General features: G+C 46.9%; 3 protein-coding genes across 8 annotated transcripts; 1 reads left to right on the top strand and 2 right to left on the bottom strand.

Annotated features, from left to right (window-relative positions):
- Positions 1-14,623: 14,623 nt before the first annotated feature.
- Positions 14,624-43,044, bottom strand: STAM2 (signal transducing adaptor molecule 2). The gene is made up of 14 exons (XM_082484125.1): positions 42,976-43,044; positions 32,778-32,862; positions 29,918-29,993; positions 29,600-29,695; positions 26,702-26,848; positions 24,934-25,003; positions 24,004-24,190; positions 23,078-23,172; positions 22,261-22,343; positions 21,991-22,078; positions 21,123-21,177; positions 20,309-20,462; positions 18,639-18,808; positions 14,624-18,412 (listed from the first exon to the last, which is right to left on the bottom strand). The coding sequence occupies exons 1-14, from the start codon at positions 43,013-43,015 to the stop codon at positions 18,181-18,183; spliced, it is 1,578 nt and encodes a 525-aa protein (XP_082340251.1). The 5' UTR covers positions 43,016-43,044; the 3' UTR covers positions 14,624-18,180.
- Positions 43,045-70,562: 27,518 nt separating this feature from the next.
- Positions 70,563-228,235, top strand: FMNL2 (formin like 2; the record flags this gene model as incomplete). 2 transcript variants are annotated; one of them, XM_082483956.1, is made up of 27 exons in its annotated part: positions 70,563-70,679; positions 151,583-151,666; positions 162,693-162,773; positions 166,264-166,340; positions 168,404-168,487; positions 170,754-170,906; positions 181,478-181,586; positions 182,717-182,793; positions 185,176-185,269; positions 200,655-200,729; positions 204,668-204,778; positions 206,098-206,247; positions 209,047-209,148; positions 210,277-210,592; positions 211,047-211,250; positions 212,582-212,602; positions 215,015-215,139; positions 216,634-216,836; positions 218,623-218,857; positions 219,569-219,637; positions 219,794-219,874; positions 220,252-220,381; positions 220,557-220,720; positions 221,002-221,103; positions 221,607-221,705; positions 222,613-222,736; positions 225,904-226,019. In XM_082483956.1, 27 exons carry the CDS (start codon positions 70,563-70,565, stop codon positions 226,017-226,019), a joined length of 3,303 nt encoding a protein of 1,100 aa, XP_082340082.1. The 2 variants fall into 2 exon arrangements, with proteins under 2 accessions (XP_082340082.1, XP_082340083.1); XM_082483957.1 differs by lacking the exons at positions 212,582-212,602; positions 225,904-226,019 and adding an exon at positions 227,420-228,235.
- A 3,527-nt stretch (positions 228,236-231,762) lies between these two features.
- Positions 231,763-259,433, bottom strand: PRPF40A (pre-mRNA processing factor 40 homolog A). 5 transcript variants are annotated; one of them, XM_082483188.1, is made up of 26 exons: positions 259,369-259,433; positions 257,608-257,745; positions 254,462-254,542; positions 251,681-251,711; positions 251,417-251,439; positions 248,998-249,099; positions 248,774-248,884; positions 248,203-248,323; positions 246,143-246,167; positions 245,460-245,771; positions 244,617-244,725; positions 243,540-243,604; positions 242,748-242,912; positions 241,935-242,043; positions 240,318-240,468; positions 239,381-239,514; positions 238,876-238,990; positions 238,627-238,730; positions 238,333-238,449; positions 237,662-237,799; positions 236,896-236,991; positions 235,782-235,868; positions 235,596-235,692; positions 235,433-235,494; positions 234,111-234,245; positions 231,763-232,997 (listed from the first exon to the last, which is right to left on the bottom strand). In XM_082483188.1, the coding sequence occupies exons 1-26, from the start codon at positions 259,402-259,404 to the stop codon at positions 232,905-232,907; spliced, it is 2,757 nt and encodes a 918-aa protein (XP_082339314.1). In that variant the 5' UTR covers positions 259,405-259,433; the 3' UTR covers positions 231,763-232,904. The 5 variants fall into 5 exon arrangements, with proteins under 5 accessions (XP_082339314.1, XP_082339315.1, XP_082339316.1 ...); XM_082483189.1 differs by having other exon boundaries at positions 238,627-238,718; XM_082483190.1 differs by having other exon boundaries at positions 248,998-249,075.
- Between the last annotated feature and the right edge of the window lie 27,030 nt (positions 259,434-286,463).

Below are 286,463 nucleotides of genomic sequence, written 5' to 3'. Positions count from 1 at the left end.
ACAGGAGCACTGCGGGTGAAAGCCATGGAAGGACAGCAACTCAGCGATGGGAGGCGAAACAACAGCAGAAGAGGGATATTAGCTTAAAAATGGTGAATGTGGCAGTAAGGAAGGCATCATGCAAAGGTCTGTCGTGGCACATGGCCACGCACATTTACCCGTACCTCCAGAATCTCACTTCCAAACCTGCTCAATCCTCCCTTGATCTTACAAACATCCTTCCTACCCACCACTGAGCTCGTGCTCTAACTGCATCCTGGCTCTCCCATCTCCTCTTCTTTCACTTTCCTGATGCCTTTCTAACCCCATCTCATTCTTCATTTCTCCATGTCTCCGACCTGACCTTCTTCTCTAAGGAAGCATGTTGCACTTAGCAGTCCTGGATTCCCTCTCCTCCTGTCACAGTCCACAGAAACATGAAGATAAGCTTCATTACTGTTGCCACCCAGCACTGCCACCACCAGCTCTACCGTCTAACACCCCCAGGTCACACATCTCGTATATCCACAGCCAGCACAGAGGAGCGTCTCACGTTATCGCCCCGTGGGAGGGATGTTTTGTCCCCATGACCCCAACATATGGGGAGGGGGGAGAGGGAGGCAAAGATGCTCCAAGCCAAAACAGAAGCAGAATATTTAAGCCATAACTGCCACCAGGTTCTTTGAAGATTAATGACTGGCTGAATGTTCAATATATCCCAGGACATTAACCCCAACTGCTCATTAAGCCCTAAGAAGTGCCTGGTGCTGAGGTCATTTTTATCATTCTAAGATGAATAAAAGAGAGAAAAAAAAAAAACTAAAAAGAACCCTACCAGCTTATGAATTTTCTCCTAATGGGAAAATCATTTTCCATTGCTAAGAGATCACCCAAGGAACGAATGTCCCTCCAGGCACGGCAGATCAGGCCAACCAGTCTACAGTAAGAACTGAGTTCGGACTAGATTTCTTTTCAATCCTCTACATTCTCTGTATTTAAGAAAAAAAACATCCCTTTTGTGGCTCAGTGTCTAGGACCAATGCTGTGCTCCTGGCTGGCTATGGGGAATCTGCCATCGGAAGAACTCAGCAGTATCTGACCTGTTGTATTAACTGGGGGAGACACGAGAAAGGGATCTCCATTTCTCAGTATAACCACTTTACTTTTGCATTATTTATAGATATGTCCTTCATGTCTAAGCACGATCACAAAAATGGCCCTAACACTCATAGATGCTTTAGCGGAACTGGCAGCCTAATTTCAGCAGAATTTTATTTCAGTTAATTCCTAATACAAAATTTCCACTCATGAATTTCCAGGTACATAGTGCCTTTGTCATAAAGGGCTTGAAAACCACAAAAATTGGAGTAGAACATGTATGTGTGACGTGCATGTTGTCACCAAGGTCTTGTACAGGACCAGGTACCACTGAACCCGTAAGGCGGGAAGTGAAGAATATACCTCACCACAAGAATTTGGGCAAGCAAAATCCAAATCAAAGATAGAATTTTGTTGGAAAATCATAAAGTAATCTACCTTTTTCTTCAAAAAAAGAGACACGTAACCCTGTAGTTATCAAGACTCACTGGAGTCACAAGTGAGGAGCTTAATTTATGTTTTCGTCCATAACATGCTGGATGGGCTTCTCCTGCTTAAACTCAAGAGTCTAAGGCTGTTTCAGATGACCCAGGAAATCCCGTGGGGCTGCAGGAGGGTGGTGGTCTTCCACAGGTGCCCAGGTCTACCTCCTACCTGCCACAGCATGCTGGCCTTGGATGCTGTCAGCCAGGAGAGCCTGGGATGCCCCATGTTGGACCAGACATCAAAGCTGAGGCAAGTGGTTTGTGCCTGTTGCATCCCACTACTGCAGAGCACACCATGAAAGAGCTTGGCTTCCCAAAACCACGACAGAGGAGTCACCTCCTCTTTCACCATACAGATGCGTGTCCTTACAAGTCTCTCCTGCCCATGGTAATTCAGGTATAAGGTTGTTTGCAGTTCACAAGACCCGATGTATTCCCACCCAACGAGCAGTATGAGAACAGCTCTTTGTGGAAAATGCAAGAAACAGAACGAAAGGGCCACACAAAGCACAGTCAGCAAATACCAAGAATGTCCCTAAAAAAACCATTAAGCTTAAGGCCACACAGAAAACCCCAAAGATGTGTTTTCTTCCTGAAATACTTTTAACAACAACTAACTAATTTTTGTAAGTATTACACAAAGAGAATCTACTATTTTGCCAAAAAACACAGACCTCTACAGCTTCAGCTGGAAGACAATTCCCACCGCAAAATATTCACCACAGGAGGAGTGCTTCAGCAGGACACGTTTCTTCCGAATTCGATTACAGAGGTGCCCACCTGCAGCTCGCAGCCTCACTGCACTGCTGCTTCTTCCTCCCAGAGAATAAACCACTGGAAATGCTTCCACAGGTGAAATGCGCAAAATTAATGCGGTATCACTAGGTAGAAGCTACCAGATTATCCCAATGAAAGCATTATCTTGACTTTCAAAGAAACAAGTGTTTTTAAAAGGTGTTTTCAAAATTCTGACCTGTAGTATTTTACTACATTATCTGAATCAGGATATCGAATTTTGCAAGGGATATCAAAATGCATTAAGTATATTAACGTAAAGAAATATTGAGACATAGGGACAGTTCCTGCTGTCCGTATGTATAAATGGAAAAATGATACATTATATAAACTGGGAAAAAGAGTCGCTAGTTAAGCACTGAAATCATCAGTCCAGAGAATGGCCGTCATAAAAATATAAATGATAGCAGAAACAGAATACACATAAAACCAAACGAAGATTACAGCTAGAACATTGCTTATTCTCCACAAGAAAAGATGTCATAACCCAGACCCATGCAACACAAAGCCATCAGAATCCAGCGCTCAAAAGTGACTCTTACATTAGGACATTAAATCTCTCATTTAGAACAAAAAAAAGGTTTTCCCCAAAAACAGTGATGCTCATCGTAAAAAGTGTCAAGGAAACAGAGTGCAAAAAAGGTTTATTATTAAGAGAGAATGTGACAGGAATGTAACTACCAAGATGTATTTTTATGCGAGTTGCTTAAAGCATTTAACACCCTACAGCCCAGATCTCACAAAAAAAAAAAAAAATAAATACAGGCAAGTCACTTTACAAAAAGCATAAACCCCTGAGGTTGGTGTGGGACCACTCACGTACAAGAAGATACCTATGGGAATACCGACACTGAAACTCCTGACAGCCATAGAGGAACAGCCCCCTTTTACAAGCTGTGTGATTTGGAAAAGGTCACAAAGTCAAAATGCAAAACCACACTTTATTTGTACACATCCCAGATGACTAGCAGGAGCAGAGAATCGGGGCAGGAAGGGATCTCCCTTCTTCCTCCCCGTCTTTTTAAGAAAGCTTCCAGTTTTGACTAGAGGGACAGGGGAAGGCACGAGTCCTATCTATTACCCACCCCACTTTGCCCCAAAACACCAGGGACAGCTGGAGACCTCATTACAAGCAGCCGAAAATTAATACAACGGACAAGAGACATGTTGTTACTCAGACTCTCTAAAAACATTTTGACATCTTTTCTCAATCATCAAATTATCTGGCATCGATTATCAAAATCACCTTCTGATTGTTTCTCTTACATTTGACTGTTTGTTAGCCAAAAACTGTCTTTAACAGATCTTTTCATCATCCCAAGTGTCTGAAGAAATTCCCACCTAAATTTATTTTGCTACAGCTCTGCCTTACTACTTTTTAAAGCAGAATTTTGAAGATTATACACATTAGGCTTTCCCATATAACCCTGAAACCAACAGAAAGGAGTTAAGAAGCTATTTTCTCCAACTCTGCAGGTCACCCAAGACCTAAGGATTTTAGGAAAAAGCTATTTCTGTCTCTACCCTATTCTTTTCAAAGCAAGAGAACATATTTTAGCAAATACAGGTTTGGAGTCCCATGTAATCATCTCTGCTTCCTCCATATTCAGCACAGACAATCGCATTGAGATTGCATTTGACACAAACCATCGGTGTCCATAGAAACTGCATGACAGTGAGCGCAGGCAGAGCCTGTGCATGGCTTGAGCTCCCGAAATGTACCAAAGCGGCTCGAGCGCATGGTGTTACACTGTAATCACACAACTGGAGTTTTGCACATTCTGTTACCGCACAGCAAAAATATTGGGGGGAAAAAAAACACCGTCAGAAGGTGTCAGAAGGGCGGTGGGAATGGAGCTGCCCAGGGCACTGGAGCCCCGGTGGTAACATGGGGTTTATCAAGTCACGTTGCACTTCTGCTTTCAGTCTCCCCATTACAGAAAGAGGGACAATAGGAGCACCTTGCACTAATACTGTTGTATGTCGTATATGTTTGTAAATTTTTTTTAATGGTTACCTATTAAATATTATGCATTTGGTAATATGCTAGTATTCTAAGTGTTACTGCAATCATGTAAATATTTCATGGTAATAACATTGCCTGAATAAAGAGAATTAATTTTACAGGTCATACTAGAAAAGTACATTTAAACAAACACCCACAGTATGTACAAAGAGACTGACAACTCCCAAATACATGAAATTTTGGATGAGGAAGAGCCAAATCCTATTTTTTTACTCGTACCTACGCTGCTTATGCTATTAATATCTGACTTCTCTTTTGTGACTTTAGGCTATTTTAAAAACGAAACCTTGTTACCATGGAGACAATAAGCCGGTCAGCACATCTGCTGAAGAATAGGACATAAAATTTTTAAAGTGAGAATTTCGAAGGCTCAGACTTTCATGAATCCGCGCCAACGACTCCATCAAATACACGTAAGGGAGCCTGATAATTTAGTTAGCTGTCACCTGCCAGATTTCTGACAATCTTATTAGCTCTTATTGTGCACCAGGACCCACCAGCAGGGACTGCAGCACTACAAGCACTGGCACATTGAGGAGATGAATCATGTTCCTCTTCCACGTGCTGGACTGGCCACGCTCACAAGGCAGTGAGGACAACAGCTTATTATGACCATAACCCAGTGAACCTGCCTAAAAGGCTGATAGATGGCTCCAAACAAAAACAAAACCACAAAACCAAAACAACTGGGGATTTTTTTTTTAACGCAATCACGATTGTTATTTGCTTGCAAACAGACACACCAAAAAAATCTTTTTCTGTTTCTAACGGAACACTAAGTGGGAACACAATTTGAGATTCAATTAGTACATTAACAAACATTCAATTAAGCTTCCCGGTGACAGAGATACACAGCTACACTCGCTCTCCAGATCAAGAAACAAAATCACAGAAGTCTGCTGGCTTCTTCACGGTCAGATGAAGTGATGGCAGAATTAAGGAGAGAAGCCAACCTTCCTACTCTTTGTTTTGTAACAAAAAAAAAATCCTTTTAAATTTCCTTCTACTGTTATTTCAACTTTGTGGAACTTGTTCCCCACCCACCACCTCCTCCTCCAAACCACGCAAGAGAAACCCAACCAAGGCAGGACTTTGAGGCACCCGGGATCTGTTAGATAGGACAAGGCAGCTTTCAGGAAGGCAGATGTGCACACATATGTGTGGCAGCCACACACCACCAGCTGTTACCAACACAGAAGTCAAGAACAGGGGACACGCTCCAAGTCCATCAGCCTCACAAGCCGTATCAGAAGACACCTCTGGAAAAGCTATCAGCTCCATATTCCATGACTCTGACTCAATCCGCATAGGTAGCATCCCGTAGGAAGTTATGGAGAGGAAAGATGTCATCTAAAAGTCATCAGCACTGATGGTTAGAAGCTGCTCAAATATAGTACCCTCCATCACAGAAACACGTGCAGCCGTAACAAAGCGTGGTTGTATTTCACAGCCTTCATCATTTCAGTATTTCTCCTAATCACAGTTGTGACTATGAGCCTCACCAAGGGTCGCAACAAACCTTCTCTTCCAAACCTAGCTGGGCCCATCAGTCGGACAGGCTCTCTCCAGCCGGCAGGAGACAACTCCATGAAAGCTCTCCAACCCATCACAGGCAAATCCAGCAGGGGTGGGTCAGATCACCCCAGTGCCAGGCCACACCGCTCAGGACATGGGTACAGCGCCTACGTAGCACACAGCCTACGCAGACACGAGGGATGGCCTCATCTCTGTCCTCCAGGAGCAGGCCATCATCGTCACTGTGGTTTGGAAACGAAATTCAGGCCACGATGACATCGGTGGAAAGCACCAACTTCTCTAGAAGCTCATGGGACCTTTTGTAAGCTTGCTCCATGGTGCTGTACACAAGAGAAAACTGCAAACCAACCTCAAAGTCAAATGGCTGTTGGGGTACGAGAGCAAGATGCTCTGCAGACATTTATTTCAGTTCAAGCATGCGTTACTTTGCCTTATTGTAGGTCTACATTATTAGGTTAAATCAAAGTAAACTGGTCTTAAGCACGGTTTAACTTGAAAGGTGCAACTGTTGTATCAGTTAACTACATTGATTTAAGAACAAATGTGAGTTAAAACAATGTCTCTCTGCCGTGCAGACAAGGCTTATGTTCTTTGGAGAAAGGGCTAAATCTTTTATTCACCTGTCAAATGCTTTAACAATTTCTGAACACTGCATAGAGAAAAATAACGATCCAGTCCTGTGTCTAAGGAATAATCATATTCTATGACAGTAAGTTATATTTTAGAAATTAATGACTCATCGTAGAATTGAGCTCATCCCGGTAAATTACTGAAATTCTAATCTGCTCCTTCGCAGATGTGTATTTTAACAATCTAATCAGCATTTGATTTTGAGAAATGCCTGGTTCACTGCACACCTAGGTTGGAATGGACCACACTACTCAGCATCATCCACCTCCTGTGTACCAGAAAACCTGTATTGCCAAAGACCAAAATCTGAAGAGCATCAACTGAGGTCTCGTTTCATTCCTGGAAAAATGATTTTAAGACAAAAAAATGCAAAATTGAAGGAAGACATCAAATGCATATTAAAAAGTTTGTTAAGAAATGGTGACTGAAGCTGCCTACATGCATTGCTGAGGAGCAAAGACCAAATGTTGATTCCCCCTAATTCACATCATTACTTTAGAGGACAGTCAGCAAATAGCATCAACTACAAACCTCAAACTTCAGGCCATGCATTGCTCCTGAAAACATCGGTGTACATAATTAAGCTAACAACTGCCAGAGCTGATGAGCGACCTCGTGTGCTTCACACCTGCGAAGGCACACCTGAGGTGGGCACGGGGTGGCTCAATGCCCCGCGTGCCAAGGGAAAGGTTTCCAGACTTTATAAACGGCAACAAAGAAAACTCAGTCACCCTTAAAGCTTCCCAAATCTGATCTACAACTATTTTTGCTTGACTAAACAAGAAGATACCTGAACATAGATGCCAATGTCCAGCTAGAGTCCAGCTCTTGGTCCCGCGGGAAGGACACCACAAGCCCATCTCCGCACAACTGATTGATGAAAACAACTCAACTGAAAACAAGGCAACAAAACCCTTGAAAGATTTTTACTTTTTTCTGGTCAGAATGTCATTAATTTTTTTAAAAGGTTGCTACAGCTTGAGAGCTGGTCCAATAACAGAAAACGCTGTTTTTCTTTTCCTCTCAGTATTACAGGGGAAAAATGATACTTAAAAGGGAGAAGCACAAGCATTGTAAGAGATGCAACACTACATGTAACTATGTCTTAAAAGAAAGTTAACTTTAGCTATCTCTAAACATAAGCAGCAAAAAAACTTCAAGAAATACACTGCATGTGTAAATGTGATTTTATGTAAAGTCAAATGGGCTTGGACCGAACAGGCACACTCGGTGGCTTTACTTGAAGTCTCTGGCACAAGCCAGAAAGAATTTCCACCCATCCCTATGAGATTATATTACAAGACCCTATCGATTCCAAAGAGCCAATAACTCTGTATTTCACTTCGAGCACGTAAGTTACGGTAAGGTTATACAGCGAGGCGATGCGGCACGTGAGCAGACAAGTAACAGCCCCGTTAGGGACCAAACCACCAGTCCACCACCAGACTTCTGGTTACACCTTCAGAAGCAGAACTACTTGACACCTTTTCAACACAGAGCACTTCAGGAAAGTTAATTGCACAAAGCCTTCTTTAAACGAGGAAGGGCATGCTGAAGGGAGACCTAGAATAAGGAGATGTTCAATGCACAGAGAGCTGCAGTTTGGTTAACAGAAAAGCTATAAACACTTCACGCACCCCCGGTCAGAGCAGGTAGATGGGCACTGCCGTGGGGAGACACCTGGCCGAGCTGAGGAGCAAGGAGGAGGAAGGGAGGCTGAACCTCCACCTCCAGCACCACAGGACCCCTGCTCAGACCTCTGTCAGTCCACCTCCAAGTGTAAAAGTCCCTCTCTCAGATGCTGACCTTCCCCTGGGGATCCCCAGTCCCGTTACGGAGATGGAGCTGTTGACCGTGCGGTTTTTCCCTCCCAAAATTATATTGTCATATGCATAAAAGGTTTTAATGACGTCTGGCACACATACCTATTGCTGCAGCCCTGGTCCCGTTAACTCACCTGCGACCACCCACAGTAAAGAGCAGCCACCGTGGCACTTTCTTTTGACAAGAAGCGATGCTCTAACACAACCTTTGGGGGACTGCTGCTGTTCTTCACAGGTCACTTAACTTTTCTCAGTGAAATAAATTCCATAAAAAAAAAACAATAAAACTGATGCTACCAGAAGTCAAAGGAAAAAACCTCTGCATTTACTCACAAGTCACACCACGTCAAATTAAGTGATGGAAAAATAAAATCTTCCAGAAAAAAAAAAAAAAAAACAAAAAAAAAAAACAACCCAATGAATCAATATTACAGCATTTTGCAAAATTATAAGCATATGTTTTCAGCTGACCTACTTATTGTCTTATAATTGACTCCTGTCCCTTAAGGGGGTTCTTAAATATAATTGAGCAGCACCTGCCATGTAAGAGGAACAATTTTGTACACCCGTTCCTTGCTCAAATACTGCACTTAACAGCTTCAGCACCAGGTTTACTCGCAGCCTTGGCTGTGCCACCGGAGACAGAGGTGCCCATTCAACAACCTGGGAACCTCCTTCAGCCCAGGTCACTCTAGGACACCAGTGATCTTGCTCACTGGGTAGTTCTTATTTTTCTTTATACCAGCTTGATGATTTTCAGCACATACCTACCTGTTCCCACCTGCACATCACTCCATCTGTGTCTTCCAGCACAGTGTTTCCCACAGCAAGAAGCAATTACGGGCCCTCCCAGCTTCCCACGCTGGTGATGCTGGAATCGGGAGCTCTGCCCTTGCTGACACACACATGGGACTCGGCAAAATGAACTGCCTTTGCTCATCACCACGCGGGGTTGACTAAAATGCAAATTCAAAAGCTCGTCCAAACATTATTCCCTGACTAAATTAGATTGACCAATGGATTGAAACCAAAAATTAAATGCAACATAATGAAAAGTCAAGGACAGTGTTCAAATCTGGGGGACCTGTGCCTTTCCTGACACACAAGGAAACCGATGATAAAATTTCCATTGGTATTTTGGACTTGGGGAAGAAGATGGTGCACAATTCTTAACGCATACAAGATCTACAAAAGATTTAAACTCTTTTGGGACATTCATTGCAAATCTTACTGATAGAATTTCTATTTTTTTTAAATTACACCTACAGCCACCACAATGTTACTTGAAGTTAATTCCTGCTATTAAGACTTTTTTTTTCCACTTAAGCTTCTGAAGCCTGATTGCTATTAGGGAAAACTCCCCAGCAGAGGCAGAGGACAGCAACACTGGGCAGCTGGGACTGCTCTGCGTCTGCGGAGCCACAATCACCCATTCTCAAAGAAGAAGCACTAACAGCAAAGGCTGAGAAAACGGTCTCATTCGAGTACTAAAGGGGCAGCAGAAGCACTGTTGTGCAAAGGAAACATTGTCCCAAGGAGCTGAATCGTCCCATGGCGAGGAACCTCACATGAAGCTCATGGGAAGGAGCAGCGAGACCCTCATGCCAGCACATCTCCAGCTCAGCCCCACCGTGCTCTCCCCCAGCGAGGGGGAGGCAATCCCGGAGGTGGTTTTGTTGCTCAGCTCACACAATTCTAATGAAATCTTCTCACCCATCTCACGGTGAGAGCTGATACATTTGCCTGTTTAGAAGCTTCTAAGCTCCCACCAGCCCAGACAGTGACAGCAATTTGTCTGCTCCCTTCTCATTTGGGATAAGTGGATTCTGATATGGATCAATTTGGCAGCGCCCCTCAAATGTGTTACCTAATGGAAAGCCCGTTAACGTAAAGCCCTCAAGCGGGGGTCAGAAGTAAAAGCGAGTATCCCTTTCTTTCCAAAAAGACAACAGACGTTGAAGCACGCAGCCCTTGCAGAGCACACCACATCACCAGGCATTTGATATAAAAGAAGCGCAAAGTGCAGGAAAGGCTCCAGCGCATTTCGCACACGCATGAGGTGTGCGATGCCGTCCCTGCAATGCAGCTGCGATGCCCAGCGCGTCGGCTTGAGGAGCCAGGCTCCCCCACACCAGCAGCAGCTTTACCTGGGCGCTGGTGCGAGTGCTGCCACGTGCAAGGCTTCCAAAATCCCACATTGCATCCTCGCTCCCTCAGACATGGAGTGCTCCGATGACGCTGATTACCCACTGTTTGCCTAAATCACAAGTCCTCACTTTCCTTGTGAGTATGGCACAAAATTGACCTCTTGAAACAACACATCTGATAAGCTGAAGGATTCTCCAGGACATCTCCAAGAAGGGCCCATAGCCGCCTGCAGCATCTCCTCAACCGCCACAACAGACTGATACAGGCTAAAACTACCTTTATATTTATTTATCCTTGTTTCAACTCTAGTTTACACGGCTGAGATCACATTAAACGTCAAACTCTGGCTGTGACTCTCACATCTCATTCTGCTGGTGCTGGAAATGGGGACTGCCAGCCCAACACCGCTGCAGTACTGCTCTGAGCTGGAGCGGTGATGAGGAGACACCGCAAAGCAAAATAAAACTTCCCTGGGTTATTTAAATCTTTTTCTCTGACGGACTGACCTTACAACTTCTACATCCCGAGCAAAATACACTTCCACGCATGACAAGTGTCCCTGAATTTGTCAAGGGCCCAGTTCTGCCTGCTTTGCGCTCCCTTAAATCTCTACTGAAGTCACCGAGGAATCTGGGGGTGCGTGGGACACAGGCTCGTGCTCCAAGAAACGTTCTACCTCCTTTACTTTGAAAGCAAATTGGCAGCATTCACTCTAAGAAGCATCTTTCAGGAGAGAAAGTGATGCTTCAGTGAGACCCGGGATGTCTGTTGCTATTTTACCAAGGGACAGCTGGCAGGAGAGAGCGTTGAGAGCCGGAGCAGCGAAGGGAAGGGTGGCTCTTAGCAGGAGGTTTCACCTGGATCGCTAACAGCGCTCCGGCAGCGCCCGGGGAAGCAGGGATGCTGTATAATTAGCACTGACGAGCCCAAAGCCCCAAACCGAGATGCCAACGCTCTCGACACCTATCTTTTTTCTCAGAAACACTCTGCTCTTCACGCCAGCAGCGCAGTCCAACCTCAGCTTCTACCCTTTAGCAAAAGTCCTGCCCTCCGTGTCACGGGCGATAACCAGAAAATCAGCCCAACGTGTAATCACCTTCGGGGACTGACAGCAAACCCAGTATCAGAATAAAATTATGACTTCAGTGAGGTTTTTTAGGCCCCTTTTCTCCTAATCCTGAGGCTCTCCGGGTTTGTAGTTTCAAGCCCAGCTCTGCCCTGTGCCCAAACTCCCCCGGCTTCGGGCGCTGAGGGGACGGGCGGCCACCACAACTTGTGTGGTGACCGGAGCGTGGCCCGTCACCAAACCAACCCCCCACAACAGACACACACACAACTGAAACGCGGTGTTTTATTAAAAAAAATCAGCGAAAAGGGGCTTCTCTCAGCAACATCCCCCTCTCCCCCTCCACACACACACACCGCCGCTCACCTGCCGCAGGATGAAGCTGGTGGAGGTGGTGCTGCCATCGGAGCGCTTCAGCCGGCTGCGCCGCGTCGCCGTCCCCCTCGTCACCTGCCCCGGGGGGGGGAGGAGGAGGCCAAGACATCAAGGTCGTGTCACCACCACCACCGCCACCACCCACCCACCCACCCACCCGCGGTGTCCCCCCCGCCCCCAGAGCCAGGCACCCACCGCGGCCATGGCGGCCAGGCTCGGCGGTTCCCTCAGCCCCGCTGAGGCGGCCGGGCGCAGGCGGGCTGCCGGCCGCCGCCGCCGCCAGTGCGCTGAGGGGAGGCTGAGGGCGGGGCGGGGCGGGGCGGGGCCGGGACACGCGTGGCACCTTCCCCGCGGGCGGACCGGCACGAGGAGAACGGGGCAAACCCAGACGTGGCGGGGGAAGGGGGGGGGGAACCCCGGGCCGGGCCACCCGCCTGAATTTCAGCGAAACCGACCAATTTCATCAGATCATAAAACGGTTTGGGTCGGAAGAGATATTAAAGACCATCTGGTTCCACCCCCCTGCCCTGGGCAGGGACACCTCCCCCCAGCCCAGGTTGCTCCCAGCCCCGTCCAACCCGGCCTTGAACACCCCCAGGGATGGGGCAGCCACAGCTTCTCGGGGCACCCTGTGCCAGGGGCTCACCGCCCGCACGGGAGAGAATTTCTTCACAATAGCTCATCTCAATCTCCTCTCTTTCAGTGTAAAACTGTCCCCCCTCGTCCCACGGCTCCCCTCCCTGATCCAGAGTCCCTCCCCAGCTCTCCCGGAGCCCCTTTAGGCACTGGAAGGGGCTCTGAGGTCTCCCCGAGCCTTCTCTTCTCCAGGCTGACCCCCCCACCTCTCCCAGCCCGTCCTCCCAGCAGAGGGGCTCCAGCCCTCCCAGCAGCTCCGGGGCCTCCTCTGGCCCCGCTCCAACAGCTCCGTGGCCTTCTGCTGTGGGGACCCCCCGAGCCAGAGGCAGCACTGCGGGGGGGTCTCCCCAGAGCAGAGCACAGCAGAGGGGCACAATCCCCTCCCTCGAGGTGCACGCGTCCCCTTTGTCTCCCATCCCAGTTGGCTGCATCCCACATGGGAGCATGGCAGACTGGAGACGCTATGGGCAAGTACCTCTGAGCCCGGTTTAACCTTCTCAAGGTGAAATTGAGCCCCAAGTGCCGTAACTACATAAACCGTGGTGCCACCCAACACTTGCAAGTATTGATCAGTATTAATTTGCATTAACTACCGGTCCTGAAGACTGCTATGATTTCCAGGGTTTGAGGAAAAAAAAAGCTAAATCAGGAGCTTAAGTGATTTGTTTGAAGTTAAAGAGGCAATCTGGGGAAGAACTGGAAGCAGGACCTGGATTTCCTGCTTCCCACTCCTGTGCTTTAACTGCAGGCACATTGCACCTCCCACTGAAATGAGTAAGAGCAGGAACGTGTGCATCTTTGATCTGATCTCACTTTTTACACCAGAAAGCTCTGTACGCACACACACACACCCCTCTGGGGAAGGTCCAAAGCACATCAGAGCAAATATTTCTTTCTCTCTCACCGTAGACAAAGACTGCAGATTTTTTTTAATTCCTTGGCTGAAATTAGGCAGCCTGGTTTCATCAAGATAAATGTGGGTCATGAATGCTGTAGTCTAAATTAGATTATTTTTAAATTCAGTTTAATCATTAAAATGGTACTAGGAAGGATACTTTTCTTTAAACAGTGATCTCAGCGTAACTATGTGGCTGACTTCCCAAGTAAAGATACTGTCCCAAAAACTAACACATCATTGTCTCTCTTTAACAAGAAGTAGTAATGCTTAGGTTTAGACTCAAAATTAGAAACAACGAAGCATTTGCCAGTAATTCAGTAAATGCTTGGCTTTGTAAAGGCTTTGTAAAATTTAGATTTGCAGCCTGAAGTGACCAGAGATGAACCTGCTGGGGTCGTTGACTCAAAAGGGCTGTAAATGAATAGTGTAATGCACTGATTTATGTCTAAATAACAATTAATGGAGTTGTTCTTAGGTACGTTAGGCCCCGTGCTCACATTTTTTTTGTTGTCCATTCACAGCATTAGCAGAAGGTATCTTTAAAGCACAAGGATTTATTGTTATTTTGGATAAGCTAGAAGTCTCTGGGTAGTTTGTTTAGAGTCTTCGTGAAAACCTGTAATAAGCCATAAGCGAGTATAGCTCTTAAGATGTGTAATACAACCAAATTTAAAGAGGAGTATATTTGCTTTCTGTAAAAACACCTTTCTGATCATTTGTGGCCAAGAATATTATCATTGTGTGTAAGATTATTCTCTCCAATTCCCCAGCAATTAACACTGGATAGGCAGCAGCGTTCTCTCGCTACCCTACGGAGCCTCACTCACAGACACTTCGGGCAATGTAGTGCTGGTTCCCAATTAGAAGAGCTCATCAGAGGTGAAGTGCAGCACAGCTATGAAATAACAGTCCCTTGCAGAGCTCTGGCTTTGATGACAGCTCATGGGAACATGATGAGCTGGAGGCAGCGGGGCTGGTGGCCGAGCCTGCGGGTGTGCTAGCCCAGGATGGGCTCCCGCAGGGGAGGGGAGGGCCACAGCAGGGACGTTCACACGAATCACAGAGCTTTTGCCTTACCTTTCTGGCAAGGACTGCATTACACCATAAACAGAAGACTCTTCAGCTGTGTCTGTGAAACAAACTTTGTTTTATTCACACAAGGCAATGCACACGTATTGCAGACAGGAGGCCAAGTGCATATTCCAATAAAACAGATCCTCTCTTCTTAATACTGCAAACTCTTTAAGACAATTTTCTGTAAGAACTGCGAGACATCTATTAACCAGTACATGTTCACCCGAACCCCCCCACAAAACAGAAGTAGAACCTTGTTCTGAATTCCCAGTCCAGGCGTGCCAGCCGCTGGTGGCCAAGTCGCTCGCTGGCCGACCACAAGATGTTACAGTGCCGGTGATGGGAGCAGAGCTGCGGGAGCTCAGAACCTGCCCCAGCTCTATTTCCTTTCCTTCCTTTTTCATTTTCGCCAATTCAAAACAGTTTGAGTCAGCTTCATGTAAAATTTAACTGGTAAGAGCCATAAATTCTAAGTTATTCATTCATTCAACAGACACATCACAGTGTTCAAGGTAAGCAAGAGTAGTGCCTATTATTTCTTAGAAAAGATGCATAGATTAAAATAAGAAAAAAAATATCTTCCTATCAGAAAATAATTCCTGTAAGAGATTGCAGCTGCAGCCATGTCCCCCTCAGCTCTCCTTTCTAAGGGACAGCCTTCAAAAGAATTACACTGTTCCACAAGTCCACGAACATCTATGAACAAAACCTAAAGTAAAATAAACACGGAACGTTATTTTTAACATTTACTTGTTACAGAAACAATCTGATCTTTTGACATTGTAATTTCAGTACCAAATTAAATAGACGATACATCTGTCACATCAAGGCTGTGTGAAAGACCACAATTTCTCAAAACACATCTCTGCATGGCGATATTACAGACAAATTCAATAGTTGCTTTCAGCTGACTATAACTTAGACATAATAGGTTGCCAACTCATACTAGAAGAAAATGTATCTAGTATTGATATTTTCAACACCCAGGAAACAAATATATTACAATAAAATTCTCATTATAAAGTTGCAGAGATTTCTATGCTAACCATTACAAGTTTATATGAAAAAGCAGAAGTTATCTACCATTGATTCCTGATACAAAACAGTAGGTAGAAACCTAATGTAGAAATCTGAAGTTAGAGAAATCCTTTGGCAGCATGTTCAGTTACAATCAGGCCTTAAAAATAAATATGATAATGTATAGAAGTATGAAGAGAAAAAACACGACCCTATTAACACCAAAATCTTCTAAATACACTAGTTTAATAATTAAATTATTTTACACTATCTACAAGTTGCATATCACAGAATTAGGAAAAAAAAAAAAAAAGAGGCGACAGAATGACAAATCCTGCTTTTATAAAATTTCAGGATTTAACAGTATGTATATATGTAGCTGTGTAGAAAATCTCAGACAAATGAGTATATACATTATTTATATTTAATAATTAACTGAACATAATCAAATCACATCTGTCTAGCCATCTCAATTTAAGATATGCGGTATTTCTGCTGGACCAAAGTTTCGAATCCAATAAAAATACCTACCTTAATCTCAATTTACTAACCAGCATGGAGAAGCTACATAAATGATAGCAAGGTTTAGTTTGACCACATACCAACTTGGAACAAAGTAAACTCTTACAAAAAAAAAAAAAAATCATCTCCAAACAATAAGAATTTTGAACAGCAGCATTCAAAGTAATTATTCTCCTTAAAGAACACAAGGAGCAAGTTATCAAAATACTTCAGTATTGCAACATGTGTTATTTATACTACGCTACTTCAAGGGGAAGGATAAAGACAAAGTCATGTCAAGAGGAAAGACAAAAGCTTCCTTCCAATTGCACAAATTTAAATTAAAAAAAACAAAACAAAACAATTTAAAGAGCAGGTACTGAATACCTTATTGCATAAGCATGAGGCTGCAAACGAATAAGGTCATGATACTAAATGATTAAATAAAATGTAAAAGAAATTAAGGTGGCGCTGAGCGAAGGGTGTTTTTTATTACTCAAGCAGTCTGCAATCTGATAGTTCTCATTCAGTAGAAAATTTATACACCAAACATACTTATTTAGACATTCGGGAGTTTCATGCATTTAATCAAGATGTTTTAATCAGTGATTTGCTTCTATTATTTTCCCAATCTAAAGATTACTACTCATCATAAAATTGTTAAAATAGATATAAACATGACCATGCTAAAGCGAGTAGGTATATAGGAGGAGAATGAAGTGATTTTTTTCAGAGGCTGAAACAATAAAATAAAGAAATCCCACATTCCTGAAAGATAATTCAGCTCATCTGCTCCTCTTGTACAAACCCCACCCATTAAAAAAAGTGCATCAGGGAAGAAAATCTTAGATTTCTTTTCTTAGCCACCAAATGCTACGCTTCCACGGTTCCCAGGCAATTCCTCTTCTAAAGACACGTCTGTCATTTTCAATATGCAACCACTCCTTGTATTAAACGAGGAGCACAACCCCACTCACAAAGCACGTGTATTCTGCCTATACGGATAGCACATTAAATACACCTTTTCCAAATGGTTAAAGAGTTTATCCGACTGTAATTGGCATTTAATTGGACATGGAAACGGTGGCAGAGAAAGGAAATCCAAGAGAGGCAAGAACCCCCTGGTCCCATAAAGACGACTCCTGTTCCGCTCGGCTCCCCGCTGGAGAGGGACCGAGGCAGATTCCCACAGTCTTAAGCTTCAAACATTCTTGAGCCCCTCCTCTACCACAAGGAACCACAATACTCCTTCACTTTTAAATACATCCAAAAAGGAAAAGAAAAGAGATTCTGTAGAAGTTTCTGGCTCAGCACCTTGTATCCACAGAGTGCCCACACAGTCAGCTGGGAGCAGCCCTTGCCTCCTCTCGCAAAGGAGACTTGTGCTTGCAGTACCACCTCCGCCAAAAGGCACGAGCGAGTTCTAGCAAGACTCCACCTGTCTTCAAGAGAAACACATCAGGAGTCTCTGTGGTTTCCCAAAATCTAATAGGCAGCACTGTAAAAATCTCATTTCTCACGTTTCTGTAGGTACGCAGTCCTCACTGTCACAATATCAAATAATTTTCTCTTCCCTCTCTCATCTGCTGAGCTCGTGCAGTTGTTCCAGTTGTGCGGTACACATCATCCTGCACAGCTCACTACAGCAGCGCAGAGAGAAGGTGGTGTCTAAATCAGCAGAGATTCTGTAAAGCCACTTGAAGAGTAAGATACCAGAGGAGGCAAAGCATAACAACAGCAATGCATGAGAATGATTAAGCATCCTCAAGTTTTCAGAAACACCTTTAAAAAAAATTATTTTTGGACAATATTTTAACTTAAGATTCACAAGTGGCATTTCTTGAAACCACTGAAATAAGGGCTCAAAGTAATCTGAAATTAATTTTAAACCATCAGCTAATCTAGTTCAAGCTGTCTTATGCAAATGCTTAACAATCAGGTCTGATGTATACTTTTACTTGGCATCACCCTAATGCAGTAAGTTGGGTTATTTAAAAGGAAAACATATTTTGATATCCGTGACAGGTATTCATAGAAATCATTAGGTCAGGCAACCTTTATTCATTAATTGAGAAATACGAGCTGGTTTGTTTTTAAAGGAGAGGCTGTTGATGATAATTTGTTTGTTGCTGTAGAACGGAATGAGCAGGAACTGCCATGGGATAACCTGGTCCTTGAGGCAAACTCGATGTGCTGTTCTGGTAAGCCGACATATCCACCGACATTCCCATCTGCTGCTGGGTGTAAGCAGCTGTGCTGGCAGCCGACGGAAGGCCAGGGGTCTGGCTCACGTACGTCTGGTTTAACACAGAATCCGGTCCTGGGCTGTAACAAAACAACAAATCTAATTCTGACAAGTTCATGTCTATTTATTTCATAAGCAGATTTGCAAATAAGAATATTGCTTAGTCCAAAAGCAATCTGTGTGTTTTCAAAATGATACAACAGTATCACGTGCCATTGTAAACATCCCAAGAACATACAACCTCTAGACAAAGTATTAAAATTACCATCAAGAAGAAAGTGATTTAATAGTTTGCTGAAGCGATACCTTAAATACGCAGCCTGAGCTGGCTGAGTTGCTCCAGAAGAATTTATACTTTGAGGCAGAGACCTCAACTGCCCCATCTGATCCGGTCCTAGGCTATAACCTGGGGAAATGGTGACTTGGTGAACACCCTGGATCATGTAGTTTCCACTAGGCGGCTGTACAGGATATGACTGTAAATAATAAAAAAAAAACACAAACAAAACATTGTATACCTTTTATTTTCAATTAAGTAGCAGCAAATACGGCAGAAACACCACTACAATGAACAAATATATTAGGGTTCAACAGTTGAATGAACTTCACTTGATTTTTCCAAAAAGGTTCTAAAACCAAAACATGTAAGTTCTTGTAACACGCTTTAAATAGGCATCCTTTATTTCATCAGAAACGCACTGTTAACAAGGTCAGTACTTAATATCTGAAAGAAGAACCTTTTGTGTCATGTACAAGACCTCTGGCCCTCCCAGAAACCTTATTTCTTTCTCTCTAATTTGCCTTGTCTTTAAGACGTTCATTCCTTACGTGCTTTGAGGCACAGAGTTGAGTAGGAAGATGGGCACCATATGAGATTTGTTATTTAACACATTTTTGGAAATTAAAACACAAGAATATTTTAAGACTATAACACTAAACAGAAGCAAAACCTTTATTCGGGTTTAAGATAATGCAAATCTTTACTCAAAACTCAGAACAGGTTGTATAACACTGTATAACATCTGTATAACAGAGGTCTATGGTGCTCGCCGGTTTTGCGCTAAGCTCAGCGTGGTTAGCATTATCTGGTATTTTTCAGCACTGGAAGCTGGAAGCACACATCTTGGAAGAAACAGTAAACTTCAGTTGCCTTTTGGCTTACATTACTTTTTAACCTCCAAATATAATGAATTTTCCATCACTACCAGCAGTTAAGGACATGAAATTACTTTTAACTGACATATTTTCAGATCTGGCAGTTGCTATGGCAACTATTCTTTTCCCACTGAACAATTAACATTGAAGTAAAATTCACTGAAAGTAAAATCACTCATTTGACGCTTTCCCCAAAAAGGATCTTTAAAAAAAAAAAAAAAAACCACAAACTCTCCTCCATTTTTGTTTCCTTAAAACATCAATATGGCACATTAGAGATACTGTAAAACAGTTTTGAGCAACTACACCCCCTAATACAACATGTTCATTTCTTAAGAACAAAAAGAGAGCTAAAACCAGACTAGTGTTTCTATATTTAGCAAAACTACACTGCACTCATGATCAGTGCACTAATATTAAAGTTCACTCACATCCCCGCTATTAAATAAGAAGGTAACATTTTACTTTAGGACTGAGGACATGACTAACAGCAAGAATACCCACCAAGCTGCTGAAACACACAATTCTAACTGTAAAAAATTAATCACGGAAGGAATCTTTTCGTATTTTCAAAAGAGTATCTTTCTGTTAAGTGGACCAAAATTAACAACTATACCTTATTGTACAAGCAGGTAACTGCAAATTGAAGTACTCTGTTCTACTGAATAAATGATATTTTATTCTAAAGGCTATAAAAAGTCACCAGGCAATGTCAGATTGTTCGTAGGCTAGCAAGAAAGCACACACTTCATTTTTGCTGTCATCTTTTTAAATAGAAATCTATATTTGGAAAGTCTCTATTTCCAGAAAGGGATACTGACCTGCACTGAAACACCAGAAGATGTAGGTGGGTATTGTGCAGGATGGTGGAGTTTTGAGTAGGCTGAATACATCGGTGTTTCATTCATCAGTTTGTTATAGAGCTCCAGAGCTTCTAGAACTTTCACATTCAGTTCTGATAATTCTGAATGTTTTCTGTTTCAAAACAAATACATGCAAACACTAAGTTTCTCTAACAACTCGTGTTAGATGGTAAGAGAGGTTCATTAAGCAGTTCTGAATATGCAAGGAGAAAGAAAAAAAAAAACTTAAAAGGTAGATGGTCAATTTCTTACACATTTATATTCTAAAATTGCCATTCTGTTTCTTACACGACTCTTTCTTACACCAATGGGAATGGTAGGAGAGTCCAAGTGGTGAACAACTATTCTTCCCTAGCTGCAACAAGGCAAGCAACTCCACAAGTGTTCCTTAACTTTTCTTTGCGCCTTCAAATATCCCTAGGAGTCTGAGGGGGAAGAGGTGAAGAGAGCGTTGGATAGATTTTTCCTGTCATGGAGGACAGAGAGCAGCAGAGTGAACATACCAAGCTCTAGAGTGCAAAGGCTACAGTCAAAAAGCACTAAGATAAAATACACCCAGTAACTTATGCGGTAACTTTTGGAGAGCAGCAATCAAATCTTAGTAAGCACACTGAGACCTCGGTACCTAAGTGTTAAAAAATAAAGGTAGAATTATCATTATCTTGCAAGATTTTCTAGCTTGGGAGATGAAAGTAAAAAAAAAAAATTAAATACAACTGCACAGTTTAAAGTAAATCACAGTAAATAATGCAGAAGCTATGTTATGGCTCACCTATCTATCTCTTCTAGTTTTTCATCTATCATTGGACCCATCTGTTGACAAATATCTGTGAAGACAAAAGTGTCACGCTAGTTAATGTCTTGCACAATTAAAAGTTTAAATGCAGCCAAAAAACCACTTCATCCAAGTACACTAAAATAGCACACAGAATGGGAGAGTGCACCTAGTTATCATGCGTGTCCCATTCCTCCAGCCCAAAGAGACAGGAAAAATACTTTGGTTATTCTGCTTTGTCATCCTCTCTCCTCTTTCCCTCTACCCTCTCAAAAGACTAATGATAAAAACATGGGAAGTTTTGTGTTTCCGCTTGCACTGTGCAACACCTATAACCGTCATCTCCTACTGGAATATCTAACCTCGACTGCCTAGGAATCTCTCTACATCTGGTGTACTGTACAGCTTCCCTTCACCTTCCCTTTTTTCCCTCCGGGAGCTCTCCTTTTTTGATGTATTCCATTGTTCTTACACACCTTGAACTAATTGGCTCTTAAGTGAACTGAACTTCCTCTCCCCTCCTAGCCAGCAGTACTTTGGAGAAATTTTGACACAAAATTAATTGCTTGTTTCAAGCAGAGTCTTTATGTGTGGATGGATCTTGCAAAGATCAGGCATTGTATGCTAGCTGCAAGTTATGCAAATTACTCAGCTAAACATGGAGTTGGCTTGGCAACTATTAGAAAATTTAGAGTTATACATACAGCCCCACGCTCCCACTGTGAAATAAGCTATTCTACAGCACACTGTTAGTACAGACCATGGTTTCTCTAAGCTTAAAATAAATGCAAAAGAATTACCAGCTCAATCCACAAAAGGTAATTGTGACAAGAAATACAAAACTGACTAACAGTGCTCAAAGTACCTTCTGAGTCTAGAAGATCTGGAGAATCAAGCTTTAAATCTGTAGGATCTATACTCTGAAGTACCTGCAGTGTTTTATCCATCTTATCCTGAAAGGTGAAGAGAGGATTAAGAACAACTATTTTTGAAACGTGGCAGAGACTGTTTTAATTTTCAAATTAGAAAAAAGTTCTTTATAGAAAAACAATTATCTGCTAACATTCAGTAACAAAAGAATGTTGCAACCAATGTAAAATTTCAGCCATTTTTTATATTGAAAGTGACTGCATACCTCGTCTATGTAAACCGGCTCAGGTTCTGCTTTCTTAATTTCTTCTGTAGTATCCTCAGGAACAGAATTTTGATCCACAGTTGCTGAAAGAACAAACATTAGTTTCTCTTCTGCAGCTGTGTTGCCATGCTAACTTAAAATACACTTTTTCTCCTGGCTTGCCATCAGGCCTTCAAATGAGAGAGTAATTTGAATAAGTATGTTAAGTAGCAAAGCACCTAGCTGTGGAGAAGGGAAAATGGGTTTGTCTAGAAAACATTCTGCCAAACTGCTTCTTTTGAGCTGTTAGCCTGATTATGAACCTAGGCCCAACAAGGGAAAGACTCTTGAGTCATATTAGCATCTAAAAACACCTCCAACACATGTACAGTTACTTTAAGCCAAGTCGTAAGTGTTAACATTTATTTTGGTATCACGAGCACGAATAAAGCTAACAATGTGACTCTTACAAACCACTGACATGGGTATGAGTGTTATTCTATACTAGGTATGATGTCTGATAAGAGACTTTGACATTTTAAATGGCAAGTTACTGGATTCATATGTAATATGTTACCGCCAAAGAATTATGGTAAACTGAACCAAATTTCTGTAACAGGAAAAAGGTAACAGCTTAGAAGAGAATCAGAAGATAGAAATCGTTGAAGTGAGCAATGATGGTGGCATATGCTTGCTTGTGAAACAAGGGCAGGATTTCTCTTTCAGTTGTTTCCTTGGGCTGATTTCAGGAAATTATTTTGCTGATGGGCTAATTAGCAGTTTCCCCCATAAGCCCACCTTTCTAAAATAACCTGCCAGCTTTTAGCAGCTAACTTACCTGCCTCAGGTTCTACATTTAAGTCAGAAGTCACAAAATTAGACGGAAACAGTCCCACTCCTCTGTGATTTTCACCTTTCCACCAGTTGGTGTCACTGAGGAAATAAAGATGTATTACAAAACTCTGAACATTAACACTAGTGTCAGCAACATATTTTGGGCTTTTGACAGAAAATCTCTGACATCTAATACGTTTCCCTGTGTAACAAAGGCAAGGGAGAATGTTCGCAGAGATTAGCGGCAAAGCCAAAGGAACTGCTAAAGGGCAGAGGGGGGATCAGGGGAAGTAAAATCATTCCATAGCAATCACTCAAAATGTAACACAACTCTTCAATTCTTTAGATTGATTAGATGATAGCCCATTATAGCTTCATCTAAAAGTTTACAAGACGTACACAAGTGGGGACTAACATTAGAAATATAATTGATCTGTCACAGTCTATTAAATTAGAACAGCATTAGCAGGGAAGAAGTTGTGCTTCTTAGCTATCATTGGGGCAACGGTGATAGCAACAATTATTTTAAGTATTTTTTCTTCAGTTTTATTCTTAGCAAATGTGACGCTTCATAGCCAGAGATTTAACAATTTCTGGAAGTAGCTGAAATTTAGCACTGTAATGTGTATGTATATTCTTATAACATATGGTATAACCAGCTAACATTTATCTTAAAAACTACAAACAAATTGGACCTACACCCCCACGTGAAATACCCAACATAATACAGTGAGGTTCTCCCTGCACCAAAAATGACTTGAGGTCAAAAACTTGGGGTATGGAAAGAATAGTAGAAGATAAAGGGATTTGAGGGAGACCAGACTGACAATATACATTTCTGTGGGGAAAAACAGCATCAGAGGAAAAAATTCCTATCCTAAGAAAACAACAGTTCTGGGATAAAGGCACCTTCATTGGAGTATATTATACCTGTCATCCAAAACAAAAATAATTTCTCCACTTTTAAAGGTGAGCTCATTGTCCTCGACAGCTTCAAAGTCATACAGAGCTCGCACCTTCCTCGAGTTCTGATTGTTTTGCTGAATTTCTGCAGATGGGTACAAGGATTTAGTTTCCATTTGTTGCTGTTTCTGCTCTTGCAAAGACAATTCGATAGCTACAATTAGTGGAGGGGAAAGAAAAAAAAGAAGAGTTTTTTATATTTTATCCCTGTATACAAAGGCATTTTGTTTTCCTAATAAAAAAATATTTATTGCTATATTATAAATATGGTCTGTATCTGCTTCTCTAATATTTTACATTTAAAATCTTTGCTCCAAACTACTAGCCGTATTTCACATTTCAACAGCTTTACTCTGCCCTGCGACCAGATTAAAAGTCAAGACATGATCACACACGAGTTATGAAACATTTACAAAACCCGCCGCTTTTCACGGTACAGGCCACTACTTGACGCAGTGCACATACTACTAATGTCAGTAGTATCGTTAGCATGATCAGAAATACTGATAAATTCTTCACTATGACATCTGAACAACAGTAACTATATCTGAGAAAGAGAAGAAAGAATAAAACTTTCAAATATTCTTTTTTTTTTTTTTAAAGCATCAAGAGGAAGGCTAAAATAAAACATGTGAGTGCAGAAGGGAAAAGACCAAGCTCTCTGGAGAGAAAACAGTCACAAAACAATGCTACTGGCTATGTGATGGGGAAGAATACATCTTACCCCAAATCCTCATCCACGTAGAAAACACCTTGAATGACAGTATAATTCCCAACCTGCTGTGCCCTTCTTTTCAATTTTATGCAGCAGAAGAGAGTACAACTTCCTATTTCTGTGCATTTTAACAAAACTTCTAGAGCACAAAATCTAATCCAAGGCTGTGACCAGCAATTTACCTTTAGCTATATCTTCATCTTCTTTGTTTTTACTTAATGATGAACCATTCTTAGCAGCATTTGTGGCAGCCTGCAAATGTATTAACGACAGAGTAAGTTCAAGTTACAAAGGAAAAAGGAAACTCTATAATTATATACTTAAAAAATTAGTAGTAAGTTGTTCCTGGTGAGCTGCCCTACTATAGCATTTCATTGCTAAATCAAGACGACCTTCTAGAAGAAAAAAATATTACTCTTCAGAATCTCAGCCAGTTTCTATTTTGTTTTCAGCAAGGAACAATGTAAAATAAATAATGAGATCTAATTGAAATAACTGATCTAATTTAAATCATTATTTTACTCTCATTTAATAAATGAGACTACTCATTTAAATGACTGCCCTTTCCACCTTTGTTCTCCAGTCCTCCACCCCTCCCTTCAAAAGGGAAGAAAAGCTCTTTGGAGTCCTATGTCTGCAAAGACCCAAGTTATTAAGCTGCAGCTGGACTTGCTGAAAAGGGAGAGATCTCTCTGTATCAGAGTAAAAAGCCACCCTCCACCTCTGCTGGTGGGACCATGGGAAGGAAGAGCTAATCTACATCAAGTCGGGAGCTGCTGACTTAAATAACGAGTCTCCACAACAGCATAGTGAAATAGTTCTTACAGTTTTCATTCCAACAAGGAAGTCTTCCTGCACATACAAGGAAGGAAGAATCTAGTTTCAGGCACTAGCCGTGTCTAGAACTTACCAATGGTCCTCGAAACAATGCTGTACAAGTGTACCAAATACTAAGAACCTCAGCTTTGCTTGTTTGAAGTGAAGTGCATGAGGTAAAAACATCAAGATGTCATTTTATATGTATTTGTAGGAAAGGAAGCATAATTGGTTGCCAGTACTCTAGATCTTCCATGTTTCTGCCATATGTTTTAACACATATCCTAGATTTAGAAGTGAAAACATCTTTGTGGAGGAAGGAAAGATTGTAAAAGTAAAAAACCCCCTCCATGTTTAATACAGAGAAAAGTAAACTTCATGTAAGGAATACGTAATAGAAGCCGCAGTTCTAAGTTCTAATTTTCAGGACTGTTCTTCACCTGACTCATAAGTAACATGAAAATAATTAGAAGCATTAATAATAAAGCATAGGAAAAAAAAAAAAAAATCACCTGTCATCACATCTGCCAGCTAGAAGATTAGGCACAATACACCACCAGAAGTAAAACACAAAGGGTGAGGTTAGGGATTGGAGCACCCCACCTACTGCAGAGCCAGGACAAATCCTGGCACGGACAGGTAATAGCACGAACAAGGAATGGGGACTTGGTAAAGGAATGCATTGCACAGATCATCTTCAAAAATGTCTCCGTTCCAGATACTGCCCTTTGTTTTGTGAGACTGTGAAGAAACATGAAGGTATGTGCTCCAAGTCAGCAATTAGAACCATGAAACACCAAGTACAAAGTGTAGAATTGCTTTGATTTAAGGTGGTGACAGCTCAATGAAGCTCTAAAAATGATTGGAAGAAAAGAAGGATCTAAAATGAAATAACTCATAAGGGCATCATGAAACAGCCTTTAGCCTGTTCTTATTTGTCTTAGGAAGGCAAGGACATAAAAAAGTAGAATGAATAGAAGTGAACCTCAGCATAAGGAGGCAACCAAACGAGAACAAGGACCGTACCCTCCTCTGATCGAAAGCACGAAAGATTTAATTTGGACACCTTTTCAGTTTGTTCACTGCCAGGAACACTGAACCTAACAGTACCGTGTATCCCAAATCAGCTTTTACCTGTGATGCAGCTGCAGGAAAAGTTACACCTTCTTCTTTTAAAGATTTAATAGTTGCAGATATTAAGCTACACTGCGGGTCTTTCTGAAATTCTTCTGACCACTCCACCATTAGAGTTTTTAGCTTTTCACAAACTTTTGGATGAGCCTAGAAGACAAAATTGCATAGAATGGGATGCTCGTACCTCAAAACAAACAGAAACAGTTGTTCCCTCTTGGTAAAACTTTGTTACCATTTTACTATAAATATCCTTAATATTTAATAATTGTCTTGACTAAGAAAATTTGGAAAAGACAGCCCAGAATATATTGTCTTTTATACAATGATTCTGATATCACGGATAGCAGGCTTAGCTTCTGGAGCATCACCCTTTTGTTGGGAAGCAGGCATAGCGGTTTCCAACACCATTACTCCAGTGCAGCAACAGACTGCAGGTAATTCAGATTTCCCTGATGCTACCAAACAACTGGTTATTTTAAATCAGGGCTCCTTCAACCCTTACAGCAATCCTCTGAGGCAAATTCCCTTGCACAGCCAAAGCTTAGATCTTGCAGGCAGCTCACCTACCTATACCGCTGTTATTTTAGTGGAGTCCATTTTAGGGGGTTAAGGAATGGTTAGGGAAAAAAGACTGATAAAATTGACTTTTGAGATGTCTCCACCTCAATAAATTTGGAGAGATTTGGACCATCTACCACACTTACCCCAACTCTTCTGCACCTCTACATTAGTTATCCTCCATTTTACCTCAATTTTCTCTTCATTACTCTTAATTTGTATTGTTATTCCCCTCCCAACCACCGAAGTCGGTCTAATAGAAGACGCTGCCTTTCCCTACAAGACAATAGCCCTTCAGTACCTTTTATGACCTCTGCTGTCTTCTCCTCAGATGCCAGAACATGCTTCTCCCTGTTCACTTCTCACAAAAAACTGATCTTTGTACCATCTCTGCATACACGTACGTATATATGTCTCCTTGGTTCAGATTCTCTCACAAAAGGGAATTACGCATTATGTACAGTGTCACCCAGCTCATGGGACCGTTTACACTATTAGCTCCCGAATAAGGACCTGGGGTGCAGGGACACAGCCTGCTAAAGGAAGATGTTTGCTTGCAATGGGGGCAAATCAAGACCAAGTTCATACTCTGCCTCCCACACTCTTCTCTAGCCTCTTGCACGAAAGAGCCTCTACAGCTCCCCTTCCTCCACCCTCATCCACAGGATTTACGGCTACTGTAAATCTACACAGGACCACTGATTTCACTCAACACTGCAAATTTTATGTGCCAGCAACCTCACCCAAAATGACAATCCACCTTCAGAAAAGCAGGTCAGAGTTATGTATTACTCTACTGTATGCTTAAAGAATACCCTTCAGAGTATACCTCAGTCACATTAAACATCAGCTGCTGTTACTCCTGTAATAGCCTTAAAAAGATTATTGGAGCAAAAAAGAACACTCTTCAATAGAGCAGCTAATATATGTGAAGGTCACGCCCACTCTACGAGGGTAAAACATGGACCAAAGCACTTCTGACCCCATACACTTTCTGGTTTTGTTGGCAGTTGGTGAAAAGACTATAGTTTGAACCCAAAGGATCCAAACCTCTGGTTACCTGCTGGTGAATAAGGGTTCTGGGGCTGCTGGGCTCACCCACGTCTGCTGCGCTTGGCTTGCCTGGATAAGAGCCTGGGGCTGCACAACTGCAGCGCGTGGCCAAGATCTCTCGTTTGAGTGCAGTTCAGATCACATTGTAAGCCTGTGCCTCACATGCACACATATGCTGAACAGCAAGAATGCTGACAAGTTTGGGCTCATGCATTTAATTGAAAGAAGAGATGTAGCTTGATAGGCTCAGTGTCAGCACAAAGATGTGTTACAATTGTCTGAACTAACCTGCTTTTGGAGAAAAGGGAGAAAGCACAATTTTATCAGCTCTCTGAAAATTATTCCTCTAAGTGGGCCAGAGGTGGGGGTAAAATATAAGTATTTCCCAACAACAACAAAAAAAATTATGCTCCGGTAGACCATTCTTCAGTGGGATTAAAGGTTTGTTTTTACATCCACGAGTGCTGTCAGACCATGAAGGTCAATGTTCTATTTCAGAATGGACCATGGCTAATGAGAACAAAGGGGAGGACTTTAAGACCTATTTTTCCACACAAAGCGAGAAACAAAAGAGCTGTGAACTCATTTTGCTTCCTAGCAATTTTATTAGTTTCCTTAATTGCTTTGCTCCACCTCTGATGATTCCAGGCCTCCCATATATTTGAAGACTAACTTCTTTTTAACCCATTAGCCATTTTTGTCTTCAACTGGAGCAGTAATTAAGGGAAAGCTGTTGCTGCTTATTCAATTCATTACAATCAGATTTAGATCCCATCCGCTGCTTGACCCTAACCATTAAGGTCTTCCTTTCTTGGTTACCTCCTCATTCAGCATTCTGAGAATGGCTAGAAACTAATAAAGTTGTCTGAAGACTTTGTCCTTTTCCTTGTAAAAACATAGTTTAACTTTCTCACCAGTTTCCCTTCGCACTTCAGCCCATGAATTTCATTCAAGCCAAATAAAAACTCTCTTCAAGAAAAGCTGCCTTCACCATTATCAAATTAATTGAGCTTAGGAAGAGTCACAGATTTTAATTAAAATTGCTCATGTAATTTTGTAAAAAAAAATTTGGACTAGGTATTATCAGCCTGTCATTTTGTTAATACATTGTATTTCCACAGTAAAAATCAAAGTACTCAAACAGCCAGCAGTATCTGCAATTGCACCCAAACTAGAAAATGCATATTAACTAGAACATCAGTTGTGCCAATTCTTTGCTATGCTGAGACAAAGCAAAGAAGTTACCAAAATAATTCTCCCCCAGTACTTAAGGTTATAAAAAATTACCTTATTTATTATACTTCGAGCTTCACTAGCAAAATCACGAGAACATACTTCTAAGTGAAATATTTTTCCACAGTTTGATACACAGGCTCCTAAAAGCTGACAACAGAAATACAATTGTGAAAATGTACGACAACAATGAAAATAATCCAAAATAAAAGCATCGATAAAGAGTTAAATTTAATCCTCTGTTCAGCATGCACACTCTCACTGACTTCTACTGAAGATATATAAAGGTATTAATTGATCAGTACACATTTGTAATAGCTGCATTACATAAAAGAATACATAGTTTATTGAAAATAGTGGTAGTCTACTCACTGTAAGTGCTTGCAAAGCCACATGGGGAACTTTATGGTTTACTCTCTTCATGATGGCTTTAAGGCAATCCTTCGCTCTGAAAGAGGAACAAAGAAACTATTGGCAATAAATGTGACTGACATGATGTGCAGAATGAACAATATCAGACACTCAAGTTGGGTAAGCAAACAAAACTGCGACTATTGAAAAAAAAGTAACCTAACCTAAACTTTTCCCAGAGCTACTCTGGAAAAAAATATTTAACAACTTGTTTGTTCTTCTATGTGTATGGGATTGGAACAGACTCAATTTTTACACTGGCATTTTGTATTAATTTCCATAAAACTGCTGACAGGTCATAAAGGGAGTAATTGCCATTGGGTCAAGGAAATTGATTTGAAATAGACAATAAAAGAAATGTCTACATAAAAAGAATGAGGAGCAGCGATGATTACATAGTTATTTTACTGGCTACTGTAAAGGGTCTCTATGGATTTAATTTAAAAATTGTGCTCACAGGTTGTCAGCTCTTGGATCCCATTTTCAAGACACTAAGGACACAAAAATTTTATAATTTGTTTCAGCAAAGTCTGAGATAAGTATAGAATAATGATTAGCACTCTAACTGTTACTCTACTAAGGAGTTTCATGCTTAAAATGAGCATTAACAGCATGCACCAACTACATGGGCTTAGGCATATGTAAGGCTTCATTAACACTATTATTTTGAACCCCGTAAAACCATGAAATCTCTATGTAAAGAGCTACAACTAATATCACTTGCAGTATGCTTGAGCTGCTATATTATCAAAGCACGGAAATGTCTCTGCAAGGCTGCGTTTCTCCACGTCACCCAGCGACCACTTTACACAGGCACAAGCAAAAGTCACTGATGAAAGCAGGGGACCTAACACCTACCGTCCTTTCCTACGGCAACAGTCTCCTTCCCAAGGCTTAAGCAGTCATGCAGTGCCCGGATCCAGGAACTGATCTGGCTGAGCATGTTAGTATTCAGTCAGATCACTGCCAAGATCAGATTCACCAGGAACCCATCGCACAAGGGGCTAGAGGAAATATCTGACAACCCCCTTCAATACAAATTCTCCCTCCTGGCAATTTAAAGTCATCGTGGAATCGCAACCTTTGGCAAGGCTTAAAAAAAGCCTGTGCAGAAAGGAAACCAAAACTGTTTCATTGTTAATATGAAAAAAGATGTTTGTTTCAAGGTTTTGTGTTGTTTCAAAAGACGTCTGTTGCAATGTACTGAATGTACAGTAGTGAGAAAGATTTTATGCCACTATATTAAACAAGGTAATAAACTGCATCTAATATTCTCATTTTGGTTTAGAGCAGTAGTCTGGTTTTGAAACAAATTTTCTAATCATTCCCACATGTTGCACATTTAGTTCACAGTGGAGTTTTGTGTATGCAAATTAATTTCCTTTTGGAAGAAATCTAAGTCAGAAGCTCCTCTGTGCACACCAAATGTGCTCCAACCCCTCCAGGAGCCGTTAGAGGCAGAGCCAGTGACAGGATCTGTAGACAAATTTGCGCCAATGCTGGTGGGGATATTAAGTTTAGGAGAAGAGATTAAACCTGTTCTGAAGCAGGGGAAAAAAAAAAATTCGAACACCCTGAGCTGCAAATTGGATGGATGCAGTGGCTTCAATACCCACCGCTCTGGTTTACCACTCCGGCCCTATCGTGCCGAGTTACTCGGTGATGTACATGTAGCCAGAGAAGTTTAGTCCTAACATTGAGTATGTTTGGTCATAGTTAATATACAAACAACCCAACAAAGTCAACATACTTGTTAAGTATATATTTATTTAAGGGTAGGCAACAATATTTATTATTTTCAGAAGATGCCTCTTAGTGAAGGGCATGAAGGAAGAAAACTACACAAAATTGAACTAAAATATGCAAGCAACAGCGGCATTTAAAATTCAGAATTTAAGATTGTATTATATATAAAAAAATATATATTAAGATTTAATTACCTATTTTATATATAGTTATATATTTCACATGTGTCAAAAAACTTTTTTTTTTTTTTTTTTTTTTTTTTTTTTTACAATCTCCTCTGCTCTAAAACAAATAGATTTAAAACATTCCCCTCTTAAAAAAAAAAAAAATTCGATTTTTAAGAGAGGACTCAAAGGACATTCTACACTTTTTTTTCCCCTTAAGGACTAAACATTCCCAGATTGAATAGTGTAGTAATCTTAAACATTACTTATAACTGACAAAAATCTAAGATCTCTTAAGAATTGAGCATATGCACTAATTCAGGTTTACTTCAAAACTTAAAATATCCTATCACTCAAAAAGATTACCTTAAAATTCAGCAAATATTTTTGGCCATTATAGGATCACTGAACTACCACTTCTGTTTCAGTGTTACCATTCAGGCTAGACTGATTGAAATTGATCTGTTTTGATCCCAATTTTTTTTCCCTTTTCTCCTCCATCAGTCCCATTGTTTCTAATGAATAAACACAGACACATTTCTCATCATAAACAGCTAACTGTCCTAGCTAGACAAGAAACTAGTTCACTTCTTCCTGCTGGCACAGTTGCTTCTCCAAATTTATGCAAGATCATTAAATATGAACAACTTGGTCTACTGTGCAAAACTCCATGAAAATTGGAATGCACTCAGCATATACAAAGTGCTCTACTAGAAATCCTGTTGGAACATTTCTTTCAAAGAATGTTAAAGCCAACTACATACATTTGTAGAGCTTGCAGAAGTGTCAGATTGGTAGCACTTTTTGCAGAGCTGACTACGCTGAGCATTTTGAGACGCGTTCTCTCTGAAACAGTATTCTTTCTCACATGAACATGAAATTACATGTTATAATGCTGAGATACAGCTTACCCGTTAGGAGTACTTCCAACTTTGTCACATATATCCATAATAAGCCCCCAGTCCTCGCTGGTGTTATATTCATTTGTAGCCTTTTCTATAAAGAAAAACAAGATTGGTTAAGTGTAATAGCCTATTAAGTCCAGATTCTAGACAAACACCATCTCAGTCACATCCAAAAAAAAAGACTCCGCGTACAAAATACTGAGCAGCAGTGTCTTCTACAGATGAGCGCTAATTCTTGCTATCTTGTAAAGTGTTATGTACCAGTTTTCATATGGGAAGAACAGCACTGGACTAACAGATATGATAAGAGCCAAAACCAGAAACAACTCTTGAAGTGTAATGTTATAAATGATGAAGAAGAAACTGCTTCTGTCCAGTTCATTTAGTTACTCCAGGTTTAAGTCACAGCCCTAGTTGAGATTTGCTCAAGGACTTCTAACACTTGCATGCCATTAAATATTTCACATGGACGTTCCAAGAAAAAAAACTAAATCTCTTTAGGACTCTAAAGGAAAAGCATCTCCTCATTCAACACACTTATTAAACTATTTTTTTCTACTTGATTTTTCAGGAAATCTGAACGCCACAGCAAGTGTTGAGAAAAATAAATAGCATGGAAGGATGAATAAAGAACACTGAAGCGGCCAACAAAAACCAGACTGCTCTACACAAAGAATGTATCCCTAACTAATATTTGCAGCATATCGTTCTATATCTTAACTGATAAGGCCTTATGTTATTTATTTGTGCTTTCCTTTCAAGTTTTTATGAGAGCCATGTTATTTTACTCACATGTAAATATTACAGTTCTATTAAAATAGCTTATGAATGGCAAATTAAATATTTTATACATTGCATTTTCTGCCTTAGGATTTAATTTAAACCTGACACTAATATTTTAACTAAATTTAAAGATAAGTGCTTTTAGATTTTTACGTTATATATTAAACCCAGCAGAATGCACTTCATAATTATGGCAATATCATAATCAGTACTTCTACAGAATTTTACCTTGGTAAGAGAAGCCACTAAATCCCTTTGGGACTGAGTATTTTAAAGACTACTTAGTAGACCGAAGCAGAACAGAAGGGTCACTCACTACCAATGTGATGGTGTTTTGCAAGAGCAGCTGTTCCAAAATTACAAGGTTTGCTGACAGCAATACTACAGCAGGATAAACCCAATTTCATGTGTGCAATTAAGCATCTTCTCTGATAATTGGCTTCACTATGTAGTTTTACAGTCAAAAATTGCAACAATACTCAGGCTACCTCAGCAGAACGGCTTCCACAAAGAAAACACAAGCGTAGCAACTATCGGTGCCTCTACAAACCTTTTGTTACAGATGGAAAATCAGACCAAGAAGGAGGAATAGAAATTTGCAATTTTGGCCACAGGTTATCCTCACAAGCTAGACTAACTATTTAAGAGGAAATAAATATTGCATTGAAAGCATGTTCCTACAGCAAAAACCTTCTTAAAACTTACCCAGAAAGGACATAATTGTTAAATTTTCTGTTAAGTGCATCAATATTTTTAGGACACTAACACAACATTCATTGTTTGTCTTTGAAAATAAATGAGCATCTGCAATTTTAAACACTTTAACATTCGATTTATTAAAAAAAAAAAAAAAACACAAACCAAAACAACCCCCATATGCACATTTTCTGAATACATGGACTGTAATTACTGAACAATCACAAAAGAACAGCATAGTGCCATGTTTGGTGACAGAACTTCAGCCTGGTGTTTCCTACAAAGTTTTGCCAGCTAAAACTGCTTTTTAAAAGCATCGCCTTGCACGTCTCCATCCCCAGTGGTGTGAATCCCCCCATCAAAACTTGTCAGTCAAATTAATCCATCTCATCAAGTGACAGCAGCCATCGGCTGTGCATATAAAGCCAGCCCTCCAATGACAAATAGCACCAATGCCTATAAAACAGACCGAGCACATTAAATAATGGCGCTGCCTGGTGTCACCCTGATCTGAAACTTGCCTCCCCTCTGAAATTCCTGCCGTAGTTTAGAGATGCCTCTTTCCGCAAGTCCCCCTCTTCCATGAGCAGAGGGGGAGCAGCTAATAGTAAGCAGTAAGAAATGGTGGTAGGTCAACAAAAAGGCATGGAAGCCAAGAAAAACTGAGGTTGTGTTTCACACCCAAGTCTTCAGAACCATAAAATGCCACAACCAGTGACTAACGCTGCATGGGGGCTCTTCTCAGTCTCGGCAAAGCCCACTGACTCAGCAGGGTGCAAGCTCAGCTGAGACACCAGAGCATGAAGTGATGAACAAAGCTTACATGTATGAGAAGGGATGCCATCCAGAGGGACCTGGACACGCTGGAGAGGTGGGCTCATGCCAACATCATGAAGTTCACCAAGGCCAAGTGCAAGGTCCTACATCTGGGTTGGGGCAATCCCAAACACAAATACAGGCTGGGGGGGAAATGGATGGAGAGCAGCCCTGAGGAGAAGGACTTGGAGGTGCTGACTGATGAGAAGCTCAATGTGAGCCAGCAATGCATAATCGCAGCCCAGAAAGCCAAATCGTATCCTGGGCTGCATCAGAAGAAGTGTGGCCAGCAGGGCGAGGGAGGGGATTCTGCCCCTCTGCTCTCGTGAGACCCCACCTGGAGTACTGTGTCTGGCTCTGGAGCCCCCAACATAGGAAAGACATGGACCTGTTAGAGCAGGGCCAGAGGAGGGCAATAAAAATGATCAGAGGGTTGGAGCAACTCTCTTACAAGGACAGGCTGAAAGAGTTGGGGGTGTTCAGCCTAGAGAAGAGAAGGCTCCAGAGAGACTTTACAGCGGCCTAAATGGGCCCTACAGGAAAGCTGGGGAGAGACTTTTTACAAGGGCATGTAGTGATAGGATGAGGGGGAATGGCTTCAAACTGGAAGAGGGCAGATTTAGATTAGATATTAGGGAGAAGTTTTTCACTTTGAGGGTGGTGAGTCCCTGGCCCAAGTTGCCCAGAGAAGCTGTGGCTGCCCCATCCCTGGAGGTGTTCAAGGCCAGGTTGGACGGGGCTGGGAGCAACCTGGGCTGGTCGGAGGTGTCCCTGCCCAGGGCAGGGGGGGTTGGAATTCGATGATCTTCAAGGTTCCTTTCTGCCTAAACCATTCTATGACAATACATGCCTGGAGCCTTGCTTCACTGCTTGTGCCCACCCATATCAAAGCACTCCAGCATCTCAGCTGAGCTTGCAGCCTTTGATGGGCGATACCTATATCTCAGACAGGTGTTGTCATACATATAAGCTTTGTTTATCATTTCATCCACTCCAAAACCCCAAACCCAGACCTCCAAACTTTCCTATTCCTACACTCACTTCTCTTTCCCTCTACTACTCTCCTTTTAATAAGGTAAACAAATCAAATTAGGTAATTCACTGTTGCAGAAGTTATTTCAAAAAAACATACCTGCACCCACAAAATACACATAAGATGCTTTGAGAAGGCACAAATATCTGACTCGCTAGTAAAAAGCGCTCTCTTCTAAAATACCACGGCAAAGAAAAACTGAAATAGATACTTGGACATAAAAATACATAGGAAATTTAAAACTACTTTGATTGTTTACAAGGCAGTCAAAGGCAAGCTTGTAAACTGACCCTGCAGTGTAAACACTGCCAAACCAAGCACCTCACTTTGCACATGCTGTCATGCAGATCCAAAAAAAAAAAAAAGATTCCCCACAAAAAGTATCAGACAAGGAACAGTGTAAAACAAGTGCAGTAGGGCTCCAGCTCCTTCAGCCTGCCAGGAGGCACATACAGCTCTCCTCCCTCTATGGTGGTGGTTATGTAGACACAAGTGTCACTTCTGTCCTCTACAAAACTCAAAAGCACTTGCCAGAGGATATATTGAAGTTTTCCTGGACCCTTACAGGCAATCACGATCAGCTTTGCCTGCCGTGACAGAAGATTTCCCATGCTACCCTGACCAACTCTTTCACTGTCAACAGGAAGGCTCAGTGTCTACCAGGCTTCTCCGAGTTTTCAACTCCACACCTTGAAGAACAGCATAGGTACCATAACACTCAGTGCTACTCACTCACCGCTCCTATGCTTCTCCTCCTCTCCCCCAGCCAGCACGTTCATACATGGAGGTATGTCAAATGCAAACTCCCTCCTCTTGTGTCTAAGCAGCCTGTTCTCGGAGCAGACGTGGTCCCGGGTGAGAATACGAAGGCTGCCCTACGGCAAACTCTTACAATTTTTGAGGTTTTCTTCCCTGCCAGCATGACAAATTTAACAGCATCTGGTTTTTTGCCTAACATGAGCTCTAGCTGAAGAATAATCTTGACGGATAACTACTTCACAGATGCTGAGGCATGGACTTTGATCAGAAGAAACAGATGTGGGAGGATGCATTTTCCAAGATTTTTTCAGTGCTAAGAGAAAATAAACTGTAAGAAAATGCTATGATTTATACTCTGTAGTCCTCCAATTAATGAACACTAGACTTGAGTTTACTTTTATAGAAATAATGATAAAAGCAAAATATGCTTCTTTTTATTGTTGCTTGGTATATTTTTTAAAAACCCACAAAGAATTAAAAAAAACCCACAATTAATCTTTTTTGACTGGATCAGTTCCCTGATCCGATCGGCCATGCAGCTGCACAAAAAACTATGCCAACACAAGAGAGGAGATAGCACTAAAACGAGCAGCTGGGAAGGGGATGGGAACTGTTTACTGATATTACTGCCAAAAGAAGAAATGCTTGTCAAGCTACTGCCTCAAAACCCTGTCACCACCTCTTCCAGAAAAGGTAATGCTTCACCACAGCATCCTAAATTCAAGTTTTTCAGGACCCTCCCTCTACCACACAATCTCCAAAAGGAGAGCTGATTGTCACCCTTTCCAGCCTAACTGTACTAGTTATTTTACTCTTTTTCACAAGAAAGGGGTGGGTAATACACAGAAATAAGACCAAAAGACAGGAAAAAAAATACTATGAGGACTGCAACTGGGCAACACGTGGCAATCCTCAAAAGCCTCCCTGTTTACATCTTTTCAAACATCAAGTCCTCAGTCTCTAGAGATGCTGGCATAATGTTAAAGTGTCCCAGATCTGCATTCATAATTAAGTGTGTTACTGCACGTTCACTCTTACAGGGCTGGAAACACCACGCAGAGCTGGCAGCATCCATCCCCTGCAGCTTTCCCACAGCATCTCTCTCCAGGCCTGCTGCATTTTTGGCAATGCACACCCGGCACTGGCATCCTTCAGGTTTGCAAATGCAAAAGCAACACACCCCATTTCTAACGCAACACTGACAATTCTGCAGATATGTCTAGGGTCTATCTATACTCACAATGGCAAGAAGCAAGGAAAACAGCAAGAGCAACCCAGGCAATCTTAAAATACCTGTATTAACACAAAAAAGAAAAGCAAGAGAATTGCGAGAGCCTCACAGCCTCCAAAATTCCCCAAGCATGATACGTGCACCCCAAAAGTCCTGCAGAAATCTCTGCCAAGGTAACCAGTGTGACACTGTGATTCCTACCGAAAGCGTATTGCACTGTTACACAACACAAATCTCTCACTGACCGCTTCTGCTGGAAATCTATATCCCATTTAACATACATCATTAGGATCTGACACTGACACAGCAAAATCAGCAATCCTGGTCTGATGACAGTCCCACCTCTATGCTGCCTAGTACATATGACCTTCAAACTTACAGAATATTTGTTATTTCAGTCCTGAATCCCCTTGAGCCAAGCTTGCCAACAATGCCAAATAACAGGTCAGTTAAAAAAAAAAAAAATACTAGAACATACACTTTTTCTTTGTGCACCTGTGCCAATTTTTATGGTAGGAACAGAGAGAGAACAAGCACTCAAGCTCTGACTGAGCACAAAACTTTTCAGTTTGGTACGGCATTTGCTAAAGACTATGGTCACTAAAATAAAAATTTTCTACAGACTGATTTGCCCCTCAAAGCTATGTGAAATAAGACCCTGTTTGCACATGAATATTTCAACTTTTACACAAAGCTATCCTAATAATGTAAAAAAAGAGTTCATCTGTGAAAAGTGAAAGAAAAAAATAATTGAGGACTAGTTGAGACTGCTGTTTTTCAGAAGATTAAGCAGAACCACATGGGTGAAACCCAGAAATTTAATTCCATGCACCTTCGTTTGTTTACATTGCCTTTGTATAGCCAAATTAGAAAATTCTAGCTTTGATTTAATTAGTGATTATAGACACGATGACACTACAGTCATATGACTTGCATTTCCAGTAACACTACATGGTCCTTGCCAAAAAGGCAACCCTACTTGTAATGATCCCAGGTCCCTACTCATGTCACTGAGTATTATATTCTAAAAAAAATTGATCAAAGTGGAATATTAACATTACTTTTTGCAATGTAAATCCAGTTCACCAAGAAGGCTTTTTGAGATACAATTTTTGCTTAAAAAGCGAGTCTGACATTTTGTTTCATTGAGTCAATTGGCCAATAACCTGAAAAGCAGGCAATTCCGTTTGTCAGACAATCTGCACACTACAAGAAAAACACTGAAAAGACTAGGGAGGCATTAACAGAGATTTGTACTCTAGAGCCTGGAAAGCACCAAAATGAAAGTTACCAGAAATCACATACTATATAACAAAACATCCCTCACGATATAATTAAAACCACAAAAAGTGGGGCTAGGATACATTAAAAAAAACCAAACAAACAAACAAACAAGGCAGGGGTGGGGGAGCAGACCAGTAATAATCTCAAAAATGAGAAAGAAATGCCATAAAATTGCAAACTCAGAATTTATGAATTTTAATAAGTCAAATCAAGGTAAAGCCACAGACTGAGAACTGGAAAATACAGTCCCCACACTTAAAGAAGTGGGAAAAAAAGAAACAGCCAAGCAGCTCCCAAGAAACCCAACTGGCTTGTTCTCAAACCTTAGACCAAATGCTGAAGAAAATTATTACAGGCTAAGAAATGAAAGGGAAATATGGTGAATTGTAACAGGAAGCAGCTACTCTTCTAGGCAAGGACATCTTATCAAAGACTAATTTAACATCAATTGTCTGTTCAGATTGCAGAGAAACATTCCATAGGATGCCACATGTAAGTTATGAGCTTTGTTACTTGTAGAGTGATTCAAGAAACCACTCTAATAAGGGTCAGGAGAGTTTACTCGCCGAATGCTTCAAAAAATTGGTCTTGAAATCAATATTAATATATCCTGTCTGACACTGACAGCAAGGCTAAGGGTCTTACAGGGAAGCTAATGGAAAGTCGAAAGGTATCATCAATGAAAGGAAAGGCTAAAACATAACGCAAAGGGAAATTTAAACCCTTGAGGACTGGATTAGGCAGAAAAGGATAACAGTAGGACAAAATGCAAATTCACACAGAGTCAGTAAAAGATTCTCCTAGAAACGAAGTGCTCAGCGGTTGGAAACAAGAGAATGACGAGTACGCTAAGTTCTAGCAGAAGAGGACACAGGCCACCAAGGTAAGGCAGCCACAAAAAGGCAAATCCAATCCTAGAATGAAATACGTCAGGTAAACATTTCAGCAACACACAAGGAAACATGAAATGCTATCATACAACTTATCAGCAATCCATGATACGGTGTACAATTCTGGCTGCCAGTCAAACTACACAGAAAAAAAACTTCCTACTCCCTTGATCACGTCAACAATCTTATGAAAGAAGGCTAACTAAACAAAAGATGAAAGGCAATAGGCTTGTTCTCTATTGAAGGAGCAACTACTTAAGAGATGAAGGTTATTTAAGAGGAAGGACAACGCTGGGAAAACAGCAAGTGCACATGAACTAACTATGAATAGATTTAGACAGGAAATTAAAAAGCTTTTAACACTCTAAAGAACTGAAATTTGGGGGTATCCTCTCAATAAGAAAAACAGATGAAAGAAACCACACTCCTCTAAAACACTGCAACTATACACGAAGCAACCAAAGCAGATGCCAAGGAATTAAGACTCTGCACAGCTCTACTGAAAAGCAAACATATGGGTTTCGAACCAAGAAAGCAAAAACAGCTGTGGCAAAGCAAAAGAGTGTTTGTCTACATTTTCCAAAGGTGCCCCAAAGAAAGAGCAGTACTAGATGTAGGGTCTGAAGAGAGAGCTGGATCAACCTCTTTGCGTGCTGCTAACAAAAGCGGGGTCCTGTTCTTCCCATTGACCTTTACAGGGGTGTCCTGCTCCTCTTTTTCACTGCCATTACACAGCCTTCGCTGAGCTGATTCAAGTCACCAAACTTTCAAACTCATCACCTTCACAGATGATCCAACTCACCAGCCAAATACTCCCCTCTGGCAAATTACTTTTCTACCAAAAAGAGTTGAATCAGCTCAACGATGAATCAAAACAAAACAAAAAAAAAAAGAACAGCTAGGTGAATGGGGCCATGGAAAAGGATCTTTCCTTTCCAGTAGCATCAGGCCATCAGCTGGGCTCAACTATTTTCTTGGTGTGTACCTTTTTTTTTTTAGATTAAAAAAGGAAACAAAATGTAAAAAAATTAAATCCTAACAGATGCACATTAAAAGCGTGAAAAAACACTTGCATAAATACTGCAAGTTAAAATACGGACCATCCACATTTGAGAACTTGATGGTCTAATTTACAATGGAATAACTTTTTAAAAAGCTCCTAATGGCAAACAGATTTTTTTTTTTTTTCCCTCGAAAGGGACTGTAAGATTTAGCTTCAATAATCACAAAGTTCCTATTCTGTTGCACTTGTTTAATTGTAATAAGAGCAGTTACACTCAGTATATATAAGGCAAAAGTTAAGAAATTGCAAGTGAACAGACTGCTGCTTTTGAAGTACTAGTCTTGAAGTTCTTGGGTTTGCCAAAGAATTATGCACAGCTGTGAGTCCCCAGTTCAAAAAGTCTTCACTTGTGCAAATACATTAGTTAGAGCCATGAAAAAGATAAGTCCGGCAAAACACATATAAAACTTCACAAGGTATTTGAAGTAACTGGACTACACGTAGCTGGTCTGCCAAGTTTCTACTTTCATTTCAACCATAGGTCAACATTAAAAGTCTCATTACGGTTTGTGAAAAGATGAAGAAGGGAATGGGAATTACACAAACTTTGCAGACACATTAAGAAAACAATGCAACTTATACTCAACAGAAAAGAGACGGTGTGGCAACAGGAGCACTCAGAACAACCTCTTCCATCTGTATACATCCCAAGCCTCGACAAAAATCCCAAGAATGTTGAGTTCTTCTCTTACTTAAAATTCCTGTGTAACAAATGTAAATCTGACTCTGGTATCTAGCTTAATCTAATTGCTTTTTCCAGTGCTTTGATTCAGAATGGGCATTGCTTTTTTTTCTTAAAAAAAAAAAAAAAAAAAAAAGAAAAGAAAAGAAAAGAAAAACAACCAAAAAAGCAACCCACAGAACAAGTCTGATGCTCAGGAACGCGCAAGGCAGGGCAGAAGCACAGAACAAAACAACTGAGTCACGATCTTCATCATCCTGTCGATGGCACCAACTCCAGCTGAAGTTGCCTCATGGTTTCATAATGGGAACAAGTGTCCCCTCAGGCTTAACCCGATGCCCCCAATCAGCCTCTAGACGACGCCTTAGCATCAGGTAGGGGAAGAGGCATAAAAACGGGTTCCTACTGACATTAACAGAGTTAGTTTTCACCCCCAAATTCTACTCCAAAACGACAAGCTTTACATACCACTTCACTCCACAGAGACCCAGCGTACCGAGCAGCCCAGTGTGAAAGGCAGGAGAGAACGAGCCACCTCAAAGGCTATAAAACTTCACACGTTTCAGCACGAGCGGCCACAAAACACTCCCTCAACTTGCTGAGCTCCAGGGGGGGTAGGCAGAGCCGGAGGCTGCCGGGCTGGCCTACTCCACCGGCCCCGTTCCTCTGCCAGAGCCCCGGCGGGCAGCCGGGACAGGCCGGTACGGCGGCGCGGAGTACCGGCAATCCTGTCACAAACACGCCGCTTCCCCCCTGAAGCTTCGCGGCTTCGTGGCCGCTCACCCAGCAGGCCTGGAACGGCGGCTTCCATCCCCGGCCGCCCTTACTCTTCCTCCCTCAGGAGCCCAGGGCCCGCCGCGGGGAGGAGGAGGAAGAGGAGAAGGAGGAGGAGGAGGAGGAGGAGGCCGCCGCCCCGCAGACACCGGCCCAGCCGCCGCTCGCCCTCCCCGCCGTCCCGGTGGCTCACCCACGTCCTGCTCGAAAGGGTTTGGGGAGAAGAGCGGCATCTCGGCAGCGCCCTCCCGCCCGCTCCTCAGCCGAGACCCCCCGGCCCGCTGCCGCCCGACCCGTCGCCACCGCCCCGCCGCCGCCTCCTCCTCAGGCCCCCGAGGCTGCCCCTGAGCGCCTGACGGTCTGGCGGAGGAAACACCGCAAACAGCACCGCGACGACGCGCCGATCCGTCGCGGGGGGGTGCGGGAGGGAGTCGGTACCGCCCGGCGGGATGGAGGGGGGAGCAGGGTGGGCAGCGGCGGCCGCAGCGGCGCGGCGGAGACAGGCATTCGCTGAGGCACCCCGGCGGCGCGGGGGCCTCTGGAGGGTGGGGCTACCGGCGGGCGTGGGCGAAGGCCCCGCCCCGTTCCGCCTCTTGTGGGCGGGGCAGGGCTGGGGGTAGAGTGGCTGCCGGCGGGCGCCATCTTGAGGTGGGAGGTGCTCGCGGGGCCAGTTCCCCTCTTCGTCCTCGTTTTACGCGGGCAGCCGCCATCGCTCCGTGTATTACCCCCTTCCAGGTGTCAAGCCCTGGTGTTAAAAGATGCCTGAGGGCACGGGCTTTGCCGCCTCGGTGGGTGTCAGGAGGGGCGGAGGGCGGGGAAAGGGCGCCCAGTGCTGTGGGGGTATGGCTGAGGAGGTGATGGCCGGCGAGGTATGGTTGGGGGTGTACGGTGTGTGGCTGAGGAGGGTATAGTCCGCCCCGAGGGGTGCACCTCATGCCGGCTGTGCCCACGGGCAGGGCTGTGCGAGCGGGAGGGGAAGCTCCCCCAAAGGCCCCACTCTGGGCACTCCTGAGGGGCTCCTGGCCCTGTGGGCAGCCATCACTGAGGCTGGCTTTTGTTTACTGTTTAGGCACTTTCGAAAAAAAAAAAAAAAAACCCAACCTGAAAATCAAGATTTTTTTTAAGTACTGAAAATTTTATTATGTTCCATGTCACTGCTGTAACGCATATTTATTTACCTTCTATCAAATACTAGGAAGTTCTGTTCTCTAACCCGGTAGATTTATGAAAAGTGTTCACTCATGAAATACGTTCTGAGTGTGTAATACATTCCAGGCCAGGCGTGACAGGGCTCTGAGCAACCTGAGCCAGTTGAAAATGTCCTTGCTGGTTGCAGGGGGGCTGGAATAGATGGCCTTCAAAGGTCCCTTCCCACCCAAACTATGCTATGATTCTCTCCAACAGCTGCTTGCAGGAACCTGGGAGCTCCGAGCTGCTCCTGGGTGTACCTGCTTCCTCTGAGGAGTAATGTGACTTCAAATGAACTCAGGCCAGGCAGGGGGTGAGTCAGTAGTTTCATCCCCAGCACCACGTGTTTTTTGGAATATGCACAGTCATACGTTTCAGAGCTGCGTCTCGGGGTAGTCGTGAGCCTTAGTCATCATCGCGGTAGTGTCAGCGCATTAGTCAGAGCCTATTTTTTACTACAACAAGAGAACTTGTGGAAAAGTGGCTGTAATTCTGTCAGAAGGGCAGGAATTTGAAAGTACTGAGCACAAGATCATTGAAAGATTTCTGTATGATTCAGTGGTACTTTTCTTCCCGCTCATTTATATGGCTACATTTTTTTCCTCAGCTGTGGTATGCAAGTATAAAACTTAAAAGTTTTGCTTACAAGTGTGAAATAATTTTTAGCATATTTTGTAAGGAATTTTAGATTATGTATTAGAAATTACATTTTATTTGAAGAACACACTGATGTTTCTTCAAAAATGATAGCAGAGTTCATATTTCTTGAACGTTTTGTACATCGGAAACATTTATTTTAAATCATCTGTGGCCTACAGTGTCAAAGTATTATCAAATGTACTGTGCTTTTGTTTGATTATGAAATTGCATTAGCAGATCACTTGCCCGGCTGTGTAGCCAGTCTCGCCTCTCGGAGTTCCTCTTTTATTTCCATTCTCCAGGGTTTGAGGCAGTCTGCAGGTGGCACCGTTGTCCCACGTTCACAGGCATCGTTGCCCGTCCTGAACTGGCTGCTGGAAATGAACTCTCCGTCAGATTTTTAAGGCAAAATGGAGTGCCTTTCCCTCAGTCTTAAATTCACTAATTACGTTGAAACTTACCATTTCACTTAATGAATCAGACTGAATAAAAATGGCACTAATTTGTTTAATTGCTTCAAAAAGGAAGGATGAGTCAATTTGTACAGAAAAGCAATAAACACTAATGTTGTCTGGCTGAAACAGAAACTTGTAACGAGTTCTGTATAATTCAAGACAATGAGTTTTCTCTTTTATTAACTTCAGCTCCCTTTCCCTCCACAGCATCACACGTGGTGCAATAATCCCAGCAGCTGCACATCCGACTAAATGGATAGCTTCTCCAGTTCTTCAAATCCTGTAACGTTGGTTTTGTCACCTTGGTATTCAGTCAAACGTCACACATCTGCACGTACATTTGCTGCGGTTTTTATCTGGTGTCCGGGTTTGAGGTAAAACAACCAATTTTGTTCAGTAACTTCGTTTCTTAGCTGGGCCTCTCTAACTACTGAAATTAACAGCATATTGTGCAGACAGTGTTCACTCTCTCAGAGTGATAAGACCAATGTTTATAGCCGATGCCCAGGCACGGTATGCAGAGAGGCTCCTGCTTATACTTATTGCTATAACCCCCACGGCCAACCAACTTTGTTATTTGCCCCGTTGGAGGGTCGGAAGCGGAAAAGCACAGTGGGGTCCCACCTGCGGGGAGGAGCGGACAGGACAGGTGACCCAAAACTGACCAACAGAGTATTCCATCCCATCTGCCTCATGCTCAGTGTAAAAGCTGAGGGATCAAAGGGTCAGCGCTCTTCCTTCAATGGCTGACATCTGAGGAGGACTCTGTTCGTCTGCCTGTGATCCTGATCCTGAATCCAGATCCAGAATCCAGTTCCCGTCCGTCACTGAGTCCAGTCTGGGACTGCCCCAGTGCCAGCCGGTGTCATGATTGTCATCTCGGGAGCTTGATACGGTTTTGTATATATTTCATTTTTTTTTTTTATTTTATTATTAGTATTTCATTAAAGTAGTTTAGTTCCTTCTAAACTCATAAGTCTCTTTTTCTTCCTCTGCCTCTCTCTTTGAAGAGGGGTAGAGGGGAGCATCTGTTGGTCCCATCTGGGGTCCCCCAGGTCCCTAGTAGCCGATTTGGCCTAAACCATGACATCTGGTCATGGTGGGACAATGCTGCTGAGATCTGCCATACCTCCCAGTGATGAAGGACTGGACAGGACCGCCTGTGCTGAGTCTAAGCCCCCCCGGGTTCAAGCAGTCATGTAGGATCGGAGAACCCACAAGACCTACAGAACTTCTTCTCTAGGTGACACCACAACCAAAGCCACGGGACATTTACCAATGGAAAAAACTAAATTCCACAGTAAATTATAAAATCCACAGTAATAATAAGACCCAGGAAGAGAAAAGAAAATATTAGGGCACTGCCAGTTATCCTGAGTCCTGCAGGAACGAACTATTCATCAAGGAGAACTCCTAGGAAGCACCAGAGAGGAGGACAGAAAAACAGGTATTAAAAAAAAAGTCATTCCTAAATGCGTTCTTCCAGACTCCGGATCTGGCAATCTCTTTATCCCCGAGTACTGAGCAGTCCGTGCCCCCATGTCTCAGACAATTTACCATCATTAGGAGAAGCTGCAGCCTCTGGTGTCTGTATCAGTGATGGATCCCTGGGGCTTTGTAGGAAGTCCATGCTTCCCCCTCCTCATCGCCAACTCTGATCTTTTCCCGTTCCTTTCGGAACGCTGTGTTTTAATATTTAATCTCAAGCCTTAACTTTTGTAACATGTTTTAAAGGACAATTGGTATTGTCCAAAGTGTTTGCTTTCAGAAAACTTGTGTAACTCTCAGGAAGCTTTTTCCTAGTCCACAGAAGCAGCTTCCTAAAGCTTCCAGCTTTGTTTTGTATCTGACTGGATTCTCTGTACTTCTCCAGCTGCCCTCTAGTTTACTTTGTGGTTTACTGAAATATTTTTTTCCTCTTTATAATGGACTCTCTCCCCTGGTGCTCTGCGTGGGAGTCATGCAGACAGAGAAACTGATTAAACAGAGAAATGCTGAAAATAATTCTGTATAAAGCATTTCAAGATGTACACGAGGACTCTCTCCCCCTCAGTTCTGCTTTTCATGTTAGGTGATGCTTGTGACGAAGGAAGTTGGTGAGAAGCAAACTCTTTAAAGTGTTAATATTCTGCACTTTTACGTCTCTCTGCTCAGCAGATGAACAGACTTTGTATCTGTCATGCCCTCACATGAGAAGCGATGCTGCATTAAACAAGTATGGAAAAGCTTGAGTGTTTTTAATAACAAATTTTACTGTACACACAGTCACTTAAATGGAACACACTTAAATGGAACATACCCTTGCTGTTTGAAGACTTTGATTCATTATTGTTAACTTTTCTTAGGCTTTTGTTATTTAACTCAGGCACTCATTTCCTCATAAAAGCATCTCAGACACTTTTTCATGTGTGGCTATTGCAGCACACTTGGAAACAAGTTGATGTTAACTGGAATATGTTTACTTCGCTAGTCATAGATTTTATTTTCTTTTACCTGTTGTTACACAGTGGGATTCCTCTTTCCTACATTAGCTGCCATGGAGGAAAAAGAGGGAGACAGATTAGGCAGCCAAAATGGATGTGTCCCACGTTTCCCCACTTCTTTCATGCACAACACCCACCCAGTGTCTAAATCCAGCAGTCACCCAAATGCAGGGAGAAAATTTGAGTGGTTAAGGACCTGGTTAATGGACCTTGCCCTGGGGTCTTGGCATCTCCTTCCAAAATTAGCCTGGGCCAGCGCAGGGTTGGGCCAGCAGGATGGATAGATTGTTCTGGAGCAGGCAGAAGACCTGACCCTTAGACATTTCCCCATACGCTGCTTGGCCCCGGCGTAGCTGTTTATATGGGAGTGCTGCGGGTCCTTCAGCCGCAGCTCTTGGCTCCCTGTTTCAAGTAGGGAACTCTACAAAGACATGTCTAGCGCTGTCTAAGGAAGGCCTTGGTCCACAAGTCTTCAGGAGGTGCTTTCCCAGCGGTGTAGGCTTCTGGGGATGCTTACAGCACTCTGCAGTGGTACATGAATGCCCAGCGCCTGTAGGGCCTGTGAGAGGGGGGAGATCAGACAAGAACATGTGGAGCTGGGGCATCACCTCCTCTCTTCCGGGTCTCACCATGGTAGAGTGGCTTCTCTGTGCTGATGCTCACCATGGTGCAGCAGCTCCTCTGTGCTCAGGCTTGCCATGGTGGAGCAGCTTCTGCCTGTTTGTTGTTCTTTCACGGCAGCACATCAAAGGCAGGTGGACTCGGCTCGTTCTGGGACCATCTTTCCTACCCACCCGTCCCCTTCAGCCAGCAGTCGAGAGGAAATGAGTGTTTTGGTGTGCGGGATAAGTGCTGCAGTAACCCAGTAAGTTTGCCTCAGAGCAGTGGTTTTGTTCAGTGGTGGGTCATGTAGGGAGCCCCTCTGCCCACCCCGGAGACACTAAACCCGGGTCCCAGGTTTTGTCAACCAATTTCCCTGCCTTTGGCACCATATGGCCTCCCGGCCACGTCCCCTTATCTGAATAAATGTACGCCAGGGAGGAATGCGGCTGTCGGGCAATCCCAATTGTTTCACAGTGCAAGCCAAATTTCGGATCAGATGCTTCCTCTCATGAGCTCCAAAGTTCAATGTCCTTTCACTGCCAGCATTTATGCGCTGAATGAAAAATGCCGGTACGCTGCTTTGCATCTCGTTATCCGGTAACAGCGTGCGCCCAGACAGCGTGTAAGCGATTCTTTCTGCAGGGACCAGATTTGGATCTGTCTGCGTCTCCGTCAGTGGGATTGCATTCACTGTACTGGGACAACTCTAGCTTTATAGTCCTTCACAATTGGCGTATCCCAAAATACGTAATTTTTGAGAACGCCATATGAGTCTGGCTCATGCTTTTCAGAGCTGTGGCTGCAAATAGAACTCAGTGCTGGGTAACAACACTGCACGTTATTTTGGGATACTCATCCAAACACAAGACTGAGTATCCAGACATACTGTGCCTTGAAGCATATAATTAACAAGACAGCCTAGAATATGCAAATGTACATTTTTAATTAGTTCTGAACACATACAGCCACCTGTATGGATGTTCAAGTAGGGGAGAAGGCAGAGCGCAGCAGCTACACCCCAGACAGTCAGGCGTTGTGTCAGAGACGCCTACAACATCGCGTACGTTTAATGTATGCTCAGCAATCAGCTGATTTCCCATGACAAAACGTGTCCGGTTTGTGCTGCCAGTCTTGTTCCAGTTCTTCAACAGAAAAACAGAACAAATCAAAATGGAACCACCTCAAAAAAGAGGCGCGGGAGGTCATGAGACACATTAGCAAGCTCGACAGAATCAACCCCTGCAGGTAACGAGCAACACAGCTTAAAATTGAACGTGTCAAAAAAGTGGATGGAGTGGGAAGTAAAATAAATCAATCAGTTAAATACTGGATTATGCCCTTCAGGTATGATTTACAAATCCAGACCAGCTCTCGCCGGCCGGATCCCGAGCATGACCTCCGTGTAGTCTGCTGAACGGGGCTGTGCGGGAGGGTGGCACAGCCGGGTCCGTGCCACCGGGACGTACGGCGAGGGCACAGGAACACCCTCAGCAACGCCTCCCTCTTCTCCACCAGGTCGGGGCTTTGCTCCCCGGCAGGGCAGTGTACAATATTGTTGGCAATTCAGAGTTTTACCTGAAAAGTGGGACTTCCTCTGCTATTTTAAAGTGTTGCCCATCAACTCTTTTCCTCTCCTAAATAGTATCAAATGCCATTTTTTTCCTAATGACAAGAGAGTTAAAGTGGGTGATGCTGAAATAAAGAATTGCACAGTTCTCACCCCAATCCCAGCACCTACAGCATATTTAGAAGCAGAGGCACCCGAAGCTCTGCAGTTGGGGATGCCAGGGGAGTCCCTGCTCCTGCTCCCTGACCCCTCTGGCCACCAGCAGCTTGCCATCTGGGGTGTTTTCTAGAGAATTCGGCTTCCTTTAGGGTTAACTTCCAAATGTGCCTTTGGGAGTGATCTGGAGCAGAAGTGTCCTTTGTTCCCAGGCATGTGTCCTGCTCATAGTAGGATCCGTTTGTATTTCTCCCTGTGAGAGCAGAGGTTTGGTACCCAACTGTGAGGCCAGGATGCTCCTGCCCCAGGGTCGCTGACGCTATATGGGCACAGTTTGCAAATAACACTGCAATGAAGAAGGTTGCCCGAATTTCACATTTTAAGTGTCTTTAAGAAAACGTTTCCTTCAGTTTTCCTGTCTTTGCCTCTTTTTTTGGTGTGTATTTCAAATCTGCCACAGTGTGACTTAAAGGAAGTTCCCCAAATTGTAAGGAAATGTCCTCTCCTTGTGCAAACCTGGGCAAGCTCTGTGTCTGGTTACACACTTGTTGGACAAGTACGATAGGATAGGCGCTGCCATGGGTGTTTTGTGGCTTCATTCATGTTTATAAACTATTCTGAGATCCTCAGATGAAAAAGGATTTATGAGCAGAAAATAATAAGTTGCCAAACTGTTTCTAACCTCATAAAGAGATAATTTTAAATTCAAGGAGCCACCGAGGAGGGCAAGATCGCACAAGTGGTCTGGGAACCATCCATCACCCATCCTGGGAGCTCAAAGTGCAGAATTCCCTCCGTTGCTGTAAACCCGACTAGCATTTTATCATACATTGAGAAAAGCCTTTCTAAATTTATTTTCTAAGTTTTAAAAATAGAGAACTCATTTGTTTTTAGCTAGCCTCCTCCCTCTTTTGTTTCTTTCTTTGTGCTGTATTCACACGGCGTTAGAGCAAAGCTTCCTGTAAATATTAACTGAAATACGGGAAACAATTCAGCTCAGTTTGGCATTGTTCCTTTATGTCACAGAAACTATGGCAAACTTGTTTGTTGTGGGGCCGTTCACCGAAACAGCTAATTCAAACAATTGTGCAAGCCACTCTGGCATCCCGCGTCCGCACTCTTCCTCCCACGTACGGCCCTGTGGTCGGAGAGCCGATGTGGGCGCGCAGACAGCCTGCGAGCCGCCCAGCAGAGCCAGCCCCGCCGCCACGCACTGGACGTGGCAAATGATGAACGTGTCGGGGAACTTTATGAGTTATTCATGGGCTATTTTTCAAACAGAGTGGGCTGATCAATAATTAACCGGAGGCAGCAGTGGGTGAATGGGCTGGGAGTGTATGTGACTCAGTGGCCACGAGCTGCTCACCCGGCCATCGCGGGCTTCCCTGTCCTGGGGAGCACTCGACCTCAGCCCCTCTGATTCACAGAATCACAGAATGGTTTGGGTTGGAAGGGACCTTAAAGATCATCCAGTTCCAACCCCCCGCCCTGGGCAGGGACACCTCCCCCCAGCCCAGGTTGCTCCCAGCCCCGTCCAACCCGGTCTTGAACGCCTCCGGGGATGGGGCAGCCACAGCTTCTCAGGGCAACCTGCGCCAGGGGCTCACAGGGCTGCACAGCCAAGAATTTCTTCCCAATATCTCATCTCAATCTCCCCTCTTTCAGTGTAAAACCGTTCCCCCTCATCCCATGGCTCCCCTCCCTGATCCAGAGTCCCCCCCCAGCTCTCCCGGAGCCCCTTTAGGCACTGGAAGGGGCTCTGAGGTCTCCCCGGAGCCTTCTCTTCTCCAGGCTGACCCCCCCACCTCTCCCAGCCTGTCCTCCCAGCAGAGGGGCTCCAGCCCTCCCAGCACCTCCAGGGCCTCCTCTGGCCCCGCTCCAACAGCTCCGGGGCCTTCTGCTGTGGGGACCCCCCGAGCTGGAGGCAGCACTGCGGGGAGGTCTCCCCAGAGCAGAGCGCAGCAGAGGGGCACAATCCCCCCTTGCCCTGCTGGCCACGCTGCGGGGGATGCAGCCCGGGGTGCCGGGGGCTCGCTGGGCTGCCAGCGCACATTGCCGGCTCGTGGTGAGCTTCTCATCCACCACCACCCCCAGGGCCTTCTCCTCAGGGCGGCTCTCCAGCCATTCTCTGCCCAGCCTGGAGTTGTGCTGGGATTGCCCCGACCCACGTGCAGGACCTTGCACTTGGCCTTGGTGAACTTCATGAGGTTCAGCTCTCCAGCCTGTCCAGGTCCTTCTGGATGGCATGCCTTTGTGGATGCATGTCCCCTCTCTGGGCTGATGCTTTCAGAGTTTTTCTTCCTGCAAAGGCAGAAGTTCCCCCGTCCCCAAGTAGAGCAAATCTCCAGGCGGAGTGTTTCACCCACAGAGCATTTCAGAGGCTCCTTCCAGCACGTACAGCAAACCTTCCGCCCTCAGCGGGAGTCTGGCATGCCCATGGGGAGGCACCCGCCCACAGCGCTCCTCACTGGGGCTGAAGGCAGAGGATGGGGAGCCTCCACGCTAGCCATGGTGCTCCTTGGGCATTCGGGCCGATGACCAGCAGCAGAGCTCCCTTCCAGAAACAGGCTGTTCCCCGTGTGATGGAGGTTGTGCTATTTAATAGTTTAACAGAAAGCAACATAATTACATCGCAATCTAATTAATGAATCCTGATAGAAGCCATTGTACTATTTCCTGTCCCGTAGTTGCCCTGCAGTTAGTGTTGGGCGCTCAGTACGGGGCCATGAGTTGGCAAGCCAAGACGGGCCGCCCGTGGCAAGGCACGCTGCGCACACGCAGGCACTGCGGCCGAGTGGGGGAAAATGCAAAATAAACAGCGTGGACGGCCATCTGCCACTTCCGAAGCAGCAGCCAACGCTAACACCCCATTAGGACACGGACCAAAAGCACAAATCTGGTGGTTTGGCCACCGGCGATTTTCATTTCTCTACTGAAAAGGCTTCTGGCATTCGTTAAAAAAGAAAAAATAAGAAAACGGAAGAAGGCCAAGGGATTTGAGGACTTGTTTAAATAATAGAAAGGCTGCTGCTGCCCGTTTTGTTTATGTCATCAAAAAAAGGTTACAGCTTTGAACTTGCTCATGGGCAACCACAGCGCTGGCTTAGAAATGCAGCAGAGCTGCGACGTTGCTGGTTTGCTCACCTCGCGGGCGCGGAGGCTCTCCCGCGGTGGCTGCGCCCGGGCAGGCTGGTTGCACACCCCCCTGTTTCCGAACCGGGGGCTGCTGACCTCAGAGCTACCCGACTGATTGATTTATTTTTTAATTTAGAAAAAGGAGAGGGTGAGAATCGTAACATTTCCCTTCCCCAAAACATTGGATGTGCTGCAGCCTCCTCCTACGCGCGTGCGGTGTCACTGGAAACGCGATAAAGCGCAAACCAGGGGTGAGTGTCACCGCCCTGGCTGCAACCCAAGCACATCCTCCTCGTCTCAGACCTCCTCCAGGTACCGGCACTAATTAATTGATTTTTAAAAGCATTTTACTGCGTTGTGTGATATGAAAACCTAGGGTGATGCTGTTGTAATTCTATAAATCACAAATATTTTCTTTTGATAAAGACTTATTTGTATACTGAGCTATCCTGTGTTCTCCCAGTTCCGACCTCCAGCTGGTGCGCAGCTCCCAGAACACGCACTCACGCAGTCCACTTTGTGCTTTACCTTCATTTCTAAATGGGCTGGAATATATACGTAGGATAAACGTGTGTGAAATAGCCCAGTGACATAGCCAGCCCCGTTCCCACAAAATTGTGATTTATGAGGAGTTATTTAATTAACAAAAAAAAACATCATTCTTTGCCAGGTCCGGCCAGGCGAGGGTTTCGCCTGCTGCAGTCCTGCGGCGGTGATGAAGCCGGGCCGGGAGAGGGGAGGAAGGTTTCCCGTGCTGTCGTTACAAGAGAAGCTTGTGGACGCGTAAACGCCTGATTTAGACCTGTGGGCACTGTGTTGAAAACTTCCCATTTAACCACTTCTCACTCACTGCATTTCCCCATCAAATAGGGGATGGGTCATCTGAACGCCTTCTCTCTGCCTCTCGCATCTCCCTCTCTCCGACTCCTGTTGAAACCAAAGCCTTGCCAGAATCTCAAAAAATGAGTACAATGAGTGTATGAGTTGAAATAGTCACATGAGTTTTTTTAACGTTTAAGAAGATGTTATTTCATCGCTGCTCCAGAAATAGACTTGCATGACGTTTTCTGCAGGACACAGAGTGGGTTTGGCCGTCCTGGCCTGGGGGGAGTTGGGCTGTACGGGATCCAGCCTGCGTTTGCCAACTACCCCAAAATGAACAACACCTTGTCTGAAAGGTTGTGTGTAAAATAGCTCTGTGGTTAAAGCACTACAGGTCCTCTTTCGGTTGCACCCCCACTACTTCAAAGTCCCACCGTGGGCTCCAGCTAAACTCCTCCAGGCTTACCCTCGGGGCAGGGTCTGGTCCTGCCCGCTCGCCAAACTGCGTCGGTGCGTCACGTTGGTGCACAGCCACTGAACTCACGAGAAAATCATAGAATCATAGAATGGTTTAGGTTGGAAGGGACCTTGAAGATCAGCTCATTCCAACCTGCATGCCATAGGCAGGGCCACCTCCCACCAGCCCAGGTTGCTCCCAGCCCCGTCCAACCCGGCCTTGAACACCTCCAGGGATGGGGCAGCCACAGCTTCTCGGGGCACCCTGCGCCAGGGGCTCACCACCCACACAGCCAAGAATTTCTTTCTCATATCTCATCTAAATCTCCCCTCTTTCAGTGTAAAACCATTCCCCCTCGTCCCATGGCTCCCCTCCCTGATCCAGAGTCCCTCCCCAGCTCTCCTGGAGCCCCTTTAGGCACTGGAAGGGGCTCTGAGGTCTCCCCGCAGCCTTCTCTTCTCCAGGCTGACCCCCCCCACCTCTCCCAGCCTGTCCTCCCAGCAGAGGGGCTCCAGCCCTCCCAGCATCTCCGGGGCCTCCTCTGGCCCCGCTCCAACAGCTCCGTGTCCTTCTGCTGTGGGGTCCCCCCGAGCTGGAGGCAGCACTGCGGGGGGTCTCCCCAGAGCAGAGCGCAGCAGAGGGGCAGAATCACCTCCCTTGACCTGCTGGCCGCACTTCTTCTGATGCAGCCCAGGATACGGTTGGCCTTCTGGGCTGTGATTGTGCACTGTCAGCTCATGTTGAGCTTCTCATCAATCAGCACCCCCAGGTCCTACTCCTCAGGGCGGCTCTCCAGCCATTCTCTGCCCAGCCTGGAGTTGTGCTGGGATTGCCTTGACCCATGTGCAGGACCTTGCACTTGGCCTTGGTGAACTCCATAATGTTGGCATGAGCCCACCTCTCCAGCCTGTCCAGGTCCCTTTGGATGGCATAAAATGCCATAACGGCTTGAATGGCTCCATCACCTCTACCGCTAACTCTGAAACAAGGGCTCAGCAAAGCTTAATGCACAGGAGTGGGACCACCCGAAGGCTTCTCGGCGTTGCTGGTATTATTGCTTTTATCCTTATTATTGCAATTCTTGGTGTTAACGTATCACAGAAGGTTGCTGGAAGGACTCCGCTATTACAGCGGGGTTTTCTAGTAGCTTTGTTAATACTAGTGCTAATGGGCAGGAGTGATTTGTATGTGTCCCCAGTAGCCGATTTGGCCTAAACCACGACAGTATGATTGACAGTTCAGGTAATGAAGTTCACCTTGTTTCAGCGTGGGTTCACGACAGGATGGGGCTCTGGCTGTGGCCACCAGGCAGGTACCACCGGTGCAGTCTCCCCAAGCCCGGGAGGAGGGTGGTGCCGTGGTCCACAGCTGGGCACCACCGCTGTGCTTCGGAAAGAGCTGCTCCATTGCGGGGAACAACTGCTCGGAACATCATCCCGCTCAGAGGGAACAGACCTTTACCATTGCTGCTTCTTACGTATTTTAGAGGAAAGAAAACTCAGTTAAAAAAGCTGGAGGAATGTCACTGGCTGCATCCTACATCTGTTACATCTCAGAATAATTTATTTTAACCTCTGAAGATAGAAGGGAAAATATTTGAAGGAGATGGAGACTTGCCAGTATTTCCAGTTCATTATAAGCAAAGAACTGTTGCTTATAGCACTTTTGGAGCAGAGAGTAGTCTGGTTTTAAATCCCTCAAGCGATGAGGAATCACGTACTCGCCAATGGAAATTGTTCTCCAGTAAAAAATTTACTAATTAAAAAACTTTGAATTTTTAAATTCAGTCTAAATTTCCTCCCTTTACATAAATGTTCTGTCTGCTTTCTGGGGGCATTGCTGGCTGCCCGCCGTCCTCAGCTGGGGTTCACCCCGATGTCTTGCCTGGTCCCAGCACATGGGCTCCAGCCAGCAGCTGCCGCTGTCATGGGTTCCCAAGATGCTCAAACTCTCGAAACGTTGCAGCCCAGGGGCGGAGGTGAGGCCAAGGGATGGCCCAGCGGTGGAGCTGCACCTCGGCCACGCTGGGGACCGGCAGACCTGGTGCCACCCATGCGGTGGGGGACGGTGGCAGTGGTGGCTGCTGCGGAGCGAGGCGTGCTCCACGCGAGAGGCGGCAGACGCGGCTCCTTTGCAGCCCCCTCGGTGCCCGGCCCACGCAGCCCCGGCTCCACCAACGACAAAATGCAAATCGGCTATAAATTGCTCTTTTTCCCGCTGCAGGTTTGGCCTGCTCAGTAGCACCTCGGGCAGGACCACCAGCACGGCCCCGGGAAGCCCTGCGCACAAAAAGGCACATTCTCCCCGTTCCGTTTGCAGGTGAGAAGGGAGTACGGGAGTACGGAACCCGGGGACGGAGGGACTTGCTCAAGCGGGATCATCTCCAGCTGAGCTCTGGGAGAAGACGTGAGCAGGCGTGATGACAAGCGGCCGGAAAACTGAATCGAGAAGACCCGGAGACATAAATACTGAGGCAGCTTTGCTTGCAGATGACACCGTATAAGCAGATATGTATGTTAGCAAGATTAAAGCTTAATTAAATTCCTGCAAGATTTTTGGGTCTTCATAAATTTCCTTTGAGCTCTCTGCCAACTAGGATATGCTCGCTGGCTTCGGAATATAAAAGCAAGTGTTGTTGTGTTTTGCAAATATATTTTATAATGCATGCAAGCGCTGACAATGCAAAAGCCTCGCTGGTTTCCACGATTAACGAAATTACAAAAGCACAAAGGGTAGCAGTTCTTCTTGTTTTTGACTATCCTTTAAAAACAAGAGATGGATCAAAGTATCCTGTGATTAAGTTCATTAATCACACCCACATCATGAAAAACCATTGACTCCGCTGAACCCACTTTTCGCAGAGGCAGGACTTGAGGAGTTGGCCAGGGTGGATTCTGGTGTGGGTTGGTTGTTTATTTGCGCGTTTTTCCCAAACGAGGGCCTGGATGGGTTGGCACGGCCGGGGGCAGGGATGTCTCTGGGCGGGAGCAGCCGGGTGGGTGAGCAGCGGCAGACTCCCTGCCCAGCCCGCGGGGACCGGGGTGCAGAAACCGCTCTGCTGCTTTTAGCCCATCTGTGGGTAATCCCCAGAAGTGAGGGGTCAGCGGGCAGGACGGGCACGGAGATGTCTGTCCTGAGCATGGCAGGAGTGGACAGACGGATGGACGGCGATGCACTGGACCCCCCTGCCCTGTTGTGCTGCTCCTGCAGGGTTTGTATCTTCATCACTTCTCACCCAGCGCTTGTCCTTGTCAACACAGCCACAGCTTATCTAACGTAAAGACCTTTTATCTGGTGTATCGGGTAACTGAGCGCTGCACGAGCCGTCGCGAGAGGGACGTTCCGATCGTCACCCCTGGGTTCGGTGTCCCCCACATCACGCTCATTGTAAAGGCTGCTGTCAATGTGCTCTCTCTGGGACCCCATAGAATCTCGCTAGGCGTGTGTTAAAGCACTTGGAAAATTCAACAGCAAACTGACAGCAACGTTCCCAAGCTTGCGGATAAGCAAGAAAGGGATTTCATGTGAATTCAAGCGAGGACCACAGCTCCGTCCCTACAAGCGGCATCTGACTGCAGAGGTACGTTTGTGCTTCGAGGGATGGAGCCGGCGGAGCTTCCAGCCATCACAGCAACCCGCGTAGGACGGAAACGTCATCTGCTGTGTTTAGCATAAACTCAGAGCTTTCATAGATGGCTTTTGCAGCCTGACAATTAAGCGGACACTGAGAAGGACGTGTACCTATGAGGGTCCTCCCTGTCGTGCAAACGTAGAGCGAGTGCCAAAGACGTCCCTGTATGACCTGCACACCCCAGCACAGACCAGGCGCTCACCCGTGCAACATCCCGCCCCTTCTAAAACCAGCCCACGCATGCGTTTTTTGATGCCATCGTGCCTTTCTGCCCCGAGGAGAGGCGGCTTCAGCCTCGGTGGGGCAGGGGCCAGGTCTGCCGCTTACGTTGGCTGCAGAGACCCACAGGGGCTGGCGGGGGAGGAGGGGGGAGTTTTCTCCCCCACCTTCCAAAAGAAGCTTTAAAGTGCTTTACCGATTCTGCAGCCGGCTGGTACAGACACACTCTTCTTAATTCTGAGTCACATTGAATTACAAATAATAACAATAGAGCTTGTTTGCTGGTAAATGATGATTTGGGTGTCTTTCCCTAGCCTGGCTGCTTTTGGGTCCAGCGCCGCCGATGGGGCCGGCAGGGTCCCAGCCGGCAGCCCGGCAAGGAAGGGCACAGGCGGTGAGAGAGCTCGGGGCTGCCTGACCTCGCGGCGTGGGCTGCGGTCTCTGTCCATGCTTAAGATCTGGGGACTTCAGCTGGAAAAGAGATTGAGGTTCAAAAGATGGGAAAAGCAAAGGTCCAGCTAGCTTTCTGTCTCTGGGAATGGCCAATAAAGGATATATTGGGAAATGTATAAAAAAGAGAAATATTCTTCCCCTGGTGATTTGCCACCTTGAGCATCCTGCAGTCCAGGGATGGGACCTTCTCTCTGAGGCTGCACCTGCACTGCTCCATTCAATAAACCTTCTCCTCCATGAATTAAGCCAGCTTTGAATCCCACAATTTAATAATTTTTGAGAATTAGCAGCCAACTTCCCATGATTGTACACACTTCTATCACACCCCCTCTTTGCCGTCTCCCCAGGCGGAGATGTCCCACCTTTTACAATCCCTCTGCCCCGAGCCTTTCGCCATCCTCCTGTCCCTCTGCCTCCCTCTCTGGCACTGGCATCCCCGACACGGAGCCGAGCCGGGGTCCCCTGCAGCCCGCCGAGAGACGAAGGTGTCCGACACGGAGGCAGGAAAGCTGCTTGCCCAGCAAACAGCAGCCCCGGTTGGGCAAGAGAGAACAAGGAAGGTATGGTTTGACTGTAACCCTTCTTCCAGGGTTTATGTGCCTAAATCGGGAGTGCCGAGCGCTGTGTGGGATTCACAGCCCCAAATGTTTTGCTGGAATTGAGCTCACCGGGGAGAGAGCTGAGAGTCTCTTGTGCACCGCAGTAAGTGATCTGCTGCCGAGACGCTGGAGAAAACACCCGACACACTTCTCCTCTGGCTGCTTTCGGGGGGGGGACCAGGCCCGGCGATTGCCAAGACTGTGAAGACTGTAGATTTGTACACGATAAAAAAAAATTCTTTAGCCCACACGCACACATTAAGCCACAGCCAGAGACGAAAACTGGGTGGATTTGTGCCGAACTGAATGCTCCGCACACAGGGGATGAGTTGCTTTCGGCGAGTGGCATTGCACCACCCTGTCATCCCACTCGATCTGCCATTTGCAAGGTGCAAAATTAGCCTTTATATGACACCACTGTGGTTTTTTAAATCTAAATTAATGACAGGGCAGGGGGGACTGCAGAGTTTAAATCTCGGTGCAGCATCGAAGGGGTTATCCCGATAAGCCAGCAGCTCCACGTGGAACAAAGCTGGCATTTCAGGGAGAAGACAATGGATTGTGTTTTCTGTGTTCATTTTAGTCATCCATTTGGCATTGAGACTGAGGTCACCCACCCAATCGTGCACTGCAGCATCTCTGTTCTAGCTAGCAAGGAGAAGCAAAACAAAGAGGAGCTGAGTCGGCAGGAATCGGATAGCAATCATGGATGGAAAAGTGCTCCGTTAAATGGCTTTTAGATAACGTCGTTGCAGTCCATTTCAGGACACTGTTTAAAATCCTTCTGAATAAGCATTTTCTCTGACACACATCTTAGCACTTTGCATGGCCACTGGTCACACTCAATTCCCGTTTCGCATCCCAAACAATAATTACGAGCTTGGCCTGGTTTTGTAGCTGAATGATATGATTTGCAATGCAAGCATTCAAACACCAGCCAAAAGGATGGAGCGACTGCTACCCATCTGTAAACATTTTCTCTAGCAACAGCTTCCTTTCCTTTGAAACACTAAAAAGGTCGCAGATCTAACGTGCATGCATATGCAGGCACGTGTCTTAAAAAACACACAACCGGCACGCACACACACACGTCTTGGTTCCGCCTGAGTTTTGTGCCATGCAAAGAAGAGGCTCAATTTGTCACCCCGTCCTGTTTTCTGGGAAACGTGCTTTAATCATGTCACTAACAACTCGGAAGCCTGCGTTCTCTGTCGTATGGCTTTATCCCCAGGGAGGCGGCGCTGCGAGCTCCTCCGCCTTGTCAGCCCGAAGTGCAGACGGTCAAGGACGCGGCGCAATCCTTCTGGCCGTGCGACTGCGGCTGGTTAGCAGAGGAGAGCCTGCGCCGGGCTGCCAGGCAGTGCTTCAGCGTTGGTTCCTTGCTTTAATCAGAAACAAACCCGGTGTGAGCCGGTACGGGACTACTCCAACCCCATCCGTTTCGGAGCTCGCCCAGGCAGGTGCCTTGGTGCTGGCTGGGTGCAGTTGCGCGCGCAGAGAAGCACCCTAAGGTAGGGGATGCCCGGACACTTGCCGTGAATCCACACCAACCAGCATCACAGGTGCTTCTGCAGATGCAGGAGGGTTTGGGATGCACCTTTCCAAGGCTGTGCTGATACCCACGGCGGTGCTGCCACACACGCATAGCCGGAAACATCGGGCACAGAGGGACAGTGGGTCAGAAAGTGATGGGGACTTCGGAAGTCGTATCAGCTGGTATCTCCAAACCCTCACAGCTGTTTCTTAAAAAAGCTATTAAAGATGCAGGAAGTCTTCTTCATGCTCCCTGCGTCTAACATCATTTCACTCTTGTCTGGGTTCCGGCAAAGCCAGCCAGGCTGCCTTCAGTCCCCTGTTTCACCGAGGCAGTAAATAATTCAGCGTGAACTTCTGTTATCCTTGTCTTGTAATAGAAGCGAGGATGTTTAGAGCTGGTTGGAAAGGGGAAATCTTTGTTTTATGGGAAAATCTGAATTGTTGATCTTTCATTCAATTTAGCATCGGAACAAAACCTTGCTCTGTGGGACCTGGAGGGAAATGGACACATCTACATCCCGGTCCGCCCTGCCCCTGCCTGCCAGCCATGGGTCAGGAGCAGAGCAATGGCTTCTCCAAGGGTCCAGCTCCCAGCAAGCTCACTGGGCAGCTGAGGAACTCCAGACCTGTGTACTTGAGTTCACATGGCAGCACTTTTTACTCCCCTGAATAGCTGTCCGCTGAGGCTGATTAATCTCAGACCAGTACCCACCACAAATAGGCCCTTAGAGGTGAAGACAGCCACACCAGTTTAGTGAAGATCAGCCCTGTGAAACCACTTATCCTCCTAACAGGATACGTGCTGTGGGACCTGGTGGGACCTCACATGGTACAGCAACATGCAGAGACCCCATACCCTGTCTTTACACGATTGGCTGTTTAGTGAGCAATGGGGAGCAGTCCCAGCACAGCCCACAGCCCACACGTGTGCCCTGGTGGCCAAGAAGGCCAGTGGCATCCTGGGGTGCATTAAACAGAGTGTGGCCAGCAGGTGGAGGGAGGCCATCCTCTCCCTCTGCTCTGCCCTGGGGAGGCCACATTTGGAGCATTGTGTCCAGTTGTGGGCTCCCCAGTTCAAGAAAGGCAGGGAACTGCTGGAGAGGGTCCAGCAGAGGCTACGAAGATGCTCAGGGGACTGGAGCGTCTCTCTGCTGAGGAAAGGCTGAGGGACGTGGGGCTGTTCAGCCCGGAGAAGAGAAGGCTGAGGTGATCTTATCTATGCTTATCAATATCTAAAGGGCGGGTGTCCAGAGGATGGGGCCAGAGTCTCTTCAGTGGTGCCCAGCGACAGGACAAGGGGCAATGGGCACAAACTGGAACACAGGAAATTCCATCTCAACAGGAGGAAAAACTTCTTTCCTTTGAGTGGCAGAGCACTGGCACAGACTGCCCAGAGAGGTGGGGAGTCTCCTCCTCTGGAGATATTCAAAGCCCATCTGGATGTGCTCCTGTCCAACCTGCTCTGGGTGACCCTGCTCTGGCAGGGGGGCTGGACTGGATGATCTCCAGAGGTCCCTTCCAACCCCTGCCAGTCTGGGATTCTGGGATTCTCCAGCTGTCAGAGATGCGGACATGGATGCCGGCAACTCTTTCACTTGGGAAATGCAGAGGACTCCCAACATTTAGAACAAAAGCAAAAAGAGGGCCGCCGTGCCGCCCACCCTGACTTGCCCTCGCGCCTGCGGAGCGCTGCGGGGGCACCGGCTGCGTGGGAAGGAGGGGGCTGCGGCGGGGGCCATGCCCAGCGCAGCCCCAGCCAGGGGAGCTCTGCGCTGCTGGGAGCTTCGGCCGCAGTGAGATGTCGATAAAAAGAGAGCCGGTGAGATTAGAAAGCTTGCTTTAAAATATGAGGTCTGGAAAAGGTGTTTCCAGTGACTGCACAACACCCGCTCTTGCAAATCCTCCCCCTCCCCCTGCCTTGCTGGGAGAAAAATGTTATTAATCAGCCCTGTAAATTGAAATCCATATTTTTCTCATGAGTTCTGAAACCCATTTAAGGCCTCTAAACAGCTTCTATCAGCTGAAAAAATTAAATTAATTTTATTCCTCTTGCCTAACCATCCTCGGGAGTTCTTTGTCAAGAGCCTTTGGTGGAAAAACAATGGAAACTTGTGCGGCATTTCTGTCCGAAGCCTGCGTGGAAACACACCGAGCTTTTCTCCTGCTGCGGGTACAATGGCCGGCATTGTCCCACGGCTGTCGTTGGGAGCGACGAGCCAGCCGAGGGCTGAGGAGCCGACCGAACTACAGCCCCTCCATTCCACACACTGATAACTCTTTGGGGAGGGGGAGGGAAGCAAAAAATCTTTTTGCAATTAGTGACAGTCCACAAAGGTTAGAAAATGTCCCCATCTTAAAAAAAAGGATTCTGATGCCTCTGTTCTAACTTACGTTTTTTACAGCCAGTTTAAAGCTGACAGATAAGCAGAGGGCCACACATGAGTCCAGCCTCTGTCTCTATCTGAGTTCAGAAAGTGCTGCTTTACACTCAGATATAAGCTTTATTAAATATTGACTCATACCCTACCATTATTTTCTGCTCCATTATCTCAGTTTCATTAGCATTTACAATTCTTTGCCTTTCTGGGAATTCAGAAGTTGTGTTTTGTCTGCTTGCCTTCCTGCCAATAAATCATGAACGAGCTCCCGGCCAGGGTGCATCACACCAGAAAATAACACTGGTGTTACATTTGCTCGCAGCACAATGGCACGAGGCTGAAGGCGGAGATCCCATGTCTTCCATCTCCCGCTCACTGCGCGTCCTGGGAGCTTCTCTGACACGCACAGGTACAGGCTGAGTGAGGATCACAAACCTGTACCCTCTTGTTTTCAGTGCGTGGAAAAAATTTAGCTTTAAATTGAATTAATTTCTTGAACAAGCGAGACAGATGAGTGAGCACCCTGTGTTTGTAAGCGCCTCTCGCAAGGACGTGTTTAAAAGCAGACGCTCTCTCTGTACTCCATCCCACAGAACAAATGCTCGTGCTGTTTTCTATAACTGAGTTTTTCTCCAAACTGTAGCAAATCATTCCGACTCGCTGTCCAGAGAAGAATAATCTGAGCTTTGCTAAAAATAAATTAGACTGGGTCCTCAGCAGCCCGTGGTGCCAGGCAGGTTTGCACTCGACCGAGGAGAACAATCCCAGTTTTGCTGAAACAGCGCAGCTTCACCTTTAAAAACGAACAGGATCGTAGAATCATCGAATGGTTTGGGTTGGCAGGGACCTTGAAGATCATCTACTTCCAACCCCCCACAGGAACCGTGATCCAGCGGGGTGGAGCGGGGCGGCCGGCAGCACCCCTTCTCTGCCGACTGCCCAGAGGCAGAGGGATCCAGGCTTGCCAGGGGAATTTACCAGGAGCAATTCCAGCACTGATCTGGGACTGGAGTGCTGCTGGTCCATGCCAGATTATAGACGGGGGAAGGTGGGGTCCCGTGCGCATCCTTCCCCAGCCTCCACCTCAACTGTACGGTGCCACCGAGGGCCACCTGGGTCTGCAGGCAGGAGACGTGTTCCCTCAAACGTGGATCTCAACCTCTGCAGCCACAGGGTGTTTGCGGAGGTGGAAGATGCTGTGGGACAGAACCCAGGCAGGACTGATTAAAAAGCTGCTGCAAAAATCAGACCACTTCTCTGTGGTCTTGTGATCCTGCACCCGGTCTTCCTACCAGGCGTCCGTCCATAAAAGAGGGAAAGGGTCACAGACCCCTTGCAGAGGGAAAAAGAAGGGAAAAGGAGAAAAAATAAAAAAGACCACTCTGCCCATCGTTCTCCCTGCTGGTTTTAACAGGTGGCAGCAGCATGGACCAGGACCAGGCACAGCGTTTAAGGACAGCATCGGGCTCTGGGTCCCCGCCTGAAGCAATCAGGTAACGCCTGTGGTCCAAGCCCTGCCGGTGAGTCGGCCAGGTGGGACGGGCTGACTCCGCACCTCTGTCTTCAACCCAGTTAGAGGGCAGAACACCAGGAGTGGGCCCCACGGAGAAACGGCAAATGAGTTTGGAGGCCTCGCTTCACCTCTCAGAAATCCAGGTCAGCAAACCGGCAGTGGCAGAAACAGGGCTGTTGTTTGCCATTGCTACAGCTTCTCTGTCAACGCATCTGCTCAGGCTTCCTCGGAAAATCACACTCTGCAGACAAACCAGAGCTCTCGCTGCTGAGCCCCAACCCACTCTCCTGGTGCCACGCTGCCCTCGCATACACGCTTACCAATGAATCATAGAGTGGTTTGGGTTGGAAGGGACCTTAGAGCTCACTTAGTCCCACCCCCCTGCCCTGGGCAGGGACACCTCCCCCCAGCCCAGGTCGCTCCCAGCCCCGTCCAACCCGGCCTTGAACACCTCCAGGGATGGGGCAGCCACAGCTTCTCGGGGCACCCTGCGCCAGGGGCTCACCACCCGCACAGCCAAGAATTTCATTCTCATATCTCATCTCAATCTCCCCTCTTCCAGCTTAAAGCCATTCCCCCTCGTCCTATCACTCCATGCCCTTGTAAAAAGTCCCTCCCCAGCTCTCCTGGAGCCCCTTTAGGCATTGGAAGGATGAATCAAGCCTACATATTTTTAAGGAATGAATCGAAAGTCAGAAGAAAGATGCAAAATCATTGAGCTAAATATTTCCACGTGGTACTTCTCCTCAAAGCTGAGAAAAAGTGATATCACGTAGGTACTGCTGAGGTTGCACGTAACCCTCTTGCGTGTGTCATCAGACACTGGGTGCAGGGCTCGCACACAGCCTGGCTTCGGGCTCGTCAGTCCAGTACCACCAGCTGGGAGGTGTCTCACGCCTCGGAAAGAAGCAGCGAGACTAAAAGGATCGATTGGTCTTGGATTAAGCAGGTGTAACTCCATGCACCGTCCTGTAGGAGATCCTGGGTGTGATATTCAGTGCCTGCTGCTGGTGGAGGAGTGGTCCTGAGCAGAAACTGGGGGCTGATCTCATCGCTATCGACAGCACAGTTTGCTTTGATGAAGCTGCATCTGATCTACACGCACAAGTGTTGGAAGTAAGGCCAAGGACGTCAGCACGGTGAAACCAGAGCATAGCTGCTGCAAGGAAATCAGATTCAAAGTTAATAATTTAATTTGTAGCAGACAGAGAAAAATCAGAGGGCTAATAAGATATGAACCTAATAACTCGGTGTGCTGGCACTGAGCATTTCCATCTGTTATCACAAACAGATCTCAGCACAAGATGCAGAAACAGCAATTGCGCAATGAGGATGCGGACACGGGCATGCAAAGAGACAGTAGAAGTCAGGCAGCCGTGCCCACCTACGCGGCAGAAGGTAGGATCAAAGCCGAGGAGGTTGTAGAACAGATGTCGATATGGTAATTGGTGAGGTCCTTCGGAACGACTCCGAACTTTTCAGCTTCCAGGTGGTTTTTAGATTTGTATTTAATTAATTCTCGAACAAAATACATGCTGTTCTCAGATAACCTACAGTAACGCTACGGCTAACAGGCCTGACCATTATTTTGCAACTTATTTCTACAATCTGTTGAGGCTAGATAAGGCAGGTTTCTGGTACCCGTAGGAAATTGCTATAAATAAAAGACTAATAGGCACTGAAGTAGATAGTAGATATGTTGTACAAGGTAAAACACGATGAAGCAAAGTGAAAGTGCCTCTTCTTTAACAGTGGATGCGCATGAGGATAAAGACTATCAAGTATTTATTTCCCATCATCAGGAAATCCCTGCAGAAGCTGATTTTCCTTGAGAAGACCGCTCTCAGAAAGCAGACTATTTTATTTTTTTTTGCATTTATTACAGAAAAAGTCCTCTGCAGGCTCCTAGGCAAGGTCAGGTGTTCATGCGCTGCAATCAATAATCTCTTCTTAAGTGTACACCGCTCAGCTCTCGCAATGGAGTTTATGGTTGCACTACATCTTTATTATGAATGAACACTACCTTCGCACTGCTGCTGAGCTAGGATTTAGCTATTTATTAAAGCCTGACGCTGACCCTCCAGCTTCAAGAACATTAAACCAGATCACCTGGAACTTCACTGAAATGTCAGCTCAGGATCCGTCTGGAAATGCTGAGCACTGGCGGAAAATGAGGGCTCATAAAACAATCTTCTTTTCCCTTCAGAGTTTCTTCCAGAGATAGGTAAGCAGAATCTGGTTCAGGGAAATTTAGGGAAGGTGTGGCCCAGAACTTTCAGCTTTGTTTTAATGTGGAGATTTTGGTGACAAACAGAGCTACCAGTTAGCGTCAGTAAATGCTGAGAAGTATTTGTCTCATTCTCCAGTGAAATTCCACATGCGCTAGTGGCACACAGCCCTTGCGGAGCTGGTACAGCCATTAACCCCGGTGCAGACAATGACAGCTCTGGTGGCATCACCCAGCATGAATCGCCCGGCTGCCTGGGACGAGCCCTGTAAATTACGCATTGTGGAGCTGGTTATTTCATTTAAATAAATAAATGTAAAAATGAAAGTCTTGTTTATTATTTTTTATCCCAGAATAATTTCTTTAGCTTAAGCGCAAGCCAGCTAAGTAGCTTTTTTATTTAGCAATGCTGCCACAATTATTTTGACATTTGCAAATGTCGACATCCCTGTTACAGACTACAACAAATTGCTGAAAAATCGCCTTGTTCTCTTAAAAGGATTCCTTTCCTTTGCACTACTGCATTGATGTTAAACAGTCACTGTACGTACGGATGGTTAGTTTCATTAAAAATTTTGCAAGTCTGGTTTTGAACTGAATATGCCTTATAGCATGAATTAGAGCTGCCTTTGGCTTCTTTCCTAAATGTAAGCCAAAGAACCCAGTTTGCCCTGCAATTATCCTAACCTTTCCCAGGTATGTGTGGCTAGCAGCGGATCCCAGTCCCTGAACGTCTCCCTTTGTCCATGAGGAATTAAAAATGCTGAGATGATTTCCCCTTGATTCAGAAAGCTAAGGCTCCTGAGTGCTTCCAAGGTGGGAGCTACAGACTGGGAAAATGCTGGGACTCCTTGTATTAGAGTAAGTTTGTCACCGTAGGTAATTATCAGCAACATGCGGGTTTATTTGTAAAGCTGTGTCATGCCTTTCACTTTCCCATATGCAATATAAAGCAAATAACACGTCCCTACACCACACAACTGTTGTGCCTGGGGTACTTAAGCACCACGTTTCCTGCGGGGTTTGAAAGGCAGCTGAGGGTAACGGTGGGCCATTTCTGATTTGCAGTGCTGAGGCTCCGGGACCTGGGACCCCTTTGGGATGTCGGTGAGGTTCTGCTCCGCAAGGCGAGCCCGGGGAGCGGCGAGCGCCTGGCACAGATGGCGATCCGCCACTGGGAGAGTGAAGGAGCCGTGGCCCGAGACTGTCTTCAGCGCCCTGTACCCTGAACCTCATCTGTTATCTGCGATAGTGTAATGCTCCCTTATCTCACAGCAGGGTTGTGAAGCTTAATTAACTAATTAATCTTTCGAAGAATTGTGATAGTCTTAGATAAACGACATCAGGCAAAGTATCTATTACTATTTCCTTCACTGTCGCCAATAACATTGTTATTAACTCCCAAGAACTGTCTAGGGTTTAAAAACTGTTTATTTAGGACATTGCAAGAATTTTAGGCTTTTAACAAAGCAGCTGTACAAAATTCTGACCTGTCCCTGGGGTAACACCCTCCCTGGCGCCTGTGGAGTGAGAATCCACACCTTCAGCATCTCTTGGGGTCCCGGGCCAAGCCCTGCACTGGCTGGTGTTCTGTGGGAAAGGTCCCCTGGTGGGGAGTGAGCCAGGACAGGGTGCGGTGCTCACCATCCCAGTCGTGAACATATTACATCTTTTTTTTTTTTTTTTAAATTAGAATGAGCACTTTGAATTAGTAGTGGGTTTTGAGCGCACACAGAGAAAAGCTTACTGCCGCTTCCTTGGGTTCCGACTGCAGGATTGTGTGTGTTGCAGCAGGTGACCCCCAACGCATGGCTTTTGTGGCAGCTTTGTAAGCTGTGACTCTAGCACAATGGTCATCCCAGGTAACGTAAATGAAGAAATGGCCATTTTCTAAACAAGAATGATTATCTTCTTGCTTCCCCCCCCCCCCCCTCCCCCCCCAAATTATCTCCAGGTGGATAGTTACCATCTCCTACCAGGCAAAGCCAGAAATGGTCCCACATCCCAGCAGAAATTCATGGATCCGGCCAAATTCCATTGCGGAGTGCGCTGGTATGTTTACTGCCGGCCACTGGCTAACAGTGTTGGTAAAGCATCATGTAGCGTGATTCATGAGATTTACTGAATTTCCTGAACTGGCTGGCGGCAAAAAGCAGAACTTCACAGAGAATCATTGAAAGCCTCCAATGATGTTTGTAATTTTATCTGTAATTGTGGGGCTGGCACAATGCAGAGCTCCCAAAGCAGGGACAGTCCAAAGGGGGCAATGACCACAAGGAGAAGCAGCAGTAGGTGTGTCATTGTGAAGGCGATAGCACAGTGAAAATCATTCTTCTCTGGAAGGATAATTGAATGTTAATATAGGACAGAGGGATATGGATTGGTGGGGGGTGACAGGAAAGGAATTACGTCTTGGACTGGAGAATAAAACAGTTGTAAGTGCAAAACAGCAGTCACCAGATGGGTCCACACCACCTCGAGCAGAGCTGCAGAGTTCTCCCCGTGCCAGAGAGAGGTACAGAATCACAGAATCACGGAATTTTCAGAGTTGGAAGGGACCTCTAGAGATCACCCAGCCCCACTCCCCTGCTAAAGCAGGATTGCCCAGAGCACATTCCTCAGGACTGCATCCAGGCGGGTCTTGAAAATCTCCAGGGAAGGGGACTCCACAACCTCCCTGGGCAGCCTGTGCCAGTGCTTTGTCACCCTCACCGTAAAGAAGTGTTTCCGTGTATTTGAATGGAACTTCCTATGTTCTAACTTGTGCCCAAATGGTACAGCGGTACCATTCTGTTCCAATACAACCCCCATGCCACAGCCCCGGTTACAGCATCAACGGGGGCCGGGATTGACCACCATGACCCTTAAACACTGTCGGAGACACCTCGCAGGGAATGATATAGAAATGGAAAAAAACACCTGGAGAGCACACGGCTTCCATACATTTGGGAGAAGGGTGACCCTCCCCATCACGCCCAGGCAGCGTTGCCCCCATTATAGATTTATTTGGGTGGTGTCTCCCCGAACGTGGGGAGACGCACCCTTCAGCACACCCAGATGTGGGGGCGACCAGCGGGGCCGCAACTCCCGCCAAATCCCCTCAGGGCAGCGGAAAGCCTCCCCGCCACGGGGAGCCCACCGGCCCCCGACCCGCTGAGGCGATGTCTGTCAGCCCAACAGCCGGCACCACTCGGGGTATATGGAGACAGACAGACAGACAGACCCTCACACTAACCCCCCCCCCTCCAGGCGCCGGCACACCCCCACCCCCCGGCTCCCTCCCGGGGCCGCCGCCCGCGCTCCGCACGGGGAAGGCCGCAGGGACCGGCTGAGGTAAAATGGACGCCGCGGGGTCGCCCGAACCCCCGCCCGCCCCCGAGGCGGGTCCGCAGCCGGCCCCTTCCCTCCCCCAGACGGCGGCGGGACTACGAGTCCCAGCGCGCCCCGGGCCGGGGGCGGAGCGGGGCTTTGTGCGGGGCGGCATGCGGGGGAGCCGCAGCCGGAGCCCGAGCCGGGGCTGGAGCCGGAGCGAGCCCGCCCCGGGGGGAGGGCGAGGGCGGCGAGCCATGACGGGCGGCGGCGCGGCGTTCCGCCGTCGGTGCTAGAGGGCGACCGCGGGGCGCGGAGCCCGCCTGGCTCGGCGGCGCGGAGCGCGGAGGCAGCGCGGAGGGGCCGCTGCCGCTGCTGCCGCCGCCGCTGCTGCTGTTGCCACCGCCGCCATGGGCAACGCGGGGAGCGTGGACTCGCAGCAGACGGAGTTCAGGGCGCACAGCGTGCCCCTCAAGCTGCCCATGCCTGAGCCCGGCGAGCTGGAGGAGCGCTTCGCCGTCGTCCTGGTGAGTGCCGGCCCCATTGTCTGTGGGGAGCGGGTCGGGCCGCCGGGGAAGGGGGCGTCCGTCGGCCTTCGCCGAGGGGGCCGAGAAGGAGTTGCGAAGCTCCGCGAATGGGGTGGGGGGCGGCGGCGGTGGAGGGGAACTGGGGGGGGAAAAGTTGGAGGCGGAGGCGGGAGCTGCCCCGCCGCGCCGTCCCCTCAGCCGGGGGCCGGCGGCACAGGTGGGCTCGGCGGGGCGGAGGTGGGCTCTCCTCCGGCGGGAGCGGAGCGGGGGCCAGGCGTGTGCGCCGGTCTGCGGCTCTTTGTCTCGGGAGCCCCCGAAGAGCCGCCTTCCCCCGAGCCGAGGCGGTTCCCCCACGCCGGGCTCGGCCCCTCCTGTGAGGAACTGCCGGCAGCGAGGAGCCCGCGGCGGATCACCGGCGGCGCCGGGCCGGGCTGGCGGCGGGGGCAGCGGGCCGGTGCGGGAGCCGGCGGCCGCGGGGAGCCTCGGTGCGGCCTCTCCTGGGCCTGGCGGCTGCCCGCAGCCCGGGCTGGAAAGGGGCCCCGGCGGTGGGACCACCCCCCGGGACACGCCGGACCCGCCGTCCCCCCGGTCCCGGCCCGCCTGGGGCCGGCTCTGGGCTGCCGGCGGTCCTGGCGGGCTTTGGGCTTTATTTTGCTCTTTTCCCCTCGCCTGAGCAGCACGACGGGCTCGGTGCTCGAGGTGGCCTTCCCAGGAGCGCTCCCCGAGGAAGGGCAGCGCTTCCCTTGGCGCTGCACGGCAGCACTTTGGGCAAACCTCCTGTTTTCTCTCGGGTATCCCAGTAGTGCAGGTAGATGATAACGACCCGTCTATTCTCCCTTGCCCGTCTTGCTTTTGAGCAACGTTTCTGTGAAAAACAGAAGCTGGGGAGGAGAACGAGTAACACCCATGTGCGTGCCGTGCCCCGAGTTCCCCGTAACGCCGTGTGAAGCCCGGCGAGGCAAGCTCTTGTGAGAGTAATTCCCATATCAGATATGAGCGCAACTCTTCCCCCCCCAGTACGTGAAATACTCCTGGTGCTGAGCGAGGATTCACAAACTGGTGTGTGTTGGGGATTATTTCTGGTTAGACCCAATTAGATTATCATGTCTAAGAAAAGAATAAGCCTATTCAGTCAGGAACCCCCACTGACGAGCCAAATGGCGAGCGAGATGTTACGATTATTAGGCGCAGTGGAAGAAGCGTGATCTCGCATCGCTCTTGTCGGGGAAACCCGTGGTTGTTTTACAGATGGGAGATGCCCCCACAAGGAGCGCATTGCTCAGAGTCAAGTGTTGATTCATCTTAACATACCAAAAGGGTGCCTGCCTTAATCTATGGGAGAAAATGGGTGGTTTAGAGTTAGGACTGATTGATTAGATCAGTAAAAGGAAGAGACGTCATTTGGGAAAGCAGAGTGCATTAGATACATATAACATAAATATGGGAGATAACAGGACTACGCCTGTAATTTCTTGAGGTACTTGAAAGGAGTAAATGGCATCTGTTTTTAGAAGATGGACTTAAATTAAGGGTCAGAGGACGAGTGCTGTAGCTTCGCTGGAGGGAGCGGCAGGCTGTGCAGATGCATGTCTGTACAAATGGGGTGTTGGACAGTCTGCTCCCATCGGGAGGAGCTGCAAGATGGGGCCCAAACACCACTGCTGGAACAGCCAAAATTCGCCTTCAGCCTGTTCTCAAAGCCAGCCGGGTATGGCTGGTGTGTGTTGCAGCTTCCAGGAAATATCTGACCAGTTTATGAAAGAATAAACTCCCAGGCTGTTATTACTTTGTTTTCTCTGTGGCTCTGAGGGGAAGATGACTGTGCCACTGGTCAAACCCCAGAATGGGGTAGGCAGTAGAACAGCAGGGATTAATGAGAAAGGAATGACGATCGAGGAGGGAAAAAAGGCGAGGAATATTTTCTGTAGGGAGAGAGGATTAGTCAGGAGATGAGAGTAGGAAGAAGGAGATGCTGAAGGTTATAGGACTAAATCTCACCTTCTTTACACGCTGTCTTAAGAAATTAGCCTGGCACAAGCACTGCTCACACACTCGGAGAGCCCTGGTGAGGTCCCGAAGGGCTTTGCTGACAATAGCAATTTTCGTACTGCTAATGAAATTTCCAGGACTTTTTTTGACGGTGATGAACACGCAGCTCAGTTGAGTTGCAGCTGCATGTAGGTGTACAGTCATCACGCTGAGCGGTTTGTCCCTGTTTCTGTGTGTAAAGAGTGGGGTCATGCGGGAAAGGTTCCTCCTGTGCAGCCTCACAAAAGTATTTTGAAGATTTATTCCTCTCTCCTTGTGCAAAACTAGCCCAGTGAGCCATAGCCCTCTAAAACATGTGCCTGTCCATGAGGAGAGCGCAGGTTGGTCACTCTTTACCACAAGTGCCGTGACATTGACTGTTGTTTTATTTTTTTCCACTTTGAATGTACTCTCCTGATGTTTTCCAGAAGCACTGCGGTCCGTTCGGCAAGGGAATGGATGACCAGTAGCGTGCCTGGAAGTGATGCGTATGTGCTCTAGCTTACGTTTGCTGCGTTGTTAGCAGCCTTAGTCTTGAGAAAGGTCTCTGTTGAAGTAGTTTGTCACTTCAAACATACATAGTCGCCTTACTGCCTCCTTGGTTAGCCTTGCTCTTCAAGGTTTGAGGTGTATAAGTTGCAGGAGATGATGGGAAATGCTCCAGGTCACACTTTTTTGGTGAAGCTCTCAAATCTAACTGTGCTAATGCGCTCCTTCAGTCTGTTATGGTGTGATTGGCATTACCGAGGATGCGCTGAGCACATGTGCGGCAGTGCCCGACCCAGGTGAAGAGCAGAGAGTCCGGGTCTGGCTGCGTCGCACCTCTTGGTCTGCTGGGCAAAGAGCATGACTGAGTTTTCCCTGTGGGCCTGTTTTGGGGGCTGGTGTAGTAAATGTGCTTCCCTGGCTTGCTTGTTCCATTGAGATTTGTACTCGTCTCTGCTAGTGAGGACCAAGGTCTGATGGGGTGTACTTCAAAGAGAAAAACGTGGAGGAAAACCCGAGAGAGTTCCAGGTTTCTGCCTGTAAGATGTGTTGTTTTTTCCATCTCCTCAAACTCACACGAATTCTCCCCTTAATGGTAGGACATGTGAAATAATTCCCTTAGTTTCAAGTTTACGCAAGAGTGTAAAGTCCAGGGAAGTGGCGGGGTGTTATTGCCACCAAGTTCTTGATTTGCGCCTGGGGGATGCCGGATAAACCGAGAGCTGGATCCTGGCTCTGGTGCTGACTTTGGGCTTGCCAGCACTGGCACAGCCCCTCGGGTACTCGTCTGCAGGAACCTCCCGCCGTTGTCCCTTCCCCAACATGCTTGCTTTTCCTCCTCAGCTGTGTTGTTTTTTTTTTTTTTTTTTCCTGGCTTTCTCCTGTGGACACATGGGACATGTGTGCATAAATCATGAATTCTGGTAACCAACCCTAGTTTATTGCATAGGAAGCCATTGTTCGGTGTGTGTGAGCGCCGTTGCAACCCAAGTGTGCCGAACGTGTCCGTAGACATTATGGCACCGCCATCTGATGCGGCGAGTGTGGAGATGCGGGGGTAAAAGCCAGGCTTCCAGCTCCTGCAGCAGGGTGGTCTTTCTCTGAACCGGTAATGGGGTTGCACGTTTGCAAACGACACATGGTTTGGAGGAAGCAGCCAGGACAGAGTTGGCAGGGTAAATTGTTGCCTAATGAGCTGTGATTGACATAATTTGACTGCTGGATTACAAATCTGTGGTGAGGTTAACAGGAAATATCCTCTTACCCCCACCAAGTGGTGTTTCATTTTACAAAGGAGTCTTCTGTGCCCGGTCCTGCAGGATGGAGAGAAGCGTCTGAAGGGTGAGGGGAGCGTGGAGAGAGGAGGTGTTTCTGCCGCCCGGCTCCCGGCTCTGCTGTGCTCCGTCCTGGGTTTGCCGTGATGGTACCTACCTGGAGGCAGAGTGTCAGCTCCGCTTCTGTTGAATGCATGCAAGGCTTTGCCGATAGGAGCTTCTTCGTTTCCCTAGAATTTCCTTCTTCACAGTGTCCAAGCATCATTTTCCATACCAGTCAAGGGAGTTTTAGTGTCTATTGCTAAAGAATTTGAAAGCTCAGTGTGAAAACTCCGTAATGTTTCCCAGCTGTTTTCCATTCCTCTTCCTAATCCTCTATCAAATATATTATGCATTGTTTTATAATATGTATGGTTTAGAGTCTGCAAATCATTAAAGAGCACGACATGGCTGCAGGAGATAGCTGCGAGGTAGTATTAGTTCCCTCGCTTCAGAGGGATTGGTCCAGCACTGGATTCCTTTTTCTGTTAAATTTAAGAATTATAGCTCTCTTGGGACCAATTTCAGTTGAGATCCTATACTCTCATATCAGGTGTAATTTGTATTGTTTTTGTGGAATTTGAAAGCAAAGTTGAGAGATACTAAATTAGATTCAGGAACCGCCTTCAGGAAAAGGAGATTTCTAAAATTCAGATATTGAAAAGACCTGTTGTGTTTTCTTGTTCAGACCTCATCTCTGACAGGCTTCTGCCGCTGGGCTCTTTCCTCAAGGTCTCATTTAAATGATTTGAGCAATGACACCTTTTGCTTGAAGAAACAATCCAATAAATCACGTTGTTAAATATGTGTATTTCTGAAGGGTTAAATTCACGGAGTGAAGTAGTGCTTGGTGGTGACACATCTGTCAAGCTGCCTTGTAAATCGGTAGACGGCATTTGTAAATTTTTCCACCTAGACATCACAGGAGAATATTTTTGTAGAACTATTTTTTTTTTTTGAGTGTCTGGAATACAAGGATACTGTGGTGGGTATTTAGCTACTACCAAATTAGTCACATTCCTAAAATTATTTTCAGATCCTTGAAACCTGGAAGACTTAAAAAAACAGCTAAGCTGATGCAGATGCATATATTTCTCTATGTACCATTTTTCCATACGAAATAATCTCCTTAATTTATTGGGCTATAATGATGGAGTTATGAACCCATTCTGTCAAACTGCGTGTGTCACTTGTTCATAAGCTCCGAATAGCCCAAGAGAAAAGTAGTAGGCGTTTTGTCCAAAAGCCCGGGTGAAAGGGATGGCTGTTTGATGCCTGGGGCTGCGGGGCCGGACCTCTCCCCACAGGGCCTGGGCTGTCCCAGGGGGTGGGATGCTGCTGCTGGGATGCTCCGCAGGGGCATCGTGGGTGCGTGTGAGAGCCTGAAGCTGCAAACCCACTTATGGTAATGATAGCAGAGAGGTTTCCTAATCCTTTTTGTGCTGTGTGCTGTATAAACCCATCATCATGTCATATTTCCTCGCAAACTGCTCTGTGCTTTTGTCTAAGGTGAATAACAACAGGTCAATCAACTTCCTAAGGCAGAAGGCAAAATGGGGTGAGAAATGTGCTCATCTGTGAACTTGGCAGGATTGTTACTTTTTTTTCCTTTTTAGGTGTTCAGAGGGTTTTGCGCTTTTTTTGCCGTACAGACCCTGCTTTCGATCTGCAGCCCCCATGCTGTGCAGGACCCTGGTGAGGACCCCGCAGCTGCTGTGTACGGTGGCCAAAGTCCTGTGTTTCTTCTGGGAAGGGGATGGGCCTCTGCACAGCGCTGGTGGGGTCAGTTCCTTACCCTGGCCGTGCCTGCCTCTGGGGTGGCTTGTGTGCAGTGACCCTTGGGCTCACAGGACGATTGCTCCTGCGGGTGCCAAATTCCTCCCGCCCAGCGCAGAGAGCTGACAACCCCCCTGCCTTCACCCTTAGCCTGCACCGTCATCTTTCCTCTGGTGCGTTGAAGCTTTATCAGGCATCTTTATCAACTTCCTTAACCCTGCGTGCAAGATAAAGGTTTTTTTTATTTTGTCTTCACAAGCAAGGTCATGCAAAACTTGGCCCTGAGGTGTTAAATGGTCTCTTCTGCGGTATTGTATGTAGTGGGTGATGCTGTGGAAAGAATTTGAGAGACACAAAACGAAATTCAGAGTTTACAAGGTGATCTTAAATAAAACAGTAGCTGTTGAGTTGTTTTTGATTGACGATTGAATGACTTAGAGCCACTGGCGTCTGCCTTTAGTCTTTCATTTGGAAAAAAAAAAAATGGAATCACTGTAGCATGTTGTGCTGCGTGGAAGGTATTAAAGTCTACAGAAACCTTTTTTCCTCCCCCTGAATAGAAAAACACAGCAGAAACACAAAACCAAACAAAAATGTTTGATTTCCCCCATGTGTTTGTTCAAAAGTACATGGTGGTACTTGTTATTTTTATTATGGTTTTGCATCATTCGGCTAAGATTGTAAATTATTCAAGCAACTTTTTAAAGAGTCTAAATCCTACGGCTGTCTGAAGGTACGCATGCTAATTATCAACCCATATCCTTTGCTTGTATGGTTACTTAAGAGAAGAAGGGGGGTATTTTTCCCCACTGGGGTTTGGGTGCTGTGTGCTCCTTACAGTTGCAAAAGGGACTGGTATAGTGCTTCGTCTCAGATCAACACCGCCTGTGTTGTTACCAGGGTCTTGGCAGTCATTTGCTCTCATTTTGATGGTTACACCTGCTGAATAAAAGGTATTTCCCCCTCCCCCCATCTGTTAAAAAGGTGGTTTAAATCTGTCATCCTGGTCTGTGAGCCCTTAGCTAAGGGGGTGAAAAACCTTACAGGAGTAGCTGGGTTTTTCCCTCATTATTTGTAGCTTGGAATATATCCTGAAGTGAAACCAAGATTGACGTTTACTTTCTGATCTTTTGTTTTGTCATTGGGGTGTTACTAAAAGGCAAACCCTAGGGCTAGTTCCCGCCTTTTCCCCCAAATACATTTTTAGTCTCAAGCTTTCAACATTTCTGCTCGTTTTTCAGTGTTGTTGCTGTTCTTCTTCCAACTCGGTAGCAGAGACGTGAGGATGAATACAGCCTACTGTTCAGTTTTGGAAGTGGAAAATCCCTGTGATTGATTTCAGTTTTGCTTTTGCTTTTCTTTGCTGTCCCAACTACTGGTCTTTCTCCAACGTATGACATTTGCTTTTGAGCAGCAGCTTCTTGAGTGGGTGTGAGTGGGGACACGGTTCACGGGGCAGGTTTGTGCCCCGGTGTCACCATCGCTACTTCTGTTCGGGTGAAACGGTCCCGTGTCAGCACTGATGCCCCATGCTGACTTGTAGCATGGGGAAGGGAGGTAAATCAACCTCTGCAGTTTTGCTGCAGATTCTGCTGCACAAGTTGTTGTCTGGTGTCCGTGACGTCCCTTGATAGAATTTAGTGCCATTTACACCATGGCTCGCTGGCGTGCTCCGGTGTGCGAGGGGATGTGCCTGGCAGACGTCGGTGAGCTGACTCGTACCTAACCAAAGGTGAAGCTTCGTGTGAAAGGGTGTCATCAACTTGACCCTTTGAGCTCCTTTTAAATCAATGTGCTAACAGGCTACTCCTAAATAGAGTGTTCTTAGATAACAGAAACTGCTAATTCCAAATTGTTTAAAAAATGGTAAAGCTCTTTGTCCTGCTCATAGTTTTTAAGGGTGGTCTTCCAGGAGGGACTGTGAAAGAGATTTGGAGGTCACACCAGCGTCCCCGCAGCCCCCCCATGTCTCTCTTGCAGACCTCCTCCTCAGCGCGATTCGGTCGGGCAGGGAGGGCTGATGCCCGGCTCTGCCCAGATCGAACCGTGGAGGAGTATGTGCGTGCGCTGCCATCGTGACCTTGCACGGAGCGGGAACTGAAGAACTCTCCATGGCGCCATGAAATGAATTATGCAAAACATGCTAATGCAGCAACAGTCTTCAGCACCAGTTTATTTTTAAGCATCTGGGCTGCCTCTTGAGTTTGAATTAAGCACGTTATGATCAGGATCAAAATACTTTCCAGTGCAGGAAGCTGTAAGGAAAACCGGAATAGAAGTGTTTGTTTTTCCTGGTCCCTTTGGGGTGCTGTGTCCTCAGGAGGTGTGCGTGACAGCAGAAGGCATGGCTGTTCCAGACAGGCTTTGTAGGGTGGTGGCTGGTCCCCCAGGAGTGCTTGCAGATAGATGGAATGTGCCCTGCTCCGGAGGGTGTTCTAGCTGCTGGAAGAGGTAAATACAATTTTTTTGGTAACCAGAAGATAAGACCTTAAAATTAGCTGAGGAGCAAAACCGTACATTGCCTGTTCTGAGAGGACCAGTCTGAAATGCGCTTCCAGGCAGTGAAACAAACAGCTGTTCCGGCCGCTGGAAGACTTCCGCAGAGAGCAGCCACATTTTAGACAAACTGAGCTGAATTATTGTTTGTTTTCTTCTTTGTTTGTTTGGAAGAGTCCGTTTGGGAATTTGGTATGGGAAATAAGTGACACCAACTCATTCAATTTGATTTATAATTGCATTAAAAATATCTAGCCCCAGCCTCCAGCTTTTAGAAGCTGCAGCGTTGCTGGAGCCAAAGGCCTCATCCTGCTAGTCAGGTAAAAGGGCTTTCAGCTGCTGTTGCTTAAAAAGCAGTAATTTCCCATTTATCACATCCTGCCAATTTCAGTTTTGAAGGGTCAGTGTAATAAAACAAGCAGGTGTTTAGCGCTTGGATTTGGTACTTTTGCACCAGTTGAAACTGAAGGGCTGCGCTCTTACCCACACAGCAGTGTCGCTGAGAAATGCTGTGTTCCCAGTTACTTCTGCAAAGGGCTTCCAGGTCTGTAGGGAATGTGATGTGCACCCCTGTTTTCATTGAATATTTCACTTGCACTGATTATTTTGACCTTGATCATCTGTTTTGTAGTTCTAATAACTCAAGATGCCCAACATTATATATGGATACATTGGAAAATACAAGCATTAATTTGTCCCAGGCTGTGTCTGGGACAAATGAGAGCGCTGGGACTCTTTAGCCTGGAGAAGAGAAGGCTGAGGGGAGACCTTATTATGGCGTACAAGTATCTAAAGGGTGAGTTGAAGGAGGATGGAGTCCTGAGTGATGTGCTCCGGGCAATCCTGCTTTGGCAGGGGAGTGGGGCTGGGTGATCTCTAGAGGTCCCTTCCAACTCTGAAAATTCTGTGATTCTGTGTCTCTTCCTAAAATAGTATCTTACTGCCTTTCACAAGTGTTTCATTGCATAAAGACTTGGATAAGGCATAACTTGCCCATACTCTGTTATAACATACTGTAGAAATTCAACACGCATTGGTTTTCAATTTACCATGGGACATCTAACAAAACAAGTGTTTGTCTTCTGTAACTGTGCAGCGTTAAACATATATTTGGGGAGGATATTCGTAAAGCAACATAATAGTGGTATTGTATTGGAAATGAATGGTCTTCAGATGAGTGCTGTGCGATTCATGGACCTCCAGGACTCTGCATTGCAGCTCTTGAGAACAACTGTGTGTACTTGATCATGAGCTGGAAACGTGCCCAACTGCTTCCCGGCTGAAGCGTTGTGGAGGCAAGTGGGGACACCTCCACACGGGTACCCTGCGGCTGTTTGCCCTGGGAAGGGTCCTGCAATGTGCTGGGACTGCTCGAATGATGGCAGCCAGCGCAGCTTGGTTTGTGTCCCAGAGAAAACTCCCACGTCAGACGGATTCTGAGGAAAACCCCCAGCAGATATGACTTCTCTCGTCACATTGTGTGAACAACACGGAGAGGGCAGTGTTAACTGTGGCCTCCTGCCCTTCCAGAAGTCATATCCTGGTCCAGCGGGCAGAAGTGCTCGGTGATGGCAGCAGGAGCCCACAGAGCTGCTCTTGCTTTCTCCGAAGTTTGTGGCTTGTTCTGGCCTCTCTACTCCATGCGGAGGTTGGCTGAGGGCAGAACTTGCTCCTGGACAGAAGATCCTCGAGGTCTCCAGGAACATGTGTCTTAGGTTTTTTTTACTGTGTGTTTGGGTGCTGTAGGAGATATCTTAAAATACAAGAATTAGTGTGTGTTGTTTTTTGTTTGTTTTTTTTTCTTTTTTTTTAAATTACATTATTTGGCCAGAAGTCATTTTACTATAAAAGGAGTTGGGGTGAATATAGATTGTACATCTGTTACTTGTTTTTCTGTGAAATGACTGTACAGTTGAGGCCAAAAGTGAAGAATAGAGGGTTGCACAAATTGGCAAAGTTTCTGTAGTCTTTCAGAAGCCAGTAATTAAAATGAAGAAGCAAATTGTTCAGGCCAGAAATTCTGGTTGTTCATCCATCTAATGCTCTGGCATGTCCCTCTACTGCTCCTCTCATCCTGCTTTCCACCTTGTAAGAGAGGCAAATGAATTTAACACATGTCTACCTCTGGTGGTTCTGAAGCCAGCTGTGCCGACAGAGGTAGGTGGCACCGTTATTGAAAGAGTCTGGGAAGCGATGGCGATAGCTTGGTGGAGTTTATACAGCAATTTTCTGACAAACGTTTCCAATAATTTAGTGTGTTTGGGAGTCCTTCAAAGGGCTTTCTGCCCAGCTCTGAGCCTTGCAAATACAGAAGATCAAATAAATTAACTATTGCAAATATTTAACTTAAAGCGTGGTCAAGTAGAGCTTTGATGTTGCATGCGTATATGAGAGCCTCTGTGTGTCTGTACACTCTCACAGATATGTTAGGTCAACCTTGTATTTGTCTCTTCTCTCGGACGTAATAAGCCTAATACTGCAGATCTAAATAGTTGTGTTCCACCTTAGTAGGCAGGTGTGTAATGTAATACAGAACCCCAGAGTGGTGGGGTGGGAAGGGCCCTCTGGAGCTCCCCCAGTGCCACCCCCTGCCAGAGCAGGGGCACCTCCAGCAGTGGCACAGGACACCTCCAGGCGGGTTTGGAATGGCTCCAGAGGGGGAGACTCCCCCCTTCTCTGGGCAGCCTCTGCCAGTGCTCTGCCGCCCGCACAGGAGAGAAGTCCCTCCTCAGGTTGAGATGGAACTGCCCATGTTCAGGTTTGTGCCCGTTCCCTCTTGTCCTGTCACTGGGCACCACTGAACACAGACTGTTCCCATCCCCCCGGCACCCTCCCCTTAAGGATTCATAAGCGTTGATAAGATCCCCCCTCAGTCTTCTTTTTTCCAGACTGAAAAGCCCCACGTCCCTCAGCCTTTCCTCATCAGAAAGGTGCTCCAGTCCCCTCATCGTTTTTATAGCTGGTGGCAGGCAAATCATTGCACGGTGTAGTCATACTTTTGAGGGTTGTGGGGTTGGTTGGCATGCTGCCCCTACAGAAGGCATTGGCTCGTAGGTTATTTTTCATTGTGTTTGCATAAGGTGTTGCTCGATGGCCAACAACGCTCTTCAGGTAAACCGAATAAGTCAATCTGATATAGTGGTAATTATTAAAGCGCGCTGTGGATTGAGCCAGGAAGCATTTGGTAATAATTTTAATCCTTTTGTGATAGTATCTAGCTTACAGGTAACTGATGAATTGTTATGAATCTTGTTCTCTAAAAATTGCAGCTTCTTAAAATAGTCTGCGAGTTGTCACATCATCTCAGCGAACCTCTCCCGGCGCACAGGGGAGCTGCAGTGTGTCTGTGGAAATGCCGTTCTGCTCCCCATCACGGCTTCAAATACAAACGCCTCTTCTCTTGATCACGTAAATGAATATCTAAGTGTGACAAATGTACAATATTCTTTTTGGTAAATAAAACAAGAACTTTTGTACTTTAAGGCAATTTTTTTTTTAATCCATGAATCTTTCACAAGCCTCACAGTGCTGCAGAGGAAGGCGAGGACTGAGAGTTATGCTTGTTCCCTTTTGAAAAAGGAAGCTGGTGTTGCTGTGAGCCCCCGAAAACTGAGCAAAGGGGCAGAGATTAGAAATAACGTCTCCCAACTTCCCAGCACTTCCCGTAACCCCTGGGAGAAGAGAATGGGAGTGTTGGCTGCCTCCCGTTGTGAACATGTGTCTGACACATTGGGAAGCCCTCTGGGTCTCTCCAGCTAGCCCGGGGATCTGGCACCTGGCAGCGGGCATTTGGCTCTTTGAAGTCACCTTGGCTGATCCAGGTCAGCTTTCCTTTAAAGTCTTTTGTTTGTCTAGCTCAGTTATATGGAAGAGCAGTGTTTTAGTTTGTTTATTTTCAGGTGTTTCAGGGCATCTTCTCCCTTTGATGTATTTAAAAAAAAAATGTCATTTTGTACTGGTTTTGGCTGGGACAGAGTTAATGGTTTTGTTTGCTTCTCACCTTCTCTTTCAGTTGTTAATTTTCTGTCGTGCTCTGGAGGCGAGATGAGGTTTTGTCCCTGTTTGTGTATGCACTTGTGTGTGAATTGAAACATGTTTTTTTGGTGACTGCAAGGCACGTTTCAAAGATAATTGGCCTGTGAGTCCAGGAGAAGGTGTGAGAGATTATATTCATCCGCAGATGCTTCAGTCTGGAAAATCTGGTGGGCGCTGCAGTCTGTTCAGTACACCTTGTGAAGTGCTGCAGCACCCTAAAAAAGACCTCTCTTTTGGAGAAGTAAAGGCAGTACAAAAGCTAGTGGTGGAGCTTGTTTCAGGAGAGAAAACGATGACGAAAGGGGCTTTTGAAGGTCTGCAGAATCATCTTGACTTGGAAATTAATTCTGTGTTTTCTATCAGTAGAAAACAAATTTTGTCTTTAATGTAGAGATGTGTGAGCAGATGAATGATGTCCACAAAGCACTGGGGGGAAGATGCTGTTCTTTTTAGTTGTGGTTTTTTTTTTTTTCTTTAAATCCTTTTATATGAGAACCTGTGATAGATAGTCAACAGTGTTTTCCTTGTGCATGTGTCCTGTGCTGAATGCATTCATGAAAAGAGATTCAGCTGACTTGGGTCAAATGGCAAAAGAATGGGAGAAGATAAATTTAGGAAGCTAAGTCTCAGACTTTATACGGATTAAAATGAAATGACCTTTCAGATCAGCACATGTGAAAGTTTCCATGGTCAGGTATGTGACTGATGACCTTTCCTTCTAAGTGAGGCATCTCTCTTGCTCGCAGGGAGTCTGCAGAAGCTGTTGTACAGCAAATCGTTGGTACCGCAGCGTATCGTTACCGCAGTTGTCCAGCTCTCTATGTCTGTATGCCATCACTTGATATGTGAGCAACAGAGATGTTTTCCAGAAATAAAGCTGTACATACACCTGTAAACCCGGACTGTTGTTCAGACCAGGAGGCAGGTGAGCTTTCTCTGTACAAGAGAAAGTTTTTGGCAGAAGATTAAGTGCTTCAACTGGAACATAAAAAAGATTGTGCAAGAGTTGACATGAGCTGAATCCTTCTGTGTTCAGCGGCAGGAGAATCCTTCATCAGCAAGCGTGATGCAAATGAATTCGTCCTTTCACGGAGCAGGGCTGGAAAACCAGCTCGCAGTTTTCACATGCTGATACTGCTCCTGCGTCCTCAGATACTGCAGTAATTAGAGGGCAGTCAGTGCATGGTGAGCACACTGGATTTTCAGTTAAGATGAGGAACTCGGATACCTGCAAATGTGTGTGAGGCAAAAATTGATTAAGCGTGAAATTCTTCTCTGGCAGTGAATTCTTGGTTGGCCTGGAGACAAAAGGTTGCACAACTGAAAGGGAAAGGTACTTTTACTTAGAAAGCTCAAAGCTATTGTTTGTTTGGTTTTGCTAATGTTTATTTTATGTCTGATGGCAAAACTTTGTTAAAGGTGAATTATTCCTTCTGTTTAGCAAGCGGAGCGAAAACTACCCAGATGCACTTGTAAGGCATTCAGTAAGTTGTTTAAAGCTGGATGCCTTTTAGGTGCTCTGAGGAAGTGCTGATCCTTGAGGTGCGATAGCCCGTCTAGACCAGAGTGTTCCTTATGTTTCTGGTACAAAGCACAGTTCCTTGTGCTGAGTCAACCCAGGCGGTATACATAAATAAGCAAATGGATGCATTGAAAGAGAAAAAAGAATACCTGTTGTCATATTTTTAAGGTTAACCTACAGGCTTATTTGGGTACATTCCCCCAGTTGCTACTGGTGTTCCAAAAGGTATTCCACAGAAAAGGTGTGCGAGGAGAAAATCTTCCCCTCTTAACATGGAAAAAAATCCCTATTTGGATTTATTCTGTCTTCAGAAATGGTGGGTTTAGGAATTACTTATTAAGGAGATATTCCTCGTGTGACAGCTCTCCATCGGCGGTGCATATGTTGCATCTGCCCGAGTTGGCCCTTCCCAGCGGGGCTGGCGGCTCACGGGAGAGCCGTGTTGTAACGCTTTGGTGAACTGTGAGCACCGCGGTTTACTGCACCGAGAGCTTTTCTCACAAAGATACCAGTGAAAAACAGGGAGCCCTTTGCTGAACTGTAAAACAGTGTAGCCAAAACACTGATTAAGGCCTTGAATGTGGCTGCTCTTGTCCTGCTGAGCTTTTAGCGTGGCTGACCTTGTGCTGTGTGATACCACGTCCATGGCCACGTCTGCTGTTCCTCTGTGGAAGCTGTATACACCGACTCTCCATCGCTTAGTAATGGCCTAATTTTCGTTTCCAAGTTGCTGCTACTTACTCAAGTGCTGGGGGCCTGGCTGTGGGCTGCTTCCTCCTCTTTAAATTAGTAGAGATTTTTAGTTTTCTGCTTATTCCCTTGATTAGCAGTTTTGGGGTTGAAACTTCCCCTTTCCTCACAGGACTGGGAATCAGAAGCTATTGTATTGCAGCATCTCGGCATACTATAATGATAACAAAGGCCTTAGCTAGTGGTTAAAATAGAGCACATCAGTAGATTTATGGATTTTTTTCTGGCCAAACTCCATCCTTGGAGATGTCTGTGCAGGTCCCTCCCTAAGGGAGAAGTTGTGCACAGCTGAGAGTGGAGTTGGTCCTTGGCAAAGGTGGCGTTTCTTTTGCATCGCTGTTGCTGCCACGTTAACTGCCAGTGCAGGACAGAAACTCTTTAAACTGATGGAGAACTTAAAGTCTTTGCGTTTGCATCTTGCACTCCAGGAATTTTACCAGGTGGCAGCTTCTAGCTACCAAGCAGTGCCTTCTGGTGGGGTGGCCTTGGCTCCTGTTGAACTGCCAGGCCTCTGGGGCAGGAGAGACCCAGCGGGGCTCTCGGAGGGATTGCAAGTGTTATTTATTACCCGTGTGGGAACCTTAAAGGCATTTTAGTACTTTCATGAGCGCTGGCCTAAATACAGACTTGGCTTTGGGTTGCTGTGCTTTGTTTGTGGATCCATGCAGTGATGTGGGAAGTGTTGTGGTCTTGCATGGAAGAGTTAGGAGGAGCTGGGCGGCGAGTTGGCACATTCAGTATGTTTATTAGAAAAGCGAAGGGCACCCTAGCATCATTGCAGGCATAGATTTTACGTTAACAGGAAACTTCAAACGCAGCTGAGGATCTAACTTGGAGAGCAGCCTGCTCCCTCTCCCCTCAGTTATCTTAAAGGCATTTCTAACTTCGTGGGAGGGAATGTGGCTGAAGAAATATCAACATGCCATGAGCAAGTACACTTCATTAGGGAACACAGTTTAACATTTTTTGCATTACTAGGAGGCTGAACTGTGTTGTTTCTGTCTTGTTTATGTACTTGGTGGATGGAGGGAGGGATCTTGCATACTGTGCATTTAAGCAGCAGTGAGCAATTTGACAATATATAATGAAAATCCATCATAATGATAAATCTTGGGGGGCGGGGGGAAGAAGGTGGCTCTGGTTTGCTGTCCCACTGCCACACCAGCCCCTGAATTGCTGGAGCAGCTCTCCCTTGCTGGGCACCCTGCGATGCAGAGGAGGCTGGCATGCTGCGGGAAGCACCGCTCCTCTTCAGGGGATGCTGCGCTCTAAGGAAACGGCATTTAACCGTATCTTCACTGATGCTGTTCTCTTGTCTGTCAGCTGAGGATGTGTGTCCTGTGATATGCGATGCAATCTATTATGCCACATTCTTATCACATTAGGATGACTTTTACGCTCTTCATTCTCTTTATTTTTGATCAGTAGCTTACAATCAGCAAGGCTTTTTGAGCACTGGCCCTGTGTTTTTGTCACGAGAACCTGATGGTGTTTGCACATCGTCTTTGTAGCGTGCATTTGTGCAGCGTATGTGTTTGCAAATTCATGTAACTGTGATGCCATTTCTACTTTTTATGTCACATTATGGTCTCTGGAAAACATCACAAAGTGTCTCAACTGAATAAGAAATCAGAAGACAAGCCCTTTCTTTTTAGGATAATTGCCTGCTATTGCTGCTCCATCCCTAGGGAGTCAAAGCATTTGTACAGCTGTGGGCTCTGCCTGGTGCAGGTCTGTATCCCACAGGCTTATCTGGGTGTCAGAATAGTCCCTCAGATCCTCCGCAAGTGTCCAGACACGTGGATATGGGCTAACGCTGAAGTGTATTTGTCTTTCAAAGCAGGGTCTGTGTCTCCTGAACAGTTTCTCTGACCCTGCTGGGCACAGGTCTGAATGGGTGGCTGGTTATCGGGCTGTGCTGCGTTGGACCAGCGAGCAGATGCAGCCCAGAGCGCAGGAGATAGCGGCAGGGAGAGGGGACCGCCGTGACCCCGGCGGTGAGGAAGGGGTCTACTCGCTCAGCGGTGATGTTCATCACAAAAATCAGTGTCACACAGGTGCCCGGATGCGCTGATGAGTTGGGTTTTTTTGAATTGCTGGGAGGCTGTGTGTGTCTGAGCACTCAACGTGTAAAGAAGGTGGTCAGCCACAGCAAATGTCATTCCCCTCGTCTGATGGTATTTGCCCTCTGAAACCTACAGCTCGTTTGTAACATCTGGTGGATATCGCTTTTAATTTGAGTGATGTTTCTGAAAGATGCTTTTCAGTACATTCATGGGGCTGATTTCACTGGCGTTAAAGGCTCTTCTACTTCTAGAGGGATGCAGGGGCGTGTTGGGAGGATAAGAATTGGGCTGTTAGTTTATTCAAAAGTACGGCATCTGCTTGTGCTGGGGACGAGGAGCAACAGCAGCAAAAGGCACTAACTTGAAAAAAATCTTTTTATCTAGGCTGGCAAGGACTGCTGGTGGTGTGTGTCTGTAGGTGCAAATCTAATCTTTTGTCCTAATCTGACAAATTTAGGAGGAATTGAGGGACTCCAGAGGCGATCTCTGCTCTTCCTTCTTGGTAAAAAATACAGTCTTCCTTTTAAGTGTGGTAATTCTCTGCATTTACAAGATGGAACAAATTTTCTTTTTGCTCTTGTCTGGATGTGTAAGATGAAATTAATACCCATAGCTCTCTGAGAGCTTTACTGATGCAGCTGAGGGCAGAATTTGGCCTGTATTTTCTTAGTTTTAATCTACAGCAGTTTTAATTCTTAAATTAGAGAAGATTTGCACTAGAACTATATACACTGTGAGTATTTGGAAAGACCCTAAGCCCGGAGTGGGGAGCAGGGGTTGTCACAGGGAGGCTGGTGGTCAGTGTGAATCCCTCCATCCCACATAGCAAGAAAGGTCTGGTGATGAGCGTTACTGCCCTCCTTGTCTGGTAGTGTCAGGTAAAGCACTGATTCCTCATTCTTCTCTTTCCTCCAACCGTTGGGTTTTGTCTGAAGAGGTTTGTGTCAGGGCCGTGCCTTTTGCTGGCTCCAGAGCACTTCCTAACATGGGTGAAACTGCTCGTTTTTCCTCGTCTGGCTCTTGTAAGAAACAGAAAAGTCTTGGGTTGAATATTCAGCCTGAGACAGACCCAACATAGAGACTTCAGTGAACTAGGTGATGCTTGTCACGCTTAAAAGCATCTGGAGATGGGCTGGCAAGGAGGAAAGAATAATAAATCCTATTGTTAGCCTAGTGAGATGGACTTTCGTGTAACTGTAAGTTCAAATTTAATTGGGAATTTAGGAGTGAAACCAACTCCTGGCTGTTTACAGTATTATCTCCTTACATAATAGGAATAGCATATATTTATTTCTGAACATAGCATATTATATACAAGCTCCTGTAAAATCAAAAGTTTTTATTTTACTTTAGGTAAAACAATAGCGGCACTTATAAACCTCTAAGTAGACTTTTTTGTATAGCATTTCACACTGGCTTCTGTACTTCCTTCTTTCTCTTAAGTGCTCAGACCCTCAGATTACATGAAAATATAAAGCTTTCATTTTAATATGCAACATCTTTTCCAAAGATTTCCCAGAGTCCCTGGCTTGTGGTAGCACCGTATTGTGTGGAGGTTATGTTCCATGAATAACCATTTCACTCGTATTCTTAGTCATACATGATTTAGGATCTATAGAGGTTTTTACTGTTCTTTTACTTAATAGTTAAATCATCTGGAAAACATATTTAAGTTTTTACATCGTGTATTTTTTCTGATGTTAAACCAGTCTAAAAGTTGGCATAAATTTTCTTCAGCCTGCAGCCCTGAGCGTTCAGGAATGATGTCCCACCTCAGCAGAGCGTCTGCGGTCAGCACGGGATATGTCAGGAACAGCTTAATAGTTTTTAAAATATGTTGCACAAGTTCCAGCTGATGAGAAATTCTCTTTACCCTGTAAGCTTTCAGACTGCTCTGCCTCAGTGAAGTTGCTCTAAGCTTCCTTTTTAAAGACTGTGATATTACAGAATAAGCCCATAGTACAAACAGGTTTTTCTCTTTATTTCTAAATAGATATTGTAACTGAGAACCAGATAGACGTTGATGTTATCTCAGGAGCACAGAAATAAAAAAATCCCAGCCTTTTAAAGCTCACGTGCCAGGGAATAGTAATTTTGCACGAGGATACAGAAGCGCTGTTTCAGTCTGACACGTCCCCTGGCACCGGGCTCTGCCTCTGCAGCTGGCTTGCCCTGCTCACGGATAACGGTGCGCAGGGTTTCGTCCCTGCCTTTCCTTGGCTTCCAGGCAGGGAGTTAGCTGGGTGGCATGAATGGAAGATGCTCAAAGGCTGCCGGGATGCAGTGATCTGGGTATCAGGGGGGTGTTTGGGGTCCGTTTCAGTACCAGTCTGGTGACTGTGAATGCAGCTGTTCAGGCTGGGGGTCCCGCCAATTGAAGCAGTGAGAAAGCAAAAAACTGTGTGCTGGGGGGTCGTTCTGTGCTCTTACTGCTGCCAGCCGAGCTGCTGCCCTCCGGCACGCCATAGTCCGTGCTGCATCACCAGCCATCCAGGCTTCGCCGTGACATGGTGCCTGCAACTCTTATGTCAGGAACTTGTGTTGATTCACATAAAGGCTTGCGGTTTTGGTAAATTGCAATGTGTTGTTTTTTCCCCTCTGTTAGTCCATATTGTTAGTGAAATTGTGAAATCAATATTGTGTTGTTGGAGGGGAAGCATTGTGAGACTGGGCAGGCTAATGCGTAGGAGAGGCACTGATGGGCCTGGGAATGCTTGGACCTGACCCCTGTTGCTAGAGGGGTTTCTGTGCCAGGATGGTGTTTTCTGTTAGAAATAGAGTAGAAGTGCCCAGACTCTCTGTGCGTCCCTTACAGCCTCCTCCCTGCTCACGCTTCCGTTTTGACGACATACGGTATAAATGTCATCGCTCACGTTCTGTAAGCAGGGGCCAGCAGCAACTTGGGATGGAGATGACAGATGTGCCGTTTTATCTTCTTATTAAAATACACTGCTCTAATTCTTAAAGTAAAATCTAAGGTCCCTGATACAAGGGTTTTCGCTTCAAAAGGAAATTAACAGGTACTTTAGGAAGTTCATTGCTGCTCTGTAATAGGTATTACTGAAATATTGTGTATGGTGATCGCACTCCTGGTATTATTTTTTTAGATGAATAATGCGAGAGAGAGTTTACAGGAGAGCAGTCCAGGTGCACAGTCCAAGGACTTTTAATACTCGGAAGCAGTGACCAGTAGAGGTGGTTTCTAAATAATAGTGAAACTGTTTACTTATATAGAAATTTTAGTTTAAATTACTTGGAATCAGAGTTTCTGGCCATCTTGTTAGAAAACTAAACATACTGGCATATACCTCATATCTGAGTTCAGTGCAGTCAAGGCAATAACTTGGTTTTGGTTGTCAGTGGATTGAATATACATGTTGCAAATATGTACTTCATCACTTTGCGTGTGAACTTCCATCTTTCCTTAGAGCTGCATTACAGCCAAAGATACATTGTTATCAAATTTCATATATTGAATCCTCAAAAGCAGTTCTTCTAAACATCAAGTAATTTCTGTTAATTTATCAATCGGGAAGCCAGGAAAACCTCAAATGAGATTTAATAAACTCTATTACCAGTATTTATGCATAAGATTAATTGAATAATAAAAAACCCCGGAGCTTTGCTCATGTATTCCCTTTCTTCTTAGTATCCTGAAAACAAGTTAGGATGGTCAAGTGTGGTGGAGATGGTGCTTTGGAACAGAAGAATTTATGCTAATTGACAGCTAATGGATCAGCTGCTTTCCAAATAAGGACCGAGAGCAGACAGTCTTACATTCTGCGAGGTCAAGTTTAATAATCATTTGGAGTAGAAATCCAGGGAGAAACAAGGCACTGTCCCATTCAAATATAGCACCAGACTGCTAAAAAATGCTGTAAGTGTGTAGGTTTTGGTAATCTGGCAGTATCATGCAAGCCATTTGGGGTGGTCAGAAAAAGGTACTGCCCCAAGTCAGTCATGTTTCTCACCAGACCAAATGAGACTTTGTCTCTGAAAATGTATAATTTAAAGAGGGACTTCCAGCTATTGAAGTAGAGTGTTATTTTCATCTTAACGCATGAATATTAGAGCTGGAAATTCACCAAAGGTGTAACCGATTGTTTAGACTCATGAGGGACAGATGTCTGGAAAAAATGCTGGGTATTAAATGAAAAGGCTTTGTATTAAATGTCGGCATTTAGGGGAAGAGTTCTGCAATCTGTTTTCTAGGAGGTAATCCAGGAAAAGGGATCTGGTCCTGGGGAAGGAGCTGGGAGTGAAACCAGGCCATGTTGGTACGGGGAGCTAAAGGAGCTAGGAAAGAGCAAGGCTCTTCATCACATGCTCTTGGCCAGGTTTTGTGCGCTGGAGGGCTGCAAAATGCAGGCGAGGGTAACTGCAGGCTGGGGGTGAGCAGTGCCTGTTGCTCTAGGAATGGCTGAAAGGGTTACTGCTAAATACAGATAGAGCCAGATAGTTCTGCATTTTTCATGTGCTTTTTTTAATTTAGTGGGGTTATTAATTTTCATCAGGACTTCAACATTTATCCCAGAGAAGAAATTAGCTGTCTTAACCTGCAATACCGCTCTTGTGCGGAGCGTAGGCAACTCCACCTTAGTGGGCCAAAACCTACTTGTGGGATTTGATCTCCATTTCCAGATGGAGAACAAATGTGCCACCAGCGGCACCACGGGCACAGTGCAGTAACCTCGCCGGTGTGCTCCTGGGGCAGAATTACGCTGTATTCCATGGATGCAAGGAGAGGAGCTGGCAGTAGCTGCCCCATGAAAGCGGGATGCTGAACTTTTCAAGATGCTACTGGGTAGATGCCAGCCGGGTTCTGGTCTCTGACCCAGGGCACTGGCTCTCCCGTTGAGCACCAGCGCAAAGGTGGAGAGAATGGGAACAAGCTCAGGACAACGTTTGTCCTTTGCTATCTGAACTGGTCACCAGGGAATGAGGGACAGCCCTGCAGTGACCCTGTCCCGGTACGACCTCTGTAGAGGAGCCTTGTGCCGGTCCCCAGCTGTGGGCTTATCCCCAGCTCTTGCACTGGGGAAATGAAGGTGTTCCCCAGCCTGGGGGCAAGGGAGCACTGAGGAACACTGCTGCATGTATGAGGGAGAAGCTGTTTAATTACATAGCATGTTTCTCCATGAAATTCTACAGTAGTGATTATTGTTACCAGTACTGGGTGTGCATCAGTGGGATATTTTTTTCCTCCTTAACTGCTTCTCAGGATATTCTAAAGGTCTTAAAAACAAGAAAAAAAAAAGGGGGGGAATCCAATTGTTTCCAAACAATAACTAACCTGTGAGTAAGCGCACCTGTTATGTGTTATTTAATACTCATGTTGTTCATCACTTGCAGCAAGTTTAGCAGTTTATTTTAAGGTTTGAGAAGTCTAGGAAAAGATGTGCTTTTGTCTGTTCCTTTTGTTGAATTTCTCAAGTATATTGGTCTTAGGTACCCCCTTTTCTTTCTGTTTCTTTGGTGACTCTGAAGGGCCATCTCCCTCTTCCCTTTTTCCCGTTTGGAGCCTGGTGTGTTGCAGTCTGTTCCTGTCTCGCCTCTCCTCTGCCAGGAGAACACAGTTTTTCTTAACCTGTTAAAATGAGTAGAACTGAACTGTGAGTATTTTGATGCCATCTGCCGTCTCTAGCTTTGTGAAATCCTTCCCGATGATGAAATAACTTGGTTTTACTATTGTGTGTGGCATCTCTTGTCCCTTCATATTCTACATCCCAACAGTTTACAGACTTTTGTTCTTCCTTTATGCTGTGCTCAAACCTTAATCTGAAGGTCGGGGAGTTTAATTCATCAAATCTTAGTCTCGTTTGATCTAAGGTGGCTGGTGAGCCCAGCATGGCTTCTGAAAATGCTCCCTTGCTTTGTATATTCTCTTTCCTCAACCGACTGGCCACCTGCCTTCCAGTCGTCCTCTCCCCCCCGCCAACTGGTTCTCCCACTCTTGCCGTGTCCCTGTGCCCAGCTGTGAGGCACACAGCTCGTTATTCCTTCTGCAGCACTTTGCGTTGTACCTGACTCCTTTCCTCTGGGCTGAGCTACAAGAGCTACTTTTCCATATCTTAATCCTCATCTGTCTAAATCAATCCAGTTTTTTTTTGCTCGCAGATAATATTATCCCCTGGTTGCCTCTGTTCAATATTCCGCAGGTTTACTTGCATGTCCCTTAAGCAGCTTACATATAAAAAAGCGGATAATTTTCTAGTAATTTCCTGGGTTACCCAATTAAAATTTAGTTGTTCCAGTAATTCATTGCAAGGGTTATTTATAGCACAAGCATTTGTGGAGTCTCGGAATAGCCTGGAGCTCACTCAGCTCCACGACACTCTGGCCGGGGAAGGAGCGACCGCACGCTCCCGGCAGGAAGGTGCTGCCTGCAAAGGGGCAGTCGTGACTTTGCGTGGCTTCTTGCAAGGGTGTCTGGGCAGAAAATATTTCCTGCGTTCATAGAAATGCCTCAGCCTGTACATTAGGACGTCTGCTGCTGTATTAGTGGGCTGCGGCGCGGCTGGCGACGTGTGGGGGGTTAGCAGGGAACGGCGCAGCGGGGCAGACTGCTCTCAGCTGCGCCGTTGCCGCTGGATGAAGCGCTGGGGCTGGCTGTCCTTCCCCTTTTGCCAAGAGACCTGGTTGGAAACCAACTTAAACACAGCCTAATGTAAAGAAGCGTGGCTCTGGCCCACAGATGTTTAGAATGAATCATGCTGCTTGTCTTTATTTCTCAGCTGGGGTTAACTCCTGGACTATGGAAAATAAAGATGGTCTTTTTATTGCTTTGGAGGCTGCATTGTTGAGCTAATGCCATGGATGCTTGGTGATGAATACTGTAGCACCAAACAGCTGTCTGTGAGAGCAATACAGTTGTGAGGCAATATGCAGTTTACCCGTCCAGGGAGATGATGTGATTGAATCGCAAATAGATAAACAGAGCTTTGTCTTTTCTCCCTGTGTTTTCTGAGCAGGGGCTCCTCTTCCCCGCGATTTCCAAAGGATTAAAACTTACAGAAATGAGTAATATTTAGCTAAGTAGCTAAAAAAATCTCCATGAATTTCTTTGAAGGCAGTAGCGTTAATGACATATGACAACGCAAAAGCAGCAGCACTAGTAATTTTTCTGGTCATTAATTTAGGGTATGGATTGGAAAAGCTTAGGAATGCTAAAAGCTAGGATGTTTCTAGGCTCTGTCAGCCCTCCCGTTTGCCTGATGCTTTTGGCTCTCACCCCAGTATCTCACAGCACCCGGCCTTTAAGGCGATGTGCTTCGACAGACCTTGACTGATGTAGCAATATATGCATAAGCATACATAATTCAGAGTTGATTGACTAATACTTTTATTATGGCCTTATTTGAGAGTACTAGTAGAGGCGGATAGTTAATACAATTGAATGGATGTTCTTATGAAAATCATTCTGGCAAATATTTTTAATGTAGGCTAAAACATATTAAAATACATGAAATTAATTTTAACTTTTCAATGTCTTAAACTTTCTCGACAGCAATCCCAAATCTAGGCTTGTCAGTGCAAAGTGATCCTTACTGAGAGTTGTTTATCGACTCTGCATTGTAATAAATCTTTCTTCATAGTATTCGGCGATCGTTGCCTAGACGGGGCAGTACAGCAGGGAGTTAGCACCACAGTCTTGGTTCTGACAGCAGTTGTTACCGAAGATGGGACATAAGTGGTTAAGTGCAACTTAAGAAAAATTAAGGGTTGAAGATGGATGAGATGCAGTGAAAAGAGAAGACATTATTTTAAATACTACCCCCACTTTCACCAATATGAAGCGTTATCTCTTTTGGCCTGTTTGTAGAAATTGCCCAGTGGAGCACTGCGAGAGAGATTTTACTGAAAGATGCTTATTGTTGAACGTGGAAGGTGTTAATCAGGAAAATGGGGCATTCTCGTAAAGTAAATTAATTTAATTGCAGTTCAGATTTTCTGCACGAAGAGGGAGTAATCAAAGTAATTTCACTCAACTGGAGTACGGCGTGGAAAGCAGGCAGTGTATTAGTGATAGTTACCGTGAGAGCACCCTAGTTCAAAGAGTTCCTGTAGTCTGGTGCATATTTTGCTATGCTTCAGCCATTAACACTTTGGGACAAAAATTTCACCCTAATTAGGCCTTATTTCTCAACTGGCCATCTGTTCATTGAACCCTCTCTGAATCTTTCTCTGTTGCAAACCCTCCTCTGGCTGCATTGAGATCCTGGCTGTCTCTCGGCTGCTTTTGTAAAGCCAAACAGACTGAGCTGAAACAAGTTGAGGTTGAGTCTTCCTACTCCGAACCTGTGAGTAGCTTGCACTGCAGAAGTTTTTTTGGATGGACTTAATAAATGAGTCTATCTGGACAAGAAAAGACCCAAAAGACACACATGACAGCGAGTTAACAAACGGCTATTGAAGACAATGGCCTTTTTCCCAGCCTCAGACTGCATGTCTCTCTGGCTCCCTTTTCTTTTTGTGAAATGCCAGGGTTCTTTTCTCTCCCTCTGCTCTCCTTTTAAACTCCGGTTTTCTCTCCAAAACCTTCATTTAACTCTCATAAGGCCAGTGCTTTGAGCGTGTCTGCTGCAGTATTTTTTGCAGGCGGTGCACTAGAGATTAGTCCAGCTGATCAGCTTTCCCTAAGCGCGGTGGGAAATCTCTTTGCTGTTATTGCTTAACAAAGAGAAACGAGAAATCTGGGAGGGTTTCACCTTCCTAATCTGTGTTTTATGTGACAGGCCCCCAAGCGGTGCTCTGTTTGGGCGGATGGCCTGTGGTTATATACCGAGCTACAGGTACACCTTCTGCAGATTCCCTGCCTGACTGGGTCTTGGAAACCTTCCTGCCTGGATAGCATATTAGATCTGAACATGCCTGCAATCCTCTGGCCTCAGGTGGCTTGAAATATAATAATAATAATAAAAAATATAATATATATATAAAATGTAATGTATAATATAATATTTTTTAATCTATATAGTTCCCTTTGCCATTGAATGTTTATAGTGCTAGCGTTAATACATCTTAAGGAGTGCATCCTCCCTGCAAAGGCACTCGTGTATGGTGCTTAGTCCACCCCTGCTGCTTTGGGGGTGAATTTTGCTGTGAGTGCTCCCCTGCCTTTAAGGGAGTTCTCATGACTTGAAGAGTTGAAGAGTTCTCATGACTTGAAGGCTAATGCCAAACTTGCAGTGATGCAGTGATCTTTTTTTTTTTTTTTTCCTAGCAAATTTTCGCTTTCTTTTAGGATCACTGCAGAAACAAAAGGAAAGGAGAGAAGAGAAAAAAGTTGAGTACCAAAAGGTGTGCAGGTTGTTAGACATAGTGGTAGCGATAGCTGGTGTTACCTTCTCTCACAAAATAGAGCAGAGAGGAAATATCAATCTGACAAAGAAACAAAACCCTTAATAAGCTGGTTTTGACATTGGATTAGAAGACACATTTCTATCTAGTGATATTTGTTTTACATAATACTTGTTCAGCTGAGACAGCTGTAGGTGCACAGTGAGAAGCCACATTCCTGTGCCCAGAACAGAGCACCTTCCTCTCCTCTCACGCTCACGCCATGCCCTCTGCGATGCTGCTGTGTAGCTTTCCATCCCCTCTCTTTTCCATGGAAGCGTACACCGTAACGTTTCAGGGCGCTCATGCTGTTCCTGTGTGTCCACCTCTGCACACCAGCGTAGCACATCTTTTTGTGGCATCCTTGGGTGAAACTTGTGGATCATGACCCAGAAGGCCCTTCTAGGCTGTGCACCCCCTCTTTGGGAAGGGCTCGGACGAGTTGCTGTGCCAGCCCTGTGACTTTCAAAATTCACATTACCTGGAAAGACTCTGGGGGTCTGTGGGCGAGCTGTCCTGCCGAGTCGGTAGTGGGCACCAGCTGGAGCAGCCACCTGCTCTGACCTTGCAGCCAGCTCTGTAATGATCAGCCATCCATACGCACACATTCCTGGGGGCCCTTGTTTGGTGCCGAAGGGTCCTGTCAGCACTGCGAGGGAGAGGGGTTTGGAAGTAAAGGTGGTGGAGCAATCCCAGAGCATAAGCAAGCTGCAAAAGTATGAGTTATTTCCAGTTTTCAGGTGTAGCACTGCGGTTTGGTGTCAGTAAATAATAAAAGGACTTACCCTAAATGAGTTATCTCTGAAAATATGTTAGTAATATCAGTTTAGACTATTGGGGATTTTTCTTCTTGCTGACACTCAACAGGAGAGAGCAAAAGGCATTTGCCATTTCTGTTAAGTAAGTGTGAGCCTGGGTTTAGTGATGCTTTGTGGGGGAATAGTGTTACGGTGGGACGAGCTGTGCTTTGGTCAGCTTTACCACCTTTTGTCTGGGACCGTCAAGGCTTAAGTTACCACTGCCCAGGGGATCCAGGCACACTTTATTTTGTTATTTTTTGGGGGGGGTTTCTTTCAGCAATGATTTGTGGTTCCCCTCCCTCTTTTCCCAGGCCGTTGCAACGTCCTATCCCGTTCTGTAGCGCATGATAGACAATGGCATAGCGTAATACTTTTTTCATAATTTCATTGTATATCTTATAACTGTAGAACAATATAATAAGTTTAGGAATACATATGAAAGGTTTCTATTTTCTAGCCATTGCATAAGAGCTAGATTTGTGTATATGCAATTTATGATTTATGTTCAGGAAGGATGGAAACTTTGTCCCTGTGGTAGCTTCTCTTGAGTAATCAGTTTCATCCTTTGTATTTCCTGTGTTTTCTTTTTTAGCAGAATATAGTCTCTTTAGAAGAGTTCAATTTACATTTAATTCGTGTTCAGTTCTGTATATATTCATGGTCAAACTCTGGTTTTAGTTAACTTATAGACAACTTCATTGACGTCAAGAGGAGCTGGATACATGTAACAGTATGGGTCTCCATGATTTTATGCATTTATTGCTTTCGTTTTGGCTTGCAGATACAGATCTCTGGTGTCTGCCATTACAAAGAACAGATGCCCCTCATTTCAGACCCAAATTTATTCCTATCCCACACGGATCTGGTTAGTGTTCTTGCCCTGTTATTGTTGTACGCCGTGCAAATGCATTTGAAGTGGGAGGTCAAGGAATCAAGAGTACAAACAGTGCTATATGTTTAAATTTCGTAATCTCACAATATTAACAGTTTCTCACTTTGCTCTTTCCACATCCTTCCTTTGGAGTGCTTACGCTTGGGAGAGGGCTGGAGAGTTGATTCACATTTGTGTATTTGTTTGTGTTTGTATTTGTTGTGGTGTATTCAGTGGCATGGTTTTGAGTGCTGGGATACACATTTGTTGCTTTCAAATGAAATGGCTTTAAAAGCACGGCCTAAATTCTGTTGCCTGGCTAGGTACAGATTTGCAGACTTGCATAGATGTAAATGAATCTGGAATTGCACCTTTCAGCTTTGATGCTGTCCTACTTCTTTGATGTCTTATTTCCGAAGCAGAGTGAGCTGTGAGTGCTGCCCGTGTGCCCTGTAGGTATCGCCCGTGCACTGGACAGGGCCAGGAGGAGCAGGACGCTTCTCTCCGTGCTCGAGTTGCTCTTGCAGATGTGCGGTCTTCAAACCTGGTGGCAACTGGTGCGGGCACAAGCTGACAGTGGGCCCCTGGTTCTCCTGGTGGGATGCTCTGAACCATGAAGGGGAAGCCCAAAAGGAATAGCTCTTTAGTTGGCATGAGGGCAAGACCTTCTGAACCAAGTATGGCTGGACTAACCATCAGCCCTCCGAAAAAAAAAAAAAACCCAAAAAAAAAAAAACCAACCCAAAGACCTTTTTATCACTTAAAAAAAAAAATAAATAATACTTTGCATCAGAGTTCCTAGAGAAGAGCGGGAGAGGATTTGCAGCAGTTGTGACCTTGTTCCTGTTTGACCACCGAAAAGCTGTCCAAGCTGCTGGGCTCTGTCCTGACTCGACCCTCGCTGGCGGGGGCCATGCCTGATGGATGCGGTGGGCCTTTCGATTCTTGGCATCTGCCGTGGCCGCTGGCAGAGATGCCATTAGTGCCGTCTGTCGTGCCGGTTTGAACACAAATGCTCGCAGGCGGCGGTACTGGACCGCGCTGCGTGTGCCCTCGCGGTGGCTGTCGGTGCTGCGTTCCTCACAACAGCGTGTTGCTGGCACGGGACTCTTCACCAGCCGTGCCGCCTCGTGCCCTTGAAGCACCTCTCTGCTTTTGCCTTTAGATGGGTAAAATGAGGGTCTTAGAGAAAGCAGCAGAAATCTCATTTTGGGAGCTGGGAGATAAAATTAGATGTTAGGATGGGTGTAGCCGCTTCAGACAGTCTTGCATCCCTTTAGTATGATGAATGGGAAGATTTGGCAAGGCTTCCGCAAGAGGTGGGCTGGGGTCTGGGGGAGGCGTCAGAGCCGCAGGGCTGTGGTGGAGGTGGGGTGGCTGCAGGAGAGCCCGGCTGCCTGCAGCCGCCTTGTGCCTGCGCCCGTTCCGCTCCGGACATGCGTGCTTGCGAAGGGATCCCCGGAATGGGGGGGGGACTGGAGCAAGGCAGAAATCGGCTGTCTCCTTCCCTTCTTCTCTTTGTTACTAGGGGTAATTTATAGATGCTTATACAAAAGCTCCCTGTTGAAGCCTCGTTGAGTTTAATGAAGTGAGTTTGCCGTGCTTGGAAATGAAATAAACCCCCTAACAAGTCAGTAACCTTCAAATGAACAAGAGGGTGATTAAAATGCTTTATTCTGAACTGGCTGAGATTCTGAGCCATTTACCAGCTATACTTACTGATTAAATAGAGTCCTAACTAAAACGTAAGGATCAGCAAAAGAAGATTCTATTAAAAAAAAAAAAAAGGGATAAAAAAAGGACACTGATACCAGGGGAGTTCCTGAACCACTTTTCCAAAATCAGACCGTAGACCCCTCGGAGCTTCCAATTCAGACCACATGTCTGAACATATACTTTTTGCATTTTTTGTGCTGGGATTGCTGTAAATACCTGCCCACATTCACAGAAAAGTGTTTCACAGGAGCTTCTTCCTTCTGTGAAATTACAGCTTCAACACCAGACTTGCCTAAACATATTCTTGTCCCCAGAGCTGCTCAGGTCTGGCTGTGCCGCTGGTGGGTGGGGGTGCCCTGGTGCTGAGCCCTGGGAAGGGGGATGCCCCGTGGCCGTGGGTGCCGACAGGGCTGCCACGGTGCGATGGCATGGCTTGGCTGAGACCACAGTGGGGAACCGGAGAGCACGGGGTGGGTTGGAAACCCAGACTTGGTATCTGGGTGTCTGCTTTGGGAGGTGAACGCTGTAATGCCCCGGCCTCGGTCACGGTTGAGGACCTTTAAAAAGTCTGGAGCATTAACATAATAAATCTCAGCTCTAAAGGTAAAACAAGCTTAACCTTCCCTGGTTCCCCTCAAATTCAGAAAATATTATAATGCATATATCTATCTTAATAAAACATTTAGAGAATTGAGGATAAAAAGTAAAATGGAAGTTCAAAATCATTGCTGTAAAGTAAAATCTGAGTGCAGAACCCTACTACTGTAAGGTAGGTGTAATCCTTTCAAAAACCAATGTATTTTGTGGAGCCATTAACTGTGAACTCAGGAATGTTAATTTCTGTATGTTTGTCATAGGCAAGGGCTATTATCTGTAATAATTATGGGGATTGCACATCCAAACATGCTAGCAAAGAGCAGAGATAATATTAGCTTGAATTCAGCCGAGCAGACTCTGATTTAACTTGATGAGAATGACACAGTCAGATTTAAAGTCTGAAATCAGACCTTTGCAAAATGGGCTCATGTTCAAGTCTCTGCCTGCGTCAGGGCTTCCGTAGAGATTGCTAATTCTGGTTTTATTTAAGCAGCATAAAAATGTGTCAAAAGAAAAGAGGCAGTGAATTCTGATTCGGGTGTTTGGCTGAAGCATGAGCTGCTTTTAAAGCTGCATTGTAAAAGAATGCAGAACTTTTAAGTGACTTGAAGAAATTTAAACCACTTTGAATTTGAGTGCCTTGAAAACAGTTTTGTGAATTCTTCTGTTTCTCCAAAGGATTTTACATCACTGTATTTCTTGGGATGTTTTTTGGGGCAAACTGCCCCATTCCGGTGCTGAGAAGTTGAGGCTCTAACGGGCTTTGATGTGGTTGCACAAACACGTGCTCTTGTGTTCGGTTGCATAGGTGTTTGCTTTTCTGGCAGGTGAAGTGAAAGGAGGAAAGTGAGCCTGGATTTCTTCAGCCTCTTAAATTTAGAGGAGACGTGTAGTCAGTTCGGTTGTATTTCCTCTTGGACATCTGGAAAAACCCTTTTAAAGACGTTTCTGATTTGTCACTACATGTCCCCTTTGTGGAGGGGAGCCTGTAAATGACCTGGCGTGGAGGCTCCAGGCGATGTTGCTTTGGCTCCCGGCCCAAGGCAGTTGATGGATAAGCTCTTGATCCAAAACCAGGAGGGAGATTTGCAGCGGCTGGGGAAAAGTGAAAGAAACCCTCAAACCCATCTGCCCTATAGAAAAAAACCTGCCCTCTGCGGAGTGGAGAGGAGGGAGCTGCAGGGAGCGCAGGCGAGGAGGGTCTCCTGGGCTTCGTGGTCCTTGTGAGCACTTTGAAAGACTTTGGTCATGGGGCAGCGTGTTGCTGGATGCTCACTTCAGAAAGAAGGTGTATGTCAGCCTCACGTTCTCCCTCCTTTTCTTTGTGTGATTGTCTGAGGGAGTCAGAGTTTGAGGAGGGAAGTAAACTGGGCTCCCGAGGGAGGGTGGGTGCTCCACTGAACGTGGAATGGATTTGCCACATCACGCAGTAACTGTGGGTTAAAATTATTAATTATTCCTTAATTAGCTTTAAGGGCAGGGAGACTTTGTTACCTTTAAATTTACCGTTTGTGCTACTGTTGATGATGACACCTTCTGGTGTACCTTCTAATAATATAGATAATATCCCTTGTCTACGACAAACATACAGATGCTGATACCTTCCCAGCTGTTTCTTCTTGTACTTTCCTGTCCCTGAGGTTTTGACTTCCCCTTGTCTGAAGGCAGTGCAGAGGGACCCCCTTGCCCACAGAGGGACCAAGTGGAAGTTCATGGCATGTGCTGAACAGCGGTGTGTTGCCGCACCAGCTGCGTATTAGGTTTCAAACGACATGATGGGCTACACCCTGTGTCCGGCTGTGATGCTGCATCCTGGCTGTGATGCTCCACCCTGTCTAGAGCTGGCAGGAGATGCTGGGGCTACTGGGGTATCAATAGACACAGAACTGGCATCCTGGGCTGAGGTGAGGAAGAGGCCAGCGTGGGAGCCCTGTTGGGATGCTGTGTCAGTGCTCAGCAGAAGTGCTGCAGGTCTGCAGCAAGCGCTCGGCTGTGGAGCTCCTGAGACTGTTTTCCCACGTGTCTGTGGATAAGATGGAGGGCAAGGGAAGAGGCGTGACATGAACTCTCTCCCCCAAATTTTCCATAAGGCTTCAGTAATGCCAAAGTCAAACTGGAGCTGCACTCTGATGGCTTCAGGAGAGCTTCCTGGGGACAGCAGAAAGGAGGTTTTAAGGGAGGGTGGGGGTGTAACTGAGGGGTGCAGGATCTGTGCATGTTTCAGAGACACCCCTACCTGCTCGCGCTGTGAAACGTCGGACCAGCCAAGTATGAAATGGCAGAAGCACGCCTGGATTTTCTTGTTGTTTTAGAGATTATGTTAAGTGTTGCTTAAATGAAAAGGCTTTATTTTCTTACACCCACATGCGTGTTTACTTCCTTGTCATACCTTCTGGAGTTGAAAGGGCTCTTTCATTACAAAAAATTCCCCTGCAAACTGGCACTTTTGTTGTGGTTTTGTATGATGATCGACCGGTGAGTGTGTGTCTGCGTTTCCAGTAAGAGCTTGACGGATCCCAGGCTCCATGGGCTCTGTTCTGTCCTTGTGCCATTGAGTCAACATGGGCTGGTGACTTGATGACAGTTCCTATGGGAATGGGTTATGGATCCTCCTAATGAGGGGAGGAGGAGTGGGCACGGGTCGAGGGCTTCTGCTGAGAGGGGTCAGGATTTCAAGGAAACCATGATGACACAAGTACTTGAGTATGTGTTGTGCTCGTTTGCACTCCATTGAGCATTGCTGCTCCTGGTGTTGAGTGGGTTATCATGGATATCACTGGTTTTAAGTAAGATGAGAGGGGGGACAGACAGATGGGGCAGTGATGCCAGCTTCTTGCTTGATCTGCTGCAGGCTATAAAATGAGGTCAAACTCACTTTACAGTTCGGTTTCCAGAAGCAGCACATAGTATGGGAATGATGTTTTGTGTTGTCTGTCAAACCTGTCCTCCCAGGAACCCGTGCTGGGTTCAGGCTGTGTAAAAATGCCTCGTTATAACCTGACAATAAGTGCCACTGTCACCCCCAGGGGACTTTGCAAGCAGTCACCGCACCTATTGCACTGCTCCTGTCAAGGTGTCTTGATTAAATTTTTATTCCTCCCTTCCTTCCTAAGTGCCTGAGGAAATGCACACAGTCAATTTTTGGCAAATAGGAGAATTGTGACTTTAATAATAAAGATGTAACCCTTCAGAAATACAAGATGCTTGCTGGTTGTACTTAAATGTTTGCTTTTATATTGTTTCAGAGAAATTAAAACAAACTCCAGTGGATTTGGAGGGTTTGTAGTGAAAGGCCTTTGCCTGTAAGCTTTGCTCCTGGAATTTGCCATCATAAAATGCAAGAAAAAAGCAAAGACATAAAGCATGTACCTGGGCTTGGGATGCAAATAAATTACTATAAGGAAATAAGAGAAAAGACAGGTTAGTGTTGATACTATTCTGGTGACAGGTTTGTTGTTGTATATATGGGCGCATCTGTTGTTTATATTATGAACAAGTCCCTTATTTTAAAGTTTATGTCAGCAAATAAAGGGAAATGTCATTGTCTCAGGTTGATAAAGACCAAGTACCCAAACCTTGCTAACATCCTGCACAGGCCAGATACTCAGTAGTGTTCAGTGAGGACTGCAACACAATAATCGAATTTAGGATGGAAGCTGCGCAGTTAGGACCTGTTCCCAACATCTCTCTCAATTCAGATAGGTAATTCAGGCTCCAGTGATGCAGTGAATGCCCTGTGTCGTTCTGCTGCCAACGCTGGTGGTGTGTAGGATGGAGATCTCAGCCCGTGGCACTGACCGTGTGATACGAGGCTGCAGAGGCTCAGGGGCGCACAGTGGCACTCGGGCTGAAAGGGACCTGCAGATGTCTCTGGTCCTCCTGCTCAAAGGGAGGTCAAGACTAAAATCAGACCATGAGATATTATTGAGCATGAGAAGAACGCTGCATTGCTGCTGCTGCTGCTGTATTTGATGATATCAAGGAAAGAATGCAAACAGGGAGGGCTTCTCTAAAACGTCATTATTATTATTTTTTCCCCTTTGGCACAGCTGCACATGCAGCTTTTGGGGCTGGGTGATGCTTGTTCTCCTGGAGTTGTGACTGGGTGGTTTATGCTGCTGCAGAGTATTATTTGTATGAAAACCTCTATTGCAAATGAGCCAGGAAACACGTTCTCTTTTAAGCATTAAAAATGTGTAGGGTTAAACAACTTTGTAATACGGCTCCAGTGGACAGGAACTTCCACCCCCCCATCTTCTGGTTACATAGCAGAAGTCCCTTTCCCAGAGCCCAGGAGCATTATCTGATGCAGCCTCTCTCGATTTCAGTTTTACCTGCGGGAGCACCTTACACATTCCTTTGAAAGGTCTGGTGCCGCTGGAGGTGCTTGTCTCGTGGCAGCGCGGGGGCTGCACGTGTGTCTGCCCGCAGTTACCATGTTACTGGGTTAGTGGCACATCTATATCCTCAGCTGGCACCGAGCGCTGTGTTGCAGAGTTTTAAGATTGTTTTTTGGACGAGCTGTGTGGCATCATGCCATGTTTTTTTTTCTAGGCTCGCCGTCGCTCAGCATCAGGAAGCCCTTTCTGGGCACTAATGACTTCCTGCAGTACGTGCAGAAGGACTGGGGGAGGTGTTGGTGGCGTGGGTGGGATGGAGACACTTCCCTGGGTTCACCTCTGCTTTTCCCTTGATATGCTTGTGGCCATGGCAGCTGTGAATGCAGTATGTGGCGTGAAGGAGTCCCGCAGCGGGTGAGCGTGCTGGAGGTGGGAGGGAGGGCAGAGCAAAAGGCTGCGTGACTACAGACATCCGAAGAGGGCAAGCCCTCAGCCGTCTTGCAGAAAGCTGGAAGAATGGACCAGACACTAATGCTCCTGCCATTAAGTGTTGCTCGGAGTACCTGGGGAGAAAATTTCAGCCTAGCACTTCCACGAAGTGAGCGACGCCTTTGTTCGGCTACTTTGGTGCCCAGACAGCCTTCTTGGGTTTGTTTGTAGAGGGTTTCTAGATGTCTGCCTGGGAAATGCTCGGCCCTCGAGGGTATAACAGAAAAATTAAGGGTTTTCATTTGAGCTGTATGCCTCTCCTCCTTGCTTGTAAATTGCTGGCGATGCACTTTCTTACGGCTTTTAAGCCTTTGGGATAAAACGGGAAACAATGAGAGGTCAAGTGAAAAAAGAAATAGTTTTGCTGAAGAAGTAAAGAATGAGGCCGGGATGTAGGTCAGATGCACACAGCACAGGACTTTAAGAGCTATTTTCTACAGCTAAATTGTTCTTCGAGACTTTTTGAAGTTCACATCTGGTGAGCAGATTTAAGGTACAAGCCTCCAGTGTTTGTGTAGTAGTTTCTTTGCTTGCTTTCTAAAAATATGACCTGAAGACCTCCCTTTTGGTGAAAATGTTGAGAATCTTGCTGGGCTTCTTTCCCCTGCACGTTGCAGAAGTGACTGTGGAGGCTCCAGAAATGCAGCAGGCAGATTAAGGCTTCCTATTTTCAGATTATCAACCACCTGCCACGCAGATTTTGCAAGTCCAGCCCTGGACAAGGGACCCGAGAGCCTCTGGGAGCATTCTCGGAGACCTTCAGCATGTGGGGTGGTACAGCTGCCCAGGAGAGCTGTGGGGCTGCCCGCTGGCAGCCTGGTGGGACAGGCAAAGGGATTTGGGTGAAGTCTTTGGTAGGAGACCGTATGTGTGGGTTCTGCCCGATTCTTCCCTTGCTCTGGTGTTGCTCTTGTGTTTGATCTTGCTGGAGTTGCTCCAGGCTTGCGTCAGAGTCAGTCCCAGCTCTCCTTTCCTCCGACAGAAATCTGGAAGAGCTCTGTTTAAGGCAGCAGAGCAGCAGAAAAATATTTATAGACAGGAAGGGAATCTGGTCTCCCCCCACCCTTTGGCAGAGTAACTATCAGTTTCCTTAAGATACATGCTTGGCAGCAGTGAAACGTAATTCATCCCAGTGAGTATACTTCTCCTCAGCATTCATCAGATGTAAAATGTCATGGATTTGTCATGTAATTTAATTTCTTCCATTCGGATATATGTTAGGAATGAAGTCAGCTGAGGAGATTACAAAAGGAGTATTGATGCTGTGGTCCCCGCACGTATTTCGATGGGAGGAATGAAATGCCAGTCAGCTAGCGACGCATGACTCTCTTCTACAGCCCGGGGAGCGCCTGCTGCGTCTGTCTGTCCCCAACGCCTGGGACCAGTGAGTTGGACCAAGAGATGCAGTGTGGACACCCGAAGAAATTGGGAGGTGCAGATGTTTATTCGGCTCCTGTGCAAGGCTGCGTGCAGGCTCTCTCCAGGCAGCCCAGGGAGAGCTGCATGAAAGCCCCTCACCGTCCCAGGCAAGCATCCCTTCTTGTAGCCTGCAAATGCTGGTTTAAAAAAATATTTGAAAGTGTCAATAAAAGCATCTTATGGGTTTATTAGGTAGTTTGGAAACTGTCATGTTCCTCCTATAAACTGTAGCTGTAGGTTCATGTTTTATTCTGCCTTTGCATTTAAGACAAGACATGCTATGACTTGATGGTGTTTCTGTCACCACTTGTAACATTTGAGGAAAAACCTGGCGTTGTTTCTTCACCTTTAACAGGAATATTATTCACCTTGAAGTAATGGCAATAATCACTCCTTTCGAAATAGACAAGAACTGAAGTGACTTTATGGGAAGAAAGAGCAGTGAAAATACTGTTTTATATGTAACAAGGATCTGGTTCGCAAAGGGGGATACTGTTGTCTTCATGCCTAGCAATTCTTGGCTGGATCTGCGGTGTCATCGAGCCTACGGGGAGCTGGGTGCGGTGCCTTCCATCAGCTGAGATCTGTACGGCACCAGAGGCAATTTTATCTTTTGGCTGCTAGGATTGGGAAAGGAGGTTTAGTCCCCACTCCTCCTCCAGCTTGTCTCAGCCTCAGCGAGCGCATGGAGTACCAGCTCTGCTTTGCAGGAGAGCAGTAAGGTTTCTGAGCCGCCTGGCAAAAATATGCCTGGTGTGAGCCCTTGAGGAGCGGCTGCTGCCTCCGAGAACGAGATTTGGGGCATAAGCACCCTGGGGAGGAAGGCATAGAGGAGCAAAGCAGAACACAGAGCGATGATTTGGGTGTATGGCTTGCAGGGAGCCCCATCCTGCGCCACCACCGTGGGTGCCCATACCTGCTGTGGATGCTGGGCTGGCCCTGCACTGGGGGTTGCAGACCAGACCTCAGCGGGCACTGCGGCCTCCCTGGTTGCGTGGGGCTAATCCCAAACAGGTGTGGAGGCAGCAGAAGAGGGCTCTTCCCCTGTGTTGGTTGCACTTGGCAGGGGCAGCTTTGTGGGACTCTGCCCGGGGCAGTGCCGCACGCTCCTGGTGTCCCTGCGGAGAGCAGCTGCCCTGCGCCAGGCTGGCTGGTGCCCTGGGAGCGCCTGTGCCGAACAATAGTTATTCCCTGTGAAATGCTCTGCTGATGCTTTTTTGAGCCCGCTGCGTTGGCCGAACAGCATGCCTGTTGTTCCTCGGCAGCTGAGCGGAGTGGGGTCAGTCCTGGAGGTGTGCACCATGCCTTGCTGTGGGTCGGAAACTATGTGATTAAGAGGATGAGTATGGGTTAAATGTGGACACGCGAGGAGGCACTAAGTACTTAGTCACAGCAGGAACAAGCAGTATCTCAGAGAGGGATCAACAAGCGTGCATCGTTTTCTATGGAAAACTCAAAGGAAGTTATTTGCTTTCCTGACTCACAGGAGAGGGAAGAGACATTGAGAAAGATGGGGACCCACGCGGTCTGAGCCATGGGACAGCCCCAGCAGGCTGGTGGCTGCCAGCCACAAGGCAGAGGATGAGCCAAGGATATAGAATCATGGAATGGTTGGAGTTGGAAGGGACCTTAAAGATCATCAAGTTCCAACCCCCCTGCCGTGGTATACATATATTTATTTATGTTTGTAATGCAATCCAATGTTTGGCTTAAAGTTGTGCTTTTATATAAATAGCTTTAGTGGGCTTCACACAAAGGCAAAATCTACTTAAACATTACAATCTCCTCCCTGCCCGCTCGCTGCTCAGCTGGTTTATTTTTGAGAGTTGCTATTCTGTGGAGCTGGGGCTTGAATACCACCTGGAGGGGGGGGTTCGAAGATGGGAGTGGGCTGCAGAGGTGCAAAGTACATCCCCCAGTGTGCATTGTATTTGCTAAGGCAAAATATGGGTTACCCTTCTGGGACAGACCGTCATTTGGTGGGAATCAGTGTAGCTGCATTCATTCCAGTGCATCATTACCTCTTTACACCAGATGGGGATCTGGGTATGATGGTCACACACCGCATACTTAATTGGTGTAGCTGTAGCACTGTAGCAGTTAATTAATTACTAGTTTATGACCCCCTTGAGTCACTCTGGCTCCTGGCATTGACCCATCATGTTACTGGTGTGGGGTTTTCCTGGTGTCAGGGACCTGCTGGGGCAGCAGTGGCGATGTGTGGTTGGGGTCAACTTCTGCAGCAGGAGAAGCTCCTGTGCCCAAGGAGGGTATAGTACTTAAGGTAAGAAGAGGGTGATGGGAGATACCTACACTTTACAAGAACACCCAGCTGTGGGAGCCTTGCAACAGCAACCTCTGCTGAGGGCTGGTGGCGGAGCCAGTCATGGGGGAAAGTGATTTCAGTGCCGGGGCTCCTGCCAAGTGGATGTGGTCACCACCGACAACAACGGCGGCAGTCTTCCCCCAGACAAGTGCACAACCTTCAGTCAGAGGCACCTTTTCGCATGCGGGTATGCTAGTTGTGTGCAGGCGCATGTGTGATTATCACTTCTTTTTCTAGTTAAAATATGTAGTGATTTTTATGCCTGAGAAAGTGAAAGGCTGTGAGCGTTGGTGCAGGTGACGTTGCACAACTGTGCTGTGGGATCCAGGGCTAACCACTCTCCCCAGTCCCTCCTCCCTCCCCTATCCCTGCTTTTTCTTGCACAGCTCTTCTTGGGAAGAGATTTTCATCTGTGCCAGAACGTGCAGGGATTTTGTGCTTGGGATGCATATCCCCCCTGGGATTAATTTAAGGCTTGTTTTATTAGTGACCTAATCCATATCTACATCCATTTCCCGGGCTGGTGGTTGCACTAACCAGGCCTCCTAACTTAGCCGTGGTTTCTTCTTCCTGCAGCTCTGCTGTAGGAGACTGTTGGACAACTGGTGTGACCGTCTGTGACCACCACTGGTGGGTCTGTGTAGACCTTCTGCTGCTCCCTGTCTGTTGGACATGGTGAGGAATTGAAGGAATACCATGGGGATGAGAAGTCTCTTACCCCACTGCCTATGGTGTTACCGTGCAATGGCCATGAAATAACAAGAGTCCTGGAGATGCAATGATATGCTTTCCATTGTGGGGCATACCCCTTGGCTTTCTTGGGGAGCATTAGTTTTATGAGTAATGCCACCGTGCGTATCACTGACAGTAATACTTGCACAATCCTTCCTGGGAAGGGAAACAGTGCAGTTTGCCTGATGGAACCCCAGTGGAGGAGTTTTATATATTAAATACCTTTTAATTAAAGGTGAGGAAACCAAGATGTGGAGAGATTAAGGACCAGTTTTCTAAAGAAGCTCAGTGGCTAGTCAGGACTAGATTTTCAAAAGAGCTCCTATTGAAGTAGTAAATGAACAACCGGATTTTCAAAGCATCCGATCACGTTAGATGCTGAGCCCTGCCAGCTGGGCTGTAATTGCTGGTGGGAACTGCCCACCCCAGGCCAAGGGAGGGTGTTCCTCTCCCATGGTAGTCGATAATGGGGTTGTTTACTTCTGAACTGGCCCCTTGTAGCATGGGGAGAAACAGGCGCTTGGGGCTGTGAGAGGTTTGACTGTGTGAGTTTTGCATGGGGTAGGTGGATGCTGGACGTGCTCGTTCCTCTGCGTTGGCCACAAAGGACCATGACCTCAGAGGTACATGTCTATATGGAGAGGCCGCGTCTATACGGGAGGTGAATCTCCATCCTTTCTGTTGCACTCTGTTAGCTTCAGTGCCATCTACATTGAAGTTCAACGCCATCTATGTTGAAGGTCTCAAATGCTTTGTGAGCAAGAGGGCTGTGTGGGTAGTCGTAAGCAGATGCTTAAACCAAGCATCTATATTATTGAAGACACTATAATCTAGTTTGGTGCCTTTATTGAATTGTCTGTTTTCACTGAAAGCCATTGAATTCTATGGAAAATAAAAGGATGTGAAATAGTCTGTAAGCAGTATGCTGGATTATTACAGTTACAAATACTGAATCTGAAGAACAGAAAGTGACCGAGACATCATGAAAGCTTTTTTCTTCTCTGGTAATTAGCTAGTTTTGAGTGGAAACCCTAGTGTGGCAGAATTGCCCCAGGAAGGAAGGAGGAACGTGGTGTGTATTGTCCTTTTATATTGTAGGAAAAAAAAATGTGTAGGAAACTAAAGAAAATGTATTTTCCTGCAGAGATGCTTAAACTCATGCTGTGTATGCATGAAAGGCTGCTGTGGGAAGCTCCATGTCAAAGAGGAATGACAAATAAGGAAAATCTATGCTCAGAACTTGCATCCTTATCCTGCGTTCATTGCAAGGGTGGTAGGGGGACATGGCCGTCCCTGCCTCTCCTTCGCGGCCATCATCGAGAGCAGCTGTGTGGCCCATGGCTGCTCTGTGTGTGGTTGGGCTGCTAGTCACGGTGGAGCTCAGGTAGCTCCGTTGTGGGAAACTAAGTTCCCCCATCTTAATTCTTCTGGCCCTTTTCAGTGGCTCTGCTGTGGACTCCACCAGCTGCAGCCGTCTGCGCTTGATGTGGCTGCCTTCAGATGGATCCCATCAGCTCCACTAATGAGCAGTGCAGCTTTTTTTATTAAAAAGCACATGAAAGATGCCCGCGGAAGTTGCCGATTTCCCTCCCTGGCCTTTTCTAAAATCATAAAATGAAATCTTGCGTTGTCTGTTGTGGCACAGATGTCAGCAGTAGTTCTTCCATGTAGCTCCGGTGCAGGCACACACCCAGTGCTTTTAGGAGAGTACTCTTTTTTTTTTTTTTTTTTTTTTTTTCTTTTCTTTTTTTTTCTTTCCTATTATTTCCTGTTTGGTGTTTTTCTGGATTTTTTCTTTTATTTTTTTTTTTCTTTCCTTTGTATACCTCCTAAATAAGAAATTGAAGAGAAAATGTAGTACAGAGGAAACCTGCGTTATTCTCCTAGTTTCCATCCCGAGGGACATCTTGTGCTGTTTTACATCCATGGGGCAGAGTCTGTGGCCCGCAGCTCTGCAGCACGCAAGTCGTCACTGGCCCGAGTGCAGCAAAGCTGCTTCTGCTCCAAAAATTGATTCCCTTGAGTGGGTGCAGGCGGGACTGTCTCCACCGAATCACACAGAATCCCAGACTGGCAGGGGTTGGAAGGGACCTCTGGAGATCATCCAGTCCAGCCCCCCTGCCAGAGCAGGGTCACCCAGAGCAGGTTGGACAGGAGCGCATCCAGATGGGCTTTGAATGTCTCCAGAGGAGGAGACTCCCCACCTCTCTGGGCAGTCTGTGCCAGTGCTCTGCCACCCTCAAAGGAAAGAAGTTTTCCTCGTGTTGAGATGGAACTTCCTGTGTTCCAGTTTGTGCCCGTTGCCCCTTGTCCTGTCGCTGGGCACCACTGAAGAGTCTGGCCTCATCCTCTGGACACTCGCCTTGTAGATATTAATAAGCATTGATGACATCCCCTCTCAGCCTTCTCTTCTCTGGGCTGAACAGCCCCAGGGCTCTCAGCCTTTCCTCAGCAGAGAGACGCTCCAGTCCCCTGAGCATCTTCGTAGTCCTCCACTGGGCTCTCTCCAGTAGTTCCCTGTCCTTCTTGAACTGGGGAGCCCGGAACTGGACACTGCTCTAGATGTACTCCACTGGCAGCTCATCCTTTGATGGGGACATGGTGTAATGCCCTGTGCTCCCATAATTAATGAGGCAAACTGAAGAATGGAGCTGCCTTGTTTCACCCATATAGCTCTCGCTGCCGTTTTGTGCAGTGGAGTGTGGGAGCCCCTCAGTTTTAAACCAAGAAGGAAAATTACATGGTACTTGTGGAACAATAGTTTTTGGGGTTTGACAGGACCACAGCAGAGGGGATTTGGGTGAAGCTGTGTGCAGGTGAGCCGACCTCCTCTGGTGGAAGGCACGGCCATCATGTGCTGCTGAAGGAGAGATGCCGTGTGCGGCCGCCTGCGGCCAGCCGAAGGCCAGGGAAGCCGAGGTAACCCGCTGCAAAGTTCACCATGTGTTCCCAATCAATATTTTTTTGGCTGCCTCCAAGAATTAGCTGGTCTGACCTCACTGTGGCACGAGGGCCGCCAGGAATAACGCCACCTTCTCCCTGCAGCGGTGACTGGCCGAGGCCAGGGACAAGCGTGGCGTGCCAGCCCTCTGCGGTGCCCTGCTCTGGAGAAGGGGACCTGTTCTCTGTCCTTTTTCATGTTTTTTTTTTTTTTTTTTCCCCCTCTCTTAAACTCACAGTTACCAACTGTTTTATGCAGGTGCACAACCAGCAGGAGCCCAGCACAAAGGGGTAGAAGGGGGTCTGAACCCCCAGAATGGAGCTGGGTTAAAGAAAATGCCAATATGACAATATTTCCCTTCGCATTTAGAGAGCAGCTTTTTCTGCAGTGCAGATCTGAATGGACTTTCCCGGCACTCGAGCGGGTTCAGCAGTGCCAGACCGTTTTCATCAGCCTGGATGAGCAGCTGGGGGAAGCAGAGGACCTGAGTTAGCCCGTGTGGGGTGAGAGATGACAGTCTGCCTCGGAGGTCAGCTCCCCAAACTGCTGTGGCTGAGCAGCTGGTGGAGCTCGGTGGGTGCTGGTGGGACAAGGCTTGGCTGTGGGAGAGCGGAGGACGTGTGTGTGAGGAAGCTGGAGTGGCAGGAGCAGGAGACCACGGGGAGTCTGCCTCCTTTGGGGAAAGAAACCTGGTCAAACATGTGATGGGCTTCTGCAACATCACCCCCAGATCCATTCCGGGCAGGGTTTGAGCTGGGAGGACATTTGAATGTCCACACAGGGACTGATAGAAAGGTGGAAGTGAAAGCAGTGGTCTAGTCATGAAGTTACCACAGAATCCCAGACTGGCCAGGGTTGGAAGGGACCTCTGGAGATCATCCAGTCCAACCCCCTGCCAGAGCAGGGTCACCCAGAGCAGGTTGGACTGGAATGCATCCAGGTGGTGGTTGAGTATCTCCAGAGGAGAATTCACAGCCTCTCTGGGCAGTCAGTGCCAGTGCTCCGCCACCCTCTAAGATAAGAAGTTTTTCCTCATGTTGAGATGGAATTTCCTGTGGTCCTGTTTGTGCCCGTTGCCTCATGGACTCCTTTTCCTTGTCCCTCATCCTGGATTGGCTTGTTGTCAGATGTTTGATTCACAGGTGGAGACAATAATCATGTTTCCACTGAGGAGGGCATTGCATTTCTCTTGTATTTATTTATATCATAGCTTTTAGGTGTCACAGCAATAAGATTTTAAACAATTAATGTGAAAAGCGAATCAATAGGGACAGTTTTCATTAGTCTGGAGTAGGAGATGAGGGAGAGCGGGGCAGATGCTGTTGGCGGTTCGCAGGGATGCTGTTAGAAGCGGGGATAGCTGCACGGCTGCAACCTGCTTTAGCAGCAGGTCCGGCATACAGGATTTGCCCTTCCTGAAGGTGGGTGGAAGCCCCGCTGCAGCCGGCAGCTCCCCAGCCCCACGGGGAGGCTGTGCCTGCACCAGGCGGCCGGGGCTTGTGCTACCCCGGCTGGGCTGTTAAAAGTAACTAATTAGTTTCTGCTTAAAGTACCTGCAGCTGGAGTGATACATCTAGAAAACATGCAGAGTATCGGCAGGAATAGCTGAAAATCCCTTCCCTCCTGCCTGCTCTTGCCTTTGCGCGAGGGGGGAGAGGGTGAGTTGTTGGCTTCAAGTATTAAGGATGCGCTCGCTCCTCTGCGTAGGAGACCGCTCGCCGGGAGCGTCAGCACCAGTGTCTCTGGCGAAAGCTCATCTCCCGTCCGCTCACCACCCCTCCGCGCAGGGCTGTGGGCGCTGCTGCTGCGGGAGATGCTCTGGGATGGTTTCACACCAGACGTGTTAGCGTGGGCCAAACCAGTCTGACTGGCTGCGGTGTGTAAAGGGAGATCCTGGTCTCGCTCTGTCCCCTTTGCTCTGATTTAGACTAGTCCCTCCAGGCCACGGTGCAGGATTGGTAGCCACCACCTTCGCAGGCACCCTCTAAATGAAGCAGGTGGCCACCGCAGCCCTGTTACCCTCCGCTGTGGCCACCACAGCTTGCGCTGTCTCTGCAGCACCCTCAGGTCTCCAGCAGCGCATCAGCTTCTGCGTGCCTGATCTTGCCTTACTCCGCTGCGCCGTGACCCCAAGGGGAGACACGTACAGCGCTCTGCTTCTTTAAAAGTGCTTTTTAGCATGAAACACTTACCGTTTTCTTGGTCTCTGGGGCTAGCTATGGCGTGCAGTCTTTGCCTGTGATCGCTGCAGTTACGGAAAGGGTTCTTGGGCTGAACTCATGACCCAAAGCTCTTGTGGGTGTAGGACGGGCTTGTGTGAATTGGAGCGCGCAGCAGCAGCCGCGGCCAGCTTCCTGCTCTCCAGAGGTTATTTGTCTTTGCTTTTATATACAGTCACTGGCTGAACACTCTTTTTTTTTTTTTTTAGGTTTTTTAGTTGGAGAAGGATTTCTGAAGGTAGTGTGTATTTTGAAGGCAGAGTTGTAGCGCCCAAGAGTTCAGTGATGCCTGGAGTATTGAAGTACTGAGAATTTTCCATAGATAATAAAGGAGACTTTATTGCAAGAATGGCTGTTATTAAAAACAGTCACAAAACAAACTGTCGGGAGATTTTTTTGTATCTGATAAGGAAAGTGAGAAGATAAAATGTTAGATCCAGGCAATGAAATCTTAGCTTGATTTAAGCTAAGAGGGATTTTTGCTGTTTTCTTCTCAAGGGCCAGGATTCCAGGCCTCTACTCAGACTTTTTACATGTTTGCAGGCTTGGTTATAATTTAAGGGCCACTTCCCGTCTTGCAGAAGACCAGCCACAACTTCACGGCGCGGTTCCTGCCTCTGTGTGAGCTGGACGGCATCTTTGTGGGAAGAGGTCCCTCGGCGACGAGCCTGACTCGCAGCCAGTCCCACGCAGGGAAAATTCCCAGTGACATCAAAAGGAAGCGTATGGAGAGCAGGGAACACAGCATCAAACCCAAGAGATTGTAATTTTTTATGTAAATCTGTTCCGGTGAGCCACTGAAACACCTAAAAGCAATACGCTGGCTAAACAGGCTGTTTGCATATTGTGTTTGTTTATCTTGGAAGTGGCTCGCCAGTTTGGAAGGAGGGCCGTGTTTCAAATTAATTTGTGTAAGAGCCTGAGGTCGCTCCAGTTGCTCCCTACCCTCTCCTCACCTTTTGTCATCTTAGGTGGCAGTTTAATTGGGTCAGGAACAATATTTTTGTCTTAGCCAGGGAAACAATGAGCTCAAGCAGCAACAGCAGCCATGATAAAAAGCCAAATTAATTCCTGATGAGTTTGCATCACTTTGCATTGGTGGTTTGGTTCGTGCAGAGCACAAATGACACGCGTGGATGAGTAAAGCTGCTCAGCTGCAGGTTGCTTTGGAGGTTTTTCAGCCTTGAGCTGCTGGGGAGCACGAGCATCGCCTGCCCTGCTCGTGGGGTTGTGCCCCTTCTTTAGTGAAATCACACAGAGGGCTTTGACGTCCCCTGATGAAAAACGCTCTTGTGAGTGCCAGAGGTTGCGATGGGCACTGGCAGGGCAGCACAGCACCTGGAGCCACATGCGGTGGAGCCAAGGGAGCACGGACAAGTAAACGGCGTCTTGCTGAGAGCTGGGTCTCGCGCTCCGAGTCGAGAGGTTTTGCGGCGCTCTGTGCTGGGAGAGGCACGAGCGAGCAGCTCGGCATCACGCCTGTGCTCCGCTGCGGCAAAAGGGACGGCAGGGTGCCCACCCCAGGCTGCGCGCTCTCTTGAAACAGCAGCAACAGGGCAATAGGATTTTTGGATTACATTTATAAAGGGTGTAACCACCACAACCTAGTTGGGTGTCTTCAGGTGCTCCTAGAAAAATACAGTGCCTTGCCCCTGAGAGTTCACTGGCACACGCGCGCGGTGGGCAGAGCTCAGTATTCTGCAGTGTTCTTAATATCTTAAGAACAGGTTTGCTTAAAAAAAGGTTTTATTACCTTTTTCTGGTTGCGCTCAGTTTTCATTTCCACAGTAATATTTTAATCACAGATTTGTATTTTTACTGCATGAATGGATAAATAAAAGGATGCCAAAAGCCTAACTTAAAGTTGTTATTCTGATTTCTGTCCAAAAAGTCATTGTTTACTTTACCATTGCAAATGTGTACACATGGCACCGGCAGCTGGCTAAAGTTATTTTGGGCCAGATCCTGCTTTCATTGAAAGTGGAGTAATTTCAGAAAATAGAACAAAATAAAAGCCCTGCAGTCAGACACAAAAATTTCCCTCTCTGTCTTCTCTTTGACCTAAATGCCTGGATCAAAAGGGTTTGCTTTTCGGGCTGCCAAGGAGGTCAGAAAGCTTACGGGATTTATCTAACGGAGCAACTGGGACGCAGCACATGGACTGTGTGTACTCTGCACACACGGCATGTAGGAAGGAACTGCATGAAAACTGAAGTAATTTTCTTGCACTTGTCTTTAACAGGGTAGAAGCAAACTGATCGAGGTTAGTTGTGATGGGAATGAGGAAATTCAATCTGTGAGTGAAAGCTGGTGTTGGACCCGGAGTACTTCAGAATGGCAGTGTTGCTTTTTCCCATCTTACTGGGAACGCTTCTCTCCTGAGTGCATTTACATGTGTGGCAGGCGTTATTCTTAGAACCCATGTATATTCCAGAGCTGGATAAATGGTGCTGTAGTGGTTGGCATCTAAGGTAAATGGTGCATGCACCACAGCCAGCCAACAAACACTGGTCCCGTTGCCTTCAGAGGAGACTATTTCTTAGAAGACCACCCAAGAATACAGTGAGTGTATATTTAAAGTGCTTGGGTTTTGATTCCCCCCCAGGGTCCCTACAGTTTTCATTGTTCTATGCATTGTTGGAGGTGCGGGATGCTGCTGTGGGGTAGTGCAGTGCTGTTCGTGCGGTTGGGACTGCAGGTGTGACATCCCCAGCGCGGGCAGAGACAGCCACCGTCCCCTGGGCTGGCACTGGCTGCAGCTCCCGGCGCCCAGAAACCACTCCGCGTTACAGCAGAGCCGTCCTGATGCATTTGCTGTGAAAGCTCTTCTCGGAGCCTTAAGGATTGTTGAACTTGGAAGGCGACAAAACTTGTGTGATAGTTAATTATGCAAATAGAGTTAAGGATAGAGTCGAACTATGGGAAAGAAATTGAGAGAAATACACCTTCCCTGGATGGTGTCAGGGCGTGAGGCTGTATTGCAAGTATATCCCGTGTTTTCCTAGTTTTCAACAGAAACTTAGGACTTTTTGAAACATCCTATAGAACTTTCAGTGATCCTGAATAACTAAATAATCTTCAAAGGCGTATTAGTATGTCTCCTCTCAAACTCAGTTTGGCAGAAAGCTCTGCTTGAGGAAATCTTAATAAAATGGTGTGTGATTCACATCAGCTTTGTGAAGCTTAATTGATTCAGGTTTATAAAAAACTTTGATCCAAGAATGAAAGGCATTCAACAGATGTGAACAACTTCAGGTGACAATTATCCTTTATTTGGAGGTACTCCCTTGTTTTGCTGTAATTAATTTGTATTCTTCATACACAAGCGGCGATGAGGATGATGTTTCCTAGTTCCTGAATGAATCCTGTTGAGCTGAGGCTCTCGCGGTGAATCTGGAACGAGTGTCTGCCCTCGCTGTACCTCTCCCCGACACCCACACTGTCTGCTCGCCTGCCCTCACCGAGCATGTTAAAGCTTGACATCACCCTTCAGTCCCATCCTGATTTTGCAATAATAAAAAGCAGAATTTGGAGAGCGAGCTGCCAGTTTTAATAAGCCCTAAAACACACCCAGCTAAGTTTACTTTATTGTTCTTGGGATACACAAAAAAAAATTTTGTTTGTACAATAACGTATTTTGGAGGGTTTGGCTGACTCCAGCCTTTCCTGCCTCCTCCTTTGTTTTCCGGATGCATCAGCAGATGTCCATGAAAGTGCTAAATCTGCACCCTGCCTGACCTTTACCACCGAGGAAGGTAAATCACTTCTGGCAGGAGGCTTCCCAGAATATCTCCAGAACGATACTATTGCTATTGTAAACAAATCTAATTAAAGACCAATCTTAAGAAGGTTTGGGCTTTTGGTTTGGTGCTTCACCCAACCCCCCCCAATGTTTTAATTAGTAACCTACTTCATCGCAGTGCCTACATGGAATTTTATGCTTCGGTGCTTTCTCAAGAGGTGAAAAATTTGCTAATGATTTGAATTTTAGGGTTTTTGGCTGTTGTTTCTTTTAAAGACTTTTTTGGGGGGGCAGAGAATAACTTAGAGATTAGGCCACCAAAATGAGAAATAATATTAGTAATAGGACTTGGAGCAAGATGTTTTAAGCCTGCATTTGGCACGTGTGATAGTGGTGGACCCCTCTGGGCTCTCCTAACCGGGTCCATGGTCCTTCAGGGCTAAGAGGAACTTTAGCTGGAAGGAGCAGAGGATGGGAGCAGTTACCCAAGTAACCAGCCTCGAAGCAATGGGTGTTGGGTCTCTGTCTGGATACCTCTCGTCAGCTGGATCTTGTGCTATTGCTGGATGCCCACGGGTTGTTCATCTGTCAGTCCTATCACTCATATTAACAGTTTGGCCACTACTTCATCAGTAATTAAGAAAACTTCCTGGGATCTAAAGATAGGCTCCTAAATCTATATGTGATCACCTAATTAAGCATATTCCTTTCCCGAGGGCGTGTCTTTAGGTTCGTAAGTACAGATCTGGTCAGCAACCAACTTGGAAGGCTGGGCTGAGCCCTCCTTTGAGGACACCCTGGTCCTGGTCCTGGTCCCGGTCCTGTCCCTGGAGCGCGTTCCAGTGCGTTTTGCAAAGTTCCCCTGAGCAGGAAGAGAGGGGGAGCCCCAAGTCCTCAGGTCTCGTCTTCTGCAGGTGTGACCCTGGGAGCGGCTGTGTTGATCTCCAGAAGGGTTCATCTGGAATATCTTACAGGTCACATTCTCCGATGTGTGTGTGAATGAGGGTTTATAAAGTGAATTACAGGGGAGTGAGTTGTTACATGTAGGGACAGTATTCATCTGAAGTGCTGGTTGGGAAAATGACCAGGACAGCAAAGACTTCCTGCTGACTTCCATGGGAGTTTTTGGCACGGACTGTTTGCCAGATAGCTCTTGACCCTAAGAAATGTTATCAAATTATTCTATTGATTTTTTTAAAAAAATAAAAAGAAACCCACTATTTTTAAATTGTGGCACGTACTTATTAGCAACATGAACCTCAGCATAACTATGAGACTTTGGCTTAAAACAACTCAGACAGGAAACTAATACCAACGCCCATTTCAACAGATGTCGTGTGCCAGGAAATCAATATAATACGTTTCCAAATAAAAGCCACGTTCGGCATGAGAACTGAGTAATGCAGTCATGACTTAACACACGGATAGCGCCTGAGCCCTTCAAAAGTGTGAATTGTTTCCATGGGGAAGAGCAGCACACGCAGGTATGTGTGCTGAAGGTGTTGAAGGGTCTGGTGCCTGGACAGGAGTGTTGAAGATGATGGGCTCCATATTTGGTCCCCACCTCCCCTAAATGCTGTGCCACATCGCTCCCACAATCGATGTTTCCTCTGAGTGTGCAATCCCTGCCCTGGGATGGGGAGGAAGAGTCTCTTGGGAGCTGTTCCTGGGGCAGAGTTGGATGTGTCTTCTCTTGTGGATAGTCTGGGGCAGAGAACAATCTTGTTGGTGATCAGAGAAATCGTGCTTAAATGCCCCCAGGGTGTTGGGTGACACTCTTCTTTCTTCACCCAGGTTTGTTACAAATACCCTCTACCATCACCTTTGTCTCAGCACTATGTAATGCCAGATTTTCGCCAGCTGCCGGGAGCTCCCAGGCTCTATTGCTGCCGTAACACATTTCCAGGGATGCGAACTCCGGCTTTGGGCTCCTGTTAAAGCAGCTATGCAGTCCTGTCCTTAACCCCCGAGAAAAAACTTGGCCCCACTGGATTTTGGGGCTGCAGTGGGGTTTTTGGTAGTGAGGAACGTCCCTTCCCCTTCTGTATTTGTAGATGCTCTAACTCCATATATACGGGACTGAGAAGGAAGGGTCTTTGCACGTCCCTTCTCCTGGGAGAGCTTGGCAGTGGCTCCGCAAAGCAGGACGGCATCGAGCAAGGCAGTAATCGCTTCTGTGAAAGAGGAGCTGCACTAGACAACTTCAGGGAAAAGCAAGCGAAAGCTTTGAAATGCAAAGTGAAGGTGATAAAGATGTCAGGGTGCGGTGTGGTGGTTGGAAATTTGGGGTGTGATAGGCGCCTTGTTTTTGCTTTGCAGGGGTGGGGGGCAGTAAGGGGAGCGCTTCCCGGGCACGTCGAGGCGTCTGTGCGGTTTTGGCTCCGGATCCCCTTTTAGGGAGCAGCCAAGACAGGGGAGATACGATCGAGGTGCTGCGCTTTTTTTTTTTTAGTTGGTAAGAGTGGCCAAGTTTATTAAGATAAATATACATGAAATTTGCATAACTGGCAACAGAAGGCTGTTTACTGAATCCTGAGAAAATTGCCTGGCTTTTTATTAGTAGTGCATTAAAATAACTGAACGCACAGCCCGAGCTCCCTGCCGGGTTAGTTTTGGTGTGCAGGATGGGTCCCCATGCTGAGCCCTGTCTTGGGACCCCTCTGGGCATCCTCCTTGCGTCGCTGTCTTCCGGAGGCCGAGGGTCACTGAGGCTAGCTGCAAAACTCGGGACATCAGAGCGCCCTAAAAATGCAAAGAGGGGCTGGTTAAGATGTCATAGGTGAGGATGATGGAGCCCAGTCACCGGTTGTGCCATTCCTTGCCACAGGCATGATGTCTGCTTTACTGTCACACCACTTCGAGTTTTTTTTTTTTTTTTCACAACTGCGTGATCAGTGTCTGGCATGCCTTTCGGACAGAGATTCACCTGATAAATAGGTGCTGTGAGAGCTTGTGGTGCTGCAGCTCGGGTTGAGGACCGTGCTGAAATGGATTCCCATCTTTAAGATACTTTGGATTTGAGGAGGGATGGGTGGCTGTCCCATCTGTACGTACCAGTAATTGAGGCTAAAAGTTGAGTAAGACTGTCAGACTTCAGTAAGAACAAAAGGAAGCTAAATACTGATGGATGTATCTCCCTGAAGACTGTGTTGAAATCAAATGATAATAAAGACAAAAAAAAAACAGTTTTAAAATCTGCTTGGTAATGGCATTAGGAGCGTCTTCTGACTTTGGAAGAAATCAGAGTCCTGTTGTGTCCTGACCTCATTTATACGCTGCATCCAAGGACGTTTGCCATTTTAGTAATTTTTACTGAGGTGTCATCAAAGCATTTAGAAATGGTCCCTAACATACCTGAGATGTGGCAGCCAGGAGCGTCCTGTGCTCCAACACATTTACATGCAGAATAACCACAGTTGTTCCTTCTGCGGGGCAGAAACAGCCGTGGCTGCCAGCGTGGACTCAGACTCCGTGAGCTTGTTGCACTCCATTGAATAGCACAGGGTGGGAAGGAGTTTGTGTTTTAATAATGGGCAGAATGATTCCCATTTTTTGCTAAACGAAATCATAACAGGCCTTGATCAATGCTAATATCTCTGCATTATTCATAATTCCCTAATGCTCTTCCTTCGGCAGCCTCTGCCAAGTGCCCGCAGAGGTGTTTGGGACAGAAGCCAGCCTGCTTCCTCCCAGGGCACCTCGGAGCACCCGGAGATTTTTGCATCTCTCGGAGCAGAAAATGGCCATGGCAGAACTTCTGCACGGAAAGCTGCAATGGAAGAAAATCTTGGGATGAAATAGAGTAATGAAGTTTTAAACGTACCTAAATAGGGAAATGGCATGACTTGGATAACAAGGGACTATAATTAATTAAAGCACTTAGGCAGACTTCAAGGGGCTGTGATGACAGTGTTGCAGCCAGGAGAAGAAAGGACCCGCGGCTTGAGATGGTATCTGCAAAACCCCGATACGTGTGTTGAGCTTTATTAATGGCTTTGCTGTGTTGTGTTGGATGTTTTGATGGATATCACGAGGTCCTAATTGGTAAAACATGTTTTATTAAAATAGCCCTCTGCCCTCATGCTTGGCTTTCTGCAGAGACAGTGTTTGTCAGGGAAGATGGGAAGCGCAGGAACGCTGAGATCCCCGCAGGGCTACGCCTGGATTTCACTGGCGTGAGGTTTACATGGGTGTATCTGCGAGGAGCTCGGGTCCAGCTGGACGCTGGGCTGCAGTCCCAGCCGGCCGCCGCGCAGCTCGCTCCGCTTCTTTGCAAGCCACAGGCTGTCTTAGCTAATAGGCTGTGAAAGCACCACCGGGTTTTTCTCACATGTCCTTGGCAGGAGGGCTGGCAGTGCCGGGAGGTGCAGCAGGTACCTAGGCCGGTACCTGGGAGCTGCTGGGGTGCTGCTGTGTCCCTCAGACGCAGTAATGACCTCCTCTCTGCCTGGTCCTGCTTGGCTGGCAGAATAAGCATCTTCCCGGGTACTGGGTGTAACAGTGCAGGCAGGGGCTTTCTTTGCTCTTTGTATTTTTCTAGCATGTTATAAAATTGCAGAATCATAGAATGGTTTGGGTTGGAAGGAACCTTAGAGATCATCTCATTCCAACCCCCCTGCCCTGGGCAGGGCCACCTCCCACCAGCCCAGGTTGCTCCAAGCCCCGTCCAACCTGGCCTTGAACACCTCCAGGGGTGGAGGGATGTGCTGAAGGTTCTCAGTCTCTTGCCCTTTAGGGATCCTGTAGTCACAGTTTAAGCGTGTCAGCAGTCGTGCTGGCTGCTGGTGGGCTGTGGTGGGGAAGGGAAAGCATTGTCACAGAATCACAGAATCTCCTAAATTGGAAAAGACCTGTAAGACCATCTAGTCCAATCATTAACCTAACACTGACAAACCCACCACTAAACCATGTCCCTGAGCACTATATCTATCCAACCCTTAAATACCTCCAGGGATGGGAACTCCACCACTGCCCTGGGTAACGCGTTCCAATGCCTGATGACCCTTCCAGTAAAGAAATTCCTCCTAATATCCGATCTCACAGTTAGAGATTCAAATGCAATGCCATTGTTTATGTTATTTCTCGTAAAAGATTTTTTTCTAATGTGGCAGTTGTCTTTATCCTTACAGACATAAGTGGTTTCATGATGCTACTTTTGGAGTGGTCTGTAGCAGTGTGTGTTACGGTCGGTTCCTGTTCGGTGCCTTAAGCATAAAGGTGTTTTCTCTGTTTTTTCTTTCCATGGAAGGTATCGGGGGCAGCATAACTCCCACCCTCAGCTCAGCCCCTGCTGTTGGAAGCTATGTCTCACTGGTATAAATATTGCCAAACCGCAGAAGGTACTGCGTAAATCCTTCTGGCTTTTTCATTTGTTAGTTTGTGGGCATCTCAGGCTGCTGTTGAAGACAACGTCCATCCCTGGCTTCTGCTCCTTGCTTATCCTTTCTCTTTTTTAAGTAGTTGAGCGATATTCAATTTTGGGTGGTTCTGTTTTTCTTCTGACAAATGCTTTTGGACAAAGGCGTGTGTTTCTCAGGGTGGTGGAGAACTCGATTGCACAAGCTGATTAATCACCACTGGCAGCGGGGCCCCAAGAGCCAGATCGGGGTGCGGGGCTGTGGTTTCCTGGGGTGATGTCTGCTGGGTCCAGCGGCGCCCCATTCCCGCTTTCCAGTTAAACGGAGCAGTGATCTGAAGGGTATCCCTTGCAATCTGTTTCCAGAAGTGATCTGATTGTTTCTTCTCTGGTATCAATAATAAGGATTACGTTTAACCTGGAAACTCACAGCACTTGCTAAAAGTGTATTAATGAAACACTGAGAGAGAGGTGTTTTCACAGCCCTCTTACAGGGGCACAAAGGGAGGGGCAAGAAATAGATTAAAGAACAGTATTGTATTGTTCTCCCCTCTCACAGATGGTTATTTTTTTGGGCAGCGTGACCTTTTGTGTCTGATCTTGCCTGTCTTCTGATATTTCTTTGTCATTTTAGGGAATACGAGCTCTTCTTTTGCATGTATACGCTCTTTTCAGCTTCAAGAACGGCTTTCAGACCGCGGGGTGAAAGTGGAAGCTGTTGTTTCTCAACGTACCTTTTCCAGTTTGCTGTGCTACTGCTCCAGCAGAAGGAATTTGCAAATGCAAATGAGCATAACCACATCTGTGATGAGATGTGAGAGAGAAGTGGGGTTCCCCTGCTCAGGAGAGTGCTGCTTGGGGTTCCCTGCTACTGCTCCAAAAGTCGTTTGCCACAGACTATTGACCATTAGCTCCCTGATGTCTTGGAGTGGATGTGTCTGCCTGGAAGAAGCATTAATTACGATGTTTTGAGTTAAGTGATTTGGGAATTGATCATCTTGTCTAATCCCGTAGCGCTCTAACGTATCTGGTTGCTTTGTGTTTTTCTTGGCAAAGTGTTAGGATGGGCATTACCCAGCCAGATCCTGCATTTGCTCCTGCGGAGAGAAATTAAGATGGATGTGGTGTTTGGACGGTTTCACACTGGCTTTATAATACTCTCTTTTCTGCCTCGTTTTAAACCAACAGTCCATAATTTTAGCTGATATTAATCGTGTAACTGAGCAGTAAAACTACTTGTTGTAGTGGTGTGAATACTTGCTGTGAAATCATAACGTTTACCTCCAAACATTTACATTCCCTTTTCCTAAGGACCTGACTAGTGGGCATTTGGGGGAAAGTGGCAGTCAGGAATTCCTTCTTGCCTGGCCCATGGACGTTCAGGGTTAGCTGGAATGAGCAAATGGCTTGAAATCAGTGCCCCATCAGGCGAAGAGGTGTTAAGGGTACCATTTGTTTGGATGGGTTTTACTCTTGTTCAGCTGCTGGGTACTTGGTGTCTACACAGCCTGGTGGCGTGGACCTGGTTTTGCAAGGGAACCCCTGCATGTCCTGCAGCTCCAACTCCACCGGGAAATGAAATAAAGCCAAGAGATTGAGAAGACCGTTGTTTTTCATGGTGCTGCCAGTTTTGATGTCACGAGGGCACAGAGGCAACGACAGCATTTGCCCTTCTGGAAGAACTACTGGGGCAGGAGGGGCTCCCGTGCCACGTTGATGTTTTTAAGGACTGGTGGAGATCTGTGCTGGAGAATTGACACTTCACCCAAGGGATCTGAGCTTTTCTCTGGTCATACCTTTGCTGATGATATCGGTTCATTTAAGAAATTGTGAACTGGGAGAAGTTGACCCTGGTGCCTGTGAAGAGGTGTGTGTTGGTCTGTGGTCAGTAGTGGTGGGTGTTAATGGGCGTTGGGTATTTAGTACAGTGCACCAACTGGCCTGAAAGTGGGGTAAACCTGATCAGTGCCGATGTCTTGCTCTTCCCATCCTTTTTTCCTCTTTTCCAGCGTGGCTTGAAGGAGGACCTGACTCATGCACCTATATTAGAAGCTGATTTTTTTAATGCTCTCTAACAAGCATTAAGAAAGCAGGATTGCATATTGTTCTTCTCCATTACTGTTTTTCTTAGGACAGTCTCGCCTCTTCTCTCCTCACCTTTACGGTGGCAGCTATACTTCTGCACTTGCGGCTGATGCCGGTGCCGGTGTGGTAGCCTTGGATCTTCAAGGTTTTGAAGCTCAGCCCTGTCAACTTGCTCCTGGCTGAAGGCTGGTGGGCAAGGTACGAGCCTGGGAGGGGATTTTTATCATGCAAAATTAAATAAAGCCTTATGAGCATCCAGCACATTTTTGTATTCCTGCAAATTACAGAAATTCTGTGTTCAATGTTTTGAGAGTGAAACAAGATAACCTGACTGTGCCGCAGTGGCTTTTTGCCCGTGGCAACCCCGTGCACCACATTGTCCATGGGCTGAGCCAAGGGCACCCAGCATCCTGGGGTGTGCTGGGGATGGTCCTGGCTGGTGTCATAGAATGGTCTGGGTTGGAAGGGACCTTCAAGATCATCGAGTTCCAACCCCCCTGCCATGCACAGGCACACTCCCACCAGCCCAGGTTGCTCCAAGCCCCGTCCAACCTGGCCTTGAACACCTCCAGGGATGGGGCAACCACAGCTTCTCGGGGCATCCTGCGCCCGGGGCTCACCACCCGCACAGCCAAGAATTTCTTCATAATAACTCATCTCAGTCTCCCCTCTTTCAGTGTAAAACTGTTCCCCCTGGTCCCACGGCTCCCCTCCCTGATCCAGAGTCCCTCCCCAGCTCTCCTGGAGCCCCTTTAGGCACTGGAAGGGGCTCTGAGGTCTCCGCAGAACCTTCTCTTCTCCAGGCTGAACACCCCCAACTCTCAGCCTGTCTTCCTAGGAGAGGCGCTGCAACCTTGCACCCCGCAGCACTGTCCAGGGCCTCTCTTGGGCTTGTTTTGGGACTGGGGGTGGTGTTGGATGCTGCTCAGGATAAAGCATACCAGGGTGAGGAGCATCACAGTGTTCTGGAGACAGCCAAGATCCTGCACACGTGGGTGAGAGGACGATGTGGTGGCCTCTTGGGGTCGATGGGTCTCTTGGGGCTTGTCGGCATCCTCCGACTGCCCTGGATGCGGTGCCCGAGCACTGCTGTCTTGTCGACATGGTCCGGCAGAGCCATATATCCTTCTGGGTGAGGGTGCTCCTATGTGCCTCACGAAGGGTGCTGGCCACGGCCAAGCACGGCAGCACTCCAGCCACCCACCTGCCTCCAACCCACACAGAGCAGTTTCGCCCCTCCTTTTTCTCTGTCCTAATTTTTCCTTTTATCTGTGCTTGTTTTCCTGCTTGTGTTTGGACAGAGAAGCTGCTCCAGCGTCCGCCTTATGTTTTTAACTTGTTTACAGTGGGTTTGCAGTTCAGCATGTGGTACGTGTGGTGCTCTGGTTGTTTGGGTTTTAAGCACTACAAGGGAATCTTTAGCAGTGGGCTTCGATCGTCGCTTTCTACGAGGAAAAAAATGTTTTGAATATTTCTGTTGTTATTAGGCTTTGCAAATATTTATAAAAATAATGTTTTGGCCTTGGTCTTCCCCGCAGTGAAACCTCCTGCTCTGTTAGCCCGAAGTAGGGAGCGTTCCCCTGGCCCTGTCCTAGGAGGGATGCTTGTTTTCCCTCCCAAAGTGCGAGCTGGGGAAGAGGATGGAGAAGCCAAGAGGCAGGTGAGGAGGCAAAGCAGAGCCTCGGCGTGCCTGGACTGCCAGTGGTGGGCTGCGGCAGTGAAGGGTGGGCACCTACGAGCAAAAAAGAAACCTTTTTTTCTAAATAACAGATTTGCTTTAGTTATTTTTCTGCCTTAAAGAAAAAGGTGGGCAGGTATTTAGGCCCCAGACCCTTTGTCTTGATTATATTACAGTGTTATGAGCAAACCCAAAGTATCAGATCTGCAAAGTGAAGGCTGCAGTAAGCGATGGGAGCGCAGGTACGGTGCGCCAAATGCACTCCCTTACGGGTGCTGCAGTACAAAGCAGCCTGGATATGTGCTAAGCCCCCAGCACATGCAATGTTTTACCTTTTATGCAAAATTTTCTCACTTCCCGTTAAAACCAGCCTTGTTCGTAAGTTGGCATGGCATGGAAGTAAATACGTGTGCCAGCTGCAGAGAGAAAATCCTGTGCTGCGGAATGCTGGGGTCGGTGCTCAGTCTCCTGCTGGTCCTGTGAGCTGGTATTTCTTTCGGGGGATGTAAATCCTGTTTCAAGGCATGAGCCAAACTCCTGACTCATGACTGTGAGTTCTAAACATTGCCTGTGGGTTGGGGCTCCTGTCTGCCTTCTGCAAAGTGCGGTAGGTACATCCTCCTCTGCTGCCCCTGGTGCTGGTGGGGGTCGGAGGCAGGACCTCCAGCCACCGGAGCTCACAGGCTGGGAAGGTATTTGCTGGTCTTCAGGGTAGCTGGGTCCCATCAGCAACGCGCGTGCCAAATTATCTTCTCATTGCAGACAAGAGTTCTGCTCATCTTCTGCCTTGCTCTGCAGCTTGGTGGCCACTGCTGATGGTTTCTGCCCTTCCAAGGAGACTAATTAATGCAAGGGTTTTAATCGTGAACTAAGTCCTGTTTTGGTGACCCATTTCCCGACCAGAGCGTTCCCAGCCACTCTTGTTGTTCCTCCGTGGATCCTTTGTAGAGTGACAGCACTTGTGTGAGGCGAGCATGACTTTGTATACATCACCGTCTCACGTTTGGGGTTGGATAATAACTTGCTTTTTAGGCATTTGCAGTAGTTGTGGCAGAGTCCTTTGCATTGCTGGTTCACTGGCTTTCCCTGTGCTCAGCCTGGGAGTGTTACCAGAGTTGGTGTCAGACGACAGTACAGAAAATTGCATATTCTGTTATGTGTGACATTTGGGAAAGTGGACCTGTGTTGTACATTTTAGGACCCTTACTCAACCATTTCCTTAGTTGATTATGTTTAAATCACAGCACTTTAGTTCGTTAGAGAAATAGAAGATGACCACTGCATTTGGAGATGCAGCCAAACTTCCCCAGCGTTCAGGTGACGTTGGATCTGAGGTTTTGAGTTGAATTCCCTGAATTCTGCACGGATTTGAAAGGCAGAGAGTGCTGACCAGCCCTTGTCAGAAGGTCCTGTGCTGGTGGTTAGAGCTGCTGCCGGTGCCCTCCCTTCCTTGGTATACCCGCATCCTCAGCAGCAACATCCATCCATCAATATATATTTTTCCTGGAGTCTGTTGAGTTAATTTTCCACTGTTTTGCTTAAATTTAAGGATTTGTTCTCACTTTGAACTGTTAGGAGTTCATGTCATGAACACTTGTACATCAACTCAATCTTGTACCTTAGCAATGGAAAATTAATTGGTGTTTAAGTCCAGTGTATCAGCTCAGATCCCCCAAATAATTGCTGAAAGTACGGGAGAAAGCCATGTCCTTGTCCTGACCTAATTTGACAGTCATTAATCCTGTAAAGACGATGTTGTTGGCACATCATTTTCAAAGGAGGTTCAAAGAAAGCCTGTGGAAACCGGGCTTTCTGCTTGCTGCCTTTCCTTTCATCCATCCATCCTGGCTTCCTACTTCTCTAACGTCTTTTCTGGGTGACATTTGAAACAAAGGTGTCCCAGGGCTGCCCTGCGCTCTCCTGGTCGGTCTGGCTGATGGTTTCCATCTAGAAAGCCGCTGTGTACTCTTATCATACGCACCAGCGTGAGCTCCTCTGAAACGCAGACGTTTAAGAGGGATTAAAGGTGTGGCTTTATCTTATATTATTTAGAAGGCTAAAATACAATCAGAGAAACATGGAAATAAAATGGATTATGCAAAAGCATATTAGGATGGAGCCCCTGGCCTTTTAAAGCTAGCAGAGACTTCATCTACCAAAGCAAATACAAAGATGTGTGTTATAAAATTGACTGCTGCTTTTACAGGAGGTTTGGTTTGGGAGGTTTGGTTTGACTGTGCGTAACAGATTTCCTTCCTGATAGCCCCAAATGCCCTCACTGTGCTCCAGCCCCAATAGGGCATCCATCCATCCATGGTAAAGAAGGAATAACGTCTCTGAATCAGGACTTTTTGTCCCTGCTGCGGTTTAAGTGATCCTCTGTGCATTTAAGGGCAGCGCGTTTAATTGCTCTTCACTACCGTCATCCTTTGAAACAGGGGGAGAGAGAGAGAGAGGTTTGTTTCTCTCCCACACCTGTCCGTGGAGGTGTGGGGACCTGTTCCCTCTCACCATGCAGAAGGAACTTATCCCAGTCCTTTGCTCAGCTGAGCAGCTCCAGCCGGGAAAACTTTCACGTCAGCTGCCCTGAAATACAGCCATCACAGTGACAGTACACTGCTCGTTTTCCACCCTCATTAGCTTAGCAGAAAAGGAAGACTAATTAGCCTGTGCTGTGCTCAGTGTGGGTCCGCTGTGTGCTGTTCCTAGGAGCGGAGCCAGCCTCCCTCCTCGGCGCTGCCCGCCTGCCTGGGGATGATGTTCAGGCTGGCTGCCCCGGGCTGCACCCATCCTGTGCGGGTGCAGGGCTGCAGCTCCCATCTGGGGTGTTCCCTCCGCGTTGGGGGGTCCCACGTGTTCCCCCACCTCCCCGATTTCAGCCCGCAGGTACTCCCCCCTGCATTTACAGAGGCGGGCTGGCGTAGGCGCTTTCCTGAGCGGGGAACCAGCAGCCCAGCGCAGTGCAGGGGTTGTGGGGCCGCAGGCACCCCAAGGCTCTCTCTGCACTTCCCAATTTCAGGCAGTATCTGTTGAGAACGTGGAAGGGCTGCACTGGGGGTTGAGAAAGGATTTTCCTTTACGCTTACCCGTATGCCATGTCTCCGTACCCTCCTTGCAGTGTTAAGGAAAATAGAATATGAGTGCTCTGGTAGGTCCTGCTGCTGCTCCTGAGGACCGGGAGTTGGTATCTCTTATAAAAATACACAGTTATTACTTGAAGCGTACTTTGTGATGTTTGCTTGAGTTTCCAGTGCCATGCATAATGTGGAAAGTAACTTGACCACAGGAAGACTGCAATTCCCATTAGCAACATACAGCCCGAACTCATTTCTGTAACGGATGAATTTAAGTTGATGCATAAATAGACATCCCCGGTGGATAGGCAGGAGGCCGCACGATCAGAAAAGCTGAGATTGCTCTTGTAGTTGTTTCCCCCAACGCGTCGGCCTCAGCTTCGTTCTCCGCTGATGTTGGTTTTGAATACTTGGTTGATTAAACATCGGGATGGGATTTGTCTCACTTGTCTTCAGTTTGCAGGTCAGGCCTCAGCTCTCCATACCTCTGTCTGTGGTCAGCGTACAGAACTGTCACGATTACCTGTCCTGTTGTGCCTAGAATTCTTTAGGCCATTAAAAACTGAATTGAGGTGCTTAATTTGAAGCAGATAAGTTTTTGAAAACTTTTATCCCAGTGCCTGTTTTGTACTTTTTGGGGCAGAGGTGTGAAGATGCGGCTGTCCCGAGGGTGCCGTGGCGTCCTGTTGCGCAGCACCCCCGGCGCCTCCCATCAGATGCAGCGTTTCACACTGGGAGTGTGAAATCCTGTTTGGGGCACTGCTGCTGGTACTGTTCTGCTTCGTCTGCTTTCAAAGCCTACTTTGTGTTCAATGACAGAAGGCTGAGCATATGTTCAGAATGGGTGTTATTAGGAGCAATTGGTTGCAACCTTGGTAATGCTGGGATTTACAGCCTTCCAGTAATCTCTGGTGCCCGTCGGGGTTGAGAAGATGCTCCCGAAGGCAGCTGAGGAGTTGAAGCCTTCTGGAAGGTTGTGTCTGACTGATGCCTGGCCGTCTCCAATCGAGGATGGGGCTGCTGGTGGCACCCCACCGGCTAGGAGCCTGGCAGGGGGCTGGTGGTGTATCCTGCCACCCTGCTGAAATGCCATCCAAGAGAGCTGTTGCCGTCAGTGATTGCAGCTGCATTTATTACGAAGGTGCTGCTGTGCCGTCACTCCCCCAGCCCTGTGGCGTATCAGCGTTGCTGCCCCAAAACCTTGGCTGCATGGCTGGTGGGTGCTGGCCAGACCCACTGCTCCCAATCTGTTTCTGGTGCTCGCTTCTTTCCTGTGACTTTGTGCTGCAAAAATGAACCTGCAAGTCATGCTGGCCATCCCTTAGAGGTCCCCAAAGAGCTGGAAGGGCAGGTGAGGACCGTGGGGAAGGCTGGGGTGGAGGGAAGCACTGGGGCAAGATCTCCCAAAGCTCTCCGGGTGCGTGCCACACCACCTTGCCTGGGGCCCAAATTCAGGTCCCATAGGAATACTTCAAACAAGGCTTCCAGACACCATTATGTGCTTTTAAGAGATGATGGTCTTCTGTTCAGCACCGGAGCTGACACACCACCCCGCTGGAGGCACAGCAGCTCCAGGAGCACACGGCTCCCAGGCAGCAACAGGCTCTGTCGTGGGCTGGGGCTTTTGTTGGCAGTGGGACCTGTGCTGGGACTTGGAAAGAGAGCTGACCCGGCTGCTTTCAGGTACACCGTATAAAGCAAGAGTATCTGAAATCAGACATGTGAATTGGACTGGTTTTTTTTTGACATGTCTTCCATGAGTTATCATCAGCCACGGAAGTGCGTAGTAGAGACGTAGCTGATAGCATCTTCGAGTTTCTGCAGATAAGGATAATGAAGTGTGAGTACGATAAAGACGTACAATTGCTGGGAAGAATATGTTTTTCCTTGCCAACTCCGACTAAGGGTAAAGGCTGTTTGTGATCTGGAGCATCAAACTTCCTCAGGGTCTGTCTGTCAGAGAAAACATGCTTTGCTGTGGGGCTGGTGCTGCTTCTCCCATCACCAACAGATCCTGGTGGTTCATTCCCATCGATGAAAGCAGGTTGCTCAGGGCTGTGTCCGGTTTGGCCTCCCAAGGATGGAGGCTGCACAGCCTCTCTGGGCAGCCAGTGCCAGTGTTGGATCATCCTTGTTCTATAAAAGTGTTGTTTTTTGTTGTTTGTTATTTTTTAATGTTTAAGTGGAATTTGAGGTGTTTCAGCCTGTGCCCATTGCTTCTGTCCTGACGGCAGGTTGCTGGCGGTGCTGGTGCTGGTGTGGCATTAATTCCACTGGTCAACTTGGTCATATGCCGGCTGAGAGCTTTTGCTTGCACACAGGCTCGTTTTCATTCAGTGCCATGCTCTGCTTCGACGGGAGCTCATGAGCTGTTTAACCTAATTACCATCCCAGGGACGGCCTGAGCTCCCGGCGTGGGAAGCCGAGGAAAGCCGGAGCTCAATTTAACAAAGATATCTTCATTTCAGCACTTCTGAAGAGCTCTGACTGGGATGTGTGCCCAAGTGACCGAGACATTAAAACACCAGACTGTCACTCACGCGTGGTGATGCCCTCACCTGTAGGTGCCACTTGGGGTGTGTAGCAGGTTGTACTGGTAATAAATAAATGTGTCCCCAGGTGAAGGAATTAGCAGCATGCAACAGGGACTAAAATACACTTGTTAGTAGAAAAGAATCTCCTTATAGATAGCTCTTTTGAGATCTTTCTCTCTTTTGGTATTTTTAAGCTCAGATCTAGTCAGCTCACTGATTTTGCTGACAGCCGGCCCAGCTCCTTCTGCCGGGGGTCTGCAAGTCACGGTCCTTGGCTATTTGGTCAAAGACTGTGAAGCCTAATTGAATCCTTCTTCCTCTTCCATCTTGACTCTCTAAGTAATTAGAGGCACTTTATAGTCAGCAATTAAGGACAGCAGCTCTGGCTTAACGAAGCCAAGGAAGAGCAGGTACCTGCAGCGAGTTTCCCATTTCCATGCCGTGGGCTGCGGTGAGGGATGGGGTGCCACCGAGCCATCCTGCTCAGGCCTTCTGTGTGACAATACTGTCCCTGCTCCCTGCCTGTATTTCGGTCAAAGCTGGGAAACTTGCTCAAAAAAGATAAAAATTGGGGTTTCTCCATTCAGTAGCTGGATTCATGGGTCGATAGACACAAACCTGTGCAACCTCCTCATGCGGAGCACAGCTTTTTCATCGCTTGTGGAGCGCCTGGAGGCTTGTTTGCTGCTCCCTAAGATCTGGGCTGTTAGATGGTGACAGCCAGGTTGGCTTGAGGTCTCTGCTGGTAGACCTCATCTTGGCAATGCTGTACTGCATAACTGATTTTAGGGATGATTCAGGGAGGAAATGCTGGTTACATGTCGGAGATAAAGACAGGAGAGGCATTAGCCTGGGTTTGCCTGACTTGTTTGAAGTGTGCTAGTGCTGTGTAACGATGGCAGCTGCGTCACTGCTGCACAGGAGAGGCAGGCAAGGAAATCGGCTGAAAAGGTGGGAGATTGTTTTCCTAGGAGGAATGTTTTTGCTGATTCTGTGTGCTTGGGTGTATGGTGCAAGCTGTGTGGTGCAGTCGGCACACTGGAGGGGAGGGATGCCATCCAGAGGGACCTGGACAGGCTGGAGGGGTGGGCCCATGCCAACCTCATGAAGTTCACCAAGGCCAAGTGCAACGTCCTGCACGTGGGTCGGGGCAATCCCAGCACAACTCCAGGCTGGGCAGGGAATGGCTGGAGAGCCGCCCTGAGGAGAAGGCCCTGGGGGTGGGGGTGGATGAGAAGCTCCCCATGAGCCGGCAATGTGCGCTGGCAGCCCAGCGAGCCCCCGGCACCCCGGGCTGCATCCCCCGCAGCGTGGCCAGCAGGGCAAGGGGGGATTGTGCCCCTCTGCTGCCCTCTGCTCTGGGGAGACCGCCCCACAGTGCTGCCTCCAGCTCAGGGGGTCCCCACAGCAGAAGGACACGGAGCTGTTATTGCTCCTTTAGGGACTGGAAGGCCGCAATAAGGTCTCCCCGGAGCCTTCTCTTCTCCAGGCTGACCCCCCCACCTCTCCCAGCCTGTCCTCCCAGCAGAGGGGCTCCAGCCCTCCCAGCACCTCCGGGGCCTCCTCTGGCCCCGCTCCAACAGCGGTGGGGTCATATTCGTGTGATATCAGTATGACCTGAGTGTTGTGAACACCTGTGAGCTTGCTCCATCTCTTTGGCAGTGAGGGAGCGATTTTAGGAGGATTCAAAGATTCAGTCACCTAAACATCTTTCTAAGCAACGTGAGTAACCTGCTTGGCTTCCAGCTCCTGCTCCACAAGTGCACAGTGAGTCCTATTTCCTACCTGCCCACCCTGTGCTGGTGCCCGGGGAACGCCAGGGTGTCCCTGATGGACATCGTCAAATAGGCAGTGGTACCCTGTCCTTGAGAGCCAGCATCCTTGGTGCGCTGCAGGCAGGAGAGGTGAGCGTGTGGCGTTGCAGTGTAACGCTCTGTCATGTTTCCGGTTGCTCAGTAGTTTATAAACATTCATCAAAGTGATTTTTGATGAAATACAGGTTTATTCTGTTTACAGTCTTCATGTGCCGCACGGGGAAAATCAGGAGGTGGACGTCTTGGAGGGTGAGCAGGTGAAATAGCTCAAAGATGAAAAGATTAAATCAGAAACATATTTGTGGATAAACAGAGGCCATTGTAGTACATGTGTTATCATCAGGTGAGAAATCCTGTGGGAATCAGTAATAAGGACAACCTTGGGAGCATGACCGGAGCTAGAGAGGAATCCACCAGCTGGTGCGCTGGAGCTTGCTTTGAGCAATGACTTTTCTCCTGGTGTCCTGGCAGACAATAATTTGTGTCCTGCAGTATGGAGCGAAGCTAAGAACAGAAACAATATATATGTATATCCATTGCAGTGGGTGTGCCGGGGATTTAATTTCTGTACAGCACCTGCAGAGAGTTAAGCCCTGATTGAATACCCAAAGCAGTTTGAGCTATTTGTACAGAGCGTGTATAAAGAATTAAGCCTGTATTTCTGTGTATAGGTATCCATGTATGTGTGGTACAGACGGGAAGTTTCCAGAAATTTGGCATGCATCTTCTTACGGAGATTAAAAATAGCATCCAGAATTGCCTTATCATTTTCCAACATACGCATTTTAAGCAAGTTAACTTTAGTGCACAAGGCTCTGCATTGATTACACTTTTTCGGTTCATGTCTGAGCGTGGCGTTCCATAATGTGTATCGTGGACGACTCGCTGACTTACTGGGAGAGTTTATTAGAAGCGAATTAGAAACCGTGCGAGGAAAGCTGAGGTCTATGAAGTGTCAGTGACTCCGGTGCGTGCTGCAAAATTCAGTGTGCTGATCATAAGCAGGAGCCCAGAAAAATGCGGTTAGGGCTTTATTTGGAAAAAGTAACCTAGCAGAAGCTTTTATGGGAGAGTTCAAACGTTTATTCATCTGGCATCTACCTTTAGGACTGGTTTTGGGATGGCCGCAGTAAAAGCGCTTAAAGAATAACCCGAGTGTGTTTCCCGAAGTGGAGCGTTTCCGAGGAGGGTTTTGTCCCACGCTCAGCAGGGTTTCCTTGCGGCTGTGACCCTCTCAGTACCACACGGCCCGCTCAACGTGCCAGACCGTGGGTCTTTGATCCCAGATTTTGGGGAGGAGAACAAAGGAAGCACCGCTGGGATGAGGCGATTGGCTGTATCCACACCATTCCTTAATGCTGCTGATATTGGGAAGGGCATCCTGAAGCTTCAGGGGGAAAACCCTCGCAGGATGAGTGAAGAGAGTTTATGCTTGTAAAATCTCATTTACCTAACCAAAGAGCTGGTGGCTTTGTAGCATTTTGGGTCACTATGTGAACTCTGCGTGCCTGCCACGGGAGCTATTAGTGTGGCAATAAATACCTGTAGAAAAAATGATGGAGACTGACGTAACGCATATGTCTGAATTCCCAATGCACCCTTGGTTGGTTTAGGGCAAAATAACGTGTGCTGTGGCCAGGCAGCAATAGCGAATTCTGGTTCTGCAAGAGGCAGGGGCATATTTTTGCAGCACCCGTGCACAGTTGCGGGTGCATTCCGGACAGGGTTGTGTGTGCCCCGGCTGCTGGGAGCCGCGCGCGGCACGTCGGCGTTGCACAAACCTGTGCGCAGCGCTCGGGGCCGTTCCCCCGCTCGCAGCAACTCTTCATTTATATTTCATGCCAAGTTGTCTGGCAGGGCGCGCGCGCCATATCAACGCTAACGTATTTTTCGATTTGACATCTGTAGCGCTGTAAAATGTCTGTCTGGAGCAGAGAGGAGGAGGAGGAGGCAGTGGGAGCATCCCGGTGAGGGCCACCCAGGCGAGACACGGGGACACGCTCGGGCTGAGGACAGAGCAAGGGCAGCCAGTGCCCGTCAAGGACGAGTTTTCTAGGAAGGGAACAAAGGGAGCAGAGACAGAGGTGTTTGCTCAGCGGCCACGTGTGATTGTAGAGTCAAATCCCGATGCCTCATACTTGGCAAATACTTGGAGCCTAACACTTGAATGCTGACAGGCGATGAAAAAAAAGTACGCCAGGAAGGATACACGAAAATGTGACTGGCAAAACGGCAAATATCAGGGCTGGTAGCTTGAAGACGCATAATTTTTAGGCACTTAAAATTGTTCATATGATGTGCATGTGTCTATGTGCGTGCTTGCGTGTTGTATGTTTTTACTGACTCTTTTACTGTCAACCCGGGCAGGCGTAAGGTAGGGGGGCCTTGGGGGTCACTTATAACGGAGTGAAAGACAAAGCAGTCTTGCTGTGCAAAGTATTTCTCATTATGGGTAGAAAGTCGCTCATTTGTGGTTTACTTTGGCTTCCCGTTCACCTCTTCTGTTGGGTTGCGGTGGTGCCTGCAGTAGTTAGACCCGTAAATATTTCCAGTATAAACCAAAGTTTATAGCTTGCCTTGAAAATTCCCTAGAGATTGAAGCTTGGCATAGGAGAGCTTTTTCTTGTGTTTACATTTTTACATGTAACAAACTTTCAGATAAATTCCTTGTGGTGTTCATCAGGTACTCGAGTGCAGAAAACAGGGATGTAAATAATTGGCAATTTTTTAAAAAGTGCTTATGAGTTACCTTCTCCCTTCTGGGCAGCGTGAAGTGAGCCACAGAGACCTGCGCTCGCTGTGTCGGGCAGAGGAGAGAGCTCGGCTACGTACAGGCAAAATGAAAAATAGGCGCTAAAGGCTGCTTTAGCTTAAGTGAACTCTGAGCGTCTGATCAGCGAGTTCACGTCTGCTTCAGGAGCAGAGGAGTTTTGTCTGAGATGTGGTTTTGCGAGGAGGTCTCGTGCTGACGTCCGTCGGAGACATAAAACCTGGGACCGGGACGGGGGCCAGGCGTTTTATCCCTGAGTTCATTTATTTGTCTTGGTTTATTCAGGCCCTTAATATTATTCAAATGAAGATTTTGTTTCTAGACCAACATCAATCAGGGAAGCTGCCAACCGGCACTGTTTCCTCGGTGTCCAAGGACTAAAACGTGATGGCCCTGTGGGTTTTATTTGCTTTTAGTTTTTATTCATTGTCTGTTTTCAGTGTGTATCAACTGGAGCAGGAGCAGAAGGGTGAGCTGGGACAGGCAAGCAGCATCTCTCGCCCTCGGGGGGCCCCGGGTGCTCGGCCGTGCCAGGGGTCCCCGCGGTCCCCGTCCCGGCTGTGGGAGACCGTGGAGCAGAGGAGATGGAGTTCAAATAGCAGCAGGCATTGGCGTAAGAAGCTCACTCTGAATAAATTCCGTGTATTTATATGTGTGTGTTTCTGTGTACCGGGGAAAAACGTTCATGTGGATGAAACTGTTCAGGCTTTCACTGAGTTCAGGCGGTTTCAGTTATGGTGCCGCACAAATTTGGCTGTGCAGTTATCATCTTCAGTGTGAGATCTGTTCTTAAAATGGTAGGTTGAGAAAGGCAGTGCTTGCTCTGTTTTGTTTAATGCGCACTAATGTGAAAAATAAAAGCTCTTCTGTGTTTTAGAAACATTCTTACAGATTACCGACAGAAATAGCTATGTTTTTCCTTTCTATGTAGGCGTTCAGTAGAGCCACAATACAAGGGCATGAGAAGAAAAGAAAGTGCATGTGATAACACAAACCCCACTTTTTCTTATTTTATCATCTAATTCCAAAGTGCTTATTCCACCATACTGTTGCAGGGAAGAAGCTGCAGTGATGTCAGGGTGTATTTTTGCCCGACGTCTTTAGCGCAGGCCCAGGGCTAACGGAGGAGTTCCTGCTTGTCCCTGTAGGCACGGGGACAGCGATGTTCCCGGCAGCGTGGGCTCTGCCATCCCACCAGTCTCGGCTGAAGAAGCAGGATTGCTGCTGAAGTTCCTCGCTTGTACGCACGTGCACCACTGGTGTGAAAAGCGCTAAGCTCTGGGCACGGGGCGCAGCCCGGCACGGGCTCCACTGCTCCTTCTCTTGTTTCCCAATGTTTCTGGTTAAGGCATTTATGGTGGGAAAACACTTGGTTTTCCTCTTGCAGAAATGCTTTTGGATAATTTGTGATTGTCAGCTGCTTTTAAAATTAAAAATAATGAAGTTTAAATGCTTTTTGATTATTTCATTGAGAGCTTGCAGCTTTTCCCCAATGGGGTCAACTTTGTAGACTGTCTGTGAACAGGTCATGGCGTTGGGTGGTGGAGAAGTTCGGAGTCCTCAGTGCAGGAGGGGAGGTGGGAGGTAGTGCCTCACACCCACCTTCTGCAAATCGCTTCTCTCATCCTCAGGGCTGTCTATATCAAATGGTGCTCCAAGATGTCCAGCGTGTCTACGAGTAGCAGCATCCCTCTCCCCTCGTCACCCTCCTGGCTGGGTGGTGGCTGCTGACTCCTGCCCGAGGCAGCCCCTCACCACCCTCCTTGGCCCGCGGGGTGCGTGGGGCTCACCCTCCTCCCCTTCACATCAAGGGGCTGTTACGCAGCGCTGCTTTATTTCGCAGAGGAGATTTACACCTTTGGAAAGAAGGTGGCCTTTGAACCAACTGTTCTTTGCGGTTGATTTTATGCTGAGATTCTGCAGTTGCTTTGTGTGCACAGATGGCAGATGGTTTTTGGCAACCCGTGATAGGTGCTGCTGCCCTTAATTTTAATTTTTCTTGTCGACAGTGATTGATGAACAGCAGTTCAGTTACACGGGTAGCTCTGCAACCTTTGCTCTTATTTCCATAGGGTATGCAGTGAACAATGTCACAAGGGGACGGGATCCTCTCATTTACAGTAAAGCTTTTTTTTCAATGAGATCTGGATAAAAGTTTTAAGATAACAACCAAACCCCATTGGCATATTTGGAATAATTGTTGGGATGCTCAGACTTTGCCCCTCTGTCTGCACTGCTGTGTGCCAGCGCAGGGTAGGAAAAGATGTAAAAATGGCTGGAAACCTTCGTCTGTGTGTCTTCCGTCGCTTCCCAGTGTCCAGCAGCCGGGGTGAGTGCCTGGTGCCGCGGTCGGCTGCCCCGCGGCGAGGACACCTCTCGCCCCGAGTGGCTGGGGCCATGCGGACTGACCACAAGCCCTGCACGTCCAAGCACAGCCTTTGGCGTGTGTATTTTGGGTCTTTGGAAGACACTTTCTCAGACATTTCACTAAAAAGGCTTTAAGTTTGGATTTTGTGGTTTGCGTTATCAGTAGCGAGCGCCTTTGAATGATTTAATAAAGCTGCAGGGCTTGCTCGGGGCGATCTTCCAGGCCGGGTGAGTCAGCGGTGAGTTGGGCTTTGAAGCTTTTGTAGCATGAAACTATTTTTCGGTGGTGAATTAATGAGGTTTCAGCTTTTCCAAAATGTGAAACGCATTAGGCTGAGTCTGAATTTTTGAAAGGAACAAACAGCTCTGTGGTAGCAGCAGCCGTCTCTGGCCACCAAAACCGCGAGAGGTTTCCCAGATGACGTTTCAGCAGTGGCATCAGCGGTGTCATGACAGCCCAGCGAGACCCCACTCGTCGCGTGCTCCCATGTGGAGGCAAAGGGGTTCTGACCCAGGACATGAGCTGTGGCTGTGTCTGCACTGGGACGAGCCCGCAGTGGCAGGGGGAGATGCTGGGATTCCCACTCGCACCTGCAGGTTTGTGTGCAGCAGCATTAAACGTCTTTGTGCCATCTGTACAACGCTTGTGTGACTATTTGTAGTGTGGGGATTAACCTCTGTGAAGAGCTTTGAAGTGAAATGCTAATTTATTATAAATATGCAAACACTGATGATGATAAAGCAGAGAAGCAAAGTGCAAAGCAGCAGGTGGAAGCTCAGAGGAGGGGTGATGAGCGCGGCCAGACGTGGAGGAGCTCGGGGAAGTCATGGAGAGCCGCAGTGACGGTAAAACACGGGCATCAAAACAAGCCTCTTGGCATCCCAGAGTCAGCCTTGCACGTGGATGTCATCCACCGCTGCCGTGCAGGGCAGGAACCCCTCGGCTCCCTTGCTGGAAAGGTCTCCGGGCTGTGCTCCATCAGGATTTGGGGCTGCGGTGCTGCTGGCAGAACTGCTGCTAGGGGGGCTGTTTGGCTGTAAACACCCAGGAGGTGACTGACCTCCCAAGAAGTATTTACCCTTCCCTCCTGCTGGATTTCTGGATGACTTAGTCCTTCCTTGTCTGCTGGGGAACCACAGGTCCTCCCAGCAGTTTTCTGGATCCCAGCTTTCCTCTTCAATGAGTCAAGTATATGTTGCTGGACAAGCCTCGTCAGGCCCACTGAAATGTTCCTGGGAAATCATGGATCCAAAGTTAAAGAATTTGCCTTGTTTTTTTTTCCAGTCCTGTTTCTGCGGGTGAGCTCCATGCGAGCATCCCCACCGCAGCCCCAGGCCGTGATGACCCCCCGTGCGCTGTGTCCTCTGAGCGGGGATGCTGCAGCAAGTCACCCCGTGCTGGCGAGGCTGGTCCTGCTCTTCGCAGCGCTCTCCCTGCAGAGCGGGGGTGTGTTTAGGAGGAGAAAGGACTCGTGCAATGAAAGCATTGGTATTTTTAGATCAAAGACCAGTTTAATAAAAAAATAACAAAAAAGTAGTAGGAGGATTAGAACAATAAGTACATTTAATTTTAGTCTAGCTTGGGTTCCTCATAAAGTCAACGAGCTTTGAGATTGCTTCACTTGCCTCTAGCTTTCCTAAATAAACACACACCGTAGCAGGATCGAGAAGTTAAGTAGCACAGAAAATTGCAAAAAGTTAAATTTTAATATTGGAGAAGAATATTAAAGGACTGTTTTACAGGCCAGGTCCTAGAATTAAATTTTAATACTGTACAAAAATATTGAGGGTTGTTTTAGTAGGCAGCTACTGAAGTTAGCAAGACTTTTTTTCTTTCTTCTACATAAGAAGGACATGGAGCTGTTGGAGCGGGGCCAGAGGAGGCCCCGGAGATGCTGGGAGGGCTGGAGCCCCTCTGCTGGGAGGACAGGCTGGGAGAGGTGGGGGGGTCAGCCTGGAGAAGAGAAGGCTTCGGGGAGACCTCAGAGCCCCTTCCAGTGCCTAAAGGGGCTCCAGGAGAGCTGGGGAGGGACTCTGGATCAGGGAGGGGAGCCGTGGGATAAGGGGGGGCAGTTTTACGCTGGAAGAGGGGAGACTGAGATGAGCTATCAGGAAGAAATTCTTGGCTGTGCGGGCGGTGAGCCCTGGGCACAGGATGCCCCGAGAAGCTGTGGCTGCCCCATCCCTGGAGGTGTTCAAGGCCAGGTTGGACGGGGCTGGGAGCAACCTGGGCTGGGGGGAGGTGTCCCTGCCCAGGGCAGGGGTTTGGAACTGGATGAGCTTTAAGGTCCCTTCCAACCCAAACCATTCTGTGATTCCATGATTCCCTTGCAGAAAGGGTCAGAGTTAGGGGCAGGGTGAGGGGTGGGACGAGCGGGTTTCCTCCTGGGCAGTGTGGTGCGGCAGTGCTGTGAGCTGACCTTCTCCAGCAATGGCAGGAGAGATGAGTTTGGGGCCAGAGTCTAGTTCTTACAGCGTTTTACCCCAGGCTAAACAGACCTGATTGCCACCAGCCTCCTGCAGTGAAGCGTTGGGTCGTCCGGTTAGTGGGAAACAACCTGGGAAGACTTCTGAGGTGAAGACTGCTGTACCAACGCTTTAGAGGTTGTGGATCTTCAGTAGACTTCAGGTCAGAAGTAATTTAAGTGAGTGGCATGAGTAAGGAGGGCTTACTCGCCATGGCTTCATGGCCCCGAGTCAGCATCCAACGGCCTCTGTTTCCTCTGGAGTTGGTTGTCCCAGGAGAGGACAAGAGCTGGGCAGGTCGAGTCATCCTTCATCGCTTAAGCCTTAAAGGATGAGCACAAACCCCTGGCTTGCTGCTGCTGCCTCTGCATCCTCTGTTCAGTCAACAAGATGCCTCTTTGTAATGTTATGAACTGGTTTCTTTTCACACCCACTAAATTTAGAAAATGTGAGGGAACATTTACAAGCTCAGAAATCGTACGTATCTGACGGCGAAGGGTGACAGTGTCAATGTCTTTGTGAATATACGTGAACAGATCTGTTATGTTGCTTTCCATTCTCTTTTTATTATTTTTGGAATTTGGTTACTTTTGGATGCTGGTCTCTGGGAAGACGTAGGCACCTCACAGTGCCAAGAAGTAAACCTGGATCCACTCAGGAGCTGGTGTCCCGTTCTCAGGCTTGCTCTCGCCGGGGAAGGGGGCTGCTCTGTCTCAGTTTTACGAAGGTAGGAGGTATGGATTTGACTTATGAACCAATTTTGGATCTACTTGGTAAGAACTCACTGGATATTAATAAAAGTTTAAAATAGCTCAGGCTGTGCTTTAAAACAGCCCTGCCTGTAATGCAGAAAAAATTAAGGTTGCAGCTCATCATGGTGGAGACAGTGGAGATAAAACCAGCAGAGCTGGAGGCAAAATGCAATAGACATGGCTGTTATGAAACGCTGCGAGGAATTGAGAAGTTTAACCGATGAGCTGGAGAATAAGCTCAGATTAGGAAATTCCAGGTGAGGACAGGGGGTCCTTGAAGTCTGCAGTTGCTGGAGTAATGAGCAGAGCTTTGATGTCGGTATGTAAATCTGAATCTAATTTACAAGGGCCAAGAATATTGTTTTGAGTGTATTAAAGCCCCGATCTTTTTCATCAATGCTGTTGTGAGGCCAGAAACTCCCCAGGTTTGTTATTCTGTCTCTGGTGGTAGTGCAAGTCGGGGATAATTCCAGTAGGAAGGATGGGAGGAGAAAGCGAGCTGGGAATTAGGTCTCGGGAATATAAGCTACTCTGCCATGTCCATAGAGTGGCTATGAACCTGCACCCTTCCCTGCCATGCTGGAGGTGCTCTAATTGCACAGAAGGTTTTCATGGGATACCTTTATTTCATTTAAAGTTAACAGTGCCATTACAGAAGTCTTTGCTGAAACGGCTTTTAAATTTTGCCTTCCTCCGGCTCTGAAGTTCGCAGCATCGGCTGACTCGCCTTCCTTGCCAGGCTGAGCTTTGCTGCCGTCCCAGCGCCTGGAGCGATGCAGGGCTGGCTTCTCCCATCACCACCCGGCGGAGAGGAGTAGGCTGGTGGAAACATCCCGTATTTTAGGGGTACACGTGCTCCAGTTGTCTTAGTAATGCGTGCAGGGCCATTCATGGGAACAAATGGATCAGGAAGACTGTTGTGTTTGTTGCTAGCATGTTAATGTCATGATTCATAAATAAAAGGGATTTGGACTTAAAGATAAGATTAATAAGAAAGAGCAACAGCCTAATGCTATTAATTAGCAATGCTTATGCTTTTGAGTCAGTCAAGTTGCTGCTACGCTTGTTTTCCAAAGCATTGAGCCTTTTAATTCTCATTAAAATAAGGAATAAGTTAGAAAAAATACAGCTCAGTCATCCCACCACCATCTATCACGCGGCACTGATGCCAGTGTGACCTGCTGTTCAGACCCGGAGTTACGTGCTGGTCCTTTCCTTAGCGAACCCACCATTGCTGCGGAACGTTTTGATACTTCTGTGATGTGAATAAACTCAGCCAGTTGGGCGCTTTATCCCTCGGCAGTGCGTGGGCTACTATTTTAGCATTTTCTCTGGATAATGCTGATAATCACAGAATCCCAGAGTGGTGGGGGTCAGAAAGGCCCTCTGGAGGTCCCCCAGTGCCACCCCCCGCCAGAGCAGGGGCACCTCCAGCAGTGGCACAGGACACGTCCAGGCGGGTTTGGAATGGCTCCAGAGGGGGAGACTCCCCCCCTCTCTGGGCAGCTGTGCCATTGCTCTGCTGCCCGCACAGGAGAGAAGTCCCTCCTCAGGTTGAGATGGAACTTCTGATGTTCAGGTTTGTGCCCGTTCCCTCTTGTCCTGTCACTGGGCACCACTGGAAAAAGACTGTTCCCATCCCCCCGGCACCCTCCCTTGAAGGATTTATAAGCATTCTCTTCTCCAGACTGAACAGCCCCGAGTCCCTCAGCCTTTCCTCATCAGAAAGATGCTCCAACCCCCTAATTGTCTTTGTAATTTGTGGTGCTGCAAGACTGCTTTGCCCCTGAGGGCTGGGGCCACCGCGCGTGGCCACCATCAGCTCCATGGGCCCAGGCGGTGCCCTCGTTTTCCATTGACAGCGTGCAGATCCCCAAGGGCCAGGGTCAAGGCCAGACGCTGTGGCGGTGGTGCCCAACTCCTGCAAATCAGTCTGCAGAAGTAGATTTTGGTGCCAAAAAGTGGAAACGGAGGCTACGCAGTTTCCATAGTAAATTCAGATGCTTCGTTGGCTCAAAACCTAATTTGAAACTGCTTCTCTGGGGAGACTTCTGGAGGACAGAGGTGAGAAGGTTACAACCAGCAAGCCAGCTGGTCACAGTAGACACCATAAAATTTGGTCAGTTTTGAACAGGGCCGTGAAATGCAGCTCACAGCTTTTACCTCGAGTTACGGAGTAGTTCAGCTCCCGGCAACGAAGCTGTACTTCTTCTTGCTCTTCTTCTGCGGGGTGGCACGTGAAGCACAAAGCTGAGATGGCTGCACTGGTGTCCTGCTTCCCTCCGGCTGCTCGCGGCCAGAAGATAACGCCGCTGCGTGGGAAACAGCGTTTTCCTGCCCTGTGCTGGACCACTGCTCTCGCTCTCGCACTGGGACAGGTGAAATCATCTCCTTGGGATAAAGCTAAATCTCGACGCATCCTGGGACGCAGCGCCATTACCGAGTCATCCGGCCCCGCGCTTCGGAGACGCTGTCGGGGCTGCCAGTTTGGACAGGGCTGGGCTTTGTTTCATAGGTTAAAAATACATATATTTCCTTGATGTGCTGCTGGTTTTATTTTTAACTCTTAAGCAATTTAATATTTTGCAGGTCTGCTAGTATTTCCCCCAGTTTTCCATCTGCTAATGTGATTAATTTAAGTTCTAGCTTTATAATGCCAACCCAGAGCAAACGGAATGGAAACCTTACCTATATTATTTGGCACATAGCAGTAGACATGAATAACTTTGGAATTTGTGGGGAAAAAGAAAAGTTATGTGTTTTTGGAGCCAAAATAGGATTGGAAACCAGCCCTCGCAGACAGCAGGATGCCATGTAGGATCTAGCTGCAGTTACTTTTGAGTGCAGTGCTCCAGATTCATGTTTGTAGGTATTTCTGAGGAGTCGGAGACCTCACTCGGAGGCTGTAAAGTGGTGTGTGCACCGATTTCCTGTTGCCTCGCAGATATCGAGGCAGAATGATGTGCCAGAGGTTTGCTTTTCTTTTTCTCTTCAGTCCTAGAAGTGGTGTGACGTAGTGGAAATTTGCAGTCCGGTGAGGAAAGTGGGACTAATTTCCTAAGGCTGTGGATCTGTGGGAGGAGGGAGCGGAACAAAGCTGCAGAGCTCACCTGGGGGCAGATGCTGGCTGGGACTGGTGGGCATCGGCGTTTTCCACAGGGCTGCGTGACCCTGGACGATGACAGGGTGCAAGAGGCAGAAACTCAAATGCAGGGAGGCTCTGTCACGGCTACCGCGTGGTCCAGCATGGGAGCTGCGGCAGGACCCCGGCAGCCTCTCAGTTCGTGCCACCGTGCAGCTTGTTGGACTCGTGGCACTAGCTTGAATTAAAAATAGCTTGCCAAGAAGCAGTTATTTTTAATCCAGATCACATTTGGTATGAGCCATGCAGGCGTGTGTGCAGGGCCAGCCTGGGATGGGGACGGGGATGGGGATGGGGATGGGGACGCAGAGCAGTGGGGTACAAGACAGTGGGACTGCTTCAGCTGCTGCTGTCACTAAACGAAATGGTCTTTTATGGGCCAAGGTGGGATCCTAATGGAAGATGGATGTCCAGTGTAAAGATGAAGTTCTTCTTCCTGAGCTGATTGGAGTCTGCTCTGCAGGCAAAGGGCCTCCAGCTGCATGAGTGCACAGGGGTGACACAGGGGATGGTAAGGGATGACCTGGCTGGGGACATAGGCGGGAGAGGAGAGAGTGGGGCCATCCCCTCTGGCAACAGCAAGGATTCAGATTGTATCAGGAGTGGAATAGCTATGCTATCAGAAGCCGTCGAAACGTGAACTCTAATTAGGGTAAAGATGAAAAGAGAAATCACAGGTCATAGACCTGTAGTTAACTAAAAAGTGCTGGTATGTGTGAAGGCCGTAGTCATAAGGGCTGGAAGTGGCCACGAGACACTTGTGAGTCATTTCACCGATCTGCAGGGAACAAGAAATCCAGACTGTGAACGCATTTGGTTAGTTATGACGAGAGTAAAAACCGTTGCGACCGGTAGGATCAAGCCAAGCCAATTCAGTAGCCGTCTTTGCCATAGTTACTGATGCAACAGCTAAAGGTTATGCAATTAGATACAACACACTCAGATTTCAGAAAGCCAATTGGTATAGTGCCATGCATAAACATAAAGAAAATATATTGCTTCCCATTTAAATAAAAATACCATGGTTTAGAAATTAGTTTTCCATTAGGGAATGGTTGTTAACAGTAAGACCAGCTGAAGGACATCATTAGTCCAGGTTTTAGAGAAGGTATGACCTACACCTGTGTTGTTTCGTACAAAGACACAGGGTTGTTTGGTACAGCCACTGACAGCCTTGACGAAGGCGGAGGTTGAGCGGGGTCGGGTGTGCTGGGACACTGGCCTGGAGGCTGCAGAGACCCCAGCCGAAGGACGGGGACCTCCAGGGGACTAGGAGGTCCGAGTCAGCAGATGTCTTGTAGATGGGAGGAAGGGAATAAACCTGCTTGACAAGGGGAGAGCCTCAGGTTGTGGGTGAGAACGTTTTGCGATAGTTTCCAGTAAATGGGTCCAATTTGATCCAGTTGCTAAGAAAGCCATTCAGACTGATTTATGTATAAAACATAAACGTTAACATCAAACTGACACTGCCAGTGTAAAAAGCCCTGGGCCCAGGGCAATCCCTCCTTACCATGGGAAGGATGAGGCCAGAGGGGCAGCAGACAACAGAAATAGCACTTTACTTCCCAGTGCCCTCCAGAAGGGATGATGGAAGGGGCCAGAGGCGCTGCTGGGGTGGCCCGCCATGGTGTGCCTCGGTGGAGGTCCTGTCCGTGGCACGGTAATGGACCCGCATGCAAGCAGGTTTCAAAACTGCTTTAAATCTCTTACTGAGCAGGGAGTAGGTGCAACTCATCCCCTGCTTGCATGCAGGGTTTGAACCTGGTTGCATACAGTGTATTTGTAAATGATTTTACCTGTCGGACCAGGGCAGGGGGTATCTGAAGTGAGTTCCAGTAATTGTTGAAATACGTGAAATGGTTGCGTACAGCACAACGCCGCGGAGCAAAGGAGTTCCCATTTCAGAATGAGATCAGATTTAATTCACTTTGAAATGAGATCACTGGAACCTGCTGCCTGGGTCTTGTTTTCCCTGTTTCAGGCTTTCATCCGTCCTGAACTCTTGCCATGACTGAATTCTGCAAAGGTTTCCAGGCAGGTTCCTTGTCTGAGCGCCAGCCTGGTTGGGTAAGCTGATTAGCTATAAGAAGATCAGAGCTTGACAAGGGCTGTATTGCAGGTAAACAGTGAAGCTTTTCCTACAGCTGAGAGTTAGTGTAGCTATGAAGTACGCTTGCATCCTCAGAGGTAAGGAATGGTGCTTGAAAAGCCCCAGGAAAAATACCAAGAAGTGCATTAAAATGATAAGTAGGACTGATAAGTTACATGGAGAGATACTGAGAGGAGAATCAAGCGCAGATACGATCACTGCCTATAAATACTGTCAACATGACAGCACAGATGAGCAAAAGGAAGAGTATTTGTTATCTGATGGAAAACAAGCTTTAGGAAGAGCAGTCATCGCAGAGGCGCAGCGGTGGAGGGGATCCCTGGGAGCAGGGGCTCGTCAGCCGGGGTGGAGGGAGATAACGTCTGGTGGGACGATAGTGAATACATCTGCAATGTGCGGGCGGTGAGATTGGCTGGAGACCGCCGCTGCCCTCGCCTCCCTCGGTGGTCCTGCGTGGTCCAGGAGGTACCAGTGCACCAGAGGGGTCCTTCGGGGGTCTGCAGGATTCCCAGTAAGGAGAGACGTTTGCTGTCACACTGAAGATGTGAAAGGATGGCATTTGGTGCATGAGCGACTGTTCCTGCCTGCGCTGCCATGCTTTCAGGGAGGGTGCTGGCAGAGCGTGGTGGTGGGAGGGCAGGTGGTGGCTGCATCGCTCCGGGGACGCCCTCGGGCGAGGGGGACCCCTGCGCCGAGCATCACTCGAGCATCACACGGGGCTGCTCCCTCTGGGCGTGGGAAGGCAGATGGCTGCAGCAGCCCCTGCCATTGCTGCCGGCGGGTAGGAATGCCACAGCTGCTCCTGGATCACACCCGAGCCCTCCTGGTTTCCAGCCCGGGCTGCAGGAATAATCCCAGGGAGAGGGAAATGCGAGACTGGCCTGAGAGTCCGCAGGGCAACCGAGGCCGGGGGGGCCTGGGGAGGTGTAGGGGAAGGCAGTCCTGCATCCTCCCCAGGCGCTGGAATATAAGCAGGGAAAGCCTTGTCTTTGTGCCGGGGTGTGCTGCTCAGCCACCCAGAAACAGCGCTGGAAAGCTTTGCTGGGGATCCCCAGCTGCTGCCACTTAACCTCTCGGCTCTCCTGCCCGGCCCCTCATCCTCCAAAGCTCGCCCGGCTGTTGTGGTGCTCGTCGGTGCCGGCAGCGCTATACCCACCGTCCCAGTGGCACAGGGATCGCCCCTGGCGCCCACAGTCCCCATCCGGGGACTTACTTAAATTTTGATTCTATAGTGTGCCATTTGGGGTGAGCAGGCCGGGGTGCCAGCAGGCTGGGCTGGTCGCAACACATGCTCTTGCTGGTGTTTGTGGCAGCTTCGGCTGCCCGCATCCCTCCTCTTCTGTTACCTGGGACAGAGTTTCTGCGAGGAACTGGAGGTCTGGGCCCCTGGCTGTGCAGGGAACTGCGCTGGGAGCGTTCCTGAGGATCCCCAGGACAGCCTGCTTTCAATAAACCTGTAAAGCTGCCCATTGCGCGGGGCGTGGAGATGGGCACTTCTAGAGGAGAGCGTTTTGGTACGTAAACACCGGTTCATCGATGACTGCTTTGCTGTGGGATTATTTAACAGCCTTTGGTTCTGGCCTCTTTTTGTGCCTCCCACAGCCTCTTTAAAATGGGAGGTGGAAGGGTAGTGCCTGCCGGCGCTGGGGGTGCGCGCAGCACCGACTGACCTGCCTGCGGTGCGCAGTGCTGGTGCTTCCCTCCCATCCTGGCAGCATTCCAGGATGGACCAGAGGTTTGTGGTCCCGAAGGGTTAATTGGGGATAACTCGGCTGGTTTGGGAATGCGAGCTGGAGACCAAGAGGTGCTCAGCGGGATTTTATTCAGCCACTTCACCTTGCTGCACACTGCTGGGCTGATAGGGAGGCTCTCCAGACTTGGTGTTCACGAAGCTCTCGAGGCGTTCCCGGCTTCTCCGGGAGTGTAGGCACGACAGTTATGCTGTGGGTTTTGAGACATGGCTCTTAGGAGAACTGCCTTGGGAGTGAGTAGCCAGCCTGTGCCGCCCTGCCCCGGAGAATGGCCCGTGGGAAGGGATCTCAGCTGACGGCAAAGGAGCCAGCAAACGATAGGCATCGTCTAATTGCTGCCTCTCCCCTGCCTCCTGACTGCTGCTGCAGATCGTCATTCGCAGTCTTGGGATCGTTATCGTTGTGTGTGCGAGTAGCACAGCGTCACGGTGGGCAGCAGCGATCCTACCTCTGGGATCTGTGTTATCCAGATAAGGATGCACATGGTGACATTTAAAAACCTGAATGGTGTCCCACCATTGAAATAAAACAAAATGGCATTTAAAGACCTTTGGAGAGAAGTGGTGCTCTGCCGTCCCCAGCCCACAGCTGGAGTGTGTGTTTCCCATATGGTTGTACTCGGGCCGGGGCAAGTGAAGGGAAAGGGGGGGATGTGCTGCTCCACGGGGACCTGTCTGGGGTGGACGGTGGCTGTCGTGCTGTGGCAGCACGGAGGAGCCTTGTCTTCTCCTCCGGATGGAGGTGGTTTGTCCTGAGCTCCTGTCACTCACCTTCTCCTGCGTCCCAGCTTAGCCCTGCCCTTCAGTGCCTTGTGATTCACTGGCACTTTTGGGGCTAAAGATGACATTTGGAGGGAATGTTTCTGAATAACCCTGTCAACGGGAATTCGCATAAAACAATTAAAGCAGCCACAGCCACGTTGCCTTGGTTTGCTCATGTCTGACGCCGCTGGAGCCTGAGCCCTCTGTGGTCCCTCACGTTTGCTTTCTCTTTCTCTGCAGAATGCGATGAACTTGCCACCGGACAAAGCCCGGCTACTGCGGCAGTATGACAACGAGAAGAAGTGGGAGCTCATCTGTGACCAGGTAAGGGCGGCCGGCAGGGCTTTTGGCAGCCGTCTCGTGGAGAACCCGACCTGGGTTTCAGCAGCAGTGTCCCCAGGCACCTTGCAGAGGACTCGTACTTGAACAGATTCAAAAACTCACTTCTTTGACCTGATACTCCATGATTGCTAACAGCTCACAGAAGCCTTGTAACAATAATTCCCTTTTTTGCCACAGAGCAGTATTACTTTCCTCTCTGATGTTACCATCACCCCTGTGCCTGTTTCCGCTGGGCGGTAACTGCTGCTGATTTTGCATGCCACGGACTCGAGGAGACTGACCTTCAGTCTCTTCTCGGGGAGTGCTTTGGGTTTGGGCTGTCTTGACCTGTGCAATAGGAATGAGTGGTCTCCATCCAGTGAGTATTTGGCTTGGCACATCACGAGCCCTTGTCGCAGTTGGCGGTAGCTGTCCTTTTCGGGGAGAGGCGAATGGTGACGCAGCCTGAACTCCTCTTCGCCTCCAGAGGCTGAACAACAACCTCGGATTAAGCAGCCCATATGCTGAGGCATCTTTGTGTACGAGCTCTGCTGTGGCGTGCGGACTTGGCAGCAATATAGAACAATTAACAGGTTGTCTCTGCTGTGACAAATGAACAGAAACTGCATTATTTAGAGAAAGTGAAGCATCCAAGAGGTAGGATGTGCATTTGTGAGCCAACAGCAAAATCAGGTTCTGCCATAAACTTCAAAAGTAATCACTAATGAAAATAATTGATCCAGGACTGAGAAAGTAGGATGTTTCCTTGAAATGTAAACACAGTGGTACCAGGATGGGAGTTTGGCAAAAGGTACAGTCATGCTGTGAGGTCAGGAACATTTTAATAAATAGATTTGCGAGACATCTCCTATTTAGCTATGGCCGTGGTGGAGCCTCTGATAAAATCCAACTACCTTATAGTAAAGCTGAATGAAGGATTACTCATTTCCATGAGTTTTCTGTGCAGAAAACGTAAAGCGTTGAGCTATTTAAAGTGTCAGTTTAGTGAAACACAGAACAAATTGCTTAATGAGCTGTAAGTGATTTGTTTCATGGATGTTTGCTCAGAGCGTGCCCACTCAGGGCATGCCCGTGGAAGGGTGGGCTTCATGCTGGAGTCTGTGCACTCTGTTCACGCCGCCTTAGCAGCGGGGTGGGCAGAAGCAGTTCGACCAGAGCCCCGGTGCACGAACTCCCACCTCGGAGCGGATCCACCCTTGGCAACGTGCAGCTGCTGCTGATTCACTCCCGAACTCCACAGCCAGATCGGAGGGATGAGCAGATGGAAACGCAGCGAAGGAAATTTGCAATCTGCAGTAATCGCGTATCTTAATAGCTCCTTGCACAACGCTGAGTCCACCCCCGCGTTGGGATGAGTCTGCTTCCCATCGCTTGGAGAGAGGCAGTGCGGGGCTGTTGCAACCGGCGCTGCGGCGCCCAACACTGCAAGGATCCCCGAGGGACGGGAGGTGACGGTGTGCCACCCTGCCAGGGTCCGGCCATCCGAGGGGACCTGCTTGGGCAAGAAGGGGCTGCGAATTGGGGATCTGTTGCAGCTCCCCGGCTGCGCTGGCGTGTGCTTGAATTAGAGCAGCGTGAAGCAGGTGTCTCTAAAAGCACCATAATACAGCATATGGGGTGTGAAATATTTATAGCTGTCCACATAATTATGGCACGTGGCTAAAAGCACTTCCAGGAATAGATTTTGTACAGAATGGATGTTTTTTGTGTGGATGCAAATTTTTACTGCTGTTTTCTATTGGTGTCACTTGTTACACCATTTTTTTGCCTGTTTTTGCTTAGTGAAAGATTGAGGATATAAATTAATGCAACAGCTTGAGGAAATAAACTCTTACCCTCCTGTGCTGTATTTCAACTTTCCTCTGAAAGGCAAAAGGGTCCAGAGGTTGTTCTTAAATGAGATCTACTAAATAGTCTGTAAAGCAGACCCTGGCCATTGGGGGAGACAATTCAGGTCCCAACAGGGAACTCTCGCTTTTTTACAAGTGAGATTAACAAAAGTGGGGAGAAACCAGTCTCATGAGGATGATGATAATAATAGCAACAACAACAATAATAATAATCTGCTGTGAGTAGGATTGTACACGTTGCAGTGAATCGCTGTAAGGGTTGCTGGGCTGGTTGTGAGGGACTCATCCCGTGTGGTATTTTCTGGTCCTTTGTCTATAAACCTTGCAAGTCATCTAAGCATCGCTGCTGGTGTCCTGAAGCCTTGCCCCCTACCTCTCTGCCTTAGTGTACAAGGAGGAGGAAAGCAGCAAAGCCAGTAAACCTGTTGCCCATCCTGGAGAGGGCTGAGCGGTGGTCATCTGGGGAGGAGCGTTGGGAAGGACCCAGGCAGGGCAGAGGATACCATGTCCAGGCATGGCGAGCCACCCTGTTGGCGTACTCTAGGCCTCTTCATCCAGCCATCTGCTGTGAGGCCTTGAGGAGGGGGCACAGATGTTGAGGGAAGAGGTTGGGGACATCTTACAAAGTTCTTCATTGCCCTCTAATGGCAAATTGTGGCAGGGGCATCACCGTGTCCTCACCTTTGGAGACACTGGAGGTGTGTGTGTGGAATAACGAATTAGGATACCTAAAATGAAAGTCATGCGATTTACATCCAAAATATCCACGCTGAGGTTTCTGTAGAACTCTCTCCCTTTCCTAATCAAACTCGAACGAAGGCAGGTGCTGGCTGTTTTGGAGGCTGGTGGCCAGCGTGGAGCTCGCCAGGATGGTGGCGGGTTTCTCCAGCAGCCTCCTGGCTGGGGGTCCCATGCCACCCCTCAGCTTTGGTTCTGGAGTGCTTGGGCCCCTCTGTGCCTGTGTTGGGCGCGATCATGCCTAAACCAAGGCCAAGTGTGGTGCGTTGATGGGGTGCCATGTTCCACTTCAGCTTTTATTTGTGACTGAGAAGAGGGCAGGTACGGGCCATGTTGGAAGCATGGCCCCAGGTGAGAAGGTGGTGCTGCCCCAGTCCCCGAGTCCTCCAGCTCTCTGGGTGAAACCCAGAGACCAGGGTGGCCTTCCCCTGGGAGGAGAGGGTGACCTGGGCTCTCTGCCTGACGGAGCACCATGGTGGAGGGGGAACCTAAGCACAGACATATGGGGTGGTGAGGTCAGGCTGTCAAAACCAGACAGCATTTGAGATAGCCTGGAGAAGTAGAACATCTGAAATCATGGAGGGACCCTTGGACTTGTGTTCATTTACCCTTAGGTTCAGCAAGCATTGGCTGTAGTGATTAAATCCTCTAGGTGAGGCAAAAATGCTAATCACTTAGCTCTCTCTTATATTGTAAAAGAGGTTGGTGCCCACTAGCGTGTGGCGCACACCCTTTAGGCCCGGTTTGCTTCTGCACCCCTTCCTCCTCTGCCACTGTTCATCGAGCTCTGCAAAGGGAAGATGGCCTGCAGCCTGCCCAGCCTTCCCCTCCACAGACCAGCTGTGGGGGGAGGCGGGTTCTTGATTTTCTTTTTTTTTTTTTTTTTTGTGAGATTATGCACTGCGGATTGGTTGAGACTGTAACCGTACAGGGCTGTGGTGGTCCACGCCTGCCGTTCAGTTTTGGGCCCCTCACAATAAGAAAGATATTGAGGTGCTGGAGCGTGTCCAGAGAAGGACAACAGAGCTGGTGGGGGGTCTGGAGGTCCTGTGAGGAGCAGCTGAGGGCCCTGGGGGTGTTCAGCCTGGAGAAGAGGAGGCTGAGGGGAGACCTTCTCGCTCTCGACAGCTCCCTGAAAGGAGGGGGTAGCGAGGGGGGGGTTGGTCTCTGCTCCCAAGGAACAGGCGATAGGACAAGAGGGAACGGCCTCAAGTTGCACCAGGGGAGGTTTAGGATGGATATTAGGAAAAAATTCTTCACTGAAAGGGTTATCAAGCATTGGAACAGGCTGCCCAGGGAAGGGGTGGAATCACCATCCCTGGAGGGATTTAAAAGATGTGTAGATGGTGCTGAGGGATGTGGTTTAGTGGTGGGTTTGGCAGTGTTGGGTTGATGGTCGGACTCGATGGTCTTCAAGGTCCCTTCCAACCTAGACGATTCTTTGATTCTATGATTCAAATCCAGAGGGCTGGGGAGTGCCGACAAATACCTGTGTGTCCTTTGGAGTTGGGCTAGGGGTTCCTTTAAAGGCAGGGGTGCAGGCAGCCCCCACGGGCTGCCCCTGCTCTTGGTGGGTGGCTGGTGAAGAAGGGGACGGGTGGTGAGCGCTGGATGGGACTGAGTGAGGATCAGGGTTTCACGGGGATGCTGGGGCTGTTTGTCGTTTGACACAAACATCTCCGCTGAGCCCCGATCCTCTCCTCAGAAATGTGATGGAGCGACGGTGATTGAAAAGCGGCACCTCATGGTGTGTGTTACCATATGGTGCCGTTGACCCTTTTGCAGCAGAGATACGGATTTTTTTTCCAACAACCAACCAGTGTCTTTGCACATGCTGCAGTAGCCATTCACAGCTCTCTTTTGAGAGCTTTTGCATAAAAAAAAATGCGTTTTGTATACCAGTGGATCTTTCCATTTGTGGGTAAAATACAGGCTATAAAATACAGCGTTTTATTGAACTCAAGAGTATTTGGATGGTAGAGACACTCATGACTTCATTTACCCGCCTGGCTGGCCCTGAGGGAGGTGGCCACTGAAGGTCCGACGGTGAGGGATGGAGGCATAGAGCACGAGGGGTCCAAGACTCAGTGGTGTGGGGCCAGGCGGGGGTCAGCATCTCTGGCCTCGGAGGGAGCCTCTGCGGCTCTCGTGCCGCTTTGCCTGGGTCCCCGTGCAGAAAATTAATAGTGGTGGTAACGGATCCCTCTGCCCGCTAATTAGTGCAGAGAGGAATGGTGCTGTTGTTTCATCCAAGGCCAGGTTGGACGGGGCTTGGAAAAACCTGGGCTGGTGGGAGGTGTCCCTGCCCAGGGCAGGGGGTTGGACTGGATGATCTTTAAGGTCCCTTCCAACCCAAACCATTCTGTGACTCCACAGGAAGACATACAGAGCAACGTACAGCCCCGCTGGCGGGCTGGCTGGGTTCCTGGTGCCAGGGCTGAGCCACCCTCCAGGTCCGTGGGGGATGGGGGACAGGAGGTGGAAATGTGCACCACGTTTACGACATGTTCGTTCCCCGGGAGTGAGAAGGCACTGATCTCCAGCCCTGCTTGTCCACCTCCCTTCACCAGCGTTCACCACCCGCGTGCTCCGTGGCCTCCTGGCAGTTACGGGCTGCCTGCCGGAGTACCGGCTCGGATGCTCTGTGTGGTTACCTAATGTATATGAATCCTTGGAATGAAACAAGCTAGTGAGGGTAATAATAATAATAATAATAACATATGTCACTAATGCAGAAAATGTTCTGAATGTTTTTGGAAGCAAAAGATCTCTGGAAAAGCCACAATTTCCTGGTTATGGAATAAATACGTTTTCCAGATTTGGGTGAACAAGAGATGTGTTGAGTTCTTTGTAGGGTCACGTGGAAGAGGAAATGCAGAAATCCAGCAGTTCCTCTTTGCTGCTGAAGTACAGTCCCACCAGCCCCATTTTTTTGGTATCCATCAGGAAAAGCAAGTTCTGATTCTGGAAATTGCTGGTCACAGAAACACAGGAGCAGTGTTGTGCTCCTCCATTCGGGCTTTTCCCCTGATTCCTCATCATTTATTACCCTAAAGGGTGCTGCTGGGGACCGGGATGTCTCACTGCTCTCTGGTCCAGTGCCGCTGCCTCCTTGCATGTGCTTCTCTGCGCTTGTCTGTCCTTCTGGCTCATAGCCTGAGCAATTTTTCACGTAAGAAAGGGTCTTTTATCCTTGGGAAATTAAGTTAGTTTGCTTTCTAGGTGGCTGACAAAGGCAGGGTCGAATTATTGCCGGTCTGTGCCTTTCTCCTTTCAGGGCTTGTGATAGCGTTGGTGCTTGTGTGAGTCACGTAGTGGAGATAAAATAGGTTTCATGGGGATTTATTAACTTTGTTGTGTCTGAACAGCCCGGTACGGGGGCGAGCGGGAGGGGAAGGCACCCTCTCCCAGGCGTGATGTCACCCACTGGCTTACGCTTTTTGCTCAGCAAAGTTCAGAGACTCAAATACAGATTTTAAACTTTATATGTGTGTGGTAAAAATCCCTGACCTCCTCGTTCAAAGGGTTAAACCCTTTGCCGTATAAATTCTTATTTTGAAAGCAGATTTGGCCCGCGAGCGATTGCGAATTGCCAGAAGTGGAGAGGAGGAGCAGACGGGAAAAAGCAATGATTTTTAACTCATTATATATGGTATCCAGGGCAAGTGGGTTATGTGTGAACAGCAGTGCCTTGATGTTGGCTGGGAAGCGTGTTTGTCTCGCCGGGGAAGTGAATGCTCTCGAGAAGGACCAGAGGAGCTTGGGAGGACCCCGGGGTGGCCAACCTGCACGGTCACTTCCAGCATTGGTGGCAAGGGAAACACCAGACTGCAATCGCGCTGGTCTGCCGAGCCCTGTGCCTTCTTACCCGGTGTGAGCTCTGGCAGTGCATCAGGTTTTGGGAGGATGATGGCTGAGAGCAGACGTTTGGGGTGTCCCGGGAGCGTTGGGGAGCCCCGGGCTGCCATCGGCACGCAGCACCGAGCCCTGGTTCTCGCAGCTTGTGACATACCAGCCTCTAATAGAAAACACTCAAAGCTGGATGAAGCGAGATGGTAATCATAGCCAGGAAAGGGCAATTTTAAAGGCTAATCCCTCATGGCTTTCCAAAGCAGAAGAAACACTTTAAGGGGCTATAAAAATGTTTCCAGGACTGGTAGATGTTTACCACAAGTGGTTCTTGGTCACTGGTTACAGAAGAGCATCGCTGGTGTCTGCTGTTCATGGATAATGTCTTTAAAATCCTTCAACCCAAATAATTGCACTGTACAGTAACGAGCAGGATCTTTTTAATGAAGTCGCTGTAGAGATTATTACATAAATACATAATTACAGCTAGGTTTTAAGAAAACAAACAAAAACATATAGTATCTGCATCACGGACTACTAAATGTGTTCGTTGAGTCTCGTTAAGCATTTCATTTTGAAGACTGCAGATATTAAAACTGGCAGTTAGGAAAAGCTCCTGTCACTTTAGCAGATGATGGCTGATTAGTTAGTAAAAGAAATAAATCCATGAGAGTAAAATAGCTTCTCTGGAGGATTAGACTAAACACAGCAGAGCTACATCAGCATGAGAGAACCCCCAAAAAGGGGAGGAATAAATACAAGAACTAACGGGGAGCCTTGTTGGGACTCTACCATGCCTGCTGCTGGCGGGTGCTCCCACCTTGCCCACCACTCTTTAAGAATGGACCTTCAACTTGGTGCTCCACCACTTCCCTCCATCATTTGCAGATGCAAAGAGTAATACTTGGACACAGTTATCAAGCGGCACAGTGAAAACACTTCTACCTTTGTGGTTTTTTGTAGAGGACATGGGTGTTCAAATGCTGTAATGTCTCTGGAGCTGATATAAAAGTGTTGAGGGGGAAGATGGGAAGCGGTAGTGGTCTCTGAGGTCCACATACCTCTATAACTCTTTACTAGTCTACAATGGGCCAGATTCTCATTTACAGCAAAGTGCTTTTTTTGTCTGTCTGCCAGTGTGAAGAAGTATTAAAATGGGTTAATGGATGGAACTTGCTTCTAAATAACTTACAGTTATGCCCGCTGTAAAGCCACAGTCCACAGTGTCCTGAGGGGGCCGTAAGGCTGGCTGAGAAACTGGCCGAACGGTGGACTGTAGAGTGCAAAAATGAAGCTAGCAGGTACGATACTTTGAATATCGACATCTTATTCTTTTAACTGGTTTATTTTATCTGCTTGGTTGTTTTTTTTTTTTATTTTATTTCTTTATTTCCTTTAAAGTCGCTGTCAACATGCATGGGTGTTCCTGCTCCCATTTTCCGGAGAGTTGCACGCTAGGGCTGGCCATAGCGCTCCTCTCGGGATGTGGCAGATTTCTGCTTGAGCCGGTGGAGCTGAGTGGTGGAGCCATTTCCAAACCTGTCTGTAACTCCGTGCGTCCGTCTTGTGAGTCTGTCTTTCCCAACGCACTGCTAGCAGCAAATTTAACTACCAGGGTGTGAAAGGGACTGTCTGCCTGCGATGCCCGCGATGCTGAGATGAGGCTGGCTCCAACGCCCGTGTCTGTAGAGCCAAGAAGAAGCCATGGTGGTGGGCATGGTGCTGGGTGGGATGGAGCAGGACAGGCACCCTTGGTGTCACGTTGGCCAGAGAGGAGCTGACAATGAAGAACTTTGTATTCCCTGAACTGTTTTTAAGATAAATAGGAAATGCCAAATTCCAGGACTGTGTTTGGCCCATACATGTGAAGGCGCATGGAAAAAAAATCCAGTTGTAAAAGAGGAAAGAAATGTCTGCTGTCTGTCTTACCGAGCACTTTCCTGGGGCTGGTGCACCACAGAGCAGAACTTTTGGTTCATTTTTTCCTTCTGACCATGATGAATTACTTTTTTTACAGGAAGCAGCAAGATAATAACAGGAACAACTTTTTGGTGTTCAGACAGTACGTTCTGGTAACTGGGCAGCAGTGTCCTATTCATTCTGAAATAACTTTCAGATAATGTAGTCAAAATTGCATCCTGACCTAGTGAAGGGAGGTTTCAAATATCAAGTTATAAAATGTGAAATTTCAGGAGGAAATTGTTATGAGATCTTTCCTCAAGGGAAGGGGCAGAACAGTTTAAAATTCTTCCAAGATACAAATAGTATCAGAACTTTTGGTAATGCTCTTAACAGGTTTGGACATAGCATTCTCTTTGCAGAACAACTCATGTTTTGCAGCAGCTTTGTAGGATAAATTTCAAGCTGGCTGTGCAACTGGGTAAAAAAGCAAGAAAAAATCAAGCAGCTCTCAGAATACAAACGTTACAGACCGTATATATGTTGTTAAAATCTTTAATTCAGTTCTGAATGTGGCTGATGCTGGATTGCAGAGCAAGCGGCCCCTGTAAGGTTAGGTGTCGGGAAACCTTCAGGTAGAAACGAGTCTCGAAGGCAGGTGGGAATTTCTTGGCACTGGACTGGCCGCAGGCGAGTGAGGTGGAGAAGGGAAATCAGGCGCGCTGCCGGCGTGCGGCAGAGGGCAGGAAAGCAGATGTGGGTAAGGAGAGGTTTTACATGTGGGTGAAGCCCACAACTGTGGGTACCTGCCTGGCTTCTTCTGTGGTGAGCGGTAAGTTCCCTGGTGAGTGGAACAGTGGCCTCAGTAGTGTTTGCCACCTCACTTCCCACCACACTGGAGATCCCTCAGCTCTGCTGGCTCTCACGTTGCACCAGAGCTGAAGGAAACCCTTGAATTGCTGGGAGCCATGACGAGCTCAACCACCAATCATACAATCATGGAATGGTTTGGGTTGGAAGAGACCTTGAAGATCATCTGGTTCCAACCCCCCTGCCCTGGGCAGGGACACCCCCCACCAGCCCAGGTTGCTCCCAGTCCCGTCCAACCCGGCCTTGAACACCTCCAGGGATGGGGCAGCCACAGCTTCTCGGGGCACCCTGCGCCAGGGGCTCACTGCCCACACAGCCAAGAATTTCTTCGCAATAGCTCATCTAAATCTCCCCTCTTTCAGGGTAAAACTGTTCCTCCTCACCCCATGGCTCCCCTCCCTGATCCAGAGTCCCTCCCCAGCTCTCCTGGAGCCCCTTTAGGCACTGGAAGGGGCTCTGAGGTCTCCCCGCAGCCTTCTCTTCTCCAGGCTGACCCCCCCACCTCTCCCAGCCTGTCCTCCCAGCAGAGGGGCTCCAGCCCTCCCAGCATCTCCGGGGCCTCCTCTGGCCCCGCTCCAACAGCTCCGTGGCCTTCTGCTGTGGGGACCCCCCGAGCTGGAGGCAGCACTGCGGGGGGGTCTCCCCAGAGCAGAGCGGAGCAGAGGGGCACAATCCCCCCCCCGCCCTGCTGGCCACGCTGCGGGGGATGCAGCCCGCAATGCCGGGGGCTTTCTCGGCTGTGATCGCGCATTGCTGGCTCGTGTTGAGCTTCTCATCCCCATGCAAGCAGTGCCGGCAGAAATGGCGTGGGGAACTGTCCCCAAGGCATGATGAACGCGTTGGTGCTCAAGCGTTGTGTTGATGTAGGAAGCAGGACGGTGCTGTGATTGGGTGTATCTATGGAGAATAAACAAGCCCTCCTGTGCAGTGCCTGGGTAGGGCTGGTAACGAAGTCTGCGTGGTTCCTGCTGGGAGAGCTGGTCAGCCTCGTGCATGCTTTGTAATGGAAGTAAAGACTGATTGCTGGTCATTGTTCGCCGGTGGAGGTCCACCAGGATGAGCTGAACTCACCATGGCCCGAACACTGCGTGACCACCTCGTGCCCATGCCAGGGGAGGCTTTGCCAGTGCCCATGTGGTGCTCCTGCCTCACCATCTGGTGCCCCCCCATAAATGGGAACCTGCAGGAAGGGTTGGGCTGGAAGCTAGTGGGCCACCCACGGAGACAATCCAATTTGATACCATGGACTAAAATACTACTTGTTCATTGCTAACGTACTACTCTTGCATTCTTTTTTCTGTAATCTGAACAATGAAATGATGAGATTTCTCCCATGAATAGACCGTGCAGAGTGTTTTTAGGCTTGTTCCAAATGATGAAAAGGGTGTCTCACCTTTTGTGGTGATGGCTTTCGGTCAAACATGGACATGCATCTGCTCTTCTAATGCTTCTCTTTCCACTCAGCACTCCCAGCTAGCAGAAACTCTGTTATTTCAGATGTGTGTGTTTCTGTGTGTGACTAAAATTCAAAATTGTCATTGAATATGTAAGGTATATTTTTATGCGTCCCATCTAAATATCAAATTTCAGAATATCAAGATACATGTAAATGTATTTTATTTGCATGCAGATTGTATATGCATAGATTATATATTTATGAATATAAAGTATGTACATATGAAACTATATTATAAATATATACTGTTTAAATATATATGCGTGCACATGCATTTTATATATATAGTAAGTAAACATAGAAGGTGTTATGAAATGGCTGATGTTTGTTCTCGTGTCCTTTGCAGGAAAGATTCCAAGTGAAGAATCCTCCCCATACGTACATCCAGAAGTTGAAGGGCTATCTGGACCCGGCTGTAACCAGGAAGGTGAGGAGCGTCCTGTTTCCTCTCGCCTGTCCCTCGGTCCTCTGTGAGGATGGTCCCGGGTCCGGGTTCCTTCCTGCCTTTGTGTAAAAGGCCCCGTAAAAGTCTCCGAGAAGAGTCTCGGTGATGGAACAAACTGCAAAGAGAAGCAAAGGGAAATTGGAAAGACGCTGTGGCTTTCGCAGCTCGGAAAGGAGAACAGATGTTGCAAAGAAAAGAACCATCTGACACATGAAACATTGTTTTAATAACTTCAGCTTCAATAAGTAGTCTGACAAATTATCGCTGGGCTGTACTCTAGGTCTGACTTTCCATGTGGGCAGTGCTGGCGGTGAATAAAACCTCTATTGGATGGTGCTTTTCTCACCCGTGTGGAGGGGGTGTTGAAATTTTGAGTCCTTTTCTCTGGCGTTTGTGTGACACCCAGGAGTTCAGTCCGGCTGGCACAGTCCCCTCTCGCTCATCGTCTCATCCGGGGTTTCAGGGTTGTGAAGAAAAGACGTAAGCTGGGGTGTGTTTACATGGCAGAGCCTCATCAAAATGAAAGTGTTCTATGTATTATTTTGCCCCAAATAGTTTGTTAATCACTCCTGAAAGACTGAGGCACTTCACTTGGCCCTTCAGGTGAATGTCGTGCATCCCTGAACGTGCCTTCTGTACCGGGGATGTGTTCGTGGCTGGTTCTGATGTTTCTGAACTGGTTTCATGGGCTTAGTAATAACCTCCAGGGCTTTAGAGTACCAGTAAACCTACATCCCATTTGGAGGACCATCGCTGAACCTTTGGCATTTAACCACTGTGGATATCAGCTCGTATCCTGTGTTGACAGTTATAATAGCCTTTAAAAAAAAAAAAAAGCAAAAACCAAACAAGAAGAGGCAGCGAGAGGGTTGCAGATCCTGCCGTCGACTGGCTCTGCCTTGTCCTCAACAGTCGCAGCTTTGTGTTGCCGTACAATGAGCTGAGGTCGGTGTCCTGCGGAAGAATCCGTATCCTGACACCGGTGGCTGCAGCCGTGACGGAGGTGCAGCTCCGTGTCCCTTCCAGGGACGAGCGCTGGGTGCCCTCTGCTTCCAGCGCCCCGCGCGAGCTCCGGTCTGCAGGGCTGCCGGAATGTCTCTGACAGCGCTGCTCTTGTTGGAGGCTCTGACAAGGAGTAGGAAACCATTTAGACGGAAACCTTTAAGTTTGCCTGTAGCCGATTATAGTGATTTTAAAAAAAAAAGTGGTGAACGAGGGTCTTTGTGTTTTTCTCCTGAAGGGTTTTTGAAATTCATTTAGTGTTTGGCTTTGCTCTGTGGTTATTCCGTGGGCGTACATTGAAGCCTTTCTTATCCTAATACCGCTGTAAGAGTCCCGTGACAAATGACAAAACCGAAGGAGCCTAAAAATAACTCCCATTGAGTTCCTCTCTTTTGTTGCGTTATTCCGTGTCGCCAGCAGCCTTTCCTCAGCCTGGGTTGCGCGGCGGAAAGATTTACCCACGGGCTTCGGGACGGGCGCGCGAGATGGTGGGGAGAGCTGGTGTAACCAGGCTGATGGCTGTCACCGAGGTGGTGGCAGCGCTTCTGCTGACCATCCCCAGCGCGGCCGGGAGAAGGTGCTGCAAAATGTGTGTATCAGCTTGGAATTGGGGTCATAGTGGCTCTTCCCAGGAAAACAACTGCTTTTTGTCCAAGCTGAACTATGAAACAGGAAAATGAAAGCGTTGAAATTACATGGGTTTTTTTAAAGCAATTGCAGCTTGGTGGCTCCGGGAGCCCAGTAAAGCCCAGAGCGGGTTCCCTGCTCTCTGCTGGGGCTGCAGGGAGCAGCCTGGCCTCGCCACGGGATAACGGTCCCTCCTGGGAAGGGGCTGCCTATTTCTGCCGTGCCCTCCCACCCCTCTCTCCGGGCCGCCTCTCGCTGCATCGATATTTTACCTTTCTTTCTAGAGAGGGGTAAGCTCTTATACTGCTTGCCGTTACATTGTGTAAAGTCTCTTGGGAGAGAAAACACTGTGTTTCTGTACTCTGAGCTAATTAACCGAGGTCCAGAGAAACTGTATGTCTGATCTCAACTAGCTATTTTAATAGTAAAAATTAATAGTGCCTTGTGTCTACTAGGACTTTATGGGGAGACATCTATTTCGGTCTGCCAGTGGCTTTCTGGGCCGGGATTTCATCTTACCTCAAGTAAGCCAGTGGTGCTAACTGGCGTGTGATAAAACCCCGGCGAAAAAGGTGGCTGATAATTTTCACGTAGGTCAGCAAGGCAAGGCAAATCCTGTCCTTTCATCATCTTCAGCTCAATAAATGAACTCCTGAGAATTATTAACTGCCAAGTAGTCCCCTCGTTTTATTGTGGGTTTATTGTGGTGCTCTGAGAGCAAACCTTTTTGTTCCCCAGTATTCATAGTTTAGTCCTACTTGCAGCAGCATCGCTTGCATCCTAAACGTTTATAAGCCCTTTCCAAACACCTCAGGTCGGTGTGTGTGTGTGTGCGATAACTGATGACCAAGGTGGTGGTGAAGTACTGCAATTCCAAGATGGTTATCATCGTCCACCCACTTCTGCTCTCATTTACCTTCTTCACGAACGAGAATTTACCAAAACAGCTGCTCCAGAATAATTCATCCAGCTGTTTTAGGGCATTCCCATGGGCAGGGAGCCCCAGGCAGGGGAGAAGACGAGAGTCTTTCTCCAGCTGGGAGAGGAGGAGGCATCGCTGGCTCGCTCCGTCGGCGCACCGAAGGCCGCCCTGCCGCAGCCTGGTTCTGCAGAGGATGGAGAGGAGCTGCTTGGCTCGGCTCGAGAGGAGTGGGGGTGCACTTAGAGGTCGTCTGCCGTGACCGGTGCCTTTGAGCTGTGAAGTGGGGCTCCCGCTGCCTCCCAGTGAGGTTTTGCCAGGTCACCCTTTCTCCTCCCATACGGAGGTGACCCGAAACCTCATCTCCCTTCTGCTGTGTTGCAGCCCAGGGTTTTACTTCTGATGCTTTATGGCCTTTTCCCAGCATCTACTTTTGCAGATAGAATTTAGCGTGCACAAATTGCTAAAGCGCGCAGATGGCAGCACATGTGTATTTCATTATTGGCTCGCGCACGCAGATTTGGTAATTATATAGAAATCATGGCAGGTTTTTTGGTGTGGGTGTAAAGTCGCAAAAGCGAGATGAAAGCACCAGGCTGAGAATGGAGCCCGAACGCTGTAGCTCTCAATGGAGAGTTTGATAGTAAAACAAAGCTTGTATTGTAAAGAAATGTTTATTTATCCACAGGCTTTTAATTTTCTTAATCCTGGAAACTCAAAAATGTGCATGGGAACAGAAGTTATTTTTCTGAGTTTGTTTTTGTTGACTGCCGAACTATTGTTATTGCATTCCTCAGGATTTAGAGGGGTTCTCAGTTTACCTTAATGTTTTATTTATTCATTCTGCACTGCGCGAGATGTTGATATTTTTAATAGCATCACATGGGTCTTAATTGTTATTTTTGCCTGCTCACTCAATTACAGAAATTCAGAAGACGAGTCCAAGAGTCTACTCAAGTACTCCGAGAACTGGAAATTTCTTTAAGAACAAATCACATCGGGTAAGAATTTTTGATGACTTCTGGTCTAAGACTTTTTTTTTTTTTTAACGTCTACTGATGGATGCCTTTGAGAAAATATCTCTTTGCATGTCAAGCAGTGATACCACTTGATTGATCGTTAAAGCCTGAAGGGCTCAGTTAAGCGATAGCTGGGCACCTCAGGAGAATAATTCAGCTTTAATCCTTTCATGATAGGGTTCATCCACATCTCTGGGAAGGCTGTGAAAAGATTGCAGTCAAATTCTGCTCACCCTGAGTCAGTCAGAGCAGGAGTGAGCATGGTTGTGTCTAGAATAGTAATAGTATTGCAGCTATAAATATATATATATAAAAACCCCATGCTGTTTTATAGCTCTAACATGATGCAGATCATGAAGCCTGGCTGTGACTAATATTCCCAGTATTTTACTTGTACAAAACAAAGTTCCTCTCAAATAGCAAAAGTAAAAGAATCACCAGAGACTTCATTTTTTTTATGGAAAGTGCCGTTCCTCTCCACGTTTCCACTGGTCTCACCTCTCTGCTTTGGGTCTGGGCACCAGAACCCAGTTCAGCACAGGTACGTCAGCCAGGAAGGTTTCTTCAGTGTTTTGTTTCGTGACCACACTGTATGTCCACCTCACTTACGTCAAAACTGCTCTTATTTTGAGGAAAGCAGGGTGTTTTAAACAGGGGGAGGAATAGCCATTCTCCCTCTGGGGGGTCGGGCTCCCCAGTGCGGTGTTCATGGATGGTGTGCACGGCGATGGGGAACCCTCCTGCAAGCTGGGCCGTCACAAATATCTACAACAAACTTCTCCCACAGCCCAAACAAAGCTCCCACTTTGTTTTCCCTCATTTTCCAACGCAAAGGATTCCCTACTGGAGACTTGGGGCATCCCAAGCGTGAGGCTCTGCAGATTTATGACGGCTCACGGGTGTGTAGAAGGAATCGTGATGGTGCAGCAGATAAATAAAGGAGGCTGCCAAGGCCAGTGTTCATTTATTTTGTTCACCTGGCTGAGTGATGTGTTTCAAAATATGTTTTATCAAAATGCCAGGTTGTTTATTTTAGCAGGTAAATAGCAAAAGATTTAAAGCCTAAAGACCGCTAATGAATTCCCGCTCTGCCGAGAGCAGGGGACGCATAGCTGCAGTGCCTCGGAGGCAGAGCGAGCCCGGGGTCCCGGTTCCCGCCCTGGCTCCCCACTCCTTCCAGTGGCACCCAGCCCGCTCCTGGTGGGGTTTCGGCTGCCCCGGTTGGGGCTCGCAGGGAAGCCAAGCTGGGGCTGTGCTGGGGCTCCTTGTTCGCCTGGGTTTGCCCCCAGGTGTATGGATTTTTGAGTTTTACTTGGCATTTGTGAGTTTTTGAAAGCTTTGGAAGATAACAGGGTTTTCGGAATTGAAGATTATTTTGCATAATTCTCAGGAAACCAAAATTCACCTTTTTAAAAAGAGAAGGCAAATTACTGTTCAGTGTATGTCCGGGATGTCAGATCTCACCCTCGGTGCTGTTACTCTTTTGCTGGTGTGCCGTCCGTATGCTTCTGAGATACAGCTGGAGATCAGGATGTGGACAAAAATAACCCGTGTCCCCGCGACTCTCGCACTAGAAGGCGGCTGTAACTGCTGCTCGGGGGGTTGCGCGGTGGCGGGTGCGCGGGAGGAGAAGTGCCCGGCTCTGGAGCAAAGCCCAGGGCGCCCGTGCCCTCCTGCAGCAGCGCCGCGGGGCTGGGAAAGGCGCTTACCAGCGCTGGACGAACACGCCTCGAGTTTCTGAGCAGTGCAGAGTGTACTTGGGGGGTTTTATTTTTATTTTTTTATGGAATATTTTTCCTATCATAGTGCTGCAAAAAAGATTGTTTCACTACATTTGTAAAGCCCTCTAGAGAATTCTACTTCAAAATCCTCTAAATAATAAATGGTGTTTTTCAAAAGTCTTCTTTTCCTGAGCGAGAAGGCAAAGTTTTTCCCCGTAGTGCTGCCTCTCCTGCAACGGGTCCGTCTCTGGGTTATCTGACCAGAGTTCCAGTAACTGCACAAAGCCTGTGAAACGCTCTGATGTCTGATGATTTTTCTAACAGATGGGTCAGGGAGTTCCTGAATGAAGAAAACAAAGGCCTGGATGTTCTGGTGGAGTACTTGTCCTTCGCACAGTATGCAGTCACGTAAGTAAGACATGCCTGGCGCTCTCTGGGCTTGCGAGGCAGAGGGAGGATCCCGCCATCGCCCCGGAGCGAGAGGGAGATGCCGAGGCCGATGCTCGGCTCCCCCTGCAGCAGAGCTTTCCTGCTGGTAGCTGAGCACAACACCTTATCTACTTACAGCAGAAAAAATGGTAGCGTTAGGCCAAAACTATCGAATCGTAACCTGTTGCAGAGAAAAAAAAGCCTAAGTTTAAGCCTTGAGATTATTTATGTCTAATACTGTACTGACATATTTTTTAGCTTTGGCCTCTGACCCTCTTAGGGGTACAGCGCAAAACCATTCAGCAAAGGTGTGGAAGCATGCAGCCTTCCTTACGAATAGCTTTGCAATTAATGCCCCTCCCCAAGGAATTGTGATGGTGTCCACTGTGTTCAAAGCAACATCCGCACACGAACCACTTGTCACAAGGCTCCTGGCAAGCAAAGTCGTTGGCAGCAAGCAGAGTGTGGCCAGCAGGGCGAGGGAGGTCATCCTCCCCTCTGCTCTGCCCTGGGGAGGCACATCTGGAGCACTGTGTCCAGTTGTGGGCTCCCCTGGTCAAGAAGGACAGGGAACTGCTGGAGAGGGTCCAGCAAAGGGCTACGGAGGTGATGAGGGGACTGGAGCGTCTCTCTGCTGAGGAAAGGCTGAGGGCCGTGGGGCTGTTCAGTCTGGAGAAGAGAAGACTGAGGGGGATCTTATCAACGCTTATAAAGCCTTCAAGGGAGGGTGCCGGGGGGGGTGGGAACAGTCTTTTTCCAGTGGTGCCCAGTGACAGGACAAGAGGGAACGGGCACAAACGTGACCATAGGCAGTTCCATCTCAACCTGAGGAGGGACTTCTCTCCTGTGGGGGCGGCAGAGCACTGGCACAGCTGCCCAGAGAGGGGGGGAGTCTCCCCCTCTGGAGCCATTCCAAACCCGCCTGGAGGTGTCCTGTGCCACTGCTGGAGGTGCCCCTGCTCTGGCGGGGGGTGGCACTGGGGGAGCTCCAGAGGGCCCTTCCCACCCTGACCGCTCCGGGATTCTGTGATCCTGTGCAGCAGATGCGCTGCAAGACAGGAGTGGGAGTTTCAAGGTGATTTTGCAAGTCGGGAGGACTATGAAATAAGCTTTTGCGGTTCCAACGTCTGGTTAGCTGGGAGTCAGGTGTAGTCATTTAGGTAGTAAATAATAAAATTATTAATGATTATTGAATCTGATGAAATTAGTGACTATTAAAACAAATTGGGAACCAAATCCACTTTCATTAGTTGTTATATCACACAATGTGAAATAGTTGTTCAGCGGAGGATGTGTTTCTGTATATCCACAGCTTGTCACTTCCAGATCTCGTAGGAGCAAATTTTTCTTTAAAATTGTATGAAAAGAAGCGGTAGGTTAAAGATAGTGTTGTACTTAGGAACTCAAGCTGACTAGAGTTAATATTTTATTTTTAGAAAAGATGCCATCAGATGTATATATATCATTGCATAGAAAAGAGATTTTTGGTGGGGTTGCAATAAAATTAATGGAGGAAAATTATATGTTTTAAAATGCTACTAACTGGAAAAAACTGCGCACAGCAAAAAGAAGTGTTTGTAATTGTTTGTATAAAGACTTTCTTCTTAAAATTATACAAATGTACGCAAGTTAGCTTGCTGGGTTTTTCCCCTCTCTAACGTGGTAAACATGAATAATAACCTCAAAAGCTGTAAGGGGAACAAGCAATTTTCACTTGAAATAGCAGTACAATGGGCAACGAGTCAGAAATCAAAGAAAATCTGTAACAATTATGGTAATCTATTACATATGCTGGGAGATTCGTGAGCACCAACAAGGCAGTGTAAAGGCTCGCGCACCTATCGATGGAGGAAACTGCATTAGTACTTGCACAACGTATTGATTTATTGAATAAAATGGAGACAGCTTTAAGCATTCCGCCTCTTTCCTTCGAGGCAGGGCATCAGCGAAGCAGCCGATGTATTTGTTTTACATTGAGGTAGAATAACACATAGCTGTGTGATCCTTCTGAAATTGTATGCTTGTGTGCGTGGCTGCTCCCTTTGCCAAGGTCCAGATTTGCTGCGCTGTGCGTTTGAAGCTGGCGCTGAATTGGAGCCGAGGGGAAGCGAGCCTGCATTGCTTTCGTCCTTTGCTGTTGTGAGCTTTGGGGACCTGCTGAAATCCGCAGATGTTGAGCAGAAAGGAAAGTGCTATGGGCATCTCCTCTGTTTAACCTGACGTTGGAATTTCTGTTTCCTTTCAGGTTTGACTTTGAAAGTTTGGAGAACAATGTGGAAAACTCGATGGACAAGTCCAAACCTTGGAGCCGATCTATCGAGGACCTGCACAGAGGCAGTAACTTACCCTCGCCAGTTGGCAACAGCGTGTCCCGCTCTGGCAGACACTCGACTTTACGGTAAGGCGTTTAGTCAGGCAGAGGGTGACCTACAAACAGCGAGTGCCTGAGTAAGGAGGCTCAGTATGGTTTTTCCAATTAGAATGTTTTTCATCTTCCCTCTTTTTCACAGTGTAGCTTTGACATATATAGGAAACGTGTCATTGTACTGACAGTTTTGAGGTGGAAAGAAGTGCTGAGCCCGTAACACAGGGCAGCATTTCACAGCAGTGGAGGAAGAGGCAAGAATAACTCTGCCTCCCTTTCCAGGGGCGGAATGATCTAAGGATGCACGACACGTTTCCGTCAGGTACCATGTGGCTTACACAGAGGAAGCCATTCCTCTTCTCCAAAGAGCATCTCAAGATTTCCATGGTCCCAGCCAGCCTGCAGCTCTGACCTGGTGTCTCATCCAAAAAGGTCTCTTCTAGCAGCACATTCCTTCCGTGTTGCTATGAACAAGGCTTTTTTTTATTTTTTTAAAAGGCCACTTCCATCCTTCAAACCCGCTGTTAAGTCTAGCATCACCCTGGGCTCAACTGTGAAGTCTCTCTTTCCAAATCCTGGGGTTTTTTTAGTTTGTGGAAAAGGCAGGATCGCCTCCCAGGACTGAATGACAGTCACCTCTGTTACATTCCTTCAGTGCTATAAAGCACAGTAGGCACCACCTTTAAACTAGCAGTGCTGTCACCTAGGGGCGCAGCTCAGCGTGCCGAAGGGCTTCTATTTGTACGCTTTTTGACTTTTTTTGGCCTTCATGGAGTTTTGTCACGTAGTACTGTGAGCATAAAGGAGTCTGACAGAGATGGAGCCAGTGAGGACTTGCAGCTTTTTCTGATATCTTCCAGTTGAGGTTCACTTTTGATTTGTCAGTCAATGACAACATTGACTCTTTAGTTCCCGTGAAGTGTGTCCCTTCCACCGAGAGCCTGAGCTGTGGCGGGTGTGACACCTGGAAGATGTAGTTCACAGACATCAGCAGTGGAGGGGAGGAGACACACGCACAGTTCTGGTAAAGAGATACAGGCTGTGGAGTCCAGCAAAATCACTTGACCAGTTGATTTTTTTTTTTTTTTTTAATGTTGCAAAGATGTTCTTAGTGGTTTTGGTTTTCTTTGATCTTTAATTACTATGACAGAAAGATGGTGGAGCCTTGTGCTTGCAGGAGGATGTCTGATTCTGCTCTCTGTCTTTGGGAGGCATGCTTGTGATGAGTTACACTAGAAATGCATAACTCGGCTATACATTACATGGCTCTTACGTGTTTTCTCTTCATTTCCTTCCATCCTTTTTCCTTTTTCACGTCCCCCTTTATTCCTTACCTCTTTTATTTTCCATTTCCACGTCTCCTTCCTTGCATCCTTCATTCCCCTCCCTCTTTCAAACGCTCTCCTCCCATTCTCTCTCTCGCATCCTGCCCTCCTCTGCTCTCCTCCGCCTTTCACGTACCATCAGATTGGTTTCTCTGCCTGAGCAACTTCAGTTCAAACGCCGCCAGAGCTGCTTTTCAGCCAACTGCCTCTGGAGCGGCTTCACTTTGCGCTCTGCTGATGAGGCTTCGAGCCGGAAAACCTCGTAAGTGCCAGGTGGAAGGTTGTGCGCAGCAGGGGCTGCGCGGGGCATGGAGCCGCCTGGCGAGCGCTGCTCCCCATGCCTTATAATCTGGTAATCCTACGTCTTGGTAAAGCGACTGCCCGAGCATCAGGGGGAAGTTTTCAGCCTCCAAAACGTGTGGTTATCACATTATAACTTCGAAAGGGTAGTTTGCTTCCGTAGAGTGGGATTTTCGAAAAGAAAATGGTTTATTTTGGAACACGATACTCATTTGCTTTATCATATTGCAAATAGTATTATTAGTTTCATACCTAAGACATAGAGCCCTTAGTCATTGCCCATGTTATTTCATCTTTTTTATTACAAATAGATCTCCAAAACTGGCACAGAAATGTAATTTAGTACAGTGTTTCTCAGCCAAGTGCCCCCTCCTGCCCACAGAGCCATCTTGGTCTCGGGGCAGCTTGGGCAGAAACTGTCCGACATTTACGTGGAATTAGCATCTTTGGTTTGTGTTTCATTTAAAAAATAAATCTGTGTTTTAAAATGTGTACTTTTCAATAGCTGGGGACTACGTGTATTAAAAAAAAGTAAAAGCTAAAAGTAGGTGGGGAGTTTTTAAGAAAGTTTTTTTTTTTGTATAATTAGTAACTATTGGTTATCTGAAACAGAATCTTTTCCTGAGAACAAGCTAAGGGCTCATCAAGCGAGGAGGGTGCGCGGGGTGGCGTTTCTGGTGAAGCCCAGGAGGTTCCTGCCCCGTCGCTGGGACCCGCGGAGACCCAGGCCACAGCTGCTTCTGCGGGGAAGCTCCTCTTCTGGCTTTGTTATAAAAAGCATTAAAATGGAGAGAAAGGATGAGGTGGTCCTCCCTCTTTGGATGAAAAAGGAGAAGGCTGACAATCTTAACAGGGTAATTTAAAATTCAGGAGCTGGGCTCGTCCCTGCTATGCCGTAGCCGTATGAAAAATGAGAATGGATTTGGCCTGGATTCCTCCTTCTTAAAATGGCAAGAGGATGTGGGGAGGCAATGGTTCCTGCCAGTTTTAACACTATTTTCTTCTCGTTTTTGGTGCCTGGTTGGCACCAGCTCTCCTACTTGTCCTCAACGGCTGTAGACCTGCTGTAGCCCTCAGGACCCTGCAGGGTCCCGGCTGATGAGTGCTGTACGCATTTAATTATAGCAAAAGGAATGGGAAATAAGCACAAAGCAACGCTAGGGAGGAGCTGTGCCCCTTGCACGCTTGCCAACGGGGCGGCTCCGTCGCGGTGAGCGGCTGCCTTGCCGCCAGCCAGGGCGAGCTGGCCACCGTGGGAAGTCACCCGGCGGTGACGTGGGCACGGAGGTTCTCTGGCTGTTGGTGTGTGCGTGGCTGAGGCTATCCATTTCTAATTGTGACTTTAACTGCCTTCCCGGAGCTCTTTTTAGTGGTGCTAAACCCTGCCAATTCCCGGCTCACTGGGTTTCCTTGGCAACTGAGGTGGTGGGGTTTTTTTTTAAGAGGAGGCACAGGGATTTGGGAAGCAAACACCAAAATGAGGGCAGAAGGATAAAAACGGGGATGAACCTTTGGGGATTTTATTGCTGCTTTTTTGGGAGAAAAGAGCATTACTTTCACATGAGATTCATAGTCTCCTGTCAGATAAATATTAATGCAGACTTTGTAATGTCACAGCCCATTAGAAATTCCCTCTCTTCCGAGTCAGATACTTCAATTTTTATGTGGATTGAACTGAGAAACTTCATTTCTTTCTTCAAAATCTGTGGACTCTGTAATGAGAGTGATGCAGGCAAACGTATCTTCATCCATAAATGGGCTTTGAACGCATTTGGTAATTGGACTCAAATTTGGCACTGCTTCTTATGCTGCAGTGAATTGGGCTTCACCAGTAACACTGTCACTGCTCGGGGACCCGCTGACTTCGTCATCAGAATTTTTGTCAGATACTTGCAAATTTAACAGAGTGTGGTTTTGAGCAGTCGGTTGTCGATCTCGTGATTCTTGTGGGTTCTCTACGTGAAGGCCACGAGTTGTACAGACCTCGGACAGGCGTTGGGCGGGCAGCGGTGTCTCTGGCAGCTGAGGGGTACCTCCGCGGCGGCGTGTCCCCCTTCTCGCGTCGCCTGCTTGGTGGCGGCGTGGGGTGTTTATCAGTAACTGTCCTGGTCGAACTGGGGGAGAATCCCCTACAGCACCTGTCGGTGTGTGCCTACAGAGGTGAAGAAAGATGCTCGCTCCCTTGCTGGATGTTAGGTGGGATGTGCACGGCGTGGCAGAGCTCAGCACCGCCGGGGCGTGCATTCCCGTCTGCAGTCACGCACTGGCTGCGGAACCTGGGAGGAGGGAGGGAGACCAAACCAAACTGTTTCGATTCCTTTTTTTCGCCTTTTTTAAGCATCAGAGATCTCCTCAGCTTTAGGGACTAATAATTTTTCCAGATTCTTTTTGATGAAGACAAAACCAGCAGGCTCAAAGTTGTTTGCCCAGAGAAGCTGTGGCTGCCCCATCCCTGGGGGTGTTCAAGGCCAGGTTGGACGGGGCTGGGAGCAACCTGGGCTGGGGGGAGGTGGCCCTGCCCAGGGCAGGGGGGGTGGAACTAATGATCTTCAAGGTCCCTTCCAACCCAACCGTTCTATGATTTATTTTCTTTACATTTGTGGCACAAACCAGCTTTGTCATCCCTGTTTGAAGTGGCAGAGAGGAGACGTTTTCAGGCAGCGTGGCGACATACTCTGGCTTGCCCAGGACAGGTGTTTATGCCCTCGCATGAGCAGAGGAGCTGATCGCACCTCACTGGTTTTAATGCTTGTGAGGGCCACCGCTGAGTACGGGCTTGTGGTCTTTCCTCTCCAGGTCGCGTCCCCTGCAAAGGGGTGCGAGTTCAGGGTCCCCACGTCCAGCAGACCCAGTTGTACCTTGCCCCAAGAGGAGATCAGAGAAATCTGATCTGTTTGTAGGAGGTGCCAAGACCTTCCTCTTCCAGAGTCCCTTTCTGCTGTCAGAAGGACATTGATAATACAAACACCACCAGCTCCAAACCACCACCACCAAAATCGCAGAAAGGCAGTCCGAAAACCACCAAAGCCCAGTGAAAACCAGGAGTCCCATCGTGTGCAGAGGTGGGCGAGCGGCCAGCGGGGCGGTGAGGTCCATCCTGGGCTGTCCTCTGCTCTCATTGCTCCTACTCCGAGGGAGCCAGCCTAGACAAATGGGGGCATGATGTTCTTTACCAGACAATAAGATAAAAGTGATAGGAGAAACCAGCTGTAACTTGTATTCGTTACTAACGCGGTGCATCAGAAGTCTGTCTACGCCACTGGACTGGGCACATGTCCTCGTTTTAAGCATGAAAGTCCTTCCATTGAAGTTGGTGGAAATGGCAGGAGTTTGCCTTGAGGTTTGTGCTCACTTACCATGATGGAAAGGACTTTTATTTACTTTGAGTATCTCAGTTTGTTGCGTAGGTGTTTTAATTATCCATCTGTGGGTCTTCAGTGTCGGCGTGAGCTGTTCTGCACCAGAAGACGCCCTTGCGTGTTGTGTTTTCTACGTCTCGGTTGTACAAAGTGCTGGGTGAGGCCGGGACACGCCGGACATTTTCAGCAGTTCTGGCTGGTCACGTTAACAAAGTAACGTGGACGTGGAGGCAGGAGGAGTTTAGCAAAACTAATTTCTTCAGGCTGGTTGGGCTGAAGGGTCCTTCTCAACCTCTGTAGGAGGCTGGTGGGTAAACGCGCAGCCTGGTCTCCAGAGGCACCCTGGCAGCGCCTGTACCGCCACCCGATTAACTAAATTGTTAACAAATCGAATAAAAACGGTGAACGAATTATTCTTGAACAGAAGCATGCTTTTGTTAGAACTGGGCAAGAAAAAGAACCTTAAACTGTGTATGTCAGCGCAGATTTATCCTCGCTCTGAAGGGCGGTCGGTTTTCCCATGCGGGTGCAGCATCCTGACTGTGTCCCCACAGCCTGCGGCAGCGAAGGCACGAAGCTGTGGAGGCGCTCCCTCCGGCGTGGGACATCCCGTACCCACCGCCGGCGGCTGGCAGGAGGAAAGCATTACGCGCTGCAGGAGCTTGCGCATGGGCAGGTTTTCTGCTTCTGCTTTTTTCAGAAGTAAAGGTTTTATAGTTCTTCTTTAAAGGAGGGGCAGAGGAAATAAAAGAGGAACCATCTGAATTTAATTACCAGGATAAATATACTCTTGGTGACATAATCTTTGACCTGCAGCAGACAGGAAATCAAACCCAACAATTCATCCAGATGCTCGGATCAGCCTAATGTTTAGTAACAAGAAATGAAATAAAAGCAAAAGAAGATCATCCACCCTGGTTTGGCTCATGTCGTGTAAGGGGAGGTGTTCAAGCTACCGCCAGCCTGCCCTGCCTTTGGGAAGGAAACAAATAACATCAGGGGTCGTTGCAATTGCCACTAGTACAGAGAAAGCTTCTCGAGCCTTACTTCCAGCGGGCAGAGTCGTCGTAAAAGAGTTTCTGTACAAAAAATCCTCATTAATTCTTGGCATTCATGTCTGTGTGAAGAAATTTGCATCTGTTGAAGGGAAGCGATCTAAATCTAGGGCAGAATCCCATCTGTGCTGGAGATATTTTCTCTGCAGTGCAGCTCTCGAGTGCATATTCTGTGCCCGTTTAAACTAACACGGGGGGAAGCTCCGCGAGCGCCGGAGGGTGCGGGCTCTGCGTATCGCTGATGGCATCACTGAACAACGCGCCACTGACGTGCGGGATGGGGGAAGGCAGGAGGGCTGCGGCAGAGAGAGCGTGGTGTGCAGCCTGGGGCTGGGGCAGAGTCCCCACGGGGGGGGTCGCCTTGGCTTTTGGGAAGAGGACAGAGCAGGTACCTCTGACTTTGCCTATTCAGCTGGTCGTTGGTATGAGAATCCTCCAAGTGAACATCTCCAGGCTTCAAAACAGCAGTTTTCCTGGCTGCGGGCAGGTAGCGCCGTACGGGACGTCTGCAGCCCTCCTTGGGTTTCTGTGGGTCTTTTCCACCTCTTCAGAAGTGGCAAATACTGTTTTCACCTCAAACCTTCCTTTTTGGTGCCCGCACTGCTCTGCAGAGCAGGGGTGTGGTTGGGTGCCTGGAAAGCCGTGTGGGGAGCGAGAGGTGTAGTGGAGAGCATCTCGCAGCCCGCGGAGACTGCATGCAGGGGGCTGGATCCCGGGGAGATGGACCCACCGTGCTTGGGGGTCCCACTGCATTGCGGGGTATCCTTGCTCCCTGATTCTGTTTCTCTTTGCTCCCCAAGCAGTTAGAAATGCCGAATTCTGGCTTTATGGTCATCTTTTATTAGTTTAAGGAGAATTGCTCCCATTTGTTACAGCTGACAGCACTCTGTCCGGTGTTTAAAGGCATTCTGAAACGTAAGGACTTGATAAACCAGGCACTGAGGAGGACTTTTTCTTCTATCAGTGGCATGATAAAGATCTAAATATTCTACTTATTTAAAATGTAAAGGAAAATAATGTATGCAGCCTTTAGTAGTTTAAAACTGAGATAAGTCATTGTAAGAACAATCTCTGTGTGACTAGAAATGACTTTTAAATCGTTTTATTGCAGTGTTTTTCATATTTAGTGAAATGATTGGGTGGAAATACGCTAGTGCGGTGTGGTTACGCATTTTCCAGGCGACACTGGCAGTTGCTTCCACACTTCCCAGTTCAAGCTCAAGGTAGGGCTCCCAGTTGAAGGTTGCACTGCTCTAATTTTGTCTCGGGAAGGGAGATTTGGAAGACAAACGCATCCCCGAGCGCAGGGAGGGTATGTGGGCAGTGAGCCCGTCGGTGGGGACACACGGCTGACTCCCTGGCTGTCCCCATCCCGCCCCGGAGCAGCCGGACATGTCCCAGAGCCCAGGAGCATGCAGTGCAGCGCAGGACCCCATCCGAAGTGCTCGTGGGGGCTCGGGGCCAGCGGGGCCAGCCCCATGGTGCGGGGGGCAGCCTAGTCCTGTCCCGGGCCTGCGCCCCTCCTCGGGGTCTGCTCCCCAAAAGCCGGCTCCCGGGCTCTCGCCGCTCGCTGCTCTCAGACAAAACTAGGTCATGTCTCCTGCAAACCTGAAATCCGTCTGGAGTGCCCTGAGCTGATTTAGGCATTCATATGTATGGGGGGAAAAAAAAAAAAAAAAGCAGTTTGACTGAATTCTGCTTTGAATTTTGGGGTTTCTTTCATCTCGGCACTCCCGGAAAAATGAAAGCAAAGGGAAGTAATTGCTGAAGCCCGAGAGTCGCCGGCTCTCTGTGGGCAGGGAGGTTTGGCACCGCGCTCCGGCGCTCCCCGCGTGTTCCGCTCTCGGCCCATGCCGGGGCTGTGCAGCGGGGAAGGCTCCCGCGGGCGCACAGGCGGACACAGCCCGGGTGCCGCGGAGCTGGCACCGCTGCCCGGCACGCGGAACATCCTCGCTCCGTTTGTACGTTTAAAGTGAGAGAATTTGCAAGTGTGTCCTTTGTGCCAGTGAAGCAGTCAGAATAAAACAAGTCTGTTATTACTTGTTCATGTATTTATTATTAATCTTTACTATTATTATTATTAATCGTCATCTTCACTGATTTTAAAAGCTACACCTCTTTTTTAAACAAAATGAGTAGCATGGATTAGACAAGTATCTGCACGGTAGCATCCGCAATAAACAGGGCAACCCCCCAAACATGCTCCAAATAATCAGAGGACAGAAAGAGGAAACGAGTGCAGTGTGATAACACCAAAGCCATATCTAATACCCTCTCTGACGCTGCCCTGGAGCAGGCGCTGAGTGCGGGAGATGCTCAGAGCACTTGGCTTAGTGCGAGCAAGGCGGATGCCCAGTGATGTTTCTCCCGGTACGTGCTCCTGCTTCCAGCAGGATTTAGGCATCCTGATCTGAGGATTGCATCTTGCGTTTAACAGTTCTTGATGATTTTTTTCCTCTGTGAATTGGTGTAAGTGCTGTTGGAGCCCGTGCCGGGTTCTGGGCTCCGCAGCAGTGGTGCTGAAGAGCTCGCGCTCTCCGGAGCACTGTATAGAGGAGTGCCTCGAAAATTACCAGGTTTGCTTTGATCCTGTCACCGGGTAATTACATGTGATGCCACATAGTTCCCATGTTACGAGAAATAATGACAGATCATTCCCCGTTGACTCTCTCCGTGCCACTCAGACTTTCTCGGAGCGTTGGCGTAGTTCTCGGATGGAAAAGCCTGGGTCTGCTTGTCCCCTGGAAGCTCTCCCGTCCCCCAGCTCTCCTTCGCACCCTGCCTCGGCGTGCACGCGCGGTTGTGCTGTGAGTCATTGCTGGGTGCCAGTACTGGTTCCTTTAACTCCTGGTTAGGGACTGGCGTGAGAGCTAAGGATGCTGTAATCCAGAAGCCTTCCCCACTGCAGTTGTTTTCCCAAATTAAAGAGAAGAAAAGCCTTCCCGTGTGTGTTCTCCAGGCTGCAAAGGTGGCCCTGGCAAGCGTGAGGCCAGCTGCAGGTGTCTGAAGAAGCCTTCCTTTTACTGGAGGTTGTATTTACTGCAGCAGTCAAGCTTCATCTATGAATTTCCCTTTCCTCCCCCAGAGGAGTTGCTCTTTGCAGAGGAAATGTCAGAATTTGCACATCACTGCACGTGCATCACGTTGTTTTTCTTTCCGTCTTCCTATCGGCAGATTTTTATACTTTCTTCCTCCCGTTTTCAGGCCTGAGCGTGATAGTTGGAAATGCAAAAGCATTACTGTGGCTGCCCGGAGGTTTCGTTAGCCCCCGAGCCAGCGGGCCGCTGCCCTCTGCTCTCCGCGCTCACCGACGTTGTGTAAATCAGGAGCAAATCTCTGGATGCTGCAGCCCTGTGCCGAACTGAGACCCCGCCTGGACCTTCTCTCCCGGCTGTTCTTACTCTGTGAATTGGGGGAGCAGAACAAATAATGTGTTTTTCCAACCCCAAACACCACCCTTCACCTTCGCTGTCGGTGTTGCTGGTGGTGCCTCCGGCTGGGGCTGCTCGGGGGCTTTGCAGAGCCCCTCAGTGTCACCGGCACAGCCGGGGACCCCGCAGCCCCCCGCAGGTTGGCCGGGGCTTGTCCTGCAGCGTGCTGCTCCCGGGGCTTGCCAGGGCACCGCGGTGGCCCCACGGACACCGTCGCCCGACGGCAGCAGGTAGCGCATCACTGTCGAAAGAGTGTATTGGCCATAATCCTCTTGTTGCTTATTCAATTTCACATATATAAGAACGTATATGTATTTCACATGGCAGCCCGTCTCCTTGTCTCCAATTTCCTGTACACGGCTCGTGGAGCATGTTTTTTCTCAAAGAAAATAAGCAGTATCTCAGGAAAGAGCTGAAATGTGGTTTTCATTTATTATGCCATAGAAATGATAGGTTTAAAGATTTCCCTTTGTGTTTATTCCGTGTACTTACTTAATTGAATTCAAAGTTGATTTACCAGTTAAGGGTCACAATTAAAATAATTAATGTCCCTGTTTTGACAAAAGTTCTGAAGGGCGGTATTTTCCCCAAATAATTTGGAGGGCTTTCAGAAAGCTCAGCTGCGGAATAGAAGAGAGGCACCATTCTTAAAGGAGATGCAGCAGGAATGAATGCATTTGCTGATGTCTACGAATGTTCAGTTCCATTAAAAGCCCGCGCTGCGGCTCGTGCAGAGTGAAACGCACGGAAAAAAATCTGGAATCCCTGTGGTTGTGGGCAGCTCGTTCCTTCCCCGTTGCGTGTCACGAGAGGTGGAGGTGCCTGGCTCTGGTGGGTCGCGTTGTGGCCGGTGGCACCGGCTGTGCCGGGTGGAGGGACTGGGGCTGGCGCTGGCTGGGCAGCGGTGGCCAGCAGGCAGGCCTGGACTTGGGCACCTGCGGCTTCCTACGCTGCCAGTCTCAACAGCCCCTCACCTTTTCCCTGCGGTATTTACGTGTGCGTTGTCCGATGGTCATCTGCTCTGCAGAACCGAAAGACGTCTGCGTTTTCCCCCGGAGGAGGAATATTTCCATTCCTTTATTCTTACCGCCTAAAAATGGTCTTGTGCTTGATGAGAGCTGTTTTTGTTTGCAGGTATAACACCTTGCCAAGCCGAAGAACACTAAAAAATTCCAGATTAGTGAGTAAAAAAGATGATGTCCACGTCTGCATCATGTGTTTACGGGCCATAATGAATTACCAGGTATTTCCCTTTTTGTTCTGTCGGACCGTGTAACTGCTTTGTTGTCGGGAGGGGGGAGGAAAACGGTGGTGGTGAATTAAGGCAAAACTGACGCGGAAGTTTAGATTCTTGCTCGTTCTTAGGCAGGGTAGCTGGGAAGCAGTGTAACCCAGTCCTCGTGCCACCATGCACATGATTTAGTACAGTTGTGAAGACCATGTGCATATTGGGCAGGTTCCTGTTGGCAGTGATGGGCTCTGTTTGCACTAACTTACTAGACACGCGGCTACACAACCGAAGTTACAACTCATCTCAGGATTTAGTACTAACACTTAGGAAAGATGAGAATTTTTCAGAAGAGCTCTACACTGATGGAAAATCCAAGTGTTCACTCTTCTTCAGTGTTTATCACGGGGCGGTTGCAATAACAGCAAATCAAAGAATAAACCAGACCAAAGCTAATCTTATCGTGAGTTTCTTTTTTCTTCTGTGGGATGCCGTGATCATATGGCACGCCCAGGTACCTTCGGGGACTTGGGATTTTTTGCTAAAACAGTAACAGCTAAAAGTGCTTCAAAGAAAGGCTGTGGTGAACACCTTTATTACGAGTTGCGTGGTCATACGAGCTCTTTCTAACACGGCTGTGTATGTGAACTCTGCCCCTGGGGATACGGGCTCCCTGGGATTCACAGGGTGCCTAATAACCAATACAGCGTTTTCCAGAGCAATTCTTTGTTTCATTTTTGGAGAGCAAAGCCAGCAGTACTGCCGCAGTAACTGCGCGCTGCAGGCGCTCCATGGCAGCATGCGTGCCGGAAAAGGAGTCATTTTGGCTGCTGAATTACAAATTCCTCTTTAGAGGGTAAATGATGCACTTGATTGTCAGAATTAAAAGCAAGAGGGAGAGGAAAGGATGAGCAGAGGGGTTGGCAGTGGTGGAGCGGACCCTTTTTTGTTGGCTGACGTAGCCAAACCAGGGTGGTAGGTGGAAATGTGCTGTCTGACTTGGTAAACTCAACAATGTTTTATTCGGTTTACAGCGCTGTGAAGGACTGCCGCCAGATCTGGCCAGATACACGTAATTTGTTGGATTTTAAAAATAATAATTTCAGTCTCAAATCTGAAACAATATTTTCCCGTTCTCTTTTCAGTATGGATTCAATATGGTCATGTCGCATCCACATGCCGTTAATGAAATTGCACTAAGTTTGAACAACAAGAATCCCAGGTAGGCTGCACTTGCTTTTAGAGGGTTTAAGAAGTGGGTAAGTAAAGAGTATACGGAGAGGGATTTTCAGGGTTATGTTTATGCACAAACCTGTAGCAAACATCAGACTTCATTCTGAATCCGATTGAATCTGTGTAATGGTGCAAATAGATGAGCAATTGCCAGCTAGTTCTGTCGGGTTGGGGAGCTACTGACTCTTCAGCTGAAAGTTCACTCCTTAAGCACCGCGGCTCCATGGCAGTGCAAAGACGACCTTGCTGATAATGAGCAGCTTAGCGTGGGATTCTCCTGCGGAGTAGGAAAAAATTAACTAGACGTTGTCTGAGGGGTCCTTAGGCTTACATTTCTTTGAGAGGGGGTTTCATTCTTGTTCTGCGTGGGCTTGCCGGTCAGCCCCAGCGATAACGGCATAATGGCAGAGGGGAGCTGCAGGCGGCGAGGCTGCGTCCCCTCCTCTCCCCGCGCACCCCCGTCACCCTGGCAGCCGCTTCCAGCAAAGCCTGGAGCTGCAGACCTCTTGCATGTCTTAACGAAACCAAATGTGACACAGTGATGTTTGCAAGGAAAGGTAAAACTAGGGGATGAGACAAAACTCAACAGCACTATATGTATATATATAGCCTTTGCTTAGGCTGTCCGCTTGCCTTACAGTGCACTGCTTGAAATCTTGTCCTGATGGAACTGGGTACTTCATTCCTTTCTGTTCTTTATCCCAGCAAGCCTGGACACAGCATACCTGGGGAGGATATGGGAAGTTTAGTTTTTGATCATTTTTGATGTCCTGTGCCTAGAAATCAGGTGATAAGAGAGAGTGTAAGTTTTCATTTGTGTAAGAAATAGGTTACTTCGATTTCTGTTTATTTAAAAAAAAAAGCCTTCGAATGTGGCTTACCTTAATGTTAGTGCTGTTCAAAACCTATTTTCTTTTTGGTTTAACCCCATCACGATTTTTTGAAGAAAGCAGAGGTTGGAGTGCTTAGGGCTGTCTGAGACGTGCAAAAAGGGAAGCGATGCTGCAGAGCTGCTCCCGTCCCCAGACCTTGCCCGCGGCGGCGCTGAGTGCTGCAGGAGCGGGTGGAGGATGGATGTGGGGACTCCATTTCCTCTGGTTGTGCCCAGACAGATGCCACTGACACAGCCATAGCTGTCCTTTCCCCGTCCCCACCCCAGATGTGTAGGTGCACGCTCCGGCCAGCATCGGAGGCGTGGGCATCCCGTGGGCTCTGTGCTCAGAGATCGCCCTCCCCTCTCCCACAGTCACGGTTCATAGCCCGCCCTTGGAGGGGGTATCGCTGAAGATCTGTAGTAAGAACCCCTTGATCCTGTCTGAAAGAGCGTGGATTTTCTTCTTGTGGCAGGAAAAAAAAATTGATGAGTAAGAATTGAAAATGATACATTTAAAATTTCCTAGGCAAGTGAACATTTTATCTGGTTTCCAAAGATAACCTTGACACTTTGAAAGCCAAAAGGTATTTCTTTTTCTGTAACATCTGGTTTGAGTCAATGCTTTGGCATGAGACTAATTTTATATGTGTCTGCATGATTTTAATACCTGCTCAGAGCTCATCTGGCCATAAAGTCCGGTTGGTGCTTTTGCCTTATGTGAACCCGGTAAGAAAGTACTGGGGATTATTTATATTAGAGTTAGACTGAGTCTGTTGCATGCTTTTCTTTCGGTAATCTGTTGTCTTCTCTCATTAATGTGCCTGTGTTAGCACTGCTGTCAATCAGTTGCCCATATTTCCGATTTGAGAGGGGAAAGATGTGCTAAGGCATCCTATATTCACTTCAGAGAACCACGTCGGGTTTTTTTTGCGTGTGTGTGTGTGGCTATGAATAATACAAATTATCATAGAAAATAATTCAGATTTGTATCGGGCAAAATACAGATTTGAATTATAAGCGCGTTCAGTAAAAATTGGGCTGAGAGGGAGCGGGCTGCGTTGCGGTGGAGCCGGCTGCTGATGGCTGCCGTGCGGTGGTGCTGCCTTGGGGGAGGCTGCCTCCGCTCCGCGCTGGTGCCGGTGGGCTCTGCGGGAGCCCAGGCTGTCGAAGGCAGGGGAGGTCTGCCTTTGCCAGAGCTCTGCAACTGCCACGGGTTTGCTTTGAATTTCCTCCAGCGTTTGCGGTTTAAATTTTTGCATGTTTTGAGATGTGTTAAAACGGGGGAAAACTGCATGATCCCGGGAGAGTCGCAGTTCCCTGGATCAGGCGATGCCCAGCATTAAACGTCTTGCAAGTTTACTGGTTTCAAGAGATTAAAAATACGCAGGATGTGAACTGCGTCTCCCAGTGTCTCCACATCCATTTTGCAGACGGGTAGAAAGAAGGTGGTTCGGGCATGGGGTGGTCATTCACTGTCGCCGTTTCTTTTCTTCGCAGGACAAAGGCCCTCGTCTTAGAACTTTTAGCAGCCGTTTGTCTCGTCAGAGGAGGGCATGAAATCATTTTATCTGCGTTTGATAACTTCAAGGAGGTATGTTATTCTGCTGTATTGGAATTTGGTGTGTATGTTGATATTACTCTTACTATTAGCTAGATCTTTCTCATTCAGCCAAATTTCCTAGAGTAAGGATTTTCCGTAAACTGCAGATATTCCATAAGTCACTTTGAGCTGCAAAGTAGACTGTTGATGCCATCATTTTCTTCATGTTTGTGTAAAAGAGCCATAATCCCAATAAGATGAATCCAGACTGTGGATTGCTCCCTTTGCCTTTTGGTCAGTCGAGCTGTGTCCCTGGAGTGCAAAACTAAGGGAGATCTTGAGAGCTTTACTGCAGTTGTTCTGTCTCTGGAACCACCAGGAACGGTGTGTCAGATCTCCCGTTTTCAGAGCCACGTACGCAAGCCCTTAAAATGTAAAACTCCTGGTTTTACTGTCAGTAGGGATTTTATTTGTGAAGAAATTACAAAATAAAGTCTCTGACTACTGAAATGAATACAGGTATTCCAGTTGGCTCAAGTGGGGCAGAAGAGTCATTCAGAGGTGTATACGTTCAAGCATCTCACGTGTTTGCGTACCGTGGTTAATGGGATTTGAGAACATTGTTCAGAAGCACTAGTGGGGGAATCAAGTCCTAGAAGGCTGCTGTTCTTGTTTATTTTGAGTATTGGATGTATGTGTGGATTTATTATCAAAGAAATGAATCTAAACTTTCCAGCTCAAAAATTGTTAAGACTCGATGGGTCCCAACTGGACTACGTATGAACATGTCGCGTGTTTTTCCGTAATGCCGCTGTTGCTGTAAGTAGGCTAATGCTGATGATCAACAAGCCAAGTTGTTAATTTTTTTTAGGTTTTGTGTTTTTGGAATTATTTCTGATGGAGAGATACCAATCTCTGATTTCCATCCACTGTAAATATTTGCACATTGTAGACAAATAACTGTATTTCTGAGGTGCTCATCGTTATGCAGAGCCAGAGCAAAGGGGTTGAGGTAACCATCTCCAGCGTGGGCCCGTTGTGGAAACCTCAGCTCTGCGAGACCAGACCTGTCCTGGGCGTGAGCTGTGTTGTGTCCGTAGAGCTGCCTGAGGACAGAGGTGACGGGAAAGGCCCAGCTGCTGGCGAGGCTTCCCCGGCTGGGATGTGGAAGTGGAGTTGGCCACGGAGAAAGCCTTGCTCCTGGGTTCCACTAGCGCGAGGGACGGTCAGAGTATGGAAATAAGACAGGACGTTTCCAACTGGGGAAAGGTCTGCAGTGCTGTAACGTGGGCACAGAACTGGAACTGGGAGTTGTGGTTCGGTTCTTTCATTTATTCATCGGTAGCCGTGGGCAAGCTGCCGGTATCCATGTCTTTAGTGGCACCTTTGTGAAATGAAGGAATCACGGAAGCAAATGCAGATGAGAGTGTTATGAAGAACAATTGGGTAATATGAGAGAAGTGCTTTAAACAGGAAAAGCGCTGTAAACATGCAAAGTACGTTATTATTCCAGGCTTAAATTCTTCTGGCTTTTTACTACTCTGTTATAGAAGAAGTATGACTCGTTAGGGAGGACGGTGTGAGGGACTACGGGTAAGTCGAGCAAATGACTACAGCCGAAATACCCCTGGTGGGGCTGGTCTGCAGGGCGCGTTACACCGGCCCTTTGCATGTCACGGGGAAGGATGGGTAAAGTCCCATTTGCTTTCTTACCTTCCTGACATCTTTCGTCGAAGTTTTGCTCCTTCGTTGTCTTCCAGGTGCTCTGTCGTCTCTCTTTTCTCCTGCTGACATTCAAAAATTCCTACGGAACACATTCAGTTTGTCTGCCAGTGTTTATTTCTTCCATTCCTGTTCGTGTTTGATCAAATCCTTTGCTCCAGTGGAACTGTTGGATGTTGCGGGTGAAGGGGGTGTGCGAGGAGGGGATTTTACCTTTCTCAGGTCTGCATTTATCTGTTCTTCTCTTTCTCCAATTACGCTGCTTATTTCTTGCTCCGTGCTGTTGTTTTCCGGTTTCCTCCTGGGCAAGTTTTCAGCAATGGTTTCAAGTCTTCGTGTTTATAACTTACTCAACTGGTATATTAAAAATCTCTGAGTTGCTGACATGTGAAGTACCCAGGGTTAGATTTCTGGCAGTATACTTCCAATTTAAATTGCTGGAAGCTCAATAATATTTGTGTGGCTTCTGTAACTATGCGTTGCAGGGCTGCCGCAGCTCCTCTGTGGTTCTTTCATCAGACACTGTGTGCATATTTAGGACAGATTAGACTCGTCGAACTAGATCTCTGCCACTCTATCTCCTTGCCATAAAATAACTTCAAAAGAAACCTGAACTCCCGCCTAACACTCGCCCTGTAATAAAGTCAGTTGGGAAAACAGGATATTTCGGACCAAATTCTGCTCTCATTTACATGAGGATGAACATCAACTATTTCATTAGGCTTTGAGCTTCGCTCTCATGTAAATGAGAGCAGAATTTGGTTCTCAGGGTCTGACTGAGCCAGAAAACCTCAGTTGATCTGAATCTTGTCAAGAACTCTTTTTGAAAATGACTTTTCATTTGAAAATGATCCTTTTTCTGGCTGGGCTCAGGATGTTCGAATGGAGGGCGGCTTGTTTTGCTAAGCTGTCTCCTGACAATTGCTCTTGTCCCTTATTTCATCTGAAAGCATTGATTCCCGTGCGCGGGTTGTGTCTCTTGCAGGGGACCCGGCTCTGTGCGCTGCACGCGTAGCCCGGTGCTCGCTTTTCAGCACAGGGTTAACATGGTGTTGAACAGGTCACTTCCGAACATAGAAGCACGAGGATATTTCAAAGCCACCAAGAAGGTACAACAAACCAGGAGCTCGAGATGAAACTGAATAAAGCAGAACTCAAGAGGAAAAGAAGATCCAGAGCCGTTGTTACTGATGGGGAGCGGAGAGGCGGTGGGGATGGATGGGCGGGAAGGCGGGTGTTTAATGCAAAGTTCGTTAGAGCTGAGGAAACCAGGCTCCCCGCAGCCGCGCTGGCGGTGGGAAACACCAGTTCCCTCTCTAAAGACCAGTGAGGGGCAGAGCTGTTGAATAATTTTGTTTTTTTTTAAATTTTGCCGAAACGGAGGAAGCAGTTACAATGAAATCCTCGTCTGTATTGTACGGAATGAATCAGGAATTTCAAGGGAGACCTCAGCATTACTTTCTCATCCATCTTTGTATTTTTCCTTCGTGTTCTCTGTAGTGTTGAAGGAGTTTGCATGTTGAGTACAAGCAGGGGATGGCTTAGGTCAGTCTCTCGTAGTGCACGTGTCTGCCTCCTGCAGCCTGCTCCGCGTTTTGGGAACTATTCAGCATTGACAGAATGGCAACTTCCAGCTCTGCGAGAGAGAAATGTCCCAAACGTTCACGCACCTTCTGGGTTCGGTCATTCCGTCGAGGCCAGTGCAGACATTGAGTGAATCGTCCCCAATTTCCAGCCTCAATTCAGCTCATTGGTTTTCATGAGGTCTCTATTTGGGCTAAACAGGAAAGAAAGTTCAAATTGAACTGCCAAGACCCTGTCCCCGCTTCTTCCTGGGCAAGGTGGATTTTTACACCATCCTGTGTTTCTCTTTTCAAAAACATTACTTTCATAACTCTCATTGCTTTTGAAGTCAGCTTAGCCCTCAGCACAGGAGAGACACGGGGCTGTTGGAGCGGGGCCAGAGGAGGCCCCGGAGATGCTGGGAGGGCTGGAGCCCCTCTGCTGGGAGGACAGGCTGGGAGAGGTGGGGGGGTCAGCCTGGAGAAGAGAAGGCTCTGGGGAGACCTCAGAGCCCCTTCCAGTGCCTAAAGGGGCTCCAGGAGAGCTGGGGAGGGACTCTGGATCAGGGAGGGGAGCCATGGGATGAGGGGGGACAGTTTTACCCTGAAAGGGGGGAGATTTAAACGAGATATTGTGAAGAAATTGTTGGCTGTGCGGGCGGTGAGCCCCTGGCGCAGGTTGCCCAAAGAGGCAGGAGATGCCCCATCCCTGGAGGTGTTCAAGGCCAGGTTGGACGGGGCTGGGAGCAACCTGATCTAGTTGAAGATGTCCCTGCTCATGGCGGGGTGTGGGACTAGGTGGCCTTTAAAGGTCCCTTCCAGTGCAAACTATCTGTGGTTCTGTGAAGTCCAGGTGCTGCTTCACCCCTATGGCAAGATGAGCCACAGCTGCTCAGCAAAGTTCGTACTTGCAGGATGATCAGCTCCTGGTTATGAGGAGCTACATGAGCCAGGAGGGCCAGCACATGCTTTGGTTTGGCTGCAGCCGCTCTCGGTGTCGTCAGGCCTCAGCCAGCTTCTGCAAGGCCCTGGAGCAGGAGGGGTGTGAGGAGGTTGGGGGGTGGTGGAGGCTGGAGGCCGCTGCTCGGCGGGAGCAGGGCTTTGCCCTCGCCTGCGGCAAGCGGCTCTGGGTGTGCTTCGGCCACCTGCACGCCGCAGCTGGAAAACTTCCTTCTTCTGAGTGATGCTTGACTGAATTCTGCTGTATTTATGGGAAACAGTTTGGAGTTACTGTGCCACAGGTAAGCCATGGGAATAGCTGGGGTGTTTGGCTGTTCCCTTAGATTTTCGACGCGTTCTGGCCTGTTGCCGGTTCTGTTTGCAGCCACCTCTTATTCCCAGCACCCCGCACCGAAGGCAAATGCTGCGTGAATGGCATATCAGAGCCTTGGCTGGGGGAGCCCCTCGGCACGGCCACGACCCTTGCCTTTACCCGCTTGCCAGTGGGCTTCCTTAGCAGCGTTCCCGGCCCTTTGTGCTTGTTTCCATGGATTTGTGAGAACTGGCTACGCGGTTTTATCCGAGTTGCCTGGGATTTGTGTAGCAGGACGAGCAAATGCACTCCAGCAGAATGCCAGGGGAAGAAAAGGAGAGGGGAGTTAGCCGCAAGACAGCTTTGGGGGAGCTCCGCGGGTCACAGACCAGATGCTGAGAGCTTGTGCCCCATTTAAATTAAAGCAGGCTGAGTGCGCTGTTGGAAAACAAGGTATATTTTCCTAATGCTTATTCAGAGTCGTTAGTTCATTTTAATAGTGTGATTACATGTGTGGGTATACAGAGAATTAAACTGCTGTCTTTTACTGCCAATAATAAAACTTTGTTTTACTATTATTTCATTGCTTACTCCCCTTACTGTTTCCTGGAGATGCTGTTTGGAATTTGCAAAGGCGCGTTGCGCGGGAGCTGACAGGTCGGTGTCCTGGTGAATCTGCCCGTGGCCACCAGAAATGGCGCAAGCACGTGGCTCCTGACACGCTTCTGCTCACTTTGCACAGATCTGGTGTGGGGACGGTGCTGCTTAAACCACAGCATCGCTGTGCCGTGGTGCCTCAAGCGAGCATCATTCTGAAGCTGCTATTTCTCTCTGTTGTTTCTGACATCTTGCCGTAATCAAAATGCTTCCGTTCATTGCTGCCTTGTCAAGGAAGGATGTTTGCACGTTGATGAGATTCTACAGATTGAGTAGATCTTTTAATCATCAGTGCCGTTGGCCGGATACTTCTAATGTACTTGTGTGCAAGAGTGAATTGCATAGGAAGTGTTTTCCTGCAGTTGATAGTGGTTGGAAGATGAAGAGCTGGGAAAAACAATAAGGGGATAACCAAGCCTGCTATTCTCGTGCCGAGATTTCTACGGTGGGGTAAAGATGTCTTCAGCAGGTTGAAAACCCAAATGCTTTCTGTACTGATGGCAGCTGTAGTTTGTCACCTGCACCCTGCCAGCTCTTTGTCCAGGAGGTGTGAAACAGCGCGTGGGAAAATTCACCTTTCCGTGTGGCTGGCATTTTGAATTGGGGAAGAAATATGTTTTAAATGTAGCAAAATATTCAACAGGAAAATTGTGAAGCACTCAACTCCACTGCTGATGCGTGTGACGGGGATAAGGAGCGGCTGATCGCTGGCTGGCCCTGTCTGCAGGGCAGCTGGGGACTCTCCGGAGGATGGACCGCAGCGTGTGGTGTCTGCCCGCTCAGTCACAGCGAGTCGGGCTCCGGCTCACACCTTGGCAGAGCAATCTTTCTCTTTTCTGATCCAAGTGCCGAAACCCCGTGTTGCTTTGCATCTCTCTTGGAAGTGCAGCTCATAGAGGAGTTTCTGCTCTCCCGGCTGACCTGTGCTACATTCTGCTGAAGACCAGTGTACCTGTTAACTGGGGCAGCTCTTTCCCAGAGCCCCCTCCCAGGGAGTCTGAAGTGAGCATGGATGGGGACCTACCCTGATGGAGACATGTCTCAGGCTCCTTGGGGACCAGCTCCGAACTGCGCTATGGGTTAGGTTTGCTTCATGGTAAAGTTTCTTACAGTTGTGCGTTCCTAGCAAAAGTTACATAATGCTTTCCCCATTATATATACCCATACTATATATATGAGCCAGCAGTGTGCGATCACAGCCCAGAAGGCCAACCGTATCCTGGGCTGCATCAGAAGTGTGGCCAGCAGGGCGAGGGGGGGGATTCTGCCCCTCTGCTCCACGCTGGTGAGACCCCACCTGGAGTACTGCGTCCAGCTCTGGAGCACCCAACATAGGAAAGACACGGAGCTGTTGGAGCGGGGCCAGAGGAGGCCCCGGAGATGCTGGGAGGGCTGGAGCCCCTCTGCTGGGAGGACAGGCTGGGAGAGGTGGGAGGGTTCAGCCTGGAGAAGAGAAGGCTCCAGGGACATCTTATTGTGGCTTTCCAGTGCCTAAGGGGGCTCCAGGAGAGCTGGGGAGGGACATTTTGCAAGGGCATGGAGTCATAGGATGAGGAGTAATGGCTTCAAACTGGAAGAAGGTAGACTTAGATTACATATTAGGAAGAAATTCTTGGCTGTGGGGGCGGTGAGCCCCTGGCGCAGGGTGCCCCGAGAAGCTGTGGCTGCCCCATCCCTGGAGGTGTTCAAGGCCGGGTTGGACGGGGCTGGGAGCAACCTGGGCTGGGGGGAGGTGGCCCTGCCCAGGGCAGGGGGGTGGGACGAGGTGATCTTCAACGTCCCTTCCAACCCAAACCATTCTATGATGCCATATATCCACACCCCCCCCCCCCTTTGACTCATGGGTTAGTTTTAAGGCACTTTTGCTTGCAGTCAGAGCCAGAGTCTCTCAGCCCATTTGTCTTTAGGCACAGAAAACATCATTGAGAGAGCCTGGAGGCAGAGGTTTTAGCGCACCGTATATCCCCAGAAATACCCGAATTAGCCTAATTCCCACGGGGCTGGGGCAGCACCGCGGGGCAGCCCTGGGCAGAAGGCAGCGACACCTCCCATAGTCCCACCGCCCGCAGTAAACCCCTTCCCCAGCTCTGAGCCCACACGTATGGTGGCACGCTGTCACGGCGTTGCCAAGCCTAAATGAGGATTCCTCAGAGCGAAGGCCCAGAAATCATGCGGGCAGGCGAACTGTGGGCAAGGTTATAAAATCTGATGAGAACATCCAGAAATAGAAATAACACAAAAGTTCTAGGTTGACAGAATTCAAGCTTGCTGAGGCAGCGAGTGCAGAAAGCTGTTTTCCAACTCGCTTTATAGCCTTGCTTCAAAATTGGAAATTTTTATGGCATTTCTAGTTAGCTGTTTTATTTACGTGGTTTACATGTTTTCAATTTTCTGAAAGCATAGCAGCCAATAAACAAAAAGCTTCAGTAAATTTACAGATATGTTGAAAAAAATCACTACCCAACAGCGCTAATGTGATTGCATAATGAAAACAGAAATTTGGGGTTGTTTTGGTTTGGTTTTTTTTTTTTTTTTTTGCAAATATTAATTTCCTTGGCTTTAGTGAAGATCTGAAAATGACAGTTTTTGAATATACTTCACAGCACTGACTGAGCATTTTAAGGAGCACACTCTTAGATCCTTATGCAGCTTTTCGTTAATCATTTTAAACATAGGAGAATTTACTGTAATAACAACTAAATATTTCTGGGAAAAGACCAGAGGACTCTACCACTCTTTTTTTTGTTGTTGTTTTTTTTTTTTTCTTAAGCACAATAGTAGTTTTCAAATGGATCCAAACCAAGGAGGCAAAAGAATTGCCTGGGATCTGTAGTGAGACAGAAAGCCAGCCAGGAATAATCCTGACTCTCTGCAGGGAACGCTTCCTGACTTTGGCTCTCATCCAGCAAAGCAGTTAAATTGCTTATTATACACGCATATACTGGAATAATTGAATTTGGTAAGGTGAGCGTATGCTTCTCTGTACGGGAAATAATTTTAGTATTTAAAAATAAAAACAGAATTGAGGTGTTTTTCCTAAGGTGAACCATACCTTTCAAGAAACCAGCTTGTTTTGCTCCAAGAGAAGAATCATAGAATCATTCTGGTTGGAAGGGACCTTTAAGATCATCAAGTCCAACCAGCAACCCAACACTGCCAAACCCACCACTAACCCACGTCCCTCAGCACCACGTCTGCCCGGCTGTTAAATCCCTCCAGGGATGGCGACTCCACCCCTTCCCTGGGCAGCCTGTGACAGTGCTTGACAACCCTTTCCGTGAAGAATTTTTTCCTAATATCCATCCTAAACCTCCCCTGGTGCAACTTGAGGCCGTTTCCTCTTGTCCTGTCGCCTGTTCCTTGGGAGAAGAGACTGACCACCCCCTCACTACACCCTCCTTTCAGGGAGCTGTAGAAGAAATGCCAAAAAATAAATGGGAATTTATATAATCCAGAAAACTTTGGGGAAGCTCATCATGTGGTGGTTATTCCAGCGTCTGTACTTCCCCACGTACTGGGGAGAGAAGAGCTGGCCTGACTTGTTGGAGACCAGGAGATGGGAGAGGAGCGGAGTCCGGCACGCCGGCGCTCCCTCTTGTTTTAACATCAGTTTAATTGACTTATGTGTTTGCCGCTCTGCAATATCTGTCAGGTGAGAAGAATTGCGGTCCCCTCTGCGTGGCCTGGTGATGAGTGTTAACGCCACGCTTACAGATCCTGCGTCCGGTAGCGAGCTGAGGGGGGGGCGAGGGGGGGGGGGGGGCATGGCAAATGGACTTCATTGTTCACCTCCATCGGTTTTCACCCTGGCAAAGTGAGACCATATTGTTCAGCCCTCCATTTTCACAATGCTTAATTCAGAGTCAGATTTCTCTCTTTGAGTCGTGAATGGCGGCGCTGAAAACAGCAGTTCTGAATTATTTTTACGGGCCGTTATAATAACTCCTCGCTAGGAGAAACTCTTCGCAAGCGCTGGGAAATGTAAATGCATTTGTTGTCTTTTGCACTGCGGCAGTATTTTGAGAGTGCCTTAACCCTGCTGGTAGAGACGTAAAAGGTATTTTAACCTAGTAAGTTTTAAATAACTGTTTACTTAACCAGTAACTTATGGGAAAACTGATTTTTTTGTTCTTCAGCAAACTGCAAAAATGTCAGCATGATCCGTCCAAACAAAGTGCTCCTGTGGAGCCGGTGGTGGGATCTGCTGATGACAGTGGGCTGTTGTGGGGGAGAGAAAGCCATCATTGTGCCGCTGGACAAAGGAGCACAGACAGGAGAAACGGTTCACAAAGGGTCCCATGAATTTTTGGGTTGCATATACATCAGGCTATTTATAACACCACATCCAGTATGGGCCGTGTTCATCTACGCAGCACATGTTTGCTGTGAAACTGTGCTGCCGCTGCTCGCTCTTACGGAACTCAAAAACTTATTGAAGGAGGAGGGAGCGGCTTCAAACAACCTCTGGGCAACGCGTGGTTTGGTGGTCATTTTAACGTTTGCCTTGACAGCAAATGTCCTGTATTGATTGCAAAGCCTTCCCTAAGGTTTAGGTCTTTTAAATGTGGTCCTTCAGAGAATTGTTTTCCCTGTCTTGAGGGCACTGTTTGCCATGCCAGACCATAGTCACCTCCAGCGCAAACGCAGCCAAAATGATTTCATCTTCTGTGTGGAGTTTGGGACCACCAGGCGTTACCTGCTTCCTGGCACGGGGGCAGGTTGTGAGTTGGTGAGCTTCCTGATGGCTTTGTTCCGAACACACGTTGCTAGCTCAGAGCTGTCGATCTCTCTGCCCCCCTTTGCTGACAGACCGATGGTCGCGTGGGGGCGGTGGCTGTAGGCAGTTGCTGTGTCTGGATGGGGCACTGCATCTCGGGCTGAGGAGCATCAGTCCTCCAGATGTGGAGGAGATAGCGGTCTGGCAGCTGTGTCGCGTAGTGTGTGTTCTGTACCGTTGGCCAACAATCCGCACCTCCAGAGCCTGAAACACTGCCTGTGCTCGCTGCCATCTCCACATGGAGCACGCTATATTTGCTTGTGGTGAGCTTTAGTTACGACCTCCATTCTCCAGCAAAATGAGGTGGTGCTTCGTGTCGTTAGATAACTGTCTGAGGTAGGAGGACGACGGATGTGCTTTGACCAGCCTGGATTTTCACGTTCTGACTGACCCTGCATGTGGAAACATCTTCAGTTTTTCCAAAAGACCCCTTTGCTGTTGGCCCAGGTCACCCTTCTGGAGCATCTTACAGAAATCCGGCCACGTGAGCAGGAGCAACGTGAGGGTTGTCGTAGTTGAACTGTGCTCTTGGGTGGTCTGACCTGAGAGCATTGCCAGGTGGATACGGATAGAATTGTCACTAAATTTTTCATAACGGATCCTTTAGCTTCCTTATAGGATTGTATTGTACCTTTGTAATAGATCTGTGATGGGTTTACCTCGTTAGCACCCAAAGCCTTTCCAAAGAAAGGACCCTTCGTGGGTGGTTTTCCATAAAGCCACATTGTTCTTCTAGAATGACGTGGGCTTAAAGCAACCTAAAAAGTTTTGGTTGTTTTTTTTTTTTTTTCACAGCCTGAGTAGAGACAGGGTTTTTTTATAGCTGTGGTAACCCGTTTAATCTTTCTTCTTACACAAAATAATGCTAATAAAAGAAAGATCAGCCTTTCTTAGTCCCAGCCATACTTTCAAATGACAGACCTTGGAAATTTATTCCAATATAAATGGCAACATATGGTTTTATGTGGTGGGATTTGATTTCAGCATTCATCTTGGCCGTTGGCCAATCTTCAGGCTGTAGGCTTCATCTACAGTTTCACCCTCTTTAATCTTCCAGGATAAATTATAGCATTCCATGAAAGTCAGCTCGCTGTCTCTTGAAGCGCACATGTTCCCAGCACTGACTCATCTGATGATAGTGTGAAATATCTGCGAGCAGCCGCCGAAAGCCGCAGGTCGTTGTTGCTTTTCCTCTTGCTATCAGCGGCCGTCCCCCGGCCAGCCGGGGCTGCTCGCCGCCCGGGATCAGCAGTTCCCTGCCGGGGCTGTATCACTTTGGGTTGTTCCTGAATTTAATTAGTCAGCCATAAATGGCTTGTAGTTGTTTATGTCAGCTTTTCTCGTCCATGTGGAACGGTTTGCGTTAGATTTCCCAGAAAGCAGTCCTTCTGGCTTTTGTTGTTGAGTGATCGTATGCACCATTGTTGTTTCCACAATACATGATTTGGTTTAAATCGGCTCCATTTTTTCTGAAGTGGGTACAAGAGAGACGCAATTGTTTAGAGCTCAAAGTTGAGATGAACCGACTTTTTTTTTCTTTTGTTATGTAGAGTCCTAACTGTTTTTTGGGGAGGGGAGCGTATGGAGAGCGCTGGAAGGATTTGCAGTTGGTTGAACCGAAATACCATCCCATTTACTATAGTTGGAAGAAAATGGCTTGGGATAATAACGTAGGGCTGAGTGCCTCCGAGCAGCCTGCGGTGCAAGTGAAGGAGAGGGTTCCTCGGGTGTGCTGTGAGCGGGAGTTGGAGCAGGCCCAGCGTACGCCTCCAAAATCAAATTACATCGGTGGGCAGCTGCTGCCTTTGATCCTTACAGTGCCAGGAGGTTCCTGAAACGCGGCCAGATTCTGCTTTTCTCTTTGGCTCTTCCTCATGGAGGCCGGCCTTTTCGCAGCTCTTCCTCTCATTTCCTCCTGAAGCGCGTGTGGCTCCTGTGTGGAACCGTGTGTGTCCCGGGAGGGACGTACGCCACCGCGGAGCTGCACCCTGCCCGGAGTGCTTTCGCTGGGCCCTCAGCAAGAGGGTGCCCGGTAGCGCATCCGTGGTAAGTGCCCGGAGTAGGTCCCGTTGCTGCGTGTTCAATGAACTTGAGCTTCTTCACGACGAAATGACTCCTGGTCCTGCAAGCGCAGAGCGAGGGAGCGGGACGGGATGCTGGCGACTGGTGCGAAGATGCTCTGGTCCCCACCGGGGTGCGCTCATCCCACCTCCCGCTTTTAAATGTGTGCTCGGGAAACCAGGATAGTCGTGCCAGAATGCTCAGAGTGATCTCCCTGTTTTGCCAAGGGTGCTCCTGGCCATTTTGGGTTTGAGTTGGGCCGTTTGGTGGTTTGCAGGCCCTCAGGCTCTTCACCAGCGACGCCAGCTCTCCAGCCACCGGCTGCGAAGCGAACGCGCTGGGAGGCCGGGCAGGGGCTCGCGCGCTCCCCCTCAGTTTTCCTTGGAGCTGCTCTAACCATCAGCCATGTGTATGTGGTGTCGGGGCTTTGATCTCCCAACAAGGTGATTTCCGACGCTGTAGGGACCCTTTACGAGGATTACTCCTGAAGAAAAGCCCACGATTAGACTGCAGATTTACAGCTTGAAGCCAAATGGCAGCAGCTCCCCAAACTCACCCGTCCTTGCCGTGTCTCCGCTAAGCAGGGATAGGTTGGGGACACTTCGTCCCTTGCGTGTACCAAGGAGGAGATTTGCTCCATCCAAGAGTGGGTCTGTTTCGGCTCTGGTTTACTTGGTCTTATCCCTTAATGTGTGTTTTGGGGCCTGGTGGAGCAGCCCATGTAAAGGCGTTCAGTGCTTCAAAACCACTTTCACGGCACAGGCTGCAGAGAGAGCCCAGTCCTTTGGGTTTCAGATCATGATCATTTGCTTGACAAACAAGTGTAATCCGTTTTTCATGAGGGTGCTTTTTTGTTCTTGAAGTGTGTTTATTCTACCTTGTGAGTCTTTTAAGGTTGAGCTGGAAACATTTAAATACAATTCAGCGGGGGTTTGTGTGGACTTCAGTGCCCGGCCTACCAGACACTGGGTGAGTGGGGGTTCCTGAGCCTGCACCGAGCCCATTAATTGCGACTTGTGGGATTGTGGTCATGAATATTGATGGTAATGTTATCAAACAATTCATCATAACCAGCATCCCCGTCCTCTCACAGAGATCCAGTGCCAGAATTCCCATTGACGTCAGGTACTGACCACAAATATCTGAATAATAACCCAGTTGTGGCAATTTTGCTGAGGAATGACAGAAGATGTATCACGTCCACCACAAGTATGTTTTATTCAGGCATAAGAGACAGCAGAAAGCGTGGCGAGAGGTCACCCGGCAGGCCACCACCGCAGTGCTTTGGGGATCTCCTGATCAGCTCGGTTTAGGTCCCACTAAGCTCCGTGTGACTTCAGTGAGGTCTGCGTGGTGCCTTAATCTTTGCGGAGGCACATGCTACAAGATAGACACGGTTAGAAGGAGGAAGCCGATACAAGAATAGTAGTAATAGTGCATAATTTGTGAAGAACTTGCTTTTTGAAAGTATCTAAAAACCCCAACTGGGGATTTGGTCTGCTTGTGGGAGGCGCAAACATAAAATTACGCACAAAGAACCGGCCCCTGCCCCAGAGAGGTTAGTTTCTAAAGAAGTAGCCGGTGCTCCTGCCAATCCTTAATTACTGTTCGTTGGCTAATTTCACATAACTACTCTGCCGTGAGCTGGCTCTTAATGGTAACGGCAGCTGATATCTCAGAGGGGTGTGCTGCTCAGAAGCTGGCGGACCCTAACGGACAGCCGGGGTCGGAGGTCCCACTGCTCTCCCCTCTCCTTCTGATCAGTAGCACCCAGCGGTCCCGGGACATTTGGGTGAAATCTGGTTAACGAAGGAAGGACCCTTTTGGGCTCACTGAGGGTTTTGTTCCTCAGCAGAAGGGAAGTTTCAGTCCTGCGGCTGACTGGACTCTGCTTTTCAGGACCTTTCAGAGCTTCTCTGAAGACCTGGGAGACCTTATCACTCTCTACAGCTCCCTGAAAGGAGGTTGTAGCGAGGTGGGGGCTGACCTCTTCTCCCTGGTGACAAGCGAGAGGACAAGAGGAAATGGGTTCAAGTTATGTCAGGGGAGGTTTAGATTGGATATTAGGAAAAATTTTTTCACTGAAAGGGTTGTTAAACATTGGAAGAGGCTGCCCAGGGAGGTGGCGGATTCGCCATCCCTGGAGGTGTTTAAAAAAAGGGTAGATGCGGTCCTTGGGGACATGGTTTAGAAGTGGTGTTTGTCAGGGCAGGTTAATGGTTGGACTTGATGATCTCAAAGGTCCCTTGCAACCTCAGCAATTCTGTGATTCTATGATTTTCCTGTGCCTCTGCAACCAGCCAATGTCTGAGGAGGGTGAAGCTGGGAACAGGATTTAGCACCATTCGTGGATGGATGTGCCTCCCCAGGCTCTTAGGGCTTTGTTCGGAAGAGCGTGCCTGGGCTCTTCTTGAATTCACTGCTCAGTTTAACACCAAAGTCCAGCAAGCGAGAAGTCAGCTCACACTGCAGGGTAGGAGGAAGCTCCCAGTGGATTTGGGAAGGTGCAGGACCCTTTGCACTGCCCCCATCACCTCTCCTCGCACCCTGCTGGGACGGTTGGGCTCGGGGCGGCTGCCGTGTGCGGCTCCTGCCCCTCCAGCTCAGTGTTCGGTGTAGTCCATTCATGCGGGGATAGAAAAAATACCCCAAAGGACACACCACGGAGGGAGGCGATACAGTTGCTAAGCAGAGAGGACGGGGAAATGGGTGCATCTCCTGGTCCTCACCTCTGCTCCTTTTCACTTTCCAACTTACTTAATATTTTGTGATTTTGGTGTGGATTACTCTAGGTCGTTTGTCTGCTGAGAAAAGCAGGACTGAGCCAAAGAAGCTACTAGGAAGTAATGAGATTTAAACAGTATCCTGGGACCTGCTTTATCTTAGATCTTATTCCTCCCTCAAGTTGCGTGTGTTTCCTGCCAACACCCCTGTATTACGGCTCTGTAATTCTGACCAGCTGATAGTTACGCTGATGGATTTCACTCCTCATTTAGCCAGTGATAATTTTCTTTCTTTCCTCCCTGTAATTTGTTCTCTTCCTAATTACGTTATATTACAGTGGAAATCCAATTCTGCACTGTGAAAGAAGATGAGTCTTCCCTGAGCATAGCCTGGTACAACTCTGTTGCTTACGTTCGTACCATCAGTGGGTATAATTAAGTGTTTAGAAGAAAAAAGAGATATAAAAATTTATGTTATAATTGTACCTGACCCCTTAGACCTCCAGCGCAGGTGTTCACCTGTGATTCCTCCGCTAGATATGTCATGAAGAAGAATATTTTTAACCAGAGAGGAAACCTGGAGGGAGAGGTTTTGAGCAAGCAAATAAGCTACTTTTTAAATGTTTTCGGTACTCTCTCTTGCAAGCTGTAGTTTAACAAACACGTGGCGATTCTTTCGTAGGTGTGTGGAGAGAAACAGCGCTTTGAGAAGCTGATGGAGCACTTCCGAAATGAAGACAACAATATAGACTTCATGGTGAGTGCTGTTTATCATCAGCAGACTTTGGTTTCAGTGTTTACTGTGTCTGGTCCTGCTGGCATGGGCGGAGATGAATCTGCCTTCCCATCCTCGGCCTAAAACTACCACAATGCAGTTTTTTTGTATACCAAACTACATAATGTGCGTTTCGTTTTTAGCTTCAGTTCAATTCAGTTATCTTCAAGAAATGCCTTGTACCCTAGTGAAGGTAAGAGGAAAGTCACCATTTGGTTGTGTGCGCTGGTCCGCTGTGGCAAAGCAGCAGCTTCTGCAATATCAAAGATGCGCGTTCTGTCCGTGTGCCAGCGTCCTCCGAGCCACAGACAGGGAAGTGCGGGAGAGACTCGCTGCAGCTGCTCCCTCTCCTTATCTGCTGGTAAATATAGCAGTAGTCTGCACCACTTTTGGTTCCTCAGTGTGCATATGCATGATTATTCACCCAATCCACTTCCCCTGGCGCACAAGAGGGAGCGGCGAGGGAGGAAGCTCTGGCTGGCACCCACAAGCACCAGCGCCAGCTTGCACCTTGGCAGCACGTGAAAGGTCCTGGCAGTAAGGATGAGCTAGCTGGTTACATGTCCGATAGCAAAAATACTTCTGCATCCATGTCTTTAAAGTGAGTGCTGTGGCAAGTGAGTGCTCGTATCAGCAGTGTGAGAAATGTAAGTCCTATTTTTAATTAGAAAACAAATGCTGGCGCGGTCGGGGCAGTCCCCCTTGCGCTGCTCGTGCCCAGTGCCTCCGGTCTGACCTGATCCCGTTTTGAGGTGAGAGCAGAGCAGGAGGGTTTCCCACCCAGTGACACTGGCAGGTCTGCTGAGGCCTCCGTTAAGCATCTGTGACATTTTATACTGTTTTAATGCTGAGCTTTGTGTGAAAGATCTCTTTCTGCCGGGAACTGGGTGTTAAAGCACCCAGTGTGATGTTTCCAACACGCTGGTGTCAGTGGCTTGCAGCCCTGATGGCCGGGCCAGGCTCGTGCCCATGGGGAGATGGCAGAATAAAAAGGAGGTGGTGTGAGCGAGGTAGGACGGCCTCTATCTTGTATTTACAAAGAAAAAAAAAAGTTACAGTGATCCCTGTAATTTTACTTAAGTTAGCAAGCTGCTCTCAGTAACTCTGACATGTTACAGTTGGTTTTGTTCCCTATTACTGCAGTCCCAGTAAGGACGTGATGGTAGTCACAGTATACATTAACTATTCTCAGTTTAGTCTGTAATTTAACAGAAAGATTTGTCAGTCCTCAACACCTGACTCAGTCATTTTTCCCATGCTCATGGGGAGGGGTCGTCGTATTTGGGAAGCGGGAGAGTAGCACGGCTCCGTGCAGCCTGGAGGCGAGACGATGGCAGCAGCCTGCGGCCGACCGCCTTGCTGTGAGCTACCGCGTTCCTCCGCTGTTTTTAAGAAAAAAAATCACCCCTCATCTTTATTTAAGATGTGAAATGGGGTGTTGTAAGGATGTAATAGGGAATATGCATGTGAATGTGTGTCTGTACGAGCACGGTGAGCTGTGAACATTCAGCATCCATCTGGACGGCCTGTAAGACAATTCCCTGCTCCTCTCCAGCTATAGGTTGAAGGTAGTGGTGAAATGTGCTTGAAAAAGGATATTTTTTTTTTCAGGACTTGCCTGAATACTAATAAAATCTGCATCTTTGGGCCGCTTCCACCAACTACGGGCTTGACTATATGAGAAGCCTAAAGCTAGAAGAGAGAGCTCATGACAAACGATTTGGCAGATCCTCTGGTTTGTCACCATCTGGCCCTAATGAGCTCTTCGTGCTGCTGCGAGTGCAGGCTGACGAGCGCTCTTCGGGGGGTGAGCGGGGAGCGCCGCGGCGCCCTGCCCACCGGCTCGCTGCGGTCCCGGCGCTGCGGGAGCCTGCCGGTGGCACCGGGCCATGCCCAGGGTGGCATCACTCTGTTCCGCAGGATGAGAGAAAAAGGGTGCCAGAGCCCGGGCTCTGGGACGTAACGTTAAAGCTCGAGTTGAAATGACTGAACGTAAACACAGAGCTATTCCTGCAGGACCTGGCTTTCACGCTGCCCTAAATGGAGAAGGCGAGAGCTGTCTGGGAAGCTGGAGCTGGAGGGGGCTGTGGTTAATTGCATGGATCGACAGGGAGGAAAGAGCACCAAAAAGGCAGAAGTATCTTAGAGAAGGTTCCTGCTGTTGACACTGACTTACTTCATTTTAAAAGCAACTTTCTTAGATGAGTTTTCTTTGACTTGATAAATTCCTTAGTCGTGTATGTAAGGAGCTGAGAAAGGAAATGAGAATTTGGCCCTAATATCGCAAAAGCCAAAGCAAGTACAACAAAAGCGCTTTTGAAATAGGGGAATTTGGCTCGGGGTGATAGGATGGGACAGCAGCGTTCAGCTGGCGGAGGCCGCTACCAGCACTGGGAGGAACCAGGGTTCGCCACAGGAACTGGAAAGAGTCCTGTAAAGATTCGAAACCTGAAGTTAGGTTTCCAGCTGCCTGGATCGGGTTCTTTGCGTAAGATGCGGGTACACGCCAGAAGGTGGGCATGAGGCATCCTGGATGAATCTTTAGACCATCTTCCTTCCTGTCTTCCTTGGAGTTATCCCTGCTTTCAGTCTCACAGCTTCGCATTAGCTAGGGTTAAAGTCATTTTGGAAACAGCTGGTCAGGGTCTACACAGGAAGATGTAACTGAGAGGTTTTGACTGTCCTTTGTTGTGTCCCTGTGGTCCCAGTTCCTCCAAAGCCCGGCAGTACCAGGCGGTTCAGCTGGAAAAGGTTTTATGGCAGCTCAGTGGCTTCTGGGAGCTCTGGCTGGAAGGAGCATCCTTGGACATCCCGCCCAGACCTGTAGTCAGAGGCCACCATGCAGCAGGTGCCTGCCCACAAGTGTATCCTCTGTAGCAGATCACAGAGAACTGGCCAATAGCCTGTAGCAAACTGGTGATCCAGAGAGTGGCCTTCACCTCTTTCTGCCCATGAAATGACCCAGAGACTTGGGGTCTCCTGGAGGCTTGTTGTGCAGGTAAAATTAGGTTGTTGAATTTATCTTCTCAGGTTCACTCAAGAAATCTGGGAAGTACCTCAGTAGATGCTGAGAAGGTGGTATTACCCCTGTCGCGGTGGTGCTAGCAGGATGGGCGTTTGCCCTTGAGAAACCCAGCAAGGACAAGGCAAATGTGCTCTTCACGTCTGTCACCTTCTGAGCTGCCTGGTCATCTGTCAGCTGAAGGAGGGTCGGGGTACTTGTGCAGAGCAGGATTTGGCCGTGCCCTAAGTTCAAGTAAAGGGCAAACAAACGTTTTGGGGTTTGTAGCCCAGTTCCTGCAGCTCTGCAGGAGGTTTCCCCACTGCTCCTTCTGCTCGCGACCCGCTTCACTCAACTTCTCTTTTCTTTCTCTGTGTTGGGACGTGTTTGGATGCCAACTCCTATGATCTGGTCCCTTGTTCAGTTACCAAACCACAGCTTTGGAAATAGGCTTTCTGCAAACAACAAAGCGCCTTTTGTGAAAGTCCCGTTTCCTAAGCTGGGGGTTCCAGTTCCAAAATTAATCTCACTTTTATGGGCCCTTTCAGAAACAGCATTGTTTTCTTAAGAGCTTGTGTGCTTGTAGGATGTCTGGCCGTGAGAGCTGGCATGGAAAGCCTTCACCAGCACGCAATAAAGGTAGACTCTGCAGACATGACTTAATTTCTGGAACCCCTGTTTGCCTTTATCACAGCAGACAAACGCCCCGTAAGCCCGAATCCAGCGCCGGCTTGGCAAAAAGCTGCAGAACAGCAGATCGCAGTTTCCCTTCGTAGTAACTGCGAGGAAATGTGGTCATTCGCTGTGCCTGACCCATGGGGTCCCGTCAGAGCCTGCTCCGACCCTGTGCTGGGGGCTTTCGGGGGGCAGCCGGGGCCGCGCCGTCGCCTCCTCTCACGTGCAGCCCTTCTCCTTGCAGGTGGCCTGCATGCAGTTCATCAACATTGTTGTCCACTCGGTGGAGGACATGAACTTCAGAGTCCACCTGCAGTATGAATTTACGAAGCTCGGCCTGGACGAGTACCTGGACGTGAGTACCACCGGGGTCTCCACCGCCTCGCGGCGTGGGGCAGCTCTCCCGGCAGGGCTGTCTGCTGTGTGGGGGCACAGGCTGGGCTTGGAGGGTCTTGTGGCCATGGAGGCTCCATGCCACGTCCCCCAGTGCCACCGCTGCCCAGCCTAGCCTTAAACCACCTTAAACCCCTTCACCCCAGAGATTTCGGGAGGGCAGAGTAGGGTTGTTCGGAGTCTCTGCTAAAAATGCAGTGCCTTGGCTGCTGACCGGGGGCTGTGGCCTGGAGCCACCCCTGCAGAAGGAAAATCAGCTGCAACTAACTGCAATTACACACTGGGAGCTAAATTTGTAGCTTCGCCTTATAACAAAGGGTGGAGGAACCGCTGTCGTCCTCGCCCGCGCCACGTCCCTGACCTCCAGCCGCCGGCTGCGGGCCTCCTGCTGGCCCCGGCTCAGGTGCTGCCGAGGCCCCCTCCGTCTCCACGAGAAAAAAAATCCTCCTTTGAGCTTTCTCCTGACAGCCAGGCATTTTCTGGCATCCCGTGGGAAACGCTCTCTTTCAGAAGAAAGCTGCTTTTATATTTCCCCTTTTGTATTTTTCCTCTCTCTCCCTGTCCCTGCCCTTGGGAGCGCACACATGAAAACGGGGCTCGTGTTGACGGGGGATTGGTTTGTCCCCGCTGACTTCTGTAACCAGGAGAGAGGGTTTTTTGCTGTCTGCAAGAAGTATTTGTATGTGGCGATACTGAGCATGGGGCTGTTTGGGGTCCCAGCGTGGCACAAACCCTGCAGTCCGTCGGGAACAGGCAGAGCAGTTCAAAGCGTGCTCTGATGTTGTCTCTGGAGATAAAACACGCTCGTTTTGAACGCAGCAAACCCAGCACAAGGTCAGAGGATTTTCTCTGGGCCACGTGGCTGCTTCAAACCCAAAACACAAGTGATGGCCTCACCTCTGCCTATTGGCCACTGAGCTGGTGGCCACCGCGGGCAGCAGCAGGGTTGGCCCTGCTGGCCACCGGCCTCGCACCGTCCCAGGGCTGGGCGGTGGACTCAGAGCTTCCACGGTCCAGCAGCAAGCTCAGAGGAAAGCAGTATTATCCTCTGGAGTAACAGAAGATAAGACGCTGCTTAGCTTTCTTTGAAACCTCTGGATGTTTGCTCTTAAAAAATGACTGTTTATCGCTTATGACCCCAGCAGAAGTTAAAATGTGAAGTGTTTTCCTGGGTGATGGAAGTGGCCTGAGCTCCCGCCGCTCTCCCCGCTCCATTTGCGGCCCTCCTCCTGCGCAGGGCTGCCCGTGCTGAGTGACACCTTTGTCTTCTTGGGTTTGCAGAAACTGAAACACACGGAGAGCGACAAACTGCAGGTGCAAATTCAGGCTTACCTGGATAACGTTTTTGATGTGGGAGCTTTACTGGAGGATGCCGAAACCAAGAATGCAGCCCTGGAAAGAGTCGAAGAACTGGAAGAAAACATTTCCCATGTTAGTACCGTGCTTTGTCACCTTTGTCTCTGAAGCAGTTCAGAGCCCGCTCCGCGTGTGGGCTTTGCTACTGCCCGTTTTGGGAGGTGGAAGAACAGCGGGGCTACAGCCTTTGGGGCGACGTTCGCTCAGAAAAAGCCTTAGGACTACTGTGTTTTGGGGGAATAATCACATATTTGGCAAACGAAGGAATTCGGGAGATCTCAGGCAGGTAAACTGCCTGGGTGCTTTCATGCTATATTTTGAACCTCATATTCTGCATGTTACATGCTACAAAGATTTGTTCGTAAGCTGTTTATTGACCTGATGAGAAAACGTCTTATTCTGTCATTTTATTTAATCTCCTACCTGACACAAACCCCAGCTCGTTATCAAGGATTGCCTTGTTAATTGGGGCTTGATGCGCCGTTTCTGTGTACATCAGGGGACAGTTTTGCCCCTGCGACGTGGTGCCCGCCCATCTGAGCGCTTACGTGGCCACGGCTGCAACACTTATGCACCTCGATCGCATCAGCTGGTTTATCCCCCAAAAGCTGCCGTGAGCTGGGAGGGGGTGACCCCGGTGCCGGGGATCTGGCTGAGCAGAGGGTGGTCCCCCCCCTAGCCCCCGCTGTGGCAGGTTTGCAGCTTTGGAGCCTTCAGCTTTGGTTCGGTTGCGGTTCCAAGTGGAGTCACTTGGTGCCTGGAGCTTCTGCGCAGAGTTACCGTGTGAGCTGGGAAAGCTAATTCACATGGAAATTGCAAATTCCTCAGCAATGCAGTGCTGGTAAATAGAGCAGATAACTATCCTGTCCATGTCTGGGAGGGGTGGCGGACACACCAGAAGGTTGTGCTGCCATTCAACGTGACCTGGACACTCTGGAGAATTGGGCGGAGAGAAACCTTATGAAGTTCAACAAGGGCAAGTGTAGGGTACTGCATCTCAGGAGGAGTAACCCCCTGCACCAGTACAGGTTGAGGGCTGACCTGCTGGAGAGCAGCTCTGTGGAAAGGGACCTGGGAGTGCTGGTGGGCAACAGCAGCCATGAGCCAGCAATGTGCCCTGGTGGCCAAGAAGGCCAATGGCATCCTGGGGGGCATCAAGCAGAGTGTGGCCAGCAGGGCAAGGGAGGTCATACTCCCCTCTGCTCTGCCCTGGGGAGGCACATCTGGAGCACTGTGTCCAGTTGTGGGCTCCCCATTTCAAGAAGGACGGGGATCTGCTGGAGAGGGTCCAGCAAAGGGCTGCGGAGATGATGAGGGGACTGGAGCATCTCTCTGATGAGGAGAGGCTGAGGGCCGTGGGGCTGTTCAGTCTGGAGAAGAGAAGGCTGAGGGGGGATCTTATCAACGCTTATCAATCCTTCAAGGGAGGGTGCCGGGGGGATGGGAACAGTCTTTTTCCAGTGGTGCCCAGTGACAGGACAAGAGGGAACGCGCACAAACGTGACCATAGGCAGTTCCATCTCAACCCGAGGAGGGACTTCTCTCCTGTGCGGGTGGCAGAGCACTGGCACAGCTGCCCAGAGAGGGGGGGAGTCTCCCCCTCTGGAGCCATTCCAAACCCGCCTGGAGGTGTCCTGTGCCACTGCTGGAGGTGCCCCTGTTCTGGCGGGGGGTGGCACTGGGGGAGCTCCAGAGGGCCCTTCTGACCCTGACTGGTCTGGGAGGCTGTGATTCTGTCTTAAAACACATTACTGGGCTCAAGAGGGAAGGGACTGAAAAATAGCTCTGTGCAGGTAGTCAGTGTTTGCTCAGTTCAGTGTTTGCTCACGGCTTTTCTGTCCCGTACCTTCTTGGTGTCAAGTCCTTTAGTCCAGAAAATATGGCTTGGCTGTTTTGAAATCCAAGTGTTTTTCCATACTTAAAAAAAATCGTAAAACGTCATCATTCTCTTACCATTCCTATACGGCCAACACTTAAAACAAATATGTTCTTAAAAGAACTGGCTGTGCAGTGTTTGTCCTCCTGAGGTGCCCTTCTGCCAGAGACGAGTGATTCCATAGAAGCGGCACTGTGTGCTTCCCAGATTGTCTCCTTTTACCTGTGTTGAAACTTAATGGTTTACTCTGGTGGCAAATTTTTAAAGGTTTGCATTTGATCTCTTGTTACATAAACTAGGCTCATCCCAGGAGTGTGGACGGAATTTTCTGTCATGTGTTGACAGAAATACTAATAATAGAATTGCAGAAGTTTTATCTCAAAACCAGCAACCAGTGCCACCTCACCACCTCGCCTGAGTCGGGATGTTTGGTGGTGATGGAAAAAGCCAACAAGAACTGCAGGGCTTTCAAAACGCTGGTTTGTGGGGCCGGCAAACAATAAAAATAAATCAAAAGACCATGGGGGGAAAAAAGAAACTGTTTCATTCATTACTAATCAAATCAACCTCATTGTGAGAGGTGATATTTGTGGGTTGCACCATGTCAGCATCTATTGGTTTTGCAACGGTGCCACCGTTGTATTCTGTGGGGTTTTAGGGTTTCATATCAGACTTAGTGTGTATGAAAAAAAGTGCATTTTAAGTGCTTTATTGTAGAGTAGGCTCTTGTACCTGCACAGGTTCTTGGCTACAGTCCAGGCAGGTTACCTGCTGGTCATAGCTGAAGGATAACATTCATCATCAGGGAACCTTCATCGGGGCAATCTGTGCCCCCCGATTGCAGGCGAGAACTCTCTTTTTCCAAACAAAGACTTCAGGGTTTGATGGAATATCATTAATTTACTACGTACCACAGCTCCAACAAGCATTCCTGACATTTTGGTTGAGAAAACTACTCTTATCCACTTATTATAATCTCTTTCTTTTTTGAATTGTAGTTATCTGAAAAACTCCAAGATACAGAGAATGAAGCCATGGCAAAGATTGTGGAACTGGAAAAACAACTTATGCAAAGAAACAAAGAACTGGATGTGATTCGGGTAAGCGTGATGGGAAAGCTGTGGCTGGGTGCCACGCTTCAGGGGAGTGATCTCCTGTGCGCTTGGTGTACAGGAGGTAACGACTATCCTAACGCGCCAAGTGACTTCTTGTAGCCTCCTAATTTGGAACCAAGGACAGATTTCAAGTAGAATTACTGGTGTGTGTACTCAAAGATGGACATAAAACTCTTTGAATGTACCAGCAAATCAGTGACTGAGACAGGGGCATCTTATTGCTCAGGTCTGGGGTGTCTTAGGGCGGTGGTGGAGTCCCCATCCCTGGATGTATTTAAGGGTCGTGTAGATATAGTGCTGAGGGACATGGGTTAGTGGTGGGCTTGGCAGTGTTAGGTTAATGATTGGACTGGATAATCTTACAGGTCTCTCCAATCTAGGAGATTCTGTGGTTCTGTCTGTGGTTGAAGTTTTGCATGTGTGGTTGGCTGCGGAGGGCGTTGGAGGTGGACCTGGGATCCTTCAGACTTGGGCTGCACAGCAGCAGGAGGGGAGCTGGTGCCCTGGGTCTGTGCTGTCAAGCTCAACCAGCTTTCTGCACGCGATCCAGACACGTTAGTTCTTGGTGTACAAACTTAGTAACAAAAATGATTAGTATAATATTAACTAACTTCAGCCCAAATGTCATCCCAAAGCATGGTGCTTCTAGGGTTCTTTCGGAGGGTCTGCCCTGGGTACTTGCGGATATAATCTCCCCTCCAGATCAGGAGCTCTGTTCCTGCTTCTTCCCTTTATGGTCCAACATCTGCTCATAGGTAGAGCAACCAGCAAGGCACCAGATACTCTTTGTTAAAGTCAAAATCGAGGTAGCGTACCTACGCTGCGTGTTTAAGACTAACATAAGAAATGGGAGAGATCATGAAAAAGTGATGGTGAGAAATTCTGCACCCCCAGGTGTTGGTGCCCACAGGTGAGATTTCCGTGCACAGCCTTGCTGCTAGCTTGGCCAAAACGCAAAAGGAATTCTTCCCCACCAGCAAAAACATGTGGTTTGCATCAGAGCTCGTTGTGCCTGGTGCAGTGACCGTCCTGTGTCAGGCCGTTCTGTTTCTGCTATTGCTGCTCTGTTTTGTGAGTACAACTGCAAATTCCTTGTTTCTGCGGCACTCACAGGAAATCTACAAAGATGCAAACACGCAGGTTCACACCTTGAGGAAAATGGTGAAAGAAAAAGAAGAAGCCATCCAGCGACAGTCAACGCTGGAGAAAAAGATCCATGAACTGGAGAAGCAGGGAACCATTAAGATCCAGAAGAAGGGTGATGGTGACATCTCTATCCTTCCTGTTGCTCTGGCCTCTGGGATGGTGCCGGTAGGGTCAGAGGCTGTGGCTGGCACGTGTGTTGCACCGGTCGCTGGAGCTGCATCTTCAGTACCATTGCCACCACCTCCGCCACCATTGCCCACCTTAGCAGCGGCATCTGAGGCAGGTAAGAAGCGTTTTGTCCCTGAGACATGGGCTGGCTGGGAGCTGGAGGTGGAGTTTGCTGTGCCAGGGACAGTCCCAGCAGCCATACAGTGACAAAACCACCTTCAGTTGCAATGAGCCTGCAGGTCACGGCACCTTGCAGCAGGCGAGGATGCTGAGGTCTCCGGCTGTGTTTGCACTCTCACTCTTGGGGTGGCTCCCATGTTTGCCTGGTCCATTTCTGAGCCCTTCAGTTGATAGAAAAAAATATTAGTTTCTTTCATTATGGTAGTTTCCTCCTATGTTAATGCACTGAAGTCCTTTGGTGAAGGGTCCAGCGAATGCTAGGGCCAGTATAGTGGTGGAGAGGAGATGTATAGTGGGGGACAAGGTGGATTTTGTGACTTTTTCTGCACATGCATGAGGTATTTTGATCAGTGTTCATAGTAATATCTCGTCTTTCCTTCATTTCGTAGTGCAAAACGGTCCTGTGTCAGTGCCAATGCCGCCTCCGCCACCGCCTCCACCACCACCTCCACCACCACCACCACCGCCTCCTCTCCCAGGTCCATCTTTGGAGACGGCTCCTGTGGCTCCGCTGCCCCCACCGCCCCCGCCGTCGGCACCCCCCCTGCCTGGGACAGCCTCTCCCACCGTGGTGTTCAACTCAGGGCTTGCAGGTAAAACACCCACGCATCTCCTCGGCGTGCTGCGGGTTGCTGGCAAAGTCAGCCAAGGCAAGGTCAGGGCATGTTGGCTGGAGCAGAACAGGGTTCCAAGGTGGGACTTCATTACCTAGTCACCTAAATAACACCCATTATCTCTTATTGGTATTATACTTATTGAATCATAAAGTGGTTTAGGTTGGAAGGGACCTTAAAGATCATCTGGTTCCACCCTCTGCCCTGGGCAGGGACACCTCCCCCCAGCCCAGGTTGCTCCCAGCCCCGTCCAACCCGGCCTTGAACACCTCCAGGGATGGGGCAGCCACAGCTTTCCGAGGAGGCACCATCCCTGGGAGTGTTCAAGGCCATACTTAGAGGGGTTCATAAAAGGAAAGAGGATTTATCAACCGAAGGCGTTTGGTTTGGTCTGGAAGAGACTGCTTCTTCAGCGAAGCTAAAGCTATTGCCAAAAATATTTTTCAAGCATGATCATTTTTGGCTTTAAGCAAACAAAATATAGTTTTGCAAGAAACACAAAGCTTCATGGTTTTGATTTCTTCTGAGAACTTGATGAAGAAGTATCTGTGCAAAAAAAAAAGGGCAAACTTTTTGTAATTTTTTGGAAGGAAGAAAAATTTACTGACTGTCTCTAATCATGTTTTTATGCACTCTCTGACATATGCCAAGCAAGTAAATGCTAATTGGTATCGTGCTGCTCCCCTCAGGAAATCTCAAGAGCACGATATGAGTCCAGAAAGAGAGACCGAGGAACTCTGATTAACAGCTTTTTTTTTTTTTTTTTCACCTGATTAAGTATTCCAGCCTTTAAAGTTTCCTCTGAAAGCAAAAAGCATCATGGAACTGGAGAGTCCCAGGGTGTATTACACACAAAAAAAAAAAAAAAGAAATCATGAAAGGTGCGACACAGCTGGGGTTCGGGGCTGGTCCCTCCCGGCGGTTTCGGCAGAGCAGGCAGCGGTCCTGTGGCGCGTGGTGCAGAGTGACAGGGGTGCTGGATGTGGCCGTGATGGTGCCCAGACGCCGGGCCTTAGCCCCACGTCCTTGCGGTGTTAACTGGGGACGGGAGGAGCGGAGCAAGCCCTGCTTCCACGCGTGGCTCCTCGGAGGTGCCCATGGGCAGGTGGGATGGGGATTTTGTTCTTCGGTGGGTTAGGAGAGGGAAGGAGAGTGAAAGTGCCTTTTCTTGACACGACGGCTGTGCAGAAAGGAGCGTTTCTCAGGGCAGGAACCTTCTGGGTCAGCGGGGAGTCAGTGAAATAACAAATTTTGCCTTTCTGACTGTTACTAACATTTTTTTCTCTGTTCTTTCTGCTTCCTGGGGTAAGACGGGCCAATCAAGCTCTTCTGTAGGTTGCTTTCTGCTAAGTATTTACCCCCCTCCCCTCATTTCCCTCTGTGCTGTGCCCGTGTGTGTGCCCGTGGACTCGTGGGGGCGATGGGGTGGCGGAGGCGGGGGGGGAGGCTGGAGCCGGAGCCTGAGCACGCAGTAGCTTTGGGGATGCTGCCAACCATCAGGATTTGGCACCCGGGAGGCCCTGATTCAGCAAAGCACTTCAGCAAGTAATTAAGACGTGCAGTTTCTTTTGAGCCATCCTCGAGCCGCGCGCTCAGCGCCGCTCACGCCGAGGGGCGGCTGTTCCCAAGGAGGCCAAGCGCTGAGCTGCGGCCGCTCTCGCGGGCTGCGAGCACCCTCCGCCGGGGCTGGTCCCCAGCCGTGAGCGCGTCCCCGCTGCGCTGCCGACCGCGGCACGACTCCCGGGGACGTCACCTCGCCGGGGCTCTGTAACAGAGGAGGAAGGGCAATTTTAAGAGATTATGATCAGGAACTGGCCGACGAAGCAGTTGGCTGCCTTTCCTGTCCTGAAATAACCCACGAGCAGTTAATAATCTATTCTAATGTATGCACAAGTGGAAAATGTTTTTTTCATGGGTATTTCAGATGGGAAAAGCTATTTCTTTTTCTTTATTTTTGGCATTATTTTGAAGTAACCACATTAATTAAGCAGAGAGTAAAACTGTTTGGTTTAGATGAGCAGAAATTGATCACGTGTGTTCATATCTTTCAGTTGGATAAATATAATTCTCAAAATATACAGCTGAATATTGTGTATGTTCCCTGTTATTCACTTAATGGTTCTTTGTTTCAAGCAAATACTCTTGCCGGTCATTTATTCCTTGTGATGTCCCTGCAAAATGAGCACGAGCACGAAAGGGACATGACACACAACTCTTCTGGTTTTAAAAGTGGAACAACAAAGCGAGAGAAAGGTTTTCAGCATTTACCCAGCTCCGGTACACAACAGGACCGTCCCCTGAAATAGGTTGTCTCTATCCCGGCAAAAACATACATAGAGAATCGTTAGGGGAAAGTAAAATAATGATTTGCTCAAGTGCTTTGCAACTTGGGAACCCAGCCACCTTCTGAAACCGAGCGGGAAAAGTCTAGCATCTCTACAGAGCATCAAATGTTTAGCAAGATTGCTCCTATGACAACTGCAGGGTAGGCAGGAGTCGGGAGCAAACACCAGACTGAACTAAACCAAAGGAGATCCGTCCTCAGCCAGGGGAGCGGTGACCCTGCCCGGGCGCGCTGCGGGGCTCAGCGTCCCTGGGGGCCGAGCGGGGCTGTCCCCTGCCTGCCTCCCTGCCACTGACCCCTGCTGCGGGCTGAGTGGCTTTGTTCCAGCACTGGAGAGGAAGGCCCAGCGTTTCTGTTTCATGTTTGCAGCTTGGAAAGAAACAGTTTACTTTCTGAGTAATTTGAGAGCAAGACGTTGGTTGATCACTTTCATGAACATCCTGATTTTGTAGCAGCTAACAACTTCACATTTAAATCAAGATATGAAGAAATGAAAACTGAGTTACAGAAATGATTCATGTACCTTCCAGACCTATTAGGAATAGGAATAGGAATAGGAATAGGAATAGGAATAGGAATAGGAATAGGAATAGGAATAGGAATAGGAATAGGAATAGGAATAGGAAAGTGGTGTTTTTCTTGCTCCAACATTGCTTTTCTGTACTCTGTTCACAGATTAATGAGAGTAGTCACTCTTCATTTTCATAGCTTCACTGTTAAGTTACTAAATCATTGACTGGTTCTGCACAGCACAAGAAAGTTAAACCTGTTATTTCAACCATGTTAAAGCTCACGTGTGCTGCAGCCCATCCTCTTTTGCGTTAAAAGACGAACCTGGTGAGAGGCAGCACTGCCCCATTGCAGCAGGCAGCGGAAGGGGCCGCTCCCTCTACCAAAACCTTGGGAAAGGGTTTTTTTTTTCTTCTGGTCACCTATTCTGCATTGAGTGTTGTGACACAGATCGCAGACCGGCTGTGCGTGGCTCTGCACCAGCTCCCACCGGGGTGGGCTCTGCAACCAGCAGGACAGGGTTAACTTCGACTGCTCTCTCCATTTTCTGTAGCATTTAAAAATAGCCTGGGCTTTTAAATCAATCCAGACAACATGCGGTCATAAAGTAACAACACATTTCCTTTAGTGAAGTTCTCGCAGCCTCTGGCGTTCAGTCCCGTTCTGCAGAGGCTGGGTCTGAAGCAGCTGAGGGGTTGGATGAAAACCTCTCGGCACTCTTCTCCTGGCAGGGCAGCACGATCTTTCCAGGCTTTGCAGGGTGATAATTTAGCTCTGGCCGGTTCTTCCTCCAGTGCTGAAATGCCGACTCAAAAGCTGCAGTTTGGGCACGCAGGGTTTTTTTCAGCGGTTGGGGAATTTGTCATTTCCTCTCCTCTGCTGTCTTTAGCTGTGAAAATCAAGAAGCCGATCAAGACAAAGTTCCGCATGCCGGTGTTCAACTGGGTCGCCCTCAAACCCAACCAGATCAATGGGACGGTCTTCAACGAAATAGATGACGAAAGGATCCTGGAGGTATGAGCGCTGCTTGCTGCCTTCTGCCTCCCACTTCTGTCCATAACACAAGCGAATATTGGTCTTTGCAGGAATAGATTGCAGCAATTATTTTGGCAAACAGCTCATCCAGTGGCCCCCAGTGCCCAGTAGGTCAGTGTGAGCACCTTGGTTGAGAATTAGGGATGGTGACTGGTAGTATCAATTATAAAGGGCGCATACCTGTTGTGTGCATTTATTTCATAGAATCACACAATGGTTTGAGTCAGAAGGGACCTTAAAGATCATCTAGCTCCAGCTTCCCCGCCCAGGGCAGGGCCACCTCCCCCAGCCCAGGTTGCTCCCAGCCCCGTCCAACCCGGCCTTGAACACCTCCAGGGATGGGGCAGCCACAGCTTCTCGGGGCACCCTGCGCCAGGGGCTCACCGCCCCCACAGCCAAGAATTTCTTCCTCAGATCTAAATCTCCCCTCTTTCAGGTTAAAACTGTCCCCCCTCATCCTATGGCTCCCCTCCTTGATCCAGAGTCCCTCCCCAGCTCTCCCGGAGCCCCTTTAGGCACTGGAAGGGGCTCTGAGGTCTCCCGGGAGCCTTCTCTTCTCCAGGCTGACCCCCCCACCTCTCCCAGCCTGTCCTCCCAGCAGAGGGGCTCCAGCCCTCCCAGCATCTCCGGGGCCTTCTCTGGCCCCGCTCCAACAGCTCCGGGGCCTTCTGCTGTGGGGACCCCCCGAGCTGGAGGCAGCACTGCGGGGGGGTCTCCCCAGAGCAGAGGGCAGCAGAGGGGCACAATCCCCCCTTGCCCTGCTGGCCACGCTGCGGGGGATGCAGCCCAGGGGGCCGGGGGCTCTCTGGGCTGCCAGCGCACATTGCTGTCTCGTGGGGAGCTTCTCATGCACCACCACCCCCAGGGCCTTCTCCTCAGGGCGGCTCTCCAGCCATTCCCCGTCCAGCCTGGAGTTGTGCTGGGATTGCCCCGACCCACGTGCAGGACGTTGCACTTGGCCTTGGTGAACTTCATGAGGTTCACACAGGCCCACCTCTCCAGCTTGTCCAGGTCCCTCTGGATGGCATCCCTCCCCTCCAGTGTTTTAAACAGATCAGCTGAGAGGAGGAAGATGGATTTTTCCAGCCTAAAGTCTCTGCTCCGCTCTGTAGGAGTTAGGCTTGGGCGGGCGGCTGCGCGCCGGGGAAGGAAGCCTAAAGCAGCAGAGAGCAGCGCCGAGTACACAGGTCTCATGTCCTCCCCGTGCCCTGAGGAGGCACATGGCTGGATGAAGCCTGGGTGCTAATATGGGTGTTTCCCTGAACTTTTAAACATGTATGGGGCTACTGGGGGTGGAGGCCAGATTTCCTGATCACTAACTCGGGAGCGCGCGGGCATTACATCCCGCAGCCCCTGATGGAAGTGCTCTGCTGTAGTCACAGCGGTGCGGGGTCCGTCCTGCAGTTCAGGCATGGGCAGTGCGGGTTTTAGCGTTTGCTGCAGGAGGGATAAATCATTTTCTTTCCTTTTTAGGATTTAAACGTGGATGAATTTGAAGAAATATTCAAAACAAAAGCCCAGGGTCCAGCTATTGATCTTACTTCAAGCAAGCAAAAGATAACTCAGAAAGGGTCAAACAAAGTCACGTTACTGGATGCCAACAGGGCCAAAAATCTTGCCATTACTTTAAGGAAAGCTGGAAAGACAGCAGATGAAATATGCAAAGCTATTCACGTGTAAGTAAAACACTTGTCAGCAAAGAAATCATGTTTAAGATTTACTGTGATTTTGGTAAGTGGAATGGTTTTGAATTGGCAGTTGATGTAAATGCTTTTGCATCTGGAAAAAAGCCAGGAGTAAGGATGGAACCATTCGGAATTCCCAGAAATCAAATTCCCTTGAACTAAAATAAAAAACTTGCAGTTTTATGTCGCTGTGTCACTATGCAGGCTTAACAAATTAACACTTCTGTTAAAGAAGCTAATTCATGTATATGCGCAGTATGCCATTGCATACTGCATCTCTCGTTCGCTTTGCGCAGTACTTTCTGTTAGAATGAACACTCAAAAGCCGGAGTGTCAGGAAGAGACAACTATTTTAGTTTGCTCCGTAAAGCACGACTTTACTCCGAGTGCACTGGAGGGGTTTTGCATGGAATTAGGTTTATGTAGTGGCCCCAGGCAGTGCCAAACCCCAGTGTGACGCAGGTCTGCCCGAGGTACGCAGCAGACCCAGGAGTGCAGCCAGGGGCTCGGCTGCGCCCCATCCTGTGCCAATACGGACCCTCATCCACCACTCCGGTGGCTCCTGGGGACAGAGCACAGGTGTACTGGCTCTTGGGGCTGATCCTGAAGCCATCCAGAAGCACTTAGTACTCATGGCCATGACAACTATCTGCCATTTCTCCATGAAGTAATTTCTTCAAAATTTGGACGCACAAGCGTTACCTTTGGGCTGGCAGGGAGGGTGACCCAAACCTGCGGCAGACTGAGGCTGGTTCAGCAGCTGGGGATTCACAGAATCCCGGACTGGTCAGGGTCGGAAGGGCCCTCTGGAGGTCCCCCAGTGCCACCCCTCGCCAGAGCAGGGGCACCTCCAGCAGTGGCACAGGACACCTCCAGGCGGGTTTGGAATGGCTCCAGAGGGGGAGACTCCCCCCCCTCTCTGGGCAGCTGTGCCAGTGCTCTGCCGCCCGTGCAGGAGAGAAGTCCCTCCTCAGGTTGAGATGGAACTGCCCATGGTCACGTTTGTGCCCATTCCCTCTTGTCCTGTCACTGGGCACCACTGGAAAAAGACTGTTCCCACCCCCCCGGCACCCTCCCTTGAAGGATTGATAAGCGTTGATAAGATCCCCCTCAGTCTTCTCTTCTCCAGACTGAACAGCCCCACGGCCCTCAGCCTCTCCTCATCAGAGAGATGCTCCAGTCCCCTCATCATCTCCATAGCCCTTTGCTGGACCCTCTCCAGCAGTTCCCTGTCCTTCTTGACCCGGGGAGCCCACAACTGGACACAGTGTTCCAGATGTGCCTCACTGGGGCAGAGTAGAGGGGGAGGATGACCTCCCTCGCCCTGCTGGCCACACTCTGCTTGATGCCCCCCAGGATGCCATTGGCCTTCTTGGCCACCAGGGCACATTGCTGGCTCTGGCCCAAATTAACTAAAATTGCTGTTTCCTCCTCCCCACATGTGTTCTCTGACAAAAGGTGTGGCCATGGAGGAGTGGGGCGAATGACCCCATCTTTGAAAACAGAAACAAGGCACCCAGCAGCACCAGTCACATCAGCACGGTGACCTTGTTCACACCTTCATGTGCAGGACCGTGCCCCCCACCCCAGCCAGGGCAGCATGAGCAGGAGTGAGCTCAGAGCATCTTTATAGTGTCTCATTGCATTACTGACCCAGGCTCCCGTGTAGCTGAGCAGCGTGGGAAGGTCATGCCTTTGGCAGCTTTCTCACTTCTGTTACTTTTCCATCATTTGTGTAGAGTTGTTGTAACACCACTTCTGGTTTGTGACCACGCAGGTTTGACCTGAAAACGTTGCCAGTGGATTTTGTTGAATGCCTCATGCGGTTCCTGCCCACCGAGAACGAAGTGAAAGTGCTGCGGCTCTACGAGCGGGAAAGGAAACCCATCGAGAACCTGTCGGACGAAGACCGGTTCATGATGCAGTTCAGCAAGATTGAGAGGCTGATGCAGAAGATGACCATCATGGCGTTTATAGGCAACTTTGCAGAAAGCATCCAGATGCTGACCCCGGTGAGTGGGGGACAAGCCCTGGGGACACCGGGGCGATGCACTGGCTGTGCGGGGATCGGGGCTTCCCAGGGGGTCAGGATCCCCTTGGGAGCTGCGCTCTGCAGTGTGGGTCAGCTTGCGGGGAGCATTGCAGCCAGGCGCTGGCGTGGGGCACTCGGTGAAGGTTATAGAGATGTTAAATTTTCTAAGACAGAGTGATTGTGGGTTTCATGGGGACAGACAAGAAACACACGAATGAAAAAGTGGTTTCCTAGCTGTATTTTCGTATATCGGTGACCCAATATCCCAGGTGCCATTTGTGTGGCAGCTCGTAGCCTGGACTGCTCCATACCTTCCTGTTTCTTTACCCTGTAGAAGCTTAAAACCGATTTAAATGGAAATCTAGTTGTTTGTATCATCAGGGAAAGTTATTATCAGTGTTGGTCCACGGGCTCTTTGAAGTGTGTCCCATTCTACCTGATGCATCTTTCACAGTCGTAAGGATTGAAATGTAAATATACACTTCTACCCAACCACATCTGAGTGTGGTAAATCTGCGGTGCAGGTGAATTATTTGAAATCCTGATGTGTCAGGGCAGGATAACATTCATGCTAGGGCCCGTGGTATGGATGAAAAACAAGAGGCTTTTTTCAGAATATGGGTTTGTAGATTTTAATTTTACTCTTGGGTTAGACGTGCATTAACCAAAGCTCTTCCTGTGTTACCTGCAGCAACTTCATGCAATAATAGCCGCATCCGTCTCAATAAAGTCATCCCAGAAGCTTAAGAAAATACTGGAGGTAGGTCTGATTTCAGATACGTTCAGTAGCTCAACCACTCACCCTTACTTGTACTGCAACCACACCTGGGTACACACCAGCCCTCCTTCCAGAGGTTTCTGAAGCGCCGTGCGTTTCTCCTGGAAATTCACGCTCTGCTCTGTTTCCTCCTGGCAGATAATCCTGGCTCTTGGCAACTACATGAACAGCAGTAAACGAGGAGCCGTGTATGGATTTAAGCTACAAAGTTTAGACCTGGTAAGTAAACCAAAGGTGCCTGGGGGGGACCAGGTGGGAATGCATTTCCCGTCTGCGGCGAGCGGCTGCTGGGGGACGCGGCCGGCACTTTCCAGCCGGTGAAAGCAGAGGGCGGCAGCGGGGAAGGTGGTCCCTGCCCGGCAGGAGGAGTTTGCTTTGCTTATCGTTGTTTTGAGGGGCCGCTTAGGAGAAGGCACGTGTCTTTAGAGGCTCTGCAGACCACAGCTTGAAAACCACCTGCTAAACAGTTCAATGAGGTTTTTATGGCCGTCTCTGTCAGATGGAGATAGAGCAGGGAAAGGCGAGCAGCGGGTGAGTCACTTTGCGGGGAGCCTGCTGCACCTCCACCCAGCGATCTCTTTGCCTTCTCTCCCCAGCTCCTAGAAACGAAGTCAACAGACCGAAAGCAGACCCTGCTGCACTATATTTCAAATGTGGTCAAGGAGAAGTACCAGCACGTATCCCTCTTTTACAACGAACTTCATTACGTGGAGAAGGCTGCTGCAGGTACTGTCACTCTCCTGGGCCTGGCCGGTGGTGGTGGCACGCCTGCCATGCGAGGGACTTCGCGGCACACCACACATGGGCTGTGGGGGTCCTTCTCGGTGGGGAATTGTTCACGCTGAGCGTTCGGGTGCTTGTGGAGCCGGAGGGATGCAGCGGTTTGGGTTTTATTTCCTAGTGTCTCTTGAAAACGTCCTCTTGGACGTGAAGGAGCTGCAGAGGGGCCTGGATCTGACGAAGCGCGAGTACACCATGCATGACCACAACACCATGCTGAAGGAGTTCATTCAGAACAACGAAGGGAAGCTAAAGAAACTGCAGGACGACGCCAAAATAGCCCAGGTGTTTCTTTGTTCTTGGGGTTTGGCGAGCGGGTGGGTGTGACACAGTGAGCAGCAGCACGTCACTGCACGGGACGTGCTTTATCCACGCAGCAGGGAGGAGGAGGTGCAGCGGCGTTGCAGGTTTGTGCCTGAGTTCGAGTGCCAGACGTAGACGTGCTGGTGTGAGCCAAGGGTTTCACAGGCAGAGGGAATGTAGACCCTTTACACCGAATACTGCAGCAATGGCTGGTGAGTTTATCTTCAAATGTGTGCACTGCAGTAAATCTGTGCTTTTTGTAGGATGCCTTTGATGATGCTGTGAAGTACTTTGGGGAGAATCCCAAGACGACGCCCCCCTCGGTCTTCTTCCCGGTGTTTGTCCGGTTTGTGAAGGCCTACAAGGTAACCAGGAGCATCCTCCTCTTCCTTTCCGTCCTCCTGAACCCAGTTTGGTGCCTGCGGGGCTCGGGGCTCCCAGCAAAGCAGCCTGGGGCTCCCTCTAGCTTTGATGCGATGGGAGCCATCCCCGACAGCACGGCACCACCAGCCCGGGGCAGCGCAAATAGTTGTTTTGGGATTATTTTCAGGGCTGAAAGACAGCATGGCTGTCTGAGACGCTGGAGGAATCCTCAGAAATTGAATGTCTGTGCAGCTGCAGCTTCCACCTTTAACCCTGTCTCTTGGGACTGGGAGGGGATGGTTTGTGCCACTGAGGAAGGTCTCTCCCAGCCCATGTTTTTTCAGGCTGTGTTCAGAGGCAGCTGAATTGCTACACCTAATCTTGCTTCCTTGGAAAGCCCCGTGGCAGCAAGGGATAGCATTACTCATTTGTAATATTTAGTTTCCCTGTAGCAATTGGAAGCTCTAACCTGTGCTTTTTTTTTTTTTTTTTTGGTGACAAATAGCAAGCAGAAGAAGAGAATGAGTTGAGAAAAAAGCAGGAACAGGCCTTAATGGAAAAACTTATGGAGCAAGAAGCATTGATGGAGCAACAGGACCAAAAGGTATGAAACAGATAAGTCTTAAAGGCAGGATTGTTCACGTTCGTGTGTTTTTCCTGATAGTCCAGAAAGCTCAGCTCTGTAAAGAACTTCAGTTGCCCAGAAATAGAGTCTCTGGAAGTTTTCTGCTTACGTGAAGAGAACTGAAATAAGCTGAAATAGTTACAGTGTGTGGTTCTGCTACTTCTGAAGTCTGCAAAATTAAGAAAAACGGAATAGACAGATAACCATCTCGTCCACGTTGCCGTTAGCTCAACTTTGTTCTTCTCTGGCCTTGTATCTGTTCAAACGCCACTGGTGCTCAGTGCGCAGAGCCTCCCGTCACTTGCAGGGACAAGGAATGTTCCTCCCCAGATCCTTCCCTGTCAGAGCATGGCAGCAGGACTGAGCCCCACGGTACCGTTTTATAGGAATTTTCCTGACGTGTTTGGGTTTGGTTTTTTTTTGTTCGGAGGTAACACTTCAGATTTGCTACAGAAAGTTTCCCCTGGCTCTAAAACAGCCACAGTGTCGGCTTGTGCTGCTTCCCGCAGCTGTTGTTGGGATCTTTAATCCCAGCCAAGCTTTTTCCCTCGGAAGGAAAGCCTGTTCTCCTTCTTCCCCTGATGCTTTTCAGCGGTAAGAGCTCGGAGCCCCAGTTCCCAGTGATGAGAAGGCTTGGAAGTAGATCACAAATGTAAAAAAAGCAGCTCGGCAGCCGGCTTAACTTGTGACTCTGCCCGTGCTCTCCGTGGGACGTGAGCTAACCGCACACCTGGGTTTTCCCGGGCTTGCAAAATTGGGCAGAAAACTGGCAGTTCCTGTTTGCTGATTGCTGCTGGTGGGATCTCCTGGTGTTTCACGTTGAGGAAGAGAGGACGCAGGGCAGCTGGAGGTCACTCCTTACAAGCCCTCTCTTCTCTCCTTTCAGTCTCCTTCACATAAAACAAAGAGACAGCAGCAAGAGCTGATTGCAGAGCTCAGGCGGCGGCAAGTCAAGGATAACAGGCACGTGTACGAAGGCAAGGACGGTGCGATTGAAGATATTATAACAGGTAAACCCCTTTTGTTCCGTAATCTGAGGCCCTTTCACAAAGGATAAAACGGTGTATCTGCCTAATAGCTACCCCAAGTGCTTCGGGTACTTCCTAAAAAAGGGTTACCCAGCTTAGGACACTGTTTATACGATGCGAATCCAGTATAGAGACTTTGCTAATGGTGTGTAACACACAAACCCCAGTAACCTGCCTTCGCGTGTCCGCGGCCAGCGCTGCGTGCGCAGACCGCGGACACACGCTCTGTTTCTTAGTTCTTCTCTTTCAGCATGTGGGGACGTACTGGGTCTGCGATCTTTAGAGTAGCCAGTTCAGTGCCTGACTGCATCAGCAGATGCTCCGGTGGGGACGTGCATGCCATGCAGATCTTTCCCAGAAACGTTTTTTTCCCCATCAATCGAACGAATGACGGATGTTTAACATTATTAAGAGCCTACATTTTCATTAAAACGTACTAACAGTAATTGCGCCACATTATTGCACAGTTACAGCAAATCATTTAGTCAAACCTGAATGATTTATGGCCCTAAACTGCTTCTGGTTTTACTGCTTCTCCGTTTGGGAGGCAAAGGCTGCACTGGGGCTGGAGGGAGAGGGCAGAACCCGCTGCTGTAGCCAGAGACAGTCAGGACTTTGGTGCAAATATTTGCTGATAAAAAGAGCTGCCTTCGAAAACTGCGTTTTGCTCAGGAGTCAAATAATTTTTAATCTGTACAGCTGCTCTGATTGCAGTACTTTGATTTTACTGCACGTTCCTCACCCGTGGTGTGAAAGGAACCCGGTTTTAACACTTCCATAGCTTTACGGCGCTCCGTTTCCATTGCAGAGAAGCTCAAAAAAAGGCCTTTGGGCAGAATTTCCTTGGCTACCGCTCCTGAATGTTTTCCACATGAGTTTTTCCTTCAGGAGGGGAGGAGAGCTCTTTTACCGCTCACTAAGGAAAGCCGGGGGATTTTTGCCCAACCAGATGACAGGGCTGAAATGCTTGAAGCTTTCCCAACTCTTTTTAACCTTGATTAATAGCTTCCTAAGATAATATTCTTTATTTAAAGGGCAGAGTCGCTATAATATCTAATCTGTTACTGCTCCTACAACTCCTTCAGACTCCTGGAAGCTTGTTTAATTGGTGAAGTGGTTCTCCTGTTCTGTGGGAGAAACAGATTGTGTGGCAGAAGACGGTCCACATGCCAAAGGCAGTCCAGTGGAGGGAGCGCCAGACTCAAATTAAACATTTCCTGTGGTCTTGTGCCTGGCAGCTCCCGTTGCGGGGGCGTCTCTGCCGGCCTCAAGCCACGTAATACTAAAGGTTGGGCAGAGAAAGTCAGGTAGGACCGAGGTCACTTGAATACGCCCCACGAGACCTCAGTCAGGGGTATGGAAATGATGGAAATTGTCGTTGTAAATTGGATAGTGCCTCGTCAGATGCACAGAAGAGCTCTTGCCGACCCGGAGCGGAGCGGTGTCTAACAGCACGCCCTTTTCCGGAGCACGTTTAGCAGTAGTCTCTCAAAACCGTTGAAAACGATGTAACATAAGAAAGACTTACTCAAACCGCCTCGTTGCCAAAGCCTACTGGAGCGCAGTGGGATTAGACAGCTGGTTGGAACGTGTAAGGCAGTCCCCGGGTGTCTGTAACCGAGCACTAACACTGTACTAATGCGATAGATCCGCTTCTCACGGCTCTGTTTGTCTGTTTGGCTGTTATTCCCATGCAGTGCTGAAGACTGTGCCCTTTACCGCTCGAACCGCCAAGCGGGGCTCTCGGTTTTTCTGCGAACCTGTTCTCACTGAGGAATTCCATTACTAAACTATTCCTCTTTCACATCTGATGCTCTTAGAAAAAAGAAAGGTTGCTGTAGATTTTTGACACTTCTCCGTTTGTACGGATCTCAGCCAGGATCATGTGAATGTTGAGTGTATAGTAATGTCCAGCGTCCACCTGAAGTTGTATTTATGTCACCTCTGTTGCATGTTCTTGTGTTCCAGTAACTTTATATTCCATCCCATCGACTTTGTGCTCGATGCTTTTGGCCATCCTTGAGTTTCAAAGGCATCTCTCACCCTCCTGGCAAATGCCATAGGACAGCAAGTGGGGGAAGTCACGGTAGAATTGGTGCGGGTTTCCTACAGTTCCCAAGGCCGAGGAGCTCAAACGCAGTCAAAAAGTGACGGTTCACTTGGCTTTCCTATGGCATCTCTTCTGGCCTGCAGATCTTTCCCTGTGCGCCAGTCCACCTCCGGGAAATGCATGTAACACATCAGCTGTATGCCAAAGCGAAATTACGGGCTGCATGAACTAAGTGGGGCTCTCCTGGGGTTTGCTCTCTGGCTTGGAAGGGTTGTCTGTAATAACGTACGTCCTCTGCGAGGAGTCTTTTGGGTTGGACTTTTTAACCAGCACCTGCATGTTCGTCTGCATGTGAGATCCGGGATACAATGAACAGCGTAAAATCTTTTCTCATTCGGTCACATCCATATTTAACTTTTTTCAGTTCCATGCCAACGTTACCTGAATAAAATCAGAGCTGTTTACTGAGCACTAACCGGTCCCGATTCACGGGACCTTTGTGCAGTGCCGGGGTTGGGCTCGGTACCGGCAGCGGTGCCCAAACCGGGGGCAGGGGGAAGGAGCGGAGCTGGGGAAACACTCAGCTGTGTGCTGGAACGGCAGAAATTGTCACGCTGAAAAGCTTGGCATGGAACTGAGCCATTGCTACGTGGTGTGGTGTAAAGCGTAAGACGGGTGTGTTTAACACAGCATGTCTGCTAACACTGTTGTCTTGCATTAAGGACTCAGCGGCTTAAGAAGACAACAGTGTTTCACTTTTGTGATATGTATTTTTATGAATGCTTCTAATAAAATCGCAAACTATAATCAGCTCAACGGTTATTTGCTCTTTCGAGTTAATTGCTGTATTATCTTCCTGGAGCCAATCTTCAAAGCAGCTTGGAATTTGGTTAGCGAGAGGCGAGGGTGGCCCTCCTGTCCTTTCCTCTCCTCTCCGTGTCTAACCCCTCCCGTAGCCTTGCCCTCGCCCCTCTTGCTCTGTCGGCTAACGTGCCCGGGAGTTTGGAACGCTGAGTTGACTTGCTCTTCATTTTCCATCCCATTTTTTTACTTAACCATCATTTTGTGTTTTGTTTTGTTTTTGTTTTTTTCTGTTTAGCCCTAAAGAAGAATAATATCACTAAATTTCCAAATGTTCACTCGAGGGTAAGGATTTCTTCTAGCACACCGGTGGTGGAGGATACACAGAGCTGGCAAGCATCACTTTTTACTTAGCTTCCTCCTCTCTCTGTATGCCAGGCAGCCTCTTGGTAGATGTGGCTAAGCGTAATACTGGTGAGAGCCTAAAGGCCAGTGGAGACTGAGACCATTTGTTTTCACCCTCCGTGGTGTCAGGGATCCACAGGCCATGGGCTGGTGACCGTCTTCATGCTCTCTCCGTTTTGGCCCTTCCTCTTCCAAGTTTATCCCAAAATAGCAGTCTTCTCCCCAGGTTGTTTCAGCCCCATAGTTCCCCGGATATTCTGCTGCCCCCGTCTCGGTCCTGCTACGGCCACCGAACGGGGCACGAGATGGACAACCCGCAGCTGGAGGTGCGGAGGTGGGAGAGGGCAGCACCTTCTGCCGGGGTACACCAGGAGCTGAGAAGTTTGGGAGTCGTGTTTAAACCAAGCCATAAGGCAGCCAGGAAATTTGAGGGAGGGTTTGCCCAGTCCAAGGCAAGTTTGTTTTCCAGGAGACAAATATTTTAACGCCAATTAGTCTTCAGGTGTACCGACTGTGCTCGTTATTTCATAGCCACACATGTAACAGCACATGTAACATGTAACAGCACATGTAACGCAGGCTTTCATCAACACCTCCATCTCCAGCTTTCTCCACTGCTCCATCCATTGCATGCTCAGAATTCCCTCCTCTTCCCCCCCGAGCTCTCCCCTCCCCAGCAGCAGCAGAGCGGGTCGGGCTGGGCTTTGCCGCCGGTGAGGAAGAGGAGGAGGAGGAGGAGGAGGAGGGAGGGGGTTGGCGGCTCTGTTGCCTTCGGCTAACGAAGCATCTCTGCCGCCGGGCGAGATGGTGGCTGCGGGGCAGGACGGAGCTTTGCAAGCGGGTCGCAGCGTTCCGGCTGCTCTCGCTCAGGGCCCCCTCTTGTCAATGAACGGGTGTACGGAGAGCACAGACCCACCCCTGTGTTGCTGACCGCTTGCCCCGTTGTGCCCTGGGTCACACGTCTCCAGCGAGCTCCGTCCCGCTCTAGAACGCTCCTTCAGCCCCCGGTAGCGTCTGAGGGGCTGCGGGAAGCACCAAGGCGTACATCAAGCAGACTGATTTCAGTTGCTGTTGCCTTCTCCACGGATGGTCACGACCACGAGCAGCCCATGGGTGGGGAGACGCTCGCACTAACTTGAGGGCAGAACTCCATTTAGTTTCACCAGCATTTGGGCGCGTTTCACCAGTATTACCCGCTGCTTGGGTGCGTAGTAAAAAGGGCACGTCAGCATTCGCTCACTTCTGCTCTCGTTGGGTTGAAGTCCCTTCTCCTCTTCCTACACAAGCTGCTTTGATTGGCTTCCAGCAGGACTTTTCCGTATCTAGACTGCGTGCGTGCGTGGCTGTGTGCGTGTGCGTGCCCGCGGGCGAGCCGTGCGTGTTGACGAACGCCGCTTTCCTCTCCGCAGATCTTAGAAACCAGCCGTACCGACGGGCCGACGCGGTGAGGAGAAGCGTCCGGCGGCGCTTTGATGATCAGAACTTGCGCTCTGCAAACGGTGCTGAGATAACCATGTGAGCTGGAGCCCAGCGGGTGTCGAGGAAAGGGGGTGCTTGAATGATACTGTGTCCGTGTGAACTCTGTTCTGCCACTCATTTACAGCCTTGGGAACAGCAAAATTGACCTTCTAAAGGGCTCAAAGACCTAGAAAATGCATAGGAACGTCAGCCGTGGGCTCTCCACTCAACCGTAGCTAACAAGTGCCTAAAATTGAAGTACCTGCTCAAATTAATCAAAGCAATAGGACTTGATTTGATTGGGTATCTTTTTACACCAATACGTTATTCAGTATTTTAACCAAAATGTAAAATACATGTTGTTTTTGGGTGTTTAGTTTGGTTTGATGATATAAAAAGTTTAGTGACTGGTCTCCTGTGGACCCGACCTGCGTCCCGACTGGTTGTAAACAGGTAACGCTTGGACGTGCTCTGCTTTTAAATGCATTCCTCTGCTGTCCGCCGAGGGGCTGCCCTTGGCTTCGGCTGCACTTACTGGCTTTTGTGTTCGGTGTTTATTTTTTTTTTTTAAAAAAAAAAAGGAAGACATTTAAGGGCTTTCTATATATAAATGGAAATCATTCCAAGAAGAGACCCGTACCTTTTCCCACCACGCACAGACTCCCTGCCACCGTAGTAGGACGCGGTGCCACAGACGGCGGTGATCACACGCTGTAGAGCAACCGAGCGCGAGTCGTCACCTTGAGGTTGTGCTGTGGGTAGTGCGCGACGCGGGGCAGAGGCACGGGGGGGGGCTGGGGGGGCCAAACGCGTTGGCCACGCACAAGTGGAGGAGGGTGGCTGAGGCACGGCGACGGTTTTCAGCTGGAGGCAGCTTTTGAATAACAGTGTATTTATTAATTAGCACTAAGGTATTAACATCTCAATAATCAGTATTAGGATCCTGAGGAGCACTGCGGTTCAGTTGCTCGCGCAGAGACCCACCCTGTGCCCCGCTCCGGGGGATCTGTGCCCCGCTCCAGCTCCGAGTTCCTTGGACAACCCAGTTGAAGCTCCCTGCTAAGGATCGTTTGGTCAGCGAAGGGAAGCCCCGCCTGAAAATCCCCGTAGGTTACAGGTTGTACGTTGCATTTTTAAGGCTTAAAAAGGGACGTGAGACTCACTTTAGCAAAATTATGCACACCCCCCCCACCTTCCCCCCCTCCCCATCACTACTGCGCACCAGTGTCCCAGAGCAGCAGGATGAAGCCGAATTCGTGCCGGCAGGGTACGCGATCTTCTCAGCGGTGAAGAACTGGACTGGAGAGAAATTTGTACTTTCCAAGATACACTTTGCTTACAGCTTCCCTTTCCCGGTCTCGTTGCATCAATATGTTAATTGTAAAATTTATTGTATAGTATTTAACCACTGAATTTCTTTTTCTTTTTTTTTTGTTGTGCTTATGTGAACCACTGGTGAAGGTCCCATTTTTTTTTTTCTCGGATAACGTGTAGTTATATGATAATCTGTTTTTAAATGTACAGATATTTTGCTACAAAATTGGTGCAGTTTTTTATGGTTTTTACACTTCTCTTTTATTCCCACTTTAGCCTCTGGGTAATATTGTAAATATTGTTAAAAAAAAAAAAGCATCAGCCTGTGCTATACAATCTGAATGTTATTTTAACTTATAGTTTTTGTTTTTATATTTAACTAAATGGACAGTTTGGGGCTCAAAAGTTACCACATTGACCTCTGCTTACCTATTTACAGGAAGTTTACTTCAAAAACTGCCACCTTCTTGCATTTACAGCAACGTGTACTTGACATGCTAAAGAGAACATGCCAAATTGCCTCTTTCGTCACCGACAGTGACAGAAGAGTACTTTAATCTGCGAAAGAAAATTTGACAATTAATTTAATAAATCATTAGGCAACTGGTTAAAAGCACTAGCTCTCACACTCTGAGGCTCAAAGGTATTTTTTTTTATTGAGAACAAAAATTATCGTACAACTAGACTCTAATGCTGGCATGTTCTCTTTAATATTTTTCTAGTAATAGACCTGCTTCTTAGCAATATTAGAAGTGTTTTATAAAAGCAGTTCATGTTACTTTCCTGGTCTGTTCCTGCCATAAGATCAAATAAACTATTTACACTACTACACAGTAATCTCCCAGGGGAGTTTTTTGGTCACGTTTATGTTTTTTTCCCCGCAACCGGTGGCATTTTGCAGGTGGCCACCTGGCACTGTCAGCAGCAGCAGCATGAAAGCCTGGGTGCTGTTTTTGGGTTGGTTTGGTGGGCTTTTTTTATAACTATTCACTATTTGCTTTTGCACATCTGCTCACTCAGTGACTGTAACTGCAGCATGGGGCGGGGGGTTCCCCTCAAAGCGTAATCTCTGGGGCTGTTGGCGTTGGGGATGGATGGGAGGGACCCCCCGCCCTGCCCAGACCAATGACGACCGCACGGTACTGACACTCAATAATTCTCCAGGGCATTTGCGCCATCACTTCGCTCCTCACCACGGCACAGCCAGGCTGGCTGGAGGCCACGGGGACAGTTGTGGCTGTGCGGGACCAGGCAGAGGGACTCAGCCCCCGGGGCTGCGGCAGCTGCCGACCCCTCTGTGACAACCAGTGGCCATCAGTGGTTTGCCATAAACACACAAAAAATCAACAGTACAAATATTTAAGAAGTCCTTAATTTAAAGAGAACAACTTCATACTTTAGCCAAAATTCAGATTTAATTTTCAGAAGAGTTTAACAAAAATCAGTAGCTGGGAGTGCAGGGAGGGGGAGAGCGGGTGTCCAGGAGCTGCAGGGGGGAGATTGGAATAGACACAGGACAAAGGGGACAGTGAGCTGCGCAAGGGCTGTGCAAAACAGCAAATCAAATACAATCAAACACTGTGAGAGACACCATTTAACACTTTTAAAAATAACCGATACCTTTCTAAAAAGCCTTTCAGTTTCAAGGCAGAAATGCAGGGTGTGAGCTCAGCGCATAGTGCTGGCCGGGCAGCAGCGACGGCATCACCGTGTAAGAGCACGACCGGGCAACACCAGCCCCGCGGCCCCACCACCCCAGCGGCACTGGAAATAGATGTGGGTGTAGAATGGGAAAGAGGAGGGAAGAAGAAAGGAAAATAAACCCAAACACAACAACACACCCGCAAAAAAGCCTGAACTCCTTTCCCTTAGAACCCCAATTATGTCTTGCCAAGATTGTTTAGCAAGACGTCTCCTTTTTAGATGCATTTCTTTCGCAAGGTCTAATTAAGACATACAAAGAAATCCCCATTAGAATAATTTACATTTACAGTTTTTTTTTTTTATTTTTAATGGAAAAATAAAGGCAAACCTTTTAAAAGTAATATTTACTTAGAAACACTTTTTCTTTATGTAGGTTATGCAAATGCAAGGCAGTAACAAAATATTGTACATCAGTCCTAATGTGTCTGCAACCCGTTATGACCCGCCCCGTGCTAACCGAGTTCAGCACATGCTACCGTCCTGCGTCCCACCTCGACAGCGATGTCGAACCGACATAAGACATGATTAATGATCAGCATCGCATTTCCCAAATCATTCGTTGGTCTGTTTTCCACGTGGGCACAGCTGCCTGCTATGCCAGCTCCTCATTTCCATTTTAAAGCATGAATCCGGGACAGTGAGTGTGCAAGGTCAGCAAAATGCCCATTTAAAGTCTGGCTGAGCACGCACAGCCCTGGGAGCACCGTCCTGGCCGTCCTGTCAGGCCCGGGGGAGCTGCTTGCTACGGGGTGAACCTGGAACAAAGCCGCTGCCAGCGCTTCAGCAACTCCCCCATTTTGACATCGAACAGAGCCCTGTATTACCACAAATCCTGTTTGACCAAACTACTCGGGTGTTTTTTCCCCCCCAAGTGAAGGGCAACTGCTGGAACACACCAGGATCCCTGCACCGAACATCCTGCAAATCCCACACCGGCTCCACAGGTCATCACCTCCCGCCCTGCAGCAGGGAGCAGCTTTTGCCAGCAGCTTGTATTTCAAATGACTAATTCCAATCGCAAACAGTATTCTTAAGAATTCTGAATCACGTAACCACCCTAGCAAGAAAATACCTTGTACAAATCAGACCTTTTGGGGATTCATGCACTAGAAACAGCTGCCGTCTACTAGGAAAAAATGCATCGAAGAGGAAGCTGAACTCTAAATCTTAAAATGGTTTTTGTGAGTGCAGATGTTGCTTAAATCCAACACTCTGAAGATGGTAATCATTTATCAGAGCTGTACAGAGTATTTAAAAGTAGAAATAAATACTAGTACACACTAGAAGACAAGGTTTAATAATTGATAAAAATGTACAAAAATATTCCCATCAGCGAGGTTTCCGCACATGGACCACAGCGGCCACTGCTGCTCACGAGCAGGGCTGGCAAAACCTTCCCCAACTGGCCAGAGGCAACCAAAAAGGAGAGAGACGGGGCATCCGCGGCTTCCTTCCCCCACGGGAAGGCTTGAGCGAACCCCCACATTTGAGACACGGCTGCTAGTGAAAGGTGGTGGTACATTCTTCAGCAGGTTCTTAAGGCAATACATTGAAATTAATTTACAATTGGATTTTTATTTTCAGATTTTCTTAATGTGGAAGATAAACACTGAAGTGACGCCTGGAGCTGTTCTGGATGGGGTTTCAGGGGAACGCAGCACTCTGCTGGCACTGCAGCGAGGGGCCGGTCCCATTCCCGTCAACCACATTTCCAGGGCTCTGAAAATTTACCATAAAAATTCCCTCCGAGACAGTACTTAGACACAAATCTCAGCCAGGAAGTCAAGTCCTCTGTTTCGTACAAAAGCTCAACATTGGTTTGGCCACTGACGCAGTTCACAACTGAGCAATTCCAATATCTGATATTTTTTTGCAGTACAGATCAAGAAATGGATTCATTACTCCCCTTCTGTTGCCTTCCCCTTTCCAAAATAAAAATAAATCCATGAAACAAATTAAACCACAAGGAACTATATTAGGAATCTCTCTAAAAATGAAATGTTACCTGCCTACGCCGGCCAGGAAAACCCACGTTACTACCTTTCTAGGAAGGACCGTACTCAGGAGATGCTTCGCTAGAAAGGTGCCAACGCGTGCCGGGGCCCGCAGACAAACCCAGAGGGCAGGAATGTGCCCCCACCGCCACGTGCCCTTCAGAGGGCTCCCCTGGCGGCGAGCAGAGCACCCATCCTGCCCGGCAGGTCCAGGACAGACAGCTCTGCACTCCAAATCTCATTCACTTTGCTAGATTTGATGGCAGGCCCGTGATAATAGTACTTGAATGTATTTATGCAGTGAAATTAAAAACCACTGTTATTTCAACAATGGAACTCAGGATATCAGAACCCACGTCCTGAATTAGACATTGGTTTCTTTTATTATGCCACAATGTAAACATATTTGGTATAAATAATGTTCTCATTGATCTTCATCCAGTTGTTCCAAAAGAGTCCTCCTCTGTTTTTCCAGCTCCCCTTCACTCAGCTCGCTGCCAGAAGTGTCCCAGTTCCCCTGCGGAGAGAAGCCAGGTTAGGGGTAAGCACCGTCTCTTTGGGCACAGCCTGTGTCCCACCGTCACCCTCGCGGCCCCCAGAAGGAGCGGGCAGAGCTGGGGAGCGCAGGGCACAGAAGGCGGGTGCTCAGGAACCCGAGAGTGACAGCAACCACAACAACACGCCGGGAGGGCAAGGAGGAAGGCACAAGCTGTGTCCGCTTAATCACACCCGAGTTCACTTCTCACCAGAAGATGCCACATTAGGCCATGGAATGGGGCATTTCAAAGGCATCTGGAGACCAAAGCAGCTTATTTTAAGATAATATAAAAAGCAGACATCTGCCCTCCCATCTCCTCTTGGCAGGTGGAACGTATGGGGCATTATCCGGGAGGACACCACCACCAGCACAACCTCGATAACCAGAGCGAGGCAAATAATTCCCTCCTCAATGGACCCCAAAGATGCTGAACCAGAAGTAGTTTATATTTTTCATTCAAACACTTATGTGTCTTTGAAAGTACTGTTGTAAGCCCCTTCCAAACCCAGCCTAACCCAAAAGCCTCGCAGCAAAGAGCAGGAGTGCAGCCACAAGCATTTCCCAGCCTGAAAAATGCAAGAATCACGGAACTTTGTACTGCTAAAATTTTCTTCCCCTGCCAGGACAGCACCAGCCTGGCACCGCAACTACTAAAATTCTGGAATGCGGGTGCCACAGACACCCAAACGTTTAACCAGCTGTGCTGCTCCTCTCTTTTGAGATCAATCTGGCCAACTGGACGGAAAAAAAGAATGCAGTTTCATCCTACATACAACTTTGTCAGAGTATGGACCAAGCTTCAGTACTGGCTGTAAAATAACGTGCCTCATTCACACTTTATGTCAACGAGCAACAATAAATAGCATTTAATCAAGTAGTGATTTCACACATCAGTACCAAAACGCTAAATGAGGGCACAGAATCTGTATGATTAATCTCTGCTTGAACATTTGGTCCTTTCTATCTATAAATGGACCATAAATTAAGCTTTAGCACCTTACTTAGAGTAAACCTACAAAGCTCAAGTACTATCCTACAGCATCCTTCTGATACATAAAGCCCAAAGCATCAGATAAAAAGGAAAAAACTTACAGAATCTTTTCCAGGTCGTTTTTTAGTAGGAGATTTATGTTTTGATTCAGATCTTTGTCTAGCTCTATCCTTTTCGCTCTCTCTCTCTCTTTCTTTTTTGTCTTTTTCTCGTTCAATATCTGATTCTGGTGAATCCTATGTAAATAAAGGGGAAAATATTAAAGATTAATATTAAATATATTAGACATTAATTGATAGAAAAGCCACACCTCAGAAAAGTCTGACTTCATTTCAATATAGACCATATTAGAAAAACTGCTTCAAGTGGTTACTAATTAAGCACATCCTATTAACCACTGCAGAAACAAGTAATGGAAAAACATTACTGAAAAGTGTTGAAAAGAAAAGGAGAGATGTTTGATCAATACAGAACTTTCACCACTCTCAGTGCATGCAGAGGTGGGACATGCAGGACGCCGTATGACAAATCCCTTCTCTGCACAAATGCCATCCATTCCGTAACAGCTCTGGAAAGGGTGAAGTCTGGGAAATGTTCTGTTACATGTCTGCTGGGCCATACTTCGACACTTTACAGCTGCTGGGCTTTTACTGGATATTAACCATACTGCGAGGGATTAGGTGGCACAACTGATTTCATTCCATGTTCCATCCCAGTGTTGCTGTGCTTATGTGACCTTGTTTGTGCACTAGTGTCTTACTCAACATCTAACAATTAATGTCCCTCTCCTTGTGGACGCTGTCCACTGAAGGGCACAGCTACCTGCTCAGAAATTACAGAAACAGAATAATACATCGGTTTTTAAGAGTTGCAGCCAAGATGAGTTCAGAGACCTAAACTTCTCTACCCAGGAAAAAAAAAAAAAAAAAGTTTCTTTGGCCTCAACCAATACACAGAGCGAAAGCTTTCTTTCTGCTCTTTAGGTCCTTTTGATGCTCCAGCGCATTCGGTATCTGAGCTTCTAACACAGCCCTGACACTGCAGTGGAGCAGACAAAAGGAATGATGCTCAGCATAAGGCCAAAGGAAAAGATGTCTGGGGTTCTTCCCAGCTCTCCACAGAAAAGATGAATGCCAAGATTTGCCACGATAAACGGCAAATATTACTACTACAGTCCTTTGCATCTGCCTGAGTCTGAGTGGTTGCAGTTAAACCCCAAATTTAGCAGTCTTAAATGGTTTAATAAGGTATTTATAACAGAAAATTATGATGATATTAATATGCACCCTCCAGTCTGATCTCACACAGTCCCTACTCCAAAGACAGCTGGATGATGACAGATACCTAAAAAGGATTACTGAGACCATGAGGTGTCAAGTTGTCCATTAGCCAACTCAAAAAAGTTAAAGTTAACTGCACTTACAGACTTATGTCTTCTCTTCTTGCTCTTTTTCTTGTGTTTTTTTGACTTCTTGTAACTTCTCTCTGCAGACACAGGAAGAAACAAACATACGTCAACAAAACGATAAAGACCCAGCAATAAAATAGTAACACTGATTTAAAAATAAACAAAGAAAATCTCATACCTGATTCTGCACTGGAAGAACGCTCAGAAACTGATCTAGATTCTGAACGCTGCCTTTTCTTCTTTGAATGGCTATCATCATCCTCAGACTCTGAGCCCTTGAGATACAAACCAAATGTGGTTAACGAGACGACATCATTACGAATAGCTACAGAAGTAGGTTTTCAGACATCATGAAACATCTTACCGAACGGGAACGTGATCGCTTCCTGTGATGTTTTTTAGACTTTTTAGAATGTTTCTTGTTCTTTGAATGATGATGCTGACACTCGTGCTAGAGTACAAGAGAAGGCAAACGTTATCACCGGTCGTAAGGACAAAGCAAGAAACTGTAATAACGTTTCTCATCATCCACAAAGGCACCTACAGCTAGCAGTGGTTAATAAAAACCCCAATAATCACATATTCACTGTATCAAAACCCATAAACCGCTACCAGTACTGCCATGTTGAAGTTGTAATAAAAAGCATCCAGGAGCAAGGAAGCACACCGCTCTGGACATGGATGCACACAGCTTCTATTATTACACCCATCCCCATTTCAATGCTTCCAGTTAAAGCCCCGGCTCAAGGTGGCGTAGAACATACTGCGTACCGTGCTCTGCCAAATTTGATATTCTGAAATTAAGCCATTTTACAATCTCTTACAAACTCCAGAAAATGAAACAAAAAACCCCCAAAGAGCACATGCTGCAAAATCGAATCCCACATTATCCGGGAAAAAACAGCACCTTATTCAACAAGAATGACTTGTCAAAACTTCTGCATCTTAACGTTTAGATAGGCTGCAGTAAAAGTTAAGAATGAAACTAAAACTACATCACCCCGTTTGTGCATCAGCAAAAAATGGGCTACAGTAAAAAAAAAAAAAAAAAAAAAAAAAAAAAGTACATCTGCAGAGCTTAGTATGTTCTTGAAGTTCCAGATTTGTAGTGAATAAGATACTGCATAAGTTCTTTTTCCAATTTCATCACTTTTTGTATGAAATCACAGCAAGAAACCATTTTTCTAAAATAAACCTGGAAATTCTGATGTTAACTGCCAGAAATTCTTATAGGGAAGCAGATTAAAAGAATAACTATGCATCGAATAATATCAAATGACTGTAACATGTTTCTTCAGTTCCTTACTTTCAAAATGAGGTTTTAATATCCGTTACTTTTAGGTAAGGCAGAATGTCCATCATAACAGAAACTGGTAGAATTCGTTAAATCCCTCTCTCTTCCTATACAATTTAAGAGCAAATCAACCAAGATTTTTTTGGTATATTCTCTAATCAGGACAAAATAAAGTAATAATTACCTCTAGTACATGCATGAAATCTTTAAATATTCTTTTCCTTTCAGACTCCAGAGTGATGTCTTCGAATGCTGGTTCCTTCACAAATCTATCTCTGATCTGTGAGAAAAATAGTAACGAAATACTAATATGAAATACAGCTATCCAGAAATAAAAATAGTAATAATAAAGATAGATGATTTCAGCAGTTGAAACAGCCATTGTACTGTCATAAGGCTAAACATTTTTTATGCCAGCTTCACAACCAAATGCTCTTCAGTAAATCTCTAACGGACAGAGGCATGCAGAATCAGACTGGTTTTTCCTCCATATGCCATTTACACCACGCAAACTTGTTAAAAAAATGCATTTTTATACAAAGTAGGCTCTGACAAGAAAGGTTTTTAAAGGTTATTTTACCAGAACAAAGTTATAGACTTTTAACCAGGCAGAGCGCTTTATCTCCATTTAAATTAAGTTCAGGGGCTTTGTGTGACTAGGTTTTTTTTTTTTTTTTGAGTGGTGTTGGTTTGGGGTTTTTTTTTGGGGGGGCGTTGGTTGGGTTTACGGTTTTCTTGTTTTTATTTTAAATTGTATTTATATGAAAGTATCAATAGAATGCAGTTTTATTCACATCAAATTTCAAACTTTACTGAAGAAACGGGTCTAAGTTATAGAAACAGAAACACTAAGTGCTTAGAGAGTCCAGATTTACTCACAAAAGCCTTAACATGCAGCAGCCTGTGAAATACATTTGCAAAGACTTTCATAATTAAGTGACGATACATACATCTTCCCAGACAGCATCCAATTCAATTGGCGGAGTAGCTTGCTTCAACATACTCTTGAAGGCAGACTCTTTCCGCTTCATTTTGCGAGCTTCTTCTTTTTCCCGCTCTCTTTCACGGGCTTCTGCCTTTTCTAGCAGCTATGTCAAACAAAAGTTGTAAGATCATTTCAAAGATATCAAAATGGAAGACTAGTTAATTCAGTTTAATGCAATTTTTCGGAAAGCCCAACAACAGTTCACCTTTAGAGTTTTCTATTAGTCAGCTGGACATAGAGGAAAATTAACCAATTACTTATTCTTAAAGCGTGCAGCCACCATTTCTCAAATAGAATCTAAAATATAGTTAATGCATCATGCAAGCCAGGACTACAGAAACACACACACAGGATAAAAGAACCCTCAGGAGAGAAGTTACGTACAAGTGAGAGAACATTACTTAATTCTGACCACAGAATTTTTCAAGTTGAAATGTTTATGTTTTGAATAAAGATATACCTCTGCAATCTTTATTTTGGGAACTGGTATCAGGATAAGCAACTCTAAAGCACAGCATCTCTCTCAAATATTACAAAAGTAGTCACAGCACTACAGTGAAAGTAAGTGCCAATTCTTGCTTTTACAAGAGATTTCACATTACAAGATTTTGAACATTCCTACATGTTAATACTTACACTGTTGAAAGCCAGCTTGATATTTCCTGCATCTAACGTAGTAGCTCTTTTAGTTGAACTGATGACCGTAACAAAATCTTCAAAAGAAGTATTCACTTCAACCACAAATCCTTTATCCTGCAAGAAAATTGCTTCTTTGGCATCAGGTAAGTCAGGAACTCTCACTTCAGTGCTAATGCACATGACATTAACGCAATGTGAAATCCCATCTCCCAGCAGCAAAGAGTTCACTTCAATGATATATTTGGCATTAAAAGAAGAAACCACATAATGGAGCATTTTCCCCCCTCTCACCTTTAGGATATCTTTTATTATCTTCTTTTCATCATGGTAACGTGCTTTCAAGTCTTCAACATAGAACTTGAAAAGATCAAGTGCTGTTGATCCTGATGAAAAAACTAGATAAGTCAAAAGCTAGCTCTAATAAAAGAGCTGCATTTTTTTAAACATTTAGAAAATATACAAATAACCCTGCTCTGTTCTGCCCCAAACCCAAGACCTCCACCTTACTTTCTACAGGGTTGAAAGAGACAGTATTCGTACCAGGTTGACCAAGCATATTAGTGAATCTGATGTCAGAGCTTATGGTTGGGTACAGCTCCATCCAAGAGGACATTGAATGTAATTGTCCATGCTCGTGCAGTTCATCTAAAAATAGCTGAAAAATAGAAGTGAAATGGAAATTTGTAGTCACTCATTATACTTCTACTTGGCTAACAGCTGGAATGGATACTTTTGATAACTGGAATTCCATTTTTGTTAAAATGCAATTGAAAAAATAATTTTTTACATCATAATTTCTTCCTGCCTTCATCCACCATTTACTATGTTCCAATTGCATTTCCTTTCTATTCAAATCTATTTCCTCTTACTTTCCCCTACTCTTGCAGCTTTCTGGCAAACAGATGTATTATACAGCAGACAAACTGCTACAACATTGATAACTGATGCGTTATACACACCCATTAGCCTACCCTGACAAATTAAAAATAACATAGAGTATCTAAGCACACAACACATCGAGGACAGAAAAAGAAAGTCCACCAACCTGAAAAGATTCTCTATTTTTACGCTGCCGCCTTCTTTCTCTAAGCAAACTTTTCTGTTTTTCTTCTTCCTCCTCTTTTTCCAACGCTCTGATATGTTCCTCAAAACAGATCAGTGCATCCTCCTTATCCATGTCTAGCAACAGATAACAACAGGATTATAAGAGTAGAAATTAGGTATTTCTTCACGCTAACTGTAGAAAGTTTCTTAGTATGAGATAATGGTTGCCAGTTGTTACCATGAGTGGAAGTTTCATTGAGCACTGAAATATAAAGAACTGGGTGGCAGCAAAAACCAGCCTCCCCCAACCTGGATAAATTACCATTGCCAATACAGAGCACAGAAGCCTTTATGAGGAAAGTGTTGTGGATGAGTACTTGTGCAATCTCCCCACATTACCACAGGTATCTTAAAAACACAGGACAGAGGAAAGAACGCAGAGCATCCTTCTCAAATGCTTTAGCAACTGTGTAAATGCACGTGCTGCTTTTAAAATACAGGATCAACTCATTTATAAGAAAAATGTGCTCATAATGGAAAAACTGCCTTCTCACTCTAGAAAAGTAAAAAGGAATTCTTTTTCTAGGAAAACAAACTCAGCAGGACCTCAGTCTAGCAGAATGGAGTATAAATATTTGCACCACAGATTATGTTGTCAAATAATTCTTCAGATTTCAAAGGCTAACAACTACTAAGGCAATACAATCCCCACAAAAGGTATCCTTTGCTTTATCATCGAGATTAATCAGTAATGATTTTTGAAGCTGACACCTGTTTCCTAGAAACCAAACAAGGCAGGTTCCTTTCTACAGGCTGCTCAGCAGGCGTCATAGCAGCTCTGCACTAGGCAAGAGCAAGCCATACCCGGTCAGGAGTCCTCACTGCTAAAGACAAATCCATTCCCTCTTCCAAAAGAAATGCACAGACTTTTTACGTACTCTGAAGTTCCTCATCTTCTGCAAATGTAGGATTGTCCATCAGATACTGCTGAGCCTCCGACCAAGTAGTACAGTAAGTGACGTTAGCCATGTTATCTAGTATGTTCTTCAAAGCTTCCCAATTCCTCTTTCGTAATTGTTTGGCTTGTTCCTGAGGAGAAAATGCATTTTTTTTGTTTGCTTGTTAAATCTGAGTTATACACAAAAATACATGACCCCTCAAGTTTGTTCTCCAAGAAAACACACAATTAACCGTTCGTTTACACATAAAGCAACATAATACAATTTGGACCTACATAAAATTTTTACATACTATATTGCTTGCATCCACAGATAAACCATTTCAGTACTATTATCTCCAACAGTTCCCGACAGACGGGAAAAGCTCATGAAACAGTGCTCATCTTTTAGAGATACTGCTAAGAAACCCTCAGTACACTCAGTAAATGATCAGTGCTGCAACAAGGTACTATGGCCCACTGTGCTGTTGAAAAGCAGATGTAAACCAGATGGGCAATTTCTTAGAGCAGCACTGTTTGATGGCTGGCCTCTTTCTGTTTGTTTTGCTTTTCGGGCAAGTGCGGACCTTAAAGCTAGTCTCACTTCAATCAATCTCACAGTCCTGCTACACAATTTGTTTCTAATTGCCCGTTTTCCATCTACCCAAGGATGCTGGGTAGTGAAGGTGAACTGACCAGATACAGTTAGGGTCAGATCCTCAGCGGTACCATATGCACTGTGAGGTTAAAGGAAACACAGCCTTCTGTAACAAGCCCATGACAGTTTCACAGCCTGACTCAGAGCAGTTCGGAATAAAATCCATCATATAATTTATTAAAATAATACTAAAAATTAATCAGATAGAAAAATTAGCAGCATAGTATTTCATTAAGAACAAAGACTTTTCAAAGAAACTGCTATTGTATCTGCCATACAGAGTCAAATGAGGGCTTCACCTTGTCCACCAGCAGACTGCAATGAACTAGCGGAAGATAACAAGAGCGATCTACTCCTAGGGTGCCTGCCCCATTGCAGACAGGTAGCTTTTCAAGGAAATTTTGGTCTCCAAAATGTTACCCAGCAGCAGTTAGTTCCACAACTTCAGTTGCATACTGAGCAGGAACAGACCTTCCAATAGCTTGTTTAGGTTAAAGATTCATCACGTTCTGCCTGCTAACTCTACTGAATGCCCCTTACATACTGTGTAATGAGAAAAAAGGAAAAACTGTCTCCAAATTCACCTCTACAAAATCAGTCATAGTTTTGAAGACTTCCACCAATGCTTTTTTCCTTGTCCCCTTGCCCCACCACATCTTGCTAAACTGCAGCTCCCTCTCTATAGTGTCTCACAATTGATAAACCTCGCCTCCCTTCTGTTCTTGTCTCTCTCTCCCTCTCCCCTTTTGGAGAGAGAGTAAATTGACCTGTACTCTGTAAGCAGTATATGCTTCACACTAATGCAGCAACGTTCTCATTTGGCTTTCTATGCCTTTCTGGCAGATTCCTCCCCTGCCGTTAGCATTTCAACTGTCCCTGAGCAATACTGCACTGTTTTCTTTACTAAGAGAGATAAACTAATTCACATATAACAAGTGAAAAGATAAATTTGAAAGTTACCTTCTCCTTTTTAGACAGAAAAAACAAGACATCTTCATAAATTTCAAGACGATCACGCTCAGATATTGCATTCCAGACTTCCATCTCCCCAAACATTTGTTCAGCTTTTCTGTACAAAGCGAAGCAAAAGCATACAATTACTTATCGGTGAACACTGACTTAAATTGTCCCATCAGCTTACAACAGACTTCACTAATGTTACTGTAAGTAGTAAAGCTTTTGTATGACATCTCCCTCATTTTCTGTCTTGGCAAACTTTTTCTGTAACACCTTCCTATCTCTTATGAAAAAGAAAACAGTTAGAAATTAGAGCTGATGTCACTATACATTCCTCTCCACAGAAGCGCAAGTTCACCTGCAGTTCGTTACACTAATATTTTTATCTGAGGACGAGCACGTGTTCAGATCACTGTTCTAGCAAACATTATATGAAATCACATGTACAACATTTTCAACAAGCTTCTAAGATACACCTCCCTTTAGGCATGAACTTCCATGAACAAGCTATCAGAACTACTTTGTTCTTAATGGCAGGTGTAACAGAAAACTCCTCTCAGAGCTATCTTTTGTTTCTACTTATTAGAAGCTCAACCCATTATTCATCAGCACTTCACTCTGAGTTGTTTTTTGCCTGGGTCTTCAATACGTTCTATGAAAATGAGACTATTTGTGCTCCTATAACAATTTCAGTTACAGGCTTTTCCAGGGTGAGGGCGTACAAAGGCTGGCACTCACCAAGAGCAAACCAGCAAGATCTGATTATTAACTTGGCAAGCTAGTAAAGGCTGGAACTTCATTTAATATAGGTCTTACTTATATCTTGTTGTGGATGTCATCTTTTCGTGATTTTCAAGAAAACGCTGGAACGATTCTTTAGCTTCTTTGTATTTTGATCTTGCTTCTTCTTTCTCTTCTTTTTCTGTTTGAACTTTGTAAGCATTAAAAGCTTGCTTTTTTTCACTTAATTTTGCCAAAGCACTTCATATCAAAGAAAAAGAAAACAACAATGTCAACTATACAAAAGGGATTTAAATTAGAAAAACAAAACCAAAGGACCAAAAGACAATAGACTTGAGTAATCCAGATTTTTGAGACAAAATTAAATATAATCTAAACAGCCAGTCATCATCCTGTCCCTCCCTCAGGATTAATGAAATATGATTTATAAAAAGCAATAAAATTAAGTACACACTTACTAATAAAAGCAGTTAATAATAAAACACAAGCTACCATTATGCTTTTAGATTGCATTTACACATTTCACATTATAATACTATTTTTATCGTAGATATCAACGACTTTCCTGCTAATTTTCATAGCAGCCACTCATTTTGAAAAGTAACCTAGAAAGTTTTCAGCTCCGTCATTGTAAATGAATGCTTTTATTCCCGAGAAAATAATATAAGTAGCATGAAATACAACCAACAACTGCCACATCTTTTCCAAATGAAAAATTAAGCCTAGGATTTGAATTTCTTTACATAAGAAAGGAACAAAGTTCCCTGACAGTGGTACATGTTCAGAAGTGCACAAATATCCAGTAAAGTCAAACTACCTAAAATAGTATTTGTGTAGAAATTCAAGGAGGAAAGAATCAAGCAGTACCTGTATCTAGGATCATTAATGATCATTTTCATAGCTTGCTCCCAAGAAGCATTGGATGGTACTCGCTGTAAAGACATGAAATCATTAACTGATTAGATTTGGAAGCAACATTCAACAATGACCAATTCCTTAAAAAAACGGCCCTTAGGAAAAAAAAAAATCCCCCACAAAAAAAGCACTAAATTTTCGAGGTTAGGACAACATTCTTTGTCAGAAATTTTATTTAAACTTTATTAACAGTCAACATGGAAAATGAAACAAGGTAATTCTGGGATTATTGCAATTTCTACAATAAATTCTTCTGGAAGTTTGTCCACTATACAACTATGTTGACTCACTAGACAAAGCACAAACAGATCTCATGCACTCTGAGAGAAAAACAAAACCAGTCTCCTTTTACTCCTACTAAAGCAAAGATAAAAAAATTGAGGGCTCAGACAATGATGAATATATTGAACAGGACTGGACCCAGTACCGGCCCCTGGGTAACACCACTTGTTACAGACCTCCAACTAGACTCTGCGCCACTAATCACAACCCTCTGAGCTCTATCTGTCAGCCAGTTTTCAATCCACCCCACTGTCCACTTAAATAGTTTTAGAATTACTAGTTTATAGGGAAGAAAAGTGTCTTTAAATCAGACTAGCTTATGGAAACACTGCAAACTAAATCTAACAGTTTGTCCTTTTTCCATAGGGACCTCTACACTGTCTGTCTCTGAAGCATCTTCTGAAGCTGTCCATCAAATCACTCACGATTCCAGTTTGAATTCTGGACAAAGACCAGATAACAAGTTTGCATTACAGCGTGGGGATCACGTAAAAGGAAGAAAATAAAAAGAAATCCTGACCTGACAGCCCTGATGAAAACTCAACACCTCCCCACTCACCCAAAGAGCTGAAAAAAAGTTTAAACTGTGTATGGTTTTCACTATAGTGCTCTTTTCCCCCATTTCTTGTCTAGTACAAAAGTTCTCTTCCACAAGTTAAAAATTCTTCACAAAAAAAATTCTAGCATTCTCTAACAGATGCGGTTTTTGTAGTTCAATAAAGCATTAAGAATAGTTGACCAAAATACCTTTTCTTTTAACAGTTCTTTAAATGCTTGCTTTGCTTCTTCCTTCGTATTCCATGTATAGGTCTTTTTAACTGGTTGGGCATCATCGTCCTCTTTCTTTGAAGCAGCACTATATACAAAAATCAGTAATTTTATTATTTAAGCACTTTCTTCCCCCCTAAATTAGAGCCACTGAAGTCCTAAGTCACCATAGTCAGATAGAATGAGTTTTTTAAATAGCAACTCAAAGAAAAATAATAATGCTACACATTAGCATTATACACTACACATAATTATTGCACATTACACAATAATGCTATGTGTTGAGGTTTAGGTTGGGCTGGCCACTAAACAAACAACAGTTGCTCTCTCTTAGCCCCTCTCCAGAAGGGGAAGGGAGAGAGGCTTATGGGTTGAAAAAAGCCCTAAAAAGCTTTAATGAAATAATAAACAATAAAAAGAAAAGATAATAATATTAGTAAGAAAATAATGAAATATATACAAATATATACAAAACCAATATGCAACACTGCAATATTACAGGGTAAGCATATAACGTTACTCTGGGAAACTCTTCCAGCTACCAAAAAATTATGAAGTGTTTGAGGCACAAGTGTTCTCTGTGGAGTTTGAGAGTTTTGGGGGCGGCTTGGCAAGGGCAGGATGTTAATCTTTCTGAAAATAGATTTAACGCTCCTTCCTCTCTTTCTTATTCGGTATTCTCTGTCATTGATTCATGTTCATGTTTTACTGCAGAAACAACTAACTGTCAAAGAAGCCTGGCCACCTACAACTGAAGATAAACCAGATCCCAGAAGAAATGCAGAACTGCAGAGAAGCCACACGCTTTGTAGTTTCACTTACTCTGCTGAGGCCTCCTGCTTGGAAGAGTCGTCTGCTGCATTAGCTGCAGTTTCTCCACTCTGTTCCTGCCCAGCAGATGCAGAAGTCGCTTGTCCCTGTTCCTCAGCTGCGGCCGTGCCAGTACTCTCATTTTCCCCAGAAGAAGCTGCAGTAGATTCTGCTTCGGGGGCTGCTGTCGCTGCAGAAGCAGCGGTGGTGGTAGTAACAGCTGCGGCAGTTTCAGCAGCAGTTGTGGCTGTGGTGGCTGCACTTGCTGCTTCTGCTGCAGCAGCTGGAGCAGATGTCGTTGGAGTTGATTCTTCAGGCTTTGTGCTGTATCAAAAGACAGGAACAATCTCAGACAAGCATGGGACAACTTAGTAGTTTAGGGAAATGCGCAGTTTAAATAAGTTAATAAAGTATGAAATAAGAGGCTTAGGTCTAGTTACAAAGAGTTCTCAGAAGAATATAGAACAATCTTAGCTCAGACAAAGGAAAAGATTTACTGAAACTGTGTATCTATGTAGATCAATCATTTCAGGCAAAAAGAATCCTAGAGCATGTTATTTGAGTTTTTAGATATTAAGCCACTATTTGGAATGAAAAGCTGCAAGGACAATGTTTAAACATTCAAGGACTAGATTCCACTTTTAAGAAATAGGCAGCTTAACGTAAAAAACATTAGCATACCATTAAAAACATACCTGTTTTCTTCAGCTTTAATCATTGCTAGAGGAGAAAGGGGAAAAAACAATCAAAATATAGCTTAAAAATAGTTTATATATGCACGTATGCACGGCATAACTTATGTTAACACGATTTAGTAAAAGCATAGCTTCAAATATTTTTGTTACTATCAATAATTTTAATATTTGTGCTATTTGAAGACTGAAATCAATTCAGAGTAAAACAAAATTTAGAAATCCCAATAAAGAAAGATTAGGGTATATAAAGAATGACTTGCTGGTTTAAAAGAATTATTTCAACTTTAAAACACTAGTTTAAAAAACAGATTAAGTCAGCTTTACTGAAACAGATCCTTCCCTTTTTTTTTTTTCTAGCAGTGACTGATGCTTATTTTTTAAAGTACTTTTTAAAATATTTATTTCTTATCCCAGCTGATTATCCGGATTTTTCATTAAGATCTTATTTCCCTTACAATACCAAGCAACACTGTGCTAAAAGGGAAAAATACAAGGACAGCATCATATGATGTTTGTACTAAAGGGGACATAGCCTTTTGTCCTGGTTTGAGGTGAAACAGAACCAATTTTGTTCAGTAACTTCGTTTCTTAGCTGGGCCTCTTCTAACTACTGAAATTAACAGCATATTGTGCAGACAGTGTTCACTCTCTCAGAGTGATAAGACCAATGTTTATAGCTGATGCCCAGGCATGGCATGCAGAGAGGCTCCTGCTTATACTTATTGCTATAACCCCCACGGCCAACCAACTTTGTTATTTGCCCCGTTGGAGGGTCGGAAGCGGAAAAGCACAGTGGGGTCCCACCTGCGGGGAGGTGCGGACAGAACAGGTGACCCAAAACTGACCAACAGGGTATTCCATCCCATCTGCCTCATGCTCAGTGTAAAAGCTGAGGGATCAAAGGGTCAGCGCTCTTCCTTCAATGGCTGACATCTGAGGAGGACTCTGTTTGTCTGCCTGTGATCCCAATCCTGAATCCAGATCTGGAATCCAGTTCCCATCCGTCACTGAGTCCAGCCTGGGACTGCCCCAGTGCCAGCCGGTGACGTGATTGTCACCTCAGGAGCTTGATATGGTTCTGTATATATATTATTTTTATTTTATTATTAATATTTCATTGAAGTAGTTTAGTTCCTTCTAAATTCATGTCTCTTTTTCCTCCTCTGCCTCTCTTTTTGAAGAGGAGTAGAGGGCAGCATCTGTCGGTCCTGTCTGGGATCCCTCAGGTCCCCAGTAGTGGATTTTGGCCTAAACCACGACACCTTTATAACACAGAAGGGCAATAAAAAATTAGTAAGATTTTTGCCACATCTGTTTCTCAAAGTTGGGGTTTTTTTGTCAAAAATGAAAAGCAAATTGATACCTAAGCAAAGCCTTACACACAATTTTGCCTTTCAGGAGACAGCCAGTACTACTGCTTTGAGTATAAAACACATTACTGTTTTCAAAATTCTTCCAAGACACACACACACAAAAGTAATTCTTACTCAATTAAAAGCTATACTGTATTACAGAAGTTCAGCATCATTTTACCCTGGTCTCCCAAGCGAATGAGGATTATTACAGCAGCCCCTCTGCCTCTTGTCTTCCCCCAACAACCCAAACCCCTTCACAAATCCTGAGTTCCTACAGGTTTCCAAAGGATTGGTGGCTAACAGCCAAATCCTACAACCACCCTAAACCAAAGACTTAAAGCATTACCTACTGCTAACACAGAGAGCACTCACACAGCCCTCAACAAGCCACAGCACATCACAGCCTAATTCCGTTCCTGTTTAGGGACACGAGGGGGAGCTGATGATGCTGCCACAATATAGGGTAGAACTAAAGGTATAATGGAAAAAGGGACAGTGATGAGGTGGCGAGGACACAGGAGACAAGACTGTTCCATAGAAAACTCAGACTGCATTAACTCTACTACATAAAGCTTATTTCAGTAGATTTAATACCTAACAGAAGTTTGAGTGCTATGCTTTGACATCAAATTTTTGCCAAAAGTCATGCACCTGCACAGGCTGCAACTCACTGCCATCCCCCCTACACATTTTTGTTAACATTACCTTCAAGATCCTCAAGCTCTTTGGGTTTTGCCCAGCGTGATTCCTTTGTTTGGGAATTATAATAGTAGGGCTTTCCAGAATCAGATTTATACTCTTTCCAGGGGCACTTAGACAACAATTGCTAATGGACAGAAAACAAAAACATAAAATTAAACTTACAGTGGTGTTTGAAAATTAAAAGGACAGCTAGAAGTGAGCCACAAGCCAAGAAATAACTTAAAGACCAATGAATACTAGGCATATACATTCCAAGGAAAATCCTCCCTAGAGATAAACACACACATTACTTATCTAAATATTAAAGAATGCCATTTTCAATAATGAAAATTTACCTAAAAATTGAGGGAAATTGTTGAGAGTTTTGCCCATTTTGCAGCCTCAAATTCTACCAACATAAGGAGTGCGATAAAAACATTTTTGCCTTGTTTCTTATTTTAAGAGCCTGCTGCCATTGGGAAAAAAAAAATAATCTATTTGCATAGCTATCCCCCTGCACGACCGTTATGCTAGTAAAATCTTGTGTTCACATGAAGTCACACAGTACAGTAATCTTCACCTGAATTTAGTTTACCTCAGCAGGTGTTTTGAGATCATCTGGCTTCTCCCACGTAGATTGCTTTGTTTCAGTATTATAGTAATATGTTCTTCCATCAGGTGATTTGTGTTCTGTCCATGTAGATTTCTAGGAGGGGGTGTGGGGGGTGGGAAGATATGGTGAATGATGAACGATAATTGCTGACCAAGATGCTATCAAAAGCCACTAAAAAGTTAAATACGAGTGGAAAGCAGAAAAACCTGTTTAGAGTGGTCTTCACTAACAGAACTGTTGGTTGTGGCAGTTTGCTGGGCTGCACAAACTACGGGATGCGTTGTCTGAGGGCGAAACAAAACAGAGCTCTGAAAAGACATTCTGGTTAATATTTGTTTTTCGTTTGAATGTGTATATTAAATATTCTAAGTAATTTAGCAGCAAAGGAAAGACAGCAAGCCAAAATCTAAACACATTGAAGTCAGTATTGTTTTCAAGAAACTACTTCTTTGTGAGAAGAGCTATTAAGAGTCTCTCTCACCCCCCTCCCATTCAGCAATCCAAGGCAGCAATTACCATCAGAAAAGAAAGCAAAAGTGAGTGTGACCTGACCCTAACAACTCCAAGTGAAAGTCCCAGAAGCACACCACGTTTTACAAACTAAGAAAACTTTGCTTCAAGAAGACCCTGACCTCAAGAGTTTAGTGTGAACTCAGGAGTACCTTCCTACTGCTTTTCATCAACAGTTTACATCAACTCTCCAAAATGAGGACTGGCAGAACACAGCTTCACCCATCTACTCTGTTTCGGTTACCAGATCTGGCTGAGGAGAAACACCTTCCTTATAGGTCCAATTGTTCAATTACACTGAATGCAAATCTCACAGAAATAAAAGGACAGTTGATATTCACTGATATTTAATAGTTAAGCTAGGTAAAACATCCCCAAATTTTGAGCAAAGAACTCCACAACTTACAAATGGGGTATCTTTGAGGCCACATGACTATTTTTACAGACTCTACCTCTTTGTTACCTAGCCAAACTATTTTCTTCATCATCTTAAAATCTAAAGGTAAATGTCTAGGATAACCTCTAGACAAGTATTTTAATATTTACAAAATTTTTAAATAGAAATCAGACAGTGACTGAAAGTTATTCATAGTCATTCAAGATGCCATGAAAGACAAATTTAAAATTTGAGATTACTTCCAGATGACCTGCCTCTGTGTTTAAAAAGATTTAAATATTGAGATATACAGCACTAGTTCTGCTCCATCAGCCATTTCCCATCTGATGGAAAGGCGGAAGAGTACTGAAAAATCACCTCATGAAGTAAGTTTGGCCTGCATGCCTCCTTCCCGTTCAACCTACGTTAAATCACCTTCCGTGCAACCTACCCAATATTTATTACTGAATTATGCTGTGTTCCCACAAACATGGAAGGAGACACTAACAAAAGCAAATTTAAAATAATGTCAAGACATCAGGGATGGGAGGTGGGGGAGAGTTAAGCTAAATTACCAATGAGCAGCAGAATTGATGAAGTTGTGATAACAATTCATAGAACCATAGACTGGTTTGGGTTGCAAGGGACCTTTAAAGGCCATCTAGTCCAGCCCCATGCCATGAGCAGCGACATCTTCATCCAGACCAGGTTGCTCAGAGCCCCATCCAAGCTGGCCTGGAATGCTTCCAGGGATGGGGCATCCACCAGCCCTCTGGGCAACCTGGGGCAGTGTCTCACCAACCCCAGATCAAACCACCTCTTCCTAATATCTAACCCAAATCCTTCCCTCTTTCAGTTTAAAGCCATCACCCCTTGTCCTACCACAACAGGTCCTGCTAAGTTCTTTTGAGGTTAGTACTTTATATTCTTCAAACACCACAGGGATGTTTTCAAAATTATTATGGGTAACTATATAGGTCATTCTCTTTTTATTGCTAAAGTGTTTGGTAACAAAACTCTTGCTAATAAAGGTTCCAATAAATCACACAGGGCTGAAAATACCAGAACCTTGACCTGGCTTCCTTTCCTAAGCGCAGGTGCGTTAAGGTAGTGCAAGGAAGACTTAATCGTTGCCTACCAAATTTTGCTACACACATTAGAACTGCAAAAGCAAAACATTCATTAACGTGCAATAGGCAAAAAGTTACCCAAACATAAGAAAAAAAAAATCTGCTTATAAGCTGATTACTGATATGAAAGGAAAAAAGAAAAGAAAAAAAAAAAAAAAGAGGAACAACACAGAAAGAGGACTAACTTTTAATCTTCCTCAGTGCAAATAAAACCCCAACTCTACCCTGAGTAACTATCTAGCCCAACACTTGCAAAGATTTCAATTTGAAAACAGCTTTAAGCTAACATCGGTATCCAGGCTACAATTCACTTGCTGCTCAGGTAGGTCAAAAAGACCTAAAAACGTCACAAGAAACATGTCACATTGCTGTCCTACATACTAGAAAAGCTAGAAACAAACCGACTTCAATGCTCAGAAATGAGTGAAAATATAACAGAAAACACACCTACTTTAACTATTGACATTAATTACAGACTGACAGTCAAATAAGCACAGAAGCGCCATATGAGAAGAAAAACAAGATACAAGTTTTTCTTTTAAACCTGTAAAGCCATGTATGCACAACACCACACTGCCATTACAATCTGGAATTTTGGTTTTCACATACCTGAGTTCCAGGAGGTGTTACACCTGACAAAAATAATACAAAAAAAAAAAAGTTAAAAAAAGAGTTCGGTTACTTTATTTTTCTATATAAAGACTCCAATTAATCAATGTTTGAAAGAAAAAAATATTTCTGGGAATCAATGAAGTTGTCAGTTACTGAAACCTTAAATCACGTTTTACAGAGAAGTAGATTTTATTTAAAAAAAAAAACTTCACCTAATTTTGATGGAATATTTTGAAATGGTACCAAATTGTTTACACTTACCTACTTGCGCATCCATACTGTTCACCCCTGGCTGTAGAAAAAAATCAACAGATATTTAAGTACTGAGTGCAATTGTAATTAAATCATCGATAAATACAGTAGATATCCAAACAAGTGCTTTCAGCAACAAAATTATCTGCTGCTTGAAATACGGTTTCCTAGCTTCCCATCACCCACATAATTATTACTGCTACTTAAAGAAGTGATTAGGAACACCAAGCTACTTTTCAGAAAGGCAATATATATAATAAACTACACCATGGGGTCCCTTGCCGTCATTCCAATACCCATCTTTATCTGCCAAATGAGTAGGTTGGGAGGAAAGAAATAAAAAAAAACAAACCAAAAACGACATTCTGAATTTCTGCTGAAGTAGCTGACTAGGCTTCTGTTGTAATTATGTGGCATAAGCCTTTGAACATATTAGTGTTGAATTTGATGCATTCATAAAACTGCTTGCAAATAACCAAAGCTCTCGCAGGTACCCTCCTTTCAAACTAAGGAAAAAGATTAACAGAATTCAAATAGAGTCTGCTCAATTTCTTTCTTTTTCTGTAGGCAAAAACATAGCTTGCAGGTTTATCTTTTGCTAAGGTTTATCTTTCAGCTCTTTTCTACAAACTTTATTAACAAAAAACTCCTCTCAAGTAAAAAAGTAAAAATTGCTAAAAAGAATTAAGAAATTATATTGGATCAATTAGGTTTGGTATTATCTAATAGGACTAAACCAGGTGAATCGTCAACAAACTTTAGGCCTTTAAAGTGCATTCTGTATATTAACTATTTCAGCTACTCCGTGTGTACGCATAGGTCCACAAGTGTAAGTACAGTCAGTTAAGCAAGGCCATCATTAAGTTTGTCTCCAGTAAGTAACCCTTCTGACATTTTTTTTTCTTGTGCGTACACTTACTTTTCCAAATGCCATTCTAATTTGCTGTGTATTGTAAGAGCAATCATCTGACCAAAATATTCATTTTTAGGAATTACACTGGTTCTAATCAGCTTGTGGGAAGTAAACACTTCTGTAGATCACAAAACAGACAGTGAAGTGGTTTGAAAGTCCACCACACTTGGATAAAACCCTGCCAAGACCAAAGAGCCCTGACACCAGTACAAATCACCCAGTTGGGCTCAGTGAGCTTTAGATTACATTTTACGCTTGAAGAAGGTATTTTATTTATAGCCAAAACTATATCAAGTCAACAATCTCATGAAGTTTACCAAGCAAATCATCAGGACTGCAAAGGTCACAATTTTTTACTCATCTACAAATTACTTTAAATTAGGAAGTGGTAAAATCCTTCCTTTATTTCTGCAACACTTTCCAGGCTGTGGTATGCACGCCATAGCAGAGAGGTACAAGAATGATGCCAACAGACAAATGTTTTCTCATGTGCATGCAGAAAGGTGTGAGCTCCTGCTCTCCCTGCCAAGGGGGTTAAGGGCAAAGTTAAAAACCGGAACCCTCAACCATGCTACTTTCCTCCTAAACACCAGATATCCACAGACTTAAATAAATCAAGATTTACCCCTAGTCCCATATTAGAAAACCAAGTGATCTGCCTTCTTGCCAAAATATGTAAAAAAATAATACACTAAAACTCAAAATCAGACTGATTTTAGTGCTGATCCCTCCCTCCCCCTTTAAGTCTCTTTTGGCCATAGAATTCTTTAAGATTTTTCTCTGCAGGTCTGAAATTCTTTCAAATTTTTCCATGAACTTCACCTGTCAGAAATCCGTAACAACTTCCGTATCACTAACATCCTTCCTACTTGGTAACTTCTAAAATATTTAGTGTATTAGGAAGTAGCTATATGAGCACAAGAACAAATGAAGGACGGTTCCCGAGAATTGCTTAAGGAGTTACTAACTTTTACTTAAATTACACTAAAGCTGTAACATACACTCACATCTCATTTAACAGAGACCTGCAGTGAGAAAGAAACTTGTAACTAACAGGCAGGTTCTCTAGTGTCTGATAAAGCCCAAGCCCTAAACTGAAGTTTTTCTCCACTGTTAAGATAATTAACATCCCTTCTCTGGTATGATTTCTCAAGTCATCTAGTACACATCAAGGTGACATTACATCCTTTTCCTAATAGTCCCTTCTCTAGTTATTTTGCAGAAACTTTGTATCTTTGTAATTTTGCTCTCATTACTCTGGAGGGCAGATGGACTACTTTGCACACATGTGGTTAGACATAGCATATTTAGTAGATGAATTAATGACCTCTTCAGCAAACCCTTAACGAAAAAAGAAACTTCATCTGTAATATCTGTTAACACTTCCCTCTCCATTTCCACCCAAATAACTTCTTCATACCTTTACTGATTTCAGCAAACTTTACTCAAGATATTAAACATGCTGAATTTCAGAAACTTTTACAAAAAATCAGGTATGTAGTGGTCAGACAATTAGTCCTCCCTCCAAACAGCCAGAATTCACGCTGGTTCCTGCAAACCTACAGCAGGTGAGGCACAAGTGAGGAGGCCAGGGGTGCAGGAAGCAGAATCCAGACAGAAAAAAGAACGGAAAAGCAGATACAGAGAAGAGTTTGATGAAAGACTGATTAAAATCCACAGGACACCAAGTATCACTAGCTCTACCTCTTGCAGAAATTTTACTTTTTACAATAACTCAAAAGCTAGGTAAAACTTAATTGCAATTAGCACTACCTTTTTTTCATAATCCAAGAAAACAAAGGCATATCCATACTGAAGTAATGACAGCAACTGACACAAAGACCTTTTAAAAACCAGAACAGTTAAGTTCAACTCACCGGAACTGTAGGCTGCATAGCAGCTTGAGACATGTGAGACATCATCATTCCAGGCATTACTGACTGCATCATTCCAGGCATCTATAATTAAATAGTAATTCAGATGTATTTGATGATATTTTAAACATAAAATATGAGGATTATTTTATTTTTAAAAGCAATTACCTGGTACTAGTTTTTAATCCCCCCAAAACCCCACACCTTTTAAGCACTTGGCAACAAAAAGTAAGATAGGTCTGTAGAATTCTGATTCCCTTAATTACATTCCTACAAAATCAACATTAGGAATAACATGTCCAGGGTATTCCAAAGTCTGATACGAAATATGAACAAAGATGACCATTTAAACTACAAAAGCACAACAGTAAATTATAAGATGTGTGATCTGTTAATAAGCTATCACTGAAATCCTAGGTTAAAGCAGGAAAAATAAAGGTTGGGAAAGATTTCTGCAAAATTCCACGGCCACACGGAACAAACTAAACAAAGGAAAGGTAAACTCAGATTCTAGGATTAGTTCTGCTCATGTTTTTTGACAACTTTCAACCTATCTCTTTCCTCTTACCTCACAAAAAGGAAGAAACATTTTACAGGGACACTAGAAGAATTAATTTTTGCAAAGAACTTCAAGATGAAGAGAGCTATTAAATTTAAACATGAAAGCCCTAAAACAATGCTGAACACTTTTTTTAAAGGTTTGGGAAAAAAAACCTTAATATAGACAAACAATATTAAACCATGTAACAGGGTGAAGTTGGTAATGGGGACACACCACACTACAGAAATGAAAAGTCTGAGTCTAGACTTGCATCTGAGTTTGAGGGGTGGTCCAATGAGACCAAAAAAACTACAGAACTGCCACTTGGATAAGCTAACTTTAGCTCACATATTTATGCTTATAGTCTCAAAGGGACAGTTATGCAGAAGTTATGCATCACTGAAGTGATACACTGAGAGAAGGTCAAAAATGCTGCTGAAAAAGTGTTCAGTACCTTGCATGTTTCCCATTATTTTTGCTGATCCTCGTTTTTAAGAGCTAACAAGCCATAAAAAAGTGGCAAAATGAACAAAATATATAATTTAGGTCATTATGAACATGAACTTTTGGCCACTCATCCCAAACAGGTCTCGAGAAGTCAACCCCCTTCAACCTTTCAGTTATGCCCCTTTACCTTTATTGTCCTTGGCAGGCTGGCCAAGTGACCCCATCCCCCTGTATCTTCAGGGAGCATCTGGTTACCACTCTCCTCATCTTGCATCTCGTGCGGAGAGAGGGATATGTGGTAGGGCTACTGCTCCACCCTCAAATCCACAAGGTTTTCTTGGGAGGGTGAGGGAGGAAGGAAAGACTGGTAGGCGGCCCCTCCTATTCCTCGCCATCCTGTAGAAGCAGGAGAAGAAAGCACTCTTGCCCCATCGCTACTTGCAACTAAGGGGGCTTTGAGCGTGTGGAACTTCTTAAAAGCCCTGGCTCAGGTCCTGAAGAAACCTGAAGAAACCCTGTGCACTGCCCGGTTTCTGCAGAACACTAACCCAAAGTCAGCAAAGTAAAAAAAAAAAAAAAAAAAAAAAAAAGGGGGGAAGCAGAGCAAATTATTTTCCAGAAGACACTCCTCTGAACAATGCTGACAAGAGGCCGTTGCTATTATCTACACGAAGTACCTGTCCTACATGGGTTCAGCTCAGAAAGGAGGAAACAAGCTACAGATTATCCCATGCTGCAAAGCCTCACAAATAAACCTGCGATATCTGCTGGAAGAAAGAGCTTATCGTTCAAGGAAACAAGCCAACATGAACTGATACTTCCAGCACAATAGTTCCAGTGTGAGAATATCACCGTCCTGTCCCATCCTTAAGGCTGTAGGGTAACTGAGCCTCTAATCTCCTCTCTGCCATACCATTTAGCTTTTTACTCTACATCTACCAAAAAGTCCCGAGTTCTCTATATTGCTCACTAAAATATTAAAGACTGAAATATTCAATACATGAGAGGGAGAACAGTGGAACAGAAGTTACAAAAGAACTATTAAATACAGGAATAAAATAGAACTGCTACTTAAGTTTCTAATGAACACACACAAAAGCTCATGCCATTAGCTGTCTTGCTAATGGTCAAATCCTCCTCATCTTTTAAAATTGCATTATTTTTTACACCAGAAGCTCTACTAGGCTGCAAAAGCGTGTTGAAGATTCCTACCAAGCCTTTATACACCAGGTAAAAAAAAAAAAAACACAACAAAACCACGCTCTATCCAAGGTACTGCAAAGGAAGACATTGAGTTGCCAGCATGACCTTGTGGGCTCTTCTCAAAGGGTTAATCTTTCTTGCCATCCTCTGTCTGCTATGGTCTCCTCTATCCCTCTGGTCTCGTTGATGACGCTCAGTTTCTACTTACGCAAACCATCATCACAAATAGTATCTATCTAGAACATTTATTATATTCAGAAAGAGAACCGCTTCCTTTAGAAGTTCAGAATTTAATCAGGAACTACACAGGAAAGGATCTTCTGTTATTGAAAATAAAAGCTTTAAGTTTGCAAAAAGCACAGATATGATTCTGTCTACTCTACCTGTCAACCCAGGTTCACATCTGTCAATCTGAATGGCCAAGTTTATTTTTCAATCACATTACACTAGCAACAACAGTATATACACAAAACTATAAACCACTCCTTAGGATTCAAGAAGGAATTCTGCAAAAATTGAAATTGTGAGAAATTTCTTCCCTTGCATTTCCCTATAAATTTAACCTGTGTAGATGTAAGAGTTAGCCAAGAATTAAAGAAACATGAAGTCCTCTACCTTTACTACCTCTGAAAAGAACCACTACTTTATGTTTCTAGTACACATTAGGAGGAAAACCTTACTTCTCAAAAATATAAAGAAACCTACCAAAAAGCTTTAATAAAAAACAAATTATGGATTCATACCTACTGCTATTTACAATTAAAGTTCCACATGAGGTGCATCAATTACGTGTTACAAATGAGAAGATTTTCTGCATGGATAGGAACTATGGCGTAAAATAACCTGAATTATTTACCTTACCATGTGCAAGCTACTGTGTGAGACTTACCTATTTCAGGGATTACCTGACATCATTATGTGAAGAAAGAAAAAAAATAATCTTGTAAAACTGTCTTACCTGCCCCATTGGCGGTCCTCCCATGGGGGGCATCATCTGAGGCATCATACCATGTGGAACTGGCGGCATATTTGGTGGTCTCTGACCCATAGGGTGCATTCCCATGGGAGGATAATGTGGCATGCCTGGGTGTCCCATCTGAAAGACAGCAACAAATGAGGAAAATCAGCATGAAGCCAACAACCCCAAACCCCACAAAAGCATTAATAACGAAGAGTTGCTCAACACTGAATTGAAAATGATTTGGGCAATTTTAGATTGATATTGCAAAGCAGCAAACACGATCATTCACTATTCTAGGTCCTCTAGGGCCAGAGTTAATCATAATCAACAAATCCACTTAAAATTTCAAAACCAACATCCAAACGAAAAACTCTCCACAATCTTTCATCTTATGGTTTGTCACAGAAAAACATACTAAATTTAGGAATCCAACTATTTCTGCATGCTCTTCCAGACAATCACGATCAATGCAAGTAACCCTGTGGCACAAAAGTCAACCAGAGAAACAAAATATCTTCTACTCCTGATGTCAAAGTCTGAAACAGCTTCTACACTGACTACCATCCCCACCTCCACACTTCCCTAAAAACCTGAATCCTGTTGCTGTTCTAACACTTGATATAGACACACTGCTAGTACAAGAATGGATACAGACAATTTTTCCTATGTTTTTTTTAATTAGCAAAACATAGTAAGAGCTTTCTATTCCAGTCAGAAGTAGCAGTTCTAAGAATACTTTAGGATAAACCCTGGAAAGCATTTTACTTTGAAAAATCATAGAATCATAGAATGGTTAGAGTTGGAAGGGACCTTAAAGATCATTTAGTTCCAACGCCACTGCCATTGGCAGAGACACCTTGCACCAGACCAGGTTGCTCAAAGCCCCATCCTACCTGGCCAGGAAGAAGAATTACTTCCTCAGATCTAGTCTAAGTCTCCCTTTTTCAGTTTAAAACTGTCACCCCTTGTCCTATTGCTCTACTCCCTGATCAAGAGTCCCTCCCCACGTGTCCTGTAGCCCCCTTTAGGTACTGGAAGGGGCTATAAGATCTCCCCAGAGCCTTCAAACATATAACATAAATATACACACAGAACATATACCTTAAATATACACATACAGAAATATGTTAGAAAAGTGCACTACTTATATTAATATGAAAACTATTCTTAAGCAAAATATTTTAGAAGGGTCCTTAGCAGGAAAAAAAAACCCACACAACTAACGCTTCTCTTTGATGTTTTTAAAAACAATTTTTCTATTAATTTTTTTTTTTTTGTACCAGAAGACTCTCTGAAGCTGGGAGGGGGTGGTTCACACAAAGAAATCACAAACATCTAGAAAGGTTTGAAACTTCAGACCGTAACACTTAACCCCCGGCTACATCCTCGACTCTCACAAGACAGGCGGTGACAGACTGCCCGTTAACTGAGCCTCAGACGCCGTCCAAACCACTGAAGGTACAACAGTGTTTCCTCAGACACTCCTCAAACGTAACCCCATTTTCTTTTACTTTCTGAGGGCCCTGCCGGCCAGGAGCCGTTTCCCGCCTCCCCGGCGGCCGCTGTGGCGGGGGGCTCGCACGGCGGGACCGGCAGTAGCTCCCCTCAGCCGCACACCCACCCACCCACCCGCGGGGCTCGACAGCGCCGCGCCGCCTCCGGAGGCGGAAGCCCGCCAGGGCCCGCCGCTCTCCCCCGTTCTCACGACCAAACCGGCCCCGCCAGGAAGGGCCGCGTCCCCCCCCCGCCCTCACTCACCATGAGGGAGCCGCGGTCGACGCCGCCGGGCCGCATCGAGGGGCTCAGCAGGCTGCCCCCGCTGCACCTGCCAAGAAGCCGCCCTCTGAGTGGCTGCCGCGACGAGGGGCCAAAGGGCATGAGCGGCTCGGGCTCCGCGCGGGGCGGGAGCAGCGGGGCCAGCAGGCTGACTGGCTTGCCGGCCGGCCAATCCGGGCGTCCCGCCAGCCTGGTGCTCTTCGGCGATTGGTCCGCAGCGGAGGCGACGGGGCGGACGGCGTCCCCCGGCGTCAGCTGCATGAGGGGAGGGGGCTTCGGCAAGGAGAACGGGAGCGGCTGCGGGGAGGCGGTTGCCGCCGCCGCTGCCGAGTCCCCACCTGACATCCTGGCCGCCGGCCCAGCCGCGAGGAGCTCTTCTCCGCCTCCCTTAGCGTCGGCGCCCGGGGCCGCTGGTGGCGGCAAGAACCAGGAGGATAGAAAGAGGCCCCACGGAGAAAAGAGGGCTTGTCAGACCGGGGGGTGCAGCGAGCAGAAGCGCCTTCCAGCGAGAGCAGGCCGCTGCCGGCGGGGAACGGGGCCCGGGCCCGGCGGGCCGCGGAGCTAGCGCGGGGGGAAGCGGCTGCGGCGGGGGCCGAGCGCAGGGGACGCTGGGAAAGGGCTCACGTGGGCCGGGGGCGGGGCGCTGGGAGCCGGGCGACACCAGGAGCCTCTGAAGGAGGGGGGGGAAGGAGCCAAGCGCTTTCTTCGTCGGCCGTTCAAGCAGACCGGGAGGTGGCGGCCGCGCTCCCCTCTGGTCTGCGGCAGGTGGTACGCGCCGGCACGGAGGCTCGGCCTTATAATCAGACAACCCTCTCCGCCTCCTGTGCTGGTATGGGTTGGTATGTGCCGAGCGGGTTCGCTGGAGGCGCGCGCGGTAGCGAGCCTCCCCCTCGCTGTGGGCGCGCAGTGGTAGGCGCCGCCTGAGGAGACAGCGGGCCGCCATGGCGGAGGGAGGCGCCTTAGGGCGGGCCGGCCGCTCTCCCCGCCGCCGAACCGTGTCTGAGCGCGGGCAGCGTAAGGCTGCTCGGCTGAGGTAGGCCCCTGGCGCCGCTCCGGGCCCGCCGGGCCAAGCGTGGGCCCATGGAGGAGCAGGCCGGAGGGACGGGTTGGCTGCGGCCCTGGGGGCTGAGATCCCCATCGGGGGTGGGGGGGGCTTTGCCTCCCAGCAAACCCCCTGTGTTGGCAGCTCTGTAAGCCGTCCTCCAGTTCAGGCAAGAAAAGCGTCCTGCTTTAAATCGTTAGCTTGTTTAGGGCAAGCTGAGGTAGATGGTCAATAAAAAGTCTTGTCGAAGTCAGTTTAAGTAGGTTTCTTTGAGTGCTGAAGCCTTTCACCTTCTCCAAGGAGACTTGTGGAGAAATCTGAGAGGTTTTGTCCTTTTCAGGAATCCTGTTCTGCTGCCTCAAATGAGAATTGGGTAGGAGAGGCTCAGCTGGGCAAGGTGTGACATTGCAAATGTGAGGTTTCTTTCACGGGTTTTGTGCAGTGTTTTTATTAAATCTATATTCTGTGAATAAGAAATTTTTAAAAATACTGTTATAGATATACGAACATTGAACACTGATAGGAATTCAAAGTAATCTTAATTGAAAAAAAGCCCTACTTCTTGCTTTTTACTTAGATAATATAAACCGGGTTTGATAGAGCTTTCCTTGAACCAGCAGACTATCTTAAACTTCAGTTTTGCACTGTTTCCTTCTCCCTCCTGCCCTTTGCCCTACTTCAGATCTGAGTGTGCCTTACTACTTAAGTCCTGGTCCCTCTGCCCCTTCATGGTTTGCAGTCAGATTCAGTGGTGGAAATGGTGAGACAAGTCTGGGGGGAAAGCCAGAAAAGGAGAGCTGAAAATTGACCCAATGTTAAAACACTGTAATTTCAACTGCAATTGAGTATAACGCGTATGTAACTCTTGGTTTTCAATAAAATGGTAAAAACTGTGTCAAACTGGGCTGGTTTTGTGTGTATGGTATGTAGCTACCTTTTTATAAGAGTGTATACACCTACTGAAAAGTTTCTAGTGTGGAAGGAGTTGTTATATCCAGGTAAAAATTGTACACGTGTCTTCGCAGTGACAACTTAATGTTCTATGTCTCAGCATCTGTAACATATGTAGAGGTGAGCCAGAATCTCTGTGACCCTACAACAAGATCATCCTACTGTACTGATATTCTTGTGGTGGAACTTGGAATTTGTTGATAGAAACTGTTTCTAGTTCTGCTGCTGGTTTTCCTCACTACCAAATGTACCTGTCAAGTCAATTAATTATCCCTTAATAAGGAGCAACACTCTTATAATCAAAGCTTAATTTGTTTTATGTGAAATGGACAGACTGTTTTAAAAGTCTGTACATACAAAATACTATACCCAGGCTGAAGGAATCCATGTCTAATGTCACTGGACTTGGGTCAGAGTCTCTAATTAAGAGTTCTCATCTGAATAATGTATTAAATTCCCAACTGGTTGTCCAATAAGAGCTGAAAAGAGCAGGATAGTGTGTGCGGCTCTATCAAATTACTGTAGATAAGCATTATCTTGATGCAATAATCTGCCTTTTATAGGTGTATTATATAAAAGTTAATAATATTAAGCAAATTTTCAGATTTGTGTTATCAAGGAGACAAAAGCATTAGGCAAATGACATTTCAACTACATACATTGCTTCTAACTTCCAGCGTCGTTTTGTCTGAGTCTTAGTTATACTTTTATGAAGACACACACCGAATTTGATCAGATTGATGTTAATTTTTACCAGGACCAAAGGAGGAAATTAAAAAGCAGGAATAATAATGCAGAAATATTGAGTTGATGGCTTGTAACGCTGCTCTTGCTTTAGTATGTGTTTTTACCATGTTGTAGTTTTGTCCAGGTATCACCATGGGATAAAAAAGGGCGGCTTGTTGACAAGATATTAAAACTTGGTTTCTGTCATACCAAAAATTGGTGTATTTTTGCCAGTTCATAAAATCAGCATCCTTTCCTAACAGCTTGGTGTGTCCTGCTGCATGATTTAAGACTTGATTCTTAGGCTTTAATATGTTTTGAAATGCAAAATCGTGTATTTCAATCACTGCCACTTCAGCAAACTTAATGGTAAGTTTGAAGTGATTGTTTTGGAAACTGCTTGTATTTTGCAAACTGACCGATGTGTACTTTTCTAGACAGTTTCTCTGTAAACAGAGCGTATGTGCAGCTTTGTGTTGCATGGCTCAAATGCAATTGCAGGCAGCACGCTGCGTGGAGAAAGGTGTCACCTGGTATTCATCGTGTGGAGGAATCCTCGCCATCTGCAGAACCCTGGGTCTTGCTGCAGAAGTTGTCAATCCTGTTCACCTGTGTTGTCCATGTGGTTTAGAGATGAATAAAGGGCTACTGTCTGTGTCAGAAAAGCATTGGAAACTTAACTTCCTAACTATTTATAACTAGTGTTCTCTGAAAGCTGTGGTCAGAGCAGCTATGAAGATGCGGACGCTGATGGTGAGGCACGTCTGGGCGCATGGCAAGGCCTGCGGGTTCTGCTCTGGGCTTGACTGCTGTTTGTTGACCCTCAGGCAGTAGCTACCAAAAGACAGGACACCGTCCCCTGCTTTGAGCAGGGAAAGCTCCACTGTGTTAATGCACTATCCTCTTCAGTAAGGAAGATGTTTGGGTTTAAAGTTCTGCAAAACCAGTTGCAGGCAAGGTTTAATGATTTTTTTAACATTTTCTTTTTTTAAGGGAGGAGCAAGAAGTGCTGTGAGCACTGGAAACAAAGTTTAAGTCATACAGACTTGTGTTTGTGAATGAATCCCTGGATGATTTCTCTGTTTTCAAGGGAGGGTTGAACTCATGCTGTGCCCTCAGTGAAGGCAACAAGTCTCTATTCTTGATAGTTTTGGGAAAGTTACAGGAACTCACTGTAAAAACAACAAACAAACAAACAAACAAAAAACCCAGAAAAAAAACCAACCTACCAGTTTGTACTCAAAACTTATAAGGAGGGATGGATGCCTATAAGAAGTGTGGGTAATATCCTAGACACAATGGAGGTAAGCGTTTTCCTGAAGTTAGGAATTTACCTAATCTCTTGTTTAAAATCAAAGTTGAGTAGTTTGTTTGGGCAGCAGCAGCTGTGTTACAGCTGTTCTGTGTTCTCATGATTAGCCTCTGCAGAGGGTGAGGGGGCGGATTTCTTCTTTTGCTGATTACACTGATACCATATACTCACCAGACAGCTTGATTTCAAAATAAGCCAGCCATTCTGATTTGACGTGCTGTAGAGTTGTCCGTGTGGGATACCAGAATAGCTGGAAGCCTTTAGGATGGTTTTTAGAGTTATATTTTCTGTTTTTATTGTTTTCAGAGGACTGGAAGGAACTAATGTTGATCTGCATTACAGTGGCAGTAAGTAACTGTAGTGTGTGTGTGCGTGTAAGTCACTAAATAATTGTTAAAGCTCAGCAGTTAATACATATGACCGTTACAATTGTGGTGTCATCGACTTAGGTGCTGTTATTATTGCTCAAAAGTGTGTTAATTAAAAAATGATGCACTCATTAAACTTAGATAAAATGCTCTGATTTTAGAGAAAACAAAGGAATCGGATATGAATGTACAGGTGAAACTGCATGTGTAAGAAATCATTTCATGTGATATTAATACTACAGTTACTGCCTGTGAATTTAGTCAGTGGGATAGATACTTGAATAAAGTGGGAGAAGGGCTGGTGGGCTGGTAAAAGCAGAAAAATTCCAAATAATTTATAAATTTATAATTGAATCACGAAACATAGCTGCGATGCAGGCTTTCAGCTAAGGTCCAGTGTGGAACCAGTGGATGCAGCAGTGGTGTAGGGGAGGACTGGGGACTTTGCAGTATAAGCTGAACTTGAGTTAACACTGTCACGGTGGTGCTGTGGAACAGTCAAACACTGCACTGAAATTCACCCTGGGGTAGTTAAGAGATGCAGGGCATAATCTCTGCTGCACTCGGCATTGGCGTGGCTTTGGTTGGTCCGCTTGGGATCTTAGACGATCTGAGCAAATAAAAGGCTGATACAAAACTTGTACAGAGGGGCGATGCAGTGCTGAAGAAGTGGCAGCTGCGCGCGTTCCTTGTGCAAGGACGGCAGCTTCTCAGGTTCAATTGTAATGGTGACATATTCGGATTAAAAATTGATTTTAAAAATTACTTTATCATAAACTCCAAAAGTGAGGATTTATTTAGAATTGAAAAACTGGCACCATTTTCTTGATGGTGTTGTGCTCAAAAATTTGCCTTCATACTTAAAAAATTCTCCCTGAGGTAATGTACTGCTCAAACAAGAGTTAAAATTCAACACCTGTAGTAAAAAAAAACCTTCTGGAAATAACTTCTGTAGGAACTAGAGACAAAAGCACACAGACCTGCTGCCTTAGCATTAGTTTATTTGTCAGAGTGATGTCATGTTTAATCTTTCTGTCGCTACTTTGTAACTGTTGTAACTGGAGTTTACTTCCTATAATTGCGAAACTTGTAGTATGTTTTTCTTTTTCCGGCATTGCACTGGGTTACATTGTCTTCCTGTTTGACGAGAGCAGGTATTCGGGGACGTGGATTTTATTTTTGTGCCTGAATAATATTATCGGATTTCCACCCGCTGCCGTTATTATCAAACACTATTAACGTTGCACGTTGAGGGTACAGCCGTTTAAACCACTTTTCTGCAGTCAGACACGAGCTGGTTTCGGTAAGATGCTGGACTGGCGAGCTCAGAGGCGCCCCAGATGGGGAGCTGTGCCGGCTCGTTAGCACCCATTGAAGCTAATTAGAGACAGGGCGCAGCGGCACCCAGCTGCAACCAGCCACCCGTGGCTGCTTCCCAGTTCGGGGGGAGCACAGGTCCCAGTGGCTTGGGGCGAGGGCAGGGTGAGCCCCTACCGACCCGCTTTCTACATGGATGTGTTTTAAGTTACAGTGCTCTGGTGGTGGAAGTAAGTGAAATACCCTTTGCCTTTTACTTCTAATCTTTCTTGGATTGTGGGATCAAGGAAAATTTCTTTGTGAATATCCACTGTAGTTCTTAGGTTGCAGACAAGAGATTAAAAATGCAATCAGCTTGTATAATTTTAACTCAACGCTGTGTGCATATGTGCATGTTTATTGAAGGAATGTATTATATATTCTGTTTTTTACATTGTTCGGTATATGAAATAAAGGTATTCTGATGAGGAATTTGGTCTCTCTGATGCGTGTGGTTACGTTTTCTGTTGAGCTGAGTGTTAGTCTTCAGTGCTAGAGAAGAAAGCCAGTTTTACCCTGTTTGTAGGCATTGCTTCTCAAGTGTTTCAGGTGTGTCACAAACAGGTTGAAAATGTTGTAGTGGTACTAAAAAAAACCAAAAACCAAACAGGCAGTGCTTTTACTGCTTCCAGTCCCACACCAAGTCTTCAGGGTGGAGATACTGATCCTATAGCTTCTCAATCACTATTCTGCAAAGCTCATCCATATCTTGAAATGAGAGTTAAAACTATAGACCATAATCCTTGCGCTTCTGGCAGAGCCCAAATGAACAGTCTCTAAATACATAAAAAATACAACACCTTTACTTAATCAGATTTTTCTGCCACGGTGGAATTAAAATTTTAAATCTCATATTTGCTGTCTAGAAATAACGGTGCTACTAAAGCATCTCATTTAACCTGAAACTTCTTCCTATCCAAACCAGACCTGCTCACCTCGTACAAGAAGAGAAGGGGTCCCATTCTAAATCTGAGAGCAGAGGCTTCGTCTGTTCCTGGCTCTGCCCAGCCTTCCCTGGGTTACTTTCTTTAGCCGGGGGATTTCTGATGGATGTAGGTGCCGGTTACTGGAAGCTGTAGGGGCGGTTCCTCATTTCTTGGGCACGTCATCGCACACAAGGACACCTGAAAGATGTTCTTCCCCTCTTGTGTGAGCACTTCACCTCCTTTTGCATGTTTTTGCTTCCTCGAGCTGTGATCCTCTCCCTGTGGCTACTGCACCCCTTCATCCTCTGGCACTCGCCCTTCTGTGCCTGTTTTTTTTGGGGTTTTTTTTTTTTTTTTTGGTTATACATTGCTGCCTAAAATAAGTCTAAATCAAGTAATATTTTTTTTATTTTTTTTCCCCCTGAAGTCTTTAAGTTTTTGCGTGTTTTTTTTTTTTTTTTCATATGTTTTGATAGAGCACATATCTTTCACCTTTCCTTCCTTTCTGGTCCTGTAGGAAAGTCCCAGGCCAGTACATCTGTGTTCTGAAATACAGACTTTGTAGGAAGCTGGTGGGGAGGAGTGCTTAAGTTCCTTTTACAATGGAGTGACAGCACTACTACTGGTTAGAGTATATTTAAATACACAGTAGTATTTTATTTTTGCTCTTAGAAATGGACTTACACTTTCTGTGTATAAACTAAATACATAATTACTCTCAAATGTTTCCTAGGCACCTGTCACTGTGCGTACAGCTGGTCGTTCTTTGGGAACGCAGCCGTTTCCCAGACCGACAGTCTGTGCTCTGGCCAGCAGGGTGAGGGCTTGTACACAGAATAGGCTTTCAGACTGTGAATCTAAAAGGGAATATTAGTGAAGCTTCCAGCTTCTCTGTCCTGGGATTCGGTTAATAAAACAGGAGCAGCTTGTTAAGGAAAAAACGTTTGTAAGTGGTTTTGTTTGGTTTTGTTTGTTTGTTTGTTTGTTTTTAATTTCAGGGTGCCATTTAGACTTCTGTCCTGCTTCATACCTGCACTGGTAAAATATTTTCAAATGTTGGCATATTAAGCAAAGAGCAAATGGGTCTAAAAGGGAGTGTTGCCTTAGCAACTACAGTCTTGGTGTCTGGATAGATTAGAACTATTGGTTTCTAACACACTGAGTTAAAGAAATCTCTCTGGACATTAAAAAAAATGAGCGGGTGAAATCATATTCTACATGAAGGTAGTTATGGCTTCGGTTTGCTGGTCTGTCGTCTGGTTACTTCATAACAGATGTGGTTTAGGTTACACAGAAGGCTTTTGGGTTTTTATGAGACCTTCCTAAGTTATTCAAGAATGGAATTGATTTTGTTTTTTAAAAAATACAGTTTTTGAAAGCTTGACATCATGGTAAGGGTGGATTGTTTTTTTCCTTGCAAGGAGTCCCAGGGATATCAGAGATATGCTGGTTCGATATATTCAGCGCATAACCTCAGCCTCTTTTGTCAAGAGCTGTAGGGAGCTTTTTCCCCTGTTCCAAATGTATTCTTTGCAGCTTATTCCTTCCCCTGAAGAACGTTACTTAATTTTCAGTCTTTATTCTATGAAAAATGTATTGAAATTTTCCAGTAGTGTATTTTGCATTATAAACTGTAGGGTTGGATTATATGCTGGGTGCTACATTATCATGGCACGTTCTCATGATTGTGTTTGGCTTCCACTCGCACTGTCATAATGGAAAACGCCAGACCAAGAGCAGGCTGGATCCAGCTCAGTCCAGTGCTGGGAAAAGTAACAAGAGTATGTCAAACGTTTTGTCCTGAAAAAAGTCCAAAGCTGAAAAGGCATACAGAGTCATTTCTAGGGCCATAGATGTCAGAAGAAACAGAATGGGAATGCCTCTGGAAATGAGGTGTCATCTTTGGGAGGTCTGAAACTTCCTTCGAGCATCTGGATCCTGGAGGTGTCTGTTTCCTGAGATCCTTTTGAGGAATTTGGGACCCCAAAAAACTCAGATTCTGGGGAAATCAGTTGAATCCCTACTTCCCCGTCAGCTCAGGCAGGTAGGGGTTCAGGTGTCAGGCGCCACGAGAAGCAGCACATCCTAAACCCAGTGCCAAATGAGGGATGCGAAGCAGTTGTAGCAAAGTTAAGGCAAAATGCAAAGCAAAAATATGTCCCAATTAAAAACAATAAATTGATATTCCCCTTGGGTAGCTTACAGCTCTGTGAGCGTGCGTTATGCCCGAGGGAATTCTCCCGCCGAGATGGATAATTTGTGTGTTTGCGGGTCCTGTATGGTGAATGTTGGACTTTTTTCACCTGATTTGCTTTTCACTAGACTCCCAGTTAAAATTTGATGCAAGTGACTAATTATTGATTTTGATAAAGCTAATAAGGTGTTTTATGCTAAATAATTGTGTATCCCACTTTATTGTTTTCATATGCTTGTTTTGTTTCATAAAAATCATGCAATGAAGCATAGACGAGGAGTGCTTGTTGCTTGATCCTACTGTGGTATAGCTGATGAATTCATGGATTTAAGACAAATAATCCGTATTTCATTACTAGCAAGTGCTAGAAATAAAAATGTACTCTGGACTATTGGTTGAAAAACAAATCCCGAAGTCATAAGAGAGGATTAAAGTTGGAAAAAAAAAAAGCTCTCAAGAGAAATGTTAAAAAACGAAGAGAGTAATGACATCTGCTTAATAGCATCCAGCCCTCTCAACCAACAGTTATGAACCTTTGAAGTCTTTAAATATAGGAAATAAAAGCAGAAAAAAAGGCAATATGTGAGAAAAATCAGAATATTATAGCAGTCCAGGTTATCTGAAATTTTTATTTTTGACATGGGAAAGCTTTGAAGCTTGTCTGAGACGTGTTCTGAAGAGACTAATGAAGCTAAAGATAAAAGCGTAGGGATAAAGCTTAAAGGGCAGTAGAGCTACATTTAACTCACAAACAACGTTGGCAATAGGAGGAGAAATCTTATAATGCCTGGGCATTCTCCCTGTTTCTGAAGGAGGTTTCTTTCACTTCAGCTATCAGCAGGAAGGGGTTTTTGGCTGGGAGAAAAACAAAGACAGCCTTTCAAGTTAATGTCAAGTGTGATGGAAAAGTCAGAACAGAAACCCTAAAAGGGTATATTTGGAACCAGTTATGGAAATGCAGCTCACTCCGTACTGAAGTGTGGCCTGGCCTTCAGGGAGGGAAATGAATTCTTTCATAATCTTCCTGAATGCCTCCCCCCACTCCCCAACGTACTGTCTTAAACACTTTGGAAACTTTTCAATGCATCAAGAAAGGAATCAATTGGTTGTGATGCAGGAAGTTGTCTCTGCAGGTAATAGTTTTCTGTGAACTTAAGCTTGAAAATCAGGGTAAAGGGAGCTTCGCCGTGCAGAAGAATGTTGTTCATCGGGCTTCTGACAAAAGTGTATTTCCTTGTTTCTGATGGCCCTGGTTTGAACTTAAGTGGGTAAACGCAGAATGAGTATTATTGGTATAAGAGAACCAATGGTATTACGAATAGTTAAATTTTGGTCTAATGAGTCACAGAAAGTAGGCTTTGCCATCCATCATGCTGTTGCATGAAAATGAGCTTAATCTCATTTTCAGTTTTATTCATCTCTTCGAACGGTGTTTTCCATGACAGTCAATGTGAAAGACATTGTTTTTTGCAGAGATTTTTATGGAAGTTCAGATGAATCCATTGAAGATGTAAAGTCAGAGCATCAGTGTTCCCTGAATGGGCTATCACCCAGCAGGAGGGGCTGCTTGGATTGCTTTAGCTAAAGCTTCTGCTGTTACTTTGCCATGATCCTGTTCCGAGTGCATTGTAAGGAAAGGTCCAGGCTTACCTTTGGGGACAAAAGTCACCGAGACTACAGATGATTAAATCTTTAAAAGAAGCCATCCTATTTAATGGTGGGTGTTTTCTAATCTGCTACTTCATCCTGCAAATAATAATATGGGAAGAACAAAAGAACTAAAATTAGTAGGTTAATCTGATGTTGAACATGAGGGGTAAGTTGAACACGGGCAGAGGTATAGACCCACAGGGAAAGCAGGTTCCTTCTCTGAGCGTGTCCTGCCCTGGGAAGAGCTCTGTCCCAGACGTGTTAGGAGCACCATCTCCAAAGAGATTTTCTCCATAGTCACTCAAAAGAGCTTTTTAATTACCCCAGCATATGCCTGCAGAATGAAAGAATGGGGAAACTGAAAATATCTTTTTCAGTAATCCATTTGAAAGAAGCCATCGCTTCCCGGTTGGTCATCCCGCCACGTTTCTATTCGGCTTAAAATGGCCTTTACAACGGCTAACTTTTCCCAGCGTTTCACTTGACTTTGACTTAAATGTTTGCTCCCCCCACCCGTTGCTACGCCGGCCTTTCTGTCAAGAGCAGATTTCAGCCTGCATTGCTGTGAAGTGGTTTTGCTTATTTTTCCATCGTGTTCGAGTGTACCGGCGGTCCGCGTGGTGTGTAATGGAAAATGAAATCAGTTTGACAGCATCAAATGTTATCTGTACACCTGCTTGCTTTTGGCACCGTTCAGCAGCTTTACTCTTCTTCCTAATGCGCGGTGGAAAAGTCTGGTAGAGGCAACTTTTTTAATGATGCCAACAAATAAAAAATTAAAGATCTTAGGCAAGTTTTCACATTTTCCTCCTGGTAAGCTGCTTCCCGCTGTACCACAGCCCCGTCCCACAACCAGCGCTTTCTGCCGGCTCTGCATTTTCGTGGGGAGCAGAAACCTATGGGGCTGTCACCCTGTCCAAAATGTGGGTTTGGAGAAGTGGTTGGGGGTGACTCTGGAGGAGAGGGATTTCCTGGTGACCGGCTGATTCTGCAACTGGGCAAACCTGTCAAATCAAAGCCCGCTGTCATCATTTAGAAATGTAGTTAAGTATTTTCTTATGCTTATGGAGATAGCCGTGATGATGGGGAGAGTCTTGAAGAATTTTTTAATTTTTGTAAGTATGTTTAAAGATGTTGGATGTAATGCAATTTTTTAATTTGCATGCAAAATGCAAGCAAAATATGTTGTATTTTAACTCTGGCAGTGTCTCTTGAGCTGGGCCAAAGTTCTATACCAATGCTGTTCATTTTCATTGTTTTCCTCTCACTTTTTAAACAATCTCAGTTTCAGAGAGTTCTTACATATTTTTGGAAAGCAATCATATGATCAGCTGTGTTCGTGAACGCCCTTGAATCCAGTTCCGAGGCAGGAAGGGGTCCCCGGAGGCGGCGGGAGCAGGGCCAGCTCTGCGGTGGGTTTGTCCTCGGCGGTCAGCTCTGCAGTGGGTTTGTCCTTGGTGGTCAGCTCTGCGGTGGGTTTGTCCTTGACGATCAGCTACCTGGTGGGTTTGTCCTTGGCGGTCAGCTCTGCGGTGGGTTTCTCCTTGGTGGTCAGCTCACCTGAGACCTTGTCCGTCTGGGTCCCAGCCTCTCCCAGGGCAGAGGTCCCCTGGTGGGACGGTGAGCCGCCTTCCCCAGGGTGAATGCCGTACAGGGAACTAACGCTGCGTTAACCAATACAGCCTACAAGAAGAAGGCATTGAGGATAGAGCTACTTCATCACTAGTGGACAGCAGATGTGGCAATGATCTTTTTTTTTTTTTTGCTAGTACTTTAGAGCATTTAAATAGCTGTTTTAGATGAGAGCGAAGCTGACAGCAGCTGCAGCAGGGATCTGGTAGTGATGTGTGGGCTCAGGCACTCATAAAGTCAGAGATAAGTTTGTTGTTGTTGTTGTCCTTAACTGTGTTCTGGTTTCAGCACTCCGACATTTGCACTGGTGCACTTTTTTTAAACGCAGAAAGTTTTCCCGACAAGAACTTCTCCCTGAATCCCACAGTGAAGAGTTTGTAGCTTAAATGTGTCTTCTGCGAAGATTACTTCTGAATTATTGTCATCATGGTACAGCGCCGTCAGGGCCCCGGCGGGCGCGAGCGGCGCTGATTGCGTATCAGCGCTATTGTTTCTGCTGCAGACTGGGGAGGAGTGGAGAGGGCAAGTACGCTGCAGGACCTCGAAGATAATGTGTTATAAATAAACATCTCAAATTTGTCTGAAGTCGCAGCATATGATGGTGTGGAAGATTGGATCCTGACCGTGTTATCTAACGATTGCTGCCAACGGCTCTTGGCAACGTGGTGTCTAAGTTGGAAGGCTGAAAGGATTGCAAATTGGCTGTTTCAGTATGGATCCTACCGCTGGCTGGAAGAGGGTGGAAGGAGAGTTTAATCAATGTTTGTTCTTGTCAATGTACTGATCAGGTTTTCGTGTAAGGTTGTCTTCTTTTGTGCTTTTTTGGCAAACTTTATTTTAAATCTGCTATGCTACACAGTAGCTCCAATGGAAACGTAAGCACCCGCCAGCGAGGAGCTTAAATTTGGGGCACGTTATAGAAATCTGAGAGTGTTTTGCCATTTGGATAAAAACGTTTTCTGTGTTTTCCTCTTCTGCTGCTGCTATGGGATGCTTTAAAACAATAACCCAAGATGTTTGCTTTCCAAAGTGTCACCGTGGCCGTTTGGTCCGTCGTTTGTGCTCCTCTGCTGGGCTGCACCACGGGCAGCGGTGGGGCTTTGGTGGCTGCAGCCAGCTGGATTTCTGATTTCTGAACTCCTAATCCTGCAAAGCCTTCAGATGATGGTTATTTTAGCTTCATGTCTAAAAAAATGGGGCGTGTGAGACGAGGGCATTTGCTGTCTGTTTCTTCTCCTCTGCTCCGTTGCCATCAGCACCCCAGAAGAGACCACCTGGGCAGCTTCGGCGGAACTGAGAGGGCAGAGCTTGCAAAGACGAGGTGGCAGAAGAGACGATGTTTTCCCCCAGCTCGAAGGAAAAGCTGTTGGGTGATCTCGGCTCCTATTGCAGAACAAGAAATTCAAATGGGAAACGTTATGAATGCCCAACCATTGGAAAACATCTGAGTTTGCCCTCTGTTATGCGTATATACATTTATATTCTCTGATATATTTCCTCTGATAGAGGAAAGGGACCTGGGGGTCCTGGTGGACAGCAGGATGACCATGAGCCAGCACTGTGCCCTTGTGGCCAAGAAGGCCAATGGCATCCTGGGCTGTATTAGAAGGGGGGTGGTTAGCAGATCGAGAGAGGTCCTCCTTCCCCTCTACTCTGCCCTGGTGAGACTGCATCTGGAATATTGTGTCCAGTTCTGGGCCCCTCAGTTCAAGAAGGGCAGAGAGCTGCTGGAGAGAGTCCAGCGTAGGGCAACTAAGATGATTAAGGGAGTGGAGCATCTCCCTTATGAGGAAAGACTGAGGGAGCTGGGTCTCTTTAGTTTGGAGAAGAGGAGACTGAGGGGTGATCTTATTAGTGTTTATAAATATATAAAGGGGGAATGTCATGAGGATGGAGCCAGGCTCTTCTCAGTAGCGACCAGTGATAGGACAAGGGGTAATGGATTCAAGCTGGAACACAAGAGGTTCCACTTAAATTTGAGAAGAAACTTCTTCTCAGTGAGGGTGACAGAGCACTGGAACAGGCTGCCCAGGGAGGTTGTGGAGTCTCCTTCTCTGGAGACATTCAAAACTCGCCTGGACGCCTTCCTGTGCAACCTCATCTAGGTGTTCCTGCTCCGACAGGGGGATTGGACTAGATGATCTTTTGAGGTCCCTTCCAATCCCTAGCATACTGTGATACTGTGATACTGTGATATACCTATATATTTATATATATTTGCAGAAACAATAGCATTGATTATATATATTTATATGTATTTATATAGGTATATCAGAAGAGCACCTCACATCACGTATGGTTATAGGAAGTTATAAAACTACAGAGAGTGTAGTTTAAAGTTTGTTTGCTTGCTCCTGGCTTTACCTGTTAAATCAGTGCTGTCTTCTAGAGACTGAAGGAAGGAGTCTGCCATGGGTAAAGCCTCGGAGTTCATTTGTTTTAATGAATTTTGCTGTATTAATTAGCATTCTCATTTCCTTCTGCAGGGACGGGCTATTCTTTTCCATATCATTTGTGCTGTGGCAGCTCTGGACAGCGTGGTGGCTGCACTCGTTTTTATGGTACCCGATGTGGCCGGTGTGGTGACTCAGTGACGTGTTTTGACGCTTCCTTGAAGATGCACCCAGACCCCACTGATGGAGTTTGGTGTCCTAAATAACACTATACAGAATGACAGTTCAGGTCTTAAAAGAGAGTAGTTTGCTGTTCCCTGTGTGTTCCAGATATTTTGCTGAAGCCTAAGACTTAATGGGCATTATGTGTAAGAAAAAAGGAAAGGGGATGTATGCTTACCTGCAAAATACAACTATTTCTCTTCTGGAAAAACAGACGATGTTTCAAACCTGGAGGATATTTTCAGATTTTTTTAGTAGGTTTCACAGAATCACAGAGTTTTCAGAGTTGGAAGGGACCTCTAGAGATCATCTAGTCCCACTCCCCTGCCAAAGCAGGATTGCCCAGAGCACATCACTCAGGACTGCATCCAGGCGGGTCTTGAAAATCCCCGGAGAAGGGGACTCCACAACCTCCTTGGGCAGCCTGTTTTTTGTCTGTGCTTCTAGCTGTGCTATCGACGTGCAAGTAAAAGACAAACTAATTGCAATTAAAAACATTAATGAAGTCCAGTATCTTTTTTTTCCCCCAGTAAATTAAACTATAGCTGATAAAAATCACCAATTTTTAGTTCATATAGTCAATTACTTGGGCTTTCTGATATTTGTACAACACAGTAGTTGGGGATTTTTTGCTAACACTGCAGGGGAGAAGTTATTTAAGCATTTTTATTGGCTTCAGAGAAAATATGGATTCTTTTATATCTGATTTTAGATGTAACTCTTTCCTATGTTTTTTATAAGCAACCTCAATCTTTTGTGTAAACTACTTGATGTTTTATTTACCCGCAAGGAATGCAGCTATGTGCAGCCGTTGTTGAATATGCCAAAATATTTGCACTAAGAATATAAGAAGATTTTGACAAAGAGACAAAGCATAAAAATGCTGCTCTGATCTTATACACTTAAATCTTACATATATTCATGTGTTTTAGAATTTGTTGGCAGATGTACACACTGAAAAGCTGCAGAAGTAACCATTAGAGGGGTTTTTGTTTTTACAAATTATATAGAATCATAGAATGGTTTGGGTTGGAAGGGACCTTAAAGACCATCTGGGCAACCTGTTCCAGTGCCTCACCACCCTCAAAGAGAAAAATTTCTTCCTAATATTTAATCTAAATCTCCCCTCTTCCAGTTTGAAGCCATTCCCCCTCCTCCTATCACCCCATGCCCTTGTAAAAAGTCCCCCGCCAGCTCTCCTGGAGCCCCTTTAGGCACTGGAAGGGGCTCTGAGGTCTCCCCGGAGCCTTCTCTTCTCCAGGCTGAACCCCCCCACCTCTCCCACTCTGTCCTCCCAGCAGAGGGGCTCCAGCCCTCCCAGCATCTCCGGGGCCTCCTCTGGCCCCGCTCCAACAGCTCCGTGTCCTCTTAGTGTCACATGAAATAGGTGTGACCTTTCCCTTTGTGCCTTTCAGTGTGTTTTTGGATTCATGTTGTCACTGTCCAGTGAAGTGCGGTTCCTTCAAAGGACGAGTAGTTGCAAAGTTTTGGTTGGCAGAGACAGCCGTAGCCAAAAGTGCCCGGTTCTCTTGTGCATCGATCCCTGACATGTTTGCCTTTCATTACTGGCTGCATTATTACAATTCAAGAAAGAAAAATACGAAGTACGCGGATGAAGTGGTCTTGATTAGTATCACTGTGTAATGAGGTGGTTGATCTGGAGAAAGAGCTTTATTTAAAATGCAGCAGCACAGGAGGGGAAATTGCCACACTATTAAAAGAGTGTGCTGGATTTTTTGCTTTTATTAAAGTGCCCCGGCATGGATCAGGGTTGTACCGAGTGCAAGCTCACTGAAGAGGTGATCTTGCTTTGAATTATGCTGGTGCTTGGGTAGCGGTAGCTTTTCCCTTGCTCTGATCCCACCGAGAAAGGTGTTGGAATTATTGATCCTGCCTGTTTAACCCCCTCCCTGCCTGCCCCCCCCCCTCCGCCCCCCGCCTGCAGGCTGTGGCCCTCCGCTGCTCATCCCGCTTACGCTTTGTGCTGTACGGGGTAACCGTGGAAATGTCTCCGTCAAAGAATATTTCTTCAAAGATGTGAATAAAAAGCAGCCGTAATCGCAGCAGGTATTTTATGACTGACAGCTCGAATGAAAACCGTATAAAAATAAATTCATATTAATGCGCGCAATGCCTGTGAAATCTTGTGCTGGGTTTTTATACGTGCTGTACAAAGCAGTCAAACAAGGTCTGTCCTGTTCCTCCTCCAGCTGTCGATGTCGCGGGTGGGAAAACAAACTGCTGCTCCCGTTTCAAGTCTCTTTTAACCATTGCTAATTTGAAGAATTCAAAATAAATACATTTAAAAGTCAATGGGATTTTGCAGGGCTTGGTTTATTTATTTCAGAAACTGTGTCTGTTAAATAAAATGCGTTTTTGGACGGCACTCCACGGGGCGTTTTTCCACCTGCTTATCCTGAAGTGCGCAGCAGCGTGCTTGGACACTTTTACAGTGCCACTCTGAGGATGCTGTGTGGTCTGTGGCTGCATTTGGTAGAGACAGTCCTCCCGACGCGGACCCTTCCACCCTCCGTTCGGAGCAGAGAGAGATTTTGGGTATAGCTTTAAGCCTTCCCTCCCCCCAGCCTTCTGGAAGCAGGCGGCAAAGACAGGTGATATGGTCCGGCTCCGTGTCACTGGAAGAGTGTCGAGAGCGAATGCGATCGTGCTCAGGTGGCTTTGTCCTTTCTGGCTTCTTTTTTACTTTTTTGTGGATCGAAACGTGATCTTTCAGCCCTACTCATTCCATGCAATGTCATCCCCCTGGACGTGTCCGAAACGTCTTCAGCGTTCGTAGGTGATGCTCTATTTCTTTATTATACAGCGTGTGAAATCGTTCTCTGCGCTTCCTAGAGCATGCGTAACACCCACTGGGGATTTTTCAAAGTTTATTTTTAGCTTTTCCAAATAATTCACAGATTTGGATTAAATTTCACTCTATGTAGCAATTTAAAACAGTTGGTGTATGCTAAACGTCTGTCGCTGAAAACCGTGACCTACAAAAACTGTGTTATAATATCCTAAGCAATGAATTATTCAGGCGCTCACACGTCCTGTAGATGCAAGAGTGGCTTCGGAAATCCAGACGGAGCTTTTGATCCCATCATTCCTCCCCCTCTGGCACTTGGCCTGCGCTACAGTCGGGGAAACGGCTGCGGCAGCCACATAAACCCACGCGGAGTACACCGCAGAGAGAAGATGGAGAAGAGACAGAATAGATAAAATGGTTATCACAAAGGCATGGTGCTCCAGGCCGTTGCACAGGGAGTCTCTGCTCGCTGCCTTGGGTTATAACGGACGTGGGAGAAAGTTTTTTTTGAGAAGGAATAAAAGAATAGCAATGGAATAGCGGTTGGTGCTGCAGCGTTTGCTGCAAGTTTCCCACCACTGCTGCCATGAATACATGAAACGGGATCAAACTTTGTGCCTCGGGACCAGTTCTTTACTGGTGAACTATTAATATATGTTACAAAATTATAAGAGTTATAAGTATACATCTCAGAGTTAGGGAGCTCTTACGATTTTGAGGAAGAATGGTTCAGTCTGAGGACATCAGATGAGTGCCTTTGTTGGCTTTATGTGAGGAAAGAATTGGCATTTCATAGCGCTGCTGTCCCTGAGGAGTCGGTTTATGTATCTCGTAAGAGAGACAAGCGAGAGACATTTTCGCTCTAGCTTCTTTCACGAATTGAAAAGCAAAACCCGATTAGGCAGAGGAGGTAGGGGTGGCGAGGTGCTTCAGCAGCATCCTGCTGAAACCAGACAACTTGATCAACCCCGCCGTTAAGAAAGGTGGAGCGTCAGTGGGAATGCCATCCCCCGGCGGCGATGCATGTGGAGCCGGAGGGCCCTGGGCAGCCTCCGCTCCCAGTGCGGGGTCGCAAATATTCCCAACCCTCCCCACAGCTCCGGGAGAGCCGCATTCCTCAGTGCTCTTCAGCACCAGCCAGCAGCAATGGAGGGATTTCCAAAAAGTTGCTGCCTGTGGCTGTGACTGCAGCAGACTTCTGCGCTTTCCTAGAGCTATGGAATTTATACAGACGTGGGAACTGTGAGCTTCGCCCTTGAGAAATCCGCTCACCTACAAACTTCTGACTTGGCGCGTTGGCGATCAGTCTGCTAACCGAGCCTGTGCAGAGAACTGAGCGCGGAAGCAAAGCAAATGAGAAGGATCTGGGGGTTGTGGTAGACAGTAAATTATCCATGGCGCAGCAATGTGCCCTTGCTGCCAAAAAGGCCAATGGAATCCTGGGCTGCATAGGGAAGAGTGTGGCCAGTAGGTCGAGGAGGTCATTCTCCCCCTCTACTCTGCACTGGTGAGGCCACAACTGGAATACTGTGTCCAGTTCTGGGCTCCCCAGTTCAAGAGAGACAGGGAACTGCTGGAGCGAGTCCAGCGAAGGGCAACTAAGATGATGAAGGGCTTGGAGCATCTGCCTTATGAGGAAAGGCTGAGAGAGCTGGGACTCTTTAGCCTGGAGAAGAGAAGGCTGAGGGGAGACCTTATTATGGCACACAAGTATCTAAAGGGTGGGTTGAAGGAGGATGGAGCCGGGCTCTTTTCAATGGTTCCCAGTGACAGGACGAGGGGCAATGGGCACAAGTTAGAACACAGGAAGTTCCATTCAAATACACGGAAACACTTCTTTACGGTTCGGGTGACAGAGCACTGGCACAGGCTGCCCAGGGAGGGGGGGGAGTCCCCTTCCCTGGAGATTTTCAAGACCCGCCTGGATGCAGTCCTGAGTGATGTGCTCTGGGCAATTCTGCTTTGGCAGGAGAGTTGGACTAGATGATCTCTAGAGGTCCCTTCCAACTCTGAAAACTCCGAGATTCCGTGATTCCGTGACTTTCTAGTATAATATTTCTTTAAATAGACTGTTACCTGCAATGTACTGTTCGCTTTGCTTTTGTAGGACTTGTAAATGTTAGCCGATTTTTTTTTTCTTTTTGAAATAGAACTTGTTACTTGTTTTGATTTGCATTTTTGTAATTGACTGCACCGTGTGAGAACAAGCAAATTGTCCTCAAGAGCTGCAGGTAAAACAAGCGATGCTATTTTAGCTGATGTATTCATCAGTATAACTCTCTGCAAGTTCACTGCAAACTAGATGAGAATTTCTTGTTCTTTCAGCCATTCAGAACAGGTCTTTGCTGTCCTGCTTTGTCAGCAGTGAAATATTGTGGGTGTCTATTTTGAGATACTTGCTGTTTTATTTTTTAAGCAGTAAGAATGCATCACAGAAACACCCAGTGCATCCAGTGCGAAATCTTCAGAGCAAATACAAATCTGCACGCAAGAACATAGCTCTTGAGGATGTAAGGCAGCAGTGATGGTGGACTGAAACCTCACCCTTCTCCTGACGGGGCGGCGGAAGTATCCGGCAGTGAGAAGTACCAGTAAAGTCCTGTTACTCTCTTTCTGCTCTTGCTGGAAAATAAACGGTACTGCCATTCAGCAATGGTACGGCCACCCTCGGCATCGGACGCCCAACAACAGGATCGGCAGCGCTGCAAGAAGAGCAACTGCCCACCCAGTTCAGCCTTGCCCTAAAGAAACCGGTACCAGCTCTTGTTTTCACAGGACTGATGGCACCGTACATTTTCTTCACTCTTGTTGGTGCTGTGAGCGACGCACCTCCCGTTCAGTGCTGTGAGAGCGGCCCAAACATCGGCTGAAGATGAGCCACTGCTGGTACCCCCGCGGGCACTGGGGCAAGAGGTGGCTGGGGGGAACTCAGCCGCAATAGAACTCTTTTCCCAGAGAGCTTTACTCTTTACATTTTCTTGCTGGACTGCAACATAGTCTATTGCCAAATTTTACTGTATTAACTGCTAGACCAAGTTCAGATATCTGTATGTTATCAAACAGCCTTTTGTCAGTGCTGGCTTCAGTCACATCAGGACCTAGAGAGTCTCCACATTGCAACAATCATTTTCCTACTATTTTACTTACTTTGGGGGCAGTAGTGGGGAAAGCTGGGCAAAGGAAGCTTGCATCTTCAACCACAGCCTGCAGGGGCACCAACTTTGTATTTTTTCGTTTGTTATCAAAGAAAGTGACTTAAATAATGACTAAAAAGAAGTTTTAAAAGCCCTACTAAAATACTTCTTATTTTTTCAATAACAGCTGAGTTCTATTATTAATTTGAAATGACTTAAAAACTATCTATCTCAGTAGTTAAAAAGCAATTTGCTGAGTCTTTTGTGCTTTTGATACAAATAAATAGAAACTTCTATTGCTGGGATTTTATCTAAATATATTACCATTTTTAATGTGGAAAAGTGAATTATCTGTGCCGCTGGCATTTAATAAGTTTTAGTACTGATGCTTGTACAACATTAAGTAGTACTTTGTGTTGAAATTATATACAGGTATTAAATGACTTCCCGAAGGCCGCTCTTCGCATAATAATATCTTCAAAGCTCTCTGCAAATGCGATGTAATTAATGGCCACAACAGTCTTGCGAAGTCACTGGTGAATGCGATGGCTGTTGTGGCTCCTGGCTACCAGGTCCCCAGCCCCGCTCGCCCGCTGATGGGGTGGGCTGGGAGGAACAATCAAGCGTATGGTGCCACCAAGGTGACTAGCAGTTTTCTTGGGAAATAATTAAGAAAAGTATTTTATTTGGCTTCTCTTTGGTCCTGAATGTAGTAACAGAAATAGATATTGTAACTCAGGTTTAGAAGACGGTTTTGCAGTGAAACCACTCTTCGTGCGCCCCTTGGTGTGCCGATACAAATAGCTTTTCTTCTTTGGGAGTCTGTGAAAGAGGAGTAAGAGGGAGCAGTGTGTCTGATTATTGTGGCCGTACTCTGATTTCTTAGGAACCTTGTAAAACTTCAGTTTGGGGAGGTCTGTGCAGCATATTAAAAGGTAAACACTTTATGGGAGAAGCATGGCAAAGCAGGAGGTGAAGCAAAATATGAGAACACCCTTTTCCTCTCCCTTTCCTTCTCTTTCACTCCTTCTCTGATGAACTGAACTGCACGCAGCAGTGTTGCTTTTGCTGAGCTCGTTGGCTGGTTTGCCGGCCACTCGTTTCTGGGGGTCGGTGGCACACACAGACCTCAGCAGTGGGATGGAGCAATAGTCTCGTTTGGCGCATCACGAGGGAAAATGCCGACCGACACAAGCGCAGACGACGACTGCTCATCGGGGCTGAGCTTCACTTCAAGAGCTGAACCCGTGGTGATTTTGCTAAATACACTTTTTGGCTTTATCCCCGTTCCTCAGCCCAGATCTGTGGTGAAACAAGAGGGCTGCCCTGTCCCGGCTGCCCCGGGTGCAGGGAGGTTGCCCCGCACGCACGCTGCCCGCCCGACCCCGCTGCGAGCTCGTCAAAGCTCCCTTCCCCTTCCCCGGAGCGTCGTGCTGATTGAGCAGCTGAAAGTATCACAAAAGGGTTTGCAAGCGATACAGAACGATTGTGTTCTGCTTTTGTCCCGTTGCAAAGTGGCCGAGTCTCATCTGTCAGCTAACTACTCCTTTTTAATCTGAATTCCAGCGGCGCTTCCACTCCTGTGGTACAAAGGACCATTGAAACAGATTAAAAAAATAGAAACCAGCAATCTGCATACCTTAGTGGCATCCATGGCAACAATTTTCCAGTTGCAATTAGGTAGACTCAGGAGACAATAAGAGTGTTTATCGTGCTAAAGGAGATAAATAAAGACTAATAGCCACCTTTTTAATAGTGCTTCCCCCTTAAGTCTTCCATTTTTGCTGGATTCATGATTTAGATTTAGGAAGATGTTATCTTGCGGATTGGCATTTTTTTCTTCAGATGCTCATCTTTCACATCTTTTGGCAGTGTTATTTCCGAAGCAGAATTTCATAAGATGTGTACCCAAATCCACTTTGTCTACTTGAGTGATACAGCACTGGCCTGATTTCGGAAAGTATAAGCTGCACGAGAAATATCTGAAGTGGGTCAGCATCATATACCAATATTAGTGGTCATTTCTCTTGGTCGTTTCAAAGAAGACTGTGTCTTACCTACTGAGCTGGACAGATGTGATTGTCACAATCTCTGTACCTGTGAATTGAGCTAAACCCCCCACAAAAGATCCAAATAGTTTGACAGTAAAGGTTGCTGTGAAACCCGTGTCCTTGTTCCCTCCTCTGTGCACTACTGCCCCTGCAGCTTCCACACCATCACCTTCTGCCCTGGTCCAGCCCTCCCGGGTCTGACCCAGGGGATGCTCAGCCTGACCCTTCGCAGGCATGATGACCGAGAGGGGAAACCTGGCGAGCGCGGAGCTGAGCTGCCATCCCACAGAACGCAGCTAATGGGGCTTCTTCAAAGACATTTTCATTTTTTGTCATTTTATTTTATTTTATTTTATTTTATTTTATTTTATTTTATTTTATTTTATTTTATTTTTTTGAAAGCAGAGAGGGCAGGGAGCGTCGATTCACTGGGATGTCGGCAGCACTTTTTTCCACATTCATTGTTCATTGCCATGAAAATCCTTTCCTTTGCTAAGTGCATCTTAGGTCCCGGATGGTCTGTTTTTCCCGACCGGAGAGCTTTCTGCTCTCAGGTCTCTGGTAGTGCGCTGGTCGGCTTGCTCTGCCTCGGGACAGGGGTGCGCAGTGAGGGGCTGAGGGAGGGGCTACACGGGGCGACTCCAAAATTAAGAAATGACAATAGGGCAGAAAAATCAAGAGATTCTCTGCTTTCAGTAGCACTGTACACACTGCAGCACACAGGACGTAAGGATTGTATATTTTTTTATAGCTCGTCCCACAGTTTACAGTACCTTGAGCTTACTAAAGATGACCCTTTTTGAAATAGCTCCTTTGCTAATGCCAGGACATTCATTTCATTAAGTCTTCTTAACATAAATATTGCAGAAAGTATCTGATATTTTTTGGCAATGAACTATTTATAACAGATAACTATCGCTGCAGTCCTCGCAAACCGTGATGCTTGATTAGAAGGCTCAGCGTCATCAGAATGATGGAAGTGGATGTTCTCAGGGTTGTTAAGTCCTACAGAGAACAATCAAAAAGTGAAGTTGTGATCCCTCAATTAGCTGCAGGGTTAACTTCTGATGAAAATGAGGCATCCGAAATGCCCCAGACTGAGTTTGATACGGCTTTCTATAATGAGTTGCTCAGTGCTTTTGTGCTCCAGCAGCATTCTTGGTTTGCTGAGCTACCGAGATGGTACGCGCGTGCTGGATCCGAGAATACAGATTCTGGTTTTTGCTTACGCTATTGTGCCACGAGGAGTATAGAATATCATTGTTAAATACCAAACACTCATTGCGGAGAATGACAATTATCATTTCTCTCACACCTCTCGAGCTGGGGACAGATGGCAGGCAGGGCCGGGCGTGCTCATTTGCCGGAGGTATATTCCAAGCAGGTCTTGCTCCGTTCGGGTACCAGCCCCAAGCACGCACGGCTGGGATCTCGCCACTCAAAACCGAGGAGGAGATGCCGTACCGATCCCACAGAGCGGAGGAGGACAAGGGGTAAATATAGAAGGCAAAAATAACCCGAGCAGACTGAGGGAGGGCAGAGGTGAGACGCAGCAGCTGCGGGCAGGGGAGCTGCTGAAGGACACGGCAGCGCTTGTCTCAGTCCTCATCTCCCCTGGTGTTGTGCCAAGCTTCAATATTTGCATCGTGCTTACACCCATTTTAAGCCATAGCACCACACTTTAGGCTCAGCTGATAACACGGGTGTTATGCTTAGTCTGTCTCCCCAAACCAGCCCGGGAATGGTGTTATACGATCAAGCTGGCACTGCCAAAAGGCAGAGTGTGACAGCAGGAGATCCCTGCAAGACGATTACACTAGGTCTTAATAAACTGGCTGTATGAGGAAACTTTAATATCTAGCTTGGATGGTTATGGCTAACCCGCGAGTCCAAATGTACCCTGAGAAAATGACTCTGAGCGTGGTCAGGACTGATCTCTCCTGGCGTACAACTGTACTGGTAGCAGCTCCGGCCCAACCCACCCGAGATTTATGAATCGCTTGGAAAAAAAAACAACTTAAGAAATTACTGGAAATAGAAGAAAGTGTTACGGTTGTTGACATAACTGGAATTTTTGCTATTTATTGAAATGGCATGAGGGTGTTGCCCCTGATACTCTACTAAGCGCCTTGAAAACAGCTCACAGAGTTTGCTAAGTAGGACCGCAGTTATTTTTAATTGCACGGCTGTTGCTTATGCACAATACTTGCATTTTAAAACAAGCTCCAAAAAGGTTCTCGTTAATAGCCCTAGGACTTGTTTAGTATGTATAGCAAGTTTTTGGGCCATGGAGAACATAAATGAGCCAAAATAAATCTCTCTTTACAGGTAGATGATGCACGTCTTAATGCCTCCATAATTCAGGGTAACAATATCAACTGATTAGAGCAAGCCCAATCACATGTTCCTGGGAAAAACTATTCATAGGCGAGATCACCATCAAAAGTTGTTTATTTCTTTGCGTCACATAGACAATAACATAAGGTAACACAATAATAACCAGACTTTCTCACTTATGCCCTGTTCCTGTTGCTGTAAATACCAGGAGGAAACAATGAAGATTCATTATTGAGGAATTTTGTAATCAGGCTTGGCTACAGTCCTTGGCAAAGGAAGCCTACATCTGTGTCTTTTAATTTATCTATATCAGTTATAAAGGGCCTAAAATTCAATTCTTCTTAAGAAATTTGCTGTTAATCTTCATGGAATTTCTTCAGTAGAATCCAAATAAAAAGAAATTACAAAGCCACAAGTAAAACACAGTCAGTATATCCAATTGTATAATAAAACATAAAATACATTTGTAGGTAGCAGAAGAAAACCAAAAGCTGGAAATGAGAGAAGTGAAAAGACTCATGGCAAAGTTTAATGGGCCGTCCACCTAAAATGCAGTTTCTTTAAAAGAAATGGCTAACCATTAGTAAAAGCAGAGCTTGATTTTATCTCAGTACTGCTGAATTTTATGGTTCCAAATTAGCAAAAAACACCTTTAACAATTCAAGTGAGTTACTTGGAGATGGGGATCGTTCTCCCATCACTGTGGGCATCTCCTGCACTTCTCATGCTGCCTAATTAATTAACCTGGGCTGATATTAAAATGGTGCCTTAAACATTGATGAAGGTGGAGGAAAGTGGCCCTTTTTAATTAGACATCAGAAGCAGACTGTGTCAGGCTTTTTGATATGAAAAGTAAGGACTTTTCTGGGGCAAACACTGCCAATGCTTTTTCACATCTAGGCAGCCCCGTGACAATTACTTGTTGGCTTTCAGCCCTCTCAGAGTTCAACTCATAAACAGAATTTGTGGTGGAAATGAAACATTTTTAAATGAGAATAGATTTTAAAGTTCCTCATAGACTTGTTTTCTAACAGATCAAATGTAACTGTCATTACAATTACAGAAGGCATAAAGTTGATTACATTTCAAAGCTTCTTAGGTGCCTTCTGTTGCCTCTTATGCTCCTGGTGCTTGAGGGCTACATCTGCAGAGCTTTGGAGCTGGACTGAGAACCTGGAGTACGCCCATCGGAGCAGACCACAGACCACCTGTGAAAATGACCAACAGCAACGGGGAGATCCATTACGGCAGCGGTTAGGAGGAGCAGAGTGCAGGTTCCCAAATCTTCACTTGGCTTGACTCGTGGTAGATGGAAATGCAGGAATTTCCAGGTCCCAGCGAATTTGGTAGCAGGGTGTCTGTCTTTCCTTCTTGGGATTGTTTTGTCTGATTTAACTCGTTAAGAACAACTTGCAGCCTGGAGGTGATGGGTGCTGGGAGAGCTGGGCTCACATCTCCGAGTAATATTTCTTTCTGTGGAGTGCGACTGTATGAGAAGAAATGGCCGGGAGAAGGTCCCACAGGTTCCTCCACCGGCTGATGTTTAGGGCACCTTTCCGTGGTGGAAAACAACTCCGTTTACATCCCTGCAGAATGGGGCTTGGAAGTGGGGTCTGCGGAGTGTAAGTGGGTGCTCTGGCAACACGATAGGACTTGGGTCACTGTTTCTCTGCTTCTGCCATCCTCATTTGTTAGAGTGGCTCGGTGTGCACTGGTGAGTAAGGATTTGGACGCAGGGTCCTGGCAGAAGAACTCAGCCCGTCACCTTTCTTACAAAACATTTTTCATGGAGAGATTTATTTTCCCGTCCTCCTTTGCATATTTTTCCTTTTCATCTTCTTCCAAGCTGTCGGGAAGACCCTCTGTGTGATATCCACGAGAGAAGGTAGATGAATAGCATCCTGTCGTCTCCCTTATTACAATGGATGGGCTGGAGATTTTTTGCTCACATTGTTCTTAAACCTGTTGGCGATT

Source organism: Vanellus vanellus (assembly GCF_965231255.1).
Source record: "Vanellus vanellus genome assembly, chromosome: 5".
Classification (NCBI taxonomy): domain Eukaryota; kingdom Metazoa; phylum Chordata; class Aves; order Charadriiformes; family Charadriidae; genus Vanellus; species Vanellus vanellus.
The sequence above is the reverse complement of the archived record's forward strand: the minus strand, read 5'-3'. Positions and strand labels throughout refer to the sequence as shown.

What these genes read in the sequence shown, in the direction of transcription:
- STAM2 (XM_082484125.1), bottom strand. Translation starts at nt 43,015, where the DNA reads ATGCCGCTCTTCTCCCCAAACCCTTTCGAGCAGGACGTGG. An exon ending in CCCTTTCGAGCAGGACGTGG is followed by an intron (nt 32,863 to 42,975) that starts GTGAGCCACCGG and finishes TTTTCTTTATAG; the next exon opens with AAAAGGCTACAAATGAATAT. An exon ending in AGATGAAGATATAGCTAAAG is followed by an intron (nt 24,191 to 24,933) that starts GTAAATTGCTGG and finishes CACTAATTGTAG; the next exon opens with CTATCGAATTGTCTTTGCAA.
- PRPF40A (XM_082483188.1), bottom strand. Translation starts at nt 259,404, where the DNA reads ATGCGGCCCGGCGGCGTCGACCGCGGCTCCCTCATG. An exon ending in CTATGCAGCCTACAGTTCCG is followed by an intron (nt 251,712 to 254,461) that starts GTGAGTTGAACT and finishes TTTTTTCTACAG; the next exon opens with CCAGGGGTGAACAGTATGGA. An exon ending in AGAAGAGAAGACATAAGTCT is followed by an intron (nt 234,246 to 235,432) that starts GTAAGTGCAGTT and finishes TTATTTACATAG; the next exon opens with GATTCACCAGAATCAGATAT.